Source organism: Xenopus tropicalis, chromosome 7 (assembly GCF_000004195.4).
Source record: "Xenopus tropicalis strain Nigerian chromosome 7, UCB_Xtro_10.0, whole genome shotgun sequence".
Classification (NCBI taxonomy): domain Eukaryota; kingdom Metazoa; phylum Chordata; class Amphibia; order Anura; family Pipidae; genus Xenopus; species Xenopus tropicalis.
In genome coordinates, this window is record NC_030683.2 from 50,289,783 (window position 1) to 50,578,140 (window position 288,358).

A 288,358-nucleotide genomic window follows, 5' to 3' on the forward strand; every position below is an offset into this window, starting at 1 on the left:
GGGCCAGGTTGGAGCTGCAGGGTGCCATTGAGTCCTATGGGAGGCTTCCAAAATCATGCTAAGTCTGAAAGTTTCGGCCGCCGCTTACGAGCGCTCAATACAAAAAAGTCGTGACAAGATACGAGCTCATCGTAATGGCTACGAAAAACTTGCGTTTTTTCGCGCAAATCGTATTGGTAACGAAAAAGTCGCGACAATTTCCGAAAAGTCGTAAAGGCGCCGAAAAAAATCGCGAAAAATGCGAAAAAGACGCAAAATGTTCGTTTTCCAATCGGAATTTTTCCAATTCGGATTCATGGGTTAGTAAATGTGCCCCTTGGTGTTATAAATAGCTTGGGAACCAATTTAGTTACTTCCTTTTAATTTATAAACAGGACTCAATTTTTCCTTTTCCTTCTGCTTTCTTTTGTTTCTACTTCCCATAATATAAATCTGTGTGACTGTTACATCAAATTCAATAAACACAGAATATACAAACAACAAATTCCCCTGCCCTTAATTTGCACAAACTCTTTTTTTTTTTTTTCTCAACTCAAGAGAACAGACTTTGATCGTGGAAGATGGCAGGGGACACTCTTGATAAAAGAAAAACAAAAAAACTTTTTTTATTTCAAGGGGAAATTGGGAGCTAAGGTGGCAGAGCGCATGGCGGTAACCAACAGGAAAGAAAAGTCCTTTCTTTTTTGTTCTCTAACACAAGTAGGAGGCGCAAGCAGAGCGAACAAGCAGAGCCACTCCAACTCACTAACAGTGCGCTACTGTGGAACGCTGAGTCCCGCCCACTCGCCACGCCCCCAAGGCGGCTCTGTGATGCGTCACTCACTTTACGTGCAGTTGTCACGCCAGTCTCGCGTGATGAGATTTGTGGCTGTGGGATTGTTGAGGAGAGAACAAGTGGGCACCCTAGCAACTGCTTTCCTTTCCGAAGCTCATTGACAGCAGGGGAACCGATAATCCAAGTAAGTAAGGCATAGCTATGTCCTTTTTAAGACCCAAAACCTACAGGGACCGGAACGACTGCCCCCCCATGGCGGCCATATATGTATCTGACTTTAATAAATGGCTGTAACCATCAGTTTTCCTTTAAAAAAAAGCGAGAGATGCTTTCCTAGAACTTATATTTCAGCTAAGACAAATCATCGCCTGTTAAGGCTGGCAGTGGCTCATGGGAAATATAGTTTAAGGATAGTTAAGTGTAGTAGACACTGGTTTTCTCTATTTTTTTTTTTTTTTAAATTGGTAACATATAGCCCAACTCAGCATGGAGAGATGTAGCAGTAACACACTGCATCATTTATATAATTGCTGTGATAATAAATAACTGAAAAACACAAGGTGCTTTGCAGATTTTTATTTCTGTTAAGTGATATTTGTTTTTAACTGGCACTTATGTCTATTAATGTGAATGGATCATAGGAAATCAATTGCTGCTGCATAATCTATAGATCCCTTTTTTAACTTAAAGGAAAAGTAACACCAAAAAATGAAAGTGTATAAAAGTAATTACAATATTATGTACTGTTGCCCTGCACTGGTACAACTGGTGTGTTTGCCTCAGAAAGACTACTATAGTTTATATAAACAAAGCTGCTGTGTAGCCATGGGGGCAGCCATTCAAAGGAGAAAAGGCACATAGCAGATAACAGATAAAGCCCCACTATATTCTACAGAGCTTATCTGTTATCTGCTATGTAACCTGTGCCTTTTCTCCTTCTTTCCAGGTTGAATGGCTGCCCCCATGGCTACACAGCAGCTTATTTATGTAAGCTATAGTACTGTTACTTTAGCAAATACACAACTTTACCTGTGCAGGGTAACAGTACATTATATTTTAAATACTTTAATACACTTTCATTTTTGGCGTTACTGTTCCTTTAAAGTAGTAACACTGACTGGTTAAAGTGTACACTGGCAGGTCTCAGGCATTTGTTTATGTCTCAGTGGCATATGGAGCTGGAGCCACAGCACACAGGTGGGATGCAGATGTTAGGGAGCATCTTTATTGGAGAACACTGACGTTATTTTCCATTGTGTGCATTGCTAACTGGCCTTGATTTAACTAAACACACTAGTTTATTTATGAAAATGTGCCCAGAAGCACTTTTTTTTTTATTTACAAGAACAGTTTGCACAATCTTAATTTTTAGAATTCTGTTTATTTTGGAATCTCATTACCATAGATTAGCAACATAGCACACATACAGAGTAATGCCATATAAGTGGTATGCGTTTCTTACACCCAGTCATAGGATTTGCTAATAATTTTACCTTTTTTTTTCTCTCTAAACATGCTTGCTTTTGATTAAATAAATCCATACTTTTTACAATATCCATAAAAGATTGCGCCAGTATTGAAATACTAATGTTGCTGATCAAAATTTCACTACATACAGTTTATAGCCTGTAGCAGTAATTTACTCTAAATAAAAATTTGTATGTACATCAGGTTATGAATGATTTTGCTGCCAAAAGATATCATCAAACAAAATTTTATTTTGTGTGCCTGACAAACTCTGGATACAGTAGAAATGTGTTTTGGAAAAAATTACAAAACAGTTATTTGTGTAATAAAATAGGCATCCACTTGGCTACATTTTTATCCTCAAAATACACAGAAACAGTGAATATCCTGTAAATTATATTTTTTTTAGATGATGCTTAGTGATGTCATCAGTTTTAATCAGTGTTCAGTGATGTAATTTGTCACATGACTCAAACTGAAAATTGTGTATTATCTCAAATGTAGCACCTGTTGTACCTTGGAGTTCTGTAATCTGTATAAAAGCACTTGGCAGATTATTTGGTACAGTGACAGTGTGCGGGGTGTTATGCACTAGTGATGTCCGGGGGCCGCCTGATATCCGCAGGTTTGGGCCGACTTCGGCACATCACTTGCGTGTCGAGGGCAGGTTTGGGTAGAGCTCTTCTGCTTTCTCTCTCCACCGGCGACCTAATACTGCCGGCTTCCTCTTATGGCTTCTGTATTTATAGGCACGCCCCGACATGCCCCGCCCCTTTTGTGCCATCATAGTGGGCGCTGGGTCTATAAATAGAGGGGAGAAGAGCCGTATCGGGTAGGGTTCGGGTTGTGAGCAGTTTTTCTTGACCCGCGCGTTACTAATATGCACTTCAGCTCTTTATAAATTATTACACGTGATTGTATATAGGCCTCATCCACTTCTATAAAATGATTAGTTTTGGCTGAACAGTGTGTTTATTCTTCAGCAAAAGGCATTGAATAGAAATGAAAACAGATCAATAATGTGGATAAAGATTTATGTGCTTATCTGAATGCTGCTAAAGACAGGAGCAGAGGAATAGGTGGTCCCTACCTGGCTTAAACCCACAAGATTATTCTATATTAATCAATGTTTGGTGGTGTAATGCTCAATTTTAAGTAAATTATTTAAACTATGAGGTTAGACTGTCAAGGTTGGGGTTGTTTTATCTGGGAAAAAAAGGCGCTTGTGAGGGGTCATGATTAGGTGATGTTCTTTTTTCCATAAAAAGAATCAGTGCAACAGAGGCCACCCCTTTTTATTGGAGGAACGGAACTTTTGTTTGTAGCAGCTTAGGTGGTTTTTTCATGGTGAGGGCAATGAGGTTTTGGAATGCCCTTCCTAGAGATGTTGTGATGGCAGATTCTGTTAATGCCTTTAAGAGGGGCCTGGATGAGTTCTTGAACAAGCATAATATTCAAGGCTATTGTGATACTAATATCTACAGTTAGTATTCATGTTGGTATATATGGTTTATGTATGTGAGTGTATAGATAGGTCACATATAGGTCTATGTGTGTGCCGGGTTCACTTGGAGGGCTTGAACTTGATAGACTTTGGTCTTTTTTCAGCCCAACTTAACTATGTATATGACTCACTGAAATTTGTGTATTATAATAACTATTGTACCCCTCCCACAGAAAATAAAGTTCCTGGAACCACCAGCAATTGCTCCAGTCATACCATGTTATGCAGAATCTTCTAGATTCTAGCAACTATCACAGGCTAGAAAAAGTTTTTACATTATCTCACCGTGTAGTGTATAACCAGCTTGATTTCAGTGACTCCAGAGCTTTTAATTACTAATAATGTTTAGAGCTTGATGCATGTGACGAACCAAATACAATACATACTCAGGTATGAGTTCCATTATCTGGAAACTTGTTATCCAATAAGCTTAGTCCCATACGTCTGTCCCATAGACTCCTTTTTAATAAAAAAATTAAAATTTTTTAAAATGATTTTGTCTTTGTAATAATAAAACAGTATCTTATCCTTGATCTTAACTAAGCTATAATAAATCCTTATTGGAGGCAAAACAATTTTATTGTGTTTATTTAATGTTTAAATTATTTTTTTAGTAGACTAACGGGATGGAAATCCAAATTACAAAAAGACCCCTTACCTGGAACACCCAAGGTTCTGAGCATTCTGGATATCAGATCCCTTATAGAAACAGACAAATGTCCACAAATGGTAACTTACTAGCTTAGGGGGTGAATATCATCAGTAGTAAATATGAGCAGGAACTCCAATGAGCAGTCCTCCAAACAGGCCCAAATTTTGTTTTGCACACATAAGAGCAGTTTTGTGTGTTTCGTGTTCTCTCAACAGTTAGTCATAGACTAAGGGGCAGATTTATCAAATTGTGTTCATTAGAGTGCCTGCTCATATTTACTAACGATGATATCAGGTCCCATACATGTATAACAAAATAAGCTGGGGAGGAATGTATTAAACACATGATTTTGTGAGCCATTAAATGTCTGTTTATATTGGGTGCATTTTTTTAATCCTAATTCCTTTTTTTTCAGTGCACAGCGGTGACAAAATAGGTTTTATGATTGCAGTACATGTAATTGGAAGATGTATGTTAGAGCCCTGCCTAATATTTTGGGCCGTTATAAAGACTTATGAATAATATTGAGGAGCAAATATATTTAGGCTGATCAGTGGAGGTTATGCTGGTGGCACAGAGTTGTCTGCCGGAATCTTTTTATTCTGTTAGCAGAGAGTTAATAACAAAGCAAAGTGAGAAATTTTACTTGTGGGCTTGAACTTCACTTCTGGAGGGAAAAGTAGGTGATTCTTGTGTGTTTTGTGAGATGAATGAGATGCAGTGGGTACCCATGGGACTCATGGTATTTAGGTTTAAACCCTGGCAAAATTCCTTCAGAATTTCTCTATTTGAGTTAATTGCCCCAATTTCTATGCTTGCAGCTTTGAGTTAATCGCCACAATAATATTAATTTGGCAAAGTAAGCCTAAAATAAGGGGCTCTTATTCTTGCTTTTATACTTTATCTGGTGTGGCAAGGAACTGATTCAGTAATGCCTAGCTGCTCAGAAATATAATTTTACATAACCCCCTCCACTGCCCTTCACCCTCTGATGTGGTTAAATGTGAATAAAAGGACCCTGCTTGCTTTTTTTTTCTCCCACTGCTGTGTACATAATTTAGCAGAGGGAAGTGTTTAGTAGCCTTAAGTTTAGAAGTGTCAGCTTGGTGCAAGAAAGAACAGTTGGCAGAAATTTGGAAAGAAAATAGTTTAGTTCACATGTGAGTTTCCTTTCTTGAGAATTCTTTTGGTAACTGTTCTGTTGACTGATCAGATACAGTGAAACCTCAGTTTTACATATTCTGGTTTTAAATTTTCCCCCGAATTTTACACCATTTTTTTCTGGTTCCCTAAAATCGTAGCTGCTAGTAAACAGACCTCATAGCCCCCTAGTTTTAATTGACATTTTGTGGTTTGTTATTTTTGCGGCTAAATAAATATTTCTAGGCTTTTTTTTAAATTCTATGTGTTTTATTCAGCCATTGACACCATTATAATATTTTATTGCATTTATTGTCGGGCTTTTTCATTTTTCATCATGGTGAGTGTATGACAAGCTGCTAAACATGGTGCAACAAGACTACAGGTATGTGATCTATTATGTGAAACGCTTGAGACCTGAGGTTTCTGGTTAAATGGATCCCATTTCTGTACCAGGCAAAATGCCTTTGTGTGTACAGTTTTTTTTTTCTTCTCTGCTTTTTAGTTTTGCAAATGTAACGAGTTAATCCTTTTTCCTGTGCTTGTCCCTGTGGTCATGGTCTATGTGCTAGTAGAAATGCTTCACACAGCACTTTTACTTACGTTGCTGTAGGGTTGAGTTACAGGGGCAGAAGCAGTAAGAACTGGAGTCAGTCAGTAGGAATTTCTCACTTGGCATCTAGCAATGATCACACCTGGAATACGCTATGAAGGAAGCAACTTTGAGGTACAATGATGGGCAAATAATACATAAAAAAACTTTATATGATATTGATTTTAATTATACTATAACAGAAATACACAAGGCAAGGTCTTGTGCTATTCTATTTTTAACTTTTGTTATTAAAAGGTATAAAGGTAAGAGACACTACTGGCCATATCTATATCTGCCTTTACTATCTATCATCTGTTTAGTTAACATCATTTAAAATGTTGTAGGCAAATAAAATGATCTAACATTTGGTGGAAAATAGTCAGGACATTTTTTATACTTTGATTTAGTCCTTATAAGGACTTAATGTCATGCATCTCCACAGAAATAATCCATTACATAAATATAATGTGTGTATTTTTTTCCTTATGCAGATAATGATACCATTATTTCCCGCCACCTTAGACCTTAGAATTCTGGTGTGAAAATTTGCTGTTAATAGTTATGCCCTACATTCTCACACTTCTGCTGTCTGCTCTATAATAAGTTCCACAGCCTTTATAGCCAAATAGATTTGTGATATGTGTCAGAAATCTGTAGGTGCTGTATAGGCGCATCACCCTTTCATTGGAAGAAATATAGAATGGTAAGCATGCTTTGGCACAGATTGATATTAGCCTATCCGCTCTAGGTAGAGTTCTCTGCCAGGATGTTCACCTGCTGGGACCCACAGAGAATATGTGGTGCGGGACAACAAAAGCTTGAGGTTCAGCTATTGCCCATAGCATACATTCTTCATACACTTCACAAAATACCCCCAATCTATTTAGAAGCAGTATAATTTTGTCCACCTTGATATTATAAGACATATGGCAGGTAATTGGTTTCAGATGCTGGTAAGTCTGGGTAGATATATGTCTAGTTTGGTGTGGCATGAGTTTCAGCTATTCCCACTCCCTTCTTCAATCATGATTGAACTGGAGGCTTATTTAGAGGCAGTATAATTTGATGCGCCTTGATTTTATTGTGGAAGAATAGAAGCACCATCAGATGCTAGACTTGTCACCACCTTTTCAGGTTTGTTTGTTTGTTTTTTGTGTTGAGGGGAAGGAGATATATTTGCCCCGTGTCATAACATATTCTAAACTGCAGATATATACACACATATACAGATTTACTTTGTGTAAAGCTAGCCTAAGCACAAGTTATTGCCTTTTCATATGCCAAATGGGGTGAAGCAGCTAAAACTTCATGGGTTTAAAAACTTGATCCACAGACGCTCCCCTCCTCCACAGTGAAGTCAGGCAGACCAGAAATTACAAGCAGATGCTGTTTCATTCTAGACTTTCTTGGCCACGTATAATCAGTGTGTGCTATCAGAATAATGACTTTATATAAATGCTGAGTCATTTTGAAAAGTGTGTTTGCTAAAAAACTAAATTATTTGGAATATGTTATAAGGAAAGCTCGGGGATGCTATTTGCCACATGGCTTAATGTAGAAAATGTGCATAGACACTGTCTGAACTACCAAGATTTTTTTTTTTTTTTTTTTTTTTACACAGACATAACCGAGAATCCCTTGTTCTCACAGTGTAATTCCTCTGGGAATTGATGTCCCTCTGCTTTCCATTGTGGGTGCTGCTTTGATTCTTAAAAAATAGAGGTACTGTAAGTCTCAGATTCTATCACTTCACAATGGGGAAAAAAGGTGAAATAGGTGTTACATTACACTTTGTGCTTAAAGGTGGCCATACACAGGCTGATAAAATATACCGACAGCAGCTTATTGGTCCATGTATGGGTCCCTTCAACGGTTGTTGGGAAAGCATACAGTCTAGTTGCCCCAAGTTTCCTTTGCGAGTGAACAAATTTACTATAAAGTGTCCATACACGGGCAGATTTCAGCTGCCGATTTGGGTCCTTCAGATACATTGGGCAGGTTATCTGCCTAAGTATGGACACCCCCGACGGGCCTACCCAACTATATGTGACCTAAAATTTGGCAGATCTCTGTCGGGCAAGTTTGATATTCCCACAGCTTCTGGGCATGTACCTGCTTCCCAATGGATCGGGAACCGCGTCGTAGGTGGGCATATTACCAAATAAGCGGATTGCACAGTGCATGGCCACTTTTGGAATAATGTTGATTAAGGGGGAGATTTACTAATCCACAAATCCGAATCCCGAAAGGGAAAAATTCGGATTGGAAACGAAAATTTTGCCATCTTTTCGTCGCCGTCACGACTTGTTCGTAGTTGTCGCAACTTTAGCGTATTTTGCGCGACTATTTCGACGCCGTCTCGATTTTTTCGAATTGAGCGAAAAAACTAACCCGATTTTTTTGCAACGACGACGAAAAAGTCGCTGAACATACGAAAAAGTTGCGACGGCGGCGAAAAAGTCGCAAAAATACAGATCATTACGAAAAAAATGCATTCGGACGCCTTCGGACCGTTCGTGGATTAGTAAATCTGCTCCTAAGTGTATAAAACTAAATGCTAAACAAGACTGTCACCATATTTTTTTGGATCTCCCAATTCTAGGGGGTGCTTGCCCAGAGCGATGGGAAATATTCGAGAGATCATGTTATTTTGCAACAGTTTAGTCCAAAATGTGACAAAAATCTGTTTGAAACTGCTAATTAATTCTCCTATAGTGTGAACAAATATTTAAGTTGCAAATGATGGAAGGAAATTAACATATTTCAGCTCCTTATCTGAGTTAATGGTTAAAGGGGAACTAAACCCCAGGATGTGTGCAACCTTTAAACACCTCAGCCAATACCTCTAGTCTGCCCCTGACTGAATCGAATTCCACAGAGTAGCATTAATCTATGGCAGCTTTCCCCCTCCCTTCACTTTATTGCAGCGGCGAAACTGACTTGCGCAATAAATAATTATAACAAGCAGGTACATGCCCAGAGGCTGTGAGGAAGCACAGGGCAATATGGACAAAAGACAGACAAAAAGTCCAAGCAACATAAATGGCATCTGTGAAGTGGTGTGTGTATTTATGTGTAATATATATATATATATATATATATATATATATATATATAATATTATAAAACTGATTCAGCGATTCACTTGAGGGCAGGCATGGTATTTAGGGAAATATGTGGAATGTTTAGTCTCCTTTAAAATGTATATGAATAAAGAGACTTAATGGCACTTGCAGTCTTTTTTTGGTGGCAAGCTTTTCAGTTTTTCGTGGAAAAAAAAAATAGAAAGAACTTTAAAGTTTTTTTTTTCATTGGTAGACCCAATTAGCCCCCCTTCTTATGAGGTTTAAGATAACACAATCACACTCTGTCTAATCTATTGCCTAATTCCTTATCTCTGATATACATACATTTAGAAGTGATAAATAAGTGTGAGTGTCTGCTTTTGCATACGCACTGTGAGATCTCCTGATATTTATGTTACCCACTCATTGCTTAACATAACTGTCTGTTCAGTTCTTTTTACCTTATTTTGAAATGCATGTCAGCAGCCAGAAGCTGATTAGCCAGAAGGGAAGTTAGAACCGAAAAAATAAACTATACAGACAATAAGACCTTACCAAAATTAACTCTAAATTAATTGTTGCAGCATTAGTTCCATATAAAATATCTTCGTTATCTGCGGTTGAATATCTGGTACCACAGGTCACAGATCTCCCTAAAAAGCTTTCCCAGCAATAAAGGGAATTGTTGGCGCCGCATTTGCTTTCCCACTGGGAAGAGTTGGGTTTTTTTTCGTGCCAGATAAGGGATACGTTTGTTCTTATATAACCATTTAGGACTCCAGGTCCTCAAAATGTTGATACAACATGATTAAATATTGCCTTTTGAATGTAACAATGTTTTTTTCTGATACTGAAAACTTCTCTTTGCTTGTTCCAAGATATTTCCTAAGCTTAAAGGAGAAGGAAAATTACACTCACTGGGGGGTGTTAGGCAGCCCCCAGTGATTGTAATCACTTACCTGAAACCCCTAGGCTGTGCTCCTGTTATGAGAAAACTAAACCAGGTGTATGCAACAAAGCAATCTTCTTCCTCCTTCGGTCTTCGCGCAGTGGAGTGGAAAGCTGAACTTTAACAAAAAAGCTGGCTTTTTGTTCAGCTGTGCAGGCCCCAGGATCTTGTCAAAAGCAGAAGGAAAGAAGAACACTCACATGCCTTAGGCTGATGCCACACGAGGCGTAGGGCTGAAATTTTCGGCAAGTGGAAAAATGCTTGCCGAAAATTTCAGCCCTACGCCTCGTGTGGCATCAGCCTTAACCCCAGGGGTTTCAGGTAAGTGATTACAATCACCTGTGCCTAACATTTGGCCCAGTGATTTAGCCTTTCATTCTCCTTTAAGCCTAATACCAAGTTACTCTTTTGGTACACTAAAAGTAACACTGATTTGGTCTTTGAGGCAGTGCTTATGGGGCAGCATGGTGAGGTATGTCAGGAGAGAAGAGTGGGATTTTTTAAATTCTTTTGAAAGTGTCCTGCTGAAAACAAACAAGTACAAGAATGAGGAGGGGGATAGTACTGCTGTACAAAGTGTATATCTGTGTTAATGTTTCAAATTTTATTCAAAGGGGCACATGACCACTGGAAATAGATTAGACATGTATAAGAAGTAATCCTTTTTGCAGTTACCATGCTGTTTAAGGTTTGAGAATTCTTTTTGTTGGGGTATTCCAGATATGATATAAAGATTGGAAGTAAGCAAACTGCCATGTAAGGGTGAGGAAGTTGCTGCTGCTAGCACATGCAACCCCCTGCTGAAAGACACAAGCTGTGCCTATATGTTAATAAGTCAGCATATTTTTTTGCTGAAGTGGAATTGTGGCTTTAAGCAGTTTTCGATAGTCTTTGATCATTAATTTAATTACAATCTTTACAGTTCAATAGTATTCTTTTGGCATTAGATGAAACTTTCAGTGTTCTTACTCTTCTGCCAACCACCTGTATATGACAGACACCCCCAACCAAGGACACTGGATTCTTAATGTTGCAAACAAAATGGTCTAGTCAGTCCCCTGACATTATTTTCACTCTTGTTTTCCCGCTGCAACTCCACTTTTACATGGGGAGAATAGTGGCAGTCACTGATATTTTGTTATTGACTGACATAACTAGATGACATACATCTACAGTGTAATCAAAATTTACATGCATTCGTGCATTTGCATGTATTGCATATTGCTAAGTATTGCTCTCTGACATTGTTTTTCTTCCATAGGAAACATTTGTCAGTTAATGGATTTGACAGCCCTAGACACTCTCAGAGACTTTGGTGAGGAAAGAAATTGACTCATCTGCAAAATAATACAGTCTTTCTACCACTAAACCAGTGAGATTAAAAGGCCCAGTGTTTAATAGGGGGCATGGACTTATGCCATAGTGTTAGTTTGTTACAACAGCGTTGTATAGATTTAGTCACCTGTGTCCTCGCTGCAAATGTTTGACCAACAAAACTAACTCTACACCATCCTGGAGAAACAGGGTTATTCCCGGCCTCTAAATCTGCTGCTCAAAACTCTGTATTTGCATATATAATTTGCTTGGATCCCTGCTGGAGACACCACTCACACAGAAACCGTTGCTTAAAAAAGAAAAATTCAGAGAAAAAAAAGTAATCCATTCAAAAGCAATAAAAAGTAGGGGCTGTTTGCAGAATGTCTTTGAATACTGCTATCTACATCATATTAAAGCATAATAAACTTCACTTAAACTATGTAAGTTACTTAAATCCAGTTTTCTTTAGTCTTGCAATTACTCAACTATAGCAAGCAGGCAGGTTCCATTTTGTTAGTAAGAAAAGCTTTGCATCATACCAAAATCTTGTTTATATGCCGAAATAGTGGACCTTGCCCATGCACTGGGTACACAATAAGATGGTGAGGAGAGCATTGGCATCTATGATGTGCTGAATGTAAAGTAAAAGTAATTGTGAGCCCCGCCTCTATGCCTGTCATAAAGGCGGGGCAGGCAATATATGATTAACAGCTGGGCTATTTAAATGCCTTTATGATGGGTATGGATGTGTTAACAAAAAAGGGATTTGCACTTCATGTCTAATTTGAACAGGCCTTTTATTATACAGCTTTTTATGTCTGCATGACTTCCACTTTACATGTGTTTTTATCTCCTCTACCAAAAATAATATTCCATCACTAAAGGATCACACCACCCAAAATATGTATATGCACTTTTTGAGTACTCTTACATAATAAAAAAAAGTAAATATATCAGTTAATGCTTTTTGTAGCGTAGACTTTTATTGACTGCAGAGCAGCTGGTACAATGCACTCAGGTCAAAGACCTGTAATTCTATTTGCATACCTCTGCTTTCAATTCCTAGAAGGTATAAAGTTTTTCTGAGAGCTGTTCTTCCTTGCCTGATTGTGACTTTGGAAATATTCTAGGGCTTCTTTATGAAGTACAGTGCATGATGCAATGTGCAAGCTGCTGGAGCAAACATAGTGTTATTTTACATTTTAATAAAAAGAAGTACACACAGAGCTTTATATCACTTAATATTTTGCCAGTAGTGGAGATGGAAAAAGGCAGTGGAAACATCCAGATTTTGTCAACTCTCCTAAAAAAGAGAGTATTTATTCCACAGGGCAATAAATATGTCGCAAATCATTTTAATGCAAATGACATCCAGAAAGGCAAATGCAGTACCCAAAATGTGCTGCTTCTGCTTTCTCTTGAGCAGTATTTTTCCATGCAATCTACCCTTTAAGACCCCTGGTCCCAAGCTGTTCCACCACAGCAAGTCAGCTATGTTGAAAGCATGATGCTGCTGAAGCCTTCAGGAAGCACTAATAGTGGTGAAATGTTACTCCCCATTTACATTTCTAGTCCATTTCTTTTCCTTCAGTAACATACATTTATGTCCATGTTTTATTAGAAAGTACATTTTTGAACAGCACCACTAGCTTGATAAAGGGCCTAGTTCGTCTTGAAACATTGCTGTAATACCCTAAGGAGCAGATTTATCAAATCATGAGGTTGAATCATGAATGGGAAAAATTCGGATTGGAAGCGAAAATTTCTGAAGATCTCAAATATCACGAAAATGCTTACGGAAAAATTGTATTAGTCACGATGATATCGTATTGGCGATCCGAAAGTCACGTAATTTTCGTACCGTACAATTGTAAACAGCGGTAAAATCTTTCCGATTTTTTTTTTATGAAAAAGTCGTGTGGACGCCCAAAAAATTTGGCGAAAATACGCTCGGAGCGTTCGTGCTTTTGTAAATGTGCCCCTAAGTGTGCAATAAAGGCATTTAAATATATGAAGAACGGTGGTGCTGTTCAAAAGTTGACTTTCTACTGAGGCAATGTGGCTGGTAGGGAACCTGCACTCCTGAGAAGAAGTCCAGATTGTTGTGCTGGCTACTTTTTTTTTTTTTTCTCCTACTGCGCGTCCATATTTTAATAATATAATATCAGTTGTTTAAGCGGATATAATATGCAGCAAATTTTTCAAGTGCATGTATTTGCTTCTAGTTTAGACCTTTGTTCCTACTTTATCCTGGCTTTTTCATGAATCTTTTTCTCTGTCAGTACATTATGTTCATTTCCAGTAAAATGTCATATTAGATGGCTGTGGCATGGGTACATTTTCCTTCCCTAAGAACACTGTGTTTTCTATTCTGTCTGAGGTTTTTGAGTGATCTAATCATACTCCGCTCATCTTAGTAAGTGTCAGAGCTCAGAATGGTCCGTGCTTTTGGTGTGACACCATGGTATTACCGTCACAGCTGTCTATGGAGACAGTGACTAAACCTGTATGAACGTTTGGCTATAGCACAGAATGTAATACTATCTGTTTTAAGAATGAGGAAACCTAATTCCCTTATTTGTAGACTTACATTTCTTCTGTGTCTCCTGGAAAAGATTTGGGTTAACCTTTTCTTGCTTCATGTTTTTTTTTTCTGTAAATCACTTTGGCATTAAGGATATATACAGTGAGGAACATAAGTATTTGAACACCCTGCGATTGTGCAAGTTCTCCCACTTAGAAATCATGGAAGGGTCTGAAATACACATTGTAGGTGCATTCCCATTGTGAGAGACAGCATTTAAGAAAAAAATTCAGGAAATCACATTGTATGATTTTTAAAGAATGTATTTGTATTGCACTGCTGCACATAAGTATTTGAACACCTGAGAAAATCACTGTTAATATTTGGCACAGAAGCCTTTTTACAATTAGAGGTCAAACGTTTCCTGTAGTTCTTGATCAGGTTTGCACACACTGCAACAGGGATTTTGGCCCACTCCTCCACACAGATCTCCTCTAGATCTGTCAGGTTTTGGGGCTGTCACTGAGTAACATGGAGTTTCAGCTCCCTCCAAAGATTTTCTATTGGATTTTGGTCTGGAGACTGGCTAGGCCACTCCAGAACCTTGATATGCCTCTTACGGGGCCACTCCCTGGTTTATCCTGGCTGTGTGCTTCGGGTCATTGTTATGTTGGAAGACTCAGCCACGATCCATCTTAAATGCTCTGACTGAAGGTTTTTATGTGTTTTTATTAAAAACTTCACAAGAAAGAATTAACATTACTCAGACCGACATGCCGGCCAATAATTACAACTTACAACCAAAATTCACCCCCCCTGTCCACTGGCCAAATGTCCCGATGAAGAACCTGACATATGGACAAAAGCAGTCCTGGGAAGAGTCTATGCCTTTGCCGTGGATATCCGGAAGAGGACGATGGAAAATCAAAACTATTTACATCCTGTTGCTCCCGGTGCTCTAAAGGAGCAAAATCCAAAATGGTAAGCTTGGCAGGTCCAGAAAGCTCCAAGTCCCATGTAAGAACACAGTCTAATAACAATGTTAAAACTCCTAGAAAACCTGGGAGAAACATTGTAACCTGAACTATGGCCCCATGGTTATCCCAGTTGAGAGCACAAATAAGCAGTATGCCAGGCAGCAGCTAACAGGATAAGGGCGGATAATGTGCACTCTGGTATCATGGTACTGGGATGCGCAGCTTGGCCAACTCACTAACTATTGCCCTCACCATGCTGTCTACAGAGGTGTTAGGGTGCCCAATGATCTGCTTGCACCGGAACTGCCACAGGAAATACTTAAAACCGACACAATGATGTAAGTGTGGTCAGCACTGTAGACAGCGTAATCTAGCGTTCCATAGGTCAGGTGAGCGTATCCGGCCAGTTTCTGAGAAGGAAACTAACTCTGTTGCTAGGGAACATCTGACCGCTTTTGACACTGGGCAGTGAACCAAAAAATGGCATTGAGTTTCCTCAACCGCACATCCCCAGGGGCACACCCTGTCCTGCCGAGAGAGGTGCCAGTAATTACCCCGCATCTTCAGTTTCCCATGCAGAGACATCCACTGAACATCGTACAGTTTGGGAGGTAACAATTTGTTGTTTAAATGACGAAGTGACCGTTCTGCGGTGTCACCTATGCAGTCACTGAGCACAGGGGCAGCAACAAAATATCCCTGAACAATCTCACTGTATCAAGCTGACGCTTGGACAAGGCCCACTTCCAAACCCATACCAAAGCAGTGATGACATATTCAGGGGTGTTGCAATTGTTCCATCTGACTTGGGTCAACCTTTCTCCCTTATACCACTTGGTTAGGTTTGGCTCAGACCAATATGATATTCCTATCTGCCACAATGCAGGAGGATCTGAATCCAACTTGGAAAAGTTCAATGTCAAGAATGTGGATGCAAAAAAGGCTATAGGGCACACCATGTCGACGCCACCTTTGCTCTTTGGCAGGTAAGTAATGCCTCTCTTAACCAAATTGATCTTGTTACCCCAGAGCATTGTAAAAAACATAGTCTGTAAAGCTGCACACAGTGTGGCAGATATTGGGTAAATATAGGACAGGTACAGAAACAGTAAGCCTTGACTATAGCAACCCTTTCCCTGCAGGTCAGTCGCCATTTGCACCAGCGCTGAACCTTTGTTTTTCCGGCTCTGACTGAGGGAAGGAGGTTGTTGCTCAAAATCTCACAATACATAGCCCCATTCATCCTCTCCTTACAGTGCAGTTGTCCTGTCCCCTTAGCAGAAAAGCACCCCCAAAGCATGATGTTACCACCCCCATGCTTCACAGTAGGGATGGTGTTCTTGGGATGCAACTCATCCTTATTCTTCCTCCAAACATGGCGAGTGAAGTTTAGACCAAAAAGTTCTACTTTGGTCTCATCTGACCACATGACTTTCTCCCATGCCTCCTCTGGATCATCCAGATGGTCATTGTCAAACTTCAGACGGGCCTGGACATGTGATGACTTGAGCAGGGGAACCGTGCAATGCATGATTTGAAACCATGATGGTGTAGTGTACTACCCACAGTGACCTTTGAAACTGTGTTCCCAGCTCTCTTCATGTCATTGACCAGCTCCTCCCTTGTAGTTCTGGGCTGATTCCTCACCTTTCTTATCATCAGTGATACCCCACGAGGTGAGATCTGGCATGGACCCCATTTTCTAACAATTGCTCCAACAGTTGATCTATTTTCACCAAGCTGCTTGGCAATTGCCCCATAGCCCTTCCCAGCCTTGTGGAGGTCCACAATTTTGTCTCTGGTGTCTTTTGACGGCTCTTTGGTCTTGCCCATGGTAGTAGTTGGAGTCTGACTGACTGTGGGGTAGACAGGTGTCTTTAAAGAGCTCAGACAGGTGCTACTAATTTAGATTAATGAGTGGAGTAGAGGAGGACTTTTTAAAGGCAGAGTAACAGGAGCCAGAATTTTTGCTGATTGCCAGGTGTTCAAATACTTATGTGCAGCAGTGCAATAAAATACATTCTTTAAAAATCATACAATGTGGTTTCTTGAAATTTTTTTCCATGATTTCTAAGTGGGAGAACTTGCAAAATTGCAGTGTGTTCAAATACTTATGTTCCTCGCTGTATTTCAGCTGTACATCCATTATCTAATGTGCAAAAAAATTCAATTTATAGTTTGCTCTGCAGTCACTGAAACATTGTAGCTGTTAGTGTAGTTTAGCGACATAACTACCATCTGTGAATAGATTCACATTCCTCTTGTAAACCTTTCAACAGTAATTGAACTATTCAGCAAGTACTATCAGCATCCTGGGTTGCCACCTCAACCAGAGCTGTCGAATGGGAAGCAATTTTGAGTACCTGGAGTTGGCAAAAAGGTTCTGACTCCTTATATATTTTAATTTTATATGTTACAATGTCACAGATATGTACAAGCAAGTTTCTGCTGTAAGAATAAAGCCCAGTGCATAGTTGTTTTACTAATGTGAAGTCTAGCTGAGCTATTATAATCTTATTTTTTTTTTTTGTATTTTATATTTTATTTAAACTTTAGGTTTTTTGACTGTTTGTAGTTTTTTTAAAAAAAAAATAAAAAGCCCAAACTTGAACAGTATGTTTATTCAAGTGACAGGCTTGGATGGCCAGTAGGGTAGTGCATCAGCTTCCTAGCCAGTAGTTCTTTGGTCTGTTCCCAAAAACAGACACCATCTTCATACAGCTTTGATATTGCTGAGCTTTGGCAGTGATGAAAATGTCTTGTGTCCTGTGTATTTTGTATTCTTTCTGTCAACATGGAAATACATTAGTATGTTAAATGAAGAACAGTAATATTTTAAGGTAAATAAAATATAATGTGCTGTTAGCCTTGTACAATTTTCATGCTTGCTTCCGAAAAACTACTATAATTTGTATGAAGCTTCTGTGTAGCCATGGGGGCAGCCATTCAAGCTGGAAAAAAGGAGAAAAGGCACAGGTTACACTCTGTAGAATACAGTAGCAATATTACACTCTGTATAATACAATGGCATTATACACAGCTTATCTGGTGTGTCAAGGGACCGATATCTGCAGCTACTATCGGCCCGTGTATGGGGACCTTTAATTTGAGTACCTACCCCCATGGCTACAGAGCAGCTTTGTTTATAGTAGGGATTTGAAGCAAACCCACCTCTTTTACCAGTGCAAGGCTATACACAAAAAGCATTAGTGACTTTTTTAAACTTTATAGCTTTTGGTGTATTTAAACCTGTGGCAGAGTAGTACCTGACCCCTACTGTGAAATAGAGATCTGCAAAGTTTTAAAGCACAAAAAGTTAATGCAGCCATGTTCTTTGCATTTGCTACAGAACACCTTTATTGGAACTGTTTCTTTGATTAAAGAACGATATAATTAACTTCCATTTTGTAGAGATTATGTTAGTCTTGCCTCTTTTATTTATTTATTAGAAAAAAAAAAAAATACCCATTGATGCTGTTTTACACCACATAAAGATGGTGGTTTTCAAAGATCTAATAGATAGATTAGAACAAATAAGTAAACATGGCTCTAGCCGGTCAAATCTTTCTGACGGTGCATGGCAGTCTTTGAAAATCCCTGTACTGTGCAGTAAGCATCCTGTTTAGCTTGTTATATTGATATTAAAGAATAAAGGAACTTGCAGAACAAAGCGAAACCTGGGGGTTGTTTTTAGGATAGTTTTGTCAAAGTAATGAAAATGCATGTTTATGTCTCCTTTGGGATTATTTTTTTTCACTATAGAATCGTTATTGCAATTAGCAGCATGTTTTAATGTATTTATTTATTTTTTGCAGAAGGACAGTGATTCTTTCTGACAATGGAATATTTATACTATCAAAAAGAGACCTCAGTTGATGATTTACATTTTCATGGTTTTGCTGACTCTGCTTTGGTCTACAGCATTCAGTAATCGGCATTTTTCAACATACTGCAATTTACTATGCTATTCAATGCATAGCAGTTATAAAGCATGAGTATGGACACCTTTGCAAACACCCAAGCAACCAATAAATACAGACCTTGTTTTGATTCATTGACGTGATGCTCTCACAGTCATGAACAAATAACCTGGGAAGGCAACACTCATCATTAGAATGCCCAGGAGAGGGTCATTTATTCAAGCCAGAACCCGATGGTTACTGCTTGGGCTTGCACTTGTTTTCAGCTTGATGCTTCTCATGTATTTGTTAGAATGTGCTCCAACACCAGAAGGAAATGGTTCTCTGCCAGGGATTGCTATAGAGACCCATGGTAAAGAATATTATCAGGCTCTCCTCCAAGAGCAGGAAGAACATTACAAGAACCGTGCCTCAAGCCTGAAGAAACAGATAGCCCAGCTTAAGCAAGAACTTCAGGAGATGAGTGAAAAGCTAAGAGCTGCTCATGAAAAGAAGCTTTCAGCTGCCAATGGCTTGGGGCATCCAGGAACCAAAGAACAGTCTAATGACTTGTTAGAATTTTTGCACTCCCAGATTGACAAAGCAGAAGTTGTAGTTGGTGCCAAAATACCCAGTGAATATGCCGTGATCCCTTTTGAGAGCTTTAATACCATGAAGGTTTACCAGCTTGAAATGGGCCTAACACGCCATCCTGAGGAAAAACCTATGAGGAAGGACAGGAGAGATGAGCTGGTGGAAGTTATAGAGGCTGGTCTGGATGTAATTAATAACCCTGATGAAGAAGATGAAGAGCAGGAAAACAGAGGGAGTGACAAGGTTCTATACAGTGAGGCAGATTTTGTAGAAGGTATGATTAAAATAAAAGTAATTGGTCGCCATTTTCTAATCAACTGTAAAATGGCATATGTAATTATGTTCTACTACACAACAGCTAATATAAAGATATCCTTTACTATGCAGTATTCTATTTAAGAAGCAATCCATTAATTTAAATATTGAAATAAAGAAATATTGATGTCTTTTGAGACCAAATGGTTACTTACCTTCTTCAGAGGAAAATGTGTCAAATATAAATTAAAGCTACTCCTTACGTGATTACCCTGGACTATAGTAAAGCTGTCACAGACAGAGCTCCCCTAATCTCATTGCTTTTATAGTAAAAACAAATTGTGTCCTACTGTGTTCAGGAATCTCAGTTTTTCAAGATTTTGTTTCATCCAAGTTCTTAGAATTCCACCAGGCTGTCATGCAACATTTAAAGGGGATATGTCACCCTAAAAAATAAATACAAATCCTTTATTATAATTTTAGTTGAGCAAAATAAAATTTATTTACACTATAAATTATTTAAATGTTGTTTCTCCCGGTTTTGGAATTCACAGTCACAGCTAGCAGACAGTTGCCCTTTTGTGAACACTTATTAAGGCAAGTTTTGTATCACCCCAAATCTATGCCCCTGAGTGGGTGACCTGGTGCTGATGCCCATGAACTGGCTGCACAATTTAAAATGTTGGGGCGGGAAGGGGAATGTGAGGAGTATATGCCTGTGGCATTGAGGCATGGCAGGCAATATATGATTGACAGCTGAGATTTTTATATAAATTTGTAACAGGTACATTGGTTCTTGAAAGTTTGTGAACCCTTTAAAATGTTCTATATTTTTAAACGTGACTTAAAACATCTGGTTTTCAAACAAGTCCTAAAAGGTCCTACAACCTAGTTAAATAATTAAACCAAAATTATATTTGGTCATGTACTTACTGAAAAAAGTAAGTGAATGGTGCTCTCAGTATTTGGTGTGACCCCCTTCTGCAGCAATAACTGACACTAAACGTTTGCGGTAATTGTTGATCGGAATCGGAATTTTAACCCATTCCTCCATACAGAACAGCTTCAGCTCTTAGATGTTGGTGGGTTTCCTCACATGAACTGCCCGCTTTAGGTCTTTCCACAATATTTCAGTTGGATTAAGGTCAGGACTTTGACTTGGCTATTCCGGAACATTCACTTTCTTTGGTAGAACGATTGTGTGTTTAGAATTGTCTTGTTGCATGACCTGTCTGTTGAGATTCAGTTCACGGACAGATGTCTTCACATTTTCCTTTAGAATTCTCTTATTTTGTTTAGAATTCATTGTTCCATCAATGATGGCAAGCTTTTTAGGCCCAGATGCAGCAAAACAGGCCCAAACCAGAACACTCCTGCCACCATGTTTCACAGATGGGATAAGGTTTTTATGCTGGAATAAGGGTTTTCTGTCTCCAAATATAACTCTCCTCTTTTAAGCCAAAAAGTTCTATTTTGACTTCATCCATCCCCATGATCTTTAGCAAACTGTAGATGGTCAGTAAAATTTTTTGGGGGAGAGCAGTGGCTTTCTCCTTGCTACCAGACCATATATACCATTGCTGTTCAGTGTTCTCCTGATGGTGGACTCATAAACATCAACATTCTCCAATGTGAGACAGGACTTCAGTTGCTTAGAAGTTACCCTGGATTTCTTTGTTGGAGTTTGATGGTTGACCACTTCTGGGAAGGGTAACAATGGTCTTCAATTTCCACCAGCTTTATGGGCATCAACAACTCTTCTGAGGTCCTCAGACCACCACTTTGTTTGCGCCATCATGCACATCCATGAATATGTTGTACGTGTGATCGGGCTTTGCTTGATCCCCATTTTTTAAACCAAAAAGGGTCTCTCACACCTGATTATCATCCCGTTGACCGAAAACTGACTGTTGTTGGATCTTTCTTCCCCCCCCCCCCCCAATAAATACATGACCAAAAATAATAATTTTTGTTTCCTATTTTTAACTAGGATTTTAGGACTTGTTTGAAAATCAGATGATGTTTTAGGTCACATTCATATAAAAATATAGAACATTTTAAAGGGTTCACAAACTTTAGATAGTTTGTAGTGCAATAATGCCATCCAGATCCAGTGCTGTTTCATGGAATTCTCTTTTACAGCACTTAACATGGTTTATTTCACTTTCAATTATTTCAATTAGGTTATTACCGCACAGAGCGAGACAAGGGCTCCCATTATGAACTGCTCTACAAGAAAGCAGACTCTGCAAGCTATCACCATATCACTCTGTTTCGACCCTTTGGGCCTCTCATGAAGGTCAAAGTTGAAACAAAGGATCTCTCAAAGGTTATTATCAACATCATTGTCCCCCTGTCTGGAAGGACAGAGGCGTTTGCCCAGTTTATGCAGAATTACAGGTAATCCCTGCTTACTATAAAAAGAGTCATATGGGAGTGTTGTCTTGGCATAAAAATGTGTCTGAATTACTCTTTAAAACCTCACCTCTCTTTACTGGAAATAATTGTAAAATGCTGGTTTCCTCCCTTTAATAATCATTGCAGAACTAAATTTGGCCAGCAGAAAGTGGAACTGTGTTTTTTTTCCATTAGAAATTACATATACTCATAACTGTTTACAGACTAAAAGACTCTTGCAGTTATAAATGAGAAAAATGTATTTTTATAAAAATGCAAGCTAGCCTTTGCATTATTCATCAAAGTAGCTGAGCAATATATTTTGCTTTATATGGATGTGTGTGCTGGTGTTCTGGAAGTCATGCCTTGAATCTATTTCCATTTGTCTAGTCATGGTTATATGGCCAACAACTGTCTGGATAGGAGTGACGTGACAGGAACTAAAAGATTTCTTTGCTTTTGAGATGAGAGACAGCATAGGTTAAGAACTATGCCACACAAAGTGGTTTGATTGCTTTGGGTTACTTCCCGATGATGGCACCAGGAAAGTGCCCAGTTCCCTAGTATAGAGGCTAATTGATGTACTTAGCAGTGCAATTATTGTTAGCTTACCTAAAGCAATCTTTTAAACAGAGATACACTTAGGGGGATTTACAATAGAAAAAATGGATTGTTTGTGCTCAGCTAGATATACTTTTATCCCTGGTCCTTCCCTCTCCTAATATGGAGGGTGATTTATCAGTGTTCGAGTTTTTCAGCAATTTGAGTTTTTTAGCGCTAAAACTCGCACAATTTAAATTGTCTGGTATTTATTAAAGAGAAAAAATCTGAAAGCTTGTATGTAAAACTTCAGCATCTAAAAGCTTGCGAGTCTACGGGAGTTGCCCTAGGCAAAGTTAAGCCATATTTTCAATTCTAGTTTAAGTTTTTTTCCAAGTTTGTAAATTCAACATTTTTTTTCAAAAGAGTTTTCCTTTTTAAAAATAAGCAAGTATTCCTAATGGAGTTTATTCAGATCTCGAATTCACAAGCTCAAAAATTGATAAATAAACTCAAATATGTCCGGAGCCTTGAGTTTTTAGCAGTGTGTAGCATTATACTGTGGACCTGCAGCAAACATCCACCACTTACTGTATAAAGTGTTCATCTTCAATGTATATTCCCCAATACATTTTGCTGCAACCAGGCAGGAGAACATCATTCCTTTCGCACAACAGCAGGAAGCCAGTGTCTGCTAACCGTTACCTGTGCAGTTTGTCTGTGGCTCAAAACTTCTTATATTAAATCTGTTGCTTTAATAGTAACCTTCAAATTATAAACCATAAAAGCTATAGGAGGTAGGTATTTTAATATGTTCTTTTTTGATGTGTTTTAGGAATGTATGCATCCAGCAAGATAAGAGGACTTATCTCACAGTGGTCTACTTTGGAGATGAAGGCCTGTCTGAGGTCAAGGAGATCCTAAGCAGTATTGACAGGTGACATTTTTTCTTGGAGAAACAAATATAAAATGTCATGAGTTCTATATCTTTTTAGCCTGAAACCTTTCTTTTTTAATGCATAATTTAAAAATATTGTGCATGGAAAATTAAGCAAATATATTTAGGCTAAGCATATCCCTGTGCTTTATTTTGCAGTGATTCCAACTTTAATAACTACACCCTGATTCCACTGAAGGAGGAGTTCAGCAGGGGGCGGGGCCTTGAGGTGGGAGCTCAGGCTTGGGACAAGGGGGAGGTGTTGCTTTTTTTTTGTGATGTTGATATCTACTTCACTGCTGGATTCCTGGAAACGTGCAGGCTGAATGCAGAACCTGGTGAGTATTCATTTGTTTAAAAAACCTAGACTTCATGGTGCACAGAGGTATACTACAGTAACTGCAAAATCTGTAAATATACTTTTGACTTTATTGTTAAGGTTGGAGGTAAAATGTTCAGTCTGTGATTGAAATCATGGAAGATATTATTGAACCAAGCACAATCTACAATTAATAGATTCGTTTTACAATAATTTAATGATTTTTTAAATGATTTTTATCTAATCATCCTGAAATCAATTTTTTTTATTGTAAGGCACCACGCAGTGGACTGTCAGCCTGTGTTTGCTGGCGGATATCGGCTATGTGTGCTTGCACCTGTGGTGGATTCAATGCTTTCGGGTGCAGGCACAATTAGAAGATTTTTTTAAGCATATGTCAAAAATAATGTAGTTTTATATTTATATTATTTTACATTAAAAATCAGTGTCAGAGTACATAGTTATTTTGTTAATTTAGGTCGATTAGTTTCAACCACCCCTTTATATTTATCTGCACTCAGGTTTTAAATAGATTTATGTAATCATAAGTGCAGTCCACTGTTTGGTCACTATAGTGTGACCTTTCTCAAGGACCTTTGCATACTTTACAGTTACTTAGCCCCCATCCCTTCCCTATAATCTGCTATGAGAGTGTCCTTTGATTTAAAAGTATCTAATGTCCATCAAAGCACATAAAGAAAAGCAGCCTGTTGGAAAATATTTGTCGTCAGAGTCTGCCTTTGTGAAATGTTCATGGGCAGATATTCGCTTCATTTTCTGAAGTCATGCGAAGTTACCTGCAAGTGCAAAATCTTTCCAACGGCTACTCCTATTGTTGCCGGTAGAAAGCCTTTTCGGAGTGGTTTTTTGTCCGCAATTGCTGTTATCTATAGCGGGTGACTTAACCACCACGTGGGTTCTTACCCTTAGGCATAGAGTTCCGTTAAATAGATTAAGCTCCTTATATATTAGATTAATTTATGCTTATTTAAGGATTAACATGTAGTCTGTTAAAAAAAAAAATCCTTTTCTGCTTGGTAACAGCTACCATATTTACTGCTTTACAGTTTGAGTTTTTCCATAGACAGCCATAAAATAGAATAGAATAGTGGTATAAAATTAAGGACAAAGAAACCCATATATATCATACATCCACTACTGAGACCCCCCTTCTGCACAGTGCTGCCCCACTTTATAAAATGCAAAAATAGAAATATACAGAGAATACATCTTTGTTATTCCTGTCTGTTTCTTATGAGGATCTGGGTGAATGGCATAAGAACTGTTGATTAAAGCCAAGCATCAATGAAATTAAAAAAAGCCACAAAGCGGACATGTTTCAGTTCTGCCAACCTTCCTGTTACATGAATATGTTGGTTGCAAGGCAGCTTCATGCAAAAGTGGTATTTTTAGTTATGCCTTTTTTTATTAATCCTAATGTAGAATCTCATTATATTGATTATAAGAGCTCTGAACACACCTCTGCGTGGGTTTATAGGTCTAGTCGCTACATCTTAGTATTGTCCAAACTGTCCATATATTTGTTATTTATACAATATAGTCTCTGCTGCTCTGGATGGTCAAGCATCTATATGGGTTTATTGTAAAACATCGGTCAGGCTAAGAAAGTCTGACGCTCACTGCATTATTGGTAACTACTCTAAGGGGCTGATTTACTAAGACACGAATTGGAAAAATTCCGATTGGAAAACTAACATTTTGCGACTTTTTCGTATTTTTTGCGATTTTTTTCGGCGACTTTACAACTTTTCGGAAATTATCGCGACTTTTTCGTTACCAATACGATTTGCGCGGAAAAACGCGAGTTTTTCGTAGCCATTCCGAAAGTTTCGCAAAATCTGGCGATTTTTTCGTAGCGGTAAAACTTGCGCGAAAAGTCGCACCTTTTCCGTAGCGTTAAAACTTAAAAGGCGCGATGTTTCGCGCAAGTTTTAACGCTACGAAAAAATCGCGACTTTTCGCGCAAGTGTTAACGCTACGAAAAAATCTCCAGATTTTGCGCAACTTTCGGAATGGCTGCGGAAAACTCGCGTTTTTTCGCACAAATCATATTGGTAACGAAAAAGTCGCGACAATTTTCCGAAAAAATCGCAAAATAACGATCATTACGAAAAAAACGCAATCGGGCGCATTCGGCCCGTTCGTGGGTTAGTAAATGTGCCCCTAAGTCATTGAGTTAAAGGAGAAGGAAAGGCTAAATCACTGGGGGTGGGGGGGCGTTGCCAAGTGCTGGGCCAACTCTTGTGCAGTTGAGCAAAAAAATGGGGGTTTCAGGTAAGCAATTACAGACACTGATGTGACATTAATGTGCAAGCACTATAAATGGCACTTTCCTGACTGGCACCATAACTCATTTGAGAAGGATAGTAGCTGTATATGAGCCTTTTTATCATGTGTACAGTGAGCTTCCCACATGGCGTAGGGATTTTTTTGCTTTTATTAGATAAATTATATAAACTGAACCCATGGCTAACCTAACTATTACACCATTGTCTTTACATGTGCTCTTTAACTGTATATAAAAGTATTTGCCAGATGCATTATCTGTTCAAGCCTATGTTCTCTATGACAGGGCTGCTATATTTGAGCTGCAGTACTCACGTAGCATTAGAAATTCTTGAAGGGACTGTCAAGTTAGAAAAACGGGACTAGAAAAGAATTAGAAAATTAAGTAGCAATTACTTACGAAAGCAGACCTATCTGAGAAAGCGATCAACATAACTCATAGGTAACTGTTAATGTACCTGAATATTTTAAAGAGTAGTTTTTGAGTGTCAGTATCACTTAGGCTTATGCAAAACATAGCAGATTCTTGGCCTGTGCATAAACACAGGCCGAGAATCTGCCTCTGTGCTTAAATCAGTGCTCTTCTGTGTCTGTACTCTGGGCCATAATGTCATCCCGATGCAGACACATAAAACAGTTTTCTGTTACTTAAGCTTTTCAGATCAGAAATGTGCTGTTGCCTGCACTCAGGCCATCACAGTGGCTCTGGGCGCAGACACGGGTACTGATTCAAGCACAGGGGTGGATTCTTGGACTGCATTTATCCGCAGGCCAAGTATTCAACACCTGTGGCATTAGTCTAATTCCCTGGTCTCCTGCGTCTTATTGGCAGAAGTGCAGGCAACTTTGTATGAACAGTATGTTTAGTTCTCTGATCTTATCTTTTAGGTAAGAAAGTTTTCTACCCTGTGGTGTTTAGCCTGTATAATCCTGCTATTGTTTACGCAAACCAAGAGGTACCTCCTCCTGTGGAGCAGCAGCTGGTAAGTGAATAAGTTTGTTTTACATCTAACCACCCCTTTTAATACTGTCATGGGAAAACGCAAACAGATCTTTTTTATATTTCATTTTTAAATGTGACCTGTGATCAACTTCAATTACACTTTACTGCTGAGCTGCAAGTTGGAGTGATATCACTGCCCTCCCAGCAGCCGATCAGCAGAACAGTGGGAAGATAGCAGCTCCCAGTAGATAGCAGAATAGCACTCAATAGTAAGAAATCCAAGTCTGGCTAGGGACTCCTCCAGTTACATGGGAGTAGAAGAAACAATAGGTTATCTGAAAGCAGTTCTAATGTGTAGCGCTGGCTCCTTCTGAAAGCTCAGACTTGGGTACAATACACTGAGATGGCTGCCTACACACCAATATTACAAAAAAAAAAAAAAATTGTTAGTTCAAAAATAAAATTTTAAGTGGTAGAGTGAATTATTTGCTATGTAAACAGTGTAATTTAGAAATAAAAATCATGACAGTATCCTTTATACATGGCATTATACATGATGATCTGCTCATTGGGCCTATTTTCGGGCAGATATCCATGGGGTAGGCCTGTCAGAGGGTTCCATACACAGGCAAATAAGCCGAATTGATCTAAAGGGGACAAATCTGCCTGTGTATGGCTACCTTTACTTTCTAGCATTATTATTCTAAATGTGGCTTTTGTTGTCATGTCAGTACAGTGCCAGAGTGTTCCCATGAGAGAATATGCAGCAGGCTGATAGGGTTTTGCGGTGGATGTATATACAAGGACATTCTACTTTATTGGAAACAGAAACCCTTCTGCTTCATCTGTGATTCTGAAGCAGACAACACACAAGCTAAATATATTGAAACTTAATCGACCAGCATCTTTTTGTTTTGTTTGCTGCTTATAGTCTGCCAATGCTTCGCTGATTGTCATTTTTAAATATTTTAGGTGTATAAGAAGGATTCTGGTTTCTGGCGGGATTTTGGCTTTGGTATGACATGCCAATACAGGACAGATTTTCTCACCATTGGTAAGTGAGCCTGTTATTGCTTTTTTATAATACAAATATGTATATAATACAAAACATTTTATTTTGCTGTGCATTACAGGTTTTGTAAAACCTTGGTTAAATCTTAAGGATGTTACTGTTTCTCTCTTCCATTGGACTTGTAACATGGCTTAGCTAATTCCAATCGAAACACTAGAAACAGTTTGCTCTTTAAGCTGTCCCAGAGATAGTGACTTGGAGGCTGTCAGGCCCTTGGCGCATGTGTTTTTCTGCTTTGACGGACAAAATTGCCCTTAAAATGGCTGTTCACTTTCAAGTATAATGAGAGAGTAATATTTGCAATTGGCTTTATTTTTAATATTTTTTTTAAATTATTCCAATTTCTGTTCAGCAGGTCTCCACTTGGGAATTTTAGCAGCTATCTGGTTGCTGTGGTCCAAATTACCCTAGTAACCAGGGAGTGGTATAATTGTGACACTGGTATATAAGTAGCAGAGGACCTGCATAGAAAATCATTTTATAAGAAGAAACAATAATAATAAAATTGCAGCCTCACCGAGCAATAGTTTTTGGCTGCTGAGGTCCTTGACTCCTATTTGAAAGCTGGAAAGTGTCAGAAAATGAAGGCAAATAATTCAAAAATTCTGAAAAATATATGATAACAACAAATTTAAAAGGTGCCTAGAATTTGCCATTTTATACCATAATAAAAGTTAATTATGGGGTGAACCGTCTCTTTAAGCTAACTATTGGTTAGCAGTGGTGACAGGTGGATTAAATCCTTTGTAGTGGACAGGGACCTTAGGCTTATGGCTTACAAGGGTATTTCTTTGCAAACAGCCCCTCCTTGCATGAAGTGCAGTGACAGGCACAGTGTTGGCCAGGGTGCACACATGGAATCATTTTGTTATGATAATGCAAAAGTATGCAGTTTAGCGACAAAATTTGTTCCATGTGGGTGCATACAGGCTGGTGCAGTCAGTTGACTAAATGCAAGGAGCAGATAAAAGTGAATCCGCTGAATTTTAACATTTCTCTCATATTATAAGTTGGTGCAGTATCATTGGCTAGAGAGTTAATTACCCTGCAAAGCCTTTTCTCTTCATTAGCAGTTTGATTTGCTGGCTCATTGTAGTTTTTTTCACCTTTTTTTTCTAAAGGGGGCTTTGATCTGGAAGTCCGAGGCTGGGGAGTGGAGGATGTACTCCTTTACAGAAAATACCTGCGGGAGGAACTGATTGTAGTGCGCTCTCCTGTTCCAGGCCTTTTCCATCTTTGGCACGAAAAGCATTGTGTTGATGAGTTAACCCCAGAGCAGTATCGCATGTGTATCCAGTCTAAGGCTATGAATGAGGCATCACACCCTCACCTGGGCATGTTGGTTTTTCGGGATGAGATAGAAGCCCACCTTCGGAAGCAAGCCTTCAGGACTAACAATGAGCCAGAGCAGTGAGGGACTACTTTTTAGAAAGAATTCAGGAGATTAGCTGGCAAATGTGAACTTGGCTTGCAGAGAAGGACTGACACTTAAAGGCCTGTAAGGGGATGAAAGCCAGAGTACCACAGAAGTATGACTGGATAAAAGGCTTGCGGCAGAACATGCACCCGGAAACTGCACATATCCGTACCGGTATAGTCAGAGGGTGTCAGGAGCACTTTCCACAGCTGCTGAGGGGATAGCATTCATGATGAATGATCAATTTGCCTTGTATGCATCTTCAACTGAAATTCATATTTAAAGGGGATGTTCACCTTTTGCAAAGTCCTACAAGAGTGGTAGAACTTGGCAAAACAAGCACATTCCCAAATACATTTTTTTTAAAATAAATTAAGGTAAAGGTAAACATCCCCTTTAAAAGCAAGCAGTAGTTCAGTATTGCAAAAAGTAGTTTTAACATTTAATATGGTCCCTGCTAAAGGAGAGTGGAAAGGGGGAGAGTAGTTTTTATCAATCATTCCTGGCTGTTATTTTATTACCTCCAGTCTGCTTGACTCGCGTATTATGGTTCCATTTCTGGGGAAAAAAGTCATTTCAGCTTTCGGCTGAAAAACTTCATGTTTCCTCATCAATTGGAGCCAAGCCGAACTTTATATAAAAAAAATATTTTTTTTTCTTTAAATGCTTGTGAAAACAATCCTGCATAAAAAAAGCAGTTATGCAAGAAAGAGAGCGCTCTCGTATCTTTTTTTTTTTTTTTTTTCATACAAATATTTGAATGTAGGGGAGATAAACCTTAGAGGAAGATTTATTAATTTATGAATTAATTTATTAATGATCATACCTGGGCGTTTTCTGAATCAGACTTCCTCTTAGTTTATATCTCCTGTATTGAGGTTTTCAAAATGGTTCTTAGCTGGCACCAAGTCATTGCACGGTATCAGGATACCAGAATTTACACCACTGCCCCCTAGAGAATTTGTTTATGTTTACAGCAGAAATATATTTGTTTCCATTTTTTTTTTTTTTTATAAAAAAGCACTCAAGTGTGACAAAAGCAAGAAGCAGTTATCTTGTACAGATGCATCACAAGCACGTGATTAGGAAAGCAGAGTTGTCTGGTTCTTAGCAGAACAGCTTCAATGGGCAATAATAATAATCATGGAGAGGAACATTCAGTAGAACCCAGATTTTATATACCCAGACTTTACGATTCCCTGGTATAAATGCTGTTTTTTTCACAACCCCATATAGGCAAGTGCCATCGTTTTTTGTTTGTTTTTTTTTCCTGGATTTTACGTTTACCAGGAATTTACGCAGTTTTGATGCTGTCCCCTGGATTTCTATTTTACCTGATATCACTGATTCCTTTTCATGCTACCTTCTTACAAGTCAAGATAGCCTGTTCAGGGATCCTGATGCTCTCAATCCTAACTCCTTAGCTCCACTAGTCCATGTTGCATTGTAGAATGGACACAAGCAGTATTGTGTGCAGCATAGAATGCAGTTATTTACTAAGCAAGTGCAAATTGCTAAAGCTGGCCATACACGTTCCGATTTTAGTCTACTTCTGACAAACATTTAGATATCGATTGTATGTTTAAATGCAACAGTCTAAAACTAACATTCAGATTGAAAATGTCGGATAAAGCCCTAAAAATAACAAATCAGAGGATGTTCTGAACTTAAAATAATTACAGACAACAATTGTACGAAATTGATGTCCCAGGACTGCGTTGTAAGTCACCCAAGGATGTCGTCAGATACATAATACATGGGCACATTTTATCTTTACTGACTGAAATTTTCTAACCTGTCCGACTAAACGACTGATCGTCATGGTATGAAAATTATTGGGGCGAAAATTTGGAGCCCACACAGGGTCCAGAAATAATGATATCAGTGTTTGTGTTTTCCTTAAACACAATTATTCTGCCCCTGCAGCAGTTATTGAGACGCAAAAGTACCTTGTTAAATGGTAATTTGACTGGTACAGTTCTATGCCAATCTATGTGCAGAGTCCAGTTATATGGGTAAGAACCCCCCAGTACGCCTGACGTCTTCCTGTGGAAGTGGGCAAGAAAGCAGCTGAGGTGCAAAAGGCCTGTGAGTAGCTGAGCCAGTATTAAACCCATTTATAATAACTGGAAGTAACTGAAGGAATTTTATTTTGTGGGTTTTTTTTTTTAGATTTTGTAGATATTTAATGCTTTTAGTTCTTTGTATGTCTTCAGTTCAGTTTGGCAGCAAACGTGTTAATCTCTTCCAAGAATATGAGCATTTCATTAGAGGGAAGTTGGAAATCCTCAGACAAGACTGGGTTGTTCTATGTCGCCGGTAACGATCAAACCAATAAAATTATTTTTTGGTACAATATGTGTCCCTTGTTTGAATATGGCTGCAGCGAGAAGCTGAATGTGTGATAGCGCTGTGTATAAAGCTGCCATTCTGGGGCTGCAGTGATAGTTCTTGGAAGCGGTGGGGAATTTAGATGTCACACCCTAGGCTTAGTGACTTATTGCAATGAATGTTGCAGTTATAGACAGGTCAATGAAAGGAGAGCTATCCTTGAGAAATCTTCTACATTAAAGCAGATGTTTAATGTTCATATATTCCTAACAGCTTTTAGAATATTAATTACTTATTGCTGCACTTTGCTGCACTCATCTCGTTTATGTGGGAGACCAAGACTGATGGCAGGAGCAATGGACTGTAGCAGGACAAACATGTTCCTCCAGTTTAGAATCCCCATCTGTTAGCCAGCATGGTTAATGCATAAAGTTGCCTTTTGTCCCTGGGAGAGAAAAAGTGTAACTGTCTGACTCATGGAAAATATACAGGAGTGGGTTGGGGGAGGCAAGGTGTTAGTACAGGAATGGCAGTCATCCATATAGTAAGTATGTAGTACAGTCTCCCTTTCCAATACAGCCTGCAGAGTTTTTTTTGTTGTATTTCAGAATTAACAGAAGAGATGTAGTGTTACCTCATAGAAGTCGCTGGAAGAAGAACAAGATGCTAAATGGTTGCAGGTGCTGGTGGCTCATTGTCAGTAACTGAAGCACGTCCCACCCACTTGTCTTCCTCATCACTATCGAGCAGGAAGCAAGAATCTCACTCGTGTGGATGAGAGGTCACATTAGCCCATAACAAATGCTCTCATTTAGGATATGGCTTCCCAAATTGTGAGAGAAATGACCGTGATATTGTGCTTGCCAGGGGGAGTTGTTTCTGATTCAACAGAAACAAAAAAAAAAAACAGAACAAAAAAATTAAAGAAAACAGAAGTTATTTGTATGTAATAAAAAAGACCCATTTTATTTATTCATTTATTTTTCCATCTAACTGCTAAATCTCTAATCCATGCCCTATCCTACTCTAGTATGCAGTTTTAGTGCCATGAAAGGCGGGGAGATTAGATCCCTAGCTAGAATGGGATGGCATACGCGGTGCGGCGATTTGCCGAAATACCGAAGTTGCCTTGAGAGGAAACTTCATCGATTTCGGCACCTCATATGCCATCCCATCGGCGAGTAATCCCCCGTCTGCCACTCCCGACGGGCCTGCCTGACCGATATCTGGCCTCAAATCGGCCAGAACTCGATCGGGCAGGTTAGGAAATCTAGTCGGATCGGGGACCGCATCGGCTCATTGATGCGATCCCTGGACTGGGATATCGAGTGAATATCCGTTTGCTTGGCAACATCGCCAAGCGAGCAGATCTTATGGTGTATGGGGACCTTTATGCAGAAAGAAGCTGTATGTGCTAGCACCTGGGCGATTCAGTGCTTCCTGGTGCTTGCTTTTGTTATGTTTTAGCTGTAGTCACGCCATAGTCAGCCCAGCATTGTCTGAGAAATGAAGCACTGCCAGAGCCCCTAAACTGCTCAGCTGTACCTGCACTGAACCAGTCTGTGGTGTGCTTTGTGGCAGTGATTAAAACACTGCAGCCACACACAAGGTTACTGTTCTTCAAACTGGGCTTAGGCTTCCCACTAGTGGTCCAAACTTTTGATGGGCCCCATTAGCCTATGATATTTGGCTGTAGCAGTCATTGTCCCTCACTAAATAAGCACACATGCCCCCATTACTGGACTTTGGGCTGGGACCCCCAGCCACGTCTTTAACCCCCTCCTCAGGGTGGCCAGCCCCACAGTTTGGGGACTACTGCATTAGTTGTATTCATTTTGGCGTTTTCATTTAAAGAAACAGACTCGTGTAATACATTTACAGATGTTACAATACATCAATCTTTTTCAAAACTGTATATAGAATTTGTGGACAAAAACAGGCTTTCATTGTAAGTTTTTATGAAGTTCCTTATAACACAGTGGCTTTCCCCAGTGATTTCCAATTTTTGGGTATAAAAAAAAAAAATCATCCTAAATACTGCATAGAGTAATACTCATAGCAACCAATAAGATGCGTGAACAAGGGGGGGAAATATTCCTGTGATAGGTGCACTTCAGGAGTACTGGCCATTGGGGAGCCCTTTATATCTTTTGGGGGTATCCCTTGCAACAAGTGAGCTGCACCCTGTATTTTTCATCCGGATTGTCACTACCCTTTTATCTTGTTGAGTAAAAATACAGGATGCTGTGTCCCCTTCTGACAGTCATGTTGGATGGCTGCGTAGTTTCCAGATCAGATAAGTTCCAGGTCAGCTCCATTATTTTTATACCTAAAATACACGTTTTGGAATATGCAATCTGTTGAATTAAGGGAAACTGTGCAACAGTCTCTTGCGCGCTACATCCCTTACATACATCCAATGTATGGGAGCCCATTAAATCAGTGTCTCCCAGTGATGATGGGATTCTGTACACTGAGTAACATACGGGGAAAAACACACAAAGCATTGGATATGAAGCAATTCTGTATTTATTTATGCAAGCACATCAGTTCAAACACAGAGTACCCTGCTTTGCAGTACAGCTTTTGTATTGAGCAAGATGGTTGGAACAGAGCAAACTTTCCAAAAAAAAAAAAAGACAGTATTCTGGAATGATTGAGAGCAAGAGGAAAAATGTAGTAGTCTGAGCCCCCTGAGGAATGGCATATGGATGGCATTTATAGCATGTCTGTGTGAGGCTTACACAAGCCCTACCCCTCCCCTTGCTTATGGTACCAGTGATAAAGTAACGCATTTTCTTTATATATATATATATATCACAAAAAATAATTAAGGCATAATTACATGGCAAATTATCTCCTATTTTAAATTAAATAAATTCCTTTCATACTTTCACTTTTTCAATATATATATATATTTATAATTCAACATGTCTTTGGATAACAAATTCTGTAGGCAACAATTTGGTTTTTAAAGGGCTTGTTTAGTCTGGCAAATATGCCCTTACAAATCACAGAAGTTTGGTCCCACTGATCTTTATGGATTAGACCATACTGCTAATTAATACTGCAGTGAGCGATAGATCACCCTGCTATTTAATACTGCAGCGAGTAATAGATTACACTGCTAATTAATAGTGCAGCAAGTAGAAGAGATTTCAATTGTCTGTATGATTGTTGCAGCTTTTGTCTGTTGCAGGAAAGTTGCAGTTTGCCTTTCATGGTAGAAACCACAAAGTTGGATCAGACTGTTGCAGTTAAGCTGCAATGGATGTACAGACTTTTAACAATTAACAATCATTTGTGTTTTTATTTACAGTAACCAGTGTAAATAAAGTGAATAAAAAAATGCCACCAAAGTAATAATTAGCTTATTCAGCAGCATCACAACCGCACTGTAGTGCTTTAGGAAATGAACAGATTGCAGGTACAAACATTAAAGCAAATAGTGCAACTGCAGCCAAATGACAATGAAGAATGGAGCACTGTGATCTCTGAAACACTTATAACCACAACTTAATATACCAGTGCATTCTGTGGGTTGATTCCCTCTGGCAGCAATGGGAGGAGCCCTGCAAAGGGAATTTTTTTTAATCTCAAAAATATGCACATTTGGTGAAGATCTTAGGGGAACAGGGATGATTTTTGGTGAGAGTGAAAATGCCTTTTGTCCTGTAGTCTTAAGGAATTATTTGGTGATAGTTTCTTCTTTTGAGCAGAAATGGGGAAGCAGCATTCTTACATATTTAGCAAAACTGCATCTGATGCATTTGGGCCACTGCAGTAGGTCTGTCGGTCACCACCAGTCTGGCTTTGTTTGGCTGTTTCAAACAGTTTTTTGTTATATATAGACAATAACGGTATTTATGTGAGAGTAATATAATAAATGTAACATAGGCTGAAATGCTGCCAACGGATCACTTGCTTTAAAGCAGGCAACCTTATTCTTATTTAGTCCTGCCAATGCCTCAAAAAAAAAGATAAATGCAGATACATGGTATCCATTGGTATGTTCTTTACACTTAGGGGCATATTTATTATGCTGTGTAAAAAACTGCGAGAAAATTCGGCACACATCGCCAGGCTTCACTGTGTAAAAATGGTGTAAAAACAGCGTAAAATCGGCGTAATTCTTTTACGCGTTTTTTCTTCCACCGGAACTTATGGAAAATAATGGCTTAATATCCGGCGTTCAGATGGCGATCTTTTCCATTTATTTTACACATCTTTTTACTCCGTTTTTTCGGCGAATTAGTTTTACACAGCATAATAAATATGCCCCTTACTGTGCATCCAGGAACTGCTGCAGCCATTCTCCCCTATTCTGAGATGGTAATAGCTAAGAAGATTCCTTTAGTCTGTATGGGATACATGGCTCTGAATTTGTGGCTGCGTCTATGCAATTAAAATGCTCATTCCAGATGCACAGTAAGCCTGAGATATGGAGATGAAACAAATGCTGATCCTCAAGTGAGGGCTACTCTCTAATTATCTGGTTTTGAGGCAAGGCTGATTGTGTGGCTGCAATTTCTCAGAATGAAGATATTCTGCATTGTTTTCATTCTGGTTGTTGGAAGCACAGAAACATATTAGCTACAGTACAGGCATGGGATCTCTCACCAGAAACCCAATACCCAGAAAGCTTGGAATTACAGGAAGGGCATTTCCCACAGACTCCATTTTAAACAAATAATCATTTTAAATTTGATATTCCTTTTCTCTTTAATAAAACAGTACATTGTACTTGATCCCAAAATATAATGAATCCTTATTGGAGGTTTATTTAATGTTTCATTCATTTTAGCAGACTTAAAATAATTCATGATTTTTATGGTGTACTTTTTATTTTTAAATTACAGGTAAGGGACCTATTATGCAGAATGCGCAGGGCCTGGTGTTTTACGGATAAGGGATCTTTCCGTAATTGGGATCTCCATAACTTTTGTCTGCTAAAAAATCATTTAAAGATTAAATAAACACAATAGGATTGTTTTGCCTCCAATAAGGATTAATAATATCTTAGTTGGGAGTACAAGGTACTGTTTTATTATTACAGAGATAAAAATTAGAATTATTTTCTTGTAACAAATTCTATGGGAGATGGCCTTGATGTAATTCGGAACTTTCTGGATAACGGGTTTTGGGTAAGGGATCCCATACCCACATAGCAAATAATTTACCATTTTAAATTTTATTCTTGAAGCAACAAATGTATTTTTTAGCTGTAATATTGGTGTGTAGGCAGCCATCTCAGTGCATTGAGTCTGAGCTTTCAGACAGAGCCAGCACTACACATTAGAACTGCTTTCATGTAACCTATTGTTTTGCTATTCAGATATCTACCACTAGGTGGGGCGTGGGAGCATTTCTAGCAATGCAATTGCCAGGGAGCTGTTATCTGGTACCTGCCCATTGTACTGCTGATGTTTTTGCAGTGCAAGTAAAGAGTGACTGAGGGCACCTGGGAAACAAAGAAGATGGCTAGCCCCATATCAAATCTCAAAACTGATTTTTTTTTTTTTAAAGAGATTTTTGCACAAAAATGGATTTCAATGCAGGATTCTACTGGAGGGGCACTATTACGTAATGTGTTTTTTTTTTAAGTGTTTTTCCATGACAGAATCCCTTTAAGGCATGGTGATTCAAATTGTGGGAAAAACCTTATCCATAAAATACCAGGTCCCAAGCATTCCAAATAATAGATCTCATACCTGTGAATTGATAGCAATATTGACCTGCATTTAGGCTCTGCTTTATGCAGTAGAATACAACCAGAAAAGTAAGTGTGTCAGAATGGACCCTGAATACATTTTGGGCAGCCAACCTCCAAATTTCATGGCAGATTATTTATTATACACCCTTACAAAAAGTTGAGAGGCCTGCTTATTAAAGAGGAAAGATAAATGAATACAATGGTAAATAAATAGTAGTTACTGTCACAAATTTCAACCCAAATATGAGTTAAATCTCAGATATTCAGAATTCTTATTTCTTTGCAGCCCTTACAAGCCCAGTAACACAATGGAATTTGAATTTAACAGAGTTTAACAAGCTTTATATTGGTCTGCAAGCCCCAATTTTTGTTGACCCGGAATGAGTAGTGGTGTTTTCACACAGAATTCACTAGCATGTTGAGTCATATAAGTGGGGAAATTAAGACATGTTAATATCTCACAAATCCATATTTTCTTGGAAGTACCTTATATAAACTAGCTGTGCTAATGGTACTGATGATTTGAGACACACAAACTCAAATTTTAGACAATAAATTACATTTATTGGTTATTATGTGAATGGACCTCTTTGTGTCTCAACAATGCACTTTTCTGTGAATGGATTCCACCTACTGAGTATTGATACATATGACACAATGGTCATCTCCAGTTTCTAGAAGACCGTAACCTAAACAATCCATGGTATTTGAGTATATTGAGTCCAGTAGCATGACATTAGTGTAAACTCTGACCACTTTACAGGGGCTTCCTTTCAACGAATACAGGGGGCCCTATAGCTGTAAGACTGTATTTCACCTTAAGGCTTTAAGAAAACCAGCACTTGCAATGCCCTGCGTGCTATTTTTGTGCCATTATTACCTTCCATCAGAACAATGCTATGACAATGGTATTCACTAACAAGGATCCTGTACACCTAAGTGCTGGTTTTGAAGTCTGCTAAGATACTGCATTTGGCAGTGCATGTGGCACACATTACGTTCTATGGAAAAATACTGAGACTATTCCTAGATACCAGCTAGCAGCAGATACGGATACGGATGGCACGTGTGCTGTAGAATATAAGTAGTCCATAATGCAGAGAACTAACACTTGCTGAAAGATAAGATTGCTCCTTCTTTTTAAGACACAATATAAATTAATGACACCTGCAAAGTGTTTATCAGATAAACCATGCAAAATGTCCGACGGGTATTCTTCTCGATAATAACTTAGTATAAGGAAAATTGGCAGCAGATTTATAGAAAATATCTAGTATTTTGTTAACAATAGTCTAAAAAATATGAACATTGTAATTGTATGATGCGACTAGTGCTTCTGTGCTGTAACCACCTGGTTCAGATACAGTTAATTACATTACTATGGCAGCCAGTAGGTTACAAACGATGGATGAAAAGATGGATGCTGGGTATGAAAGGGTAAAAACCCAAATGTCTTTTCCTTAAAAACAATCATATACTGTACTTAGTCAACACAGGGCCCGGCCCTTGTATTAGAAGAGTTAAATCTTTTTGTAATATAAGGGCTCATGCAAAGCATTTGTTTGTGGATATAAATTCTTTGCATTGTGTAGTGGCCATACTTGCAGCAAAAGGGTTTTTTTTTAAATTTTTTCTTTTAGTAAAACACAAAAATAAGAAACAAAATTCCCTTTTACATTATAAGTGCTTAAAGCATGAAATATATATTTATATACCATTAATTTTTAGGTTTCATAAAAGATTATGTACAAAAACAGTGAGCCCCAACCAGTGAGGACTCGCTTCCTGACCAGAACGTTCTGCTCGAAAAACAAAAAACTAAAAATCTTTTATTCCTGTGTGTGCTTCAGGCTTTGATTGTTTTCAGGCTCTGTTCAAAAGTGTTGACCTGTAAAAGAAAAAGAAACACGTATTTTAACTAATGTGCTCCGCAAAGTGGTCAATACTTATATATAGCAAGCCGTTCACAAATACCTATAATTCTTAAATATAGCAAGCCATTCACAACGAAAGGTATGGGACCTGTTATCCAGAATGCTCAGCAGTTGGATGAGGAATCTTTCCATAATTTGAATCACCATGCCTTAAGACTAATAAAGAATCCTTTTAGCACTAAATAAACCTGATTGGACTGTTTCGCCTCCAATAAGGATTCATTATATAGGTTGTAGTACAACGCACTGTTTTATTATTACAGAGAAAAAGGAAATAATTTTTAAAAATATGGATTATTTGATTAATATGGAGTCTATGGGAGATGGCTTTCTGATAATTCCAGATAATGGATCCCATATTTGTACCTATAATTACCAAATATAGCAAGCCATTCACAAATATCCTTAAACAATACCTGCAATTCTTATATAAAGCAAGCCAGTCACAGATACCTACTGTGCATCAAATAAACCTTATCTTCTAATGCCCACATTTTGTAGAAGATTTGATGAAAATCAAGCCAAATGGGAAAAAAATCATGTTGTACTAAAGTTGTACTAAAGATTGTTTATTTAGATCTAAGCGAGCAGATCTTACCATGTATGGCCACCTTTAATCACTGGCACACACAGTAAATATACACACATTCCTACTTCTTTTAATAACACAGCCATCACAATACAATCCTTTCTGCCATTACAGATATTCTGGAAATGAGGAAAGCACTCTTCATGCAGTAAATCTTTCTCAAGGGCACAAAAGGCCTGAAACATGTTGCGTATTCTGCAATAAAACTGGAATATAATACATGAAAAGTGCTCTCAAATTTCCAGAATATTTGTGACGAGCTGTTATCTACTAAATAACACTCCTATCTGCCAGCATGGTAGAACCAGAGGGAAGAAGACAAGCTGAATACTTGGGAACCATAAGGGAAGTGGCACACGGGGAGATTAGTCGCCGCAATAGCAAAGATTTCTCGCAAGCAACTAATTTCCCCGTGTACCACTGCCCTAAGGGTGAAGACACTAGTAGGATCTACTTTTTAGGACTACTAATCTCCAGAAAATGCTCTGCCATAGACAATACTGAGAATTAGTAGCCATGACAAGTTAGCTGCTACAAGTAGCTAAAAAATGGTTCTGGGCCAGGGCATCCTCCCAGCAATTTCCAGAAAGCCATCAATGCCAATAACCCATAAACAATAAGATGTAAACTGGATAAGCCTCTGTGCCTGGAAATTGTAGCAAAGAAATATAAAAGAAGAGCAGGAAAAAAATGAAATCAAAGGGGTGGGAATTAGTCAAAAAGGAATGGTCAGGGGGCATAGAAATAGAAACGTGCACAGCAGGACAGCAAATGAAAAAAGTAAGAAAAAACACTTTCTGTTAGGACTGTTCCTTCAAAGGGTCACTAACACTCTAGACTAAAACTGACGAAAGGATAAAATATAAAAGCTTTAACCCTATTCCCACCGAAGACAAAGGTACTGGTGTGGTTCATAGGTAAAGTAGCTACATTGCTGGGATTAAAGTTAAGCTATAGGAAGCAACATGCTTTCCCTGAAGCAGATCAGCCAGATCACTGCCAGTAAAAGAGTTACATTTGACAATGTAAATACTTACTATTTGATAAATGTACATGTTTTAACTAAGGTGCTTACTAGATAAATTTGGAGTTTGATTCATCAGAATTCATTTTTTTGTATGCCTTTAGACTCAACACTAAACTACACCAGGTTTTCCCTCTACAGCCACACTAGCACTTCAAGAAACTGCCAGTACAGACACTAACATACACAGCAAACGAAGCATGTGATTCTATATAAAGTCACTTCCTTTAAACTGTAATACCAGAGAAATTTTGCAAATGTACCTGAGAGTCTTCCAGCTGTCTTTTTCCATGTGGTTATCTGGACCTTCATTCTCAAAGGAAGCCAGGAAAAGGGCTAAATATAAGAAATGACAGCTTGTAATCATGCTAGCTAAATGTTTTTTAAAGCATGCATCATGTGAAGAACAAAAATACGGCAACCATGTTTCTTTGCGGGCAGTGGTTCTACTGCTGCTCTGTCCCTTTGGCATTAAGAGCTGTGTTGCCCACTGAAGGGAAGTAGCTGCTTTACTCCAACCAGCTTTAGAAGTGCCCATTTACTAAATATTGTATCTTGCCAGTGATCTGACATGGACATGCTACATACAATCATTTATCTAAATGAATGCATTTGGTCTATGCCAGATTGCTGACAGGATAACAATTTCATTTACAAATAAAGTTGAAAAGTTAAATGATTTTATGTAAAAAGTAGCTTCGAATTATATTTTCTTTGATTAGGTAAAAAATAATTGTTGGGTTTATATTCCCTTTAAGTAATTACTAAAATCAGCTATGCATACAACTAGTGTATATGTGCCTCTGTGAGAATGGGCTACAAAAGCAGGTGCCAATGTGCTGGGAATACACAGAAAGTTAATAAAAGCATCTGCGCTGATGATGAGCAGTAGGTTGGAACTCCAATCCTGACTTAGCCTTACAATCAAAAAATGCTATTATTAAAAGGAAAGGGGGACTTATTTTACCTTCTTCCGTGTAAATAGGCGTAGTTAGTAGGTAGGTTTGAATTTTTTTGTCTTTCTCATATGGACACTCCACCTGCTTCCATGTCAGGAAATCATGGATCTGTCTTGAAATCTCCCAGAATTTCTATAAAAATGATAAACACAGTGCTTTGGAATATACAATAACATACAATAATACAACATACAATAACCAAGACCAATTTAGTAACAAAATTAGTTTAACATCTGTCCTATTCTTACTACAAGGTCCCTAAGTCATTGAAAGGTGAGTTTTCTCCCTTTATAGATTCAATTTTTTCACAGTAATGACTTCAGCTCGTTTGTAGCTGCACCTATTACTGTCATTTGTATGAAATGGATCCAAGTGCTTTGATGTGCACTTATTAGAAGAGTGCTTGATATGTTTTATGATCTGGTAACCTTAAAATGGATGGAAGCCAGTAGTGTGATATAGAACCCAACACAAGTTATGATTTATTGTACACTTTTTTGGATCTAAATTACAGAACCAAGAGGAAAGCAGAATAGGTGCTTTTACCTTGAAATTGATGTGTCCATTGGGTAAGCGGTTCGAATGGATTTTGTGAAGGAAAAAGATGTCTTTGATGAACAAGTTGAAAACTGGAATTACAATTTTCTCTCGACTGCTGTTGGCACTTTGGGACCTCTGAGTTGCTCCCTGCAGAGCTGTACGGTAATTACAGAAGTTGCTGGATGGATCCATATGATGCTGTGAAAAGAAAGCAGTTGATAATAAATAGCTGCTGTAAATTCTGCAGCCACTAGAGGGTGCTGATGCCAAGCTTTGCCATATTTACTTTTAGAATAAGCTCTTCATAAGTTCAACAGCGCCTTCCGCTGCAGGCTTAAGATGTGTGTACTAAATGTGAAGTATCAAACTTGTCTATTTCTACTTGTATTAATAACAGAAAGATGTATATATATTTCACTGGTCCTCCAGCTGTTGTTTAAAATATTTAAAGAACTGCAGATTGAATAGCCAAACAGTGTTGAAATGCCACAGTCCCATCTGAGTGGCAAACTCTGCTATAGGCAGAGCTAAGCTGCATTACCTATTCATGAGTTGAATATGTGTTAGGGGACTGAGACTAAGCTCTTTAAGTAACTAAAATATATGGCTTATATTAATCATTTCCATTTCTATTCTTAACATTGATATTTACAAAACAATGGAAACTGCTTAGCACTTTATAAATATACATTGCTAACAACAGAACATAATTTATCATAAGAATCTCATTATCACCTTTGGGTTTTATTCAAGTATTTTATAATCTTTTTTCTCTAAATATCTGCATTGCACTTTCAGGTGTAGCAGGCCTGGACTGAGATTCAAAATAGGCCCTGGAATTTCAAGAACACAGAGGCCCAAACAGCCTCCCACCAGCACAATAGATAGTGACTGTCTATGGCATCTTACAGCAGCCCCTCTGGCAGGCCTGTGTGTATGCACAAATAACAAATTGTACCTCTAGAACATCAAATTTGGCTGTTTTCACTTTGGACCAAGTTTTCTTAAGCCTTGCTACAGGACTGAGGTTCATCCCAGCTAAGAAAAGAAAAAAAAACACCCGTAAATATACAATATTTTAACTGACGAGCAATGCCATCTCAAACAAACACTCCCAATACTTATCAGACACACTTAACCAAGGGTAAAAAATCAGGGAAAGTGAATTATACAATATTTGCATTGTTTTGCTCTTTTTATTTTTATCTCCAGATTTCTCTTAACTTCACTAAATTCTAATCTAGAATTACATTTGGATTATTTTTCTCATAGTGGATTTATCTAACTGGTATGTCTCTGATATGTCTAAATGCAGAATGCAGCACCGAGAATGCTGTTTGCATACAGATATATTCTGTCTCTACACAAAGCCAGTCCAGACAAATGAGAGAAGAAAAGGGTTAATCACTGTAGGGTATCAATTTGTACCCCTGCCAGTTATTATAGTTGCTTCCCTCAGACCTTGGGCTGGTAGCCTGGGGTAGTATTCTAGTGAGTGCCACAGTACCATCTTTTTGCTTGTCCCAGGGATCCTATTTAGCTGGCGTGTGCAGTAGAGTAAAATTAGAACTGCCAAATATGCACTATTGTGCATGAGCACAGCCCAGGGCCAAGGCAGAAATCCCGGGGACAGAAAACAAGTGGTGACAGATGGCGGTGTAGCACTACTTAAAATACTACCACAGGCTTGTACATTTTGTCGGCACAAACGACCACTGGCCAGGGATCTCAGGTAAAAATTTATAATCACTGACAAATACCTATCAAATTGGCCTGGTTAACCAAAACCTGGCTATATTTCAATTCACCCCCCCCCCCATGACACACACGCAAACATGCTCTCTGTATCCTTCTATATATAGCTTCTTACAGATGATGGCCATCATGGAATTGAAATTTCCAATGTTGAAACATTCTCTGGCTACATCTATGAAAAATTCCATCACTCTGGTCCTCTGCTTCTTCTTCACCACCTACCAGAATAAAAAAAAAGAGTAGCATTAATAGCAGTGTAGAATATTCTTTTCAATAAATAACATAATGCTAATAGAAGTATGCCCTGGTCATTTTTGCTACTTATTTTATTAAAGGCTTTTCACCTAAAGTGTTACAATATACTGTGCTCACAGTGGATCTTGGATATGCATATGTTCTCTAGATAAACAGGCAGTTACAGAAGAATATATATGGGCACTTTTCCTGTTGTTCTGTGCTCTTGCTAAAGGTGCATAAATAGAGATCCTGCGTCTGGGCAATGGCTGCTCTCTGAACCTTGCACCGCATGAAAAATTCAGCACAGTGTTCAAGGCAGCCCTATTTAATGACTATAATAGACAGGCTCTCCTGCACTTTGTGGCCTGTGGTGCTCTCTAGCTTGATCAATGTAAAGCAAAGAATGGCAAAACTCTGCCACTGTTGTTAGCACTTGTAAATGAGCCATCTAATGTACTGCTGAAGCACAACCAGTGAAGATGCTAAACAAGCTTAACTTACTTTCTATTATAAAAGATACAAGGTTAACACAGGTGACCCCCCCCTTGTTTAAAAGATATCTGGTTGCTATGGGTTATAAGACATGGTATACAATTTGTGACTTCTATCATTCCACAAACCTTGTTTCAAGCGATTTGGAACTAGCAAGTTCCTGAAGTGAGAAGTGAGCCAGGCAGGGGTTCTTACATATTCTTAAGTATACAGCTTTATGTTTTTTATACAACCAATTTTATTTCCCATCTAGGGATATATCTAGGAATTGCTGAAAGGTTTATTTTCATGAACTATTAATAAAGTGTGGTGCCAGCAGGAAACAGCATTGCAGCTGAAACCCCCCTCTGTTATCATGATTGTTCAGCTGGAATTTGCCTATATTAACAGTATCACCCAACACACTTGTTTTGTTTTAAGAGAAACTAACAAGAGATTGGTCCCCTGACTAAATTCACTTGAACTGGATTTCTAAGAAAGGTCACTCATCAGTATAGTTTCCTCCTGCGTGTACTGGATTGTCACATTTTATAACACCTTTTACATTATTCACTGCTGAAGAGGAGGTGTTGCAAGCATCGCAAGCTACAGTACATGTCATGGGATGAATTTATTTGAGGGGGTTTCATTTTAAGGATAAAAGGTAACTAGAGAACAAATGTACATGACCGAACTGTTGGAATCACAGTATTGTGAAATAAAAAGTCTTGATTGTTCATAGAATCTGGAATGTCGGTCCCTGATTGATAAGGAGGGTGAATGCAACAGGCAACAGGAATTAACACCCAAATGTCCTGTGCTATAGAATGGACTTCTGCTTTCTGGTATAAAAGGTTACAGAAATACTGTATCACATATAATGGCATATAATATAATAACGTGGTTACACGGCCAAAGTTGTTGCGGTATATTTGCAAGATGCTACTAAACGGGGCAAACATTAAGATTATATTATAAAAGGCCATATCTGCCCTATATAACATTTAGCAAATAATACAGAGGTCTGTACAAGTGAGTGCTTGACTAAACATATCTCCCATAAGGGCATGTTTTTTTACTTTTAGCCCTTGCTAATGAATAAACCATTGCTTGCATTCAGCACCACTGTATTCATGGAGGGCACAGCATGTCATTTTCCTCTTGGATGGCCCCTAGTTTGTGCATCACAGCACCATCAGGTGCAAGGTGGTACAGAGTCCTGTACTTCCCTCCTGCCTATGGCAGGCTTTAGGTACAGGGCTGCCAGCTGTACTACACTCTGCACCTTGCGCCATATTATTTATCTGGTGCATGGTACAGAGTAAAGACTGTATAAGCCCATACCCTATGCTGGAGGAATGGTAAATGAGCCCCATAGTGACATAGCAAAGTAATGTGACATTGGTGCACTAGATATGTTTTAATGCTCTAGCAGATCAATTACATATGTTTTAATTGCTGAATTGCTATTTTTTTTATTGCTTCTAGAAATAAAATCATCATTTAAAACAATATAAGTACAGCAGTGAAAAGCATGTTAAATTTGACAAGATTTTACATGTATAGTAAGCTGTATGAATTTATCTACTCACATCACATAAACACTGATTCTTATCATGAATAGATGATTGCTTTCCACTCATAATAAACATTTGAGCTAAGGATACAGGTTGCTGGATTAGTTGGGGCCAGTCCCTTGAGTGTTTCTGGGCAGAGATGATATTTGAAACTGGGATTATATTAATTTATTTGATAGACTGAATCTCTACACAAAAATACTACACTTCTATATGGAAGGATATATTACTTTGGAGAAACACCACTAGAAGCTAAGTTGGAAAAATGACAATTCTTTCTAATTCAGCTAAGTGATCCTTCTCCCTTACTTGACATTTATGCTGTTCAAAAAGCTAGCAATGCACAAAATATGGTAAGTAATGTAACTGTTGTGTGTATCTCCAAAAGAGTTTAAGTTTCTTACCTTGCAAATTTCTGTAGCCACCAGCATGCTTAGGCAGTTAAACCAGTTGTCATAGGCTTCAAGGTTATAGGTTTTTGTGACATCACTACGGCACTTTAAAAATAGAAAAATGTGAGAAAAGGGTAGGTGTACAGTAACACAGTATAGCAAGTTATAACCTCGTCATTCATCCATAAGCTTTGTTTTACTCTACACCCCATGAATTGTAATTCTCATTACCTCTAAATATCAAAGATATTAAATATTTTTAAAATATTTTAAATATATTTTTTAAATATAATTGCTGTGTCATGTTTATATAGTCAGGTAATAAATAGCAGCAGCTACCTTATGGTTATCCAAGGAATCCATGTGACTGATGATTTGCATCAGATCTTCAGGGAAAATGTTTCCTAATCGTTCCTAAACAGACAACCAAAAACGTTAACGTTAAAAGACGTTAATTCCTGTATTAATGCCTACACTTATGATCACGTCGTTAGAAGCTTTGACTGTAAACTCTTTGATCTAAGTATAATAAGGATGAGATCTGCACAATAATCCAAAAATCTGGAAAGTTTCTTGTTTTAATTGTTGTGATCATCTGTACAATGACCACTGCGGCCAAGCTGGTACAAATGGACCCAGTGCAGTAAACAACCAATTAACAATTGCAGTTAGACTAATGAAAGAAAACCTTTGATTATTTGCCATGAGCTATAGAACTGCTACAAAACTGCCTCTATGTTTTATAATCTGCCCTAGATGTTTTAGACTTATACCGGACCTCTTACCAGTTCAATAGTAGTAAGTTGCTGAGCCAAAATTAGTGGGTCACTACACACACTCAAAATGTCCTTTTGAGCAGATTGTGGTTTGGTCTTCAGAATGGTGCCTTTATCGCTGACAGGCTGGCGGATCTTTTCCCTGACCTCCTGAAACTGGCCTCGAGTAGAGAGAACAACCAGTACGTTCTGAGTCATCTGACTGATGCTTTTTTTGATAGTCCCATTCTCCTGTACACAATTTAAAAAATGTATATGTTATAAGCACTTGCTAACTGATGTTAACAAACATTACATTAATATTATTAACAGAGAAGACCACAGCGTAACAACTGGAATTTTTTGACACAAAATGATATTATGATATTTCCATAAATAAAAGGTTAGTGTTTGGAATGCCAAGAATATTGATATTTGGTACAAGTGAAGTTTTGCCTTAGCTTATTTAGTTGATAATGGAAACTTGTTTATTATTTACTTTTACTTACAGTTGGTTGTCACTTTTTTATTTTGTATAGTTTTTGAATTATTTGCCTTCATCTGAGCTTTTACATGGGGCTCACAGACCCCAGCAGCCAAAAAAGCTATTGCTCAGTGAGACTACAGGAAAAGGTGATGCACCGTGTTAGCCAGTCAAAAATGTTTACAGGGTTAACCCTTTTGAAATAAAAAAATAACAAAAGTGGTATAAAGGTGATACCTTTATTGGCTAACTGCAATTTTATTATTATTGTTACTTTATATTGCTTATCTTTCTATTCAGGCCCTCTCCTATTCATATTCCAGTCTCTCATTCAAACCACTGCCTGGTTACTGGGGTAATTTAGACCATAGCAATCGGATAGCTGCTGAAATTCCAGACTTAAGAGTCGCTGGACAAAAAGCTAAATAATTGCAAATTATCTCAGAATATCACCCTCTCCATCATATTTAAAATAAATTTTAAGGCGAACACCCCTTTTAATAATTACTGATGTTAACATATTTGTTTGTAAATTAAAGTCAATTTATGAAAATTAGTCTATTTTACAGTACACTCTCCTAGGCTACAAATATAATGAAAGCTGTTTACCACACTAGGTGAAGGATAGTCAAGACACATTAAATCTATGCAAAAAACAGGCACAGAACAAGATTCATCTCGTCACACAATGAGAAACATTTACAACACTGCTATCTCAGAAGGTCAGATTTATCTTTGTTTTTTAGAATACCGTAAAAACCATTCCTACAACTTTCAGCTGCTTAAGGGCTGTGGCACATGGGGAGACTAGTCGCCCGCTACAAATCTCCCTTGTCGCGAGCGACTAATCTCCCCGGAATACCATCCCACCGGCGAGTATGTAAATCGCCGGTGTGATGGCATATCGGGGAGATTAGTCGCCCGCGACAAGGGAGATGAAAATGGTTTTATTCTTAATTAATAGGACATGCAATTATTAACATGGCTAGCAAGCTATCAGGGGCTGATGGTATAATGATGAAGTCCCCAGACAGTACTATGTGTTTATCAGCTCTATAACAGATAACAAGAGTTTATTTTTAACTTGTCATCTAATGCAGACTGATAACTCAGGAAAACGGAAAAGACTGCCTTTGCCATATATATATGTATATATATATATATATATATATGTATATATATATATATATATATATATATAAATACACCTAGCTGCTCTCTCTCTCTCTGTATATATATATATATATATATATATATATATATACATACATACATATATGCACTGTGCTGCCTGTTGTTAAAGATACTGTATTTTTTAAATATGGCTTTTTTAGCATGTAGAGATTATCACACCTCTAGGAATTAATTGAAAGCTGTCACCAAAGGGAACTGAGGTTCAAGTTAATAAACTCTATTACTTATTATTCAGATTTCTTTTGTTCAGAGAACTGTAACAAGGAAATTAATTGTCGTCTTGGACTATAAAGAATAATGGCCTGTAAATGAATCCTATTCAGCTTTATGAGCTGTATGCAAAGGCGTTATGAATGATTCTGGGGGTCCTGATGCATATTCCACATGGTAATAGTATACACCATTTAATGCCCCATAAATTGATCCCTTTTGTGCATAATCTGAAACATTTGGATTGGGTGTGTTGTAAATATGCCCCTATAAATAAAGAACAATATGAATCTCTACTTTGAATCGCATATCGCACCAAATCGCTACGAGGCCCATTTTTGAGCAATGTTACAAAGAAAGCATTGCCATTCAATACTATTGGAATCGCTCAAAGGTAAACCCATTGGGCGGGAAGTCGCTGCGATTGTTTGCAAATTTCCCCATTGGAAACGCTGGGAATACTAAAGCGCTGACTTGAGGGAAATAGAATCGATCCCTTGTTGAAATCTCTAGTAATCGATTGTTAGGAAAAGACGAAGGACTTGTCGCTGGAACTCACTTTTTAAAAATCACAGCGACTAATCTCTCCATGGGACATTAGCCTTACGCAACAGATGGAGCTATGTGAGTGCTCCATCCCATTCCTTACTAGCTGTTTGAGGGATAGAAAATGTATATTTGCTAGAGTATGTTGTATGTGCACACTGTATACTATATGGATTTACGCTGCCACGAAATTAAATTGGATGTGATACCCGCTTCAAAAAAGTTTGTTTTTCTGCTTTTCTTCACAGCTAAGGAAGATTCAGGAACATCCAATCCTAATTACACACACACCAAATGTTCTTATCTGCCCTCAATTAACAAAGTTACACTTCTAGAATAAACAAGTGGAATAGAATTCAGAGCTTCTCACCTCATCACACTGTGTGATCCTTTGGGCAATCTCTTTCATTTCTTTTCGGGCTCTTTCATCTTGGAAATCGAAAGGAAATGTTTCTGTCCATTCCCTCAGAAGCTGGATGATTTTTGCAGCAAAGGATTTGAGTTTAGCCTGGGAAAGAAGGCAAATGCCAGTATTATAAACCCACAGCATTAGGAAATGGAGCATAAGAACATATTGTTATTATTTTATGTTATGTATGAAACAAATCTTTCTCACAGTTACAAATCAAATGATTATTTTGGCAGTCTGTAGATTATAAGATTTCCTGCTACACTAAATTTGTCAGCATTTACAGACACAACTGTCCACAGTCACTTCCCATCTTGGCTAACTCGAGTAGCCACTAATGGCACTCCTACGCAATTGTCATCTTTGAACATTAATGGCACATTTACAGACAACAACCCTGCATGCGTGCCATACATCTGGGAACACTCCTGTTGTCCACATTGGAAAGTAATTGGAGCAGCCCAAGTGTTTTGTTGCAACTAATTTTCTGGAGAGAAGTTGCACCTACTAAGCTTAAAAGACTCATGGTGTGATATTAACCTTAATGAAAATATTTTAGACGCTTTTCCCTTGGGCCCCATATATGGCTGTCTTATAGTTCCCGGCATTATTCAACCTATTTCCATGATTAAAGCAAGCTGGGAGATAAGCAACAAATGGGGTCCTAAAGTTAAAATACAGAGAGCCAAAGCTATCACATTTTATTCATTTCAACAATACCCAAGAACATGCTGTTTGTTTTGAGTTCTCAGACTATATAGGCTGATATTTCTGTGTATTTGCATATACCTGTACAAGAATAAGGGCAGCTTTGATCTCTGTATGTTACTGTGTTGTGGGAGGAAAGCGGTAAGTGACTCTGAGGTTACTAAGTCTAAGTTACAAGTCTAAGTGATGTGTCAGTAGGAGGACTGAGTTACACTGTTCTGTATAAATAATATTTTTTTAAAGGCTGATGGGAACTTTTATCATACAGGTCTAATGCTTGTGTTAAAAATGACTTCAAATTGTTTGACATTGCTTTGTGACTTAAAGATGTCAGTCTTACAGTTACTAATATATTTTAAAGTGTGAAAACTGTATTTTATCTTCTGTCAGTTAAGACAGGTGTAATCTTTGTGTTTATCTTCATACAGAAAAGAACAAATGAAAGGCACATTGAATTAGAGGGGTTTGCTTGGCAGGCAATTTGCTAATCTCTGAAAAAACGTACATGGCAGCAACAATGTTGTTCTGTACACGTTAGTGAGGATATATCAGCATGATGTATTAAGGTAGTGGTATGTGTTCAAAGAGAAGCTTTTCCAGCTGCTGCGTAGACATATTGGAAAACTGCTTTTCTTGGGATAGCTAAGCAGAACTGTACATGGCATACAGCTTGTTTGTATTTCCTTTTATAAATGGAGTTATTGGTTACAGTGTGAGGCCTAAACCTAGATGATGAATTAGTGACTATGAAATCTTAGCTCACGTGTTGTTAGAGAAGAATAATACCAACCTTGGTGGGCTGAATTTTCATTATAGTTACATTACCAGATGTCATCAGTAATTGTAAGCCTTTTTTCTGTATTAATGCACAAGCCATGTATGAAATTAGAAATCTCTTTGGAGAGAGGACCATTTTAACTATCACCTTCCAGTTCCTACTCAAAAGCAGATATACTGTAATGAAGTATTGATTCTTCAAGAAAGATGCACATGAAAATGACAAAGGCTGAATCAAATGCTTCTGTCTTAACATGACCACTTGCAGTTGTATTTGTAAACAAGCCCTACAGTCTGCTCTGATTCCTTTTCTTGGCAACTTTCGATCTACCCAAAACATCTATGCTAACAATTAAGCAGGGATTTTAGTAAAAAATATTGTGAGTTAATAGCATGGTGATTTGTGTATGTTTTTAAGAAACTGCATTCAGTGCATGATACAGTGATGTATAGGCAGTCTCACAATTAGGAAATATGCTCCGCTTCCTGTATTGGCTTGTGCGGAAAGCCTTTGTCACACTGTAAAATCTCCCACAAAGCACCCCCACGACTTTCCGACACGTCACATAGGTCACACCACTTGTTTATTCAGAATGTTCTACGTGGAACACACATTGCAGCTTTCGCTTTTAAAAAATGGAAACTCCTCTGTCTGTCACAAGCTTAATGTCACTTTTAACCTCATTGTGCCCAGTGAAAAAGAGGATGTCTTAGAATCAATATTTTGTAATCTAGCATTATACACTCTAATGCATAAACTTCACATCACTTGACCAAAGGAAGACAAGAGGAATGTCAAATATCATTCCATGTGACTCTCCCAGGCACCCAGCCAAAGAAAGGACATTGCTCTTGCTCTGTGCAAGCTGAACATATTGTTTTTTTAAGCACAGATCAACACACAGAAAATGTCAAAATGAAACCGGCTGCTATGAATGGGTCGTTGAGATTTGATATAAGCAAGGCTATATTATTATGTGGGCTTAAAGTGCGATTTGGTAATTTCCTACAAACAACATAACGTAAAACAGGAATTATGAGTAGGGTGTTTTCATTCCCTTTCTTTCTCTATTAACTTTTCTACTGCCACTGCAACTTTTTGTTTCTGGCCTGCCTCATTTTGCCAGTAGGTGGTGTGGCACAGAAGGGCCACAGAGAGCAAAATCTGGAAACATACAGTCTAAGGTAATGACAGAGGAGCCGTAATTACAGAGGAGGCAGACCCAGTGGTCAAAGAGGGGGGAAAAGGGGGGAAGACGGGGGGGGGGCAGGGTCCCGGTTAGGGGTCAGTTTCCTCTATAGTAGCTTTTCTTCTAAAAGTGAGCAAGTGGCATGAGCCAGTGGGTAGCAGGAAGGGCAGGTATAATACTACAGTCGGTGACTACAGTGACAGATGGACCACCACTCGGTCAGTCAAGCAGACCCGGACCACCAATCTGTGGATTCTGGCAAATGCAAAAGTGGCTACTGTAAGATGCCATAAAAGGTGACTATTTAGTGGGCTGGTGGGTGGCTGTTTGTGCCTCTGTGTATATGAAATGCCAGGTCCAGACATGGTTGCATCCATGATCTGTAAAAACATTTTACAAAGAACAATATTTGATATTCCAACTGTTGTAGAACTGCAACTCTCATAAAAAGCCATTTAAAAACTCAGGACAAGGTAAGAGATAGTAGCTCTGTAAGATCCGTCCTACCCCTGCAGCTTCATGTACTTTCCATTCTGAAGGAAGAGTAGTATTTGCATCAAATCAATATGACCTTGTTGACTATTTCCTTACTTTGTCTGCCTCAGATCCAGATTCCAGTTGTTGTTTTTGCTTGATGCACATTTGTCCCACTTTTGCCAGAATCTCATAAGGATGAATGAAGATCCGTGCACTTAGCAAGAAGGTGAATATATAGGTTTTCTGTAGAAGAAAAAAAATGTACCATATGGTGAAGGGCAAGCAATGAGTTGCATATTTGGAAAGGACTGCTCTTTCTGTAGAAAGGTGTTCTTTGCCATGGGTAAACTTTGTATTGTCTACAAATATTGTTTTGGAGTACTGTGGAAATTATATTTAGTATAGTTTCTAAAGCATTAGTAAAACAAGAAAGCATTTATCAAGCAAATATCCTCTTTGTCTCTCTCACCTGCTGCACAAGAGGCAGAAGCCCCATTTTATAAATGTGTATGATAAGGCTAGAACATGTAAAGAACCAACTTTAACTGACAGAATATAAGTGAAGTCACCCTGGGTATTGTTAACAGCTACAGCTTTTTCTGTAGGGTGAGGGTGTGGAGGAGCAGGCACCTTATAGTTATGCCACTGCATAAAACGCAGGCAGAACACTGCCAGAACGGGTACAATCACATGGAGACAGGACTATAACAATTCCTGTGTTCCCCTGCTGCTGGAATGCATGAATGATTCAGCGCAGAATTACTCATCTGTATGTGCCCTAAAACTTGTTATCAGAAATGTGTGGGAATCTTAGTTTGATCAACATAAATGTGTTCTCTGGCTACTTAGCTTCAGTCTGAATTTATCTTGGCTGCTCATTGCAGTACATGCTTCATTTTAGCTTGTTTGCTTTATAGCGCTTTTTCCCACAGTCTGCAAGTCCTGGCTGGGTAAATCTTCCAAATTATTTCAGTGGGTTTTGGGTGAACAGCATCACCCATCCCAAAAAAATGGTTTAGAATTCTAAGCTTTTTTTTTTAAGCTTCTCCTAAATTACTACAATGTGCAAATCTAATCATCGCTACAACTTGCAGCTAAATGTTTTGTGCTAACAGGGTGACCCACTGGCCAAATGAGAAAACTAGTATGTGTAGAATCAGGGCCAGAACTAGGGATAGGCAGAAGAGGCACCTGCCTAGGACGCAACAGTGGAGAGGAGCCAGGCAGGTACCTCTTCTTTTACTTACCTCTAGTTCCAGACCCTTTTCCCCCGCTGCAGCGGCCCCGGCAACCCTGCCACCCGGGGGGGCTGACTGGGGCCGGCCTAGGTTGCCTATGGCGCCTGGTCGGCTTGGCCCAGCACTGTGTAGAAAACATGTTTTTTTTGCCATGGATGTTCAAACTGCAGCAGAAGGGTATTGGATGGCTGCAAGTTGAATATTCCTACCCATTTACACAAACAAAAAGGGTATTAGACACAAATTCTCATTATTAATATCCACCATATACCCTTTCATGAGATGTTTTTTCTTGTTTATAATGGTTTATCCTTAAACATGTCTTATTAGGAAACCCATTCCTTTTGCACTGATTTATCACATTACTTATAGGAACACACAGAAAGTCCAATTTGCTTAATATGGTTTCCTAGGAACATAATCAATAACATGGGGAATGGGGGAGGGGAGGAATTTAGCAAACTAGAAGAGGGATGGTTTTTAAGGCTTGGATGAAGGAAAGTGCACAAGAGTCTATGACCTTTCACATCTAAAGAATATTGTGAGACAATATAGACACAGCACATTCTGTTCCATGGACTGCAGCCAGCAAAGGCAAAACAGGGTTGCAGGAATTATACTAGTGGTCAAGGGGTCAGAACACAATATTGTCTGTTTATGAGTGAAGAGGCTTCTGTGTTGTGTTACACAATTGCTTATTACTGTGACCAACTATTCACAAATATCCCATTCACAAAGTATTTAACTGTTGCACTGCTAAAACATCCTCCATGGCATTCATGGGCTCTCCTCCTCTTCATAAATTCACTTCACTTAAAACCCTTACAAGGGGTGTAATAAAAGTCATTAAGTTTGCCTGGGTGCAGTAACCTATAGTAGCCAATTAGCAGGTAACATTTACTGGCCACCTGTTTAATAGCAAAGAAAAAAAATGTATAAAAAGATGTAAAATGTTGGAAACATAAAATAGAGGATGTCAAATCAAGATTTGACTGTAAAATTGGTATAAACCACAAACATATCACTTAAATTAAAGAAAAATGTTGCTCACGCTGAAATACATTAGAATAGGAAGGGACCGAAAAAAAGTTTAATGGGGGAACAAAAAATTGGGGTTTGACTGTACTTTTTTTCCTTAGTGTGTAGCTAGTTCTCATTTTCTTGAATAAATATCCCACAAAAAGGAAGGCTTCTTCTTCCAGATATTATTAGGGGAAGAAAATACTGATTTTGCAAAGAACAACCTCAATATACAGACAAAATATGATTTTTTTATTACTTAAAGTAACCCATAATTATGAGAAGTGTTTAGTTTACACTTATGTTGCCTTTTATAGCCAGTAATGTATGATAGCCAGGGCATTGTGTACTGATATTACTTGATTTGATGTACTTGATTTGATGAAAAAAACCCTTAGTGGGTCAGATTTCCCATATACTGGGCAGGTCTCTTGATGTTTACGGAACATGCACCAGGCAAGGAAACAATGTGGCAGCTGCACCTCATACGTAGAAATACAAATATCAGAGATGGAACACTGTGCACGCAATATGTTATGCCCTCACACGTTGCTGCTCAAAAGCTGGAACTTTGTTTAACTATATAATGCAATGCTTGTACATTCAGATTGCAGTATTAGAATGCCTTTATGCCTGATTACGTAAGCTACATGCAAAACATAAATTCTCCTTCTTTAAAAATCTCCTCATTTGGCAATGCTATTCACACTGGAGTAGTACTGTACATTCCTAGCATTTTGCTGGAGAGAAAGGAAAGTATATGTATATACAGTATAAAGTGAGAGAGAGAGAGAGAGAGAGAGAGAGAGAGAGCAAATGACAACAAATGTAACACTCAACTTACATCAGGATAATAATCCAAAGTAGGCACAAGGCGCTCAATTAAGACTTCCAGCGACCCAGACACCAGGCTTCCATCTTGGTAAACAGGATCTCCGCAGTGCTCTCCCATCTCCGGCTGCACCTGCCCACTACAGGTGGAGCCAAGCATGCTGGGAAATATAGGGGTCTGTGGCATACTTTCCTGCAAAAAGAAATGCAAAGAGTCCTTTATAATTATATGAAGGCATACGGATAGTATAATAATAATAATAATAATAATAATAATAATAAATAATATTAAAGACAGTTCTTGTGCCAGCTCAGAAATTAAAACGTTAAACCTTGTATAAAACTAATTATTCCAAATATGTTACAGAGGATAAAAGAATATATCTGGACAGGTAGAATAGACAGTTTGGTCAGTTTTGGAAGTATGTTTTTGTTGAGTCCCAGCCCATTAATCAAGCATCCTTGTAAGATGTAGATATGGTCTTACTTTAAAGAATAGCTCTGTATAGCTCAGGTAGCGAAAATACCTGTACATTGCTTCCTCCAGCTTTTAAAATATATGTAATATGAAATATCATGAGCTTTTTCAATATATGGTTAAGGTATATGAATACTGTTTTGCAAGAGTCTAGGTTGGATTAGTATTTCAGTTTTACTTGGGCATTAAGCAAATAACTGAAGATGGGTGATGAAAGTTCAGCTCCCTACCAAACACTCATTCACAGATTTTCTGGTACATGACTGTGGCCTTTCCACAATGGTTCCTCTTTCAGCAACTCTAGCCACCAAGATAGATGCCAAACTTTTATATACAGTGTATATGATGCCCAGGGCAATGTTGTGTCATTTGTGACAACAGCACAGCAAGTATAAACCTTACTGTTCCCTAAATGGCCTTTACATAACTGGTTTAGGCAATTTTGGCTAACATTTTTCCAGCAATGTTCATGCTGGACACATTATTAATATATTTAGACTGTTTTTTTAGTAAGGTCTGGAACATATATACCCCTTTATTTTGGCCCGCACATTCCTTTACTCTAATGGACTGATTCCAATGAAAAACTATTGGACACGTACCTATTTCCTTGTACTGTACACCTGGCCGCATTCAGCAACACGAAAGTTATTTCAACTATAGACAACATTCTTTTGGTTTTCAGTGTTCTCTTTAGAAGAGGAATGCTGTCTGGTTACTATAAAGGCCATGGTCAATTCATGTTTTGTTATTGAACAATATAGCTTGTTGCTGTTTACATCACAAGGATTAGCTAAGTGTATTATTTCAATGTCCAATTATGCCATTACGAGTCTACAGGTAAATATTTGTGTAAAGAACTAAATCCTAAAATGACTATGGGTAAGAAATACTGACTGAATACATATAAAGATATTTTATATACTGAACTTTATATACATACAGTATATTGTTCATACTGAGCAAATAGCTACAGCACGGAGCATGTGCTATGAATCAGTAGAAAACAAGATGAGAATCTACAGATTGCACAGATTTTTATTTCATGTATCTGAATGATACATGATAAATGACTTAATCTAGGGCTTTGGTCACCTTGGTGAAGTAAAGAAGCCCAATACATAATAAATAGCATTTCAAGCCTACGTCTTTAAACTTTCGCTGTCATAGAATTCAGTGTTAAAAATAAACACACATGGCATGTTTTAGTACTAATGTACTAGTACAGGAAGAAATCCCTGTTCATTAACCAATTACTTTATTTGAATCCCTAGATCAGGGTTGCTTAAAAATTAAGTAGGACATTCATAAATCGATCAACTCATTTGGTAATGTTGCCAAAAGAGCTGATATTTGTCCAGTTTGATCACCCATTTGAAAAATTAAATCTGGATGATACCAGTTATTGGATCCTAACACAGCTCTGTGCAGACCCGTTAGGAGAGGATCACATTAATGTTCTAATGTAATCCTCATGTAACAAAATTTTTATACCTGCCTAATTAATATCTGTTGGGCAGACCTTTAGAAAGGAACCATACATGGGCTAGTAAGCTGCCAACTTGGTCTGAAGGGGTTGAACCAGCAACTTGTATAGACCCATGTAAAGCCAGCTTTACATTGTGATCTACAAATAGATCTGAAGCAGGTGAATAATAGATCATAGCAGTTTATTATTGTGCATAAATATTTCTATTAGATTTCCCTTCTGGGTGACTATTCGGAAACTCCGCTACAATATCACTGCCTCCCAATGTCAAGTTAAGTGCACGTTCATTTTCTAAAATAGATGTGAACATGAGTGCAAAAATAAGTGCAAAATAGAAATGCATTAATTAATGTGGTACCCACTTGTTTAAACACAAGCCACAGTAAAACCCTGTCTGATTTTCCCCTTAGGACCTCTTGTTTACTAGTCAAATATAGCATGATTTTCTCAAAATCATCCAGAAAGACAGAATATCCCACTAGGACACAACAAGCGCCCTTAGCTGTGAGTTGTAACCTCTAATTGGAGACACACAGCAGAGTGAGGCAGTAACAATGTGGTCTAGCTGAACAGCTTTACTTTGGGCGTGTGAGGCTATTAAGTAATTTTCAAAAAGCCATTGCCGTGCACTTTAAAAACAGAAGGACTTTGTGTTCTTGTTCCAGTCAGCCCTATACTTATTCTGGATTTCAGTACATTTTCATTACTAGCTGGCACACATACAGTATGCTACATATAATGGTGCTGTTATTAAATAGCTAAAACCACATTCCGTACCATTTAACAATAAGGGCATACATTTGAAAATAAAGAAAATTCTATACTACAAATAAGATAGAGCAAGCCATTATCTAACCTTTAGGAGCATGCAAATATATTTTAATCTTAACATGATTAAAATACATTTAATTAATGAACCTTGTAAAAAATTATTATAGCAATTATGCAATTATTATCAATTATGCATTGTTAAGTTAATATTGCATTTAGGACACAAACACTATGTTATTGGCAAACACAGAAACATAATTAAAACTGAGCGCTATCTATTAAAACTTATAGGTAAACTGCATTGTAATGCAGAGCAATGGCCGAGCTACCTTTTGGGCTTCCGAAATCCATAGGCAGGAACAAAGATGTATTAATGTCTAAGTTAGAGAAATTTGAAAGTAAAGCAAAATGCACAAATTCTCAAATTATCAGATGAAAGACTACTATATTTGTAACTGACTACAGTCCTTTAATGGTCTAGTAAATGAACAATAAAAGGGAAATATACTCATATAAATGTAATTAGCATTTACCATATACTGACCAATGTATGTGTTTGCTCTAGAAAGTGTAATATAGTTTCCATAGATAAGAAACTACTATATAACCATAGTACTATGCTGTTTTATTATGGCAGCGGGGTCTATATTTGCAGAGTAGATAAGAGATAAGTAGTTAAAAGTACTTATATGGCACCCGATCAAAATTTTCTAACCTGGCCGATTGGCGTGTCGTCCGATTTCAGCAGCTTCCTGCGATATCGGTCGACTCGCCGACATGCCATACACGCACCGAATATCGTACGAAACGAGGTTTCGTACGATATTATTGGTGCGTGTATGGCCAGCTTAAGAGTTATTTTATTTCCAGGCATTGGATAAACAGATGTAAATCAAACCTTTTCAGTTTATAGTGTTATGGCCCTTTGATGGAATAATGGAAACTAAAATGAAAATATGAATATAACTTAGGCACTGGGCATAAGGGAATACTCTTATATAAATGTGGGTAATTCTCATCTCTTGAAATACATAAATGACTTGAGTGAAGAATGCAAGTGTTTATAATTATTTAATATGCTAACTACTAATATTAAGGGAGATGGAGTGTTCAGTTTTTGGGGGCTTTTTTAACTCAATACTTGCTAATTTTCTAGTGCTTAATAATTTGATTGGGGTGTTCTTAGAACAGAATAGCTGCCAAAAGCAGTTACCGTATATACCGTATAAGCTGATCTGAATACTGGAAAAACTTATTGACTCGAGTATAAGCCTAGGGTGGGAAATGCAGCAGCTACTGCTACGTTTCATTTAAAATAAATACCAATAAAATTACATTAAATGAGGCATCAGTGGGGTATATGTTTTTAAATATTTATTTCAAATAAAAACTGTAAACTAGCTATGTAAGTGGAGGGTCAACAAAAACAATTGTTTTATCAACAATGATACCTTAAGAGTACTCAGAAACCAAGCTAAAACACAAAGGGGCTGATTTACTAACCCACGAATCCGACCCGAATTGGAAAAGTTCCGACTTGAAAACGAACATTTTGCGACATTTTCATATGTTTTGCGATTTTTTCGGATTCTGTACGAATTTTTCGTTACCAATACGATTTTTGAGTAAAAACGCGAATTTTTCGTATCCATTACGAAAGTTGCGCATTTTGCGTACCGTTAAAACTTACGCGAAAAGTTGCGCATTTTTCGTAGCGTTAAAACTTACGCAAAAAGTTGCGCATTTTTCGTAGCGTTAAAACTTACGCGAAAAGTTGCGCATTTTTCGCGTAAGTTTTAACGCTACGCAAAATGCGCAACTTTTTACGCAACTTTCGTAATGGATAGGAAAACTCGCGTTTTTACGCAAAAATCGTATTGGTAACGAAAAATTCGTACAGAATCCGAAAAAATCGCAAAACATACGAAAAAATCGCAAAGTACCGATCATTACGAAAAAAACGCAATCGGACTCCATTCGACATGTTCGTGGGTAAGTAAATCAGCCCCAAAGAGTTAAAATCCTTCAAAACTATATATAGTTTATATAGAATATAAAGTGAAATGTCTAGTGCAGAATAGGACAGGTGAGGATGGTAGATGAAGATAAATTTGGGAGCGGGCCAGGGCACTGGAGGGTCTGGTTGCGGGTGGCCTAATTTGCACACGAAGGACAGAGGGTGCTAGTTTGGAGGGACCCATGGCACCTGACTCGAGTATAAGCCGAGGGTGACTTTTTCAGCACATTTTGGGTGCTGAAAAACTAGGATTATACTCAAGTATATACAGTAAATATTTGCTACAATCTGATACACTGATCTGCTTTGATAAATGTGTCAATACGTTAAACCCTTTCAAGGCTGTCAGGGACATGCTCATGATAGGAAAATAAAAAATATTGAACTGCTGGGAATCTCTCTGTGTGTCTGTGCTGTAAGTGTGTAGCACAGATGGCTGCTGATCATCTGTCATGGATTTGTATCACTTGGCTTTATTTCTACCATACACAGCAAATGTCAGACACAATGACACCTAATAGGTAGCTGCCACATATACAACATATTCGCCATAATGATTAGTCGTGATCAGGACAGTTGTGAACAGGAAGCAAATGTTGAAGTGTATGATGACGGTTTCTTGTGGCTTTCCACAAACAATGTTTTTTAGCCGTGCTGCTCTTGGTCGACAAATCATGCATTTTTCTATATTGGCCTTGCTTACAGAGACTTTCATTGCAGCTCACCATTTACTCAGCTCTGTGACTGGGTCACAGGAGAGATGCTACAGTTCTGTAGGCTCTCATGCTTCCCCTAAACATTAGATGAATACAATCCCAGGGAGACTACAGAGACTGACAGTAGCATGAGGAAAACAACATTCTTTGAATACAGAATAGGATTAAATGATGTGTGTTATTTTCAGGGATTACTGGTTCTTAACTCTCAAATGTGTTGGAGCCATTTAATTGCTAATTGTTTTGTTTCCAAAATATGAGTACAGTTTTGTCTGTTCAGTGCAGTCTGTTTAATTTTGACTACCCAAAATAAATCTTCGGTACCAAACAAGCTGTTTATGTTTAGTTAAGGAAAAAACAGAATCGCTTTGTCATGGTACTTAATGGGTTGTTTGTAGGGTTGCCACCTTTTCTGTAAAAAACAACCTTGTTATATATCCAGGCCTATAAATACTGGGCAGTTGGCAACCCTAGTTTGTAAGCCAAAATATAAAATTTTGCACAATGGGAGTACATTTAATTCTAAGCAACTTTAAAATACAAGAGTTGTAAAAAAGATTAACCTGTTCTATTCATGTTTTTCTGAATGCAATTGATACAAATATGTAACTCGAACATAGTCTGGCATTTCTGCCCAGAAAATATTACACTGGTCTTGGGAACTTGCACACTAAGCCCTAGGCCACCATCTTCATAGAATTTTCTTGTGGCTATATAGACTTATGCATATGCACGATAGGAAAATAGGACATTTATACTAGTCCAAGCCCAGGTGCATAAAAATGTGCAAGAAAGCCAAACATACCCCCCCCAGGATATTAAAGGAGTTGTTTACCTTTCAATAACTTTTTCAGTTCAGTTGTTTTCAAACAAGTAGACATCTATGTCAACAAGTGTGTACGGCCAACTTAATACTACATGTGTATGGCCAACTTAAGGCTGTGTGGTACAAGTGTGCATGGCCAACTTATGGCTACTTGTTACAAATGTGAATGGCTAACTTAAGGCTACATGGTACAAGTATGTATGGCCAACTTAAGGCTACGTGATACAAATGTGAACACTGTACATGTGGCAAAAAATTACAAATGAAATATTTCTATGTATTCTTGTGGTGGAAGGCTTCTTTAATAATGGGACACATATGGAAGCTTTGCATGCATTCTCCACTGCCTCTTTGGATATGAAGATATAGGTTATATATTTAACAGAATTGAAATGATGTAAATATCCCTGTAAGAGGCATAAACTCTCCAGAAACCTTTGCTGTTTTAGTCTGCTACAGTTATTGTAATATAATATAATTGTTGTTTCAGACAGGAAACCTATTTAGAGGAATATTTAATACCAGTGTACAAGAGTACTTAGTACTTAGAAACAGATCAGTTCTTATTTCCACCATTCCATTGCCAGTAATATGCATTCACTCACTTCCCTGAATCCCTTTTCTCAAAGCCACATCAAAGCATTTTTTAAGAAAATATTTTTCAGGTTCAGTGTAAATATTTTAGTTGCCTGGCCTGTCTGCATATATGGTAGTCAATAAAGTTATAATTTCAATTTTGAAGACCATATCAATAGCCTGGTATGTGAAACTAACAGCTATAAAATAGATTTAAGAAAGAGAGTTCTAAACATTCTGGTTTTCTGCAGCACCACTGGACACTTGTATCTCTGTTCTACTGGTGACAAGAAATTACAATGGATGATTGCATCCAAAATTGCACTTTGCATACTGCGGTAAGTAAGAAAATGACCCCTATTTAGTTGTTAAATAATGCATATTAAAAGCAATTTCTGTTCATATGTTCAGCTTGCATTTCAACAGAGGCACATTCAGATAAATAAACTGCATTCTCTTAGTAGCCAGCCTTAATGCTGCGATAGTGACCATAAGGATAGAATTATAACAAAAAAAACAAAAATAACATCAATTGGGAGCCACAAGTGAAATGGAGCTGAAAATAATAATTGCAATTAATGCACCAAACCTTCCAAGAATAAAATAAAAACCATTCTCTTGACTGTCATAAATAATGCATCCTTGTAGTAATTGGTGTTAATGATACAGTGTTACTAAGGTTACATAAACAAAAATAATATATGAAACTATTCGGTTCACAGTGTTTCTATAGAAGCAATACCAGTTATTCATTTCTAATGAAGAATGAAAGGGGAAAATAAAACTACTTAAATATAACATACATTTGACAAAGTATTCCTATTTAGACAATTTTGTTTAATTGCAAATTTTACTTGCAGATATTACAGATCTGCTCAAAAGTATTCTTCTGGTGCAAAAAATATTCTTTTAGTCACATACACTGTGCACTGCGGGTTCGTAAAAACCATATTAAACATAAGCAAAGCAAAAATTGCTCATACAATTTATGTGTATAGCCAGCTTTAGACCATAGTCTATAGAAGAGAGAACAAGTCAGGCTTTTTCAAGACTAGCAGAGACAGCTCACATAGATCAATATGACTGCACATAAGGTCAGTTTGACCCTTCCCTCGGTAACCTGTGACAGCAATAACAAATTCTCTGAGCTGCAGATTACATGTGCCTTGTCTGAGCAAGAAGCTACAATACATCCATAAGATGAGATGTGTTTTAATGTTTCACTGGATCTACTTATTAAAATCAGTCTCACATGTATCAGATGACAAATGGTTTGTACCAGGAGCCCTGCTACCTATTGTATGCTCTCAGGTATGAGTAAAGCTAAACACAACTCTTGAGATGTCACTAATATCTCATGGTCACCTACCTCAGCTCTCCATATGAACTAGGCAGTCCCTCCATGATTGCTGTGTGGTATTTAAACTATAGTTTGAGTGAGCTGTGCCTTCAACTGTGGTTGGTGATATATTATAATTTTACTGAATGCAATGTGGAAATAAACTGGCAGGTGATTGCTTTATACTTTTAAAATAAAGCAATCCAGCTGATTTCTTGGACATTTTTCCTTCTCTTTTATATACAGATAACATGCATCAGAATGACTCCACCTCCACATTCACACACCCTGGTGGCTGGTGTTAAAGGAGAGGAAAGGTAAAAATGAATTAAGCTTCATCAGAAAGGTCTATGTAAATACAGCCATAAGCACAGAAAAGCTGCACTGTGTCCTCTATCAAAAGAAACACAGGATTTCTTGTCTTCCTTTGAGTAAACATGTTCTTTTGAAACAGACTTCCTCTCTCACATTCATACTTCATTCCAGGCTGAGTCTGGGCAACTCTCTCTCCCTTCTCCTGCTCCCCCTCCCATAAGAATTCATAAGAATTCACTCCCCCTCCCATCAGAATGTGTGATCTATGCTACCAGCAGCAGGAAGCTACTGGGACTAAGCTAAAATGGCACCTGCTATCTTAAACAAACGGAGAGAGCTTCTAGGGCTGTTTTCTGCAGAATAAATATAGTGTTCTAGCTTGCTCTAATGAGGCTAATCTATTGGCAGTAAAATGCCAAAATGACTTTCTTACTCCTTTAGGGCTGTGACACACGTGAAGATTTACGCGACGGCGTGATTTGCGGAAGTCGCCACAGTTGCCTTGAGAGGAAACTTTGGTGACTTCGGCAAATTGCAGCGCCGCGTATGCCATACCACAGGCGATTTACATTCTGGCCGGTGGGATGGAATTTCGGGGAGATTGGTCGCCCGCGACAAGCAAGATTTGTTGCGCGGTGACTAATCTCCCCATATGTCACAGCCCTTAAAGCATTTTTAATACTGTACTTTGGTTTCAGACTTAGGGCAAGATGAAAAAGCAGGGAGTAAAGTAATTGTAATATGACATCATTACTCAATACAGGTATTTCTAATGTTGCTACTGTTACTATACTATACTGAGAAATGTAAACTGTGTCTTGAATTAAGACACCAGACTTTCTGTACTTTTTGCTGGGTGCCTTGATGATACTGTACATGCAAATAATTCATAAGTGGCACAAGGTACATGTACCAACTCTGTGGACACACTGTGACTGCAACAAGACAGATCAGTATATGCAGCCATAGGACAATTGCACAATGTTGTTTTTGCCTCTGCTGCTCTGCACTGCATTCACAAGGGAATGCACATTCAGGAATGAAGTTTCTCTACATAGACATTATGAGGATGAAGTACAGTTAAAACATAAAACTTTTACCTGTGCGCCATGTATTAACATTTTGTGGTACAACCATGCATTTACATAGAGGGGGCACAACCCTTTCGGCTTGAGCAATCATAAAGGAAATTCCACAAACAAAGCACACTAGGGAAAAAAGCCTCAACTAACAAGGTATTTTTGCTCTAAACCCTGCGTAATTTCCTGAACTCACGCAGGGTTTCCTTTATGATTGCTCCAACCTAAAGGCCCCTCCTACAATATGTGACATCAAGCTAAGCCTAATTCTTGCACTGCACCTCGCTATAAGTGTCTGCACAGATGCAAATTTACTTATTTCAGTAAGCATAAATACCTGTTGAGAACTACTCCAGCCTAAGTTTTTGCCTCTTAATATCACTTAGATTGTTTAGGTGAATAATTCTATTATAAGTAAAGTAACTGTTTTCAAAGATTAACATGCCAAGTCTGGAAGTATGTACAGTGTCAGTACAGCAGCAGTTATTTTAATATTTATAACTTCCCCTTTCTAGTTACCAAAGTATAAGCAGCACTATTTATGAATATAACAACTTCCACTCCTCCAAGAAGTGCACTACACTAAAACACATGATCTGACGACAATCACCCACTTGCAACTTCCTTGTTTATTTTTAGGTGCCCGCGTATTACATCAGCCCATGCATCAGAGGTCCAGCCAAAGTGGTTAAATATTAAATACATTGTTTGTATCCTTTTAAAGAAAAGGGCCAGAAAAACTGGTTTTACTTATCTGATTTGTGTCACACTGCTCTCTAAGTCTTATATACTCTTATTATGACGTAAGTTAGTTGTTTTTCTCCCATTGTATTGTAATGTGTACGGGAATGTTCATTTCAGCCACCTACTGTGAACTGGACAATAAGGCAACATGAATTACAATATTATATTACAGCTGTCCACTCAGTTCTAAGGATTGCATTTAGACTGTAAATAGTACATAAGGCCTTTTTTAGCATCACCAAATGATAAATGTTGCAAAAGTAATAAAGTAATGATTACTCCTATGCAGTACATGGATTTACTTTATTTGTTTTATTGTTGCTTTGCTATTTCCCACATCTAGAATCATTATGCCACTTTACAGACCCCCATGCAAACCCCCCAAAATTCTACCTTCCCCACTTTCTGAAAGCCCCTGGGGCATGCACTAAGACCTAGAGGGATTAAAAGAAGATGGTGGCTGTGCAGGAGGAACCAAAAAAGTTATAGAGGGTTGCATGAGAGTAAGGGTTCTACCTTAAGGGCAAGACAGATGGGCAATTAGTTGCTGAGATTTTTAAAAATTCGATTGTGGCAGAAATATGTGATGCGAGAGAAACTGCCATATCGTCTCACCATGGCAATTAGTAGGTTTGTTTTCGCCCTAAATAACATAGGGCTGCTCACTGTGGGAATTGAAAGAGCAACTCTGCATCTGAATTCAAAATTCATACAGAAATAGATATATAATGCTTTTCTTGAATAAGCTTACACTGGCAATACTTTATAGCCTCCCCTTACACTATAATTCCAATCATCCCAAGCTATATACAGCCCACAGTCCTGAGTAGGCAAACAGGGGCCCATGCTTGGCAAATGCTTGGACTGTTTAAAAAGAAACTATGGCAGGGGTATTATTAAAGTGATTATTAAAACTGGAAAATGACAGTATACGTTTGGGACCTGTTATCCAGAATGCTCAGGGCCTGAGGTTTTCTGGATAAAGAATCTTAACATAATTTGGATCACCATACCTTAAGTCTACTAAAATTAATTTAAACATCAAAATAAATTAAATCAAATTATTACAGAGAAAAAAAGAAATTATTTTTAAAACTGTTTCCTTAAAATGGAGTCTATGGGAGATGGAATTCCTGAAATTCAGAGCTTTCTGTATAACAGGTTTCCCGATAATGGATCCCATACCTCTATCATTTTTCAACAAAAACATGTATTGCAGTTATAAAGAGCACAGGCCAAACCAAATCCAAACACCTAAAGTAAATTGACCTTAAAACACTGGACAACTAAACACAATTTTTCATTTACAAAGTTTTTTTTTTTTTTTTTAAATTTCCCTACTAAAAAAAATGATCTTTTATGCAGTTACTGCATACTTTCACAAGAACAAGCACTGGGTTCAATAATAGGTTGCCAAGGCCCAATTTTAAGAGATGCAGCAGCTGCATATCATTTTATGTACATGCATGATATGTATATTAGCTCCTTGGAAAAACTGCTCTAAACATGTAATAACTGTTTCTACCTCCGCCTTATTTCCAGAATTTCTGCAGCTGTGAAATAGATTATCTTAGAAATGTCCAACATCATAAAGCTGGAATCATTTTATCCAAGTCCTTATAACATAGACAGCCCTTAGCAATCTCTTAAAAACAACATAGAAAATAGAAAATAAAATGGCATTTACTTGGAGGAAGGCAGAGGAGGAATGGGGAAATTCCTGTTTTATGTATCAGCTGAATAACAGGGCTAGAGAATGCACCTGTGCTGGGGAGAGCTGAGCAACTATACCAAAACATGTTAATATAGATACATTTTTTTTCACATTTTAGTTAATCCAATCCACTCTATTTTTATTTACTATGTTAATGAAACCACCTATATTACTATGGGCTCTGCAGGACATTTTCCAAGACAGGGTAAAGTTTTCAACCAAAAGCAACTTGTTTTCCTAGCTGGTCATACATATCCACTCGTGACCTTTTCTGGATTTGACCCCCTACATTTTGGGCCAAATCTGGTTGATACGATCGTTTGGCCCATGGACATCAAATGTCAGTGTGGTACCTGCCCCATGGGACTTTTAAACTTGCCTGATAAATATCTGGCAGATACTGAAGGGCCCAAACTGGCAGCTTAAATCTAGGTTCTAAGGCGATATCAGGTTTAAGGGATAATTTGTAAAAATATAACTTATTGGCAAAACCCAGCAAGCCACTTGTTACATAACTTTGTAACTAGGGGGCCATTTAAGCAGATTGTATAAAACATAAAAATACCTTGTACTATGCATAATGCTATAACAAATTATATAATTTGGGCAAAATGGCTTCATCCTTATGGGCCAGTCCTGTTACTCATGGCAGCCCTGGTTATATACCCATATTGCCCTACACTTACAGTGCTGCATATAGAAAGTAATAACAGGGATAAAGTCCCCGTGGCCCCTCAGAGAATATCCAGGGGCACCGGGGGAGTGACAGTATATATTGTACTGTACTGAACAAAGCACCCAGTACAGATAGAGGGCCCCCAAATTAGCATAAATGTATATATATTTCGACTTCGTTCTGCCTCTTGTTAATCTACAACTCACAGAAGGATATTACTTCCGGGTTAGACTTCAACATCCAGTAGTGATGAGCGAAATTTTTTCCGGTTTCCAGGTTTTGCACCCATAAACTCCAATGACTGCAAAAATAAGTTATGCGGTAAAAAAAATTGTTGCACGGAAAGGAAAAATTTGCAGCGAAAAAAACGCCCATTGACTTCAATGCCTTTTGTGAATTTTTGCTGTTTAGCGTCCTTTTTGAAGAAGCAAAACAGGACAGATTCCCTCATCACAAACATCCAGAGAAAGTAGAATAAATGACATTGTGTGCGATCCAGCTGTACCCAACAAATTGACTTAAGTAAACATTACAGCCAGAGGACCCCCAAAACAGCAAAACATTCTTAATTAAAATTAATTGTGCCTAAGAAAAATCAGCTACTTTGTTTGTCAACACAAACAAAGTGGTGTAACAATAGAAGAAGCAGACCCCGTAATTGTGGGGACCTATACTGCGGGATCTGCTTTCCCTATAGCCACTCTATTCAGCGAAGTTATGGGCCCACTGCAAATGTTCAGCAGCGGGTTCATTTTTTTCTTTCTTCTAATATAAGAGATTGTATGGGAAGGGAAAAAAACAATAAAACCTAATAAGATAGAAAAATTAAAAAAAAAAACTAATAAGAGATCAGATAGTGATTTGGTTGGTGCAGCAGCCACAGGTAGGGAATCACACACAATAATGCACACTCACATGCAAGCACACTCACACTCAGTCTGACACTCATACACACAAAGCAGATTCAGCCCCTTCTCCCCAAACACTGACCTAGACACATGTTCTAACCCCCTTCCATCACTCACACATCACATAAGCAGGCCGTGAGTCAGTCTCAGATACAATCTAGCGTGTTTCAGGCTGCAGCAGGGAGAGATGTAATGTTATCAGAAGAGAGGCAGAGAATCTGCACTTGTTCTTGCCCTGTAGAAGGGAAAACACATCTCTTACCCCCTCCAGGCTTTTTTTTTTTTTTACCAGTGGGGTCACGAATATCGACTGTTTGTAGAACTCGTAGTTCATCACCTGACTGGAGTCTTCATGCTTTGGTATAATCTGTATAACTGAAGCTTTAGGCACCTCACATACATAAACCCTTAATCCATTATTAAGGTGATGCCTCAAGGGGCCAATCTGTAGCCCTCAAGCTGCTAGGTGAGTACAACATGCAGTGCCCACAAGCACAACATCCCTCACATACATTTTTACATAAGACAATTTAATATATAAATGTATCCATCGGTCCTATAGGATGGAGTTGCTTACCCTCATTTTCTGCACCATGCACATGAAGGCAGCCAGACGTTATAGCCAGAAGCCAGGAATTTAAGAGGGGTGCGTTGCCTTGGTAGCGAAGCCTTTACACCGCCACTAGCATTATCCCAGCGCTGCCTCACTTCCCGCCAGCCGCACTAGGAACAGCTCCCTTAAAACCAGAAGGGATGTGGCTGTCTCCGTCCTCTCCTGCCTTGGACTAAGCCGGACGTTCGTACCCAGAGAGCACAGCTCACTTGTACTTGCTGCATTAAAATAAAAGCTCTTAGCAGCCTGACTGTTTCATTTAGTCCCGCCTGCTCAGCCTTTTAGGAGATCCCCAGCCACACAACAGCCACAACAGGTTAGACAAGGCAGAGAAACTCCTCCTCCTGGTACTGCACAAACAGCAGCATGGGCAGAGGTGCTCAGGGGAGGCTGGGTTTTTAGGGGAAATAACCACAGAAATTAGCAATTCTGCTCAGACACGTTCCCCAGACAGGCATCAGGTCACACCAAGCATTTGCAGGCAGGGTTCTACATCCTTACGATAGGAAGGAAGCCCAGCTCTTATTCTGTAGGCATTAGCATAAGGACCAAAAAGCAGTTCTCAGTGTTTTCTCTGGTTTTATAACCTACAGCAGAGCTGTCAAACCGAAGCCTCATGGGTGGGATGTGGCTCTAACACAAGGTTTCTTTACTTCTTTCCTGACTGGATCCGAATGCAGCCTCAGAGTTGATTAAAATTAATAATTCACCTCTATTATAGGGAAAAAATGAACCTTACTAAAGAGGGGATCTCTGAGACCCACCCTAAACAGCATGCTGATCTGTAACTAAAGAATTTCTGCTTAAGGGAATTTTATGGTGCTCCACTTTGTCTTAAAATAATCTGACTACCACATGAAAAAAACTGGCATACAGATATTGGAAAAGGATAGGGTGGTGGTGGGGCTTGCTTCTTTTTGGATTTTTCCCCTCAGGCAGGGCAAGAAGAAGTGCCCCAGGTCCCCACAGCAACTGCCTCCCTGCTAATAAACACTGAGTGACACATTTACCTATTTATCTATCCTTCTCAATATAAAATATAAAGCATTTATTAACCATGAAATATATATATATATATATAAACTAGTGGCTGGTTAGCCATCTACATACACTTTTTTTGTATAGACCAAGGGCAGCAGAAGAGCATTGCTAAGCAGAATTTCGAGTGTTGTAGTTCAACAGTAGTCTGAGGGATGTGGGGAGGGTGCGGTTGAGATAATATGTAGTTGCTGATTTGGCAGCCCTATGGCTTAAATTGAACTTTTGGGTACAGCTGGACCACATACAGTTTAATATTATTTATTTTATGTTCTGTGGATGTAGGAGTCCCACCTGCTTCCACCTGGAATTCACTTCCTTATAGGTGTTGTAGCTCAGCAAGATACAGAGGGGAGGTGCTATGTATATGCATTTTTGCTGATAAGTTCTCTATCTGTGCTAGGTTCTTTGTTCAGTATAGTTGTGGTACAGGTGCTGTCATGCATGTCTTACAATTATCTAACTGATTATGCAGCCACCAGAGTTTACTGTCACTGCCCTAGCAGCCCTTGGATATTCCCTATGCATCCTTAAAAATATACCTTACTAAAGATCATTGATACATGTCATAATGACTTAGGGATATATTTATCTGCTTGGTGCAAAGTGCAGCATTCCATGGGGCACACGTGCCCTTTAGTGCTCTAGCACTTGTGCTCCAGGGAATAGAATTGTATATTATTCAGGCATACCTGCTTTTGAGACCCACGAGCCTCTGTTTCCTTGGATCCTCTGTACACTATAGATGGGAACTGTTTTTTTCTCCACAAAAAAGGATTGAAGTCTGCATTATTTGCTTCCCTGCTGCCTGAAATATCAATGGCATGTTCTGCAGCTTTTCTCTCATCTGAACTATTATGGGTATGGAGCACTGGTGCCAGAAGTACAAGGAAATTAGATTAGTTCTCGAGGGCCTGATATGGGTATTGAACCTGGTCTGCAATGAATAACAGGACTGAAGAAAGGCATAGATGGCCCTTTTCCCAAAATTATATCACTTATTATTGTGCTATGCATAGTGCAAAATATTTTTATGTTTTATACATTCTACTTAAACAACCCCCCTTAGTTACAAAGTTATATAAGCTGCAAATGGCTTGCTGGGTTTTACCAATTAATTAATTTACTACAGATCACCCCATAAACCTGATAATAAAGTGCATTCCAGTTTTCTTTTTACCAGAATTCCAATGTCATTGAGGACGGAAATGGGTGTTTTTTTTTTCTAATGCAATTGTGCTGTGCCTACCAAAGTGGCATTCAGTTCACTAAAATGAATGCAACTGGGTCAACACTGCATTACAAAGCAGAAGCACTTGCACCAAAAATGTTGTTTGTCTAGCATTATGTAGAGCAGTGCTGTCCAACTGGCGGCCCGCGGGCCGCATGCGGCCCTCAACCCCCCTCTGTGTGGCCCCCCACCTGTCTGACTACTTTGATGGCTTACCTTTGTGTAAGTTTATATGGTATCAGTACTGAGATTAACTGGCCCCATGCATGGTTCTCACCTCAGATTCAGGCTGTAATCCCCTGTATTGTTTAAAAATTGAATCTCCTGTACTGTTCACACCTTCTAATCTCTGCATTGTTTACCCCCTGCAGTGTTAACACCTCAGGCTCAGCGTGTAATCACCCATATTGTTCTCCTGGTCACACCTCAGACATTGTATGTACTGCCTGGCCTATGCTGCCTGTGTGTAGACAGCATAGGGTAGGCAGAGTATGGCACATAGGCATCATAGGGCAGGGAGGGTATGGCACACACAGGCAGGGTAGGGCAGGGAGGATATGGCACACACAGGCAGGGTAGGGCAGGCAGATTATGGCACACACAGGCAGCATAGGGCAGGGAGGGTATGTGCCATACTCTGCTACTCTGCCTGCCCTATGATGCCTGTGTGTGCCATACTCTGCCTACCCTATGCTGCCTGTGGGAGGTGAACCTGGCAGGGGTTTGTTTTGGGAGTTTGTTAGCAGTTGGAAATAGCGATGAAATGGTCCCTAAGGTGTGTAATTATATGCTGGGAGTTGCTTCCACAGGGGAGGAGGAGGCATATGGATTTAAGGGTACATCTTAATATGACATAATATAATTCTTTCACATATGAATGATGGTGTGAGTGAGGACGAAGCATTTGGGTTTTTGCTGCACTACCAATATTGTGATAAAATGGGTGTGGTTTGAAGTGGGTGTGGTTTAAAGGGGGAGTGGTCAAAATTGGCTTCCATTACTGATGTAGAGTATTCAGCATGTAAGTGACGTGCAACCTATTATTTTGCTGCAAGTGTGCCACGTCTATTGACAAATGGTGCTGAGGGAACCCTGGAGCTTCTGCCCGGAGGTGGTTTTAGATCCAGGGTCCCCCTGCGTCTGTAGGCACAGAAGTGCCTGATTTGGAAGAGAAGGCAGAAAGGAATGAGCACCGCCGAACGCAACCATACTGAAGTATATAGAGTGCAATTTGACTTGCGTATCTAATGATAATGAAGTTTAATGAAAGTGATTTTAGGTACAACTTACTGCAGGGAAAAGTATAAGTTGCCCACTGGACTTGTTGATGTAAATGAGCCCTATTACCCTAGCGCCTTATTATTATATACAGGCTTAGACTTTGAGCACGAGTTGCATTTGGTTCATGACTTTGCCCCTACCCCCTTGGAAAATTTCCTGCAGGCAGCCATGGTTGCAGCTGTCAGTGCTTTACAAAACTTAAGCTTCCAGCATTATCTGACAGCCAAGTTGACAGGTCTAAAAAAGGCAGAATGTAACTGATGGTCAAACACTAAAACTGGAACCCCAAGAACAGACCCAAATTTTATTTACTGAAGGAAGTGCAGTCTAGAGTAAGTCTTTTGTGTTTTGGCCTCTGGTCAATTATTTAGGTGAATAACTTGGGTAATTGTTCATGCAAGTGCTCAGAGACATAAAAGGCATACAATTTTCTGTAGAATGCACTAATTAAAGTATTAATTCAGCCATTCCATATATTACGCTCTATTTTTTTACACTAATCAAGTGAACCTGGGCCCTCATTTACTGTGAACCACTCAGGTCTATTTTCTTCAATAGTATTTAGCTGCAAATTGAACTAATAATTACATTGTATGAGGTTTTAATATTAGGATATTTGATCTGTTGCCTTCTTACAGTATCCTCTTTTTATCTAAATTCAGCCAAGAGGTGCTAGCAGGGCCTGTCTCAAGGCGATTGGCGCCACTGATGAAACAGGTTAAAGTATAGGTTGCTAAATTTGAAAGATGGTAATATTATGAATATACATTCTTGCCCCCCCCAAAAAAAAATTGGTGTATTATAACGAATAACCTGCCTAATTTAATTATCTACTTCAGGAGCAAACGTGGATTTGCTTCTATTTGCCTGTTTGTCCTGTTTTGCTTAAAGGGGTTGTTCACCTTTGAATTAACTTTTAGTTTTATATAGAGAGTAATATTCTAAGCCAGCTTGTAATTGGTATTAATTTTTTATTATTTGTGTTTTTTTAATTATATTACTTTTTGCTCAGCAACTCTCCAGTTTGAAATTTCAGCAGCTATCTGGTGGCTGGGGGGCAAATTACCTTAGCAACCAGACAGTGGTTTGAATGAGAGATTGGAATATGAATAGGAGAGGGTCTGAATAAAAAAATAAGTAATAAAAAGTAACTATTGTAAGTATTGTAGTATAATTTGAATGATGTAAAAGATGACTGTATAACTGAATATAACATTACATACATTTAAGTAACTCTAAATTAGAAAAAGAAAATATATGTTATGGTGTCTTTTTAAGATACTCTGTCTCAGGATTATAGGAGTAGCACTTTTGAAATAGCTAGAAGGCCAGTGGTTAGCACAATTTGTGGCTGCAACCTTGTCCTATATCTACATGACAAGACATAGAATAAGTTTTAATTATGCCATGTTATGCTAATAACTTTTTTCCTAATCCGGTGGTTAAAAATGACATTGTAACTAATAATACTAATAATGATCTACAGATATTAACAGAACAGCCCCAAAGAGAATACTCATGACAATACAATGTCAACTGTAAGTGGGCTCTCTACATGTAGGGGCGTATTTATTAACATTGACGACAAACATCACCTGTGATGTTGTCCATAGCAACCAATCAGATCTTTGCTTTTGTTTTCTAAATTGTAGGTGACTGTTTAAATCTTATTGCTGATTGGCTGCTTTAGTGATATTTGTCTCCAATGTTAATAAGTACACCCCTTAATATGCCCCATCAGAGCTGAGAACTCTGTTGTATCTGCTGTTAGAACAGTGTTTCTTAAGCTTTTTCTGAAAGGACCCAAATTAATTTGGTGAATCAATTTCAGAATGTACAACTTGGTGTAGAACCAGCAGCAGAGTATTTAGTATTTCCATGATTTTATAACATAACTCATTACTGTACTCCAGACTCTTTGCTCTTTTAAAGTGGCCCTTTCACTTTATGTCTTGCTGTCTAAGCTACATTTATGGGCTGCAGAGTGCCATTAGCTATTGTCTTATATCTACATTTACCCTTCTTTGGCCAATCTCTATTGCTAGCATTTGGCCAGCAATATACTGAGATCTCATCTTTTGTTATTTGGATTATAATAGAATGTAACAAGAGATTGCTTGAATTCTAAGTAAGTGATGACTTTTCTTATACTTTCTTCACACATGATGCACAAATAGTATTTTATTATTATTCAGTGATTCATCACATCTTGTGGAGAGGTTTTTCAGAGAAAAGGAATAAGGGTAAATCTCACAATCAGACTTTTTGCTTTATTTTAAGAGTTCCTAATAATATATTTGATACTGATTGCAAATGATTGCTTTTTCATTTTTGCCTGCTGTTGGAAATCTCCTGTGGTCAGCAACCCCAAATAATGAACTAATATGTTTGTATTCAATGTCCCATTGAATATGTAAAAATGTAAACTGCTCCATAACAGAGCAGGAAAGTAAGACACAGGAGGATGAAAACCATATGGTTCTGAAGCAGAAAAGTCCCTTCTCCCATAACAACTCTAACCCCAGTTAAGGTGGCCATACACGAGCCGTTTCTAGCTGATGATATAGGTCCTTTAGACCGATTCGGCAGCTTATCTGCCAGTGTATGGGCACAAACGACGGGCCTGCCCTACCAACATCTGGCCTGAAATCGGGCAGATCTTGATTAGGCAGGTTTGATTTTTCCAGCTGATCGGGAGCTGCTGATGCTTTGATGCAGTCCCCAAACCAATGGCACCTATGCCCGTCATTCTAATGCAATCGTTTGCCCTCAGAGCATATCAGGAGAAGATCATCTCCCTTATCAACCTTTAGTCACACTTGGTAAAATGGGTGGAAGGGCAGCAGTTTTATTTATTTACATACTTCTTTAACATACTCTTACATCAAACAGTATCTCACATAGTAATATAAGTGCAGGTTATCATAACTAAATGTCCTAAAATGAAATACCCCAATGGTAAGTATCAAGTCTGAAATTAAGTCTCAGCTTCCTGATGTCCCCAACGAACTGAGATTACTTGCTAAAACCTAGCCCCAGACCTATCCTGGACACACCCTACTTACACATTTAACCTTGCTTTTCCCCCTTTGGCTACACCCAGGAGAGTCCAGCCTCCACTAACTGCTGCAAGTAAAAAGAAGAAAGGGAAATGCACACAAAATGATTTCTGCTGGTGTAGAAAATACCTCCAAAAGCATTTATTGCAGAGTGCACATAAAGACTGAAAATTTCAAGGGCTTCACTAAAACAAAAAAATTATAATACAGAGTAAACAAACTCAATATACACCTATTCATCAAATAAGGTTTTTTTTTTTTTTTTAGAAATATGTGCCTACCTAATTACCAATAAAACAATATATCACATCTCTCAAAATGAGAACACATTTCCACTAATTTTCATTCTCACTTTCAAAAAAGTACAGTAAGGGCTCTGGCACACGGGGAGATTAGTTGCCCGCGACTAATCTCCCCGAGTTGCCATGAGTTGCCATCTCACTGGCGACAATGTAAGTCGCCGGTGGGATGGCACACACGGCGGCGGGATTTCAGCAAATCGCCGAAAATGCCTCACGCTGCAACTTCGGCGATTTGCCAAAATCGCCTGTGCAGTGTGTGCCATCCCACCGGCGACTTACATTGTCGCTGGTGGGATGGCAATTCGGGGATATTAGTCACCCGCGAACAGGGAGATTTGTTGCGGGCGACTAATCTCCCCGTGTGCCAGAGCCCTAAAGGATGAAACCAAGCTGGAGAGCCCCAAAATGAAACAGAGATAAGAAGTATACTAATACCCCCAATTTCATATTATTTACAAAAAACAATGGTATTCAATCGGTTCATTGAGGCCATTTAATCTTTATGTCCATCTGGCTTCATGTTGCAAAAGTATTCTTTCCCTTTTACCACCTCTCTTAGATCTCGGGACATGCTCTAAACTTTGGAATCTCAATTGGGATGCATTATGATTTTTCTCCTTAAAATGTCTAGCAAATTTTAATTAATGAAATATCTGATTTGTGTTTTGCTATTCTATCCTATTCTACGGCAGGTATGGTACCCCGAAATAGGAATAGCTTTACCCATACTTGGATGCATCACATCATCCCCTTTGATCGCACTGTTACACTGGGCACAATTTCTATATGGAAATGTGCTATTACTTGGTTTAGATAGAAAGGTTTGTTTTAAGCCATGTTCTGATGTTTCTGCATGTACCAATTTATCTCAAGTTCCTTGCTCTCTTAAAGGCAAAAATCGGTTTAATTTGAAACAAGTGCCCAACCTGGAGATCATCTTGTAATAGATGCCAATTCATTTTATAAGAATACTGACAATAGTTTTGGACACATACTAGATTGTCTTTCTTCTTTCTATCGGTTTTAGAGTAAAGTTTCTCTGTCTAAATCCCTTAGTTTCTTTTCCGCTTCCTGTAGTATATTTCTTGGGTATCCCCCTGTCAACAAATTTTTGTTTAATATCATTTATTCTTTCAGGTAACATTTCAGAATTATTATCCTTTTAATCTTAGTCATTTGGCTAAATGGAATAGAGCGTACCTGAGCTTTTGGATTAAAACTCCGGGCATGAAGAATCAAGTCACCATTGATTCCACTAACTACTGCAACAAAGCCCCTTATAAAAATCACTTGCCCCCTGTATTTTATACCAAAGTGCTGTAACTCAGGACTAGCTCTAACCTCCCAGGACCCCTATTCTTTAAGGGCTTCTATACCACACCACTTGGGAACTACAGCTATGCAGCTACAATTCCCATCATATCCCAAACCTACTACAGTCCTGTGCAGGTCCCAGTAATCACTTGGTTATGTTGCTTATACTCTACCTGCATCCTATGCTTCAGTGCCCCTAGTGTAGGAAGACGGTTAGACATGGTATATATTGATGTCCACAGATGTGGTTAGTACTATTACAGTTTTTGAGCAATGGATGGGGGTGGAGCTGCAGATGTAGTGAAAGTCTACCAAAATTTAAATCAATTTAAAATTGAAGGCAAAACATGAAAAAATGTAAGCAAAAATAATGATAATCATCTACGCTTTGTTTTATTTATTATGCACTATTAAAAATCATCAAAATGCCTTAAGTTGAATCTGCCCTTTACAAAAACTGATGCTTGAACTGACATAGGCAGATGTCGATACTGTACATGATTCATGAAAGTCCAAACTGACTCACGTTACTGGCATAAGCTGTGTTTTCCCATGGCTGAGTCACTAGACATTTGCATTCTGCATTCTCAGCTCCAATGTGAAAATTGTTTATGAATACTGACCTTCAGAGTTGTGACCAATAATTTACACTTATAAATAATATCAGATTTTGGCAGATTCCGCAAAAGCCAAACTGATAAGGGCACAAAACAGAATGCATTTGCAGTCATAACATATACTGCTGAATGCCAACCCTCCCTGCCACTAGTATAAGTATGAAAACAATTTTTATTATTTCCATAGCAGGCTAGGTGTTAATGGCAGATTTTCTAACATCTGTAGTAAGTATGGGATTTCGCAGGGGTTTTTTGCTTACAAAGTGCCAAGGGGAGGGAAATGTGGGGGCGAGGCAGAAAAAAAAGGAGGGGGCTGCTTTCTCTTCTGGCAAGCTAGCGTTTGAGGAAAAAGGAACTAAAGTTCTATAAAATGCTATCTAATTCCCTTGTGACAGTTGTAGGGGAATTCTAGCAGAAAAAAACAAACTTTCTACAATTTTTGGAAGCACCAAAATTTCCATAATGGTTTAATATTTAGTATTCACTACCACTTTCTGTTACTGTTTTTCTATTTTGACTAAGTTTCTATCATGCTGAAACACTGCACACAGAAAAAGGAAATAAACAGTAGTTATGCTGTAGTGTTTCTCAGACAGAGAACAGAATTTAGCTTTATTAATCAAGTTCAGGGTTAGTGCATAATAAATGCAAGGTTTGCAACAGATCTATTCATCAGATGGAACCAATCAGCAATTAGCTGACTGGTCACATGCTTAAAAGCAAAGATTTCATTGCTTGCAATGGGTTATTGCACCTTCAAAACTTGTACCTTGTATTAAATTCCCTCAAAAGAATCCTGGAATAATCAGCAGTCAGCTAATTTAGGTGGAAATGTATGTGTGTTTTTGGAACATTGGAGCAGATTATTAAACTGCAAAATTAGGGTTTACCACAGAATAACATTCCTATGGGATTTTTAGACAATAAAAATGCCATAATAATAAATAGAAAGTGGGTGAATTATTCTATTGTGAACTGTAATTTCACCTAATAAATCAATAAAGCATTACTTCATCAAATATATATTTTTCTTAAAATAGATATTTTAGAGCCTGTTCTGCTGATTTGTTTACATGATATTGCAGATAACAGTTATTAAATACATTATTTTTGACTAATGATCAGTTTTTTCCATAGAAAGGTAAAAGTGGCAATTGGCAAATTATGATTTGGGACAATCATAGCTGAAATAACATACCTTAAATGGCTGACCTGTTGTTTATAGCCACTCTAATACATATCTTCCATACCCTTTATACAAAGAGTATAAATTAGTAAAATAGTCATAAGTCCCCCAATGTAGGGAGTGATAGAAAGAGTTGGAGGATAATAAGTCTTCTTTTACATGGTCACCTCCAAATCTTCAAGGGTTGTTAATTCATTAGAAAAAAATCCTACTTAACACACAGCCAGATACTATCATGGGGTAACATTTAAAACACCATACAGCTAAAAGAAGGGCCCCAAAAAGACCCATGCAGCTGTTCTATATGGTTGACAGATTTTGTCTCAAGGAGCTATGCTAGTTTTGTGTGGTCAGTTTCCCTTTATCATTTAGTGGTGAATATATAGCTGTATAAACTTGTATATTTTGAGACACCTTGTAGCCTATAATAACAGCTGATCAGTGCCTCCCTCTCTCTCCTCTCATAAATACAGCACTGCCAAATGCAAGCAGCGTTGTATTCGTTGGGGTAGCCACAGGGCTCTGCACTCAGAAACAGTGGTAAATCTTTTGGCTGGGAAAAATGTTTAAGTTGTATACCACACTTGTAAGGGGAGGTGACATTATGAACACTGGGCAAAATTGCTCATGAGTAACCCATGGCAACCAATTAAATTGCTGCATTCAGTGTTTTACCTACAGATGGCTTAAAAAACATCATTGATTTGTTGCTATGTGTTACTGCTCACAGGCAAATTTTCCTCCCATATGAATCAATGGCACTCTGCAGGTCCAACCTGGCCCAAGGAAAGTCACGATAATGAATACGATTTTGTCGCACAAATTTTGTCGCAAAGTATGAAAAAGACGCACAATGTAAGAAAAAGTCACCGAAAATACGCACAGAGCGTTCGAAAGAACGCACAGAACGTTCATGTAAAGCGTTAGTAAATGTCCCCCTAAGTCTCCGTTAAATCCATTCTCACATTGCCCCATTTAAAGTTGTTACCAAGCATATTGAATTTACCTTACAGCATATGCGCTATACTTCAGCTTGTCCTGACAAATTTCGTGCACTGTGCCAGTACAACAAAAATACATATTCATAATTACTGGGTAAGTATGAGAAAACATAAGGATAGCAGTCAAGCCTGCCAGAAATAGTTCATGGTATGCAGAATTAGGGAGACATATATCAGAAAAAAGTTAGAGCACACATGGACATAATTTCAGTGACTGACAGCTGTGCATTCTGGGTATTAATATTGTATCTTCAGGTACCATACACCTCATGTACCTGTACATAATTAAGGACCCATCTGCACAGAGAACTAGGAATCCAGGAAAGGGATGCTGGAATCCTTTTACATACATTTAATAACATAATTACAACTTCTGTGGCAGCCCTTAGTAACTGATAAGACACATATCAAGTCTCTTAACTGCACTAAGCTGATTTAAAACAAATCGTTGATTGGTTGCACTTGGTCACTGCAATTCAAAATCATGGCCACTGATTTTGTTTCCTTTTAAATGTTTGTTTAGTGCAGTGAGAACTTCATTATTGTTGTTGTGATTGCTTGAGCCTAACACCCAAGCAGTCAATGGTCTTAAATGGTATCACATTGACATGTTGCTAATAAATATTGGCATTGGATGTTTGTAGCTCAAAATCACAGAGAACTCTGGTATATGTGGTCAGCAAATGATAAATCTGACAATTCTTTACATTCATGTAGTTCACAGAAAAAATGATTTCTTGTTTAACCTTTCCTTGGAAAGATATATATATTATAGTCAGGTGTTGAATTAGCACAGCTAATGTCATAATAACCTTTGTTGATCAAAAGCACAAGGCTTTTGCTTCTTTCCCTCTTCTATTTACTCATCTTCTTTCTAACTTTTCCCTTGTTCATTAAAGAACATTTACCTAATTTCATAAAAGTAACTAGCGATTGTCATATATTTCTGTTTATGTAATAAAGAGTTAATAATGTAGTTTATAAAAAATTTAAAATTTCCTTTTTCAGTGGTAGCATTAAGCTAAGAAAAGGAAAAAACTAAATTAATGTTTAGAATTGTGTGTCTGGGGTACACTGCAATTTATAGATTTATAGATAGATGTCCATGTATCTATTCATGCTATTTAGCATATTTTTAGTATTGGCCCTTAGGCTTATGACCACTTTCTGCCACACTTTAGTATAGCATTTAGTTAAGGGTGGATGTTCCTCTTTGGTTTTCAGTTGCTGACCCAGGTGGATGTGCTATTGGGAGACTGGGATCAACAAAGGGTTCTGCCCTAGAGAGGCACCTCCTCTAGTAAAGTCAGGGAGCAGGGACCGCATGAATGAGGTTAGTCAGTGACAAGATAGAAATTGTTATAGCACTTATTAAGAAAGTGAGTCATCTAGCCAGTAGGATAGCCAACACGGATTGATAGCAGGGAGTAGTTCTTCCCTAGGCTCTGCTGATGTATAGTGAAGGGACTGCAGTACTAACTGGGGAATCAGACATCGGTTTCTCTATAATCCATGTGCGTTTTTGGGAAACAAACCACATGCGGTATTGAAACCCTACAAGGTGAACCTTAAACTTTTCTAAGCTGTCCCCATATGGTGTCACATTGTGCTGTTTCATCTTGAAGTACTGACATCTGATTAATTATTGCTGCACTGCCTTATTGCTTGTGAGTATCTTTAACCCTGTGGACTATGTTTTGGACAAATAAATCTGTTCTGTTTTCCTTCAAGAACCTTCTGCCATCTTTTATTTTTATTTTAGCACAACAGCCAAAGTGAGTTAAAATTGCACCACACCTCCCCTTTATTCCTTCCACATAGTGAATGTCCATCCTTGTGTCTAATGTAATGATGCTCTAGCTCACTCTAGCTGGACAAAGGCCTTTCTAGCCAAAACAGGGTTACAGCTAGTTATTTACTTATAGAGTATCCTGCAAACAAAATCTTAATGCAATTTATATTGGCATTGAAAATGTTAATAGTTTCACTAGAAGCACCCCAGTTTTAGCATCTCATGACGCTTTCACAGACAGTTTCCATGGTAACAACATCTTTAGAGGGTATGCTGTTTACTTCCCCTTATATTCCAAACACTGGCACTCCCCATCCAAAATCAGGTTATTTTTAACCTCTAAAAGCTGCGCAGCTCTACAATTACATCCCGCAAATGACACAGAGGGGAGCTGAGCCATTGTGTTTGCTCAGTGGAAATGTCTTTACTGCCATTGAGAGGCAGGAAAATGCAGGCCTCTCAGAACGAATGGTAGAGTTGTCTTTCAGGAACAATATTATTTGCTGCAGCTAGAGAAATTGGAATAACTACCTAAAAATGTACTCAAAGTGACTTTTCTATTTTGCTTTTTATTCAACACAGAAGAACCTCAGTGACAAACAGAAAGTATTACTGGGAGACAAAACCCTGCACAGAAGTGTAGAAGAAACCAGAGCCCTGTACCACAGATTGTCCCTTTCTCACAGTGACAGGCAGCTGTAGGGACACCTTTTGCAACTGCAATTATTATTATTATTATTATTATTAACATTTATTTATAAAGCACCAACATATTCCGCAGCACTGTACAATAAGTGCAATAAACATTATATTTCCCTACCAGTATAATTATGCAGTTTTTGGACTCTCTCTTTCCAATGACTCATCAGCTGCCACAAACATCTTATTTATTTTATGGCAATATCAGAATCAGAATTAAACAGACTAGTGTTGCACTGCCTGTTCTTACAGATATGACTCTGCATCATCCATTTAAGCATACTGGGGTCATTATGGCACTGCTATAAAACAAAAAAAAGGAGACGTTTTGTACTTGGCTGTCATGTATTTCCTGTCAGCTTTGGCATCATATTCTGACATGCTATGACTTTATAGTCAAATTCATAGTCTAAGTTTGCTTGACTGATGGCTTCCAGCATTTATCAGGTGTAGCAAGTAGGGCTGGACCACAAAGAGACATACTGACCCATCATATATGTAAAGCAATGTGTGTAGCCCTGTAGCACAAAACCACATTACAGAATGACAGCCTACAGCTTATCTTTTCACATTCTACTATTCCCATGGTGTTTATACCTTCCATTCTATTGTTTTAATTTTATTGGTTTAATCTCTTTGTCATTCTCATTTTATAGACTTGACCATAAAAGCTACATTGTATTATCTGCTCCTTTATGAGCAGCCCACTTATTTGCACATAGTTTAGGGGAAGTGCTTCTGGTCTTTGAGATTTTTTTTATTTTCTTTTTGGTCATAAAAATGTATTTTTATATCAGAATCAGAATATATGTAAAAGATTTTCTTCTTATTTGCACCATTCTCTCTCTATTTGAAAGATAACGAACAAGCTGACAGATAAAGGAACTGTGAATGTATCTCAGTAGTCACAGAATCAGGATAAAGAACATTAGTCACAAATTCACAGACATAGACAATTATGGACTTGGCAGAGCTGTTAACCTATTGGTTATTAAAGACTCAAAACATAACCAAACTGCACGTGGTGAGTTTTACATACTTGACATTAATGGAAAGGTTGGAATTAGAAACTTGTTTACAACCAAGGCCAATTTGTCTCAAAATCACTAAAGCAATTTGGTCACAACAAAATATGTGGGGTTACTGTTTTATAAGCAAAACTTATGGTAGAATTGCCCAATTATTTAATGTAATGGACATTAATGGATGTGCTCTACTCATTGCAATGCATTATTGAATAAAGTTTCAGTATATTCATGTTCCCTGATTAGGTTTTCTAAAATATACAAGAACAATGGAAGTGCGACTACAGTGCTACAAGCATACAAAAGAGAGGGAATTGATCAATGCACAATCCCTGGTCCTGTTTCAATTTAGTATCTATACAAGTGAATGTATTTTTAAAAACAATGTTTTTTAGTTACAAAGTTAAAACAATAAAATTGGTAAGCCATCACATCAAGTTGAGCCTCCCCTATCAGTAGCTTTAATAAGAGAGAGAAATTGCCATGACCAAAGCATTGGTTTCACAGGCCTAATCCTCCACTGCTTGCAGCTTTTAAAGGAGAGAAATCGTCCAAGCCAACCCCCATATTTAAAGGCATAAGACCATCATTAAAGGGTCAAGTGTGGGGGTGCTAAAACCACATGGAAGTTTAGCCATTCTTCCTGCAAAATAACTCTGCTAAAATCCAATGCTAGGTAAAATATACAAGTACAATGAAATGCGACTGATGTGGCCATATTTATACAAATTTTACCAAATTTTACTATGCAAGTCCATGCATTTCCAAATATATGCAATTGCATCCATACTAAATTACTAAAAGAGGGGATCAGGGAATGTGCATGGTCCTCTGACACTTCAAATGGAATAATCTGTGAATATTGTTGTGCTACATCATTTGTATTGATACACTGAACAATTAACCATTCAAACAAAAATTGCAGGTCCATTTATATGACATGCCAAAAACTATGTGGATACCTGCAACAAAAAACAAGGTAATTCATATCATGTTGGTCTTCTAGAGAAGATTTCCTCTATATGGAACATACATTTGCAACAATATTTACTTTCACTTATATGTAAGGTTGGGAACTGATGTTGGGCAATCAGGCCTGCCTCACTCTGGAGTTCCATTTTATCCAGGTATTTATTTGGGTTGAAGTCAGGACTCTAAGCAGGTCAGTCAAGTTCTTCCAATCAATACTTACATACTTACATGCTGCACAAGAACATCATTGTGTTTATGCAGTGGCACCTTTGTTGGCATTGATTGATATTTCTTTAATAGCCTATTTCAGTAATTAGAAGGGATGTCCACATACTTTGGCCATATAATATATGACAACATTACACAATGCTAGAAATGCTCAAAACACAAACAACTAAAAGGAGATACAATGTGGTTAAATAATATAATGCTAAATCAATAGATATCATATCCATCAAAGCTACAAGAGGTGTACCAGATGGTATAACAGATGCTACTATTTTAAGACAACCTGCAGAAAAATGTAATAGCAGCAGTCAGATTATAGAAAAACTAGTTTCAGATTCATGAATGCATAACAAAATCAGAAATAATTAAGGCTGTCAATGAAAAGTCACCTACAGTCAAGCTGCACCATTTGTATCTTTTTCTAGTTGCTTCCCATTTATTTTTGGATTGTGTTGCTTGGATTATTCTGCTTGGTATATATTAAAGTTAAAGGGAAGCACCTTTTTTGGCATCTTGCTTCATATTTATATTTATTTGATGTTTAAACACAGAATTGTCAATAAAAAAATTCCAATAACTTTCAAAAGTCTGCACAGGTTTAGATGAGATGATGCATGTGGTGAACACGACTGATTTTTGCTGACTTTTGGTTTTATAAGGGATACTATAGTATCCCTTATACTATAGTGTGACTGTGTGTGAGTTCTGCCTAAGGGCACATAATATTTGACATACCAAACTGATATAGTAAGAGGGTCCCTGCCCACAAGGGCTTATAATCTATAGTGGCAAGAATAAGTGAAACACAAGGTATAAAATTAAAAATACAAGTTACAAATATATGTAGCTGTATGGGGAAGTTTATGTTGGAGAAATACTGATGTAGGTGTCATGACTGTTAGCGAGGAGATATTGGATAAGTAGGATGTGATGTGTGAAGGCTAATGTGTTATTGTGGGAATTGGGGATTTATGTAAGGGAGCTGTTAGAAGTTAATAGGGTTGTGTGTACGCTTCACACAATGTGAGTTTTAAAGGGAACATTTGAAACTCTGCAGGGTAGAGGGATAAGTGATGTTGTGTGGTAATGAATTCCACAGGTAGGAAGCTGCTTTGGAAATATTCTGTAAGTGTACATGTAAGGAGGAATGAGTGGTTAATCTAGAGAATATCTGGAGACACATAATGCAATAGAAAGATATATCAGATATATCAGAATAAAATGTGTCCAAATGTATTTGGTTAAAAAAAAAATTTTGATTAGTTTGGTCTGCAACAAAAAGCACAAATCTGATTATGAGAATTAGTTTAAAAAATCAATTCATCCATAACATACATAAAAATGAGTTTGTCTGGAATACTATGCCCCAATATCATGGCAGCATTAATCAAGCATATCTTTAATAAAGAAGCAATTAATAAGTGAAAACCAATGTTCACTGACTTTGTCAAATAGGATCACTCTGCAAAGTGAAATATTACACTATGTTGCACCTTAATTATTACAAATTCATATACATTGTCACATTGTAAATGACTGCTCTGGGACAGTTAGGTTTTCTTATGGTTTTTGTAATAACTGAACTAACACAACTGCCCCCCCCCCCCCAATCATCCACGGCCTTTAAAGGAACAGTAACACCAAAAAATGAAAGAGCTTTAAAGTAATAAAAATATAATGCACTGTTGCCCTGTACTGGTAAAACTGGTGTGTTTGCTACAGTAACACTACTATAATTTATATAATAAGCTGCTGTGTAGCCATGGGGGCAGCCATTCAAGCTGGAAAAAAGGAGAAAAGGCACAGGTTACATAGCAGATAACAGATAAGCTCTGTAGAATACAATAGTGTTTTATCTGTTATCTGCTATGTGCCTGTGCCTTTTCTCCTTTGAATGACTGCCTCCATGGCTACATAGCAGCTTATTTATATAAATTATAGTAGACTTTCTGAAGTAAACACACAACTTTTACCAGTGCAGAGCAGCAGCACATTATATTTTAGTTACTTTTACACACTTTCATTTTTTGGTGTTACTGTTCCTTTAAGATATCCATTACGGGTTAATGGGTTTATGGGATTACAGGAAAACAGCTGTCAGCCTGTAAAGAGTAAGCAATGATTGTGATAAAATGTATTTCTCTTTTTCCACATGCATATACTGTAAGGCCTATGACAACTGAATGACTGATGCGGTGCTCTACCAAAGAATTGTGGTGGTCAAATTAATTTACCTGTCACCACTTCCTTTTACTGGAATGCTATAAGTTCCACTACATCTCCTCAGCTGTGTATGTATGTATTTTATTTTACTGTACATATCATTTATTTCTATCCTGCATGTGTAAAAATATTGCCTTTGAAGTAGATGAAGTCCTCTTATTTTATTACAGTGTGTTTGTAATCAGTGTTGTTGTTGTTAGTAATCTTGGGGGTTATGTAATACAAGATTCCACAGGTCTAATCACCTAAAGCAACAAACAGCAGGTAGCATTTACTGCTTAAAGGCAAACATGGAAACATGGTTTTTATTGGTTAGAGCAGCTATTTATTCATTGTAGCCTTAAAACTTGCATATTTTTTACCTGGTCCCTAAAGCCCTACCAAAAGCAACAGCATATATATATTTAAACAAAATTATTAGGTTTTCTAGTAACTGAAGAATTTTAAAAAGTGCAGAATAAGGCATTTTCATTTGTTCATTTTACCTGACATAAAAATAAAGTTAATATAAGTAAATGATCTGGTTTCCATAGTTATTTCTAGGGATTCTGCCATTCAGAACAAAAATAGTGCTACTAAGATGAGAGTATCAGTTCCCAGAAATTTATAGTGCAAAAACCATAAGAGCATCATAAGAGAATAAATTGCCGAAGCCGTGAACCACAGCATATAAAGGAATACAACTCCTTAAAAGAACTAAAAATGGAGTGTTCTTTAATTTGGCATTATTTGCTCAACATAGTGCAAAGTATTGTATAGCAACGCCTTTCTCTACAATGGATAAAATAATGTATCATGTTTCTCTATGTAGAGCCAAACCTATTATAGCTAGTTCCATCAAATAAATTTAAAAGATAGGAGTGAAACTTACTTGGGATCTTTTAGGAAGGAGCAAAAGTCTTTACCAGTAGCAACTGGTAACCGCTGCTTGAGGCTTGAGTTAACCTCTAGTGCAGTGATCCCCAACCAGTGGCACCAACCCCTTGGATGTTGCTCCCAGTGGCCTCAAAGCAGGTGCTTATTCTTTAATTCCTGGCTTTTGGTCAAATTTTGGTTGTATAGAAAGAAGATTTATTACCAAATAAAGTCTCCTGTAAGCTGATAGTGTGCATAGAGGCTGCCTAATAGCCAATCTTAGCCCTTATTTAGCAACTCCATGAACTTTTATGATGCTTGTGTTGCTCTCCAAGTCTTTTTACATTTGACTGTGGCTCACGAGTAAAAAAGGTTGGGGACCCCTGCTCTAGTGATTTAGAAGATGCCCCGAAGTGTTCCAATTGCTGTTGAGAATGTACTTAAAATAGATAAAATATTTGATTACATTTGAAATGATCTATGGCTATCTAACTGGGAGACCATGGGCCAACTGTGGTCCTCCAAGGTATTTTTTTTTGCCTTCTCATAGAAAACTGGATAGAACATCATCATTTTGATACAATCTGACCAGGAAGTAGGGCAGCACTGTTTTAAATAACAATTCTTTATTTTTTGAGGAGTTCCGTTCCAATACTTCCTAGTATAACCTAATAGCACCCTAGAAGCTTTTTTTTTCTCTCAGTTAATACGTATGCTAATCCCAAGTATAATTGCCATTTTGGTGTATGGCTGCTATGATTACATCTAAAAAAGCTATTAAACATATCTGAAATTAAGAAGCATGTGTTGATTAGGTTCCTCTGGAAGTGTTGATTAGGAGAACAGTTTCCCATTCATATATCTTTAGTGCACCTTGCTAAGGGGCTGTCTGGGTGCTATCCAAATGAGGAATGCTGGATAATATTAAAGGGAAAAAAACAATAAAAAAAAAAAAAAGAAATCCGTGAAGTAAGCATTCCATAGTGAGCAATGAACAGCTTCTTAATTGCACTCTGAAGATTTGTTAAGCTTTTGCTGCAATTGCTTATATGTAAAACTGTGTTTGGCAGACATCAGGTTGAAAAAAGTTAACCCCTATTGCACCAACAAGGATAGAAACTTGGCCACTTCTTCTTTCATCTCATGGGAAACTAAACAAAAATGTTTGCTATCATAATTTCTTCTAAGTTGCTGTTTAGTTTTATAGCCGGTATCCCTCAGAGAAATGTGTCTACTACATCAAAATGTAGACCCTGTGAAACCCATGTGGCTTTTATGATATTATTGCAGTGCAAAATCTTTTAGGTTCAGTTAGCAATGACTGCTGTATTGTTTACTGTATATTGTAAATGTTTTTTTTAGAACTAATATTTAGTGTAATTTTCCATCAACAATTACACAAATTTTTTAAAAATAAAAAGGCTAGCTGTAGCATATTCTAATGTTAGTCGGAAAGCTGAACTCTCTATGAGATGTAGTGAAAATAGCTTTTTAAAATAAAGACCACAGTCTTGAAAATGATGCATGGTCTATGGCTTTATATGCAGATGGCATAATGTAGGAAGTTGCCTAAAATTGATCCTTTGCAATGCAGCTCCAAATTAGAGGATCATGTGTAATTTAGCCACATCACTGGCACTTGTCACTGCCAGGTCCGACATAAATGTTTTCAATGCATCTACCCATGTGTTATAAGCCTAACACTAAAAAACATATTGTGAGAGATACAAGCAGTAAAAACACTGTTTGGTGTATTTTCCTCCATTGTTAAAGGTGTGATACGTGTAGCACCAGGGAAAATGCCTGGTTTAGCAGTAGGTAATGCTGTTATTCATGCATGCGGATTAGGGAAAGTTAGATAAGTGAGTCCTGGAGTAAATGGAGGGTTAACAGGATAGATCCTCCATTCCATACTACAGTTTAGTATGTTGATTTGGCCAGCTGTAAGTAGCTGCCTGATTAGGCTGCAGGTGAGCAGCAAATAAAAGGGCTGTGGGATTACACAGAAAGAGGGGTTAGGTGATTGAGGTTGGGGACTCAGAGGGGTTCACTCTCAGAGCGGGGCACAGGGCAGGAAGGCTGCCTGACTGTGTTAGAAACTCCCAAAAGGAGCTGGGGGTGCCACCTGCCACTGCAAGGAGCAGAGGGAGTGGTAACCAAGTGAGGAGTCACCCGAAGTGCCAGGAGTCACAGAGAAAGGTCTCAGAGCAGGGCACAGGGCAGGACGGTTGCCTGACTGTGTGAGGAACTCCAAGAGGGTCTGGGGGTGCTGCCTGCCACTGCAAGGAGCAGAGGGAGCCGTGACCACGTGTTTAAGTGCCGTAACGTTGAGGCTTGGTGAGAAGCCTAAGTGTGCCAGAAGCTGGTAAGCTGGTATCCCAGGAGGGGAGCATGTTTTTGAGAAAGAAACATGATGTCACGTATTGTGTCCCTGTCTCTTATGCTCCAGATCCTCTGCATGCCTGCCTACCATTGCTAATTCCCCCAAAATTGTGTGTACAGGCAGTCAGCATGTCAGAATATATATATATATATATATATATATACTGTATATATATAATAAGCAAAAAGAGTACCGCACACGTAGGGACTTTATGAAAAAACAAAAAAGGTTTATTGAAAGAGATCCGACGTTTCGAGCACCAAACTGTGCTCTTCCTCAGGGACATATATATATATATATATATATATATTTAATGTATAGGATTATTTAAAGATGAAACTATAATTATTTTCTTTTTAATCCAAATTAAAATGACCTAGCCATAGTTATCATCTCCTGTCTCCCAACTCACTAACATAGTTGAAGACATTACCCTGTGGTTGAGAGGACATAGACATAGGGGAAGCATAGTTATTCCCCTTTATGTAACCCTAATTCAGCAGGAATAGTTTCCTTCTAAATTATAAGCCCTGTTGCTTGCTTCGGAACGCTGAACCTTTACTCTGGAAAAAAGACTTATGAAGGCTATCTACAAAATGGGGTTTATTTATAAACATTGGGCAAATTTGCCCCTGTGCAGTAACCCATGACAACCTATCACATTTTTGTTTTCACTGCTTGATCTGCAGTTGGTTAAAAAAGCCAATCACTGATAGGTTGCTATGGGTTACTGTCCTTGTACAAATTTGCCTAGTTTATAAATGAACCCCAAATGTTAGTACAGGTATAGGACCCGTTATCCAGAATGCTTGGGACCAAGGGTATTCCGGATAATGGGTCTTTCTGTAATTTGGATCTTCATACCTTAAGTCTATTAAAAAATCAATAAAACATCAATTAAACTCAATAGGATTATTTAGCATCCAGTAAGGATTAATTATATCTTAGTTGGGATCAAATACAAAACACTGCTTTATTTTTACAGAGAAAAAGGAAATCATTTTAAAAAATCTGAAGTATTTGATTAAAATGGAGTTTATGGGAGACAAGTTTTCCATAATTTGGAGCTTTCTGGATAGCAGGTTTCTGGATAACGGATCCCATACCTGTATCACCTTTTGGGTAAATGTTTATTTGTGCTTAGATATGCTTGTATTGTTTAATTTGGAACATTTCAACCAATAACATTTTCCCAGCACTAACAGTATTCTAGACAATGATGGTGATAAAAAAGGTACTATGACTAGTATCCTACAAAGCAAAATCATCTCCCAGAAATAGCAAATAACATCTGGTATGTCCATTTTAGGGTAATGGCAAGTGGGTCACTTACCATGGCAACCCAATACACAGATTGACTTCAATTTTATTGTAATTTTCATTTTTTTATTGCTTATCTTTCCTCTCGAACCCTCTCTTTTATTCATCTTCCATTCCGACTTTCAACACTACTGCCTACTTGAAAGCTTAAGCTGTTTAAACTCCAAACCTAAAACCTAAGAGCTGCAGAACAAAACATGTAAATTATTCAATAACAAAACAATGACTAAACTTCTTCAAAACGTTTTCAAATACTAACTACATCATAACAATAATTCCTTTTTAGGTAAACTACCCTATTAATTTTTATATCAAGGGTTACAAATACAGAGATGTTTGCAGTTGCTGTTACTTAATACCAAAGAAGCCTGCAATGCTCAAATACATCAATGTGTTTTCATAACATTGTCTTCAGTACCAAAGGAGAAGGCTCCCTCTAGCAAAATGAGCCATTTGTATGCAAAGCTATTTGCCTATTCCTTAAAAGCAAATTGGAGCTGTAGTCCATTATTGCCCAATCATGCTTTAACAAATGCATAGCTAAGAGCCTTAATTAGATCTTTCTGGGATTTACAATAACAGACACAAATGACATTTACTACCCAAGATGTTCTGGATTTATATAAAGAATAAAAGTGCTGCAGAATACATATAATTTAGAAAGTATTTTTGTACTTGTGTTTACTTAACACACAAATATTATATTATTACATATAAAGCCAATTATTCAGACAGCATATAACACTGACTGTATTGATCTTGATTCATTCTTAAGATAGTCCTTTCAGTTTAATCAATATTGATGAAATTATAGGCACATATAATTGGATTGCCAAACGAAATGCATACTTTTGCCTAATTCAAGAAACAGTAATACCAAAAATAAAAATGTTTAAAGTCATTTAAATATAATGTACTGTTTCCCTGCACTGGTAAAAGTTTAGAAAAGGAGAGAAGGCACAGGTTACATAAGCAGATAAAAGATTAGATCTGTAGAATATAGTGTGAATCTATGCAACTTAAGGCGGCCATACATGGGAAGCCGATTTGACCAATTCGACAGCCCCCCAATGGGCCTCTCCCATCGAGATCTAGCCAAAAATCACCAGGTGTCGACTGGGCAGCTTTGATTTTTCCATCGGATCAGGGACCACATTGGCTTGTTAATGCAATCCTCAGTTCGATGGCCCCCATACTTGCTGTTTTAATTTAGTCATTTGGCCCTAGGGCCAATTGATCAAATTAGCCTGGTATTGCCCACCTTAGGTAGATGTCCCAGAGGTCAAAACAACAATATCTAAGCTAAGTGACAGGATAGAAAGTAATAATGTGCACTTGTAGAATATTAGACTTTGTATGTCTAGACCTTTAATTGGTGGTAGTGACTAGCAAATTATTATATTGCATTTCAGATTTAGCATGAATCTGGGGAATTTTTGTACCTTCTACTAATACAAAGGTTGCATATGACTTGCTGCATAAGATGAAAAGCTTTGGGGGCACACGGGTGCAAGGGAGCCCTGGAATATTACTGCACCTGCTTGATATGTTCCAAAGCACACCCCCACATTGTGACATAAAAATGCTCATTTAAACTGTATTCAGTTGCATGGAAATTAACATCCACATTGGTGAATCCCACGCAAGTTGCAGCATGCACTACTTTGTGGGTATCCTAATGTGAGTATAAAACAACATGGCATAATGTGTGCAAATACATATTGCACTATACATTAGCTTTGTTAATGAGCCCTTATTTAATTATCAGAGCTTTAAAGATATAAACAGAACATTCAAACTCATTTCATTAACTTTTGCGCTCTTACTTCCAATGCCCTCAGGTACTTCAAAAAGTGCATAGTGCAATAATTTATAACACAAGAAAAATACTACCGGCAATTATCCAGCCCCTGGGAAATCCTGATTGTAAATATGCCTAGACATTTATTTGATGCTGTTGTCTTAGGATCCCCTCAGGCATGCAGTTACAGGACAAAGAAATTCACAATGAAAAAATAAAAAACTTTTTATATACTCAATTAAATATTACAGGAAAAAGGGTTTTTAAGGAAGTTAGTGTACATTGAGTATGTGAATATTTGTTTCAATCAATAAATGAGCATATGATGAATCCCTCTTAGCTAAACATATGAATTGTATCCTGAATATACAGGAAGCAAGAATTTCATGCTGTATGCTCTCAGCTGTCTGTGCCTTTAAATCCAACGTGCTTAGCGATCACTGAAGCATTTCAATCTATCACATGTGATTAAACAACAGAAAAATTCAAAGCCTGTCATTCCACAGTATGAATGTCTGCAAGCCCAGAAACACCAAATGTATGGCTGGCATGCATCTGCATGGATCAGAGATAAAAGTAAAGCAAATGACAATTATTTGGTGCTTTTGCATGTCATTGTTCATAGGATACTACAATTCTTTTAATATCTGAATTTTGAAATTCTTTTTAATGATATTTTCTGTTAAATACAGCAGAACATTTTGAATTTGATTTTCTAGGCAAAAACGTAATACAGTAAATAATTGTGCACTGGCATACAAATACCACACTGACAGCATGCTGTCAGACACCTGTACAACTTACATGGAGCCCAGTATAACACTCTACAGGGCATGAATTCTCCATCTAAAGAAATAGATGGCCACATATCTGTCATTATGTTATAAATATCCTTTACCTATAGCTTCCACAATGACCTTCTGGTAAAGGAACTAAGAATGAAAGCACATGGTTATCAAGTGGATGCAATTAGCCACAGATTTCAATACCTTGTGCAAATATTGCATATCTTTTACCTTTCTCAAATATATTTTAATGAAAATGATTTACAATAATAAATTATAGAAAGAACTATCCTACAGTTAAAAGCGCAAATGATAAAATATGTGGTTCCTTGTTGATAATTTGCTGGTTCTTCACAGGTTTCCTAAGTGATAAGCCCTTTCTGATTCCACTCTGATCGATTCATAATTCATATTTTCTGCTTGACTTAAGAATACAAAATAGGGGTTTTTTTTACTTCTTAGAATCAAAATGCGCTTTAACTGCTGCACTGCCACACAGACCAACTGCTTTAAAGCAATGTTGTAAATATCTGTGAGTCTAGAAAAGGATGTACACACCACAAACCCTAAAACCAGAACCTGCTATCTAACGTTAAATGCATTTATTCTATTCTAATGTATGCTCTTGCCTTAAGAAGTAAAATTGTTATGCAATAGAAATGTCTTTACCTTGTTTGAGTTGTAAGCCAGATCCTCATTAGCTGCTCTGCTCCATAAGTGCCAATTTTATATTCATGCTGGTAAACTTTCTGATTTTACAAGAAGAAAAATACCAGAAAGACAAGTGTGCTGCAGCTTTTGTGCTGGGCAGGATGCCTTGGATACCAAAAGAGATGTCTGCCTTTTCCCTGTGTGTGTTGCTTGATTGTGCTTGGAATAAATCCCTTTCGCCTGTGTATTTAGGATTGCTCTATTTCTTCTCTGTTCATCTGCAGATCCCCTCCTTTTCTCCTATCTAGTCCATGCAAACTCAAGTTTCCATTCTTTAGGGCAAAGCTATTTTTTTCTGTGAAATTAGAGTTGCTTATTTAGTGTTAAGAGAAATTCAGCCACAGCACTATGCTGAGTACAGGGATAGCGCTAACTGTAGAAGTGTGACACCCTTTCCTGCTCATAGGCCTGGTACAATTTTCAAGTAAGATAATATGAGTACCCCATATATCACATCAGAAGGCAACCCAATGATAGCCATCAAAATAAGCAAGATAAGTATATATAAATTAATTTCTCAATTCTCAGTATTGGTATGGCATTATAAACTACTTCTTAATCTTGTGGTTTTTATAAGCACAAAACAAACAGCATTTTATGCCACTTAAACAGTGGAGGGGTGTGCAATAGAATGGCTGGTGCATCCTTTCTTTGCCTTTCAGGTACATTACATGCATAATATGCAAGGTGCTGCACCCCTCTCTGAGTATGCTGCCTAAGCTGCTGCGCATTAAGTAAGCCTTCTGCTTAGTGGAAATATGAAATCCCCACTCCTTCTGGAAAACCCCAGGTACTGAGAATGTCGGATAACAGGTCCCATACCGGTACTTCCAAGAGGGTGAGCAAAGCATTTACAGAAGATCACAGTCGATGTGCAGCTCTGTAATCAAAGGGAAATAGTACATCGCCACCATTATCCCTATACGGTATATACTGTATCTATTTTATTCTAATACATAATTGAGCCATGCAGCACTGAGGACAAAATGTAAGCCCTCTTTCTTCTTAACATGTTGTTGTAAGCCCCTTATGCAGCATGTTATCAATGTACCAGAACAGGAATAACAGTCTACCTATTTACAACTGTTGGTGGCATATAGACTCCAGCCTAAATATATTATATGCTAATATACCATTCAAGCAAAAGTAAATACAGCTTATACCCTCACAGAGTGTAAAGCATAAAGAGTTAATAGCATCTAAATGTTTTCATAATAGTATATATTTATTTAACCATGACCAAAAAAACCCTCCATGCATATACCAGTTCTTCACCTTTATGCAATATCTGAGGGGCTTTTGCAATGTTTTGTGTACTTTTGTGGGCACAGATATTGATGCTGTTGCAAGTTTGCATTAAACATTTATCAGTTCACATCTCTTTTAGAACTTGGGTACATGTATGTATAGATCACAAAGTAGCAAGCCATAAGCAAATATTTGTTCATATGGTGCTCCTGGGATCCAGACAATTCTCACTAGAGATTTAAAGGAGAACTATACCCCCGGACGATAAAAGCCCCCTTAACTATCACTGCCTTGACCCTCCTCACCTCTCTCTTATCGCATAGTTTTTAAGTTTAAGAACTGTCCCTATCACTAACCCCAAGCTAAAACAGCAGAGTAGCACAGCTACTCGCTAACTAACTAAGAGGTTAGAGAGCTGAAAGCAGGAAGTAGTGTTCTGGCTATTATATTAGACATCTGCTAGCTTTGCGCAGTGGCAGTATCATAGCTAATGAGGTCCAACTAGGCGTGATTATTGCTTTCTGCTCAAGCAGAAGCTTGATGAAAGCAGATGTGCTGTGTTCCCATTAGGCAAGAGCTGCTGGCTTTCTTTTTGTTGGGGGCTTCGCACATGCTCCTTCTGCCTAATCATGCTTCACTTCCTTTGCTCCAGCCATTAGGCGGGCGGGAGGTATTTTTCTTTTTTACTTTCCAGCCGCCAGCTGGAGCCTTACCAAGGCAATTAATGGCATTGCACCGCACACTTCAGCACCCTTTTTGTGTTTGATTTGTGCACCCTGGATAGGTGTCATAGTCCTCTGGGCTTGACCCTTGGCCAAGACTTGGTGGTTCTCACCCTAGCTTCGGCGAAGGTGGATCTGCCCACACATGCTGTTCATTGGCGAAAGCCTTGGACGCATGAGCATCAGAACCCATGCCTTCGGTTGGTCTCACAGGCGATGATTCAAACATTGTGATGTTTGAAAAAAAAAATCTGCTAACTCCAGCCTTTATAGATTACATTTTTGCCTAACTAAATATATTAGAAATATTTTTAATTTTGCGCAGTGTGTTTTATCCAGTTTAATTTTTACACTGAACTGTTCCTTTAAGTCCCCCCCCCAACACTTCTCTCCTCAGGCAAACTATAAATCACACCAGACCATATATACCAGAATACCCCAAGGCATGTTATCTGTCCCTGACTGTATAAAGGGTTTTGGAGTGGGTATGCCCACTAATGACCCTATGTCAGTATGCAAAAATAGTATAATATTCTCTACATATGCACAGAACAATGTACATAATACTATTAAAGCATGTTAGCAGTCCCTAAGGAGCTGGGTTACCATGGCACAATTGCACCTCAAATGTATTTAGATTATTAACCTCAACACTGAAGGACAGATAGGCCCCTAAATCTGTAAAATGAAGTGACTAGTTTACACCACTGACCATATCAAATTATCTACACTGAAAACTTTACATAAAGCACATCATTTAAACTGTAAAAAGCTTGTCTTGTCTCAGCATTAGAATGGCCATGGGGTACAAGGAGAAATCCAGAAGGCGGGTGGCATTTGAGATGAGGGTGGGGTGGTTGGCAGCAGGACCCTGGACGGCAGGCCCTCCTCCAATGATCTCAAGGACCTCCACTCAAACACTGCCTTGTATCCAGTACCTCTGTAATTAAGGATGACACAGAGAATACCCCCTTCAGTGTTAATGTGCCATTACCCTTTACCTTTTGACCCCCTTCCTTTTCTGATCCCATTGCTAGTATTAAATGATTGTTGTGAGGTCCCATCTAATTTAAAAATGTGATTGTCATGAAACTCAAGTATCATACAGGACTGGCACAAAATCTATACCTACTGCTTATGCATACCCCCCAAGTGTTCCGCGGGACAGTCCCAGTTTTTATAGCGCATCCTGCTGTCCCTTATAGTTCAATGAATGTCCCACATTTCCGTAATAGATTACGGAAACACAGGACAGTCTTTGAACTATCAAGCACAGCGGGATATGCTGGCTGTAGCTGGGCATTCTGGCTTCTTCTGCGGCTCTGCTTCTTGTGCGGTGGCAACAGCCCCTCTTATAGGGTTGCGCCCCGTGCGTACATGTGACGTCAATACGCATGGGGTGCAACCTTATAAAAGGGCCTGTCGCTGCCGCAGAAGGAGCGTCTATGGGAGCTACTGTGTAAGGGGGCTACTGTGTAAGGGGGCTGCTGTGTAAGGGGACTAATGTGTATGGGGGCTACTGTGTATGGGGGCATTGTGTATGGGGGGTACTGTCTATGGGGGCTATTGGGGGTACTTTCTATGGGGGCATTGTGTATGGGGGGTACTTTCTATGGGGGCACTGTGTATGGGGGCAACTGTCTATGGGGTCAATTGGGGGCACTGTCTATGGGATCAATTGGGGGCGCTTTCTATGGGGGTTACTGTATATGGGGGCACTTTCTATGGGGGTACTATCTTTGGGGGCACTGTGTATGAAGGGTACTGTCTATGGGGGCACTGTGTATGGGGGGTACTGTCTATGGGGGCACTGTCTATGGGGTGTACTGTCTATTGGGCCATTGGGGGCACTGTGTATGGGGGGGCAAAACTGGTACATAGTTATAACTCCCTTATAACTGACTGCCTTCTCTCTATATTTGTATTTTTTAAGTAGTTACTTAATTGTTTTCCTTAGGCAGTACAGTATGAGGTTATAGCACATTTTGTGTCTGATCCTGCTGCGCGCGCCAAGTCTTTTTGTCCCTCTCATCATTTTTCAAATGTTGGGTGGTATGCTTATAAAGGGCTGGGTGCAAGAACAGAGCCACTAAGAATCACAAAATGGAGGCCCTTTAGGCTTAGTGTAGTAAGTTCTTAAGTCTTAAGAACAGGGCTCCTTTGCATTCCCATGGTGCTCTCTGGCAGCTTTTCCATTCTGCATGACAGTTTATAAATTAGTCCTTAAATGGATTCTGTCGTGATTTTTATGGTGTACTTTTTATTTCTAATTTACACTGTTTACATAGCAAATAATTCACTCTACCATTTTAAATTTTATTCTTGAACCAACAAATGTATTTTTTTTCAAGTTGTAATATTGGTGTGTAGGCAGCCACTGCTACACACTGGAACTGTTTTCAGGAAACCTATTGTTTCTCCTACTCACATGTAAATGAAGGAGTCCCAAGCCAGACTTGGATTTCTTACTATTGAGTGCTATTTTGATATCTACTGGGAGCTGCTATCTTGCTACCTTCCCATTGCTTTGCTGATTGGCTTCTGGGAGGTGGGTGATATCACTCCAACTTGCAGCTCAGCAGTAAAGTGTGACTGAAGTTTACCAGAGCACATGTCACATGGCTGTGGCACCCTGGGAAATAAAGAATATGGCTAGCACCATGTGAGACTTTAAATTAAATATAAAAAGATCTGCGCTTTTGAAAAACGGATTTCAATGCAGGATATTGCTGGAGAAGCTCTATAAACTGATGCATTTTGAAAAAAACATGTTTTCCCATAACAGTATTCCTTTAAAGTGATACTGACACTAGAAAACTACTTTTCAAAATATAAAAGGGTTAGTTTACCATCAAGTTAACTTTTTTATAGTTTTTTGTTAGTTATTAGCCTTCTTCTTTTGACTTTTTTCAACTTTCAAATAGGGGTCATTGACCCTAACAGCCAAAAAACAAAGACTAAATTGTCAAAGAATTTTACTCTCTACATCATACTAAAAGGTAACTCAAAGGTTAACAACTCATATTTATTCCTCATAGAGGAACATGGGGGATCAATAGGTCATGTAAAAGCATTAAACGAACACTTCTAAGACAAAATTATAAATAGCATTTAAAGACAATGTTATAATAGAAAAAGGTTTCACCTGATAACAATACTGAAATGAATGACAATGACAGTACTGGAAAGAAACATTTTCCACCTAGGGCAACAAACAGTTGCTTTAAAGCTTAAAATGATTCCCATTTGCCATTCATTTTACCTACATACAGGCTGAAAAGAAGATTAGAAGAGCTAACCTGTTTGCTTAAACATTTCCTTCCTTCCACTTCCCCCACTCACTTCCCATTATTTGGGTTTATTTGTCTTCATAGAAAAGTCAGCCTGCTGTGGCCCAAACTTTGGGGACAAAGAAACCATTAATCCTTGCTTTGTTGGTGCTAAGAGGGATAAAGGTCATAGATCATTGTATCCATCAGTGGCCAATGAAAAGGAAAAAAGGGTGAGCTGGATGCTTTCACAGTAACGCAGACTAAACCCAACCTATTTAAATCCACTTTTGTTTCAAAGTGAATATTGAGATTACTGTTTTGTTTATTTGCCCTGCAGCATTTGAAATCAAATTGTTGTGAACAGTTGATAATTTGAAAAGAAGTTGTAATCTCAGTTTTCTACTGAGAGAATTATCTTTCCCAATCTTAATCATCCCTCGGGCTCTTCAATTGTTCACCACTGCATGCGGATTCTGGAAGGCTTTGCATTTGTGTGGAATATGGCCAGTTGAAATTTATTAGTCTAGATGTCAAGGTGCCAGCCACATTTTATGTGATTGAAGAAACTTGCTCTTTATAATGCTATTGTAAGATTATTGGGCCTGTTAGAGGCAGATATTGGAATTGTGGGCAGAATGACCCGGGGAGTCATTTTTTGATAAAGGCTGTATATCTCCCTGAACTGATTTTGATCAACTGTAAGGCTAATAAGAAATATAATAGGTTGCAGAATTTTCACCGTCACATTTTTTTCTGCAGTTTAAATGCACCACACTCTTCCTGAGAAGAGATTTTTTACATAGGTCTAAGCCAATGTTCACAGAACTATATTTTTGCATGAGAACTGAATGGAAATTTCCCAAGCTCACATTTTAAATGGTTTTTATCTTGACAGTGTGAGGTGAGTGGCAATGCAACATTTAAAAAAAACATGGCTCTCAGTACTGCTCAACCTAATGTATGTGCCATAGCTCCACAGAGTACAGACAGAGTTAATTAAGCCTTGAAAGCGCCCATTCTAATATTCCGGATGGCTACATTATACAGGATATGTCTGACATTTGCTGTTGAGCTGATAGAAGAAAAGTTAGTAAGTACACATGGCACAAAAGAAGACATCATACAAAACTTTGTCATACAACTTTACTTCAGCCTCCAAAACAGAACACATAAATAAAGCATTTAGCCCAGAGTGATGTGCAAGAAACAGAAAGATGATTGTGAATATTTACAGTAGACAGTAGATGTCATAGGCCTCAGACATTCCTAATTGTCATTTAATGCTGGATACATTAAATAAGTCATTGTTTTTGTTTCCTCTATTTTGTAACACAGAGCTGAATAGACTTGTATTGTCTTATGGGGCAGCAGATAGTTTGCGGATGGCTGTTGAATTTCCGCTGTCCATCCAGTAATCCATTATATTTGGTATGCAGATTGATGTTTGATGCCAGGGAATATCAGACTGAGTTTATCAAACACAACCTAGGGTTTAGCTATTTAAGGGCTGTGACAGACGGGTAGTTAGTTGCCTTGAGAGTCGCCTCTCAAGGCAACTTCTGCGACTTTGGCAAATTGCGGCGCCGCGTATGCCATCACACCGACGATTTACATTCTAGCCGGAGGGATGGCATTTCGGGGAGATTAGTCGTCCGCGACAAGGGAGATTTGTCGTGTGGCAACTAATCTCCCCGTCACAGCCCTAAGTGTCTCACACTATAGCAGGGACAGTGTCACACAGGAGTCCACACAGGAGATTCCACATAAGGTCATAGAGGATAATAGAGCTTAGATCCTGTGGGACTTCCAGATCCAGACAGACAGACATGTAGACAGGTACTGGCTAATCATTCGGAATTTGGTAGTGGACAAGGACCAAAAGACAACAGTGATAGATGTAGTGGTGCAAAGTGACAGCATCATCAATAAGAAGACGGATGAGAAATTTGAGAAATACCAAGGCCTAACAGAGGAATTAGAAATTATGTGGAAAGTGAATTCCAAAATTGTCCCAGTGGTGGTAGAAGAACTCTGAGCTGTGCCTCCTAAACTGGCTCTAACAAATCTCAGGAACAACATCAAAGAACTCCAGCAGATACTGGGCAGAACCTTCAAATTCCCAGGCCTCTGGTGGAGGACCCAAGATAGATGCAGACACCTGCCAACTATAGGGATCAGAACTGAAAAGCTAATATATATATCTATATCTATCTATCTATCTATCTATCTATCTATATATATATAGTGACGGGCTATTCTGTCCCATTTCACATTGCCGAAAAATTCATGAATGCCCATTTTTTTTTGTGGCGATTGTGGTTTGAGGTGATTTTTTCAGTGCACAATACATTGGAGTCTATGAGTCTACTGGGATGATGAATAAGGAACTCATTTTACTGGATATTTTTATAATGAGCTAGCAGCTAGGTACACCCATATTTTTCAGGTACTGGAAATTTGGACCCCATTACAAACACACCATCACAATTAGAATTAGAAATCTAATATTTAGTTCTATAGGTACTGAAAGGCTGAATTAAATATAATAAAAATCCATATATTTCTGTTCTGCTAATTGGCTACAGACAGTTCCAAAATGTTACATAGTATTTTAGGGAGATTTTTCACCATTCACATCAGATCTTTTCCTAGAGGAGGTTACAATCTATTGTTCTTAAAGATGCATGCTTTATGGTCGGCAAAATAAAAAACCACTCCAGCCCCATGGCATTTACATAAAGGCAGTAGATGACCATAGAATCAATCTTGTCCCCACTAAGGTGAAACAGTAAACATGATTGATAATGTAGCTTCAGCAATAAAACAATTTAGATCAAAATTATTACCATATATCCGAAAACAGTTCTTTGTCCAATTTTAATGGTAGCTGGGATTAACATGGGGAACAATTCAGATGGTCTTCAAATTGGCTAAGAAGCAATTTCAGAGTTAATGTTCATTTGTCTTCAGACAGGATTTATTTAGGCACAACAGGCCAGATTCAATTTGGGGAGAAATCTTATTTCCTGATTTACCTTAAGAGAACTGCAATTTGATCAGTGAGGAATTCTGGAACTGAATGTGGAGATTAAAATTACTCAGTAGATTCAATCTGGCCTGCCATGTGATAGATGGCAATCTTTTTTTGTACATTATGTTGGGCTTTTCAACTATAATTGAGACATTCATTCACCTTCATTGTGGTGAATGAGTGGTTTGATTACATATTGATTCTTATTAACCCCTCTCCTGTCTGAAACTTAAACTCATCCCATTAACTGCTACCCAATTTTTTTCAAATTTAGTGTATCTTGAAATTTACTAATATGACCTAACTTCCATTTTAATTTACTTCCTGCATGTGTTTATTATGGATGTCATATGAGGGACTTCAGGATCAAGGAGAGCCATTATTTTATAGGAAAAGTGAACACTGAGCAAGGATCTGTAAGGATTTGGAGTTGATGAATCCTACTGATTCAGCCAAGAAAGCACATTTTTATTGCCCATGTTACAAGCTTTAGGAAAAAAGTCAATTTTTAGTGAAATCAATGATAGCAGGGTAGGTAATTATTATCATTCCCTGCTATCTAGTCCACACTCAACAAAGTCTGCAAAAATGCTTAAATCCCTAAATACCCATTTAATAATTATTGCCTGTTCACCAGTTTCATTCATTAGCCAATTTCACACAGTTTGCAGGGTAAAAATAGGCAAAATTGCCAAATATGCTGTATTGATATTAATCCTGGGGAAAAAGTGAAATGAAAACATTGTGAAAATGGAGCTATTTGCATTAGAATAAAAAGAGAAACCAAAGAAAAAACTATATCTCATTCTTTTATACTTGGTTTGTGCCTGAGTTGCATTTGTTCTTGTGTCTCTGAGGGGGAAATGAAATGACATCAGGATCACAAATTCTGTCATTTGTAGAGAAAAGGAGATTAGTCATCCAGAGAATAATAAGCACACCACGAGCTAGGTTGTCATGTGATGCTGAAGGTGTCACTTAGCTTGGCCAGCCAGGAAATTAGTGCTCTTCACTGTTTTCATACATATTTATGCTGTTAATATATAATCATACAGTTCTGAAACACATTTCTAAACACATTAACAGACTTATGATGCTTTGAAACCTTTAGTTACTTGTTTTAATTTTCAAGATTGTTACAGCTTTAAATTCTGCAAATGTCAGAAAGTTTATCTGCAGTTTTCTTTTATGTAAGTAACAGTTTTCAGAACCTTTAATATCTTTTAGACCACAGTAATATCTTCACTGGAGCTGATCTTTATATTTATTAGTGTGTTTTTTAACCAGATACTATTTTATTCTGCATTCTTTTTGATAAAATATGTTAATAATTTATTGTTGCTAAAGTAAATTGCTCTTGAAAAGAGAAAGTAGAATGATGTGAAGCTGAGATTTAGGCTAGATCGCCAAGTGAGTGGACCTTCTCCCAATATGCCCATTAATGAGCCAATGCAGTCTCCAATCCAACGAAAAAAATCAAACCTGCCCGTTCGAGATCTGCCCGATTTCAGGTCAGATGCTGGTCAGGGAATCCCATTGTTTGTGTCTAAAGGACCAATAGCAGCAGCAATGGCCACCTTAATTGTTATTTTTATCAGTTTTCTTCTTTTTATTTTAATGGCCTTCCTGTCTCCTTTCCAGCATTTTATTCAAACCACTATTTGGGCAGCAGAACCAGTGACTACTACCATCCCTTTCCCCCAGGGGCCATTCTGTATAGAAGTGCAGAAAGCACAATGCAGCACTTCAATTTGCAGCCCTGGTTAACTGCAGGGCGCAGCCATCTAAGGCGAGATTCTTACCTTCCCTCATGGCAGCATCACATTAGCTTTACCCAAAATAGATATAACGATATAAATAAAGATTTCTAAACAATCATTTTAGTATGTTTTTCTATGTATTTTCCTAATGGAAATAGAGGTGCATTTGTAATTATTTTCTTTTAGTTTGTCCCCTAGTTTCTCTTAAGCTGACCATACACGCATCAATAAAATCAAGTTTTGTACTGTGTGGGGGCTCCAAATAGTTCCCAATAGTTTCCTTACCATGACGATCGGCCATTTAGTCGATCCACCAGAGTAGAAAATTTTGGTCAGATAAGGATAATGCCATTGTATTGTGTATCTGACTATATCCTTGAGGGACCTACAATAGAAGTCCCTTTCGTACAACTGGTGTATGCCAACTATGTCCTGTTTAGAACATCCTCTGATTTGTTATTTTTTGGGCTTTATCCTACAATTTTAGCCTGAATGTTAGTCTTTTTGAATTATAACGGAAGACTGATATCTAAACGTTCGTCGGAAGAAGACTAAAATCTGAACGTGTACGGCCACCTATTACTGTGTAGTTGTCACAATGTGCATTCCTAACACTGCGTTAGATAGCACTGTCTGCCAGGATGCTGGGCTACATCCATCCATGCTGCCACCCACAGCTCTCTTATTGTTCTATAATCCCATTACTAAAAGATGGGAGCGTGGCTGAGCCCTGTCATAAAGACAATAAGTGCTGTTGGAAAACTTGCTTCTCCTACATGGATATATTATATGAGGGGGATAAATTATTTTAAAAAATATTATTAGCTTTTATTATGCTGAATTTATTGATACTTTCACACCTCCATTATTCCCTAGGGCAGTGATCCCCAACCAGTGGCTTGTAAGCAACATGTTGCTCACTAACCCCTTGGATGTTGCTCCCAGTGGCCTCAAACCAGATGTTTATTTTTGAATTTTTGGCTTGGAGGCAAGTTTTAATTGTATATCTGAAATCTGAAAATCTGAAATGTAAAAAGAATCAAAAATAAAAGACAAATATAAATGTAATACCGAAGAAAAATACTGTAATGTTTTGAGATATGTTTATGTTAACATAACTTAGATCTGTGGCACAAGAAAAGCCAACATTACTGAATGATCCATGCCTGACAGTGCTGACCTCTGCTGTAAGAAGTAGATTTCTAGTTCAAATGGTGGAGAAGATGCTCAGATGAAGTCATTTTTGTTTGCGTGGTTTTACCATAGGTGGGGGTACTGTAGTACATTGTAGCAGATGACAGTTTATAAGAAGTTAACAAGAGACAGAAGAGAATTTGCTTCCTTGCCTTATACTGTGGGTGTTAAGAAAAAGCAGTTACTGTTCTAAATTCCAGCTACTGGAATGTGAAGGATTTAAGCCAGATACCAGTAAGACCTGCTATGACAGACAAATCCTCAGTCTTTCTGCATTTATATGGAATGCTGTTATGGTAAAAAATTGCAGCACAGAATTATTAGCACAGTGAACATTTCTGCCCTGCCTGTGTTCACACTAAACCATGTTTTTGCTCCTCCTGTATTTTCATTAACATGACAATTAGAGGTAAGTGTATATCTGCTAGGCGTTTCCTGGCTACTTTTTAAGTGTGAGTCGGTCGAGGGGGGCCATAGCACTCTCTGCCATAGAAGAGTGAAATTCCAATTCAAAAATCAGAATTTCAGTTCTTAAAGTTACCAGGAGCAGCTTTTTGCTGCCCCTATTAACTTGCAGGGTGCTGTCGTTTGAGGCGAGTTTATCAACTTCCCTCAAGGCAGCAGTGCCCCTGCCTACAGCAAATAAATAGCATTACATATGGGGGTAAGGTACTTACTTAAAGGGCTTTACTTAGTAGATCTGTTAGCATCTGAGGCATCCATAAAGCTAAAAAGGGCTTGATGCCAATATTTGAACTAAAGCCCTCTTGCTACTTTGGGTGTAGCCAGAATATTTTACAATAGGTGGTGTATAATGCTTTCAATCTGTATTGTACATTCCCCCCAGTTTTTTATATAAAAAAAATGTTGTCCCTAATATTAAACAAAAGTGCTTCAGAGATCCAAAGAAATGCTGCATCTACAGTGTTTATTTCATGAGATGGGATGTATGGCTTCTCTCAGTTCAGAGATATGCAGAGCTTAATACAAGTCTATTGTATTCATCACAATGACCTGCATTGCTCCTTAAAAACATCTTTGACTCAAACATTCTTTCTTAGTTTCATGACTCAGTAAAGGCCTACTCCACCCACCAACAGTAGCCTGAACAGCACAAAAACAGAAATCTTTATTCTATTTTTAACTTGGAAAAATATCACGACAGCAAGCGCTTTGTTTTGAAATTATCATAAAATCTGACTTTTCCTCTAAGAAAGAGCAAATAAAGGTCCTTCCTCATAATCATTAGAGAAGCTGTTTGTGACATTTTTATACAAGGATTTAGTCCCTTTGTCTGTTGACTTTATAAGACATTTCGGTAATTGTAAATGCAATAAAAGTATGAGTTGATAAGCAGCAATTTAAGAAGGAATAAATGAAATAAACTAATATAAAATGCACACAATTAAAAGCAAAAGTGGTTCAGTTAATGATAATAAGGGCAATTTACAACCACACTAGCACTTAGATGCATTTGGTGCTCTTTTTAATGCTATTCATTAAAGGTCTCTGAATGTTTGAAGAGTTGCATTGAGCACCTTTGTATCCGTCCTGCCTAGTAATGTTTTTCTATTGACGATTATAAACTCTAGAGCTGCCACCACCCTAGACACATACGAGAGATTTGTTTTGATGCATCTGACTCAATTGTGGCAAAAGCAACTTGACAGTGCTGGAATTCTGCGTATACTGCTACATTTAGGGGAAGATTTATCAAAATATGAGAATAGAGGTCACCACGGAAAAATTCACCTACTTTCTATTTATTCCTATGGGATTTTTAAAAGTGTATTTATTAAGTGGTAAATTATAACTTTCACCATTGATAAATATGCTTCTAAAAACCCCATAGGAATGAATAGGAAGTAGGTGAGTTTGTCTGTGGTGAGCTCTAATCTCACATTTTGATAAATCTGCCCCTGCGTGTTGACACCTGTTTGGTATTTTACCGCCCTAGCAAATTTTTTACTTTTAGGTAAAATTGGTTTTAGGTAAAAACTAATCCTCCGGCCACACCTTCAATTCACCCCTGATACCCTCTTCCAGCTCCCCCTCTAGCACTCAGATGCTAGTCACCACTGTTGTAATGCAACAACTCCACCCCATTTGCATTATATCCCCACCCCTTATGTCACAGACATGCCCCTTCATGATCCCACCCCCAGCCCAGCCAGTATTATGGCAAAAGGTGGCAAATCTAGCTGCATTTTGGGTAAAAAAAATTACATTTTGGGTCCAAAAATTGCACATTGCACTGCATTCATAAATGACCTTTAATATCTCTCTTCATATGTAGCACAACTGTTTTTAACTTTTGAACTGATTCATATAGCCACAATTTTTTTTTGTATATTGATATGTCTTTATAATATAAACATGACTATATGCAACTGACAAGTAGTCCAGACAGTATGGATAGTATTATTATTGGATAAAACATATTAGACTCAGTCTAGAAATGAACTGAGTTTTTAAAGATGGCACCTGATGCTGTAAAGTATGTAGGTTTTACAAAGTTAAATATAAGAGACACACACAAACCTGGAAGTACAGTATCATGCCACTATAGAAACTCTGCCTAATGTTCAAGCAAAGAGCTGTCAATATGGGTCTAGTAATCTATAGCAACCAATGTGTTTACAAATAGCTGATACATAAATTCTACCTGCCCGTTTGTTGTTATGAGTTACCAGACCAGTAGCAAATGTTGAACCTCCTATTACATTACCCATGTAGGATTGCCACCTGTCCAGGTTTGATGCGGAGAGCCCAGTTTTTGGCAGGGATGTCCGGGTCAAAACGACCTGCCGGTTTTCCCAATTTGGAAAACCAGGCAGGATTCTCTAAGATTGATGCGGTGATTGGCCAATCGTCGTGTCATAGACTCTGTGAAGGGGTGGTCCGCCTCTGTAATGTCACGCCCCACCTCCCTGTGACCTGAGTTCCCAGGCAGGAGAGGTGGCACCCCTAAACCCATGTCTCAAAATGAACCTCATGTATAAGCATAGGAAAACATATTGGGAAAATTAGAATATTGGCATGTTGAATGCAAAATTTTACTGAATGGTTAGGATATTCTTTTGAGAATGAAAGAGAAACTGAAAAAAACAGAGATTCTGGGCAGCTCCCAGCCCTGATTTGCAGAAAAGGGCACAAAAGCCCTTGGGAGAAGGGGGGAAGGTGGCAGACTAGATAATTAGAAGGGTTGCAGAAGGAAAAAAACATGCAAAATATATGCCAGATGGTACTGTATACAAAGGCCTACCCCATCTGCACAGCGACAACATATAGGCTGGAAAAATACTAATATATTGACTGCCACTATAGCATGAGGCAAAACAAAGAATACTACTTGAATCATTTTTATACTTAACTTCTTGAACCCACATTATGCACTTGAACTTTTGCTTTTTTTCTAATAGGTCCTGTTTTGTTTAAGGTTACAAAGCATGTGTATTTATGAACTATTTGCAGTATTTGCAGCTGTCACACTGGCTTCAGAGAGAGATTACTGTTCTCAAATTTCAGTCAATTTATTGCTGTGTTCTCTGCAGGAGACAGCTGCTCAACCAGATTCCTGATGTAGTGGTGCCTTTATTATGTCTAGGTGGGTGCGGTGGCTTAGCATAGTATGTCGCCAGTTGATGTCACTAGTTTAGATGTTTCGACAGAAAACACTAGTAGATGTGTACGCGTTTATTGCTGGTTTGTCTTCATTGCGTGATTTTGCTAAATGCATGCTATGTCACTCACTGATGTTCTTGTCCTGTTAGCATGGAATTATTGAATCTTTTTTTTTTACAAGATGTGCGTATCAACCAAATTCATTTAAATGAGAAAACATATATTTTACCTCATGTAAATGCAATTGAAGTTTCTGAGGCAATCTTAACTCTGTTTTTCCTATCAAAGTAAATAAGTCCCCGTGTACCCCTATTGAAAGTTCTTGGCTATTAGAGTTAACCACATAAACTATAACAGTCCATATAGCAACCTCTGTAAACACATTATTAATATTGCACACAAACGCATATATACATATTTAAGGAGGGCACTAAAGTGAAAATAAAACTGTAATATGAGATTTATCTCAGGAAGTAATAAACTTTCTAAATTTCAACAAGGCCAAGAACCAGCCCAAGGCCAACAGAGCAGTGAAAATCTCTGAATCCAAAGATGCCCACAGTAGCATCCCATTTTCTTTTATGCATATTTAAAGCACATGCTCTGTGCTACTGTTAGTTACCATATTAGTGACTGACGCAGAATTTACTGCATATATAATATAAAAGTTACAATACAAGGCTGATTAGTAATTAATTCAAATTCACATTACATGGCAGCGTAGAAACTAATGCAATTGGCAGTTTCTATATGAAACCAAACTTATGCCTGATGATATCATAAGCAACAACCCCTAAGCTTAGCTGCTCATCAGGTGCCCAGAGCGCATTGAGCATGTAATTGTTACTGACAGTCCTAGCAAAATCCAAAATTTTGACCTCCTGAGCACAACTTTCAAGGTCTGAATCATTATAGTCATTCTAGGCTTGTGCAGAAAAAATATAGAATTTCTTTCCATATTTATTTTTAGGGTTAAGTTCTCATTTAATGCATTGGTTTCTCAATTGTGCAGCTGGTCATCCGGTCTCTTTAATTATTAGATAAAGGTGCATACCTGTGTAATGAGCCCCTGTAATGAAAAATGTTGTATAAGAGTCATTTACTGATACTAGTACAATTTACAGGATAGTATACAAATATGGTTATCTGTCATTGTAGCCCTTCCCATAAAGAGTATCTATCTTCCTGTAAATTAATTTTTAAAACAAATTAAGGGAGAATAAAGTAATTTTATAGCAACAGTAAGATAGACCTCTTATGCATTGTAAATTGACGTATATAACTGTTTATAATTAAGAATCCTATTTAGGATAAAGTAATATAAATAATCTGATTAGTAATAATCTGACAATCAGTGATATTGTATATTGGATAATGTATCATTAGACCCTTGACTTTTCACCCAGCATATAAAAAGACTGAATTGAATGAACTGATTGAATGATCTACTTTTTTTATTAGAAAATCACAATTTTCATTTTCTAGTTTGGTTACCTTTTTCAGGTGATTCCATCAGTCTAGAGTTCTAACAATAATGAAGGTAAATATTTGTCTGCATTGACAAATAAATCGGTTGTATATGGGTTATATTCATTTAAATGTATTTTACTTGCATTGAATTCTCTTCTTTTTGACTAGAATGGTTTTCTTGCTGACAGCACAGGCAATTGTAGTGGAGAAGGCAATAGCATTCCTGACAGTAAGGTCACCGTTAATATTACTCCATTCCCTTTTTCTGCTCTGGTAGTGAGTAGCCATGTGTTGTCAACATTTATTGACATTAAAAATCATGTCAACCAGTTTAGTTCAAAATGACATCAGCAGGTCACATAATTGGCTTAACATCCATGATTTTCAGGTGATACTGAGAAAGGGGTGAATGTAATGAAAACTGTACAGCTAGGGTTCATTTATAATGCCACAGGCTATTCCAACATCAAAAGATAGCTAAGCTCCTTTTTTAAAATTAAGGGATGTGTTATTGCCTATAGTGTTGCATCACATGGTATACTATAACCCTATTGGTTTTATCAAATGTAATTCCCATGCCCCTTACACATGTCACACACATGTCCAAGCCTATATATATCCTATAACCTATTAGGGTCATTTGAACCTCTGTTTTATGGACTAAATGAAGATACTGAGTTAAGTGCAGCATATTACAAATTTCCTAAATCCTACATCTGTTCCAGCACTTTCCAACCTGTTCCTATATTAATACAGTATATTGGCTGACATCCCAAGCTTTCTCTGTCAGGTTCTGGCCCTCAAGGCTCTGGGTGTGAATCATGTACCTCATTGCAGGAATTTGCTGGTGCCGTTTCATCCCCCTCTCAAACAACTTAAGTGTTCCCTTCCTAAAATGTACTTGTATGCATGTATTTTTTTTTATATTTAAATTGTATATCTTACTTTATCCATATATATATACTGCATACTTAGCTGTATATTTTTACAATACAATATTAGTACAAACATTGCAATAAATATAAAAATGCACAATAACAAATACATTAACAGTAGTAAAGCTGAATATATGAAGAGCCACAAAAGGAAGGAGGTCCATATAGTTCCACAGAGCTTACAGTCTAAATCGGTGCATTACAGGCACAAATAAGTATCACATTATGGGTAAAATGCATTTTGTGTCTAAATTTTACACTTGGTTCACAAATAATCCCAATGATCTCTTTTCGGAAATAAGCCCAAATGATCTATTTTTAGAAATAAGCCCAAATGATCTATTTTCAGAAATAAGACCAATTATCTATTTTGAGTTTAAATTTTTTAGGTACTCAATAGCACTGCAGTCTAAACACCAGGTAATTCTGTAAAATCTGCAGCTGAAATTGTTTTTGGGTCAATATGCGTTTATAAGTACAAATTCCCTAAAGGAAATGGAAACAAGTGCTCCATCCAACTCTGAACTGAAAAATGAATTGATCTTCCAAGTGCAGCCCCTGTTAAAATGCTCTGTCAGAATTAGTTTCAGTTGAGTTCCTTCTGAGTCACAAATCTCAAGGGACAGCTCTGGGTCAGGAGTATACTGATGGCAGCTCCCGTTTAATCACTCCAATGACACGCTTCATAAAATAAGCTGTGTCACCTTGCAACCTTAGGACATTGTATAAGACCAATTACTATTTTTTGACAACAGTGTTGCTTTGAAGGACCTGAGACATGCATGTAATGTTATTCTTGAGGTCGGTTATACATCAATATGGAACTAAAGAGTAACAAATTTTTATCTTTCAGATATAACAAGAGACTTTTAAACCGGATGTTTGTATGGTTCAAGCAAGCTCAGAAGCAGCATCCCAACAAATAATCCAAAGACTTAATTTAAACTACAACATTTTATATCAATAATACAATAAACTGATCTCTGGCTAGAGTAACACATTACAGTATGTTGTGGCTAAAGATAAAGCCATATAACAACTGCAAGTGCAGTGAGCAAATGCAATTTTGAAAGCAATTACTATATTTTTTTCCCCATAATGCAGCATTTTCCCCAGAATTCCAATATTGTTGCGGTCACATGGGTGCCATTGCACATGAGATTACACTTTGTTTACTGTACTTGCAGTTGTACATCATCCTTAGTAGCTTCAGGGTTCTCCTGTATCAATAGGCACAACTACGCTCAGTTTGGACTGTGAGGCAGGAAGGACTGAAGAGCACCAAGCACAGCTATGTGGGAGTGCAAAGAGAACTTTTTGCTGCAAGTAAACTTAATGAATACGATTTTATGTAAAACTGACCGTGGGAAAATTTGTGCAAACACAACTGTACATGCAGTAGTAAATGACCCCTATTGAGAAGTTATACCAGCTTACCTGTAGTTATTACATAGGGAATTTCTGGAAAAAAACATTTTGTTGTTATTTGATTTTCATTTTTGTCATTTGAATAGACTGAATAGTCAGGTTTAAATAAACCTTGAATTATCATTGAATTTGTTTTGCAATTTGTAAAGTAATCAAGTTTGTGGATCTCTCCACTACCTCCTAGAGTCACCTGGTCACCCTAAAAATAGGTACCCTACATACTCAGAAAGACAAATATAAAGATGAAGTCTTGCAAAACTTCTGTAACCAACTAGATAAGCTGCTACAGGATTTATTTTTATTGTGATTAAATCATAGCTGATCTGTGGTTGTCTATTCACAGTACAGTTTCAGGGTGTTTAGTACCTGCAATCTACTACAAGCTATGGGATAGACTAGATTTGATTAATAAAAAGTTATAAATTGACATGAAGATGCCAAAATAAGCAATACTCTTAAAAACACTGTTATATGCTTTTTGTAAAACACACACACACATTTTACAAGCTGATATTCGCCAACATATTCCAGAATGTGCATTTTCACATATAAGAGATGATATTTGAGTACAAACTATAGTCTATTAAACCTAATAAATATGCCTGTATTTCTGGCACATGTGGCATAAAAACCTTAGACGACTGCTGAAATTCTGTAAGAATATGGTCTGTATCATTGTTTTTTGTTTAGGGTCCTGTATTCATTACAGGCATTACAGTCATTACCCATATAAAAATACAGTGCTCAGTTATACAATGCTACAAACATGTACTTCGCACTACTGTGTGCAGCAATGCGCATGATGAAGCTACAGCACCAGAAAAAATATGCAAGAAATAGTTTAGTTGAAGAGATGTGTGGTCAGTTTAAACATGAGCAGCAACAATTCCAGATTCATTTGGGCTGTGCTTTAAATCAAGTGCTGCCAGCATGGGTAAGGGATTTCAAATAAGCTAAAAGAGGGTGCTATTCTGCCCTAGGTGCTCTTGCACTTGCATCAGCCGGGTGACATGTGACCACTGTCAGGACTCTGGGTCTAAGGCTCAAGAAGGGTTTTGACTGTGGCAGTGCTCAATCTGAGAAAACTGAATGTCAAAACAACTGAAATTGCCTGTTAACAAGTTGACATATTTTGCTACTGGAAGTGGTAACAAGCCATACTGACCATTTGACTGCCTTGAGAACTGCGTGGTCAAAACATTTACAAAGTGCAGGGCACAAACCACACTCTGCCCATCACAGATGCAGACTGGCAGCACTATTTTTCAGTATTTTGAGAAGTGGGCTAAGAGAGACAATTAGACATACCCATTATGTCACCTACCCACCCATTCATTTTCTCTAATTAGGGAGCACCAGTTGTCACAGGGTACGAAGGAGCCCTGTTATGTAGGCAGTAAGGACAGCGGGACTGCATTGTGCTTGCAAGAACTGTGCTCTGCACCTCAATAGATATTCAAACTAGTCCTAAGACAAAGCTGGTTTGTGAACTGCCTTTCTTTCAATTTAAATTTGCTCTAAAACCACTAATAGGGCTTTCTTCAATATTCCTCTCTGGCACAACACTCTCCTTCCTCATGTTTGCTTATGGTTGGCACTTGGGCAAAAAAGAACTATCTTTTTCAGAACTATCACCACCACAAGTTCTAAGCCCTTCTACTTGTCTGCTTTCCTCTCTTCTTTTATTTTCTTATTATTGTTCAAAGTTATAAATAATAACTCTAAAACAGTTAATGTAATTTAACTGTAATACTGCACATATGGCTCCCATGTGTTCTTTTGTATGTGTCTAAATAATTAATTAGAATTGAATACACCCCCTATACACCACAAGAGTTAATCATCTTGCATAATTCGCTACTTGTGCGATTATATGTTATAATAAGATTTGCTGAAGGTTGGCTCAGTGGTAGCTACTGGCAAAGGATGAGAATAAAGGTGTTTTCTTCTCCACAAGTGAAGATTCTTACTAGACTGGTCAAATTGCACTTCCTGTTGTAACTGTACATTTAGGAACCTTACATAAGCGTCACAGAGATATTTCATTGTAAAGTGATATGAATGGTAGTCGACTGATTGGTGAGTAGCTATAGGCTCACCCAATCAACAGAACATCTTGCATGTAAAATGGACCTTATTCATAAACCTGGGATTTTATATAAAAGTCAGTGACAACTTTGTATTTACACAATGGGGATTATTTATCAAAAATTGAGTTTGCGTTTCTTCCCCTTGAAAAAAACACCAAGTGAAAGATAGTAAGGTTCTATATTCTAAGTTATATGGAATTCTCTCCAGCAATTCTATATATATGTATTTAATTTTGCAGTTTAATAAAACATTAAGATTTTCAGCTTAATTGAAATGAATGGAACAATGGTTGAAGTCTATTCTTAAACATGCTAGCATGCATTTGATGAAAAAATTTGAGCACTTCCTTGCATTTTTTCACATTTTCTTAATCTCAAATTTTGATAAATCTGAGTCAAAATTACTCTTAACTTAATCTTGAACCACACCCATTGATCAGGCCCCTGTTTTATAATGTAAGGCAAAGGTTTTCAAATAACAGTAAATTGGCAAATCTAAAAGGCTCTGCAAATTGTTACTGATCGCTTACGATCATTACCCATTTCTATTTATTTCATATGTGCAAGACACAGGAATTTGGGATTACTTAAAGAAGTAGCGATGGTACCAGACTGAACAACAGTTAGGTGACATTTGGGATGAGATCCAAGGCACAAACAGAGCATAGAAATTTTCATTTTAGTATTCTAATGCCGAAGTCTATTTATTCCTAACTCTGTTGCTTAAATTTATTTATCTTGGTCCTCTGCAGACTTCAGCTTTAAAGGTAAATGTAATAGACTGATCAGAATAAAAGGGCAATGCAAAAAAAAAAGGACAGTTGTAATTATTTTTGTACCTTATTTGGTATTTTAAAAGCACACATAAGAAATAAGGGAGCAAAACAAGAACAAAAACATTCACAATCTTTTGCTCCATTGCATGATATTGTTTTGTAAATACATATTATTTAATGCCTTTACCCATTAAAGTCATTTGTCTGAAAATCTCACCACCACTTTAATGGCGTATAATTGTCTTTCTTTATTGTTTTACATTTTAAAAGGTCTGATGCATTGTGTTTGTGACTTAGCATCTTCAGATTTGCTCTGCTATCCCTTCCCTACTGTGACACTTTGACCTATTTCTTGCTACTTGTTCCCATCTACATGGCCATACTCATTATCCCTAGTTTACATCCTACATTGACAACCTTTTATTTCTTTTTAATATATGCTTTAAAATTGTCTCCATTCTGCATGAGAACCTTCATGAGTTCTATGCCAACCCTCCCCCACTGTCTACATTATGACCTATTTTTTGCCCCTGTTTCCCATCTTTGCTTGCTAAGCCATTGTTTCTGGATACATGCTCCCCAGCTGTTGGATTAGAGGGACAATAGGATAAAATTAAATCGATATTTGTGCCTAAGAACAATGTTTGATATGCTTCTATAGGAAAGTAAAATCCAGTAATGAGTTCTTATCTATTTCTCTCAGCATTTCTGACATACCTTACACCTAAAGTTCTAGCTTATTAACCAAATAGTGTGCAGTTTTAAAGAAATATATGGATTTTTGCTGCTTAAAGGAAAACTATACCCCAGCACAGTGTAGGGTATGCATAAAACAGCCCATGTGTAAAACTCTGCTTCATCTAAATAAACCATTTTCATAATATATGATAAAATATTCTGAATAATAAATACTTAAAAGTTTGTGCCAATGGGTAATCCTAAATAGAAAATTGCCATTTCAAGTTCTAAGGTCCACCCCTTGGGTTGTATTGGTTTAGTATTCTTTCTGGGGGTATAGTTTCCCTTTAACTGTGAAACACCCCAACTCTCTCCTTACTAAAGCGAAGCACATACCTACAATACATATAAATTAAATTTGTCTGGATTCCTTACATGCATTTCCCCAAATGTGGCGGCTGATTAACAAATGTTTTTTAAAAGACAAGTTTGTGGTCAAAATATACTTCTCCTCTATACTGCCTTCTTTTTCATGCCTTTCCACTATTTTTTATCTCAATTATACATTAATAAACTATACAAATGATGCAGTTTAGATGCATTTTTCCCGTGTTACATAAACACTGAGTAACTAAGACTCCCATGAAGTGTTTAGTAGTTTAAAATCATTTACAAGAAAAGTAAATAATTCAGCTGATTTGAATTGTGCTTGTGGGACATGCACCAATATACCAATAAGGTCACAATTATATTATTGATTTTGTGTAAACATTTCTTAGCACATCAGTGTTAATATCTAATTACATGTATTTGATTACTCTATAAATATAAGTTCCATTTGGCAAGTTTTTTTATTATTGCATGTTTATTTTATATGAGTGCCTCCATGACAGAAGTAGATTACGGAAAATGTGAGGTTGTATCTCGGAGCACTTGTTTCTGAGATATCTGCATTTTTAGACTGCTAATACCAGGCAGCTCAAATGAAAGTCAGCAACCTGAGGGTTAACTGAATGCAGGAAGTGCATACACAGGGTCACTGACACTCTTGGTCTTAAAAAATAGCTGCTTATCCACGTCTGCTATTAGCTGTCTCAGTCTGTCAAAATTTCCTAATATCTTAGAAATCACTAAAGTAGAAAATGAATGAAAATTGCAAAAGTGTTCAACTCTCTGAACAAGTTTACATCAGTTAATTTTTTGGGTTTAGATCCCCTTTAAATCATTTTCAATCTGAGGCTTAAAAAAGCTTTTAATCTTGGTTGATGTGTGCTTCAGGCTGTAAATGTGTTTAATCCTAAACCCAATATGGTGAATTAAAACATCTGGAGATGTCAGTCAAGCTGTGGTAACTGAAAGCTTTGCGAATGTGTGACATAAAAGCACAAAGTGTAACAATTCAGAAAGTGCTCTTATAGCAGTTATGACACAGCATGCACAGCTTGTACCACTGAGTTTGTTTTGCTTTGACAATTTGTCAGTGCCATTGCAGCAGGCCATGCTGTATCCTGAATCCAGGGTGCTCTGTAGAAATGATCATAATCGTCTTATAATCAGTTGTACGTTTATTGACTATTCAGGAAATGTGACTATTGATTAATGGGCCCCTAGGTTTATACTTATTAATGAATTTCAAGAAAAATATGGAGCATCATAATTTACCCACAATTCTGGGTCAAAGATTTAATAGCAGGTGCAAAATTGCTTCAGATTGGTAAACCCACAGAAACCAATGATTGGATAACATTACTTGTCTTTTCTTAAATAAAATCAGAAAAAAAACTTTAAAAACGTTGCATTCTACCTGCCTTTGCATGAGTCTGTATGTAAGATCCCTTAAGATGGTGAAAATGTATTTTCTGTCAAGTTGCAGAGATTTCTAAGTAGGTGGTAAGGGTTTTGGTTGTGTTCTCCCCATTATGGGTTGTAACGATACAACACAGGGGTACAAAATCTGTATTTTTTTGTAACCTTTGTTTTTATCCAAAGTGTTTTTAGGTTCATAAAAAAATTTACCAATAAACAAAGCAAGTTACTTAGAGCCTTAAACAAGCGAAAGCAAAGGTGATTAAGTACAATTGTCCATACTCAGCAGAAATCCAGAAACTAGCAAGTTACATGGTTAGTTTTTATGGGCCTAAATGTTAACACAAATTGGCAAGTAAAAAGAACAATAGGGCAATTCACAAAAGTATTATTACTTATTATTTCAATTAGATAGAGTTGGACATCCTGTATAAGGTTTCCCACCATAGTGGGCAGGTATAGGATCCAATATAAATGGTATAAAAGAAAATAAAGAAAAACAGAAAAGTGGGTGAATAATTAGCCATTTGGAAGTTGTAGCATCTTGGGAAGCAAAACCACAAAGCTCTTGGATATGGACCAAATATCCAGGTTAAGAAAGCAGCTTAAGGAAGTGCATCTTATTTAGGAGCACACACAAAATGTTGTGCGCTCACAGATAATGTTCTTACTCACCTTTATGTGTACAGTACATAGTTTTAAAACAGTATGCACAGAGAGTTTTTCTTTTTAAATTAGAGGGAACATTGATCATGACTCATGGCAGAATGGCACAATTTAAAGCTTAATTGAGATGCATGTTAATTGGCTTTGGGAAGCCCACACACAGACTGAGTTTGTGCAAATTGGTTATTTTCCAGTGGAATTATATTATCATTATTCTTTGTGTTGGCCCCCAAATGAGCGCTTTGGCTCATAAAACTGCCACATAAAAAAAGTTCCAAAAGTGAGCCCATGTGTCACCCAATTTGTCAAATTCATACTAATAAACAAAAAAAAGCCTTGAAAATTATTTGTGGGCATCACTCCAATGGAGCTACACATTTAAGACTTGCAGAAAGGTGAAATGTCATGTAATATTTTTATTAATATCCATATTTTAATATTTACCACTGATATAAAGATTATGTTGTGCAAAAGTACACAAATGAGGTATTTTCACAGTTAAAGACACTGATGGAAATTAGCACCAATCAGTGAAGTAAAGCATAATAACAAAGGAAGACTACAACTTTTTGGCCTAGGGGCACATGGGTGTTCCCTTGAATACACCCTAGCTTGTATGTCATTCACAAGAAAATCAGGGTGTGCCTGGAGCCACAATGCATTGGAAAGCCAATTGCCTATGACAGGTATTAAGCACAGGGTTCCACTGCACCTGACAGCACTTTCCTCCACATCTTGCACTGGATTGCACTGGACACAACTGCTCTCTGGTTGGACACTTAGGGGCTTATTCATCAATATTTGTATTTTTTTTTTTATTTCTGTGATTCAAGTTTATTTGCGCTAGAAATCTTGAATTTAAATAATGGTTTTAGAAACAATAGTTTTCTATATTTATTATGCTTTTTATGGTTTATTTTTTTCCTTTGTGTTTTTTAAATATAGACTTTTAGATGAATATGTTAACATTCGCATTTTTAAAAATCCAAAGTAGAAAACACTAGAGAAGTGTTTAATGGATGCACTTAAATGATGGCAAGATACAAGAATTGTCAAAAAATTGTTACAGATGAAAGGGGGTAAAAAAGTAAAAAAAAACAGCCTGTGCTTTCAAACAGTTTGTTTGTAGATGAGACAAGTGAATGTTCTGGCTGCCTCTGACCTTGATATGCGGTGTTGGTGTTAACAGCACACATTTGGCTTTATAAGCAAACATTGGCCTTCTGTTATAATAGAGCAAAAACTAAAAATGAAAATGTATGAAAATCTAAAAATTCATTCAAAAGCAAGAGTAGAGATATCAAATATTGACTATTGACAACACAATTTAATGTCCAAAACAGACCAAACTATTTTTGACCCTTTGAAAGTAGAGGGGTAATGTTGTACAAAATGTGTCTTTTGTTCCCATAATCAAAGCCTTACAATTTTCAAAGAGAAATACTACAGAATGTAACATTATATTTACAACACATGAGTATGTATTTTGAAAAGAAGAGGTGAAGGGATGACAGGACCACTTAACTAATGGAATACTAATGGAATAAGCATCAGTAATATAATTCCTATGTTGTTACTATGAAAGCAGTTTTAAATTTATCTTATTGCTCTGAGCCCACACAAGCTCAAGAAACAAATGAAAGAAGTGAAGAAACTGCATATTTCTGAAGTCAAGGATACATGAGCTATGGCTGAAGTATCATGGGTTTTGCATTTGGGTTATAATATTGCACAATATATATATTTTATATTTTATATAATAATCCTCAAATAAATTGCCAGCTTTTCAGTGCATTATAAATAGGGTTGCCACCTATCTGGTTTTGACCCGGACAGCCCAGCCCACTGTGTGGGTCAAAATCTTCTTTCCGGTCTTCAACATTCTAAAAATGTCATCACACTTGCCCCTTTGTCCAGGTTTAAAACACTGCAAAAGTGGCAAACCTAATTATAAATGAACATTAAATGGTTATATTTGTGCTGTCCTAGAGGTAAATGTATGCACCTTCCCACATGGCATGGGGAAACAGGGGCCTGTGAGAGAGATTGCAAATCACCAACTGGTCATCTGTAACACAGGTGAAATCACAAGTCACCCACAATTCTATGCAGTGGGGGCCTGAAAAAAAATTGTGGATGAGCCCAGACCCCCAAAATTACGTCCCTAATGAAAGATCATTATTTAATATATAATTTGCAAAGAACATGCAGTTTTGGGATTGTCTGCTCCAATACTTTACCATTTGCTCATATGTCACATTTCTTTGCAGTATTTTCTATACATTTTCAAAACGAATCCATTTCTTAACCACTTGACTTGCATTGCTATATTTCCATACATTATTTAATAGTCATGGGAAAGTATGTGGTTACATGAACCCTAAAATTTGCCTATTTCCTTATATAAATATGTGGTTGTGTAGTATTAGCAGTGATCCAGTAACATAGGCGGCACAGTAATTAGTGCCAACATATCACAGGCAGAGTAACAAAAACTGCAGACCTTTGGCTTGAAGCTACAGAGGTTTAATAGACGGCCCATTAATTAATATTATGCTGTAGTTGTCTGTATGAAACCCACTAGGCAGCTGTGTATGTTATTTAAAAACGGTAATTTTCCTGCTATTGACTTTATTTACTGAGAATGTTGTTTGCACTTGGTGCTTAGGGCATAATCCCACTGCGAGGCTACAATTTTATTGTTATTGTTTTATTGTTTTTTTTTATCTTTCTATTTAGGCCCTCCTCTATTTACATTTCTCTCTTTCTTTCAAACCACTGCATGGTTGCTAGGTTAAATTAGACTATAGCAACCAGATGGCTGCTGAAATTCCAAAGTGGAGAGCTTCTGAGCAAAAAGCTAAATAACTAAAAGAAATCACAAATAATAATAATAATAAAAGACCAGTTGCAAATTTCCAGTTGCAAAGTCTCAGAATAGCACTCTTTACATTATACTAACAGTTAGTTTAAAGGTGAACTGCCCCTTTAACATTTACACACTTTTCACTAAACTGAAAATTAAGGTCATTTCTGGTAATTTTTGGTACTTGGCGATGAGCCATTTGTATCATATGGCCCATCAAAATAATATTGTAATGTTGCAAATGGTGAGGATATTAGAATTCAATTTGGAGTTTAACAAAATGTATAAAAGTGCTCGGCCTTTATTAGCCATAAAAAATCTCAGTTCGTTCTACAGTCATTACAACAGGGGGTAAATTATTCAAAATGCAACAACCAGCATATTTACAATAAAATGCTGGTACTACTGTGGTGCAAATACTGTTTTATATAGAAGCAAACCACTGGCAGGCCATACTTTTGAACCTCTTTGAAGTATTTCAGCATTACAGTTGCCATGGGGATATAAGAAAATGGAGAAGGGATTCTTTTCAGGGTTTCGGTAAGTATTGGGATTAACCTATTCTGTTGACTATGAAGATATACAGTATATATATATATATATACTGTATATATATATATATATATATATATATATATATATATATATATATATATATATATATATATATATATATATTATATATGATAATGTTGTTTTCTGTTTTACCATTAATCAGTACCAGCACAATTAGCCAGATAACATGGAAAAGAACAGAGAAAATACAAAACTCAAATAGTTTTTGTTGCTGCTATGCTTGTTTCCATACAGCAAGAGTATTTGTGATTTAGCAGTGGTTCAAATAATGTTGTTCTTAACACACACCATGAAGAGGTGTTTCCTATCCTTCTGGCTACACAAAGCTAATAAAATTATTATATTGTTATAGATCAATGCAGTGATGATAGTTTTTCATACTATCAAATTAAGGACCAAAATACCAGACCTGTGGCACAGTTGGTTAAAACAAGCCCAAAATCAGTTCCAAGGCTGCAACTAATTGCAAAATGTAATTCACCAATGCATGTAAATGCACACAGCATGTAAATGCACACGGTTGTACTGGCCCACTGGCCCTTTCACCTGCTGGCAAGCCAGCCATCCCCAGCAGCCAAAGCTCCTTACTCTACTGCACTACTTACTTTGCTGTTAAAAATTAAAGATGGCCTTAAAATATTATGAAGCTGCACAATTGAGACAATGCTTAACTTGGGCCTTCTGCTTATAACCCATTATTTGGTGTAAAATTGAGAAAAGTGCACTCAATAATTCACCGTAACTCACTAATCTGGTCCAAAACCACCACAATACGAATCCCCCATCTAAGCTATCAGTAATTCGGCTCGATTTGGTCTAAGCTTAAGCATAAGCATGGGCTAATCTCTGAGTGGTCAGGCAACAAAATATACCTAAAGAACCCAAATTTTCTACCAGGTACTGCTCCTTCATTTTCTAGTAGATGGACCGGAACTGATTTATACACCTTTAGAGATATGTTGGACTCTCAAAACCATAATGTGCTCCCACTTCAGACATTGAGAGATAAGGCCCCACAACTCAATTGTAAACAGTATGAATATTTCCAGCTTCAACATTTTTTACAACCATATGTAATCTTTGCAAAATCCAACCATCCAACAGCATTTGAAATCTTCACTAAAAAGGGCCACACACAGAAGGGCTTATCTCCATACTTCATGCCCCTCTAGATGGATCTCAATGCCAGCATAAATATATGGACAAATGGGATAAAATCCTCACACATCCACTATCCGAAGCAGATTGGACAAATATCTGGGAAAATTTAAGAAAAATGACTACATGTTGTGTTAGACAAAAGAAGCATATTTCCTCATGTCCTCATGTTCTGGTACCACACCCCTGAGAAGCTTCATAAGCTCTTTCTGGATCATCCTTTGACTTTCTGGAGAAACTGTGGAGCACAGGGAACTTTTATATGGGATTGCCCTATTATCCAACTTATATGGAAGGAAGTAATCCTTTTAAGCCAAATATTGTCCAATCCAATACCCTTGGATCCCCCTACAATGCTATTGGGGAAACCACTCCCAAAAACACGCAGAAGTGGTCAAATCTTAATCAACCACATTCTCACCACACGCTTGACTATTGCCTCTGAATGAAAAACTTTATTTGCACCTACTTTGACAGAAATAATCAAACGGGCGATCATTAATAGGAGGTGCCAATATGGGATAGCCACCCTTCATAATAATATTCCCAATGTCTGAAAGTCTGAGATCTCTGGGAAATACATGGCCTGGCCATCTATTTATGCTCATATTTGGGATACCCAAAGGCACACTGCCTTTATATTGCAGTCTAATAATTTTTTTGCTATTCTTTTTGACCCTCCTCTCTGCTGTTTATTTGCTATTTATATGTCTTATGTTATAGCATCCATTATATAATCTGAAAGATCACATTACATCATATGATGTCCTATTATTTTTTTTTCTTTCTATAGTTTGTTTTTCTGTTTTCTGATCAGCAGGATACTCATGGGCGAAGAAGACACACAGCATAGGATTTGCTTTCCAAAGCAATGCTTTTTTTTTCATTGGAATTTGTTATATGCTTCTGCAATGCACTCTGTTTTCTATATAAATAAAAATAAAAGTTGCAAAGAAAAATGAAATATGGCTGTGTGTTAATTTTTAAAAGTGGGAACTGTGGGGGTTGGATGTTGCTATACTATATATTAGGGATGCACCGAATCCTGGATTCGTTTTGGGATTCGGGCCAAATCCAGCATTTTTTTTTTATTCGGTTTCGAACCAACTCCTAATTAGCATAAATAAGCATATGTTAATTAGCATTCAGAAAGGGTTACATTTTAGGGGGAAAAAATTCAGTGCACGCTACGCACACAGCAACTTTTAACCCTTAACGATCCTAATTATCATATGCTAATTAGGATTCCGATTCGGTTCGGGATTCAGCAGAATTCATCAGGTTGGGTTCAGGGTTCGGTTGGGTCCAGGGTTCGGCTGGACCCAAAAAAGTGGTTTCGGTGCATCGCTACTATAGAAAGCAAAAAATGGAAAGTTGTTATAATAAATATAAGATTTACAAGTGATTGTCAAACTAAACCCCATATTTAAAATATCTTTTCTAGGCATATGGAGACACCTGTCCTAAAAAATGATTTTTAAGACCTTACTGTAAATCAAAATCTGACTCCTGCCTGAAGGAGAACAGAAGATTAACTTGACTGTAACAGAAACAGCATATCATTTTTTAAAAGGTTCATTTAAATAAACAAATTAATATAGGTACAATGTAATTACATATCATAGCATATAATTGGCAACAAAATAAAGTATATAAGTTGTATTAATGTGAAATCCAAGTCTGGGCAAAAGGTCAGGTTCTCCTTTAAAGACACACAATACTAGAAATTTAAGAGAAACATGTTTAGAGGAAAAGGGCACTGACAAATTTTGGGTCTGTTACACAAATCCCATAAATAAAGCACATGTTTAATATGGGAATGTTGAACATGCATGGGCCAAAGTTTTATAGGATGTACAGGAACAGTAATCAATAACAAATGACAATTCTTTTGAAGTAACAAGAGGATAATATAAATTAGAAGGTTTTGCTACCAATGGAATCTAAAATATGTTAACACATACTGTACAGTACTATAAGAGTTAGTTAAAGGTGGAAGTTGTGTAATTGTTCACCTTGCCATACTATGAAGGGCAGTAATTGCTTCTATAACATACACATTTCTAGCAAAAGTCCTCTGGAGTAAGAGATAAAACAAGATCTCAAATCCTTTGCTATCATTCACAGTTCCATTTGCAAAATACACAGCTACCCACACAACATAGTTAAATGCATTGCTAAGGAGTACAACATCAGTCATATGTAGGTGTGCATAACTCAATGCAAAGGGAATGTGAATAGTTATGATACAATCCCCCATATGTAATAAAAGCCATTAAATTTGCCCAGGTGCACTAACTCATAGCAACCAATTGTTTAATTTTAGGCTAATGCCACACGTAGCGTATTCTCAACAAGCTGAATACGCCCCCATGCTTCAAAATCTTCCTACCTGTGCCTGCACCCGAAAGCATTGATGTTAGGGTGCGGGCACATGTAGCCAGTTTCCAGCGAAAATGCAAAGTCTCTTGTTTTTTGTCGGATATCGGCTACATGTGCCTACACCTGAGCGTATTCCCAAAATACCCATCTGCCCAATAAGATTGGGCCATAACTACAGTACTTAGCAGTGCATTGGGGAAAAGGACAAATCATGTATCAAGGGGTTTTTCAAGTGTGTTGACCTTAGTTCTGCAATCTATTAACCCCAAAATAGTACACCTCCCATGCACCTCCCATCTGACCATTCAGAATGTGCCATTTCATAGTATCTGAGAACTACTCAGAAGCTAATTTTTTCTCCATTTACACCAAAATCATTATTTAATAGTATCAGCACTACTATTTAGAAAGTATACATAATCATAATATACTCATAATGTAATAACATATTCCTTATAACCAGCTGAGGTAAGTCAACAGTTAGAGACATTAAACTTATATTCCAGGTAAAAGGCTGCACATATTGCATTATTAATATCTGACACATCCAAACTATAAAGTCATGTATAAAAATATGTTAATGTATACCTTTTTTGCATATATAGTGCAGAACAATAAAAGGTAAAGATATAATAAAATAATATATTTAAAGATATATAAAGATATATTTACATATTTACATTTAATAAAGATTACTTACCCATAGCTGTTTCCATGGACACTCACAAACAACAAAAGGAATTTCTGGCTCCGTAGTAAAAGCCGTTCCAACCAGCTTTGGAGAAACTAAAAAAAAGAAAAAAACATATTAGTGTATTCCCTTCATGGCGTATAAGTATTATTTGAATGCCACGATTTGTAACTGTTTATATGCCCCATGGTGTATTACCATTTGTTTAGCATTGACATTCTTACATGTCACACTTGAATCTGTCAATATGTCCATTTATCAATTGCACAACTTGTACTGTATGATATGTTGCTGTTAGTTTGAAGAAAATGTTAAGAAGGAAATATAGATTTATCCAGAAACTACAGTCTTTAACCTCCTTATCTACTTTATATTGAAGGTATTTGATGTGTAGTTTATCACTCACACATTCAAAAACATGCATGGGACAGTATGTATAAGTCAACATAACAGACAGGTCATGTCAAACGAAAGTCTGTTTTAATGATAATGTAATTGGACAGAGATACTGCATTACAATGTATTATGTTATCTGGAGTATCCAGCAGATAAAATCAAATGATTCCATAAGGACTGCATACTTTTTGTACATAATTTTATAAATTATACTTATACTTAACAAATACAAAAAGTAAAGTTTTCCACCATGGTTTCTACAGGAAGAAATCCCATAACATTATAATTACAATCCACAAAAGCATTTATTTTTATATCTTATTTCTACATCTAGATTTAAAATCTAGATTTATAGTAAATCATTTTATATTAGCCTATGTTAGAAAGCAGCTACAATTATTATTTAATAATGAAAAGTTTCCTTTAAATAATTAAAGCAAATTGTAATCCAATTTAGTGATTTTTTTCTAGTGCTGAATACCCAAGTTTTAAAGTGGGAATGCAACTTACAATAAACAGAGAAGGGATAGCAGCTCAAAAAATAGAAACTTTCATTGCATTTTTAAAAAGACCCTCCCACTTGACGAAGGCAAGGGGGTGAGAAGGAGAGAGCAGCAAAGTTAAGATAGTAGGGAAATAGAAATGAGAAGGAGAGAGAACAGCAGCATATAGGAAAATGGGGGAGAGAAAAGAGAATAATAAAGAAGGTAGAATTAAAAAAAACACAGAAAGTAGTTGCAAAATACAACAATTATAGAATGTCCTGTAATCATCAGTGACCAACAGCATTAATGTGGGACTGTGAGAGATGCAAGGAGCTGTAATTCAGATTTATGACCGTGAGCACTCTGGACATTTGCACTTTATTCTGCCACATGCTCTTAAACATTAAACATTAGGCTGCATCCATTTGGCAGCCTTGTGTGTGTTCTAAAGCATTAAACATAACGCTGGCACTGAATTTATATTGCTAAATATACTAGGGACTTGACATTATGGTTGACATTGCTACAGTAAATTCTATAACATTTGGGGTAAAGATTCTGCAAAATGGGGAGAGCAGACTATCCATGGGCAGAACAGAGCTTCATACTGGACAGGGTAAAATTGAGTACTCTGGGGTGAGCTTCATCATGAACAGTGTCTCTCTTTTTTTATATTCTGGAACCAAAATCAAAGGCACCATAGGTAGAATATTTATGGTTCTGCACTGCATGCAGCTATTTTCTACCTGTGCCCCCATATGTCAGTTTGTAAATCTGGTAATTTTATTTGAAACTAAAGGTTGGAGAGAAAAATGGTAGAGAAGCAATAAATAAGAAGACCAGTTCCAAAGTTTTAATTATTTATATATCTTTATGTGTGCAAGTACAAAAATGACATTTTCAGACCAAATATTAACTAAGAAGTTCAGCAATTCAACATGGATTCCTTTGTTGCACTTGCTAAAAACAAGCACTTAATAAGAATCACATTATGATGGAAGTACACATACACTTCAAAATCAATATCAATAACTGCCATGCAATGATATGCAGCTCTACCAGGAATCTGTAATGACTACAAATTCCCTTGCTAACACAAGTGTCAGACACTGAAGTGAAAATCAATCATTTTTCACCACCTAATAAAGTATTTTTGTGTTTATCATGGAAATTAAAATCCTGTGTGTCATGTGTTTAAGGGTACAGCCACACTAGACTGCGCAGGCAGAAAAACAGCCCCTCAACTCAAACCCTCTCTTTCTTGTATCTGCATCCAGAGGCACTATGTTGGCATAGGTGCAGACACACAAAACAGAAAAATCAAGCCTGCCTGATCGACATCTGTTCCATTTTTGGCCAAAAATCGTTTGGGGAGGCCAGTCGGAGGGCCCCATTTATGGGCAGATAAGCTGCCAAATTGGTCTGAAGGACCTAAATCAGCAGTTTATATCTGCCCGTATATGGTCACCTTTACAGTCACACTGTCAGAGGTAGAGTTAAATAAGAGGACAATGCTTTGCTGCCCCCCCCGTGCTGTCAGTGAGCTGCAGACTTTGAAAGGGAGGGCAGGAGCTCCTGTGCAGCTCACTGACAGCAGGGGGGGCTAGATAATCAAGTACACCACAGCCAGACCCCCCTACCACCCAAAAATCCACCAGGCCTGGGACTGTCCTCCTTTCTAATGGAGGCCCTGGGAGCGGAATTGGGCAGGGGCCTTTGGGCACTTGCTTCAGTGGCGTAACTATAGAGGACGCAGACACCATGGTAGTAGAAATCCCCCCTGGGTTACTGTGGATGCTGTGCCCCTCATATTTTAACAGGGGGCCCAGTTTATGATAGTTACGCTGCTTCTTGCACTTCCATGTTGGTGCTGGGAGCCCTGGATCTTACTGCAATAAAAATAACATGCCAATTGTGTTTTAATGGTGTGTGCTTAAAGTGACACAAACCCATTCTAAAAATTTTAGGCGTAACCCGACTTACAAATACACACAAGTGCAAGTACATTAAATCTTGATGCATTGGGCACAACTGTGGCTGGGACAACTTTCCATGTGACTGTGTGTGATTATGCTGGAATTCTGTGGAAAAAGGGCTGCATTGGGGGTCAAAGCATGCCGATTTGGGTTGAAAATTGGCACTTTGAACACTATGTTAATAAATCACCCTTATTATATTTCTTGAACTTTTATCTACATTTCCATCAAGGGGCCTCTCAGATGCCAAGTGCCAAGTCAAAAGTTTGTTCACTGTGAACACATTTTACTCTAAACGCGAGTGTACAGTCTTTATAACTTTGACAGTAATTGTTCATACATACTAAAGGTGGCCACACACGTGGCGATTTTAGATCTTTCATGCGACCATCGGTCGCACGAAAGATCGTACAATCTGCCACTAACCGTTCAGGACTGAAATATGGCAGATAAGGAGGTAGAAACAATAGGATTTCTACCTTCTTCTGCCGATTCAGCCCTGAAGACAGATTTTGCTCAGGCGCCTTCTTGGCACCCGATCAAAATCTTTAAACCGGCCCGATCGGTGACCGATATCAGCAGCATCCTGCAATATCGGTTGACTCACCGACTTTCCATACACGCAGCGAATATCGTACGAAACGAGGTTTCGTACGATATTATCGGTGTGTGTATGGCCAGCTTAAGAGTATATATATATATATATATATATATATATATATATATGATAGCCCAGTCCAAAATATGCCTTTGCATAATGCATATCCTGCAAAATATACAAAAAAAAATTCTTCCAATCCCTTTTGCTTTTATGGCTATTTTTGTAAACATTGTTATGTTTGCTATGTTTTAGTGCGTGCAGACTCACACAAGTGCATTACATGTCAGCATATTTGCCCATAGTAGATGTCTCTGTTTATGTTTGGCTCTAATGGTATTTAAGCAACTAAAATGTAAGGAATGTTCAGCACTATAAAGAAATTAAATGGCTGTGCTCACCTATATTGGGATGTATGGGAAAAGCAATGATATAAATAGACAGTCAAGTAATAACAGCACTTTACTGCTAGCAGCATCTGTGACCAAAAAAGCAGAAAAAAATCCAACTTGAAAGCACACAATAGATATAAATAGAAATTTAGAAGACTTCATAGCATAATAGAAATCACATTTTTCAGTTTTCTGATAGGCCATTGAAGATTGTTAAAAGCTCAGGGAGAAGATTTATCATGAATGTTTCACCTTTATTGTATCTAAGGGAAAGAAATTGTTTAAAGCCATTGATTTCAGTCTCTAACCTCAGAAAGTGGCACATAATTTAATAGAAAAGTACCCTTGCCAGTGTGTTTTGCAGATAAGAGCACTGGGCACAATGCAATCTTGTCTCTTGCCCCAGGGATTGCTTGTGTCTGTACTGGCTGGTATGCTTGCACAGTAGAGAAAATTTGGAACTTAGAAAATAAAAGCCAAACTTTCACTCTGCTTTGTTTGCACACCGAATAGGGCAGCTGCAAGGGATCCTTGGAAAAAGACAAGATGGTCCTGCGGTGCTCTGTAGTACTGCAGTCCAATATGTTTTTAGCAAAGAAGTGTGTTGGCCCATAGTCTGAGGTTGGCAAAAATAATCTCTGGGTGGGAGTGCCTATTTAGTCGGCACTCCCCAGTGATTTTGTAGAGAAATTATCTATAGATACAGGCACTACTACTGCTTGTGCTAGGTTACAGCCTGCTTGGATTTCCTATCATCGAGACACTGCAGATCCAGGACTGGCAACAGGTCTGCTGAAATTCTCTCATGGTTAGTGATGCAGCTCCTGCTGGTAGCAGAGTTTGGGTCCATTCTCTCTGTAAGTAGAGGCAGTCTAATACTCATTCAAGTCTTCAGCAAGGAACGGCAGAGCATAGTAGCGACCTCTTATGGAATTATGGCTTTAGAATATTGCCTTGAGTTAGGCTGGCAAGGTTCTATTTATTTGATAAAATGTGAATATATGCTGTGGCCATTTTCTCCACCTCTGTCCCCAGGTGTTTCATTAAGGTATGTAACAAGGGGGTTCAGGGGGGTGCCTCAAGGCGAAGGGTCAATTGAGGAGTCCCCTTGTCATGATTTTCCCAATTTGGCCAAGCATATTAGGGTGAAACATGGGAATTTGTGTGGATCTAAGGGACTTTGTTTCTGTATTTTGCCTATTGCTTTAATGCTGTTTCATACACAGTGATTCCAAACCCAAATGTGAATGTAACTGGAAATTGTTAGTAACATCAAAATCACTTCAGCCTTATATTTTCTGGATGTGAATTATCTACAAACTACACAATTGATCCATTGCTTTTTTATGCCATGTGAGAGTTAAATACCTTAGGGCTGATTCACTAAAGTGCGTTAATTGTTATTGCACGCTTTTTTGCGTTAAAATAGACACAAAAATTAATGCGCGATTCACTACAGTATTACCACGTGCGCTAAGTCGCATATCGCATGCGTTAATTTGCGCACAAACACATGCGCCGAAATAACACTAATGCATGATTCACAAACACTTAGATGCACTAAATATCGCATTAGTCTATGTGAAAATTAACATCTACTTGGGGCAGGCGGTAATTATAGAAAAGTTTCAGTTCATGAGCTTTTGGCAACACAATATGGACTTTGCACTGTGATTTATTCAAGTCTGTGTTGGCCCTAGAGTGATGCAGCCTCCAGTTTGCAGGGAAATGGTCATTTTCAGTACAGTAATTTTCCGCAAGTATTGGCACGTATGGCTAACATGGCGTGCATTTTTTCGCACGACTATTTATATGCGGCTACTATTTATATGCAGTGACTATTTATATGCTACTATTTATATGTGGCTACTATTTATATGCGGCTACTATTTTTATGTGGCGACTATTTATACGTGGTGACTATTTATACGCGGCGACTATTTATACGCGGGGCGTTGATTAGAGCATGTACCGTCAAATACCGCACTAAAATAACGCATGCAGTATCGAGCGTAAATTAACGCAAGCATGCTTTTAGTGAATCGTGCCTTAAGTCACGGAAAATTAGATGCGCTAAAAATTTTACCGCATGCTATAAATAGCGCACGTTTTAACGCACTTTAGTGAATCGCCCCTCTTATCTTGCCATGACCTCAGAATGCTGTAGCTGCTTGCAAATATGCCACTTTTTGTCTATAGTGTGTTCAGCATCAAATGATTTCAAGACTCTGCATGCTGGTCATGTTATCAGCATATTATAAATCTGATACTTTTTTTTTCTTTATAGAATGCATTGTGCTTTAGTCTTTATGGATTTGGTATAAAAATCTGTTAAGATATTTACCTTCTCCTATGGAAGAGATTTTAAAATGTGCAGAGTGGAGTAGATGAGTTTGTGTATGTATAACAGTAGGACTGAAGAAGTGCTTGGTAAAGTATCATTAACTTGTCTATAGCTTCCTCTGCTGCCTTTGGTCAAAAAATTTCTCTTCCTGTGAGAAAAAGATTTTCTGTGTAATCAGCAGAAACTATTAGAAAAAAGGTTTATACATAGAAAGCTCTGACATATTTCCTAAATACTGGCCTTGAAGCATTTCATGCATGGCAACTCGTCAATGGAGGGAACATTTTCTTACAGTAGCTACTTGAGATTGGTTTATTGCACTCAGACAACTCTGACTTAATGTGTTCAACATGGTAAAGTGTAAGAGTGCTGTTTTGTGATAATAGGGATTAGTTTGAACTGAAAGAAGAAAAAATGAGAATAGTGATCTCTCTGACACTAATGAAGACCTACAGTAACTGTAATATAGCCCAGTATACACAGAAAAGTAGAAGATGTAGACTTCAGCTGCTGGCAAGTGACAAACCAGAGCATTAAGATTTAGAAAAACAACTGAACCAGCAGTTCAGCTGAAATGAACATTTTGTATAGAAAAAAATAGAATCAAACTGCAGTTAATAATAGCGGTAGTTTTAAATTCAATGACACGCATTTCAAGAAGCATGTGTATTTAATCTTTACCATGTTAGTCATTAAGCTGATCAGTGTCAGGCTGGGGTATCTGATGCCCACTAGGTATCCAAATCAAGGGCCCTCTACCCAGCCACTTCCGCGTTACACATTCCCGCCTTCGCCCCTTTTCCGACACACTGCTCTGCATTGCACAACTACTTACACTCCTAGTATCTGCTAAGAAAAGGCCATTCTGTAGCATACTAAAAGTTAACCTGAATGTGAATCATCTGTTTAATTATAGCTTAGTTACCATCAAGTACAAGGATCTGTTTTATTATTACAGAGAAAAAGGAGATCATTTTTAAAAATTAGAATTTATTCTTTATTATAGAGTATATGGGAGATGGCCTTCCCATAATTCACAACATTTTTGAACATTTTCTTCTGGATAACGAATCCCATACCTCTAGTTGGTTCCAATTCCTGACATTGTCTTATTCTTTAATCAACAGCCCCACTAGCACACTAGAAGAGTGAGCCTATACTCTAGAAGGCTACCATGCCAGAGACTAGTGGTTGCTGTAGCCCAAGTAGAAAGTAACTTGGGGATCAATTCAGGATAACAGCAATCAGGTTCGTGATTGCTGCAGACAGGAACTCAACAACTTGATTATGTACTGTAACATACAAATGATGTCTCTCCTGCCTTCAGGCTGCAATAGAACAACATGGAAGTTCCTACAGGACTGCGGGAAATCTTTTAGGTTGAATACACAAGGAGCTACTAGTAGCAGCTTCTTGTCATAGCTACAAAAATAGACAATGCTGATCATTTACTGCTAATTCTCCTTACTGTATATGTGTTTTAGCAGAGGCAGTTCTTAGTATTCTATAGTTACATAGTTACATATGGTTGAAAAAAGACCAGAGTACATCAAGTTCAACCCTTCCAAGTAAACCCAGCACACACAATCTATACTTACCAATCTATACACTCACATACATAAACTATATATACAACCACTAATACTAACTGTAGATATTAGTATCACAATAGCCTTGGATACTATGCTTCATACTCATCCAGGCCCCTCTTAAAGGCATTAACAGAATCTGCCATTACCACATCATTAGAAAGGGCATTCCCCAACCTCACTGCCCTCACCGTGAAAAACCGCTACTTCAAATGGAAGCTCTGTTCCTCTAATCTAAAAGGGTGGTCTATGGCGCGTTGATCATTTTTATGGGAAAAAATAATACCCCCTATCTGCCTATAATCCCCTCTAATGTATTTGTACAGAGTATTCATGTCCCCTCGCAAGCACCTCTTTTCCAGAGAAAACAACCCCAGCCTCGACAGTCTAACCTCATAGCTTAAATCTTCTATCCCCTTTACCAGTTCAGTTGCACATCTCTGCACTCTCTCCAGCTCATTAATATCCTTCTTAAGAACTGGAGCCCAAAACTGCACCGCATACTCAAGGTGAGGCCTTACCAGGGACCTATAAAGAGGCAAAATTATGTTTGCATCCCTTGAGTCAATGTACTTTTTTATACAAGATAGCACTTTATTTGCTTTAGTAGCCAAAGAATGACACTGCCTGGAATTAGACAACTTGTTATCTACAAAAACCCCTAGATCCTTCTCCATTAATGACCCCCCGACAAACTACCATTCACTAGTTCACATTTATATCATTTCTACCAAAGTGCATAACTTTGCACTTGTCAACATTGAACCTCATTTCCCAGTTTGCTGCCCAGTTTTCCAATTTTGTTAAATCGCTCTGCAAAGCGGCAGCATCCTGCATGGAACTTATAGTTTTGCACAATTTAGTGTCATCAGCAAAAATAGAAACAGTACTGTCTATGCCCTCCTCCAGGTCATTACCAAGGACTGATCCCTGTGGTACTCCACTCCACTAACCACACTGGTCCAATTAGAAAATGTTCCATTTACCACCACTCTTTGTAATCTATCCTTCAGCCAGTTCTCTATCCAATTACAGATATAATGCTCTAGGCCAATATTCCTCAATTTGATTATTAACCTTCTGTGAGGTACTATATCAAATGCTTTAGCAAAGTCCAAGTAGATGACATCAACTGCCATTCCAGCATCGAGGTTCCTGCATCGAGGGCCGGTCTTAACAACTGCGGGGCCCAGCCTGCTCACCTCCTCATAAAAGGCAACTATTTGCTGGTGTTTAGTAGCTGTGCTACTTAGTAGCTCCATGTGTCTTCACCCTTAGGGTAGTGGCACACGGGGAGATTAGTCGCCTGCAATAAATCTTCGCTTTTGCCAGTAACTAATGTCCCCGATATACCATCCCACCGGCATAAAGGTAAATCGCTGGTAGTATGGCATACATGTCGCTTTAGTCACCCACATCCTTGGCTACCCCAGGCGACTAATGTCCCTGAAATGCTGTAGCTGAGATTAACCACAGGTGACTAACCTCTCTGTGGGCCATGGCCCTAAAGGCTGCACATTACATCCTGCCCCATAGTGATGTGCACCCGGCCCTAAAACTCCCTCTCCTAATCCGCACCTGACCATCTCTGACATCATGCTCCTGTAGGAGGAAGTGGGGCGCAGTTAGGTCACGGGCGGGAAGGGTGACAGGAAGAGCTCAGCCTGAACCCGCCTTTGACCTGAGGAACTTATGTGCGTGTCAGCCCGAACCCGCCTGACCTGCCCACAGGTTTCAGGCCATCCCGGACATCACTACTGCCCCACCCTTTGTAAATTTGCCCTAAAAACTATATAACTAAATGGAATATAATTTATTTTTGTATTTTTCAAAAAGTGCTGAGGATCTTCTTTTACAATGAAATGCCTCATACTGCAGCAGCAGCTGTTACCTAAAAATAAAGCTACACTCAACATACTAAAGATAACTTTTTCATAAATATGCCAACATCTCTAAGGGTATTGTTATAAAAAAATATATAGTGGAATTTCCTAAAAAAGCATACAACCCTTATTATAGCAACTTGTACAGGAAGAGCACCAAATTTGCAGCTGACTTTTATATCAACTGAAATGGATAATGCTGATTCTGAGATTTAATTTGGGTCCCCTGAAAATAAGGTTAAAAAATCCTGGTATACACAATAGCAAGCAAGATTAGCTAGATAAAATTAGATTCTGTAAAACACTTTGACAGGAACAATTCTATTTTATAGTTGTTACTATATCTATGATTCCTAACATGATGTAAAAATCTATGGACTCTAGAGGGTGTCATTTATGACCACAAGCGCAGTTGCACTCTTACAATTTTCCCCATAGTCATTTGCAAGTTAAACCACATTTATAAAAGGTGCTTGTGTCAAAATGCTCTCTTTGCAATTCCATATAGTTGCATTTGGCACAGTTTATTTCTTCCTGCCTCCCATTCCGAATCAATCACAGTTGTGCCTACTGATGCAGGGGAACTTTGGAGCTATTACCACCAGGTGCTAGCACCAGGATTCCCTTTGAACCCTGCATGCAGCGAACACCAGAAATGATGCCAAATAGACCTCATCCAATTGTGTCCGATTTGCAACAAAGTGCTGGCACAGTTATATTAATTTTGGCAACTGTGGGAATTTGGTAAAAAATGCTGCACAGTCGTAATTGAAACCTTAGGATCAAAATCATAGCTAACTCAGAATCTATCTTAACTAAGCTTTCCAACTCTGGAGTGGCTGCAAATCCTATAAACCCTGAAGGTTGCAATACAGCAAAACATTTGGCACGTATAATTACACTACAATAACGGGTAGCAAAAATGGATTTTGGGTAAATAAAATGGCCAATAGCACCTTTCCATTGCACTTTGCGCTCATTTAGTAAATGAGTTCTGTGTTACAACAATAACATACAACATAACAAACAGAACCCCCACAAAGGTATTGTGTGTTGTAAAATACGTGGGCGGTCGTGTCTGCTGTTAGAAGTTGGGTCCTGTCACAATGGCGTCGCAGGACCAACTTGGCAGTCCCCTTGGCTCGTTGCTGAGGTGGTTGGGGGCACATCTGACTTTCTGCACCCCCAGCAAAAGCTGTCAGTGCAGAGAGAAAGCCTTCTTCTGCACAAATGTAGTGCCTACGTTCTTGGCAGGTAAAGGGTTTAAAAGGGGCATAGAGTTGCAAGAGAAGAGGGTCATACTTCAACTTTACAGATTGCTGTTAGACTAGACTATGCCATGCAGTTGTGGACTATGCCATGCAGTTTATATAGACAGATATATGGCCAGGCCCGGATTTGTGGCGAGGCCACAAAGGCCCGAGCTTAGGGTGGCAGAAGTTTGTCTCCCATACGGCGCAGTTGGGACCTCTCCCCACTGCTCTGTATGGGAGTTTAAAGGTTTGCGCATGCGCGTTCGTGGCTGGCACGCGCGGGGGGGGGGATCGCGCGTACGCGACCAACGGGGGGGGGCCTCGGGGCACCCAGAACACAAATCCAGCCCTGTATATGGCAATGCCCATGCAGGCTTGCTACTGTAAGTAAAAAAAGCTCGATGGCAGGCAGGATTCTCCCATGTCTTACAACTCCTGTTATAGCTGCTGTAGGCTGTAATGGCAACAATAATCTTATCAGCGGCTTTATACCAAGTGAAATTTCACTGTGGAGGGAAATTTCCCCAGAGCTTTAAGCCTGGCATCTTGCACATTTGTTCTGTCAGTGTAAGTTAAATGATCAGAAGATACAATACAATCTTCTCTCTTGTCTAATCACAATGATGAGGTAGAGATAACAGCAAAGATTTCAACCTTGTTGAAGTTGTATCAGTAAATGAAACTGTACCCAGAGGACCTGAACTTACCCTTAGCTCCCATCTATACAATTCTGGAACAATAAATCATTTTTTATCTTCCTCGCTTATTGAATACAAGCAATAAAATAACATGATTTGATCTTAGCATGTAATGTTATATATTCATATTAGTATTAAGCCTTAACCTGGGATAGAATTGCTATATTCATTATAACCACACTCTTTTCTGTACTACATTGATTTGGAAGTACTGTACATAGAAAGGCAAACAAGATTTTATTTATATGATGCATATATTATATAAACAGTTTTTTTAATTGAAGTTTCTACATACTTTGACATACAAAAAACCCTGCTATGCCTGTAAATATATAACTTTTTTCAAGAGATCTCAAGGCACATAAAATGAAAGTAGGTAGACAATGCAGTTAGGTTGAGCTGTCCTGAAGGGTTTTTTCTCCAATTATTGGTTTAAATGATGACACGCCACTGCTGGGCTCTCTTATATAGAGATTCATTATGTTGCTTTATTCATGTCCCAAGGCAAAATAATAGATTATTACATCAGCTGCTCCTCTAAACATAATCCCAGAATCAATAGTTTTTTTCCTGAAAACATCCTTTGTCTAATTTTGGTCATATGTTACTAGGAACACACTACATTTTTCGTTCAGACATAGTTGGTCTAAAAATATCAGATTTGAATCCAAATCCTTCACAGAGTGTTGGGATTTGGCTGAATCTCAAACTGATTTCTCGATTTGGTGAATCCCTATATGTTAGATGATATGTTGTTAAAATTATTTAATAATTTGCTGTGTATCATTATCAATGAAAGTGCAAAACATTGGTACCTTATGTTGAATAATGGTGTTATAAACACACACACACATAGATGCATACATACACACACAGACCTTGTATATCAGGCAGTATAAAATAACATATAGAATGGTAAGTAAATTCCATCTATAGGATGTTGCACTAACTCAACTAAAGTGAAGAACTTGCTACAACCTTTCACATATTAGCCAATTGGATTTATTGTACCTGTATTTAGATTTGCATCATATGCAGTCACATACAATTTTAGAAAACACAGTGTATAGTGCCTACACACAGACCAATAAGTATCTTACTGGGTCAACAATGACATAATTAGTCAGCACCAAATTAATCTACATCCAAAAAATAGTTAATATACTGCCTTTTAAGCAGTTAATATAAGTGATCCTACATACAGAAGTCTATATACTTGGTAATACTCTGTCTGGGACATGCAATGCAACATGGTAACAGGTAAAGTTACTGTATCCCCTTAAGATTTGGTAAGCATTTGAACTTTGGACTTTAGGTTTTCTAGGATTACCCAATGGTATGACATGATGATATTTATTACTATTGCCTTATGGATCCTTATTTAAATTTGTAACATATTCACTATAAGACTACCTTGAGATCCAAGCATTATTCTTGAGAGTGATTATGCAGTGGTATTTTGTTTTATAATTGAACAGTATGTTAGTGCTCTGACAATGGTGTTTCCCACAACTACTCTCGAATATTAGACTTGCAATACACATTCTTCTTTATACTCCTGAATGAGATAATTGATCACTAAAGTATTGCACAGATTAGCAGTCAGATCCCAGATAATTAGGTAATCAATGTAAAAGTGATGGGTCTATCACACCAACAAGCTGTCTTGTAATGTTTACTATGAAATGAGCTAATACCTACTTAGAATTCAGAAAAGTGACTCTGAGGTCGGCCTTTGCCTTTTCTTTTACATGACAAGGCATTCAGAATCATGTCATGTCACCTGAAGGAAACCATGCATAAAATGAAATTTGTTAGCTCTGTGTTTGTTCCCTCAGGAACATTGTGAGAGTTAATTAAAAACGAGCAGTGCTTCCTGCCGGTAGACTCACCAACCGTTAAGACTAGATCATCTGAACACAATGGCTTTAAAAATTAGCATAGTAAGCAATGTAAAAGCTGTGTATGTCGCTACTGATAAATCAAGTTCTTTTTAGGAATACTATGTAAACAAACCCTAAATTGTACAGCTTTGTATTTGTGGGAAATACATTCTTTAAATGGCATCTGAAGTACACAATAATGCATTTTTTTCTTAAAACTCATGGCTGTGCCTTTTGAAAGAGACACTTATTAAGAGGGATTGACAGTTATCCAATCATAAAAACAAAAATGGAATAACAATTTTCAGGAGCAGTAATTTCTGCCCAAAAGCTTGCAGCTGTTTCATTTGACCCTTGAACATCCTTATATTGGAAGTAATATCAAAAGTTCCATGGGCCCCAGATGCTTCTTGTAGATGTTTCCATTTGACCCTAGAGCATCCTTATTTTACAAGTAATATGTGAAGTTCCATGGGTCCCAGATGCTTCTTCAGGTTTTAGAGGTACAGTAATAATCTTTATATTTTGCATACTTTATAGACAGCGATGCAGAAAATTACCTCTGGACCCAGAATATGCTGCTTTCAGATAAGGTAGAACAGGCCAAAGTGGACATGGAACATTCTATTTAAGTTAAGAATAAATCAAGGAGATCATAGACACACTGTAACTATATAATAAGCATATACAATCTAATGAAGGAGGAACAGAAATAGACCTAAAAAGCACTAACTGAATTACTGAACTGGGAAATAATTTAAACAGGAAAAGTGGAAAAAATCTTATGTCTCCTCTGCATTTGTTTTCCCCAGAGAAAGGTCTTTGCATCATAGCTCTTGAGAAGTGCAGTAACTATTAGCCTACCTCAGAAGGCCACACATGCTCTGGTGTTCAATATTTTACCAAATATTTGGCCCCAATGTGACATGTAAAAGTATTGTCAGCCAAAGGTCAAGGATCACAGGTGAATATGGTGAATACGGGTGAATATGTTCCAGTAGAGTTGTATCAGTTAGTGACAATGATTCTGAGACATTCTTCAACCTAATAGATAGTTCTGAGTGCAAGTCCCATTGTTACTTTATTAATTACACATCAACCGCATTTATAAAAGACTGAAGCATGACCCTAGCCTACGTGGGTTGATCTCTTTTAATAATAGGGATGCATGTAAGCATCTCAAAGTAAGTAAGTTCTCAAAAATGTGATTTGGTTCCAATCTTAGGCTACTGGTTATGGAGTACTTTCAAGTCCTAAAGCAAATTACCAGTTTTTACAGCCAGTAATCTGCTTCTGCTTTATTCCACTGTTATTAAGCAATAAGCAAAGTTTGGTAACCAGGCCCTAGGGGGCCACTGCTCACAGTGAGTAGCAACTGGTTGGCCCACAGCAAAAAAAAAGAAAAATACAGGGTGCCCTTAAGTTTGAGAATAAGACATTTTTCATAAACGTATAATAAAACTGTTTATCAGTCAATGGCCAACTGAGCCTCCTGTATCTCCTGGATCCCTCAGCAGTGAAAGGGTTTGCATCCTCTATATTCAGACCCTTTTTAATTTGCCTTTTCTTGCTTTTACCATAGAGCTGCTTGCCATGTATCTGGGTTAATTTCCAAAATAGCAGGAGGGCATAATTAACTTAATGTAGATGATTCCCTCCTTTTTCTGGCTGCCCAAGGACAGTTTCTGTATGTTGTTCTTGACTTTGTACATTAATTTCATTACTCAGGACTCAAAATAAATTAAGAAAATCTATAATTTACAATGAGGACAAAGATACTGAAGCACAAGCTACAACCACTTGTTGCACAGCTGAAATTTGTGGTCCAAACTATTCTTATGTGAAGAATCAACTTATTCAAGAAATCACCAAAGCTACAAACAGAATGCGATGCAAATTTCACCATCCCAGGTTTTGCCCATTCCCTTTTGGGTTCTACCCAGTATCAGAGGGCCCCTGTACTAAGTTCTGAGTCCCAATGTAACCAAAAACACTTAGTGAAGACGGAAGACAGGGGCCCAGTAACCAAGGTTAAGATAGAGGTAGATAACACACACGTTAAATCTAGGAGATACCTTAAAAAGACTCGTTTGCTGCTCAATGAGAATAAGTAGCACTTCTGGGGTGACACCCCCCTAAACCTGCCTAAGTGCAGGGACCACTGATGGAAAGAGACTCACGCTATCTTTCATCCCTGAGAGGCTTGCACTGGATGGGATCAATTTCACTGAGTTGTTGATGAGTAAGGCTATCCCTTCACATCTTCTGTCTCCTACAAGTAATGAGGCTTAGTAAATATGCTTAGTCTTTAAAATACCACTAAAGACTCACCTGCTTCAATATTGGTGTACTCAGGAAAGTTTGATCATTAAAATACCTTTATGATTGCAGTACTATTCTATTAATTTTAACTTTAAGATGGAAGCAGCAAGATAGGAACACCTGCATCATTATTGATTGGCATAGTTGTTAGATCCTTTTACAGTTTAAAGGAGAACTATACACTAAAAATGAATAAGGCTAGAAATTCCATATTTAATATACTGAGCTTACTGCACCAGCCTAAAGTTTCAGCATCTCTATAGTAGTAATGATACAAGTCTTTACAGTTGTCACAGGAGCTCTCCATCTTGGATTCTGTTAGAAGTGTCAGTGACACTCGGCACAAGCTCAGTGTGATCTAGGCAGACTATTAAGCATAACATGAGACTGGCCTGTCATAGAAGTTGATGTCACGGGGCTGATTATTAAATTCTGATGTAAACTGCACTGGGCTCTTAGCTGCCATGTAATGTGATTCAGAATAAAATATTAATCAGCCTTATATCATGACATTTATATTCTGCATATACTGTATACTGTGAGTAGGTCCCTAAGCTCAGGTAACTGGCAGTAGCACCGAGCACGAGCAATGAAGCAGCAGAAAAGAAGATGGGGAGCTACTGTGGGTATCTTTGGAGACACAAATGTCCACTGCTAATGGGCTATGGTTGCCTTGGGCTGGTACAGAATCCAAAACATAATGCACAACATTTCTAGCTTACTTCTTTAGTTAAACTTTAGCTGTGGTTTAACTAGGGCAGGGATTCTCAACCTTCCTAATGCTGCAACCCTTTAATACAGTTCCTTATGTTGGGGTGACCCCCAACCATAAAATTATTCCTAAGACCATCGGAAATATGTGTTTTCCAATAGTCTTAGGCAACCCCTGTGAAAGGGTCATTCGACCCCCAAAGGGGTCGCGACCCACAGGTTGAGAACATTATTATATTATGAGAGTTGACACAATTGTAAAACACGAATGTATATACAGTGTCTCTATTGCTATTGCTCTATAGCTATTATCAGTAAGATAATAGCAATAATATTATGCACTAGAAATATCTGGCAGGCATAATGTAAAACTGTCACAATTATAAACTTCTCTGTCCAAAGTTACTTTAGTGCTTATGACTAATATAAAAAGTAGCAACCTTATGTGAATCAGTTATGGTTAACTACTGGGAAAATTAGTTGGTTCAATACTGTGTAGTGATTCTCTAGGTGAGAAGGTGACAAGACCCCATTGTGTCTATGCTGGCAGGCTAAATGCTATTACAAGACAAGCTACTAATTGCTTTGCCTGGCAGGCTGGCTTATGGGAGCACAGACAGACAATAGCAATACCTCATTGAAGTACATGTAGGAGCAGCACTCTGATGAAAAAAGACAACATACTTTATTGGCAATAAGACAGTATGCTATGGGAAAAGGCCTAATGTGTTTCTGGCGCAATGTCCTTAATCATATGCATACATAAAAAAGGAATTCAATTTTAAGAGGGGAATTTCGGAGAAGGTAGAATTAACTGCAGTGTTTAATTTGAATATGCTTAGATTCAAATTTAGAATAAGGATACAAAATATGCATATGTATAAAGAGTTAGCAGATGCACATATTTAAGTTTATGATAGTATAGTGTAAAATCCAGTTTACTTATATTCCTGTGGCAGGAAGAATCCTCACTGAATGTAAAATATGAAAAGCTTAAAATGCAAGCTAAGCACTTTTTAATCCAACAGTGTCTCATAATAAATATGAAAAAGTTATTAGTAAGTCTGAGCTCACCACATTTCTTGCTAAATTAGGCTTTTAACATAAATCCTCTTAATAGAACATTAGCACTTGATCATAGGAGCAGATACAGCTCACTGGTGTTGCTTGATTAATGAACTAAGAATACACAGAAGGCATATATCTAATATCACTGTGAGCACTTGCATATAAAGAACTGAAACCATGCTCGCTATTTTTCTGTCAAGTCACTTGAGATGAAACCTAAACTGAGATTTTAAAAACAAACTTTGAAGTTGAAAGGATACTTGAAATTCCTTTAACAAAACCAGAGCGCAAAATGTGCCAAAGTTTGCAAAGGAATACTGGAAAACTTGCCCTTTATACAAACAAAAATCACTTATCTTGTAGGTCAGGGATATAACTGTTGCAGCCACCCACGCTGCGGGTATATTACAACTATAAGCAACCTTAACAGCCATCTTTGGAATAGTTCAGCAACAGCTTGATAAATGAATGATTGCAGTGAAGTGCCAAAAATTAGGCTGATATAATAAGTTATTTACTTATCTTATATACTAAACATGCATGTACAACATGTGCTATTACTATATGGCTTCATAACATTACCTTATTTCAAAATTACTTCCTGGTATTTATATTGGGTTAACCGATTTCTGCAGCACTTTACAGAAATTATACTTTAGTCCCTGTGAACTTTATAATTTAAGGTCCCTATCACATTCACACACAGTTTTATAAGGATCCAGTTAACCTGCCTGTATGCTTTGAAAGAAACCAATGCAGACATAGAGAGAACATAGAGTACAAACTCCCTGGCTGGGACTGAACTCAGGACTTCAAAGCAGCACTGCTACCCACTCAGCCACTGTGCTGCCTACATTACTTTTTACCTTAAATCATGGACATGGCTATGACTGTGAATAAAAGGAGAGGAAAACATATATATATGTACAATAATATAATAATGAATTTTATTGTTATTCATTAATCGGTGCTTGTAACATAGGTATGAGGTATTTACTCAGCATACAGCTCACCCACTTTTATGGTAGAAATGCCTTCTTATGTCTTGAACTATATATTGAGTTACCCAATGGGAGTCTGCTATAAACTGCAGTGCTGACCAATAGAGATCTGTGAACATTTTTTGGCCAGTGCAGTTTTGTGGCAAAATTTGCGTCTTCCCAGTTTTCCTAAAACTTCACCATGCATTTTGCTTTGCCTAAAAAAAAACCCTGTGAAAAAAACACAGAAAACTCCAGTGTCATTAATACTGTACGTACCCTTTACCTCACACTTCAACTAATCTTAATAAAGCCCTCCAAAGCCCACCCCCCATCTGTCTAAAAAGCTGTTGTAGAATATTGGACATTAGCTTCTCTTACAATGTAGGGCATATTGCAAAGCTTAAAACAGCAAATACCAAATTTGCTTTAAAGGAAATCTAAAACATAACAACAAATATGGTTACAAATGCTGTATGTTATTTACTAAGCTTACCAGAGGACCTCCCCATCTTGGATTTTGTTAGACGTGTCAGTGACACACACATGTTCAGTGTGCTCTGGGCAACTGTTGACAATGTAAGTTTAGGGGACATAGAAAATTATCACGAAGATGAGTAATGACTAGTGATGAGCAAATTTTTTCGCTAGGCATGGATTCGCAGTGAATTTCCGCATTTTGCCATTGGCGAATTGTTTTCTGTGAAAATTTGCCATGCGTAAAAAGGGTGCGGTCGCATCAGAATTGGGCGCGGTCCCGTAAATAGGGCACGGTCGCATCAAATTGGACGTGGTCGCGTCAAAAAAAGGCACGCACTGTAAGGAAAAAGCACGGGGGACAAAAAAAAAGACGCGGGTGACGAAAAAAGACTCGGACGTCAAAAAAAAACGTGCGATAAATGCGGTTCTTGCATTTTTCCCCATATTGCGAATTTTCTTGCGAAACAGGACAGATTTGCTCATCACTAGTAAGGACTCTATTTATTTGTTTCTGAGCAACATCAGAAAATGTAAGGGAAATGACCGGGAAATGCGGAAGTGCGGCGTGAATGCGTAAGTATGTGACGCAGCATACATATACATCCACGCAGCACTTCCGCATCTCCGGCTTGATCGCGGTCTACCAGGAATCCACAGGGTATCGATCGATGTTTTGGCCACTCCTGGGTTAGGGGATACCTTTTATTGGTAAAATTTTAAGTAAAATAAATAAAGTAAAATTATTGAAAATGTGCAACATGATAACTCTTGCGGGAATCCTTGTGCACCATCTAGGCTAGAGAGAATGTAAGGGATACAGTACAAACTGTCACCGCCTTGTACATAGCAAACAATACAAGACAAAACATGGCATGCTACATTGGCTACATGTAGTGAAGGGGGCAAATACCCAGGTATATTAGATGAATTGCCAGGTATGTTAGATAAATTGCTAGGAAATATGCAGTGGTGAAGCAGAGAATCAAAGAGGACCAAGGACATTCAGGTCTATTATGTGACCTGAACATTGTTGCTTAACACAAAAAAACTGAAATGTGTTGCACAGGAGCAGGGCTCAGAGAAGTATTTATTGTACATGTGCATGCCCTGATCTGCAGTATTAGCGAAGCAGAGGAGATTTCCACACATGTTATTCAAATTTTATTCACATATTGGATTACATATATAACTAATATTGTGACATCACAGACAGGTTTGTTGCTGCATTGCTTTTTTTTAAAGCAGGGCTTTACTGACAACTATGGGGTCACTGACCATATGAAAATCTGAGATTTCTGAGATTGGTTCTACATTACTCAAATGTAAAACTTCAGAAAATGTGGCAACGATACTCACTGCACAAACATGTTGATTATATGACTGAATTCTTGCCTTGAAAAACACCAACTGTCTCATCTACAAAGCAGGAGAAAATAACAGGCTGCAGATTTCTTAGGAAAGCCACTTCCTTTAGATGGTCTGACAAATTACTACTGTCTTACATTCTACCAGATTCAACAGCCAACCATAAAAATACAAATGCTTTGAACCCAAACTCCATTTATGTAATATTTATGTAACCATTCCGCACCTGCATGCTTTGTGGCAGTTTTGTAGCAAAGTTTGCAAATTTGGCCTTTCTTGAGATCTGTGGGATGCTGTGATTGAAAACTTACTCACAGCTTATTTATATGTGATAGTATAGCCTTTTAAAGTGCTAATTTTTGATCAGAAAAGTTTGATGTGTGCACTTGGCTTTTTATCATAACTGTGCAGGCTCTGAATGTGTATTAAAAACAGGGATCAGAAACTGCAAAAGCTTTCTTTCTTTGAGTTTTTTTCCACCATTTTATGAAGCATTATTTTAAGCTTAATTTTTAACATATTAATTTTTCAGATATTAATTTGTATTGTAGCAAAGTCTCCAGACTCTCAGGTTGCTATTTTTGGTCACCTGTGACACAGTTCTCAAATGTGTGACTGAAAAGAAGATTCAGCAGTTTGTTATGAAACAGAGATGGCTGTTAAACTATTTGAATATGGCTATGCCATATGTAGGGAATCAACCCAAGTCTCAGGTTCCAGCAACTAGTTATTCTTCTCCCTCTGTTATTATATATGAGGGTGGGAAACAAAAGGGACATTAACAAGGGAAGTGCAGTGTGCAAAGTACAATTTTTATACACAAATCATCATGATTGCAATGCAATGCAGCATTTTTTCTAGAATTCCAGCTTAATTGCAGCTGTGAGTAGAGTACTGCCGCACTTGTCAAAAGCAACAAGTCATGTGCAGGTTGCAGCTAACATTTTTAGAGTGGGCATTGCATAACCTGCAACATTATTACGGCATTAGAGTATAATTCTTTTTTTCCTGCTTCGCCTATTGGCACAACCTTCTGTGAGAGCCTAGTCAATGCCCCCTGCCCGAATGCATAATGTCAAAATTTGGTAAAAGAGGAATAACGGTCCGTTATAGTTTGACACAACCCAGCCAGCTACCTTGCCCCCCCCCTTGGTGACTTACATGGTGCGGGTGGAGCATGAACTGGAGCTGAGCTGACAAGCAGCAGTGGTGGGGATAATGGAAACCCAGACTAGGGGGCAGATTTATCAAATCATGAGTTTGAATCCCGAATGGGAAAGACTCGGATTGGATACGAAAATTTCTGAAGATCGCAAATATCACGAAAATGCTTACGCAAAAAATCGTATTAGTCATGATAATATCATATTGGTGATCCGAAAGTCACAAAATTTTCGTACCGAACAATTGTAAACAGCCGAAAAACCTTTCCGGGTTTTTCGCGCAAGCGTACGAAAAAGTTGTGCAAGCATAGAAAAAGTCACGCAAGTGTCGAAAAAGTCGGCAAAAATACGCTCAGAGCGTTCAAATGAACGCACCGAGCGTTCGTGCATTAGTAAATCTGCCCCTAGGAGTAGCTAAAGGAAGAGGTACATGCCTAGTGCCTCCCTATCGTTGCGCCTTAGAGCCAGGCTACATCAATCTCACTAATTCTCTGGCTGAATGAAGGCAAATCCCACCAACAAAAATCTAGTGGAATATCCTTTCAGCAGAGCAGAGGTTGTTATAGTAGCCAATGGAGAACCAACTTCATATTGATACCCTTAATTTGTGAAAAAGATCTTGCTAGGCAATTATCCAGATATTTTTGATCACATAGAATAAGAATGTGAAGATGTTTATAACAGGCCAAAAGGACAAATAATTAGATGCAATTAGATGGCGTTAGGTGCAGAAGGCACCCAAGTTTGTGAATCAGCCTTTAAACAGTAATGTAATGGAGTTTACATTGATCTGTAGGATGTGTGGCCTGCAGATAGTCAGTGTGGGATGCTCTGTTCCTGAGTCCTACATAACATAGCTTATTGGAAGGGACATTCTACAAATACAATTACACACACACAGAAATTAGTCCCCAATAACATAAGGTGTCATTAACAATTCCCCTGGGCAAAAGTGCAAGAGCACAAAGGAGTACTTCTGCCCCAGGGCATGACTGTGATCTGCACTTAGTGCCGGATAAAAAAAAATGAACTGAATCAATGTTTCAAAGGTTTGAAACCAGACCTCCAAACATCCTAACAGTGCAGAGAACCATGTTTATCCTAATTGCACTAGAAACTGGAGTTACCATTTATAATAAACATTTGTAACTGTATTGAAACAAAGTCTTACAGTGGTTCTCTTAAAGCGACAACTTAACCTCTTCTTAATAGAGGAAAGCTGTTCCTACTACTTTTGGATCTCTAGTAACTATGTTGGGGGAGAGGCTGCTTATGGGTTTAATAACTAAAAAAAATAATGTCATGTGTTTCAAGATGGCTATGTACATGCTACATTTTTCTTACAAACTGCAATTTGGGGTCAACAGAACTCTGGCTATAGACAAAATATGGTATGGCTTTAGGCACCTGTTATTGTAAGACTGTTAATCTATTGTTAAGAAAAGGCTTATGTAATAAAAGTCTTTAGCAGAATAAATATTTGCCATTTGAAAATGTATGCCTTTGCACAAATTTCATATAGCTTTTGCAAAGATGGAAAATGTTTAGAGACTGCTACCTCTAGTGAAAGAAAGATTGCACATTTTATAGTTTGCACAAGTGTACAGTGTATGTAAAAACTTGTAAAATAAATTGCTCCCAAAATATTACCCCACCCTCAAGCATGCTTTAATAGTGTGCTATAAGCAATTAAAAATGCTCAGTTAGTGTCTAATGAAGAATATTACCTTGCAAAATGCAAATTAGTTTTTCTGCTTACAACAGAGGGTTTTATCTGTTTCCGAATTTTATCTGTAGTTTCAAAGACCAGAGGCTTTATGTGACACCTGTTTAATTGATTTTTAGCAAAATGTGAGTCCCTCTGTCAAACCAAGCATAGTAATGTCCTATATCTGCAATCACTAAACAATAAATACATTTTTATTCTTCCCTTCTATAATGCACTGTATATGCTGCCCAGCAAACAAAGCAGTATTCATCTGCAGATTGAATACTCTCCTTATGTCTACTTATAGAGGTTCTCTATTCAACACAATTAATTGGAAATGTGATATTTGGCTCTCCTCTAAGCAGAATTTTAACTGAAACTGTAATCAGCAATTTTCAGCAGGGTGCTCATGAAAAAAAATCACTTGACAAACCTATTTATCTGGGAAAAATGCCTTGCTACATAGCTAAACTATATTTTGCTGTTAATTTTACAGTGCAATTTTCTTTTGGGAGCTCATATTCAATGCAGTTCATTAAAACCAGTGACAAGGAAATTTTCACATATGGAAAAATAACATCACTCTGATGGATCAAGCCACAACCCAGTTAATAGGTATACAAGGCAGAAATGCAGTAGATCAGACTGATAATTTGGTTTTGGAAGGGCACACTGGAACTGACAGTGATATAGCTTGCCTGGAAACTGATTTAATAATTTAAAATATGTTCATGCGGCCAGCTTTGTTATATCATGCAATCCAAAACTTTATTTTGTGGAGCCCCTTTCATCCTCTTTCATGTTTGTTGTACTTGAAATTCTGCTACCTTTAAATATTAACAATTCTAAAAAAGAATATGTACAGTATATATATATATATATATAATGTATATACGGTACATAACATAAAAAAGCAATCTCTAAAGAATAACCAGTTTGCATTGTTTATCAGCTTTTCTCGAATTCCTTTGTTATCTCTAGTCATAAACTAAATTTCAATTTCAGTTTTGTAATGCATATTACTCAGTGATACTGACTACATTCATAAAACCAAAAAGAAAACAAGAAACGTTTTATGCTGGGATTATAAAGCAGGACAAATGAAATCAATTCCACATACATCATTATTTTAATAGCCACTGGGTAGCAGTAAAAGTGTGGATTTAATCTGTAAAATTATGCACGCCTGAAAATGCATCAGAGCCAAGGTGTTGTAGCGCATACAAAGTGTTCTGATGTGATAACTTTCACAGATTATTTTTTACTTGTATCACTGTCATATACTGACACTGAATTCTTATTAGTAAGTTTTATTCTGGCCATGAGTTCAAATAATAAAAGAGATGTAATCATTAGGTGCGGGAAGTGTCTTACTGAGGTTCAGCCAGGCATGTATGCCGCATTTCACTGTTGGACAATATTTTAGTGAAAATGCGCCAGGTACCTCACTGTCCTGAACCGTGTCCCTCCTGGTAATTGAAGCTGCTCTGCATTGGCACAAATAAATCAAAGATGGCCATTTTAAATTACATTAAAACCTGCACACTGATTGTCTTTTGTTCAATGTTATTACTGTTTGTGCTTTAGCTAAGCTTATAATGATGGTGCAATATGTGTGGGGTGAAGAGGATTGAAGAAGGATGAAGAAACGAGAATGGGAATAAACCATTATTTATACTGTATAAATAAAAATAAGACACAAAGGCCTCGGACTCAGATTTGTGAATGTGTTGATTTTTGTATTGATTTACCCATTATATACTTGTACAGTGGGTACTTGTGTTTTATATCCTTGCTGAATGTATTTCTGCTTTCCAACTTTATTTTGGCATCCTGAAAATATATAGAAGCCAGCAAGCAGCTTAGCATTCTTCTTGTTTACATTTCCAGAACCACAATCTGTCTGTTCCTAGAGTAAGAAATGTCTTTATTAGTACTAGTGAATGATTGTGGATTCATTTCCTCTCCAGTCTTTCTCAAATCTGCCAAGGATTTTAGTCAACAGCTGAGACCTAGATTTATTAAATTTTCAAAATGCTGTTTCTTATTCACAGATAATACATTATGAATACATTATGAATTTTGTGGATAATAAGCTGTGTAGGTGGCCATACACGACTCATTCAGTCCAATTTTGGCAGCTTATCTGCTTGTGTAAGGTGCACTCCGAAGGGCCTACCCGACGAATATTTTGCCAAAAATCATCCAGATATCGACTGAACAGGTTAAAAAGTCTCATCAGGAGAATCATTGCATCAGCTTATTGATGCAGTCCTCGACCAGCCATCTTGTATCTCCATTGTTTTGATCCAATCTTTTGGCCTCTCAGATCAGCCCAATATCACCCACCTCAAGGTGGGCATACCGGGGAAAGATCCACTCGTTTGGTGACCTCACTAACTAGTGGATCTTTCAGTGTGTGGCAAGCTTTACTCTAGGCAGTGTAACTGCCTACTATAGCAAATAAAATACTGTCTTGTGTAAAAAAAGGCATTACCTCAAAAGATGAAAACATAATTTTGCCACTTTATTGATCCATTCATTGTACTTTGAATGTGAGGTGCAGTTTTGGGTTCCAGTCCTCAAGAAGGATATGGAGAGAGTGCAGAGATGTGCAGAGAGTGCAGAGACTTGATTACTCATTACAAATACATTAGATTACATTATAGAATGATACAGGGGGATGTTTTCTCCCTTAAAAAAGATCAAACAACAAGACCTCACTCTTTTAATAAAGGCTTGCAAAGAGAATGTTAAGGCACAGTCCAACGGTGCAATTGCCCTGTAGACAAAAAAAACATGGTGCTTTGTATCCTTACCCCTCATAAGTAAAAGTGTCCTGTTCTATTAAAAAGCAAATAAAATAATATGAGGGTCTATAGATTACAAAGGGAGACAAGGAAGCCAGAGCAGTTAAATTGCAATGCAAAGATCAGAAAGATGGAATGGATCATTAAAGTAGATCTGCCAGTACAAGCTTAAAAGAAAAATGAGCCACCTAAGATTTAGACCATTTCATTGACTGGGATTTTGTTATTTCCTCCTTATTTTGTGTGTTCCAAAGAGGAAATTTGCAAAACTGACAAATCATTTCTCCCTTCACTTCTATAAAAGCTGGACTACAAATAGCAGGTTTTCAGTTAAGATAAAACAGCAAAGAAGAGGGAACGAGAAGTCAGACAAAGGTTAAGATACCAAACAAGAATAAAAGAAAAAAATGTAATGCTAAGTCACTTTCTGAAACATTTTCAGTACAGCCGTTTTATGATTTAGTTATTTGTTAATGGACAAGGAAATTCTTGTGTAAGCCATCCCCCAGTGACAGGGGCATAGTTATAATAAGGCCCAGAGGGCCAGTGCCTAGGATGGCACATTTTGGGAGGCAGTCCCAGGGTGCCTATATTTTCTTAGGAAATCCGGCGACAGAGCTGAGGGTTGGTGGGGGTGGGTAGGGGGTCACGGAAAGTGACGTTACGTTATGTAAAGTCACTTCTGTGACAATAGTAGCATGTGATGTCAAGTGTATGGCGTATGTCCTGTGACTAGGGCAGCACCGGACCTAAATACACCCATGCCAGTGAGTATCATCACAAACCTTAGATCCCAATTCTGTCTGCTTAAAAGCTGAAAACTTCTCCGGCCTAGGGTACAGCTCCTTTTGCAGCACTTCACCATCTTTTGTGATGCATCTGAGATTCTCAGTACTGTTCAGCTGTAAAATTTGTGATTATAATGTTTAAGTTTAATCTTTACTCTACTGCACATGTGCAGTGTTGAAGACACCTGAAGAGGATCACTGGGGTATTGGCGGCAGTTTGTTGCATGGGTAGCACCCTGGTTGATCTAAGGTTAGTTATGATATTTACTGGGGGGTTCCTAAAAAATTAGACTAACCCTTTCCTTGACCTTTAATGAAATTGCAACCTGCAAGCAGTTTCTGTCTGTCCTTTGCTATTGCCTTCTTGGTTTGCCAGACTACAGAAACAATCAGAAATCAATTACTCTCCTAGTTTTTTAATCACACAGAAATGTGGGAATTGGAGTCTAAACTGAAGGTGAGCTGATAAACTACAGATATAATGCTGCAGTAGTATGAGAAGTCAAGGGTAGGAGAGGAAGGAATTGTAAGAGGCAGACAGAAATGGTCTTCAATAGCAATTACATTTACAAATAACTATAAACATCATTGTGATTTATATGCTGTATTCAGTTTTCTGTAAATTTTGTTTCTAGGCTATATAAGAATATATAGGATCATGCCCAATGACCCGAGTAAAACAAAAGGGAAGAAGGGCATGACTAAGCTAGGAGGCAACCCCCCTTCCCCCCTGCCCCAGATATCCCAGCGTTACAGGTCAGGGCAAGGAATAAAAGAAGGCCCCTCCCCAGATGTGAGCTTACCAGACTTTCGGCGGGCAGGAAGAGCAGGAGCTGACAGCGTCCCTCCCCAATAGGTTGGAGTCAATAGTCGCAGTGTGGGGGTGGGGTCGACTTTGAGCCCCAGAGGAAATTAAAAAGGTGCAGTTGGTAAAGTGAGTGGGTAACCGGGTAGGCCTGGGGTCCCCAGGGAGATGGATAATCCTGGAATGGGACTTGGATAGTAGACAGGACACAGGTTCCGGGCCTGGGCTCAGGGTCAGACCTCTTTGGAGGATATAAGTTATTTGACTGCTGTTTAAAGGAAAAGTAACACTAAAGATTTTTAAGTAAAAAATCTATTCTACCCTGCCCCAATAATTGCCCTATCCTGCAAACCAAATTGGGGCAGGGTAGAATAGATTTTTTACTTCAAATTTTTTAGGGTTACTTTTCCTTTAATGTTTGTATTTACAAACGGTTTAACCCTTTAAGTGCCAAGGGACGTAGATTCTACGTCCCAGGTACCAAGGGACCAAAGTGCCATGGGACGTAGAATCTACGTCCAATGGCACTGTCGGCTTTACAAGCGCTGCGCTCGCTTTTAAAGCAGCGCAGCGCTTGTAAAGCCTTCACAACCCCCTAGGCAACGAGCGAATGAACACATACTCACGGATCCGGTCGCCCAGCCGCACCGATCCGGTCCCTCAGCCAATGACAGCAGTGGACACGCATTGATGACGTGTCCACTGCTGTCCCTTTAAATGTCGCCGCCCCCGCGTCGCCTCTTCACTCCTGCTGAGCACATGTGACTGCTGGAGCCCCCCTGCTGCCTTCCTGCTGCCTTCCTGTTGGATTGGTCGCCCTGATTGCCTGCCTGCATTGTGTGAGCTGAACTACAACTCTCTAACCACTGTTTATTTTGCTTATTTCTATCTCAACTGTCTAAAAATTTTTTTTATTTTTTTTTTTCCATTTCTTCTTCTATCTTTGTCATTATTACACTTTTACACACATACACACTTATTTACAACTTTCCCAAGCACACACAGACACTTACACACACACTTACACTTAGAAAAAAAAAAAAAAAATCTTTCTTTCTTTTCTTTTCTTTCTTTCTTTGCTTTCTTTGGCAGTCTTTTTTTTTACTAAAACTTTATTTCTGATCTTGCTCTATAATTATCTGATTTATTTGGTTGCATTTTAGTGTTTTTTTGGCATTTTCATAATTGATTTCTGTTTTTGAATTATTCTATTGCACTGTAACTTTTTTATTGCTATTGGGTGCTGAATTTGCAGTGACGTTGGTGGATCCAGGGCTCTGGCCACTGATTTCATTGCAATAATTGTTCTTCTGTTGGTTTGAGTGGTTTTATTTGAATTTACTGATTTTATGGTGTTTTATCTTTGCATTGTTCTTTATTGTGTATTTAGTGCCCCTAAAAGGTTGCTTTTGCAGTGACGTTGGTGGATCCAGGGCTCTGGCCACTGATTTCATTGCAATAATTGTTCTTCTGTTGGTTTGAGTGGTTTTATTTGAATTTACTGATTTTATGGTGTTTTATCTTTGCATTGTTCTTTATTGTGTATTTAGTGCCCCTAAAAGGTTGCTTTTGCAGTGACGTTGGTGGATCCAGGGCTCTGACCACCGATTTCATTGCAATTATTGTTCTTTTGTAGGTTTGGGTGGTTTTATTTGAATTTACTGATTTTATGGTGTTTTATCTTTGCATTGTTCTTTATTGTGTATTTAGTGCCCCTAAAAGGTTGCTTTTGCAGTGACATTGGTGGATCCAGGGCTCTGACCACAGATTTCATTGCAATTATTGTTCTTTTGTAGGTTTGGGTGGTTTTATTTGAATTTACTGATTTTATGGTGTTTTATCTTTGCATTGTTCTTTATTGTGTATTTAGTGCCCCTAAAAGGTTGCTTTTGCAGTGACATTGGTGGATCCAGGGCTCTGACCACTGATTTCATTGCAATTATTGTTCTTTTGTAGGTTTGGGTGGTTTTATTTGAATTTACTGATTTTATGGTGTTTTATCTTTGCATTGTTCTTTATTGTGTATTTAGTGCCCCTAAAAGGTTGCTTTTGCAGTGACATTGGTGGATCCAGGGCTCTGACCACCGATTTCATTGCAATTATTGTTCTTTTGTTGGTTTGGGTGGTTTTATTTGAATTTACTGATTTTATGGTGTTTTATCTTTGCATTGTTCTTTATTGTGTATTTAGTGCCCCTAAAAGGTTGCTTTTGCAGTGACATTGGTGGATCCAGGGCTCTGACCACCGATTTCATTGCAATTATTGTTCTTTTGTTGGTTTGGGTGGTTTTATTTGAATTTACTGATTTTATGGTGTTTTATCTTTGCATTGTTCTTTATTGTGTATTTAGTGCCCCTAAAAGGTTGCTTTTGCAGTGACATTGGTGGATCCAGGGCTCTGACCACTGATTTCATTGCAATTATTGTTCTTTTGTAGGTTTGGGTGGTTTTATTTGAATTTACTGATTTTATGGTGTTTTATCTTTGCATTGTTCTTTATTGTGTATTTAGTGCCCCTAAAAGGTTGCTTTTGCAGTGACATTGGTGGATCCAGGGCTCTGACCACCGATTTCATTGCAATTATTGTTCTTTTGTTGGTTTGGGTGGTTTTATTTGAATTTACTGATTTTATGGTGTTTTATCTTTGCATTGTTCTTTATTGTGTATTTAGTGCCCCTAAAAGGTTGCTTTTGCAGTGACATTGGTGGATCCAGGGCTCTGACCACCGATTTCATTGTAATTATTGTTCTTTGATTGCTTTTAGTGGTTTTATTCCATTTGGTTTCAGTTGTTCTAGAAAGATCCAGAGGTGCTAAGTTCAGATTGTTCTAGTAGTTTCTATTGCCAAAGGTTAACTCCTGGTCATCCCTTGCTGGCTTGAGTTTATCAAAAGGTTACAGTGAGGTTTTTTTTTTCTAGCTTCTCCTATTACAAGTGCTGTCTTGCTTGCTGCTTTTTTTTTTTTTTTTTTTTTTTGCTTGCTTGTTTTCACTTTGCCTGCTGATTGCTAGATTTGCAGTTGTCGGTATATTTCTGGCACAATGGCCAAACGGTTTTACAGCACCGGGGAAGCTGCTAGGTATTGCATGGACTCCAGCTCAGAAGAATTTAGCGATTCTGGGTCTGAGTATGTTCCATCTGACCACTCTACTGAGGAATCAGAGATAGACGATAGTGACACGGTTAGCGCAGAGGTTAGTAGTGGTGGCACGCTTACTGCTGAAGAGGCAGAGGCTGGTGGTAGTGCCCAAGATGTACCCATGGAAGTAGAAGAGGGTGAGGGTAGCACTGATGCAGCAGTTGGAGAGCCTGCGTGGGGGCCTCCCTGTAATTATGTCCCTGAAATTCCCCCTTTCACTGCAGTCCCTGGCCTCAGTGTGGACACCACTAATTTTGAAATTATAGATTTTTTTAATCTCTATATTACAGAGGCCATCCTACAGGACATGGTCCGTTACACAAATTTGTATGCTGAGCAGTATCTTGCCAGCAACCCTTTACCGGGTTTTTCAAGAGCCCAGGCATGGTATCCCACAAATATAAACGAAATAAAAAGATTCCTGGCTCTTACATTGGCAATGGGACTCGTAGAACGTAATTCTTTAGCTTCCTACTGGGATACCAATACAGTCCTTTCCATCCCTCTTTTTTCAGCCGTTATGCCAAGAAACCGTTATCAAATTTTATTGCGGTTTCTTCACTTTAACGACAACACAACGGCTGTTGCCCCTAATGAGCCCGGTTATGACAGGCTTTATAAATTGAGGCCCCTTATAGATAGCCTGTCTCAGCGCTTCGCAGAGGTTTACACCCCCTCCCAAAATGTCTGTGTTGATGAGTCCCTTTTGCTCTTCAAAGGGCGCCTAAAATTTCGCCAATATATCCCAAGTAAGCGTTCTCGCTATGGGATGAAATTTTACAAACTCTGTGAAAGCAGCACGGGCTACACTAGTTATTTCATGCTGTATGAGGGAAAGGACACTAATTTGGACCCCCCCGGTTGTCCCACTGACTTGACTACCAGTGGTAAAATTGTTTGGGAGCTCATAACTCCACTGCTGGGCCGAGGTTACCACTTATACGTGGATAACTTTTACACAAGCATCCCTTTATTTAGAGCCCTAAATTCTTTGGACACCCCAGCCTGCGGCACAGTCAACCGTAACCGCAAAGGACTGCCCAGGGAATTGCTGGATAAGAAACTGAAGCGTGGAGAAGTACATGCTCTAAGAAGCAATGAGCTCTTGGCCATAAAATATTCAGACACCAAAGTTGTTTTTATGCTTACTACTATCCACGATGAGACCATGATTGTCCAACACAGAAGTGGCGGTAGGCCCTCAAAAACAAAGCCACTGTGTAGTAAAGAATATAGTAAGCATATGGGTGGTGTTGATAAATCCGACCAAATACAACATTATTATAATGCCACCCGAAAAACCAGGGCCTGGTACAAAAAAGCAGCAATTTATATGATCCAAATGGCCCTTTATAATTCTTATGTCGTTTACAAGGCGGCAGTACCAGGCCCCAGATTGTCTTATTACAATTATTTGCTGCAGTTGCTCCCTTCCTTGTTGTTTGGTGATGTAGAGGAGGTTCCTGACATGCCAGGTAATGACAATGTTGCCCGAATGGTGGGTAAGCATTTTATAGCACAAATTCCACCAACACCTAAAAAAACATATGCCCAGAGAAAATGTAAGGTTTGCCGTTCCAAGGGTGTTAGGCGAGATGTCCGGTATTATTGTCCCAAGTGTCCTAGCAAGCCTGCTTTGTGTTTCCACCCATGTTTTGAAGTGTACCATACTGTGGTACACTATGAGAGGACTTGAATTTTGTGTTTTTATAGGTAGGTTATGGTTCTCTGGGTTTGTTGGTGGAATAAGGATTTAGCATATCAGAATAGTGAACTTGGCATGTTCTAGGTTTTTATGCACAAGGTTTCAGGACTCCAAACTTAGCTGTGCTGGCAAAGTGACGCTGTTTTTTATTTATTGAGTTTATCTATTCTGGCAGGTCCGTACTTTACTTATAACTAGGTTATAGATATATGTGATGAAAAGTTTGGTAAGGTGTGTCATATTGGCAAAAGTGTTGTTTTTTTTTTAGTAAAGTAGGGATTTATGGTGTGTGATTTTGTTTTTTGCACAGGTTGTCAGAAAAACAAAGTGTGCTTGTAGCTTGTGGTTGTTTAGACTTGTTCTTGGGCATTCAGATTTTTGTGTTTGAGCTATGGTTATTCAGGCTAGTTGCAGTGTTTCTTTGGTTATGGGGTAGGACTTATATTGTGCTGGTATAGCGAACTGAGGTGCTGGGTGACTGACAGGGCGCATGATAAAACTTGTGGTGTGTGATGAATCAATGAGATGTTTTTATCTCTAAAGCTGATGCCACAAGTCCTTTTACTGGCACCTCAAAAGCTTGCCTGTCAGCGCAGTTATCTGTGCATAGTTTTGTATATTACTTTGCATTTCTGGGCAGCATTTAACTACTGTAAGTGTAGGCCTTGAGTTTTTTGCAAAGGTTCTTGAGCACAGGATGACAGATACATTATGGTTTTTTGTGCTTGTAGTACAAATTGAATATCTACTGTATGTTCTGGTTAGGTTACACAAGTTGCAGTGGCTCTCTAAATATAAAAACTTTGCGTAATACTGGTGTGCCACTGGTGACTGCTGCACGGCACGTAATGGTGCACATAATTTTATCTCTGATGCTAATGCCCCAAGCTTTATTGTTGGCACCTAAATTCCTAACCTTTAGTGCAACTTCTAAGGACATTTGCATCATTTATGGGCCAAATTACTATGGATTTTTTGGCAAATATCCTTCTAAATGTGGTGCAGATTTTGTCATTTCTAAAGTAGTGTAGGAAGAAGCAAAAAAACTGGTATCATAACACCACAGGAAAGATGGAACTCAAATCAAAGATGCTCCACAAAACAGAAATAGGTGAGTAAAGTACAATTTAGGGGTTTATTTGGGGGGGGGGTAAAGTAAAAAACTGCAAGGGGTGCATAGAGTGCATTTTCAGGTTTGGCGGCCATGTACTTATGTGCAACCAGACATATGGGGTGTAATTTTATTCAGGGTAACTTGCTAATTGATACTGAGCAAGTTTTTTGATAGTTGCCGTTGAGATTTTGGGGAGAAATCTAACTTTATATTTTTTTTCAGACCAAGAATGGTGTCTCTAAATAGCTGAAGTTGTCTATTTTTAATCAATGTATAGTTTATATGGGTTTTTTTACAGTTAAGGGGCAATTTTGTCTGAAAAACTTTGAGATGTGCACATAAATTGCAGCCCCATTATTATGCATTGCCCCTGTTTTGGGGCATTTGGTGGCCACGTCTTTATGTGCACCCATACATATGGGGTATCGTTTTATTCAGGGGAACTTGCAGATTGATGTTTAGTAAGTTTTTGGTAGTTGCTATAGAGATTTTGGGGAGAAATCTAGGTTTGTATCTGTTTTTTCCTTGATTTCTGACCAAAGCACCGACTTCTGCAAGGGACTGCGGCCGCAATTTTCCATGTAGAAAGAGGAGAGTGGCGTCTCTGAATAGCTGATGGTGTGCACTTTTCAGAAATATATAGTTTGTGGGGGTTATTTTACAGGTATGGGGGGTTAACACTGAAAAACTGCAGGAAGTGCACATAGAGCTCAGTGAAATTGCCCTTTTGCATTGCCCCTGTTTTGGGGCATTTGGTGGCCACGTCTTTATGTGCACCCATACATATGGGGTATCGTTTTATTCAGGGGAACTTGCAAATTGATGTTTAGTAAGTTTTTGGTAGTTGCCATAGAGATTTTGGGGAGAAATCTAGGTTTGTATCTGTTTTTTCCTTGATTTCTGACCAAAGCGCTGACTTCTGCAAGGGACTGCGGCCGCAATTTTCCATGTAGAAAGAGGAGAGTGGCGTCTCTGAATAGCTGAAGGTGTGCACTTTTCAGAAATATATAGTTTGTGGGGGTTTTTTTACAGGTATGGGGGGTTAACACTGAAAAACTGCAGGAAGTGCACATAGAGCGCAGCCCCCAAAATTTCAACTGAAATTGCCCTTTTGCATTGCCCCTGTTTTGGGGCATTTGGTGGCCACGTCTTTATGTGCACCCATACATAGGGGGTATCGTTTTATTCAGGGGAACTTGCAGATTGATGTTTAGTAAGTTTTTGGTAGTTGCCATAGAGATTTTGGGGAGAAATCTAGGTTTGTATCTGTTTTTTCCTTGATTTCTGACCAAAGCACCGACTTCTGCAAGGGACTGCGGCCGCAATTTTCCATGTAGAAAGAGGAGAGTGGCGTCTCTGAATAGCTGATGGTGTGCACTTTTCAGAAATATATAGTTTGTGGGGGTTATTTTACAGGTATGGGGGGTTAACACTGAAAAACTGCAGGAAGTGCACATAGAGCTCAGTGAAATTGCCCTTTTGCATTGCCCCTGTTTTGGGGCATTTGGTGGCCACGTCTTTATGTGCACCCATACATATGGGGTATCGTTTTATTCAGGGGAACTTGCAAATTGATGTTTAGTAAGTTTTTGGTAGATGCCATAGAGATTTTGGGGAGAAATCTAGGTTTGTATCTGTTTTTTCCTTGATTTCTGACCAAAGCGCTGACTTCTGCAAGGGACTGCGGCCGCAATTTTCCATGTAGAAAGAGGAGAGTGGCGTCTCTGAATAGCTGAAGGTGTGCACTTTTCAGAAATATATAGTTTGTGGGGGTTTTTTTACAGGTATGGGGGGTTAACACTGAAAAACTGCAGGAAGTGCACATAGAGCGCAGCCCCCAAAATTTCAACTGAAATTGCCCTTTTGCATTGCCCCTGTTTTGGGGCATTTGGTGGCCACGTCTTTATGTGCACCCATACATAGGGGGTATCGTTTTATTCAGGGGAACTTGCAGATTGATGTTTAGTAAGTTTTTGGTAGTTGCCATAGAGATTTTGGGGAGAAATCTAGGTTTGTATCTGTTTTTTCCTTGATTTCTGACCAAAGCGCTGACTTCTGCAAGGGACTGCGGCCGCAATTTTCCATGTAGAAAGAGGAGAGTGGCGTCTCTGAATAGCTAATGGTGTGCACTTTTCAGAAATATATAGTTTGTGGGGGTTTTTTTACAGGTATGGGGGGTTAACACTGAAAAACTGCAGGAAGTGCACATAGAGCGCAGCCCCCAAAATTTCAACTGAAATTGCCCTTTTGCATTGCCCCTGTTTTGGGGCATTTGGTGGCCACGTCTTTATGTGCACCCATACATAGGGGGTATCGTTTTATTCAGGGGAACTTGCAGATTGATGTTTAGTAAGTTTTTGGTAGTTGCCATGGAGATTTTGGGGAGAAATCTAGGTTTGTATCTGTTTTTTCCTTGATTTCTGACCAAAGCGCTGACTTCTGCAAGGAACTACGGCCACAATTTTCCATGTAGAAAGAGGAGAGTGGTGTCTCTGAATAGCTGAAGGTGTGCACTTTTCAGAAATATATAGTTTGTGAGGGTTATTTCACAATTAGGGGGGATTAACACTGAAAAACTGCAGGTAGTGCACATAGAGCGCAGCCCCCAAAATTTCAACTGAAATTGCCCTTATGCATTGCCCCTGTTTTGGGGCATTTGGTGGCCACGTCTTTATGTGCACCCATACATATGGGGTATCGTTTTATTCAAGGGAACTTGCAGATTGATGTTTAGTAAGTTTTTGGTAGTTGCCATGGAGATTTTGGGGAGAAATCTAGGTTTTTTATCTGGTTTTTCCTTGATTTCTGACCAAAGCGCTGACTTCTGCAAGGGACTGCGGCCACAATTTTCCATGTAGAAAGAGAAGAGTGGTGTCTCTGAATAGCTGAAGGTGTGCACTTTTCAGAAATATATAGTTTGTGAGGGTTATTTCACAATTAGGGGGGGTTAACACTGAAAAACTGCAGGTAGTGCACATAGAGCGCAGCCCCCAAAATTTCTACTGAAATTGCCCTTTTGCATTGCCTCTGTTTTGGGGCATTTGGTGGCCACGTCTTTATGTGCACCCATACATATGGGGTATCGTTTTATTCAGGGGAACTTGCAGATTGATGTTTAGTAAGTTTTTGGTAGTTGCCATAGAGATTTTGGGGAGAAATCTAGGTTTGTATCTGTTTTTTCCTTGATTTCTGACCAAAGCGCTGACTTCTGCAAGGAACTACGGCCACAATTTTCCATGTAGAAAGAGGAGAGTGGCGTCTCTGAATAGCTGAAGGTGTGCACTTTTCAGAAATATATAGTTTGTGAGGGTTATTTCACAATTAGGGGGGGTTAACACTGAAAAACTGCAGGTAGTGCACATAGAGCGCAGCCCCCAAAATTTCTACTGAAATTGCCCTTTTGCATTGCCTCTGTTTTGGGGCATTTGGTGGCCACGTCTTTATGTGCACCCATACATATGGGGTATCGTTTTATTCAGGGGAACTTGCAGATTGATGTTTAGTAAGTTTTTGGTAGTTGCCATAGAGATTTTGGGGAGAAATCTAGGTTTGTATCTGTTTTTTCCTTGATTTCTGACCAAAGCGCTGACTTCTGCAAGGAACTACGGCCACAATTTTCCATGTAGAAAGAGGAGAGTGGCGTCTCTGAATAGCTGAAGGTGTGCACTTTTCAGAAATATATAGTTTGTGAGGGTTATTTCACAATTAGGGGGGGTTAACACTGAAAAACTGCAGGTAGTGCACATAGAGCGCAGCCCCCAAAATTTCAACTGAAATTGCCCTTATGCATTGCCCCTGTTTTGGGGCATTTGGTGGCCACGTCTTTATGTGCACCCATACATATGGGGTATCGTTTTATTCAGGGGAACTTGCAGATTGATGTTTAGTAAGTTTTTGGTAGTTGCCATGGAGATTTTGGGGAGAAATCTAGGTTTTTTATCTGGTTTTTCCTTGATTTCTGACCAAAGCGCTGACTTCTGCAAGGGACTGCGGCCACAATTTTCCATGTAGAAAGAGAAGAGTGGTGTCTCTGAATAGCTGAAGGTGTGCACTTTTCAGAAATATATAGTTTGTGGGGGTTATTTCACAGGTAGGGGGGTTAACACTGAAAAACTGCAGGAAGTGCATATAGAGCGCAGCCCCCACATTTTTAGCTGTAATTGCCCTTGTGCATTGCCCCTGCTTTGGAGTGTTTGGTGCCCATGTCTTTATGTGCACCCATACATATGGGGCATCATTTTATTCAGGAGAAGTTTGTCTTTCAAATATGCCTTTGTTAGAAAATTTTTATGAGATTTTTTTTTGTCAAATCCACATTTGATCATGCGTCCAAGTTTACGTTTTAGAAAAAAAAAAAAAATGTCATAAAAAGTTCCAAATTTCACAATGCACTGACAAAAGGTATTTGGCTTTTGAGTGAAAACTACATTGCACCTAGAAACCTGAAGGTCTGTAGTTTCTAAAGATACCAAACATGAGGGGATATTTTAGATTTACATATAAGTTATGCTGCATTAACTGTTACAAGCGCTTTTCTGCTTTGTTCTGGTGTGATATTGTACAAAGTATTGCTTTAGTTTGGGGGTTACTTCTGGACAGGAACTGTGGGGTACCACCACATATTTGGTATCGTTGGACTTGGGAGTATCAGGGCTTTTACAAACAACAAAAAAAAGTGTGTAAAATTAACTTTTCTATGGAAAAAAAACTCAAAATATACAGAAATTTTTCATAATTTTATTTTTTTTTTACATATTTCACCCAAAATACACATCATATCTCCAGAAAAGTTATAAAATTTGGTATGTATGTCGAAGCCCAATTAGTGACGAAAAAAACGATATATAATTTCCCTAGTTTCATGGAGGTTTTTCTACCAAAAAACATTGTTAAAGTGAATGAGTACAAAATGCTTAAAAAACGTCTGGCACTGGGGGGAACCGAAATGACGAATTCGGCTGGCACTTAAAGGGTTAATACAAGTTATGGTTGTTTATATATATTTGTTGATTTATATTAAATAATTTGCAATAAACAACTGTGGCCTTCTCTCCCCAATTAAGTGTCCGTTGTTTTTATTGTGGAACAGGGGGAGGGTAAAGGGGCACAACAGGCTCGACGTTGCATTAGTCATGAAAAGTATTACATTTTTCCCACATCTGGCAACCCATAGCAACCAATAAGATGTTTGTTTTCGAAATTTTACTGCCTATTTGTTTTTGTGGGTTACTAGACAAGTTGCAAAATTAAGACCATTTACATAATCCCTTTAGTTTTTTAATGTACCTTCAATATGGCATCCTGTAAAGTAGCTTTTGTCAAACACGTAAAAGCTAATTTAAAGCAAACAACCACAGTGACTCAAATATTGCTGCTGCACAGGTACAGATCAGGATCAAAACTATATTAAATCAGTTATAGTATCTATACAAATAATGGTTTGCCTTACTGGCAAAAGGCAGTTTCCTCTACTTATTGTACATATTCAAAAAGTCTATTGCTTTTATCTATTAGCCTGACTAATAAAGAGATAAAAAAAATGTAATTAGTTTGAAACCTGGTCATTACTGGACACAGTGGATTAGGTATAAAAGGAAGCTGGAGTAGCAGAACAAGTAAATAATTAGATTCAAACTAAGGCTGGCCAAGGGAGAAAACTATTGAAGAGTATTGCAAGATTGGGAGGTCTAAATAAGAAATCCAAAGAACTAGTTATCAAAGTCATAGGAGCATGTGCAGGAACCTAAAAGCCTAAAGCACAATTATTATGCAACATTAACACTCAGGTGCATACAAAACACTGTATAATCTGTAAGAAAGTAAACTTCCTTGAGCAGAAACATTCCTTATTCTCACACGCCATCTAATCTTTTAGAATACAACTACTTCCTAGTCCCAGTTTGGTTTGGTTTGGTTAGTGCAGGAAAAACAAATAGCTGCAATATAACTGAAGTGGAATAAGGCTTGCTTCTGTACATTCATTCTTTGTGTTTCATTTTAGTCCTAAACATTTTCCTAAAGCCTAATGTGACAAGAGTTGTCACGCAAACAAAAACCTCTATTTATATAGACCTACTGTTTTTTTCTGCTTCATCATATTGTCACTATTCTTAAAAGGGGATCACCTTTACATTAACCTTTAGAATGTTATTGAATGTCCTATAACTTATAAACTTTTGCTCTGTGAAGCCACAGTTTATATATTTTGAGGAGTCATTTTTTAGTGTCAGTATCACTTTAAAGAACATGATTCTGGTAATTACGGTTATTTAGGGTTTTTCGTTTCATATTTCAATTGGCAATTATGATTTCTATAGGCTTGTGGTAAAGCTCAGCTGCCACATCTCCTATAGGAGAAATGGCTAAAAATAACTGTATTTTGTTTTAGAAAATATTAACATAGTTATGGGAAAATTCATTCATTCTTTTGAGCATTAGAAGCTCAAAGAAGCTCAAAGAATGCGCACAATTAATGATGTATCCATTTTAATAGTAAAGCTGCAAATGTGTTTATCATTAAATATTAAATTGGATTGCATTGCATGGAGTTTATTAGGACTTTTAAATTTAGGGGCAGATATTTAAGATATTATTATTATAATAATTATATTATATTATTATTATATTATAACTATTTTCAGAACTCAAACTTTGTATTCTAAATATTTTCTCAGCACAAAAAAAATTTGCTTATAGGAACTGCCCGATATCTATTATCTATATCTTATGGCCCATCAAAATATCAGTCATTGAAAAATTAGCCTATTAGTATTGATTTAAAATCTGATTTTTACATATTTTTAGATATTTGTTGTTCACTGCTCCTATGTGCTGCTCCAAAATTCTAGTCTGAGCTTATATTTGTACCCAAAGGGATACACAGGATAAGATTGTAAAAGGCCAAGTCAAAAATATTGTACTAAAAAACAATATTTTGCAATGTTCTGTGTAGCAAAAGGGTCCACATATGTTATGCATTAACTTTGTTCTAGGCCAAAAAGTGGGTTTGTGTTAGCAGACCTGACTGTGGGTGGATGCCCCCATGTCACTTTTCCACAGGTACTGTAATACAACTTCCACAGCCCTGGCCTACACTCTACCGCATATTTTAGCACAGATATGGGACCCATTAATCAGAATGCCTGGGGTTTTCCGGATAAGGGGTCTTTCCATAATTTGGATCTCCTACCTTAAGTTTACTAAGTAAATTATTTAAACAGTATTTAAACCCAATAGTATTGTTTTGGCTCCAATACGGATTAATTATATCTTATTTGGGATCAAGTACATGGTACTGTTTTATTATTACAGAGAAAAAGGAAACCATTTTTAAAAATGTGAATTATTTGATTAAAATTGAGTGTTTGGGAAATGGGCTTTCCGTAATTTGGAACTTTCTGGATAATGGGTTTCCAGATAAGCGGTCCAATACCTGTAATCTAAATGCTTTTAATCAAACATCTTGGCACCATTTTGCACAAAAATCTGCTCCAAGTATTTGCACCAGATACAATTGCTAAAGCTTTCAGGAGCATAGGGGCAGATTCTCAGCCGGCATGCCTGCCTGGTAGTTGTCTTAGTGGGGCTTTATCAACACTGGGCAATTTTGTACCTGGGTAATAACCCATGGCAACTAATAATTGACTCACGTATTTCACGTATCTTGTGGAAAAACAAAAGCAAATATTTGTTTGGATGCCAAATTTACAAACTGTTTATAAATGGTGCACAAAATAAAAAATTTTCATCTTCCTCTGAAAGGACAAATTAGCCCCACACTAACTGCACTTTTAATCGAGGTCCACATACAAGGCCTTGGAAATATAGAAATGCAAATCAAGGGCATAAGGAGTCATCATAAAAAACTGATTTCAATTGGTATTTCTCTATGCCATTTATGATTATAATTGCATATGATGGGGTAGGTCAGTGTTTGGGTTAAAATGGTTTGTGGAAATATGGTAAAACACAAAGGCAACATGAAAGCAGGGGAAAGACACAAGGGACAATGTTTAGAAGAGCTACCCCCATGTCTGCTTTCATTACATCATTATGATGGTGGTTGCTCAACTTTTAGATTAAATGATTTGTTACAAAATGCCATTTTTCTGAAGCCTGCAGCTATATTTGTTCATCTATGTATGGAAGAGGTTAAAAGTGTCTGCAGTGCTTACACTATTGTTTAGAGTTATAGAAATGAAACTCCCAAGCTAATGTAGCACAGCTTGGTCAATATTTAATTACCTTTCATGGCATCACTTTGTTCCCTGGCTTTAACATGGAATTTCTCATTAATGAATATACTTAAGTAGATAAACACTTAATAAGACGCCCTTTCAAGGTAACCACTGAAGACACAGGTCTAAAACAATCATTGGTCCAATGTGTAGTATTTAGATAGAACAAGCATCCTTGTAGAACTACAATTATATAGGTAGTGCTTTAAAGAAAATCAATATAAAAAGTATTAAGATATAACAAAATATAAAAAGTAGGCCTGTAGTTTTCATTCAGTGTTCATTTTTTGCAGAATTTTTAAGCGGCTGATGGTTATGCAAACCCAAACCTATAAAATAAAGGTTAAAAAGTAATTTTATAGTTTATGCCAAAAAATAAACTTATTTAAGAAAATTGAAAAACATACTTCCTAAACATATAATTTATTATTATAAGCCATCTGTTTGTCCATGGGTAGCTAAAGATAGTGCTGTGTGCCAATCTGTTGGAATTATTATGTATGTATATATCCATATATTATCCCTGGCATGTTCAGTAAAATATCTGACTCCAACATACCACACAATAATAATTCATCCTCTGTATATTTTATTGAATTTGAGAGAAAAACATGATCTTGCAGTTTTTTTTATTTCCAAAATCACTGTGGATTTGGGGTGGACTGAGGGGGAAAAGTCATTATCTAAGACCCCATGCAGTAATGCAAGAGCACTGAAGATGACAAAATGGTCTGGCTTGCACCTAGCATTGAAATAATGCAGTATAAGGTGCAGAGTACAGCGTCAGCGGGCACAAGCCAGCCCTGTCCTTATCAGCTTCCCCCACTACTCTGTAACCTGCACATTTGAAATAAATACAGGTATAGGACCCGTTATCCAGAATGCTCAGGACCAAGGGTATTTCGGACAAGGGGTCTTTCCGTAATTTGGATCTTCATACCTTAAATCTACTAAAAAATCAATAAAACATTAATTTAACCCAATAGGATTATTTTGCATCCAGTAAGGATTAATTATATTTTAGTTGGGATCAAATAAAAAGCACCGTTTTATTTTTACACAGAAAATGGAAATCAATTTTAAAAATCTGAATTATTTGATTAAATGGGAGACGGGCTTTCCATAATTCGGAGCTTTCTGGATATCGGGTTTCCGGATAAGGGATCCCTTACCTGTACAAACAAGTTAGGGAAGTTGAGGGTACTCCGCATTAATACCCTCACTTTAATAACTAGAGGGCAAGCATATCTGTTGTACAACCCTTAACAATTAGGGTCACAGAATCTGAGGTCAGGATTAGCCCAAGCTTTTTGTACACATTCCCTATTCCATTTAGGCACATTGATCATCACTTCAATAAACTCTTATTTAATATTAATGATTATGGTTTTGGCATATTTTACTTAAGTTCAGACTTTTCAAGAGCAAACTCAATAGTATGAAATGACGGAGGACTGTTCCTATTAGCAATAGTTGGGAATAGGTAATAACAAAACAAACAGTAAAATATCCAAAATGCCAAATGTCTCAGATCATCAAATAAGCAGCATTTCTATTTGATTTATTACGTTGCAATAAAAATGACTTCTGGGTACAATAATTGGTTCATAACATGAAGCATGCTTTTGTTTTATTCTCGTTGGTTGGACAGTTGGTACATCAATACAAATGGTTAATAAAAGTCTGTGTTAATAGATAAATATTTAATTGGTCAATTTTGTAGCTGGTGAATCTTTGAAAATGGGTTATTACAAAAGTAAGATACTGTATTTCAACAATCTTGGCCATAAATGAGCAAAGAGCTCTGTGGGCTCCATAACACCCCACCAGGCATCACAATTTCCCACACTAGATTACTATATATTTCTTCACACATTTTCCATTCTAATTTACTCTTTGCTGGATTAATTGCCAAAATCATCATACTTTGTAAAGTGTGACAGTCATCCCTGGCTGTGAATAATAATGCAAGGGGAGATAAAAATATATATTTTTTTAAGTGAGCAGAGTATAACATAAGCAAACAAGTAAGTATAACATAAGCACAGCTGGGTAGGAAGAATAAAAACTGTTCATTTTAGCCAGAAACATATTGCATAAAGGCAAAGAAACACTACTGGTACTGTTATTCAGATGCTTGAAAATGTTATGCAAATCATGCAGAAATCTGTTCAGATCATTCAGAAAGTCTACTTCCAGTTCAGCTTTTATGAAATTATAATAAACTGGCAAACATAGATTTGGCAGTAGTGCCCACTAAGGTTCTCTGCATTAACTGGTTGATCTGGTTGAACAATGGTTACAAATTTAATGGTGACCATAACTTTCCCTTGTTTGCTTTAGTTATTTTTGGGTCATTCAGATATCTACATAGTCCATATTCACCGCACTGCATGTTTTTTCACATGTTTTTGAGTTACTTCTTGACTATTTCTTGCAGGGCAATTTTAAAATGACTACTTATAGATGCATTGGTCTGCATGCTTAACTGCGTACTTAATGTGAGTACAAATAACATTTTAGCCTACTAACAAGAGAGCCTTACAGTTTTAAGCAAACAGCTCCATGCTAAGAAAAAGAAATGCTTAGAGAGAAGAGCATATAGATACTGAGGTCTATTATCTTCATTCTTTTTTTCCTGCCATACTTTGCAAAAAAAAAAAAAAAAATCACTCACTAGAGTTAATTAGATTAAGCCTGTAATCCTTATAGCACTAAAATGGGGACACTAATATTTGATACAAAGAGCACCAGTTTGGACTTATTTAGCAGTTTTATCTGAATCTCTTTCAGTGTTTAACCTTAAGGGCTCTGGCACACGGGGAGATTAGTCGCCCGGGCCAAAACTCCCTGTTCGCGGGCGACTAATCTCCCTGAGTTGCCTACCCCTGCCATCCCACCGGCGAACATGTAAGTCGCCGGCGGGATGGCAGATGCGCGAAATCGCGCCGCCGCGTCTGCCATCCCGCCGGCGACTTACATGTTCGCCGGTGGGATGGCAGGGGGAAGGCAACTCGGGGAGATTAGTCGCCCGCGAACAGGGAGTTTTGCCGCGGGCAACTAATCTCCCCGTGTGCCAGAGCCCTTAATAAGCATTTTTCAACAAACATTTTTCATTTACTGCAGCTTTATTGTCAAAACTTCCGTGTGAGACTCAAATGCTTTACTTTATTTTTCAAAAATGAATATTTGTACTATTTGTCTTTTTAAAATTAAAACAAAAATGCTGTTTACTTTGTCTTGCAATGGATTTGATTATTTAAATAAAATAACGTGATATAAGCTACAATACGTTTATACCTGTACATGGGTATTTTTTGTTTTAATGAATATTGTGCAAATATGTACATATACACACACACACACGCACATATACATTTTTTCTTTCCACTATATTTATTATACAGTATACATCAGCCTGCTGTGACATTAACTGCCTCAAACCTACGCTTTCATTTGTTAAGGGAATTACCATGGAAACTGAATCCTTGGGAACTACATTTAAATTAGTCAGAAGTATGACTTGTGCAGAACAATCCTGCTCAACTCCCCCACACAAGAGTAGGGGATGTTCCAACATAGAAAAAGCTTTCTAATTTTTTTCCTGGGGTATAATGATTGCCAGCCTGCGTAGGAAGCATTTTTCTTGCTTTATAGAAAGCACTCATAATACTACTTTATTAACATCTTCATTGCTAGTGTATTCATTCTCTCTATAAAAGCTAAATTAGGGATTTCTTCCTATTTTTCCCAGAGAGCAACAGATATATTATGGTCTACTAATTTTTAGCATGTTCTATCAGACCTCACCATAACAAACAGGCAAACAAGTACAAATACAGTGTATTAGCTATGTATATATTAATTTGTCTTGTTATAACAGAAGGTGATTTATAGTTGCATATGAGGGGTTAGCACCTGCTTCAATCACTAAAGTCTGAATACTGAAAAAATATTAGCCATATTAGCTTTTAATATTCCCAGTTCTAGTAATATAGCTACTGACAAATGGGCCACTCGGGAGGAAATTCAAAAGAGACTTGAGCATGTAAAGGTAAACAAAGGTCCAGGACCGGATGGGATTCATCCCAGGGTATTAAACAAGCTTAGCGCTGTGATTGCCAAGCCTCTTCACATAATTTTTCAGGATTCTTTGAGGTCTGGCATGGTGCCGAGAGACTGGCAAATTGCTAATGTGGTGCCGTTATTTAAAATGGGATCCCGTTCTCAGCCTGAAAACTATAGGCCTGTTAGTCTGACATCAGTAGTAGGAAAGCTTTTGGAAGGGGTAATAAGGGATAGGGTACTTGAATACATTGCAGTTCACAATACAATGGGGCACATTCATGAAAACGGAAGTTCGAATCCTGAATGGGACAAATTCGGATTGGATACGAAAACACTTATGAAAAAATCATATTGGTCACGATAATATCGTATTGGCGATCCGAAAGTCACAAAATTTTCGTACCGAACGTTTATAAACAGCGGGAAAACCTTTCCGATTTTTTCACGTAAGCGTATGAAAAAGTTGCGCGGGCGTCGAAAAAGTTGTGCAAGTCACAAAAAATTTGGCGAAAATACGCTCAGAGCGTTCATGTCTTAGTATATCTGCCCCTATAAGTTTGTGCCAGCATGGTTTAATTGGTTTAATTTAGTCGCCTTTTATGAGGAGGTGAGCAGGAACTTTGATGCTGGAATGGCAGTTGATGTCATCTACTTGGAATTTGCAAAAGCGTTTGATACAGTACCTCACAGAAGGTTAATGATCAAATTGAGGAATATTGGCCTAGAACATAATATTTGTAATTGGATAGAGAACTGGCTGAAGGATAGAGTACAAAGAGTGGTGGTAAATGGAACATTTTCTAATTGGACCAGTGTGGTTAGTGGAGTACCGTAGGGGTCAGTCCTTGGTCCTTTGCTTTTTAACTTTTTTTTAATGACCTGGAGGTGGGCGTAGAAAGTACTGTTTCTATTTTTGCTGGTAACGCTAAATTGTGCAAAAATATAAGTTCCATGCAGGATGCTGCAATTTGACAAAACTGGAAAACTGGGCAGCAAACTGGAAAATGAGGTTCAATGTGGACAAGTGCAAAGTTATGCACTTTGGTAGAAATAATATAAACACAAGCTATCTACTAAATGGTAGTTTGTTGGGGATATATCCTTGATGGAGAAGGATCTGGTTTTTTTTGTGGATAATAAGTTGTCTAATTCCTGGCAATGTCATTCGGTGGCTGCTAAAGCAAATAAAGTGCTGTCTTGTATTATAAAGGGCATTGATTCAAGGGATGAAAACATAATTTTACCCCTTTATAGGTCCCTGGTAAGGCCTCACGCACCAGAGGCCACCCCTTTAGATTAGAGGAACAGAGCTTCCATTTGAAGCAGCGTAGGTGGTTTTTCACGGTGAGGGCAGTGAGGTTGTGGAATGTCCTTCCTAGAGATGTGGTAATGGCAGATTCTGTTAATGCCTTTAAGATGGGCCTAGATGAGTTCTTGAACAAGCATAATATCCAACTGTGATACTAATATCTACAGTTAGTATTATTATTAGAATTATTATGTTTGTATATATAGTTATGTATGTGAGTGTATAGATAGGTCAGTATAGGTTGTGTGTGCTGGGTTTACTTGGAAGGGTTGAACTTGATGGACTGGTCTTTTTTCAACCCTATGTAACTATGTAAATGAAATGGGCTATTAGTAATAAGTGTTATATAAAAGTATAATGTCATATATTCGGCAGTTTCATTTACCTGTTACTGACTATGCAAATAGGAAAGCGTGTGTACTGTACCTGCATCTATACTGAACTTTATGTAGAAGTTTTAAAGTAGGGATGCACTGAATCCAGGATTCGGCCAAGAATCTGCTTTTTTCAGGAGGATTCAGATTCGGCCAAATCCATGTGCCTGGCCGAACCGAACCTGAATCCTTAAAATCATAAACTTTTTGTCATATAATTATGGAAGTTTAATATTTTTTACCCCTGTGTGTCCTAATTTGCATCTGTAAATTAGTATTTAGATTCAGTTCGGTACTCGGCTGAATCCCTAAATAGTGGATTTGTTGCATCCCTACAGATACACTGAATTGCTTGTACTGCTCCATTGCTTGTGTTCAGAATTTCAGTGTCTCTATTTTGTCAAACCGTTAAAGTCTGTCATATTTCTGTTGTTGATTTCTTTACCATTAACCTTTTCAGTGCTTTTTTTGTAACTTAAATTTTAATTGATTTTAAATTACAACAAAAAAAGGAAAAGAAAAAAGGCATTCCTGGTTACAGCAGTATCAACTGAGTTAACAGATCGCAATTATTGAGTTGAAATAAGTTCATGTATATAAGTAGGGATGTTAGATTTTGAAAGGTTGGAAGAAAGAAAAGTAGAAAAAAAGGGGGGGAAATGCATAACTTGATCAAGAAGAAATATTTTATATTTTACTTTCTTTCTACTGGTAAGCCATCGAAAAGTTGTGGGTCATCCTGTACTGCAACTTTAAACAGGGTATCTGCAGCTTTTACCAAAATGACATCTTAGTTTGCCATAATAATAACTAAAAATGTACCTCTCTGGTGTAAGCTCTGCTAATGTTGTTAGAGATTGCATAAAGTAAGCTATACTTTCTCTTGCAACCTAGAATGAGTCTAGGGCTTATTTACTGATGGCAGGGTGCAAATACCACCATGTTTTATTAGCACTTTGTACCCTGCCCTGCAGACAGTGTCTGTGTGTTTTTGAGTGCTGCTATTCTCATGGTAGTATGCTCAAAATGTGACCCTCTCTACACAGGGGGAGACCCAATTATTAATGTTTGTATTTGTGATATTTTTCTACTTTAAATAAACTTGAAATTTAAAAATAAAACAAGAATGTTAAAGGAACAGTAACATCAAAAAATTAAAGTGTTTTAAAGTAATTAAAATATAATGTGCTGTTGCTCTGCAAAAAAATGGTGTTTTGCTACAGAAAAGCTACAATATAAATAAGCTGCTGTGTAGCCATGGGGGCAGCCATTCAAGCTGGAAAAAAGGAGAAAAGGCACAGGTTACATAGCAGATAACTAGTAGATAAGCCCCATATAATGGGGGTTTGTCTGTTATCTGCTAAGTAACCTGTGCCTTTTCTCCTTTGAATGGCTGCCCCCATGGCTACACAGCAGCTTACTTATATAAACTATAGTAGTCTTTCTGAGGCAAACACACCAGTTGTAGCAATGCAGGGCAACAGTACATTATATTGTAATTACTTTTATACACTTTAATTTTTTGGTGTTACTGTTCCTTTAACATATTTATTTAAAAAAAATCGGAATAAAATAAACACAAACGTATATAACAGTGGGAAATCGAACTTTAATGCATCTACAAGCTCAAAAAAAGTTGAAAAATTCCACAACTGAAATTGAATAAATGATTTTTAAAGGAATACTGTCATGGAAAAACATGTTTTTAAAAAAAAAAAAAAAATGCATCAGTTAATAGAGCTTCCCCAGCAGAATCCTGTATTGAAATCCATTTTTCAAAAGCCATATTCTTCATTTCCCAGGGTACCACAGCCATGTGACCTGTGCTCTGCTAAACTTCAGTCCCACTTTACTGCTGTGCTGCAAATTAGAGTGATATCACCCTTCTCCCAGCAGCCTATCAGCAGAACAATGGGAAGGTAGCAAGATAGCAGCTCCTAGTAGAATAGCACTCAATAGTAAGAAATCTAAGTCCGGTTTGGGACTCCTCCAGTTACATGGGAGTAGGAGAAACAATAGGTCACCTGAAAGCAGTTCTAATGTATAGCGCTGGCTCTTTCTGAAAGCTCAGACTCAGGCACAATGCACTGATGGCTGCCTACACACCAATATTACAGGTAAAAAAATTGTTTGCTATGTAAAATAAAAAGTATGTCATAAAAATTAACAGAATCCCTTTAATTTTGCCTAGTAAGGCTCCCATTGACTTCTACATGACTTCACAAGCTTACAGGTGTCAACGTTTTACATCCCCTTTTTTTGTGTTTTTCTCCACTTAATAAATATCAAACATTAGTGTTGTTTTAAGCCATAATTCAAAGTCATGATTTTTAGCACCAAAAAATTAGAATTGTGAAAAAAATTAAAATGCAAACCTTGACAAATAACCTTCTTAATATTCTGGCCCTTCACTAAAAAATGAAAGTGTATTTCAGGGTATGAAAAAAAAAAACAAAGAAAATAGAAAATATTATCAATTATGTTAAGTGAGAATAATGCTGTTACTTACATAATGTGTTCAAAGACTAGTGCTGTTCAGTTTTTCCCCTCTCAGTTTATGAAAATAATCTTTGTTGTACACAACATGGCTGTAGACAAAAACAAAAAAATCTCGTAGGAACAAAAAGACATTTCATCAATTTAAAGACCCAGCAGAGAACTTGATATGCTTACAGTATATGGTAGATCACCACTGCGCAAATCAGAGAGAGATATTTAAAGATGAAAGGTAGTGATGCATGATTTATACTGCTAATTGTGCTATTTCAGGGCACTTCTGAACAGTGATTAGGTTTTACCCATGGGCATTATGTGGTATGGATCCATTTATTATGCCTAGTTATTTAAACAGTGCCTAGTTAATGCATTCTTTGAGTACGTTGGTTGCATCCAAATGATGGTTCATATATTGCTACCAGTCTGTGCTACTACATTTCAATGGATCATTTTATTCTCATATGCCTGTCTCCTCAAATAAATACCACCTTGCAACTTTGTTGCAAAGTTTGAACAAAATGCAGGTAAAGGGCCAATATGTTTTTTGTCTTTTTTTGTGTGCCGCAAATATTAAGAGGTGAATGATGATTATTTGACATTTCATTTTTAGCTTTCACCTTTAGAAATAATTCTAGGTTAATGCCCACAGCCTTACTTATCACCCCAGTGCCCTTTGGATTTAGAATTCTCTTGCAATATGCTAGCAGGGTGTATAGACTTGAGGTGTGTGGAGATTTGGTCATCTCTAGAAGTATTGGCTGTCTCAACTGTAATGATTGTTTTCTACAGATAAAGCATTAGCATGGACCCTAATCTTTTGTCATAGTTTGCACCATAAGGGCTGTGACACACGGGGAGATTAGTCGCCGCACGACAAATCTTCTTTGTCCCAGGCGACTAATCTCCCCTAAATGCCATCCTACTGGCTAGAATGTAAATCGACGGTGGGATGGCATATGTGGTGGCGCGATTTGCCAAAGTCGCGGAAGTCGCCTTGAGAGGAATTTGTTGCGCGGCGACTAATCTCCCCATGTGTCCCAGCCCTAAAGCTTTGCTTTGACATAATAGACACATCCCTATGGATCCAATATTCTTTTAAATACATTTACAATAAGCATAAATAACTAGGATTAGTCATTTACTGTTTAATTTTAACCTGATAAATGTTATTTTACACTATTAGTGCTTTTATGTTCTGGAGTACTTTAAGGGTTAAACTCCTCGGGAGCTTTTGCTGGATGATGTTAAATCGAAAAAACACATCCTACAAGTCGGATATAGTGTTGCATGAATTAAAATATAAAGGGACTGATAGAAAATCTTTTGTGTAAACTGCAAGAAATATTTGCCATCCAACACAACACGTCTGTCAGAAAAGGAACGCTGTATGCTGCGTCTGCATCTTATGATATCTGACAGACTTGTTTTTCTTATTAAAGTACATTGACTGTCGGATATAGATGCAGGAACAAAACACACCATCCAACCTTATCTGATCTGACTTTACAGTACAGTTGTTGAGATCAGATTTTGTAGGATCCTACAACATTTCCTGCTATTGCATGGTGTTGTGAGCTGTTGCCTGACATGATCAGAAAGAATCTCACCCACAAAATCTGATCAAAATCTCCTTTGGGTTTAGCTATTACAGGTATGGGGTCTGTTATCCAGAATGCTTGGGACCTGAGGTCTTCTGGATAACGGATCTTTCCGTAATTTTGATCTTCATACCTTAAGTCTACTAAAAAAAAATCTAGCGTTAAATACACCAAATACAATTGTTTTGCATCCAATAAGGATTAATTATATCTTAGTTAGGAACAAGTACAAGGCACCATTTTATTATTAAAGAGAAAAAGGGAATAATTTCCAAAAATAAGAATTATTTGTTTAAAATGGATCTATGGGAGATGGCCTTCCTGTAATTCGGAACTTTCAGGATAACGGGTCTCTGGATAATGGGACCAATACCTGTACAGGTTGCACTTCATGGAAAGGACCAAACGGGATAAATTATACACTGCTTAATTTGACTGAAAGTTTGGAAGTACCCATTTACCATCAGTAGGTAGTAAGATGTTTTAAATATTATTAAACCCTGGTGGAAAATTGCATTAATATGACCCAAGGGAGATTTCGTAAACCAGAGGTGCCCAGTAAAATATTTTTAATCTTGCATGAGGTGTTTAATTATTAGAAAAACTGCTACACCATTAAGATCTTTTTGCTTGTCTCCCTCTCAAGCTGATTTTAGCAATGGCACAAATACACATTGTTGATGGTGATTTGACTACTCAAGGGGAGAGTGAGAGTTGGGAAAAGAGTGCGAACAAACCAGGACCAATTATTCATATCCAAGTTCTCTATTTGAGCACTGGCTATTTTAAGAAAGTGGTAGTGTAAGAGCACTAGTAGGCACTGGAGAAAGGCTATTCTAGCTATGGCCCAAGGTGCAGATTGCAGTGTCAGGAGGTGCAGACCAGCCCTGTCCTTCCTGCCCATCATAGGGCAGGAAGTAAGGACAATGATTTAAGGAGGTAGCCACAGGTCTCCATGCAAGAGAGAGCAAAGTTCTGCAGCAATTGTTTAAAGAAAACAGTGTGCAAAGTGCAAAACAAAAGGCTGGTTATGGTCTGCAAATCTGGACCATGTTGCAGGCCATAGTGTCAGGGGGCGCAAACAAGCCTTTTCCTTAAAGTCTGTCATAGGGCAGGAAGTAAGGACAGTGCCCCGTTGTGGCGCTGTATTCAAGATGGACGGGCAGGAGGATTTGTCCCCCCTCCTTTCCCCTACTGGTCTGAATGAAATACAAGTTAAGGGAAGGGAATCACTTTTGATTACCGCACTACCAAACACTGAATTTAGTGAATTCAGTAAAGTAGCAGCAGGTCTCTGAGCTCTGAAATAGAATGCAGAGGCCTGTGGCAATTCTGTAATCAAGAAAGGCAACTGTACAGCCAAACCACAACTGTTAGCTTTCTGGTATAGTATATTGTATGGATCCTAGTTTCTTGTTTGCATTTCCTTATGTACACCCAGGTGATAACTATTATATTATAATGCAATAGCTTTGGTATACAGACAGTTTTATATGCCCAATTTGATAGCAATACAAAGCATATGTTTTATATTATGCAAATAATATTATAGCAGTGTAGACTGTTTGGTAAATAAATCTTAATGGCTCTTGTGCACTTGTAAGAATGTAACTTCATACCTGGATTGTTTTATATTCTGCATTTTGTGAAGATGCATTAACCAGTGGTTACAGTTCATCTGGAGGCTGTTACAGATAATTATGCAGAACTAACTGCATCTTCAAAGACAGAGCTGTAAGCACACATTTTATATTTACAGCCTCTTCTGTTGTAATTGAGGTTGCTTCTACAGACAGATAATTACTATATAAAGACTCCCGTCTACAAATGCTGCATACAGCATTTACAGCCATACATCTAAATCTACACATTCCTTGGTCCCCTTTATTTTGACTGTGTGTTTTTGGAAAACAATTGTTGCCCGAGTTATCCTTTTAGGAAGGCATTGTAAAAACTGTCCCTGTTTTTACTTTTTTTCTAATGATATGTGCAAAACTATAGTTGTTATGCAGGATAATATATCTTCCATACTGGTCATTTGCTAGGTTAACTGACATAACTACTATGCTTGCATTTTTTATGAACAAAACAAACAGAACATAAAATAAAATTACACATCTATCCCTTTCACACCAAAGGGTTTAAGACCTCTGGCTTGGTCTTAAACCCATTACATTAAATACCTAAAAGATGATTGGTAATGTGTACCCGAACAAAGAACCAAATCATCCAAAACCTTGATCTTAGAAGAATAATGTCGTGGGAAAACATGTTTTCCACCAGTTTTTCATGAGTTAATAGAACTTCTCCAGCAGAATCCTGCATTGGAATCATTTTTTTTAAAAGCGCAAAGAGATTTTTTTAAATTTTAATTTCAAAATTTCACATGGGCCTAGCCATATTCTTTATTTCCCAGGATGCCCAGCCATGTGACCTGTGCTCTGGTAAGCAGTAACACTAATGCTGAGCTGCAAATTGAAGTGATATTAACCCCCCTTCCCCCCCACCCAGCAGGCGACCAGCAGAACAATGGGAAGGTAGCAAAATAGCAGCTCCCAGTAGAAATCAGAATAGCACACAATAGTAAGAAATCTAAGTCTGGATTGGGACTCCTCCAGTTACATGGGAGTAGGAGAAACAATAGGTTAATGAAAGCAGTTATAATGTGTAGCAGTGGCTCCTTCTGAAAGCTCAGAATCAGGCACAATACACTGAGATGGCTGCCTACACTCCAATATTACAACTAAAAACAATACATTTGTTGGTTTAAGAACAACATTTTAAATGGCAGAGTGAATTATTTGATATATAAAAAGTGTAACTTAAAAATAAAAATTAAACCTTAAAATCATGACAGAATCCCTTAAGACTTTCCTAAGGGTGGCATCCTGGTCCCTGTAATTAAATTGTAAATATAAATTTATACAATATATTGTTTTACATGGTGCAATGAATAGGGCTTGCGCCAAACATACTTTATAGTGTTTTAATCACAAAATGTTATTTCTTGGGATAAACAGAGCAAATGGGGTAGATAATTACACAGTTTCACAGTGCACATAAAAGCAGGAATCCATTATGCAGGGGGATAATCTAAGATCTGGTAATCTAATTATCTACCTTGAAAAGACCAAGCATGGAGCAGCTTCAATTTCCTTGTTTGCCCTGTTTAGGAAAAAACAGATTGGCTAGAGATGCCATTTTTTATATACTGAACCTGCCTAAAAGTTCAGCATCTTTATAGCAGTAATGATCCAAGCCTTCAAAGTTGTCTCGGGGTCACCCTACTGGAATATGTTTGTCTGCGACACTCACATGCTCAGTGTGCTTTGAGCTTTGCACATTTTCAAACAGAGAATGTGGTTTGTCTGTCATACGGGGTGCTGCTACAGAGCTGATTACTAAGTTCTGATGCTAACTGCACTGTTTTCTGAGCTGCCATGCACTAATAATGTCTATTTACCAATCTTATTTTGTGACATTTATATTCTATATATACAGTATATGTACAGTACACTGTGCCGTGGTCCCAAAGTTCAGGTGACAACAGCACAAAGCATGTGTATTGAATGAGCAGATCAGAAGTTGGAGAGCTACTGGGGGCATCTTTGTGGGCACAGAACTTTCCTGCTAAAGGGCTGTGGTTGCCCTAGGCTGGTACATTAGCCCAAAACATAATGTACAACATTTTTACCCTATTATTCTATTATTAATTAAGCTTTAGTTCTCCTTTAAAGGCATCCCCAAAAGCCCAACTAAAATAATTATTAGATGTCCCCAACCCAAGTAAATAAATGCCACCGCTGACACCAATCCCCAGCAGATTTTATACACAACATTTACAAGATACAAAGATTCTTACTCTTACAAAGATACATTACTCTTCTGATAAACATCTTGGAAACTGTGTGTGTACTCTGTCCTTTAATAAAATTATTTTTGTTAAAAGAATTATTAGTTAAAATAAAAATATCAAACTTTATTAATATCTTGCTACATTTCCAAAAGTGCAGAGCAAGTGAATATATTTATGATTTGTTATACTTTTTTGGCTATAGAAATAGACAATGCTGATCATTTACTGATTATTGTCTCCACATGTGTTTTACCAGAGGCATTTAGTAGCCGTGACAAGTAGCTGCTACTAAGTTGCTCTGTGTGTCTTTGCTCTTAATTAACTATGGTTTATTTCCTTCTCTTCAAAATAACATTTAACCCCAACAAAATATTATATTTGTCAACTAAAGTTACTAATACAGATAATAAGATTAGTTTCTCACAACTTAGTACCTGCCTCTGTATTCATTAATGGGTATATTTATCATGCTGTGTAAAAAGTGGAGTGAATCATTACTGGTGATGTTGGTGATGTTGCCCAGGGCAACAAATCAGCAATTACATTTCAACAGTTAGAAAACCAAAGCAAAGCATCTGATTGGCTGCTATGAACAACGTAATTTTTCACTCTACTCTACACAGCATGATAAATATACCCCTTAGTGTACAGTAAGTTATTTTAAGTTTTACAGCAATAAGTGGGTGTGGCTATGCGGGTAACACATTGGGGAATGGATTCTACAATAGAGAACATGCCAAGAACAGCAACCTCTTGAATGGATGAAATACTTTTGCAATAAATCACAAGTATTGTCTAACAGAGGATTGTTGGAAAACCCCAGACAATATACACACCAACAGAAATATATAGAGAAAGCTGGTCCACAAAGTGGATGCATCAAATGTTTGGTCATTTTTTTAAGTTCTTAACTTCTTTGCATTCAGGTTCAAGACCTTTTCTTATCTATCTATTACAATGTAATATGGAACTAAGAGATATATAATATATAACAAAAAATAACTTGCATATATAAAGCATAATTTCTATGAAACAGGCAATTCTTGTATAACTATAGTATGCATATTTACATAAAATTGGCAAATGGTTAATTTCTAGGTTTATGTTTATTAGCTCTATTAGTGCTGTTATACAATTCCTGCAACATGTTTAATGTGACCAAAAGGAACTCTTTTTCTTCTTTTTTATCTTCTTTTTTTATCATGATTAATTTAATACAGACAAAAGTATGATTGTACACATGGGAATTTTCAATCATACATTCTGAGTGAGCCATTGTGTTATAAATAATGTGAAAATGATGGTCTAATTCCCATTATTATTGTGCCACAGATTGCTGCCTAGCAACTGCATTTACATGAGCTATACTTTGCCTTTTTCCCTGAGAGGGTTAATGCTATTACAATTGAACTAATGCTGGAAAATACAAGGATAAAGAAAGCCTTTCATTCTCTGTCAGATTCTGCAGGTGATTACAAAGCCTTTTAGCCCCCCACATGCACAGTACACGTTCTTTTTAAGCATGAAAGAAACTCCTACAAACACACTGAGGGACAGGTCTTGATGTCGATATAAAATCAGATATTGAACAATTCTAATAAGCAATTAGATTATAATGCCATCATGTCCCCTGTAAGGTTGGGAATTATTTGATGGTAATGTTCTTGTACTTTTAATTTACACTTTCAAAGATCAGTCACATATTAAAAGGCTGCAGAGAAAGTAATTTGACGGCAGGTGTAATAAGTAGGACGTGCACTGCTGCAGTGCCAAAAGGTCATGCCATTGTTTCAAGACTGTTGGCAGTAGATCAGCACGGGTGAATAGCAGTGGATATACAGTATAGGTCAAAGCTTTACGATATTGCAAGAACAATAAAAATAGATCTTAGTCATAGAAATGTCAGTTCATTCTCTTGGATTATTAAATAGAATTATGCCAAGCCATAAATAGCTAATTCCCTACCTTTAGCGGGTCTGTGCTGGAGGTTCACAAATGCAGAAATATCCTTAGTGGCTGAAGTGACAGACTCCTGTGCAATGGCTCACTCCACTAACAGCAGCTGGTGCTGAAGATTGTCCCACTCCTTATCTTACTGCAGGGGGAGTATGTGCATGTGTTCAGGAGGAAGGGAGGGAGGGATGGATGGATGAAGGAAAGCTCAAGCATTTAAATGTGGACTAAAAAAATAGGGATAAATAAAAAAAAACAGAAATATTTTAAAAATATTGTGATAAGAAATATACAAATACTATATGAAATACTGGATCAACTTGTTACAGATGGAACTGTCTACTGCATGTTCTGTGCTATTATGAACAGTGCTAAGAGCATACCTTGAGGATTCATAAGTACTGGGCAAATCGGCAAACCGACAGGAATCATTAAGTCATTAATAAAAACAGCAGTGATAGTATAGCGCATACACATTTCTACATTTATTTAGTTTGTGTTTATATATCTCATATTTATCTTTTAGAAAAAGCTCAGCTGTTACCTTCTGGAGCACTAAAACATTATTTTGCCCAGTCCTGCGCTTAAGGGCAAATGCCCATACCTAGTGCACTCTTACCTTCCAGTTTGTGCCTGTATGTTACCCAACCACTTAGATTGTAAGCTCTACAGGGCAGGGACCTCCTTCCTACTGTGTCTCATAACACATGGCACTTATTCCCTGTGTATTTATACTTATTTATTATATTTATTATAACACTTGTCCTCCCTGTGTGTAATTTTGTATATTGTAAGATTGTACAGTGCTGCGTACCCTTGTGGCACTTTATAAATAAAGTTATACATACATACACTTCAATTCCATTCCCCCCCCAGGGCATACAGTAACTTGTATTTAGTTAGATTGGGTCCTTAGTTGTAGAATGGAAGCTATTTGCTTTTTCTGTATGAAAGTATTCCTCTGGCAGTTCAAGAACTGTCCAGTAGATGTCACTGTACTATTCTATAGAAAGAGAAGGTTCCATGTGCACTCTTTTTGTTTTGCACAATTAGTGGAGGAAGTTGTGTGGGCTAGAGCAGCGTTTTTCAACTGTGCCGCGAGATGTTGCCTGGTGTGCCGTAGGCAGGGCCGCAATTTTTACTTTTCCCTTTAATAAAATCCGGGCCCTGTCATTGGTTGCGCCCCATGTGTACGGGTGACGTCAGTACGCACGGGGCGCAACGTTATAAAAGGGCCTGTGTGCGGTCGCGTGTAGGCAGAAGTGCAGAGGCGGCGCGCATGAGGGGAAGATGCTGCTGAAGCCGCCGAAGAGCAGAAGTAAAATGCTGCTGGGCACCAATGTATTAGGGGGGGGCCACGGGGCACACTGACTTATGGGGGCACTGCTGCTGGGCACCAATGTACTAGGGGGGCTGGCTCTTGGCACCAATGTACTGGGGGGCACTGCTGCTGGGCACCAATGTACTAGGGGGGCACTGCTCTTGGCACCAATGTACTAGGGGGGCACTGCTGCTGGGCACCAATGTACTAGGGGGGCACTGCTCTTGGCACCAATGTACTAGGGGGGCACTGCTGCTGGGCACCAGTGTACTAGGGGGGCACTGCTCTTGGCACCAATGTACTAGGGGGGCACTGCTGCTGGGCACCAATGTACTAGAGGGGCACTGCTCTTGGCACCAATGTACTAGGGGGGCACTGCTGCTGGGCACCAATGTACTAGGGGGGCACTGCTGCTGGGCACCAGTGTACTAGGGGGGCACTGCTGCTGGGCACAGAGTTAAATTTTTTAACATTTTCTAATGGCGGTGTGCCTCGTGATTTTTTTCATGAAACAAGTGTGCCTTTGCCCAAAAAAGGTTGAAAAACACTGGGCTAGAGGGCCATGAACAGTCAGGTTCCAGTGAAGGAGAAGTGAGTGCCAGGTCAGTTTCTGTTAAAGGTCACTCTAGGAGTGAAAGATAGGATTAGGAGAAGTTAATGAGCAGCTCAAGGCTCAAATGAAGTGAAGTGAGGGTTAATTCCCTGCAGTGCATGCAGTTAGGCCCAGGAAAAGATAGATTCCTGGGCTAGAGTGGCAGGCTTTACTACCTCAGGGTCTGCAACAGCTACAAGGTACTGTATATCATATGTGTAGAGACCTTCAGGTGTTTGCTGAACTGAGCACACACATCCAAAAGAGATTATAAAAAGATCCATATGTTTGCTAGTTATTTAAATTTACTGTGTTCTTCAAATAAACATTTCAACCATATCTCTGTGTGACTGATGATCAGAGAAGTTCTGAGGGAGAGGAATTACAGCCCAGTCTGTCCTAAACCTGGGTGCAGCCATGCCATTTTATAATGTACCTGCTCTCCAGTGTAGAGGAGGCACAGGACACACAAAGCACCAAAAAAGTGGAAATCAGTGGTGGCAAGTAGTGAGCATTTTCCATAACAAATCCACAGTTTAATGACGAGCATTGGGAAAAAATTAGAATTTCTGCCCATTCCAAAACCAACAGACATCTTCGACTTCCAGAAGGCCATGTTACTTAGCATGCATGCACTTAATGAGCGAGACCCCCTGCTCCCTTATTATGCGCATGCGTGCGAAGTGAGAGATGGATGCGACTCACCCATCTACCTTACATGCATGCACATAATCACCCAGTTGTGGCACTCACTCTTTATATGCATGCATGTGCCTCCATGTGGCTTCCCACGCCAAAAATTCTTTCCTGGTTTGGGCAGCTTAGCGCTGTAGGGGGCTATTTTTCATTCTCCCACCCGGCTCTGTTAGCTCACAACTCTGGTGGGGAAAGCAATTTCAGGGTGATTGAAAAATGGGGCTTTGTATCTTTTTCTCTTTACTGAAGCTGTTAATGTTCTGTGGTACTGTGCATTACAAGTAGATAATCTACTTCAGAAGACAGGGTTGCTAATAAGTGCTGTCTGGGCATCTTGACAAACATGACTCATAATATTTCTGAAGATGTTGGTTCTAAATAAAGTTAACTGTCACCAATACTTGTGTAAGACAAAGCTGATTTTAATTAAAAGCATCCTCACATTATGAAGCTACCACCGGTTATGCTCTCATCATACCAGAGAACCATTTGCACTTTGTGTTTCCCACATGCCTCTAGACAAATTCCAAACAGGATTTGATGCCATATTCTTTGAATTTTTTAAGAAAGGATTTAACAGTTCTCCAAAGATGTTAAGAACTTGGTATTTTTATTTATAACCCAACCCTGATTGTTGATTCTCCAGAACCTTATCCCATACTTGCTTTGATAGCATTTTGGTTTATCTGATACAGTGTTTTTAGATATGGAGTGTCATTTACATTGAAACCAGGTGCAAATACTTGACATTTATATGTCATTTATATAAATATAGGTCATTTATGTGCCTTCCTCAGTTTACCCCAAAGGAATAGTGCACTGCCTAAAGGTGGCTATACACGGGCAAATTTAAGCTGCCGATTCAGGTCCTTCAGACTGACGCGGCAGCTTATGTGGCTGTGTTTGGTGTCCTCCAGTGGGCCCACCCAACCGATATCAGATGTTGATTGGGGATGTTTGATTTGGGATTGTGACCGATTCAGCTCCTCCAACAGGCTCTTTTCCCGTTAACACAAGAAATGGCATTTACGGGGGCAATTTATTCAAGGGCGTTTTTATTTACAAATAACTTTGAAACCAGTTCAGATATTTAATAATTGTACCTTGCAGTAGTATTATATTTTCTTCCATTAGGCAGACACTGCTTTCAATAGCACTGGAGATTTTTAATGAATGTATATTAGAAATTTGCTTAGAATTGCATTTTCTTTGCTGAGAAAAATTTATTTCTGGCTTTACATTCAAAAATAATTCCTTGAGGCACGGATGCTCTAACATCAAGTAGTAAAATACACATTGAAAGGCTATATCCTACAAAATGCAGCATTAAAAATTAATAGGTAAATATCCAAGAAAATTATGGGTTAAACTTACTTTTCCTTTCCAAATGGTGAATTGTTGGCAAGAAAGGCTTGCAGAATCACTATAAAGCCCATGGCTATGAGTTAGGCTTAATGCATACATTGTAATTAAAGGAAAACTATACCCCCTAACAATGTAGGTCTCTATAAAAACATGTCACATAAAACATGTAAAACCCAGTTTCATCTAAATAAACCATTTTCATATGAATATACTTTAGTAGTATGTGCCATTGGGTAAACCTCAACAGAAAACTGCAATTTTAAGAATTAAAGGAACAGTAACACCAAAAGTGTATAAAAGAAATTCCAATATAATGTACTGCTGCTCTGCACTGGTACAACTGGTGTGTTTGCCTCAGAAACACTACTATGGTTTATATAAAGAATGCAGCTGTGTAGACATGAGGGCAGCCATTCAAAGGAGAAAAGGCACAGGCACATAGCAGATAACAGATAAAACACTATTGTATTCTACAGAGCTTATCCGTTATCTGCTATGTAACCTGTGCCTTTTCTCCTTTTTTCCAACTTGAATGGCTGCCCCCGGGGCTACACAGCAGCTTATTATATATATATAAACTATAGTAGGGTTTCTGTAGCAAACACACAACTTTTACCAGTGCAGGGGAACAGTGCATTATATTTCATTTACTTTAAAACTCTTTAATTTTTTGGTGTTACTGTTCCTTTAAGGGCCACCTCCTGGGCTCATATGATTTACAGTGCACACAAACAAGCCAAGGCACACCAACATGCTAGGCCCCATCAGCCAATTAATGGACAGAGTTCTGCCTTTTGCTCCCACACTACTTCCTGTTACAGTTACAGCTGCATTATTTCTGGTCATGTGATCTCTGAGGGAGCACACAGCCCATCACTAAATGGTGGATCAAGGGAAAGGACATAAAAGGGCAATATTTACTGATATATATGTTCCAGTTTGATGAGATTCTTTAATAGGGCATTTAACATAATATCTGCTGGTTAAGTATTCATTTGGGGGGGTATAGTTTTTATTTAAAGGACTAGTAATAACAGAAATTATAACATCTCTAAAGACATGTATATATAGAAGTCACTTAGAGGGGCATTTATCAATGTTGACATTTTCTTAAAAAACCCAAAATACAACATTGACTCATGGAAAAAATGTAATCGTAATAAACATTCCAAGGTACATGTAGTGAAAACGTTTTAACATTATTGTGTTTGGTTGAAAACGACTTCAGCTTATTCTTCCGCTTTTTCTTCTTATTCTTAGTGCCCCCCATTTTCTAAACGCTACTCCTCCTACAGTTTTAGGGGTACAACACCCAAACTCCCCACATTTCTTCGCCCTATAGCGGAGCAGGTTGCTTGTGCTTTCCTAAGCGATCCCGCTTAGATTGGTTTGATGCCAGAGTTCCCAAACTATGCACAGTCAGTCTCCGGGTGATTAAGTATTCAAGTTGTTTTTTTTTTAAGTGGGCGGAGCCACAAACAGCCAATCAGATTTTACCTATTGACTTTCAATAGGGAAATTCAACCTGCTGCCATTCTCACAGTATCCTCACAGTGTTCTCACAGTATCTCCCAGGGTCCCAAACTTTTCACAGCTGGTCACTAGGGGACTGCAGGTTTAGTTTTGAAAAAGTGGGTGGAGTCACCAACAGCCAATCAGATTTCACCTATTGAATTTTATTGGTTTGATGCCAGGGTTCACAAACTTTGCAGTCAGTCACTGGGTGACTTTGTAGTCAAGGTTAGAAAATGTGGGCGGGCTGCCAAAAGCCAATCACATTTCTTTCATTTTAACTGCTGCAATTCTCACATGTTTATTGTCAGGGTCCCCAAACTTTGCACAAGTTTCCAAGTTTAGAAAAGTGGGTGGGGCCAACAACAGCCAATTAGATTTCACCTATAGATGTTTAAATTTAAACTGCTGCCATTCTTTAAATATTAATACTAAGGTCCCCAAACTGTGCAGAGCTAGTCATCAGGTAACTGTGGTTCAGAGTTAGTAAAAGTGGGTGGAGCCACCAACAGCCAATCAGATTTTAACTATTGATTTTCAATGGGGAAATTCAACCTGCTGCCATTCTCACAGTATTAATACCAGGGCAACTAGGGGACTAGATTTTTAGGTTTTAAAAAAAGTGGGTGGAGCCACCAACAGCCAATCAAACTTCACCTATTGAATTTTTAAAATTTAAAATGCTGCCATTCCCACACTATTTATGCCAGGGTGCCCACTGTTTGTCACTGGGTGACTTCAACTCAAGGTTAGAAAAAGTGGGCACACCCACCAACCACCAATCACAATTTACCCATTGACTTTTACTGGTTTAAATTTAAACTGCTGCCGTTCTTTAACTATTAATCCTAGGGTCCCTAAACTTTGCAGAGTTAGTCACTGGGCAGTTCCAGGTTAGAAGAAGTGGGCGGAGCAACCAACCACCAATCAGATGTCACTTGATGACATTCAGTGGGGAAATTTAAATTGCTGCCATTCAGAAACTATTAAAACCAGGGTCCCCAAACTTTGCACGGTGGTTTTTACTATATAATTGTGGTCCAAGGTTAGAAAATGGGTGGAACCAACTACAGATCAGATTTCATTCAGTGACTTCACGTTTTTCAACCCAACATGAAGTTTGTTCTCAAACTTCCCTTTCTAGTTTAAGATATACTTGCAACCCAAATCAGTATTCTACTCTCTTTCTGCTGCTACAGTCTTCCAAAAAAAAATTTTTTTTCAGCCAAAACTGCATTGATTACATTTACTTGCATACTGTTTGCAGGCCTGTGGATCACCTGTTTTTACTACATTGTTTAAATAGTCAGAACAGGATTTCTATCTCAGGATACAGGATAGAAATAAATAGTATGCAAGGTCAAAGAAATCCTTTTTATTTTTGGTGTTATTGGTCTTTTTAAAATGCAACCTGATTGGTCATCGCAGGACTGTGTAATTAGATAATATACTGTTTGGACACACAAATAAAGCAGTTGCGTAATGCAGAAATCATCTACATAATTGCAAACGTAGTTTTTTGGTCTATCATGTTATGTTAGAACTAACATTCTCATTGGATCAGCGAGAATCAGTTTTGCTGGTTTATAAAAAAAGCTATGATTGTTTTTTGGGGTAGGGTCAGTGTAAACTAAAAGATGAAAATACAATACTTGCACCTATTCACGGAAATGCACAATTATTTTGACATATTGTGTGCAGTTGAGATGCAATTAAAGGTAAAGGAAAGTTTAAATCTCTGGGGGGTGTCAAATTTTATCCACCCCCCCAGTGATCATAGTCACTTGGTGCTTGCAGTTTTCTGCTAACAGGAGCACACACCCAGGGTATCAGGAATATGATTATAATCACTGGGGGAGGGCAATGTTCCCTTTAATTTCTCCTTGGCGGTGTACGCCAATCATTTCTTTTGTGAACAATGTGTGCAATTTAAAAAAGACTGGTGTGTTCAAATCAGAATTAGTACAAAATAATGTGTTTTTATGCAAAATTATGTGTGCGTATCACAATTTATTGTGTGTGCTGGTCTCAAAATGTTTGTGCGCGCTCACAAGCACACAGCTTAGAGTGAATATTGCTGTGGGGTTTCTAACATTGGACACCTTCCAGTGATTTAACCTTTTCCTTCTCCTGATTGAGCTCAGATGGAATGATAATGGAATTTTTTTGGGGGGAAAAAATGCTGCGCTGGGCAAAAAAACAAGGCAAATTGCTCAAAAAAACCCTGTACTTTTCCCTCTGCACATGGTAAATACTGTATCTGGGTAACTGACAACGTATTCTCCTTTCTGAGACCTCAATTCAGTGTATTAACAATGACAGTTTAGACACTCTGTGCTCTCCAATTTCTTTTTAGCTAAGTTTTCTTATTTTTTTCAGGAGCCTTGGCCTGGCTGATAGTAACCATGGCAATTTCAACAGTGAGAATAGGTATGCTTGACTGTGCCACTGCTGTAATCCTTTGAGCCATGCCAATTATCTTTTCTTATTGTGCCAGTTTCCAATCATTTTTAAACATGTATTGTTAGAGGTCTGTGCACTTGGACTTTATATTAACAAAAAAAGTATTAGGCCTTAGAACGATTACCTGCTGCATCTGTGGGCCTAGGCAAGTCAGCAATGCAATTCTATGTTTAGAAATTTACATTTAAATGTAACTGTTTGCCTTAAACTCCTCAGCGCTCACAACAAGTTCACTTTTAGCATGTCTTTAGATGACAATGGTTGTTGGCACTGTCTTTTATAACTGTTAATTGTGCTGCTCTAGTATTGTAGTTCTGCCACTTAATATCTTAGCTCTGCCATTAAAGGGGTAGTTCACCTTTAAATTACATTTTACTATGATGTAGACAATGATATTCTGAGACAATTTGCAGTTCGTGTTTATTTTCTATTATTTGTATTTTTTTTAGTTATTTAGCTTTTTACTATGCAGTTTGGAATCTCAGCAGCCAGGGCCGCCATCATGGAGGAGAGGGGGTACTGTTGTACCAGGCCCAGTGAATTCTGCTTTAGAAGCTATGTATAAAGTTACGGCACAACATAACGCAATTAACATTAATTCGCAAAAACTGCCTAGAAACTTGTAATGTAAGCTGTTTATATTGGGAGCTGTTTACTGAATTATATGCGCTATCTCCTTCATAAAATTTCCAGCAGGTGAGTGACTGGTTATTGAGCTCCAGTTTAAACTGAAGGCAAATTCCACTAAACCCCAATGAACTGACTGTTAATTAGCACCTTAATTAAAGGAGAAGAAAAGGTACCACCACTTGTGGGTGCCAAAAGATTCAGCCCCAAATTTTTTGATGGCAGCCAGGGTCTTGTTTACTCTAGTAAACAGTGGTTTGAAAAAGAGTCTGCAATATAAATAGAAAGGAGTCTGAATAGAAAGATAAGTATTAAAAAGTATAAACTAACCTTTAAAATAGAAAGTAACAACTTAGCTGTAAGTTCATGGAGCAATATGTTTTTAGCAGCCAGGGTCGGTGTCTCCCATTTGAAAGCTGGTAATGTCTATTGGGGTGTAGGGCCTGACATCCCTTAGAGTTACATGGTCAACCTGCCCATGCAACTTATGGATTAATGCAAAGGTAACACTTTGCTCCCTCTGTAGACTACTGTCACACTGGGCTGGGGAGCGAGGGAAGAATACCCTGGCAATATATGCAAGAGCATCTAAACAAGTAACAGTTATAGCCACAATATGCCCTAATGGGCCTTTTAGCTGTGCCGTAGTAGATTTATACTTATACCAGCATTGCCTACTTTTTCAAAAGGGAAATCAATGGAAGATAAATCCTTCTTACATGTTGGCTGTAATATTAATGATGTTTCTGTTGTCCTAGAGCATTAACTAATATTTGTTTAACACGGACATGTATTCTACCATATGACACTTTGAGCTCTTTGAGCAATTGGGATGAACAGCAGGGGCTACTCAGTCACACATTCATAATAATAAGATGAATAATGTAAATTGCAAAAATATGCTCAGAGCATTGAACAATTTTACAGTAGCTTATTCATAGGGTATATTTACCTGTTGATCTGTTTGAGAAGAAGCTTTTAGCTTAGTCGCACAGAAGCAACTCCTCCTTCCTATCGCAGCCTTTTCTGGGACTCATTTGCAAGCAGTGCATCTAACTCTGTTGGGAACAATCTCCTAACTGATTACTGCATAGATACAGGCCTTTCTGATAAAGTGCAAGATCTCTATTAAACCTTTTCCAGTACTTCTGCATTAATACACTTCTATAGCCAACATGCTTTGCATAAGAATAATTTGAATTGTGAATTTCATTTTAACTCTAGCTTCTTTACTACTAGTATGCACGGCTATTATATTGCAAACACATTTGATTACAGTGCAGAGGTTAATCCTTTATCAATGCTTTAAATTATCTTTAACTTTTTGGCTGCTCTCCCATATTTCTTGCTAATTAAATCCATTATCTGATTCAAATTGTTCATTTTTCATGGAATGATTATGTATTTTTGTTATGCATTCAGGGAATTAGAAATTGTCACTGCATCAACGAAAATGTTTTTACATTACCTATTGTAGATATAAATACAGTTTCTCTGTAATAATAAGATAGTACTTTTCACTTAATGATAACGAAGCTGCATAAATCCATGTCAGTTACTAAACAACTGGTGTTTTTTCATCCTGAAATCAAAGACTGTCCTTCTGGCATCTGGTAAAGTGATTGACACATAGTCATTGAGCTCAGAACTCCTAGGAAGCTAATAGAGTGTTATAACACCCAAATCACACCTCCATAGCCAATGATATAAGTAAGTTCAAGGAAAAAACATTCCTGCTGAAGATGGCAGGCTTTTACCCCAAAACAAGCTCCCAGCCCAGGTACTGCTCTCCATCCCAAGATGCCAGCACCTCTAGCAACAGCAGCCCTATGCATCTGGAACACAGCGCAGGTAGCTCTCCTTTTCATAATTAGAGCATGGAAGACACGGTGCCTCTTAACTTTATAGTATGTCCACACTTAGGGGCTGATATATCAAAGTGTGAGTTTAGTTCTCACCACAAGTGTATTTATAAAATGGTGAACTCTAACTTTCACCCATTGATAAATGCTTCTAAAAATTCCATAGGAAGAAATAGAGAGTGGGGGAGTTTTTCTGTGGCGAACTCACATTTTAACAAATCTGTTCCATAGAGAGGACTTCCGCAGTGGTGATCTTAAGGAATGACAATTAAATAAACTTAAAGAGCGCATTAGAAGAAGAGGTACAGAGACTGACAAACTAGCAGACCTCGAGGACCATAACAGAAGAAACAATATAAGATTGTGGGGAATCCTGGAGCATGTCTAGATGCAGGAGCTAACTACATACATATGCATGTCAAAACAAATGGAGTAGTAATATGGTTTAACAGAAATATACTCCACCAAGTACTGAACCAGTATACCAATTCAACAAGCAGATACCTCATAGTAATAATCAAGCTTTACCAGCAGACCTATACACTGACTATATGACAGTCAGTGTCTATAGTCCTATGTGATACTAGACACATTTTACAAAACTTTCTTAAAAAAGCTAACCACTGGTCATAGAATTATTGGATGGGACTTCAACAATCCATTACAGCAGCACACAGACACCAAGCAATCAACAAAGGTAGAACACAGGCAGTAGTCCCTCACCCATGCAAATAACCTCCACCAACATCTGAAAAAACACGCTGTACTACATATGGAAAGTACAACATAGGGAACAAAGAGATTATCCATTTTGCTCCCACCCACACAACTCATTTAGCAATCCAGCATAGGCCTCAACATGTGGCCAGACCATGAACCCATCACAATATCAACCGGTCATAAACTATCATCTTACCCTCATGGCCAATCGTGTAAGATGAATACTTCCATACAAATGCGTGTTTATAATATTTGAACTCTAACATTTCCATACAGGACTCTATGTACCTTCTGCTCTGACTTCCAAACTGCTGCCTGGTGGTTAAGTGGGTCCCTAGCAACTCAGATAGCTGATAAAATTGATAAATGCAGGACTGCAGAATAAAAAGTTGAAGAATTTGATAACCATAAAAGAAAAATGGAGAACAACTGAAAAGTTTATTTGGGTCAGTGACATTCCCTTCTTGGTCTGGTTTATTGCACACAGCAAAAGCTAAAAATGATTGGATTCTGAATGTTCCTACAGTGCAGCAATGTTTCAGATTATTCTGAGGCTGTTACTTTACTGAGGCACCTGAAACATTGCAATGTTGCACTGTGCTGGTATTTGCATCTGGCAAAGCTTGGAAGCTCTTTATTCTGCTCTTGTATGAGGCAAGGTGCCACAGGGGTTCTGTCCACTGCTGCTTCCTGGTGCTTTTGTCCTCATTCACACTCATCTGGATCTTTGTAGCTGCATAACACTACAGGATTAGGCCTTGTACCCATACTTTCCATCTCTCCGATGAATATTGTGTTGTGCATTTTAACCTTCATAGCTGGAAAGTGGGGGGTGGCACCTAATAAGTTAAGAGAATGGGATCCATTCCCTATACTGAATATGGCTGCAGTATTTTGCAAGTCGGCCAATATCCATATGCACTGAAATACAGTCATCACTATTGTTTAGAGATGTTTTCACTTAACATGCTAATTTATACTTTTAATGAGGTTAACAGCACTGTTATGCAGCAGAGAAGGAGAGAGGAACCTGGGAAAATTACACCTTCCTTCTGACACTTAAGCAGCTGATAACTCACTGTATACTGTATATAAAATGTTAAAGAGAAATGAAAGGTGCTGCCATTTTGCAGTCACTTTACCACCCAGGTACATATTCTGATTTATCATGATTATTAAATATTGCTGTAAGTATAATTCTCAGTATTCTCTAAATGTCATCCATCCTCAATGGGAATAGATCACAAACACTGCACTGTGTGTTAATCATATTGTGGAAGAAAATAGCAGCCTAGTAAATCAAAGGGTTTCTTTACCATCTCTGCTACTCTGCTGGTACACCACTACAGCAAGGCACTGCAGGCATTGTGCTCTTCTGATTCACATAGGGATAAATCCCATGCATGGAACAGTAATACCTGGCCTGCTTGCTGAGAAAAAAAATCACTGGTAATTTGTGTGTCAGCAGGTCTTGGGAGCAGATAGCAGCATCCTTCTGATACAAAACAGTGTCACTCAATTTTTTTAAAAAAAAAGCTTTATAAAGATTTTTCACCTATGTTTATGATAATGAAATAAATACTAGAATATAAATACTAGAAATATATATTAGAATATGAATGCACTTCAATCAAGTAAAAATATAAATATTTCAATAAATGTACAGCTGCAGGATCAGAGAGAATTATGAAAACCCTCCCACTGAAATTCCATTATACAGGTATGGAACCTGTTATCCAGAATGCTCGGGACCTGGGGTCTTCCGTAATTTGGATCCTCTACCTTTAGTTTAATGAAAAACTTATTTAAACAGTAATTAAACCCAATATGATTGTATTGGCTCCAATAATGATTAATCATATCCTAGTTGGGACTAAAGTATAAGGTACTGTTTTATTATTACAGAGAAAAAGGAAATAATTTTTAAAAATGTGAATCATTTGATTAAAATGGAGTCTATGGGAGATGGCCTTTCCATAATTCGGAAGTTTCTCGATAATGGGTTTCTGGATTAGGGGTCTGATACCTGTACATTATAGCAAGTGTAGAACTAGTCATATAGCTTTTTCTATGATCATTTATGGTACAGGAAGACATGTAGCTTGCCTGTGGCGTTAGTTTGGTTGCATTCTGTAATTTAGTTCTTCACTTATTTGACAGAGAACTTAACTTTTTTTTTATATCTACGTAATATTTAAATTTATATTTAAGGTTTTGAACATATTAAAAATTAGAAGTGTTTGCTTATAATGGACTCTATGGGAGATGGCCTTCCCATTATTAAAAGCTTTCGGGATAATGGATTTCCAAGTATGGGATCCCATACCTGTACTATAATATTTGGCAGATGTACAGGTATTGGAAACCCATTATCCAGAAAGTTCCAAATTACGGAAAGGCCAGCTCCCATAGACTCCACTGTAATCAAATAATTCTAAAAAGGGTTTCCTTTTTCTCTGCAATAATAAAACTGTACCATGTACTTGATCCCAACTAAGGTATAATTAATCCTTATTGGATGCAAAACAATCCTATTGGGGTTAATTACTGTTTAAATAATTTTTTTAGTAGATTTAAGGTAGGAGATCCAAATTACGGAAAGACCCCTTATCCGGAAAACCCAACGTCCAGAGCATTCTGGATTACGGGTCCCATACCTGTATATGAAACTAGGAGCAACATGTGTTAGTCAGGAAAGAGACATTACTTGGGTAGAGCACCTTGCACATTTAAACTGAGTTTTATTTCAAAAAAGGAAGCCAAATCTGTACCTCCAGCTAGGTGCAAAGATTGATTTTAGCAATTGTTTGGGGCCTGTTTATAAAGTTCAGAAACCAAGTAAAAAGTGGGTTAATAAATGGCATATTTATAAACATGTATTTCTACTTACATTTGATTTGACAGCCTAATAATACAGAGCCATAAATCCAAACTTTCAGACATCCTGTTTTGGTCTTGTTAGGTCTCATCAGTGCAAGATTTTTGGTACACAAAAACGCAATGTTTACTAGGTATGCACCAAATCCAGGATTTGGATCAAGATTCGGCCAAGATTCAGCCTTTTTTTTAGCAGCATTTGGATTCGGCAGAATCCATGGTCCTGGCCAATCCGAAACCTTGTGACTTTTCACCAAATAAATGCGGAGGTTGAAACCTTGCGTGGTTCTTTTTACTCCTCCTGTACCTTTATTTGCATATGCAAATTAGGATTCAGATTCAGTTCGGTATTTGGATGAATGTTTCATGAAGGATTTGGGGGTTCAGCTGAATCCCAAAATAGTGGATTCAGTGCATCCCTAATGTTTACACCAGATTTCCTAGGCAATCGCTGCTTTTTAAATAAACTGAAATATAACACAGAACCACACAATCACCTAAAGCCAAGATGTAATTTTCTTTATAGGCAACAGAGTATCTGTGTATAGGGCAAGCAGCTTAAGGATGGATATGTAGAAAAAAAACACAAAATGGATATTTGCCACTAAATCTGACAATTGAGCTGAGGGAGTTAACCACTTTACAACCAACGCATGCACTGTCCTTTGAATGCTCCACTTGGTGATTTCTGTACATTGCCACTGACAAAACTAAAAACAACGCTTGATAAATAGGGATGTAGCGAACCTCAAAAAAAAAGTTCGTGAACGTACGCCAAAAAGCGCGAATATTCACGAACTTTGCGAACCCCATAGACTTCAATGGGAAGGCGAACTTTAAAACCTAGAAAAGCCATTTCTCGCCAGCAAACTGATTTTAAAGTTGTTTAAAGGGTGCCACGACCTGGACAGTGGCATGCAGGAGGGGGATCAAGGGCAAAAATTTCTCTGAAAAATACTTTGTTGACACAGCGTTGCGTAAAATCGCAAAGGCAGTTGGCAGACCTAGCGGAAATACGTGGTGTTTTTTGCTATTTCGCGCTATTACCACCATGGAAGCTGGATTTGCCGAAAAACGCCATGTGTGGCTTGCGCGGCGTTTTTAAGCCGAGAAAAAACGCAGCGGAAAAACGCCACGCGAACCCAAATTGCGAACATACGCGAAAAGTTTACGAACTTGCGCGTTCGCGAACACCCGATGTTCACGTGAATTAGTTCGCCGGGGAACAGTTCGCTACATCTCTATTGATAAACATACCAGATTTTAAGCAGCCACACCTGGTGCTGAATTCAGATGTTATTTAAACTTATATTTTTGATTGGAACCATTTAAACTTTTCTTGTTAAAATGCGCCATATGGTAAGAGTATGAGTTTGATATTTAGTTGAAGGGAAAGCAAGAAACCTGCGTAGATTTTCATATAATTGAAAGGCTATTCAAATCACAGGGCTATTTAGAATGAGAGGGAACATTAACTAACTAATTTACTTTATTCTTAACAAACAAAATTCTAAACTTGATGGTTTTCATTATTGGATTGGTAATGGTGACATTTGCATACCTAGGGGCACATTCATTAAAGTATGAATCCAAATCTTGAAATCTGATAATTTCTGATGATTGCAAAAGTCACTAAAATTCCATTCGTTTGAATACAAAGATTTCATACTTACGATCCAAAAGTTCCTAAATTTTCGTATTGAAACGATCGTTTGTGAATGGCGATTCGATAGTCACAAAATCTTTGTATCCGAACGATCGTAAACAGCGGGAAAACCTTTCTGACTTTGAACCTTCAGTGCATGATTTTGAAAGCCTCCCATAGGACTCAATGGCACTCTGCAGCTCCAACTTGGCCCAAAGAAAGTACCCAAGATACTGAAGCTTGAATGAATCTGAAACTTTCGTGCTCGTTGCGACAAATAGGATTTGTCACAAAGTATGAAAAATTGCACAAACTAACAAAAATATTGCAGAAAATACGCAAAAGTTCTAAACTTTAGAAAATATACAAATTTTTTGTTATCGGACCTGTCGTAGTTTAATGAATGTGTCTTACAGTTTGATTTCTTGAGGTAGAAATACTATGTCTAGAAAATCCAGCTAGAAGGGCTGCACTGATTGCAGCCCTGCAACATGCATTTATTAGACATGTCTCTGAATTTTCAAGTCACCTGGTAACCCTAATTTATACTGCAGCTCTTTATGATTACAAATAAATGTGTCTCATATTGTAGTTATAGTTATGATGTATTAAAGAGTTTTTAAATTAATGATTAGTTGTATATATACTGCTATTTGTCATAAGTGCTTAAATGCAAGTTGTACGTTTTATAGACTAGGGGACTCGTATAAGAGTTTTATTATGTGAATGAACACTTTCTTGTTTGAAGTAATCTGATGCAGGAAGTGTCAAATAAGTGTTTACAGAGGTCAGTTAGATATTTGCTGTAAAATAACTGGTGTTGCAACCACCCTTCCAGGTGCGATTTCCTGCAAATTTGTTAAATCTGTTATGTTTGTACATGTGTATGGTGTATACTTTGCGAATTACTTGCAAGGATATATCCACTGTGCAAATCGTATGCACATTATGGGATAATCGGGGGTCAAGTTACATATCCCTGCCCATTACTACTGTTATGATCATTTTCTCTAAATTTCACAGAATACTTACCATTATAGTCCAACATCCACCATTCATTTTTTCAAGGAATCATAAAATCTACTTTGCTGTGATATATTTATGTACTGGCCTAGGGTATCACAAGGAATTCCTGGGAAAAAATTAAGAAGATTGTGGTGTAGTGCTATAATGGAAGTACCGTAGGGTTCCAAGTTAGTGATCACTGGGTGGTGCCTAACAAACTGGAACCCCTCAGTGCACTGGGGTTTCATTGTCCAGAATTATCCTTCAATTGCCTTGATTTATGTGTCTTTTTATTAGTGTTTATACATCCTACAATACATTTTCTAAAAGCTCCTGTTGGTTATATGAAGCAGGAATGTAATTATCACTCTGTTCCTCATTACTGATAATTAAGTTACAAGCTACTCTCACTTTATAACAGATGCTGCATATAATATAAAATCTCAGAATGGTTTTAAATATGCTAACAATTTATGTGTATGCTATTGGATTTTAGTATATCATACTTACTACTTTAATTTGAATTATACAGTACATCCCAATACTCAAATACGTTTGTTTAGAACTCTTTCACTGATTGGAAATACAATGAAACCACAGGAAAATCTCATAATTAATGCAGGTCTATTGTCCATTACAATTCTGGTTATTGTTAAAGTGGCAGATTAAATCCATTACACAAAAATTTGGCAAGGTATAGACAATTTGCAGTATTTTATGGCAAGGCATAGACATTCCTGAAGCTAAAGGCAACTATACTAATGTTCTCAATAACTAAATACCCCATGAGACATATTATCATTATGGGTCCATCTTCAAAATGTAGAGAGATTAATATGCTAAAGAAGAAGAAAGTATGGATCTGCATTATCTGCATTAATTATGTATTGATTTGTCCAATACCCGTCATTGTTGCTCATCCTATATGGGTCAGTAGTACACCTGCATGCCTGCCCTCTTGGCCAATGGGGTCAAGCCCCTGTATTTATTTAGTGTTGCAATAAAAATGTAATTTGTATCATGGCATATTTCTATCAAATTTTTGTACTCTAAACTACCATATATTGATTTCCCATTCCCATTAATTCTTCCTGCTTGTAATCTGCTGTTAACCATCAATTCTCTATTATTGCTGCTATAGCTTACCTATGCATGGTTGCATTTCCAGCACTTCTGCAGGAAAGTATTTGTAAGGCTTTATTACTCTTATTGTACAGAAGTATTTAGTCTCAGTCTTTCCTTGTTCTAGACTTCTTCCTTCTCCTTGAAAATGGTTCTCTCCTGAATACTGTTAATGCATGGATTGTTCATTCGAATGCATTGCTGACATGACAGTGGAGGCCTTTAAAAGCTGCATTCACCTTACTGATATGAGGTCCTTTCAAAAACTGTGGATTCTCTGCAACTTTTGGACTTACAGTTTAGAATGCGAAACAATAGTTTTTTGTTCCCACCTTGGCCCCTGAAGCCTGATGCGTTGCAGCTTGAAATTCAGAAGAAAGCAGCAATATCTTGCCAGCAACTTTATGAAGATGTGCTATAAGAGCTGTTATGTAACTGTAATGTATTTGTATACCACAGTATACTTTACAATCCTATTCATGTAGCCACTGTCTGTAAATGTCTTTAGTCTCATCATTTTGTTTGTTCCACCTTACAGTAAGTAAAGTGCGTGCCATGCTACAGTTATACATGTTGCTTGAAAATGTCTTGAAAATTGTCTTGTACTTATATTGCCTTGAAAATGTGCTTGGATGTACTGTAAGTCTGTCTGATGCCTGCCGTTGTAAGTCCTGTCATTACTTTAAACATTGTTTGCCACAATGCAGCTGCCTATGGATAATGACTGCAGCTGAATGACAAGTGTTTCCTTCTGTAGCCTGCTATGTATGGAGTCTGTGGTTAAGTGATCACAGTACTTCAGCTTGTGTTGTAAATATTGGAAAGAAATGCAAACAGCACACTTGTATAACTTTCTCACAATATATATTTTGTGCCATTTCTCCATAGCTTCAATAAGGAGCAGCTTCTTATCAGGGGCGGGCCGAGCTGACCGGGCGCCCTAGGCAACCCGGTTGGCCACCTCGCCCCTGCACCTGCGCATCGCACAGGTAGAAGAGGCTCCTGTCTGGCGCCCCCTAATCGTTGCGCCCTAGGCAGCTGCCTCTTCTGCCTACCCCTAGTTCTGGCCCTGCTTCTTATAAGTACCCTTCTCAAGATGGATGTGATAAATCTTGTCAATAAATATTTAGTTATTTTATTAATTTCCTGTTAATAATATATATATGTACTCCACTGCCTTCAACTGACCTCTTTTATTTGAGATATATTATGTGGTTTCATGGTATACACAACATTGGTGTCTTTTTCAGTTTTAAGAGTGAACCCTACTGGACCCTACTGGACCCCTACTGCATTCTAAAATGTATTTGACCAAAACATTCGATTTAGAGGCTTCTGATCATAAGATGGTACACAGGGGGACAATTTTTTTTTTTTTTTTTTAGGATTTTGTTAGGATTAACAAATATAATGCTGGATGGCAACATCCCAGTCCAACTTAGCACAGCCATACTTGACTGAATCCATGTTGCGCTTATTGATGCAATTCATTAAAGGTACTTGCATCTTAATATGCTCCTTGCACTACCGTAATGCAGTGACAAGTGTTATTGCATCTGTCTTGCCTTCTACTGAATTGTGCACGAGTATGCCTATTGATGCTAAAAGAGTTACCTATAACCTAGAAGCTAGCAATTTCAGGGTTCCATATCAAGCTGGATCAATAGCATTCATTTTAATGCATTTGCGGTGTGATTGATGGGGGTACAATTCCCTGCACATCCATAATCACATGTAATTACATAAATACATTACATTGTTATTGAAAAACAAATGGTTGCAAATGCTGCACAAATTGACACTGTTTTAAAGGTACATTTATCCAAACCTGCTCCTTGCACTTCCATATAGTTACACGAAGGTCAACAGCGCCTCTTGATGCTGTAAAATTTTGGAGCTACTGCTACCCTATACTTTACATCCACGGTTTGCATCAGTAGATGCCATAGATTTGCATTAAAAGACATGGCATGCCAGAAATAATGCAAACCCCTTTCTGAATTGGGAAGCACCAATTGCATCTGATTTGCAAAAACACAAGTGCAACTGTGGTAATTTTGATGCACTGGGTGCAAAAGCGGTGAAAGTAAGTCAGAAAAATTGCATTATGGGAAAAATAACATGGCCCATTTCATGTAATAGTTGAACCTGGCACACTGCACTGCATTTATAAGAGAACCTTAGTATCCTCTGCATAACTTTTGTAAATATTGGAAAACACTGCGGTAGAAATGTATTTTGCCTTTTTTCGAGTGAAAGATGAAATCCTTGTGTGGTGGATGCTATGTCATTTGTCAAAATGCTTTCTTTCAATTGGCAGTGATATATTCACTTCCAAGCTCCATATTATCTGTTGCTTAAATAACATCAATACTGTCAATGTATCATGAAAATGACTGAGTTCTGCATAACTGGGTAATCCTTTCTCACATGTCTGCATTTGCACATTGATAGTCAAGTTGATAGTTCACATAAAGAAAATAGTTTTTAACATAAATCATTCTTTATGTGTTGAAAACGCTGCAATCTACAGAGAACACTCAAGGGCACCAGGAATTACTTGTCAAAACACAAATGTTACCATATACAAGATGTAGAGGATAGTCATTTCTCTTTTATTAATGTATATTTCACATTTGAAGTCAATATTTTCCATCTTATAGGTTCTGTCTCTCTGTTATTTGTTCTGTAAGCAGATAACCTTCTTTTCATGACACTGTTTGCACAGTCTGCTATAAAAGCAATGGAATAAAAAGCATATTTATGCTAAGGAATAACCTTGGGCATGTAAACATAATTAACTATATGGGTTGTCTCCAGCTTCCTTTAGCCTGTTTTAATATAATTTGTTTTGTCTAAATTCAGCCTTGGCCTTGGCAACAGGTATAGGGCTTGTTGTCCAGAAGGCCCAGGGCCTGGGGTTTTCCAGATAAGGATCTTTCCATAATTTTGGTCATGCCAAAAAAAGACTACTAAAAAATAATTTAAACATTAAATAAACCTAATAGGATTGTTTTGCCTCCAATCAGGATTAATCATATTGTAGCGGGGATCAAGTACAATCTATTGTTCTATTATTATAGATAAAAGGGAAATCATTTAAAAAATTCAAATTGTTCAATTACAATAGAGCCTATAGGAGATGGCCTTCCTGTAATTCAGAACTTTCTGGATAACTGGTTTCTGGATAATGTATCCCTAACCTTTACATGGATTGTAGCATAAGAAGCTAAATTCACATTTTACTGGATTTAACTCTGCAATCTGCTACAAACCAAAAAGGTTAACATTTCATGCTCCTGTCTAGTAATGAAGTGAATCTGTCCTGTTTTGTCGTAAATTTGCGAAACTGTGGAAAAATTCCTGAAACACGGAAATGACGCACACGTCAATTTTTGGGATGCGCTTAATTTTTTTCTGTGGTGAATTTTTGGCATTTTCTCGTCACTATTCCCGTTACACAGAACAATATGAGACTGAAGCATCAGGAGGTGCTTCCTGAAGAGTTTTGCCAGGCCAACACACAACCAGCACAGCAATGTTACATGCTCAAGTTATTACCAATATAATATAAAAAAAAAAAAAAATCCAGAATTGCTCAGTGCAGTCCCACATATTTACTATTTGTGGTCCACTAAGAATTATGAGAAACAAAGTTCACATGCGAAGCATGTGTGAGTTAAAGGAATACCGTCAGGGGAAAACATGTCAAACATAAAACAGAGTTTCTCCAGCAAAATCCTGCATTGAAATTCATTTTTTTAAAGCACAAACAGATTGGTGTATATTTAATTTTGGAATTTTTACATGGGGCTAGCCATATTCTTAATTTCCCAGGGTGCCACAGTCATGTGACTTGTGCTCTGATAAACTTCAGTCACATTTTCCGTTGAGCTGCAAGTTTGAGTGATATCACCCCCTCCCTTTTCCCCCAGCAGCCAAACAGAACAATGGGATGGTAGCAAGATAGCAGATCCCAGTAAATATCAGACTAGCACTCAATAGTATGAAATCCAAGTCCAGCTTGGGACTCCTCCAGTTACGAGGGAGTAGGAGAAACAATAGGTTATCTGAAAGTAGTTCTAATGTGTCGCGCTTCTAAAAGCTTAGACTCAGACACAATGCACTTTGATGGCTGCCTACACACCAGTATTACAACTAAAAAAATGCAATTGTTAGTTCATGACAGGCGCATCGTTGGGACTTTGCCCTGCCCCTTAACAACCTACCACACCACTCCCCTCTGTCCCTTGAATCCCAAATAAATTACACAGACACCAGTTTGGATGAAAAGGGCCGCAGAACATTTATTAACAATAGACTTTTAATTTAGAACATACCATAAGCAAATGGCATAACCTGAACATATGATAACATATCAAAACATAACATTAAATTATGGTAAACATATCATGAACATATGATAAACCTAACTTGAAACGTTTGTATAACAAACAACCGCAACCATCCAATAACTGCACAACGCCACTCGTGCTGCCAGCTGCCATCCTAGCCCGGAACCACCTACTCCTCAAACACTTCACCTCCTGATACACCTCCTTACCCCTGAGGTGCCAGGCGTGACAACCGCCAATAACTATGCAACCATTGGTTCCCGGACTCAACTACCCCGCCGTCAAAACTTCTATACTAACTCACCTGTGTAGGGAGGGAGGGTAGGCGTTTTCCTGCACTGCCTAAGATGGAAGTGAGCGGGAGAAAATCCATCCCCCCTATTTATACCCTTGCCTGCATCATTCAAACCCACCAATCCCTTAACAGCTGGGCGTGGCTTAAATCCCCCTACGGCTCTGTCATGCCCCACGCTCCCTACACTTCATTACGGGTCACTGGTCACTAGAATAAAATTTGATATGGTAAAATGAATTATTTGCTATGTAAACAGTGTAATTTAGAAATAAAAAGTACACCATAAAAATCACAACAGAATCCATTTAAGGAACTCACACAGGGTTTTGGGCAAAATAAAAACCTTGTCAGTTGAGGTTTTTCTCCCCGGGGCTTTATTAATTATTAAAAGGTTTGGAAGATTTTAGGTACCTAACTTTTTCTTATTTAACTTGCGAGCGTTTCTTCCTGCTCTACTCTGCTGTGGCGTTCTCCTGTGTTTCACCACAGGGAAGCACAGGAAGAAACGCATCTTATTCTTTCTAATGGGGCTGTGCTAACACAGGCGCATGTACATGTAGAACGCAGGTGGAACACAACATACTCAAGTGATCATAAATCTGGCCCCTGTGTTTTCTGCTGTAAAATCACCTCACTCTTTATTCATTCCTATTAAGTTTTTAGATTTGTAATTATCAAATGGTGTACTCTAACCCATTCACCCATTGATAAATCCCCTAGGAATAAACAGAGTGAGGGCATTTTACAGTGGTAAGCTCTAAATTCATAACTTAGTTCTATTAGTTCTATTTTCAAGTAATGTAATGTATATGCACCACCATGTGGCAGTAAAACAATTTTAATACCATATTTATTCCTGCATGCCTCTGCATTTTTTTAGTTGGTAGAAAATAGAAAATAATAGGACAGCTGACATCTACAACAAGCTACTTTAACAGATCAAGTTAACATCAAGTTAATAATAAAAAAGTTAAAAAAACTGAGTTCATGGCATGCCACATCTATAACTGACTGAATGGTCAAAAAAATAATTTTGCTCTGATCACTAGACTGTGGGGTACTGGGTGGCTGCCATCCATCCCAGGTTTATTTTATGGGGGAGCAAAGTACTTTTTTTTTAAATACTTTTTTTTATTACTAAAGGATGTATTTATGATATGTTATGTATGTATAGGTGTTGATTGTTTACACAGGAAAGCATATTAAGTTAGTTTGGTTTAAATTAGGGTAAAGGTGAAGCAGGGGCGGGCCGAGCCGAGCGGGCGCCCCGGCCCTGAGGATAAGGAAAGTCTCCAACAATTGTCATTGCGCTCAACTGCCATGCATCGGCCCCGGGGAAGTGAAAAAGGAAAGGGGAAAAAAGAGGATCTCTCCATTGTGCTACAAAGAAGTACACCAGGCCAGTGTAGTTTTCTGCTGACAGGAGCACTGACTTGGTATCAGGAAAGTGATTACAATTACTGGGGGTTACCTAACATTTGGCACCCCCAAATGCTAAAGAATGACTTGAGTGGACATTTCAGTCAGTTTTCATGTACAGTGCATGACTGTATTTACCATATAGGCCTCAAAGGACTAGAGTTTCCACTTTTCTGTTTTTGACCAGGACAGCCCGGCTTTCAGAAGGTCTGTCTGGGTTGAAACTGCCTGTTGAGATTGCTGTGGCGTTCAGCCAATTGTTGATTGCCACGTTATAGCACTTCCCCGTGACGTAACCAACCTGCACCATCACCGCACTGCCCCCTGTCCAGTGTTAGCCATGGGGAATGGTATCATTCCTACTGAGAACCCATTCTTGGGTTGCTTTAAGTAGGTTTTACCTTGATTGAGGCAGAAAGGCGTGGCCAGCTGTTCAGTGCCTATGGCAGTGCTGGTGGTTAACTTAGGCCAGCATATTAGAATGTTACTTTCCATTTTACTTTTGATACACCGACCCTGCAGGATCTGATAAACTTTCTTTCATCTTCCAAACCCTGGCCTTGTGTAACTTTCTATTTACTGAAATGTCTTTCTCCTCCTACAAAGGTCCAGCAGCCTAATAAATATATTCTATTTAGTTTGGGTCATAAAATACAGATTTTATGACTCCAAGTATTTTAACTTACACATAAGAGACCTCAGAATGTTACTGTCAGGGAATTGTCTGTACCATTATGATCTGACGAGGAGGTTCATGTCCTTTCAGAGAAAAGCATTAGATAGGAAGACTCAGGAAAAAGAAGAGGTAGAAGACTTTCTCTTTTGATTGTTTGCTATAAGCATCCCTTTTGATGGATTATATATCAAAACACAATTTAGTCTTCAAGGAAAGAGAGAAAGTTCAGCTGCCTTCCTCATTAGTCTTGTAGTTTCATTGCTGCTGGGAAAAAAACTATTTTTACAATCTAGGTTTCCAGCTATTGCTCTGTTTGTAAAATGTTCTTTTTCAGAAAGTCTTCTCTTTTCTTGTCATTTTCAGGGTTGCAGTAACCTTTACAAGAACACATGAATATAACTAGCAATCTGGGAAAAAAAGGAGAAAACCAAACATCAGTAAACAATTTAAAGGAACAGCACATATATGAGGTCATGAAAAAATACACTCCAATATATGTAAAGATATACTCTAATCTGTTTATGTCAACAATTTGCTGTATTCATGATGGGCAGGAGGGGGTGCGACTTAGGTGCTCCCCCTCCCACCAAATCTCTCTCACTTGTGCACCATTCAGATGGGCAAATCAGGGAGTGGCATCTAGCACAGGTTGCAAAGGGCCTTGTACTTTCTGCCTGCTCTATGGCCATCAATGCTGAGCTATGCACCTTGCAACAGATTTCTTTATCTGCTACAAAATGCAGAGTGCAGCCAATCCCTGGAGAGAAATGCTCTCTGCCCTTGTGCCTCTTACTCTTTTGCACAGAGTAAAAGTAAATGACTCTTCAAATGCTGTACCTACAGAGGGGAAAGTTTTTTAAATCAATATATATCTGATATCACATCTTATAGCAAGCAAGAGTCACTGGTATATTTAGTAAAGTGCAAAATGTATTTATTAAGCCTGTTTATTAAAGGAGACATTTTATATAAAGGTCAGTTAGAGCAGAAATACTGTCTGTGATATCGCTAAGCCCCACCCACCCTATGCATATTCACTGCACTTTAAGTAGCTGAGGTTGTGCCATTGAAGTCTATGGGGCGGGCGGCCCAGAGCCACATACTGAAGAGTCTAAACCGGAAGCTTGCAAAATGGCTGGGTAGAGCACAGTTTACCAAAAAGTATTAAAATAAAAGCAATTACTTCTATTTTACATTATTTTGCATGGTTTAGTGCATTTTAAAAATTGATGGTATATATCCCCTTTAAGAGCACCAATAAGTGTCCTTATATTAGTAATCCTACTTCTGTTTAACTATAACCCTCAACCCATCCTAATCCAGCCAGTAGTAGCTGAGTGCATGTCCTCTCCAAGACTTTTTCTTACATTAACCTGTTCATGTGGGGCAGGGTTCAAAGTGCAAAAACATTCAGCCACACACTTATTTATATACTGAATTTATTGCAGCCTAAAGGTTTAACATCTCTATAACAGTAATGATTCAGGCCTTCAAAGTTGTCACAGTGGATCACCATCTTGGATTTTTGTTAGAAGTTTCAGTGACACTCACATGCTCAGCTCTGGGCAGCTATTGAAAAATTAAGCTTAGGGGTCATTGCAAAACATCAAGAAGAAAATGATGTTTGACTGCCATATAAACTGATGCTACAGGGCTGATTTCAGATTCTAGTTGCACTTAGTTTCAGAGACTTTCACCTAAACACACTATTTGGTATTAAGGTCCAAATACAAAATATTGTTTACCAGAATGTCATTTTCTATAAACCACCCACAAATAAGTGAACTTAACCCCTGGTAACAAAATTTATACCAAATTTTAGCAGAATATTAAAAACACAATATTTTTTTATCACCACCTCTGCCAACAAATGTTAAAAAGAACGTATGCAGCCCTGTAATCGAGGAGTAGTTCCTCCAAATACAAATATATTGTTATTGAAACAGCAGATATACATGCATGTATTGCTCACATAATAACAGTGGTGCTTGAAAGTTCGTGAACCCTTTAAAATTTTCTATATTGTTATATGAATGTGACCTAAAACATCATCTGATTTTCAAATAAGTCCTAAATGTAGATGAAGCTTCGGTTGCCATAGTAAAAATAAATTTGTTGCCATAGTAAAATCAAATTTGTTGGCATGTTGGCAGGCTGTTAAATATCAAATCCAGCCCGATAGATATAAATATATCTGTAAAGTATATATAGTATAATGTAGGTACCCCCATTTCCAATAATAGGGGTGCAAAGAAGAAAAAAATAAGCTCTTTATATCAATTTTATAAAGAGGCTTGGAAACCCAGCTGACCACTGAGCCCCAAATCAGATCTATAAGTATTTAATTTAAGGATCCAAGAGGTTTCAAGCTGTAACAACTTCCTGTCCAAGTCACCATCTCTCGGATCACCATGTAAACGGTCTATACCTATGAGGCAGATAAATGACATGATCATGATAATAAATATGTTTGGTAATACTCAATGTGAAATTGCAATTCTGTATATTCTTTATATTTAGTATATTGTGAGTAAGACTATTTTCGTGCGGTATTTGACGCAACGCGTGCTAATTAACGCAGCGCACACAAATTGTCACCGCATGAGAAAAAACGCACGCCATATTAGCCATACACGGCATTACTTTCGGAAAACTGATGTTCTGAAAATGAACATTTCCCTGCAAACTGGAGGCTACATCACTGTAGGGCCAACACATACTTGAATAAATCACACTGCAAAGTCCATATTGTGTTGCCAAAAGCTCATGAACTGTACTTTTCTATAATTACCGCCTGCCCCAAGTAGGTGTTAATTTCCGCACAGACTAATGCGATATTTATCTGCCCCTATAAATATTACTACAAGCATGTGCAGTGAATCAGCAGAAAAGAAGATGGGGAGTTACTGGGGCATCTTGGGAGGCACATATCTTCCCTGCTAAAGGGCTATGGTTGCCTCAGGCTGGTACAGAAGCTCAAAACATTACGCACAACATTTCTGCCCTACTTTTTTAATTAAACTTTAGTTCTCCTATAAAAGTGGTAATCAGCTTGAAAAAGGAACTAAAATGTTCTGAAAGCTTGCTATGGTTATCTTAGTTAGCCAATAAAGGTATCACCTTTATACCACTTTTGTTATTTTTTATTTCAAAAGGGTTACCCTGTAAACACCTATAAAAGTACCAAATATCCATTTAAGAGGTATAATATCTTGAGTGTAAAGATTATTTCTTTTTAGTCTTGCATCGCCACCATGTGGCTATTAGTAATAATGCATTATAGATTCAAATGCACCTTCTTCCACAGTTAAAATGAATGTAAATATGATTATTACTAAATATACATGTGCTTTTATCTTTTTGTTAAGTCTCAATATTTGCAGGTCTGAATTAGTCATAACAAAGTTGCTATGAGTAACAGCAACTCAAAGAGTGTAAAGTACATTTTAAAAAAATATTCCAAAAAATGGTCAAAAGTCATGCCTCAGTTCAAATTTATGTAGTGTTAAAAGCCATTTTTTGATATTTAGTAAGTGCAAAAAATGGAAATATTTAAATCTAGATGACTTTCGCATCTAAAAGCTAGCGATATCAAATAGTCAATAGGAATTTTCTTTGCAACATATAAGCATACTTTTTTTTTAGTTTTTCAACATTTTGAAAATGGTAAGTATATCTCACTGCATTTGAGTTTTTTTTCAAGTTTTATTTAATTTAATATATTTATATATTTTTTATATTTGAGTTTTTTAAATAAATAAGCACACATTCATGTTTAGTACATTTTACAGTTCATTCAAATTACAAGAAAAAAATCACAGATGCAAATTCTTATAAATAAGCTTCCCAATGAGATGAATTTCCTGTAATTCAGAGCTTTCTGAATGTCAGGTTTCTGGATAAGAGATCCCATACATGTAGGAGGGAAAGCTATAAATAATTGAGGTGATATTTAAATACAAACAATTTACAGCACTGGAGATGTATAGATTTCAATCAAGAATAAACACAATACCAATACTAAAAAGTAAATAAAGATATTAAATACCTAAAAAGCATTTAAATGAGACAAAACTATTTCATAGACCAGATTAGACCATGGGAATTGCTAATACAGGTATGGGATCCCTTATCCGGAAACTCATTATCCAGAAAGCTCCGAATTACGGAAAGCCTGTCTCCCATAGACTCCATTATAATCAAATAACTGAGAATTTTAAAACTGATTTCCTTTTTCTCTGTAATAATAGAACAGTACCTTTTGCTTGATCCCAACTAAGATATAAATAATCCTCATTGGATGCAAAATAATCCTATTGGGTTTAAATAATGTTTTATTCATTTTTTAGTAGACTTAAGGTATGGAGATCCAAATTACGGAAAGACCCCTTATCCGGAATACCCTTGGTCCCAAGCATTCTGGATAACGGGTCCTATACCTGTATCACTATATCATTCATATTTTCCAGAGTAAAATCTTCAAGCTTGGCTTTATAAATATACCAGTATTGGTTGTAACAATGGGATTTTATCAATACAAAAGGGAGAAATCTTGAATTAAGCATATTCACAAATAGATGTGTTAAAAAAATACTTAATGCTATTAGACTCATAGCAGGCATCATCATAAAACAAATTATCTGATACATGTATGAGTATGTGTTGTTCCTATACATACCTACCATTCACAGAGTTACAGAAATACTAAATGACATTACTTTTCTTTCAGCTCATTTACATCAAGTACACAGCATAGTTTAAAGGCATCCAAACCAGAGTGAATGTGTATATATATTTCTATATTATATATATAAAGGGATTTCTAGATTTACAGAAATAGAATAAAATATGTTACATTGGATGTAGTCCAGCTGTACCCCATAGCTCCAAGGTAGAACACACAGGGACCCCACATAAGCATAAATACATTGTAACTCAAACAAAGTGCTGGAGAACTTTAGGTGTACGCTGGCGGCAATATTCAGTTCTTTGGCTTTTATTAATCTTAAAGGCTATTAGAAATGTGGGGACATATTATATCTGGTGATGAGTGAATCTGTCCCATTTCGCTTCGCCATAAAATTCGCGAAACGGCAAGAAAATTCGCATTTGTTGTGCGATTGTTTTTGTTGCCCGCTTCTTTTTTGTCGCCCGCGTATATTTTTTTGTCACCCATGCTTTTTGACGCAACCGCGCCCAATTTTGATGTTACCGCGCCTTTGTTGATGTGACTGCTCCCTTTTTTGACGTGACTGCGTCCGATTTGACACGCAACAAAAAACTTTCCCGCACGACAAATTTTTCCGCTGCAAATTTTCACGGAAGTTTCACAAATGGCGAAATGCGGAAATTGGCTGCAAAACCATATCTGGTGAAAAAATATGCTAATCACTAATTATATCCCTATAGGAATGAAGACAAAATGGGTGGATTTGTCTGTAGTAAACTCTAATCTCAAATTTTGATAAATCTGCATCTAAATGAAACAGCGATCCCAGCACTGAATGATAACCCACAGTATTATATGGTACAGGTACTCCAATCTACACACCTTCACAGTGCCAATCCTTGCTGGAACTATTATAAATAGTGATGAGCGAATCTGTCCCATTTCACTTCGCCGAAAAATTTGCGAATCTTTCAAAAGATCGCCCGCGACTATTCTTTAGTCACCCGCAGCTATTCTTTCGTCGCCCGCGGCTATTATTTTGTCGCACGGCTATTATTTTGTCGGGCGTGACTATTCTTTTGACGCGGGTGGCAATTTTAGGATGTGTCGCGAATCCATGCCTGGCGAAACTTTTCGCCCATCACTAATTATAAGGTTCAAACAGGCCATTCTATGGTTTGTATGAAAAAGTTTATGTAGGATGGATATGAAGAAAGCTAGACTATATTTTGTTACACTTCTTGTCTTTAACAGCCACACATTTGTATATTGCGTTCAGTGTTGATCTATGGCGATGTGGATCAGCCCCATTGTGAAAAATTAGATCACTTAAAGGGGTTGTTCACCTTTGAGTTAACTTTGAGTATGATGTAGAGCAGTGCTGTCCAACTGGCGGCCCGCGGTGTTGTGTTGTTCACACCTATTAATCTCTGCATTGTTCTACCCCTGCAGTGTTCACACCTCAGGCTCAGGCTGTAATCACCCACATTGTTCCCCTGTTCACACCTCAGGAGCAGTAGAAACCCACAAATAATCCCTGCATACTACAAAAAGAACATATACTGAGGTGGTACTGCAATTAAAAAGTTTTTTAATATATAGTTATTGTGCAGACTGTAGGAGCAGTGCCAGCATTATGTCACTGTAGGCTGCCTGTGTGTGCCAAACACACAGGCATCATAGGGCAAGCAGAGTATGGCACACACAGGCAGGGTAGGGAAGGCAGAGTATGGCACACACAGGCAGAGTAGGGCATGCAGAGTATGGCACACACAGGCCAAGTTTGGCACAAACCAGCCAAGAATGGCACACACAGTGAAAGTATGGCACACGCAGGCTGGGTAGGGAAGGCAGAGTATGGCACACACAGGCAGAGTAGGGCAGGCACAGTATGGCACACACAGGCCAAGCATGGCACAAACCAGCCAAGAATGGCACACACAGTGAAAGTATGGCACGCAGGCAGGGTAGGGAAGGCAGAGTATGGCCCACACAAAGGCAGGGTAGGGCAGGCAGAGTATGGCACACACACAGGCAGGGTAGGGCAGGCAGAGTATGGCAGGTTTTTGCTGTACTACAACCATTAAAATGGGTATGGTCATGTGATAAAATGGGTGTGGTTTCAAGTGGGTGCGGTTTTAAAAAGGGGAGTGGTCAAAACTGGCTTCCATTATCGGCCCTCCACCACGTAGGTCGGAAAAATTCCGGCCCTCGGTACAACAGAAGTTGGACAGCACTGATGTAGAGCATGCTATTTTGAAACAATTTGCGATTGGTCTTAATTTTTTATTATTTGTAGTTTTTTAGTTATTTTTTAGGTCAGCAGCTTTCCAGCTTGGAGTAACAATAACAATAGAACTGTAGCCTTGAGGAGCAATAGTTGTTTGGCTGCTGGGGTCAGTGACCCCTGTTTAAAAAATTCAGAGAATCAGTGGAATGTGTGATTATTATAAATATTTAAAAAATGTATTTAGAAAGTTCCAAAGAAAGTATAGATAGAACACCATGGGCCTGATTCACTAAAGTGCGATAAAAATTATCGCACGCTTTTTCGCGTTAAAAAACGCAAAATAATTTGCGCGCGATTCACCATAGTATTATCGCGTGCGAAAAATCGCCATTTTCGCATGGGTTATTTTTCGCACTAGTTTAACCGCATGCGTTAATTTCCGTGCTGAAAAGAATACGATCGCATGATTCACTATAACTTTTGCGCACTAAATATCGCATTCGGCTATGCTAAAATTAACTCCTACTACAGGCAGGCGAAAAATTATAGAAAAGTACAGTAAATGATTTTTGACAATAAAATATGGACTTACAGTGTTATTTATTCAAGTATGTGTCTTTTTACTCAATTTCACTAAAGTCTTGGCATGTATGGAATTTCGCCACTAATATACAGTACAATAGCGGTAAATAATTAGTCGCGATAATATACAGTACTATAGTGGTGAATATTTAGTCGCACAAAATACATTACTAGGTATATTTTGGTGATTTGTCGCGATGTGTCACGCGTGTCACGCGAGACTTGCGGCCATTTTGTGGCGATTTTGTAATCTCGTGACATGTGCGACTTGCGGCCATTTTGTGTCATTCAGCCTGCTGTCACCATCATGCCTGGGGTGTCAGAGCTGCTTATGGAGGAGAGGCAATATATTATTGCATTTCTCCTGCGCTCAGGTTATGACAGGCTGCCGCTGGGGCCAATAGGGGTCCATGAGAGGAAGAGGGCTATCCTGCGTGACCTAATAGCTGGGTTGCGCAGGGACCTTCGCCTCATAAAGGACCTCCGCCAGCTCCAGCGGATTTGGTCAGACCTGAAGCGCAGGAACTTTCAGGAGATAGCTGCAATAGCTGAAGGTAATTATTCTATTTTAATATGGTTTTACACAAAATACGTTTATTAAAAGATTTAGCAAGTAATTTGAACATGAAATGTAATTTCTCTCTCTCTCTGTCTCTCTCTGTCTCTCTCTATATGTGTATATATGCATGTTTTTTTATAAAATACACAATAAAGGAAGGTGCTGTTTAATTACTACAGAGAAAAAGGAAATGATTTTTTAAATTATTAATTACCTGATTCAAATGGAGTCTATGGGAGACGGGCTTTCCGTAGTTTGGGGCTTTCTGGATAACGGGTTTCCAGATAAGGGATCACATACCTGTGTATATATATATACACACACACACATTTTAAAAAACATATGCATAAATGAGTTTAAAGCAGGTGGGGAAGCAGCAGGGAGCGGCCCATTTGGGGGAAGGGCCACGAATGTTTTAGGGGGCCCTGGCTAACAATGTCTGTGTGTCCTTTGGATTGATGTGAGGGTTCACAGGGGGAGGGGCCAGTGGGGGCGTGGGAGGAGTGGGGCCCCAAAAATGTTGTTGTGAGGGGCCCCGTTATTTAGGATGGTGGCCCTCTGTGTATGAATATATATATATATCTATATATATATATAATAGATTCAAATAACATCTTGCAATACTCTGTCTCACAGAACTTAACATCGACATTGGGCCTCTCCTCCCTCTGGAGGCAGCACCCCAGGCAGACCAGGCTCAACTGGCCCCAGGACCTGCCCAGGCCCCCGAGGCCCCAGGACCCAGCCAGGCCCCAGGACCCAGCCAGGCCTCAGGACCCAGCCAGGTCCCCGAGGCCTCAGATGATTAGGCGGAGGAGGCCCCCGAGGCAGAGGAGGCCATGGAGGCCCCGGACACCCCCCCCTTTACTCCTCCCCCAGTTTGTCCCCATTTTCCCCAGCCCTTGAGTTCCCCACCCAGCCCCCCGGATGCCAGTCACCAGGTTCTCCTGGCCCAGCACATCGGTCCATGTGGGAGGACCTGGACAATGTAATGGCTGAGCTGGCCCAGCTCCGGGGGGAAGTAGCACAACTGCGCAGTGACTTTGAGGAACTCATGGGCAGCAAGCCCTAAGTTTTTTTTTCCTTCCCCCTTTTTGAAATTTATTTTATTATTTTATTGTAGTAAAATTTTATAGTTTGATACATTTGAACTGAGTAATGTGTTATTATTTCTCCTTCCTTGATATGGTATTCTATACTTTCATGTAGTTTCCCCTATACTCTTACATTTATCAGTAACAGCATCAATATGCTATATTGGTTAAATTTTTACAAATATTCTGACAACAATTTTGTCTTTAGCCCATTTTGTTGCCAGAATAATTGCAATATTATATTTGTCCACGTTTAATAAAGTGCCCACAACATATTTGCCATTTATTCTGTGTCTAAAATCTACCACTTAATTTAAGCCACTAGTAATAGTAATAGTAAATGGACCCCTAAGTATTTGGCCAAAGATCTCTTAAATGCCCCCCCCCCCCCCTATTTACTGGCCTAATTTGATGTTGTAATACACAGCTTTGAGGACATAAGTTAAACACATAATAATAGGCATGCCATACATACAAGTAAAGTAAGCAGTAAAGAAGGCAAAAAGGAAGGAAAGACAGTAAGCCAAAAGGAAAAGCCAGTTGAGGAGAAAAGCAGATGAGCAAGTGTTTCAATAGAAAGATGAATGTAAGATATTTACCTGTACCTGTTCTCCTCTGCCAGCTTTTTCTTCAGGCACCTTTTTATGTCCTGGTAACGTTTCTTGCATTGGTGGACATTGCGGACACAGACACCTACACTGTTCACGTGTTCCGCAATGTCCAGCCAAGCTTTGGTTTTCCTTGATGTCGGGGTTTTTGTTGCATATTTGCCAATGAGAATGTTGAAAACTGGCACTAGCCCCTCAACTAGCGCCTCATTTTCAAATTCACTAAATTTTAATTGTCTCAGCCTTCCCTCCTGTGTTGTTTTCCTCTTTCGAGTGGTGGGGGCAACCTCCTCACTCTCACTGGGCTCCTGGGGCCGGTACTCTGTGCCCTCTGAACTTACAGGGCTGCCTTGGGGCCAAAGGGGCACCTGTTCCCCCTCAGTGCCAGAGCTGGCTGAGACCTCCGGCAAATTTTGACTCCTCCTTGGTAATTTTTTTTTTTTTTTGGAACTCATAATAAATTTGGGTCAATTTTAGTAAGCTTTTAACCAAAATCTTGCACTTCTGTGCTCTCCCAAGGCAAATGTGCAAAATGGCGCCAGTTTTATGGTGTCGCGTGCGTCAAGTCGCTAAGCGTGCTTGCGTCACTTACCGCTGTGGGCGCGCGACAATTAGCGTGCTTGCGTCACTTACCGCTGTGGGTGCGCGACAATTAGCGTGCATGCGCAATAAACCGCTGCGCATTTGTGTTATTTAGCACATGTGTTATTTAGCGCGACTAACGTATCGCCGTATCGTGCGTAAAATCCCGCGAATAGGCTTATAGTGAATCGTGCGAAAAGTCGCCACAATTTGGAAACGGTAAATTTTTTAGCGCACGCTGTAAATAGCGCACGTTTTATCGCCCTTTAGTGAATCAGGCCCCATGTGTCCTGCACTTCACTTGGTTCTGCCCTGTCTTTACTCCTGTTCCTCATATCCAAAGAAAGTATAGATAGAACACCATCTGTCCTGCACTTCACTTGGTTCTGCCCTGTCCTTTACTCCTGTTCCTCATATCCAGCCACTCATTAAATCATGTGACTTTAACCTAAAGATATTGATAAAGTAGAAACATTAATTACTAAAATTTTCATTCACTCTCTAATCATGTGATGCATTGACTAATGTAACTCTATTAATTGGGCTTTCACTTCCGAGACACCTCTCCAGTCCATAGATACTGTAATAGATACTGCTGCCAGGCTCACACACCTTAGCAACTGCTCCTCCTCTGCCATGCCACCCTGACACTCTCTGCACTGGTTTCCATTAACTTTTAGTATAAAATTTTAAATATTGATCCTGAAACTCAAAGCATTTCATAACTGCCCCACTGTACATCTCGAAACTCATTTCCAGATATTTACCAAACCGCTTGTTATTCCTCTTTACTGACCTACTCCTTAACACCTCTCTCATTATCTCCTCACATTTAGGACTTTGCTGGGGCTGCACCACTTCTCTGGATTTCTCTCCCATGTTCTGTTCAACTCCCTCTTTTTGCCTTTAAAAAACATCTCAAACCCATTTCTTTAGAGAAGCCTATCCACATCTAGCTAAGTGTAGCTTCAGTGTTCTTGTCTTACCCATCAACACCCCGGCCCTCTCCTCTTAGATTTGGGCAGGGCACTCTTTACCTCTTGTATTGGTCATTGGCTGCTTTGTATGTAAATCTTATGTTCAATGTATAAACTTATTTATTTTACAGAGCTGTGGAATATGTTAATGTTTTATAAAAAACGTTATAATAAAAATGATAATACAAGCATAGGATCCATTATCAGGAAACTGGTTATCCACAGAGCTCTGAAGGACATCTTCAATAGACTCAATTTTCCTTTTTCTCTGTGATTTTAAAACAGTACGTTGTACTTATTAAGATAAAAGATTTAATCATTACTGGAGGAAAAGCAATGGTATTGAGTTTATTTAATGTTTACATTTTTAGTAGACTTTTGGAGATCCAAACAGACAGACAGACAGACAGAAAGCAAGTTATTGTTACACATAATTCAGGAAAAGTTAAAAAGGTAAAAAGAGAACCAGGGTGTAACTTGATTACAAATATCAAGGGAATTAAGAATCAAGAAGGGAAAGGTATCATTATCAAATGAAAATAAATTTAGATTTATTCATTTTCATTTGATAATGATACCTTTCCCTTCTTGATTCTTAATTCCCTTGATATTTGTCCTGCCCTGATACATATGCATGTGTTCAGTACTCTGATCAGTGAACTCAGTGGCTTAACCAGCAAATCTTCCCCCATCACCAATATTTATGCCCATATTTTTTTTTTGTTTAAAGGAGAAAGAAGGCACTGGGGTGCCAAAAGCATAGGCACCCCTCTCCCCCCCCATGATCGTAATCACTAAACTGGATTGCTAGCTTGCATATACCCTGGCCGGTGCAGTTTCCTCCTAATTGAAGCACCAGTCAGGGTGTATGCAAGCTAGCAATCCTTCTTCCTGCTTTGGTCTTTGTGCGTATGCAGAAGAGTGAAAAGCTGACTTTAACAAAAAAAAGATGGCTTTTTCACTCAACTGTGCATGGGTCAGCCCCAGGAATCAGAAGAAAGAAGACAAGAGGAATGCTCGCTTGCATATACCCCGGGTCAGAGAAGTTTTCTGCCAAGGGTATCAGGTACGTGATTTGAAACACTGAGGGGGGGGGGGGGGTTCCTAACATTTGGCCCCACTCAGTCATTTAGCCTTTCCTTGTCCTTTAAGAGAATCCTTTGTTATTCTCAGTCTCATTATTATGCTGTTTAAAAGTTGTATAAACATTTAAAATGCAATCATCTAGATCCATGACTAGGTATTGCAAATAAATACTAAAGCAAATTTAAATATAAGTTGATGGTTCAATTCAAACAACATACAATGGTTGTATGTGAGATTAAGCTGATTGCAGTTAGTGGGAAATATGATGTTGCTGGCATTTATAGAGATATGGATGGATGCAATGTTTGATGTGCTAATCTTTGGCAGTACACATTGGAAAACAGAACAGAACAATAGATAATGCAAAATCTGCTTGTGTAAGCCTTCTGTTGATAATTAAAGAGACTTCCATCCCAACACGGACATGTCTGAGGTGGGACATCCCCCCCCCCTTATTTCATCTATAGCCCCAGTTTATGTCCCCATTATAGATGGGCCTAAGGCAGGGTGAAGTAAGAGGAATGGCAAAATGCAGAAATGGGTTAATACATATTTTAATGTCTGCGATGTCTAGCAAACAGCCCTGCACCTACAGTGATAATAAACACATCTAGTTCCTCTTTTTACAGGAAACATTACATTTAATATGGTTGAAAGCTCATGATAACAGTTGTTTTTGTAACTAATCATTTTGCCTTATATGAAAATAACTGTTAGAATATTGTGCTTCTGATGGAAACCGTCATGTGTGAAAGCTTATAAAAGGACAGACCATTATTGTATTGTTTTGAAGCCTCTCGTCACACATGCTGTTGCTTCGGTTAATGTGCTATAGAGACTTCTTCCATAAGACTTGTATTTTGTCTGACTAATAAACAGCCTTTCTGAGAGAACCTTGTCTCCGAGTCTTGTTTTTACGACAAGGCATGTTGGGTTAGAAAAAATACCAACACTTCTACATATCAAAAAGTGAGTGAGAAAAAACTTCAAGTACCTACGTATAACGTAACATGAGGGCTGATTCACTAAAGTGCGTTAAAACGTGCGATATTTATGGCGTGCGATAAAAATTTTATATGCTACTATTTATATGCACTATTTATATGCTACTATTTAAATGCACTATTTATATGCTACTATTTATATGCACTATTTATATGTGGCTACTATTTATATGCTACTATTTATATGTACTATTTATATGTGGCTACTATTCATATGCTACTATTTATATGTACTATTTATATGTGGCTACTATTCATATGCTACTATTTATATGCACTATTTATATGTGGCTACTATTTATATGCTACTATTTATATGTACTATTTATATATGGCTACTATTCATATGCTACTATTTATATGCACTATTTATATGTGGCTACTATTTATATGCTACTATTTATATGCTACTATTTATATGCGGCAAACTGGAGGCTGCATCACTCTAGGGCCAACACTGACTTGAATAAATAACACTGCAAAGTCCATATTGTGTTGCCAAAAGCTCATTAACTGTACTTACCTATAATTACTGCCTGCCCCAAGTAGGTGTTAATTTTCGCACAGACTAATGCGATATTTAGCGCGTCTAAGGGGTATATTTATCATGCTGTGTAAAAAGTGGAGTAAAGTATTACTGTTGATGTTACCCACAGCAGCCAATCAGCAATTAGATTTCAACAGTTAGAAAATCAAATCAAAGCATCTGATTGGCTGCTATGATCAACATCACCGGTGATGTTTTACTCCACTTTTTACACAGCATGATAAATATACCCCTAAGTGTTTGTGAATCATGCATTAGTATTCTTTTCTGCGCGCTAATTAATGCATGCGTTAACATTACCGCATGCGGTTGCGTGCAAATTAACACATGCGATAATACTGTAGTGAATCGCGCGCTAATTGACGCGTCTTTTTTAACGCAAAAAAAGTGCGATAAAAATTAACGCGCTTTAGGGAATCAACCCTATGATGTATAGTTTCATCATATTTAACTATTATAGATTTTGCACATATATATAATCAGGGCTGCTTTAAGGTACTATTGGGCTCAAGGCAAAGATCTAATTTGAGGGCCCCGATAACTGCTCCAATGAATTTCATGAAGGACTACCCTCAAGCAGGGGACCTTGAGTATAGAAAGTGAGTTTAGAAAGGCTGAACTAAGTATTCTTGGTTCACTAGAAAGTGTTCACTCTTTCTGGATACAGTACAAACCACATTGATCAATTCATTTGTACCCACATACAGAATCACAAATCCAACCAGTACTTCTCCAAGGCAAAACTACCCTCAAGTAAACAAAAGCTGCTGTTCATACGCACAGCAAAACAAATAAAAATCAAATACTAAAGGTGGCCATGTATGTTACAATACTGATCTTCTCTGCGACCATAGGTCCCAGGAAAGATCATTCGTCCACTCCACTAATGTTAAGAGTTGAATCATCAGAAATGCAGGTAGAAACAATAGGAATTCTACCCCTATCCGATTCAACATAACATAGAGGCAATGTTTGTGCACCTTCAAAGGCACCCAGTCAAAATTTTCATACCTGCCCGATTGTGAAATGACCGACATCCAAGTCTTTCGTGATATCGGTCACCTTGTCAACACACCATACATGCATTGACTATCGTACTTGTTTCATAAGATAATATTGCTACATGTATAGCCACCTTAAGGGCATTATAATCTTTTGTCTGAAATATTCATGTTCAAGAGTTGGGTCAAAACACATCATTGCCATCTTTCTTGGGTTGCTACAAATAAATATGAATGAGAGATGCAAGTATAGCTGGAGGTAACATGAAGTAGGGTTTGGTGTCAAGAGTCCGACTAAGCCTTGTTTGGCTGTATGCCTGCGCTTTGACCCACACTTCCTGTAACCTCACCCTAAGATGCTAACTCAGAATTGTAATAAATCACTATTAATTGCCGCAATGGCAAATATATCCAACTAAGTAAATAATAATTTTCTATTTCATTTTCTATTCATGTAAAAAAGATACAAACAATAGTTATATGCTTTAGGGAGTTTCAGAAATACACAAACCTTTTTTATGGATTTAATTGCAATAAACTGAAAGGAATGACATTAGCTTGCCAAAATAATAAATATCATTCAAGAAATGTTTATATATCATCTTACTGCCAAAGCTACAAAGACGCTTAATTATTTATTGTCAAAAGACTTATATTGTATTAAGCACATTAGACTACACAATCACCCTGACCTTATCACGTTTGCACTTGCACTTTGTTTGCACTTGGTCTATATATATATTTCTGAAATGTAGCTGATGGATAGGTTAGTGAGGACTGGAAGCCAGTAGCAAAGTCTCATCATTTCAAAGCTGTATACTTTTGTTAGCAGACAAAGGTAAGTTATACTATATGAAGTTCTCTTTGTTTTTCATTTACATGGCTTCAATAGATATTTTAATTATTTATTGCATAGAATTGTATCTTTAAAACTGCTGGTTCCTAGCTCGTGGCTCATAACTTTTATGCAACTTTCATACAATAAAACTGAAATTTCATATTAATATCGGCAACTGATTCCTTTGTCTCCCTCTTAAGGTTAAGAGATGCCGTTTCTCCATACATTTGCTCTTTTATGTGGTGTATCAGTTATAGCAATCAGTGCCCAGATGAGCAAGGAGGCTGAAAAAAATGCATGTGCACTCATTACATGTGAATCCACGGGAAAAGCAGGACCACCAGGCAAAAATGGATTGCCAGGAGCTAAAGGAGAGAAAGGAGAGCAAGGTACATAACATGACAAAGTAACTGATTGCGCTAAATTTAGATAAATTTAAACACAAACACGTATCTCATGATATAAAGAATGAGTTTGCTAAGTAAGGGGTATGCCAATAGGGAAACAAACTTGAATACTGCTTGTGGGCTGCAGAAATGTAGAGCCTGTCCAATGTGCAATTTCAGTAGAAGTCTGCAAAACAGATGATCTTTTCACATTTATTGGGCTGTAAAATTTCTTACACCGCTACACCGCTACCTAACATTACAATTAATATATTTTGGACAGTGTTCACCCTAAGCCATGTGCACGCAAGGTTTGTGTCCAGTGCACAAAACAAATAATGATGTGCTAGCAAATTCTTTGTGGAACTAAAGTATTTAGTATTAATTAAGGTTGACCAACCTTTCTCATAACAGGGTGGTTACAAAAGATTTGCTAAAGTACATTTTGTTTATTAGCCACAAAATAACTTTTAGATTGATTAACTTAAACAATTCCTTCTTTTCTAGGACTACCAGGACTAAGAGGTCCAGAAGGGCTTCGAGGAATCCCTGGGCCAATGGGACCCAAAGGAGAGCAGGGTCCACCAGGTCCAAAGGGTGACCGAGGAGAAAGTTCTGCTTCAGGTACTAAACATTCCATGTTTAAAGTCTGATTGAGAAACTGCAGAATTTTTTATTTTACGCACTCTGTTTAAAAAGGTCAATGTAAGTAGAATATTTTATAATAAAACATGAAATTATGATATACAGAAATGTAATTATTACTTTAATGTTAATAATGTATGCAGGGACATGGCTATAGAGGTTGCACCCCCATCAGTACCCCATTACCTTAGAGAGAAATAAAATAATAATTTTAAAAAAAGGTCAGATAGAAGGGTAAGATTAGTGGTCATTAGGACATTGTGTAGGTGTTTGGGGTGGTTTGGGGATGTAAATCTCTATAAAACATATTGCATAAAACAGTTCATGCGTAAAACTCTGCTTCATCTAAATAAACAATTTTCATAAAAATATACTTTTTTTAGTAGTATGTGCCATTGGATAATTCTAAATAGAAAATTGTGATTTTAAGTATTAAGGGCTGTCCCCTTGGATCATACCATTCTCAGTGCACACAAACAAACTAAGGGCACACATACACGTTAGGTCATGTCAGCCAAGTAATGAACAAAGTTCTGTCTTTTACTCTGACACTCCTTCCTGTTACAGTTAGAGCTGCTTTATTTCTGGTCAGGTGATCTCTGAGGGAGCACGCAGACTATTACAAAATGGTGGCACAAACTAAAACATGTAAAAGGGCAATAATTACTGATATACATATTCCAGCTTGATATGTTTCTTTAACAGGCAACTTAAAACTATCTGTTGGTATTCATTCTGGGGGTATAGTTTTCCTTTAATGAATGTGTTTCTGAATGTATTATTAGCTGCTAGTAAAGGCAACCAACACTATTGTATTTTATTCTGTTTACAACACACTTTTTATAGACATGCACATATTTGAAAAAAGTATTTATTATCCACAGAACTTTCATGAAAATCATTTTATTTTCTATTAGAAGTGGAAGCCCTTAAATTCCAAACATCCTTGTTAGTTGGACGGCTGAATGCACTGCAATCTTCACTCGAGACTCCAAAGAAAGGCAAGTATATTACATACTGTACAAATAAACAAAACAGATCTGCAATACCAGTAAATTTGTATGAAGTGATTTTATAGAAACGGTTTTTAATTTATTAACTATATTAATTACACTATATTGTAGGGAGAAAGCTGCACAAAATATAAAAAGAAATATCTCTGGTCGTATTTTTTGTAATAGCCCCTATTACCAATACATTGGTCAAAAGACCCATTGGTTAGACAAGTGCCAGTCTATGAAACATAGGACCAGAGTAATACTGTTAGGACCATTATATTTATCTTGACGTGGTTAAGGTGGATTTATGATTCATACAAATCATGAAAAAAAATTTAAACTGCTGGCATTCTCACACACTTAGAGCCAGTGTCCCCAAACTTTTCACAGTTATTCACTGGAGGGACTAAGGTTAATGGTTAGACAAAAGCAGACGGAGTCATTGGTTTTGACTGGTTTATATTTAAACTGCTGCCTTTCTCACAGCATTAAAGGCAGGGTCCCCACACTGGTGGACTGCAGTTCAAGGTTAGTAGAAGTGGGCAGAGCCACCAACAGCCAATCTGATTTCATTTAGTGTCTTCACATGTATTTTCAAACCAACATGAAGTTTGTTCTCAAACTTCTCCTTCTCATTTCTTGTTTTCCGTTTTAGAGCAGCCATTCAGGTAGCCAATAGTGTGGCAGATTATTTTTTTCTTTATTTTATTGTATAGATAAAGGACATATTAACCTATTTTACTGGGTGCTGCAAAAACGTTGGGCACACCCCAAATTAAATAAATTGCTTTTTTTTAACTGAGCCGGCGTGCTGGCATTTTATTTGCCTTTAAATCCTGGTCACTTAGCTACTGTCAATCCCACATGCGCAGTAGAGTAAAATTCTGTTGTGCATGTGTGAACACTAGAGATGCCTGGGAAGATGGGGAAAGGTAAATAAAATTCTGGCACAGTGTTTAGACAATTTTTACCATGGGCCGGTGCAGTTTTCTCCAAAGAGGAGCATCACCCTGAGGAAAACACTTTTTTTTTCAATGGGTGGGGTTTGCCTAACACTTTGTCACTGCCCAGTAAAGCAGGCTTTAGATGTCCTTATGTCCTTTTAATACTTATGTTTTTTTTTTTTTAATTTAAAGAAGAACTAAAGTTTAACTAAACAAGTAGCCTAGAAATGTTGCACATAATGTTTTGGGATTCTGTACCAGCCCAAGGCAACCACAGCCCTTTAGAAGGGAAGATCTGTGCTTCCAAAGATGCCACAGTAGCTCCCCATCTTCTTTTCTGCTTATTCACTGCTGTCACTTACCTGAGCTTAGGGATCCACTCACAATATACTGTCTATAAAGAAAATAAATGTTGCAAAATAAGGCAGATTAATACAGATAATTACTACATGGCAGCTCAGAAAGCCAGTGCAATTAGCAACAAAATGTAAGAATCAGCTCTGTAGCATCACCCTCTATAACAGACAAACCTCACTGCAACAACCTCTAAGCTTAGCTTACAACAGCTGCTCAGAGCCCACTGAGTATGGTGTAGACACATTCCAAGGTGGTGACCCACTGTGAAGTTCTGTACTGGATCATTGCTGCTATTGGGATGCTGAAAGTTTAGCCTGATGCAATAAGTTTTTGAAGACTGTTGTATTTTCTCTTTACCACAGCTTTTCTCTTTGCCAGTGGAATAAGTATTGGGAGCAAATACTATGTGACAAATAGACAGGAAGGAAATTATTTTGAAGGAAAATCTATGTGCCAAAGAGCTGGTGGTCAGCTGCCTTCTCCGAAGAATGCTGCCGAGAATGAAGCTCTCACCGTTTTAGCTGCACGCTACAAGAAGCAATTCTTCTTAGGTTTAAATGATTTACAAACAGAAGGCACGTTTCTGTACCCAGATAGCTCAGCGGTTGGCTACGTCAACTGGGATGTGCGAGAACCCAATAATGACAAAGGTGTAGAAGACTGTGTTGAAATTTACACAACTGGAAAATGGAATGACAAAAGCTGTCAGGAGATCCGTTTGATTGTATGTGAATTTTAATCTTAACTGATGAGCGCCCTGCAAATTATACATCCAATTGATGCTTGTAGCACTTAGTAGTACTCTGCACCTTCATGTTAAAATGACATGTATCAAATCTAACATGTATTTCAAGAATACGCATGAACCAAAATTAATAAATAAAGCAGATTAAAATGTATTTAACGGCGTTGCTTTCATTAAATAATAGCCATCTCTTATCTTTTGACCAGTCAATGTACTGTAAATGAATTGTAGGAAGATGATGGTTATTACCTACAGTATATCAAGGAAAAATTAGAGCAATAAAAAGGAAGTTATAGCTCAGATAGTTTATTTCCCAAGCAAACTCTCTTACTAGCAAGTATTTACAGTTTAGATTAAATATTGCACCTTAATTGTTTTTCATATTAGGTACAGGTATAGGACCCATTATCCAGAATGCTCGGGACCAAGGGTATTCCGGATAAGGGATCTTTCCGTAATTTGGATCTCCATACCTTAAGTCTACTAAAAAATCAATAAAACATTAATTAAACCCAATAGGCTTGTTTTACATCCAATAAGGATTAATTATATCTTAGTTGGGATCAAGTACAAGGTACTGTTTTATTATTACAGGGAAAAAGGAATCATTTTTAAAATTCGGAATTATTTGATTAAAATGGAGTCTATTGGGAGAAAGGCATTCCGTAATTTGGAGCTTTCTGGATAATGGGTTTCCGGATAACGGATCCCATACCTGTAATACATTTCAACTGAAGTTCAACTATTTGTGAAACTGCCTAATTTCTAGTTGACCCAGAGAATAGGAAAAAAACATTTAAAGCTGTTTCCAATTTTCCTTAAAAAAATTCCTTTCTGAAACCAAATTGGCAATCAACTTTGTATTAAGAGGTATTTTCAATATTCCTGCATTTGCTTACATGTAAAAGCAAATGCAACATTTTTCTAATGTATCTAATTTTCTATCTGCCACGACAAAGCCTTTAGAGAGAATTTTACAGCTTCACAACTCTCACTGCAGAAACAAAAAAGAACTATTTGCACTGACACTACTGACACTAGAAAACTACTCTTAAAAATATCAATGTACATAAAAACTTAACTAAAGATCATGTTGATTGGTTTGTAGGTCAATTGTAGGTTTGTTTTTGAAAGTAACTGATATTTGAAGTTCCTTAACCTGACTGTTTTGCCAAACTGACTGACCTTCTCAATCTGTCAGTTATAGTTTCTAATGGTAACGGCCTCCTGCTGCACAAATATGGCAGCCCCCTTATAGAGGAACATGGGAGATCAGATAGGTAATGTATAAAATAGTCCATAGGGTGCACACTAGGGATGTAAATGCGAAAATAGAAAGGTTTATTACTCGACGTTTCGGTCTCACACAGAAACCTTCATCTGGAGAATGAAGGATTCTGTGTGACACCGAAACGTCAAGTAATTAACCTTTCTATTTTTGCATTTCCATTTTGCTCACAATTCTTTAAATCCTAGGAGTGCTGTCCTTGTTCCAGCGCGGTCACGCTTTTTTGATGCAACCGCACCCAATTTTGACGCAACCGCATCCGATTTGACATAACCGCAACTTTTTTTTAAGCAACAGTGCCCGATTTTTTAACGGGACCACGCCTTTTTTTACACGATGCCGCCCGATTTGACACGACCACGACCGGTGTGACGCGGCAAATTTTCATTGAAGTTTTGCGAAACAATTCGTCAATGGCGAAATGTGGAAATTCGCTGCGAATTCATATCTGGCAAAAAAATTTGCTCATAACAAGTGCACACCATTTGCAGCAACAAAACCTGGGACAAGGACAGCACTCCTAGGACTTAAAGAATTGTGAGCAAAATGTAAATGCAAAAATAGAAAGGTTTTTATATATATATATATATATATATATATATATATATATAGGTATGGGATCCCTTATTTGGAAACCCGTTATCCAGAAAGCTCCAAATTACGGAAAGCCTGTCTCCCATAGACTCCATTTTAATCAAGTAATTCACAATTTTAAAACGGATTTCCTTTTACTCTGTAGAAATTAAACAGTACCTTGTAATTGATCCCAACTAAGATATAAATAATCCTTATTGGATGCAAAACAACCCTATTGGGTTTAATTAATGTTTTATTGATTTTTTAGTAGACTTAAGGTATGGAGTTACAGAAAGACCCCTTATCCGGAATACCCTTGGTCCCGAGCATTCTGGATAACGGGTCCTATACCAGTATGTGTGCCTTTGTTTTATCCACAGTTGAATGTTTTCATATCTTTTTACATTTTACATCAGGCACCTTTTGAATCACACAACATAGAAAAATAAATAAAGCAAAGTTCATTTTTCTTACACCAAAACGAATTGGTCTTGTGGCAACCTGAATACATTTGAAAACAATTTTTTTGACAGTGCCATAGCCACTTTTCTGTCAATTTAGTTCAAGAAATTACAAAAATTTACTTCTTCTGTTCGATTTTTTCTGGTCATCTGGTATTTACTTCCTGAAGAAAACTCACTCCTAGCCCCAAGTTTATCACAGGTTATAACTAGTGATGAGCGAATCTGTAGCATGGGAAAATTTGCAATGGTAAAAAAATTGTGAAATGCGGGTGCTGTGCATCTTTTTTGATATGTGCGACTTTTTTTGATGCTACGGAGCCTTTTTTATGCAACCTCTAATTTTGGCGCCACAATTTTGTGGAAATTTTGCAAAACTAATCGCCAATGCCAAAATGCGGAGGTTCGTTTTGAATTCATGCCTGCCAAAGAAATGTGCTCATCATGAATGATTACATTTAATTTCAGCACCCACACTGCCTGAAAGAGCATTCTGAGAGAGTCTAGGTCCTATCATGAACAAATTTGACATTTTAGGAAAAAGAAGTAATCATGGTTATTCATAAATAAAAAAAGTGCAAATATATAAGGTTGCAGTTTCTTTCTCAAGACCAGCAAATTAAATACCCTAATAGAGCTGGCACCATAAATTGATGTGACTAATGAAATAAATAATTCTCTCTGTATTATCAAGCAATAATCATGGGAGTTGATTCCTTATTTATATATGGTGCCATTATGAATGCTAATGCAGAATGCTGTGCTGGGGTGATTGCCTTTCTTTGTCAGACAAAAACTGTGTGCTCCTTAATAACAATTTCTTCAAGACGCAATATTAATTGAGCCAATGATATCTCTATGGGGTTATTTACTATGACCCCAAATACAAATGAGATTAAATAGATTAGATGATTAGATTCAACTTTATTGTAGTTACCCAGTATAAATACAGGGTAATGAAATGTGGTTTGCATCAGAAATGCAAAAAGAGGCAATGTGATATATATATATATAGTGAGCAGAATAAGCAGTGGAAATCATTTAGGGATTAATATACATGAAAGCGAATAGGGAGGAGGTGTGCATAGTGAAATGGTGGGAGAACATGGAAGTTCAACAGGGGACAGAGTTCAATAGGGAAACAGCTGTGGGGAAAAAATCTTTTCCCCAACCTGCTGGCCTTAATCCGAAATGAGCACAACAGGAACTTAAAATTTGGCCATCAGGGAGAGGCAACTCTATCCCTACTGGCTACCGTAGGGCAGGTGATAAGCATAGGGCAGGGCATTATGGGCAGTTTCTGTCAGTGCTCAAATACTTGTGAATGAATTCTATATTCCAAGTTATGTCTGACCATTACCTTCTTCACTCCAACTTCTCGGAGTGAAAAATGTAGAGATAGCTGTTTTTGGAGTAAAAGTGGTGTAAAATACTCCATACAAAAAGGCGGCTTTTTCACTGTACTGCACATGCACTGGCACAAGGATCACAAAGAAAGAAGACAGGAGGAATTCCTGACTGGAGATTTTTCTTCTTATTTATTTTATCTGCTTTTTTTCAATATTTTTATTGGATTGAGGTTTTTTATATTTTATATTTTAGTGCACCTGAAAACAAAATTTCTAAGAGATATACTGCTTATCTTTAAAAACAATATTAACAAAATGTCTTCTGATATTTGAACAGTTGTAACCATCTTCCTCAATTTCTTAATACATTCCATGAAGTGTTTTTGTGCTTAAATAAACATGATTCTGTGAAACACTTTTACAGTATCCTCATACTTACATAATGAAACATAGACAGTAAATAAAAAAGAATAAATTTTACATGCACATTAGATGGTATCAGTATTTGCCAAGATACTGACAGGTGACTTTATTAAGAAGCAGTTGGCAACACTGCATAACCAAGAGACGAAAGGGGTCATTTACATCCACAGATACAGTGAGCAAAATGCAATTTTACATGCAATAGCTTTGTTTTTTTCCTCATAATACAAAGACTTTCCACAGAATTTCAGTGTCATTGCAGTCAATGAACAAGTACTTTTAGACTTTTAGCTCTGAGAAAAAGAGTACATTTTTGAGCCCATTAGTGGAGTAAATAGAAGTAAGAGAGTCCCACAACAATATCAATTTAGTGCCGCACTATACTTTGGAAAGATATTTTTTCATACATACAAGCAAAGTGGATACATACAAACTTTAGAATTTTTCTAACTAATATATAAATAATGGCATCAGTTTAAATATAAACCAATGAAATCTAATGGGTGGAAATGGATTTGCTGTTGGTGGCTCCTCCCAATTGTTCTAACCCTGAATATGTAGTCATCCAGTGACTGACTGTGCAAAGTCTGGGAACCCTGACATAAATAGTGTGAGAAAAGCAGCATTTTAAATTTAAACCCAAAAAAATCAATAGGTGAAGTCTGATTAGCTGTCAGTGGCTCCACCCACTTTTTAAAACCTAAAAATGCAGTCCCCTAGCAACCCTGGTGTTAATACTGTGAGAATGGCAGCAGGTTGAATTTCCCCATTGAAAATCAATAGTTAAAATCAGATTCGCTGTTGGTGGCTCCACCCACTTTTTCTAACTCTGAACCGCAGTTACCGGGTGACTAGCTCTGCAAAGTTTGGAGACCTTAGTATTAATATTTAAAGAATGGCAGCAGTTGTTGTTGGCCCACCCACTTTTCTAAACTTGGAACATAGTCAGCCAGTGACAAACTGTGCAAAGCTTGCGGACCGTGAAATTAAACATGTGAGAATGGGAGCAGTTAACATTTCCCCACTGAAAACAATGAAAGAAATGTGATTGGCTTTTGGCTGCCCTGCCCACTTTTTCTAACCTTGAGTACGAAGTCACACAATAACTGACTGTGCAAAGTTTGGGAACCCTGGCATCAAACCAATACAATTCAATAGGTGAAATCTGATTGACTGTTGGTGGCCCCACCCACTTTTTCAAAACTAAAACTACAGTCCTCTAGTGACCAACTGTGAAAAGTTTGGGGACCCTGGGGTTAATACTGTGAGAATGGCAGCAGGCTGAATTTCCCCATGTAAAGTCAATAGGTAAAATCTGATTGGCTGTTGGTGGCTCCACCCACTTACAAAAATACAAAAACTTGAAATGCGTAGTCACCCAGTGTCTGACTATGCAAAGTTTGGGAACCCTGGCAACAAACCAATAAAAATCAATAGGTGAAATCTGATTGGTTGTTGGTGGCTCCGCCCACTTTTCAAAACTAAAACTGCAGTCCAATAGTGACTAACTGTGAAAAGTTTGGGGACCCTGGTGTTAATTCTGTGAGAATGGCAGCAGATTGAATTTCCCCATTGAAAGTCAATAGGTACACTCTGGCTGTTTGTGGCTCCGCCCAATTTTTCTTACCTTGAACCACAGTTAACTGGTGCCTAACCCTGCAAAGTTTGGGGACCCTGGCATTATTACTGTGAGAATGGCAGCAGGTTGGAGTTCCACAAGTTCATAGGTAAAATCTGATTGGCTGTTCACAGCTCCGCCCACTTTTGGGCATTCAACAATCATCATATTTTCATTCAGGCTGACCCCATGACTATGTGATTCAAGTTTGGGGAGTGTAGCCTCAAAGCTGTAAGATCAGTTTCAATTTTCCCATTAACCCTTTCACTGCCAGCCGTTTTGAACCAAGTGGAACTTCTACTGCCAGACAGTTTTTGAACATTTTGCACTGTTTGATTTAGGGGCTTTTCCTCGGGGGGACTTTTAGTTTACCCAGGAAAACTATATATCGTTTTTTTCAGGATAACCTAAGCTTTCAAAATATGGTGGAATTTTTGTGTAATTCCAATTCTGTAACAAGATATAGGCTTCTAAATTTCTAAAAAATTAAAAAAAAAATATTTTCCATAATATAAACACATACACCAGAAACAAAAATTATTTTATGCACGAAAATACAACTGATTTGGAAAGTCCCATGTCTCTGAATGTGCCAATACCAAATATATATAGTTTTATGGAGATTTCTCACTTAGGTCAAAAACTCCCAGCAGTACACTACCAAATTCCCAAAACACTGCTCCAGAAAGCTGCATACTTTAGATTTCAACAGAAGGTTTATCCCAGAAAATTATACATTTTTAGAAAGAACAGATTCTGTGGAATCCAGAATAAGTAGAACTGCCTGTCTACTCAAAACTACCAAGATGCAATGCTTTCCTAAAGTTATTGGTTTTTTATCAAAATTTGTGAAATTTCTTAAAAGTCTCTTCAAAGCTTTCTGTCTATAGTATCTTATCTCCTACAGGTCATAAAGTAACCAGATAAAACACCCTAAATATGAACGCCAGGGGTCCACTGAACAGTTTGATGCCCAATATGTATAGGTTTACCTAAGTATGTAGCATGTAGGGGCCCCAATGGGAACATACCCCCATATGATCTGTCATTTTTGTCATTTCAGCTTCTTCAAAATCAACACATTTACATAATATTGTGTGGGATAACGGTACAAAAAAGTACGCTCACCCCAGAAAGCCATATATTTTTGGAAAGTACACATTCCCCCAAATGTAAAATGGGTACCTGTGTCTTTCTACTTCAAAGTACCAAGCCGCAAAGCATTTCTAAAGTTAGAAATTTTGATGACAATTCCAAAAATCCCCTCAAAGCTTCCACTTTGCAGCATCTTATCTCCCACATAGTGTTAGGTACCAGGAAACACCCTGAATGTGAACGCCAGGGGTCCACTGAACAGTTTGATGCCCAATATGCATAGGTTTATTAAAGTATGTGGCATGTAGGGGCCCCATTGTGAACATACCCCATATGATCTGCCATTTCTGTCATTTCAGCTTCTGCAAAATCAACACATTTACATCATTTTGGGTGGGATAACGCTACAAAAAAGTACGCTCACCCCCAGAAAGCCATATATTTTTGGAAAGTACACATTCCCCCAAATCTAAAACGGGTACCCATGTCTTTCTACTCCAAAGTACCAAGCCGCAAAGGTTTCCTAAGATTGCCGATTTTTATGACATTTCCAAAAATCACCTCAAAACTTCCAATATGCAGCTTCTTATTTTCTATAGGTCATTAGGTACCAAGATAAAACACCCTAAATATGAACCCCAGAGGTCTACTGAATAGTTTGATGCCCACTGTACATAAGTTTATACCTTGTTCACACTAATTTCATGGCTTACCTTTACCTAATTCATAAACACAGTTTTATGTGGGATAGAAACTGCAGAAATGTAGGGTAATCCCTGAAAACCATATATTTTTGGAAAGTACACGTTCAGACAAATCCAACATGGGTAAAGAGTCCTTTCTACACCAAAGTACCAATCTGCAAAGCTTTCCTAAAGCTTGTGGTTTCTATGACATTTCAGAAAATCAACTAAACATTTGCAATTTGCCGCATTTATCTCACACAATTTCTTGCATACAAAGGAAAATCACCCCAATTGGGAACACCTAAGGTCTACTGAACAGTTTGATGCCCTATATGCATAGATTTACCAAACTATGCGGAGTACAGGGGCACCCAAATAAAAATAGTGCATATGGATTTTCACGAATGACGCTCCGGCTTGTGCAGTTTTTGCACCCGGTATGTGTATTATGTGCCATAAGACCCCCTAACAGTACGGAGACCCTAGAAAACCATACATTTTCCGAAAGTACACATTCTTACAAAACAAAAATGGATAAATACATCTTTCTACTGCAAACTACCAAACTACAAAGCTATGCTAAACAGAACAGTTTTTATAACATTTCTGAAAATTGTCACAAAGCTTGCATTTTGCCCCATTATGTACCCCACATTTCATAACGTACCAACCTAAAACACCCTAAATATGAACGCCAGGGGTCTACTGAACAGTTCCATGTCCAATATGCATAGATTTACCAAACTAAGTGGGGCACAGAGGAAGCCAAATTGAAATACAGCAGACAGAATGTCCATGTGCAAGACAAGTAACAAAGAACAATATGAAATGCAGTAGAATCGCTAAAATCCCCCCCAAAAAACTAAAATCAATGTTTTGTTTTTTTCCTAGTGATATCTGCAGTCAGAATCACAGTGGCTTGGGCAAATTAGTTTTACAGACAAAGTCAAGCAAACAACAACTATACATAACTAAAAATGCAATAAAATAGCTAAAAATGCACCAAAATCACAGAAAATGTAATAAAAACACCAAAATAATACACAAAAGGTATTGCGCAGTGCGGTTAGCGAATACGCTATCCGCAATGGCAATAAAACATTTTTTTCAGGCAAGAATAAAAACGATGCAATAAAAAAAAAAAATTACAAAATTATATAAGTGTGTAAGTGAGTGTGTACACATGGTAAAATGTGTTTTTTGTGCATGTGTGTGTGCAAGTAAGTGTGAGTGCTGTAAGTGCTGTGAATGTGTGAAACCCCCAACCCCCCCAAAATGTGTGTGTGTGTAAGTGTGATTATAAGTGTGTATTAGTGTAATATGTGTGTGTATGTGTGTTTGTGTGTGTAAGTAGCGCTTACCTGGGGTCCATGGAGCTGAAGATCACTGGAGATCACAGGAGGGAGACACAAGATGCAGGCACAGCAGCTGGAGTGGTGAGTAGCCGACACAGGAAGCGGGGGGGCGCAGGGGGGTGCGTAGGAAGGAAGCAGAAAACGTCTGGCACGTAGAATCTACGTGCCCCACTTTTTCTATGGGGCCCCTGGGTGATTGCACCCCAGGGGCCACTAGTAACCCCCTCTGCTCGTTCTCTTGGGGGTTCTTTACCTTGCGCTTGTTCTCTGCACTTGGATTAAGCAGCGAGCGCAGAGAACGAGCGCAAGGTAAAGAAAACGTAGCTCCTACGTGCTCAGCAGTTAACATCCTTTTATGCCAGCACATAGGAGCTACGTGATTGGCAGGGAAAGGGTTAAAGTCAATGGGTGAAATTTGATTGGCTGTTGCTGGCCCCTCCCACTTTATTGTGCCATCTTCCTTATACAGCTGTTACTTGATTTTTCCTACTCTTCCACTCAACCATTAACAGCTCTCATATCCTTAAAGGAGAAGAAAAGGGCAATAAAGAGTTAATCTCAAGCTACAGACATACCTTAAGTCTCTCCATATTTCTCCTATTTCAGATGATCAGAAGCCTCATAGGGAAAAAAACACAGAGCTCTGTAAAGAAAATTCCCATAATGGAACCTGTGGGCTACAGGCAGGGGCATGGGAGAGTGACAGACAACATTGAGTTAACCTTAGTATAGCAGTGCAGTATATTTGGGGGAGGGGGAGCAGAGTGTAAGGGCACACTATTTACAGTAATATTATTGGTAATTGAGTGGGGTTAGATGTTAGCAACGGGAAAAGCCTGAGAAAAGGGGGTATAAAAGGAGAATTCCTTGGGATACCTGTCATTTGGCGTGGGACAGCCCTGTGAAGAGCTGGAGAGGTGTCCAACCTGCCCACCCACCCTATCATTGTTAATTTTGCTTAAATGTTTAATAAAGATAATAAAATAAAAATTGGGTATTGTCGCAGCTGAAGGTTATTGTATCTAAAGTTTGTGTGGAGGGAAATTTTCCATGGTTACAAGGTGGCCTGCTGTGTTTATTGTTTATGAGGGGCTGGCTGGTTCAATGGTTTGATACGGCAGCCTTTTATCCCCACCATATAAGATTGTAAAGTGCTGTCTGCGCTTCCCATGCCTCGCTCCATGCTGTACATATGCAGTTTGTAAGACTATGAGGTAGCTTCCTGCTGATTGGTTCAGATCACACATTTCTAAGGGGGGGGAGGGAGTTCTTAGCATTCTTGAGGGAGGGGGAGCAGGAGGGGGGAGCAGGAGAGGGGAGAGAGGAGAGAGCTGCGCAGACTCTGGCACAGGAAAAAAAAGAGACAAGAAATCCTGTTTCTTTTGTCAGAGGACTCAGTGTAGCATTTCTGTGAGTGCTTATGGCTGTATTTACATAGACCTTTCTGATAAAGCTTACTTAGTTTTTACCTTTCCTTCTCCTTTAACCTGTACCCCAGGTGCAATGCCGCCCCTCTTAGGCTCCACGCCTTCCACGGTTGCTTGCACAGTTGAAAGTACCTGAGATTTTGTAATTCTGTCTTATACATACAAACAAATTGTAAGTGCATATCTCCGGAGCTTACATGAACATAGGCCAGAAACAATAATTGCAAGGTTATCTATATTATAGCCTGTTACATAAAATAAACTTTCCTGCAGGAAACTGCAATGTAGGCTATTCTTTTTGATAGGATGCCAATCAAATATTCTTTGCGACAACAAAAAGAAGCATTAAAAACCATTTCTTTAGTTTTGTTGTACTTACTAACTACTTCACTAAATCAAATTATTAATTTTACAAAAACCCCTGAAAAACTAAATTATAATAGACTGAAAACAAAATTATAAGAGATATACTGCTAATCTTTTAAAACAATATTGACAAAATGCCTTTTGATGTTTGAACAGTTGTAACCACCTTTCTCAATTGCTCAATCCATTCCATGAAGTGTTTTTGTGCTTAAATAAACATTCTGTGAAACACTTTTACAATATCCTCATACTTGCATAATGAAACATTGACGGTAAATAAAAAAGAATATATTTTACATGCACATTAGATGGTATCAGTATTTACCAAGATACTGACAGGTGACTTTATTAAGAAGCAGTTGGCAACACTGCATAACCTAGAGACGAAAGGGGTCATTTACATCCACAGATACAATGAGCAAAATGCAATCTCACATACAATCAGTTTTTTCCCGTAATGCAATGGTTTTCCCCAGAATTTCAGTATCATTTCAGTCTAGGAACCAGTTCTGTATAATTTAAAAGTGGCAAGAGATTTTTAACTCTGAGAAAAACAGAACATTTTTGGAGCCTATTAGTGGAGTAAATAGAAATTAGAGAGCCCCACAACAATATCAGTTTAGTGCCACCCTAAACTTTAGAAATAAGATATTTTTTCATAAACATACATTGAAACTTTATTTAATGTTTAATAAAACATTATTCTAGTATGACTGTACCCTCTGTTGATTGCAAGTTGTCACTTATTGTTAATGAATATTGAAATGGAATTTGTTATTTGTAATGTGTAAAACGGATAACAATAGGTTATGTACACAATGCATCCTGTGATGATGTCCTCTCCTTCTGAAGAAGCTGGGCATTTTGCAACTACAACAAGAGAAGGGTTGCTTTTTGTTAAATTTATTTCCACAAGCTCAAACAATTAACATGGCCTTACAATCTATGCTAGACTGCAAGCACAATATATTTTGCATGCTATTCTCTTGTTACATAGTTAAGTTGGGTTGAAAAATGACCAAAGTTGATCAAGTTCAACTTTTCCAAGTGAATCCCACTGCACATGTGTAAAAATTCCTATAAAGGCATTAATAACATCTGCCATCACAACCCCACTGCCCTCACGGTGAAAACCACCTACGCTTCTTTAAATGAAAATTCTGTCCCCTAGTTTAGGTATGTCCTTTGGTGTGTTGATCTTTTCTATGCGGACAAAAGATCCTCCGCTATCTGTATATAATGCCCTCTGTTGTACTTGTAAAGGGTAATCATGTCCTGTCGCAAGCCCTTTTCTCCATAGAGACCAACACTAACCAGACAGTCTACCCTCGTAGTTTAAATCTTTAATCCCTTTTTCCAGTTTAGTTAAACATCTCTGCACTCTCTCCAGTTCATTAATATCCTTCTTAAGAACTGGAGTCCAAAACAGCACTGCATACTCAAGGTGAGGCCTTACCAGGTTCCTGCTATGTTTTCATCCCTCAAGTTAATGCCCCCTTTTATCCAAGACAGCACTTTGTTTGCTTTAGTAGACACCGATAAACACTGCCTAGAATTACACATCTTGTTATGTAAAAAAATCCCTAGATCTTTCTGTTGGAATATATGCATAACTAAATGCAGCATTTATGCTTAAACTCTGTGTGCTATACACAAAAACAGACAAATGACACCATTTTTTGTTTAAATAAACTGTTGCACTACTGCACTCATTTTTGTTTTATTTGCATAACCTGGACTTATCAACCTCATTGAACCTAATTTGCCAGTGTATTGCTCAGTTTTCCAGTTTTGTCAAACCGCTCTGCAAAGTGGCAGCATCCTGCATGGAACTTTATCAGCAATCATCAGCAAAAATTGAAAGTACTTTTAACCTTTTTACTGCCAGCCATTTTGGTCAAAGCGGAACTTGTATTGCCAGACAGTTTTTGAACATTTTGCACTGCTTCACTTTAGGGGCCTTTTCTCGGGGGGACTTTTAGTTTACCCAGGAAAACAATATATCATATTTTTCAGGACAACCTATGCTTTCAAAATATGGTAGAATTTTTGTGTAATTCTAATTCTGTAACAAGATATGGGCTTCTAAATATCTAAAAATGAAAAAGAAAATCAAATTTTCCATAATATAAACACACATACCAGAAACAAAAATTATTTTATCCATGAAAATACAACTGATTTGGAAAGTCCCATGTCTCCTGAATGTGCCAGTACCAAATATTCATAGTTTTATGGAGATTTCTCACTTGCATAGGTCAAAAACTCCCAGCAGTACGCTACCAAATTTCCAAATCACTGCTTCAGAAAGCTGCATACTTTTAGATTTCACAATTCCACTAACAGAAAATTATACTTTTTTGGAAAAAACAGATTCTGGGGAATACAGAATAGGCACAACTGTCTGTCTACTCCAAACTACCAAGTCGCAATGCTTTCCTAAAGTTATTGGTTTTTATCAAAATTTGTGAATTTTGTAAAAAAATCACTTCAAAGATTCAAGCCTATAGTATCTTATCTCCTATAGGTCATAAAGTAACCAAATAAAACACCCTAAATATTATCGCCAGGGGTCCACTAAACAGTTTGATTCCCAATATGTATAGGTTTACCTAAGTATGTGGCATGTAGGGGCCCCAATGTGAACATACCCCAATATGTAATGTCATTTCTGTCATTTCAGCTCCAGCAAAATCAACACATTTACATAATTATATGTGGGATAAAACTAGAAAAAGTACGCTCACCTTAGAAAGTCATATATTTTTGTAAAGTACACATTCCCCTGAATCTAAAATAAGTACCTGTATCTTTCTACTCCTAAGTACCTACCCGCAAAGCATTTCTAAAGTTTGCAATTTTGATGTCATTTCCAAAAATCCCCTCAAAACTTCCACTTTGCAGCACCTTGTCTCAGACATAGCATGAGATACCAAGATAAAACACCATAAATTTGAATGCCAGGGGTCCACTGAACAGTTTGATGCCTAATATGTATAGGTTTACATAAATATGTGGCATGTAGGGGCCCCAATGGGAACATACCCCCTTATGATCTGTCATTTTAGCTCCTGCAAAATCAACACATTTACATTCTTTATGTGGGATAATGCTACAAAAAAGTACACTCACCCCAGAAAGCCAAAAGTACACATTCCCCCGAATCTATAATGGGTACACATTTCTTTGTACTCCAAAGTACCAAGCCAAGCAAAGCTTTCCAAATTTGCCGATTTTTATGACATTTCAGAAAATAGCCTAAAAATGTTGAAATTTGCCGCATTTATCTCACACAATTTCTTGCATACAAAGGAAAATCACCCCAACTAGGAACACCTAAGGTCTACTGAACAGTTTGATGCCCTATATGTTTAGATTTACCAAACTATGCGGAGTACAGGGGCACCCAAATAAAAATAGTGCATATGAATTTTCACGAATGACGCTCCGGCTCGTGCAGTTTTTGCACCCGGTATGTGTATTATGTGCCATAAGATCCCCTAACAGAACGGAGACCCATACATTTTCCGAAAGTACATATTCTGACAAAACAAAAATTGGTAAATACATCTTTCTACTGCAAACTACCAAACTACAAAGCTATGCTAAACAGAGCAGTTTTTATGACATTTCTGAAAATTGTCACAAAGTTTGCATTTTACCTTATTATGTACCCCCACAATTTGTAATGTATCAACATAAAACACTCTAAGTATGAACGCTAGGGGTCTACTGAACAGTTTGATACCCTATATGCATAGATTTACCAAACTATGCTGAGTACAGGGGCACCCAAATGAAAATAGTGCATATGAGTTTTCACGAATGACGCTCCGGCTCGTGCAGTTTTTGCACCCGGTGTGTGTATTATGTGCCATAAGACCCCCTAACAGTATGGAGACCCTAGAAAACCATACATTTTGAAATGAAAGTACACATTCTGACAAAACAAAAATGGGTAAATACATCTTTCTACTGCAAACTACCAAACTACAAAGCTATGCTAAACAAAACGGTTTTTATAACATTTCTGAAAATTGTCACAAAGCTTGCATTTTGCCCCATTATGTACCCCCACATTTTATAATGTATCAACCTAAAACACCCTAAATATGGACGCCAGGGGTCTACTGAACAGTTTGATGCTCAATATGCATAGATTTACCAAACTAAGTGGGGCACAGAAGAAGCCAAATTGAAATACAGCAGACAAAATGTCCATGTGCAAGACAAGTAACAAAGAACAATATGAAATGCAGTAAAATCGCTAAAATCCCCCCCAAAAAACTAAAATCAATGGTTTTTTTTCCCCTAGTGATATCTGCAGTCAGAATAACAGTTTGAGTATTCTGGCTTGGGCAAATTATTTTTACAGACAAAGTCAAGCGAACAACAACTATGCATAACTGAAAATGCAATAAAATGGCTAAAAATGGAATAAAATGACTAAAAATGCACCAAAATCACAGAAAATGTAATGAAAACACCAAAATAATACACAAAAGGTATTGCACAGTGCGGTTAGCGAACACGCTATCCGCAATGGCAATAAAACATTTTTTTCAGGCAAGAATAAAAACGATTGTGTGTTTGTGCAAGTAAGTGTGAGGGCTGTAAGTGCTGTGAATGTGTGAAACCCCCCAACCCCCCCCCCAAAATGTATGTGTGTGTGTGTGTAAGTGTGAGTATAAGTGTGTATTAGTGTAATATGTGTGTGTATGTGTGTTTGTGTGTGTAAGTAGCACTTACCTGGGGTCCATGGAGCTGAAGATCGCTGGAGGGAGACACAAGACGCAGGTATAGCCGCTGGTGTGGTGAGTAGCCAGCACAGGAAGCGGGGGGCGGAGGGGGGAGCGAGAAGGAAGGGAGAGAGCAGAAAAAGTCTGGCACATAGAATCTACGTGCCCGACTTTTTCTATGGGGCCCCTGGGCGATCGCGCCCCAGGGGCCACTAGTAACCCCCCTCTGCTCGTTCTCTAAGGGGTTCTTTACCTTGTGCTCGGATTAAGCAGCGAGCGCAGAGAACGAGCGCAAGGTAAAGAAAACGCAGCTCCTACGTGCTCAGCGGTTAATATCTTTTTATGTCAGCATGTAGGAGCTACGTGATTGGCAGGGAAAGGGTTAAAGTCAATGGGTGAAATTTGATTGGCTGTTGCTGGCCCCTCCCACTTTGGGGTCATCCAACAAATGTCGCTGTTTCATTCGGAGTGACCCCATTATTATGTTGTTCAAGTTTGGGGGGTGTAGCTTCAAAGCTGTAAGTGCGGCAGCAGTTTGAAAATCTTCCCTGTCAAAGTCAATGGAAAAATTGGGGGGTTCGGAGCGGCGCCACAAAAAGACGGGGAGCGGGATCACTTTGAAAAGCACAAGCAACCTGCTCAGCTATAGGGCGAAGAAGTGTGGGGAGTTTGGGTGTTGTACCCCTAAAACTGTAGGAAAAGTAGCATTTAGAAAATGGGGGGCGCTAAGAATAAGAAGAAGAAGCGGAAGAAGAAGCGGAAGAATAAGCCAAAGTCAAAGAACAGTATGTTGGGGTTTTCAACCCAACACAACTACTGATAAGAGTGTTTTAGATTGTGCTATATTATGAGCATGTTTTGTGACCAGAGTCAGAGTATACAAATTTGCAGCTCTGGTTACCATGCTATTGGGATATTCTTTTCGTACAAATAAACTTATCTACAATCAAACTGGCCTGTCAACAGGTTCTCTTTAACAGTGTGTTAACTCCTGCTGCCTGTTTGCTTTGTTCCTGCTTACTGCTACATCCATTTACCAATTCCCATGCTGCACTGCTTTGTCATAAGGGCCTCTAGCCCCACCCTCACATTTTCACTGTGCACCCTTGAATCTGTATTAGCCTTATGCCCAGTCCCTTCTCTCTACTTCCTAAGGTGACTAACCACCTTGCCTGCCATATGATGAAAGTCTTTAGGCTATTTCTGCAATCACTGAGGGGTGCCAGTGCTATTGGGTAGCTCCTTCCTTCACCCTCCTGTCTTTTCAAGCTTTCTGAGCAGCCTCAACACCTGAAAACATCTGGCTGCACTATGGTCTATCATAGTTTTTTATAGCTGTTTAGTACAAACTACTCATAGTTCAAAACCATATTGTGCCATCTTCCTTATATAGCTGTTACTTTTTCTACTCTTCCACTCAACCATTAACAGCTCTCATATCCTTAAAGGAGAAGGAAAGGGCAATAAAAAGCCACACAGCCCCTGACTATGGCGTTTTTCAGCCTAGTACTGGTGACGTAGCAAATCCCGTTTCCATGGTGCTAATAGTGCGAAATAGTAAAAAACGCCGGGTATTTCTGCTAGGTCTGGCAGCTGCCTTTGTGTACACATAGAAATAGCTTGCTGTGCAAATACTGGCGTATTTCGGCAAACACTTGAAAAATCCGCGGTAAGGCATTTTATAGCGTATTTACGCATTGTGTGGTTTGCTTCGAGTCTTTTCAAGCTATTTCTATGGATGATGATATTGTGCGTTTTTCAGCCGCCGAGAGAATTAGAAAATACGCAGTGTAAAAACGCCACATGCGGCATCATCCTAAATCTCCCCATATTTCTCCTGTTCAGATGATCAGAAGCCTCATAGGGAAAAAAACGCAGAGCTCTTTAAAGAAAATTCCCATAATGGAACCTGTGGGCTACAGGCAGGGGCATGGGAGAGTGACAGACAACATTGGGTTAACCTTAGTATAGCAGTACAGTATAGTTGGGGGAGCAGAGTGTAAGGGCACACTATTTACAGTAATATTATTGGTAATTAAGTGGGGTCAGGTGTTAGCAACGGGAAAAGCCCGGGAAAAGGGGGTATAAAAGGAGAATTCCTTGGGATATCTGTCATTTGGCGTGGGACAGCCCTGTGAAGAGCTGGAGAGGTGTCCAACCTGCCCACCCACCCTATCATTGTTAATTTTGTTTAAATGTTTAATAAAGATAATTTAAAAAAAATTGGGTATTGTCGCAGCTGAAGGTTATTGTATCTGAAGTTTGTGTGGAGGGAAATTTTCCATGGTTACAAGGCGGCCTGCTGTGTTTATTGTTTATGAGGGGCTGGCTGGTTCAATGGATGGTTTGATACGGCAGCCTTTTATCCCCACCATATAAGCTTGTGTGGTCTCCATTTAATGTGTTTTATAAAGTGCTGTCTACGCTTCCCATGCCTCGCTCCAAGCTGTGCATGTGCAGTTTGTAAGACTATGAGGTAGCTTCCTGCTGATTGGTTCAGATCACACATTTCTAAGGGGGGGGAGGGAGTTCTTAGCATTCTTGAGGGAGGGGGGGCAGGAGAGGGGAGAAAGCTGCGCAGACTCTGGCACAGGAAAAAAAAGAGACAAGAAATGCTGTTTCTTTTGTCAGAGGACTCAGTGTAGCATTTCTGTGAGTGCTTATGGCTGTATTTACATAGACCTTTCTGATAAAGCTTACTTAGTTTTTACCTTTCCTTCTCCTTTAACCTGTACCCCAGGTGCAATGCCGGCCCTCTTAGGCTCCACGCTTTCCACGGTTGCTTGCACAGTTGAAAGTACCTGAAATTTGGAATTCTGTTATATACATACAAACAAAGTGTAGGTGCATATCTCCGGAGCTTACAAGAACATAGGCCAGAAAGAATAATTGCAAGGTTATCTATATTATAGCCTGTTACATAAAATAAACGTTCCTGCAGGAAACTACAACGTAGGCTATTCTCTTTGATAGGATGCCAATCAAATATTCTTTGCGACAACAAAAAGAAGCTTTAAAAACCATTGCTTCAGTTTTGTTGTACTTACTAACTACTTTACTAAATCAAATTATTCATTTTACAAAAACCCCTGAAAACAAAATTTATAATAGACTGAAAATAAAATTATAAGAGATATACTGCTAATCTTTTAAAATAATATTGACAAAATGTCTTGATGTTTGAACAGTTGTAACCACCTTTCTCAATTGCTCAATCCATTCCATTTGTGCTTAAATAAACATTCTGTGAAACACTTTTACTGTATCCTCATACTTGCATAATGAAACATTGACAGTAAATAAAAAAGAATATATTTTACATGCACATTAGATGGTATCAGTATTTACCAAGATACTGACAGGTGACTTTATTAAGAAGCAGTTGGCAACACTGCATAACCTAGAGACGAAAGGGGTCATTTACATCCACAGATACAGTGAGCAAAATGCAGTCTCACATACGATCAGTTTTTCCCGTAATGCAATGGTTTTCCCCAGAATTTCAGTATCATTTCAGTCTAGGAACCAGTTCTGTATAATTTAAAAGTGGCAAGAGATTTTTAACTCTGAGAAAAACAGAACATTTTTGGAGCCTATTTGTGGAGTAAATAGAAATTAGAGAGCCCCACAACAATACCAGTTTAGTGCCACCCTAAACTTTAGAAATAAGATATTTTTTCATAAACATACATTGAAACTTTATTTAATGTTTAATAAAACATTATTCTAGTATGATTGTACCCTCTGTTGATTGCAAGTTGTCACTTATTGTTAATGAATATTGAAATGGAATTTGTAATTTGTAATGTGTAAAACGGATAACAATAGGTTATGTACACAATGCATCCTGTGATGATGAACATACATGAAGAACAGACAGCCGGCAAGCAGGTGCTGGTGGGGGGAGAGGCAAGGTGGGGAGAGGCAGGACTGGAGAGGCAAGTGGCGAGCGGGTGGTGTGTGGCAGCGGCAAGCAGATGCTGGTGGAGGGAGAGACAAAGGGGGAGCGGACCGGAGAGAGAGATCGGACGGGGGGGGGGTACGGTCCTGACGAAACAAAGCAAGCGGGTGCTGGTGGGGGGAGAGGCAAGGAGGGAGCGGACCAGAGAGAGAGATCGAGCGGAGGGGTGCTGACAAAATGGCGGCGCCGTTCACTGAAACAAATATGTAGAATATAGCAGGTATATCTCTGTAAATCTTTCATTAGGCAAGCCAGAATTATAGTGTTTTTACACAGCAATAGTAGTACTATTTAATAGTGTGCTTCATAGATTTTGACTTTCCTTGTCCTTTAATAATGGCACTCTATTAGTCATAAAATGTCACCATAACCCACATACTCAGTACCCATGGGGTACATGGCTATGCCTTTTCAAAGTTATAGCTTAGGTTCTTCATTGCCAGTGTGCATAAAGTGTATACAACTTAAGGTGTACAACTTAAGTCAGAAATGTTAATGGTATCATTCCAGCAATAGATAGTAAAAAGGAGCACCATATCAGTGAACCCAAGCTGTTCTAATGTGCTTCACAATACTGGTGGTGTTTGCAAGAATTCTAAATAGGTTTAGCAAAAGATGGTATTGCCTTGAATAGGTTAAATGGAATAAAATATTTTTTTTTACTTATTTGGCATTTGATTGGTGGTTATACTTAACTAACATTAAAGTATTTACTTTTGCTGTGGCAAATAGTAACTCTCTCATCAAACTTATTTAAGCACAAAGTGCTATGTTACATTTCTTAACATCTGCATACTTTAGCTTATGCAATATATAAGTGCCTGTTTTTAAAGAAAGAGGAATGTGAAATCTAGAAATCTTGTGAAAAATATCATAACAGAAAACTTTTTTAATCATTCATTCAACAAAGAAAAGAGGCAACATTAACAGGTAATTCTTTTTTCTTTTTGTTTTTTGTGTTTTGCTCCACTCCTTGTAATGTACATTTATTTAGTTTCCTTCCTACAGTCCGCCAAAGCATCTGTGTTGGGTTGAGGTCTGCAGTTTGACTTGGCCATAACAAAACATTGATTCTTTTACGACTGGTTTCATAAATTTGTAGGTGGGCTTACAATTACCTGTGTTTGGGAGGTGGGTAAATTATGTATGCATCTCCACCTAGTAAATGCCCCAAACATGCTTGTTCTATAGATACATCAGGCAGCGCCAATAGGTGCAGGGTGCAAAAAAGGGGATGATTACTTGTCTTCCCCAGCTCCTTTCTTGAATACAGCACAGTGCCCTATTCATCAGTAGGGATAAGCGAATCTGTCCCGTTTCGATTCGTCATAAAATTTGCGAAATGGCAAGAAAATTAACGAAATGGCGAAAAATTTGCGAAACCCATTTGTCGCGCTTGTCTGATTTGACGCGATTTCCGTGCAACGAATTCTTCTGCGCCGAATTTTCAGGGAAGTTTTGCAAAACAGTTCACCAATGGCGAAATGCGGAAATTCAGTGCTAATCGATGCCTGCCGAAAACATTCGCTCATCACTATTCATCAGTAAAGTGCAGGTAATTTTGCTTCTGTGGATCCAGTGCAAAGAGCAAAAAACATGGCACCTAAATGAGCCATTCTTAACCCATTTTTTCACTTAGAATGTTGCTTTTGATATAATATGTTTTGGCTACTCAGCACACCCAACTATTATGCTGGGGGAAATATTATAGGGGGGACTAAAATAGGGGAATATTTTGATTTTGTATAAATGGCACAGATGTACTTAGGAACTTCTCTGCATCCATGGCTCTATGCATATGCATCTCAATTGCACACATTACTTAAGCTGTGGAGAGTCTTTTCCTTTTGATGTAATTGGCATTTAATAAATATACCTGTATATGTATTATATTGGTAAATATACTGTATATATAGCACTACTTGTCTATTTTGTGTTGTACATTAAAAAACAAAATGAATAGAACAGACAATAAACAATAAAAAATAGAACATAAAAAAAGTTCAAAAAACAATAACATTCAAGACTAGGGCTGATTTCCTAATTCGTATTTTTTGCGATTTTCGTAAATTGTTGTGACTTTTTCGTAACCGTTACGACTTGCGCGAATTGTCGTGACTTTTTCGTATTGAGCGCTCCAAAAATTTGTGACAATTCGCAAAAAAGTCGCAAAATGCCGATCATTGCGAAAAAAACCGCATTCGGCTGATTTTCGGACGTTCGTGGATTAGTAAATGTGCCCCTAAATGTGCTAAATGATTATCCATCACATTGCAGTGTGAAAACGGCAAGAGTATGCAAGGTGCAATTTTCAGACCCAAAAATTGACACTTTTTTTTATCCACAATTCAGCATTTTTAACCCACAATGCCAGCATTATTGCAGACATGCATTGCATTAATTGGGTGGAATACAATGCTCTTTAATTTTTGGGGATTATTGATTTTGTGGGGTGTTAGAGTTTAATGCAACTACTGAGCACTAACAACCATAGAATAGAATATATTTTGACTGCTCAAAGCCATGGAACACATTATGATGAACATTATTGTGAACCAACACATTAATCCCCCATTAACTTGCATTCTCTAAATTTCAACTCAATTCTTTTTAGTTTGATGAATTGACATGTTAATCTACTATGCTAAATGTATCAGTTTGTCAACTGATGACTAGTATCCAACAAACTTTTGTTGATCATTGAAGAATGTTCCAGGCAGAAATCAGGAAAGTTCCTGACTGCCTGGAATATTCTCCAATCAAGAAAGTGTCTAGTATTGGTTATTTACCAGGGGGCACTTTATACATCTGAATTGAAAAAAGTCAAACTTGATTTTTGAAAATTTTGATTGCTAACTTGTTTAATAAAAAACTTGAATTGCAAAAACTTGATCGACAAAAATCTAGGGGCAGATTTTTTTTCCACGATTCATGTTTTTCGAGCTAAAACACTTTTTTCATTTAAAAAAAATGCAAATTTTTTAAACCATTTATTATGCGTCAAAACCACGCAAAACACGAATGTAAAAATATGCCATCTAAAAGCTGTCAGGGTCATGCAGAAGTCAGTGGGAGTTTTCCTGGGCAAATTATAACAATCTTTATTTAATTTATAAATTTCAAGGATATTTGGTTTTTCTTTTTGTTGTGGAATTCCCTCCCCAAATCATTCGTACTGGCCGATACATTAGATAGCTTCAAGAAGGGGGTTGGGAGGCTTTTTAGCAAGTGAGGGAATACAGGGTTATGGGAGATAGCTCTCAGTACAAGTGAGGGAATACAGGGGTATGGGAGATAGCTCTCAGTACAAGTGAGGGAATACAGGGGTATGGGAGATAGCTCTTAGTACAAGTGAGGGAATACAGGGGTAGGGGAGATAGCTCTCAGTACAAGTGAGGGAATACAGGGGTATGGGAGATAGCTCTCAGTACAAGTGAGGGAATACAGGGGTATGGGAGATAGCTCTTAGTACAAGTGAGGGAATACAGGGGTAGGGGAGATAGCTCTCAGTACAAGTGAGGGAATACAGGGTTAGGGGAGATAGCTCTCAGTACAAGTGAGGGAATACAGGGTTATGGGAGATAGCTCTCAGTACAAGTGAGGGAATACAGGGGTAGGGGAGATAGCTCTTAGTACAAGTGAGGGAATACAGGGGTATGGGAGATAGCTCTCAGTACAAGTGAGGGAATACAGGGTTATGGGAGATAGCTCTCAGTACAAGTGAGGGAATACAGGGTTATGGGAGATAGCTCTTAGTACAAGTTGATCCAGGGATTGGTCCGATTGCCATCTTGGAGTCAGGAAGGAATTTTTTCCCCTCTGCAGCAAATTAGAGAGGCTTCAGATGGGGTTTTTTGCCTTCCTCTGGATCAACTAGTAGTTAGGCAGGTTATATATAGGCATTATGGTTGAACGTGATGGACATACAGTATGTCTTTTTCCAACCTAACTTACTGTGTTACTATGTTTTTGTTTGTATGTGCTTGATAATTTTTACGAAAACAAAAAACAAATTTAAGTTTTCGTGTTCTTTTCATTTTCGTTACACATTTAATTCCTTTTTGCTTTTTATATTGGGATCTTTTAATTAATGACTAAATATTCCTGGTTATAGTGGAAATGAGTTTATTCATGGTTTCAAAAACATCTAAAACCTTGAAAATCAGAATGTTGATAAATCTACTTTTTAGAGTATCACTATAAAAAAGTTATTTTGGTATCTTTTATTCTTTCTCTTCAAGTTATAATAATGATTCCCACTACATGCTGATTTACAGTGGACAAAGAAGACGTGATTCACGACGTCTTTTCACAAATCCTTTGAGGACAAACTCTTGTTCATTCCTAAAAGAAATGTATTTTACCAATGTCAACACTTCGATACTGATAAAAGCTCTCAATCATATTGCTGCCAGCAATCTTAAGCATGCTGTTTAATGAGTAATGAGCACTTTTGTGTATTAACCCACTTAAGATGCTGGGCGGAACCAAAAGAAATGTCTCGCTGAAATAAAATCTGCATACCCACTTTCACATTACAGGATTCTATTATAAAAGAAACAGCCCTTTTCTACTGACATGGTATGTATAATAGACAGCAAAGTTCATTTACATTTCTATTATTATTATCTAACATATTTATCCTCTGTGTCTCAGATTAAGAGTAATAATCACAGGAAACAGAAACATCTACTTTTACTATTGCAACACATTCAGATAATACTTTTTTGAAACTCTTTGCTTTGCATTTTGATTTGATAGTCAGGTAAACACCGTTTGTTGTCCTTTTTACAGACAGGGGCAGATTTATCAACGTGTGAAATTAGAGCTCACCACAGTAAAATTTATTGCTCTCATTTCATTCATTTCTATGGGGTTTTTAGATACATATTTATCAAATTGTAAACTTTTTCATTGATAAATATATCTCATAGAAATCCCACAGAAATAAATAGAGAGTGGTAGAATTTTACTGTGATGGGCTCTAATTTAACACTTTGATAAATCTGCCCCAAAATGTATGCATTATCAAATGTTCCAAAACTAAAGCCTGCCTATACATGCCTACAGATAAGAACCCTTGTTTGTACATTGCATGATTGAACCTAATATATTGTTCACATTTTCCTATTTATGTTTGTTGCAATGAAATCATTCATCGGGATGCTTTTTTAAAATCTGGATTAGACATTTTTTCCTCTGTATCAAATGTACATTTAAGAGTACAAATATAATTACCTGTATCTGTAATTGCATAAACAGGTTTGGGACCTTTTATCCAGAAACCCAGTTTCCAAAAAGCCCCGGGTTATGATAACGCCTTCTCCAATAGAGTCCATCCATTTTAAGAAAATTAATACATTAAAACAATTGTCTTTTTCTCTGTAATAATAAAACAGTACATTGTATTTGATCCTAACTAAGCTACATGAATCCATATCAGTGCAAAAATAGTCAAACTGGATTTATTTATATTCATATATTTTTTAGCACACCGGTTAAGGTTTGGGGGTCCAAGAAAACCCCTTATCTGGAAACCTCAGGTCCCAAGAATTCTAGATAATAGATCCTATACCTGAATATTTTTTTTTTTGTTATTTTTCATCTGAGCGTACAACTATATATTTTATGTCAGTAACTTTGAGCACAGAATATAAACATTGGTAAATATCCTTTCAAGAGAAGAAACCTTGCTTTAAACCTTAAAGTTTTTCTTAGATGAATATGTAATGTCTAACCCAAAACATAATCTTAGTTTTCCAGAAGAAAGTATTTGGGTCAGTGCCTCCTGCTGTTAGTATCTGTATATATAGAAGCATGCCTTTCGCAAACATCTGAAATGTGTTCTGGCGTTCCCGGAGTTCCTGGCATACCTGGACAGATGGGTCTTCCAGGGAGAGATGGAAGGGATGGAATTAAAGGAGATCCTGGACCACCAGGTATTGTAATATAAGCTTTCATTTCTGTAGCTACCAAAGTGTTGAAAACATTAGGGCTAATTTACGTCCAAAAGTGCAGTGAGCAAAGTGCAATTTTTAGCCTGATCACCGTGTTTTTCCAACACTGCACTGTTTTCTTTCCCAGAATAACAGCACAATTGCAGATTGTTGCCTTGACACATTAATGACATGCCTAATGCAGTTGCATCTGATTTGCCAAAATGGATGCAACTTGTGTGTGTGCTATATTGCAAATCTGATGCAGTAGCACCAAATATTGCTTAAGTCTGCCTGGTGTTATTTTTGGTGTTGGCACATTAGTTGCAACTCAGCTGTGTCACGCTGATTGACTCAGGGTGCAAAAGAAACCCTGGATCTACCACCTCGTCAGGAGGTGGCTGTAGCTCCCCTGCATCAATATGAGCAGCAGTGCGCAATTTGGAATGAAAGGAAGGAGAGACTATGCAGCACCAAGAGCAACTATACAGAAGTACAAGGAGCACATTTTGACAAAGTGGTGTTACACACAAGTAACTGTGAGGAAAAGCGCATGGTGCCCACTGTGCTTGTGGACATAAATTAGCCCTATGTCTTTTTCTGCGTTCTCCATTTTTCATGCTCACTGATTAAACTCCAAGTTATTTACTAATATATACTAGGTGAGGAACTGTCATGTAATACATTTTGTTATGCTAACATGTTTCATAGTGCTCAATAAAAATAAAATGTTGTAAATATCAACCATAGGGCCCCGAGGCCCTCCAGGAGGGAACCAAGGAGAACCAGGAAGAGATGGTATTCCAGGATGTAAAGGTGAACCCGGAAAACAAGGCGAAAAAGGAGATAGTGGATCTCCAGGTAACGTGCTGTTCTTTATCTGTCCTCTTTCTTTTGATTTGTGTTATTCTTAAAAGACGAAGTAGAAGGATGAAACCTTAGAACCAACAACCCAGTATAAAAAAGCAATGCAAAAAACTGTTCTTTCTTTAAACATATACAAATATCTATATATATATAGAGAGAGAGAGAGAGAGAGAGAGAGAGAGAGAGAGAGAGTGGTGCACTCCACCAGCAAAAATCAACATTGCAGCAGAAATGAACATTGCAAACCTCAACGTTTCAGTCCCCCACAGGGACCTTTGTCAGGAGGCGGAAAGTAATGCTTTATTTTGCCTCCTGATGAAGGTCCCTGTGGGGGATTGAAACGTTAAGGGTTTGCAATGTTCCTTTTTTCTGTGTTTTAATAAATATTGACTTTTTATACCTATGATTGAAATCATGTGAGTGCTGACATTACTTTTGCGAGATATATATATATATATATATATATATAGGCAAGCACAAAAGGGAGGGGATTTTACACAATGTAAAACTGATTAAATATTATTTATATAAAAAAGCAAGGTTCTTGTTGAAATTTATCTCCCCAAATAGTGATGCTCAAATATAGGTGAGTACCTTATAGTGTGTAGGCTCATATGATTTGGCATCTTACAGCAGCCTCTCTGGCATTTGTCAGAATTCCCAGATAGCCAATCCGGGCCTGTTATTCAGCATTGGTGGGACAATGCATTCACTGGTGCAAAAACCATGGGCTTGTACTTACTGAAGGCAAAACAATCCTATTGGGTTTAATTAATGTTAAAATTGTTTTTAGCAGACTTAGCAAGATAAGGAAAGGCAAAAACTAATTAAGTAAATACAGCTATAAGTACTCACAGAAATGCTGCACTGAGTCCTCTAGCAAAAGAAACACAGGATTCCTTGTCTTCTTTTGTGTAAACATGTTCTTTGGTATCAGATTTCCTCTCCCTCGGGGGTCCTTTAGGTACAGGGGCACGAGTCTGCTCAGCTAAAATGGCAGCTGCTATCTTGAACAAACAGAGGGAGCTTCTAGGGCTCTTTACTCAGGAATGGTAAAGCTTTCTGCAGAATAAATATAGTGTTCTAGGTGGTACTAATTTGGCTAATCTATTGTCAATAAAATGCCAAAATGTATTTTCTTCTCCTTTAAAGTATAGAGATCCAAATTATAGTACAACCCTTAATCCAGAAGACCCCAGGTCCCAGAAATTCTGTATAATAGGTACCATACCTGTACTATGACATAAATATCTCTTTCACCTGTAGAAGAGCTTTAACATTTGGTGTTCACTTAAAAGTGGCTCTTATTGATATATAGTATTTTAAGAACCCTTAAATGAAGTTATATATAATTAATATCATAATTATTATATTTAACCATTATATTGAAAATAGCAATCCATCATAAATGTATTAGATGAGTAGCTTCTGTTGTAAATGGTATAATAATAACAGTGTTCTGTAATACTTTCGAATGCTTTTTATGCTGTGTATGAAGCAGTATGGATTTCTAATAGGATAAGTAAAAAATGATCAAAGAGTATAAAGCTTTTAATCATATTTCTCTGTTTTTTCCATTTTATTCCTTAAAGGTATATTGGGATCTCTGGACCATGACTTGCATATTCAGATCTTTGACTTAACTCATCATATTTCCAGTATTGTAGGAGGTAAATGGAGTTTCAGTCAAATTTTTTTTTAATTTAAGACGTTAAGGTGTCATTAACTTAATTCCCCATTATACAGAGCTATAACCTAACTGTTCTGTGTAATGGCTTATAGTGAATATAGTGCACTGAAGATTATACATGACAAATAAAATGCAGTCATATTCTTCAGTAGTCATTTCGGTATTTATTCTGAAGGTACAGTTTTCCTTTAAGTCCTACCAGGTTTCCAAGTGAACTAAAATTAATTTGAAATTACTGACGGATTGTAGCACAGAACATGATACATATTATGTGTATTATCTGAATTTATATTAATAATATTTTAAAAAAAAGATTCACGTGTAGGCAGTTTTTGTAACAAAAATGGTTGTATCAGTTTATTCTCACATAATCTTTATATATTGGTAATACAGGTATGGGGTATATTATCTTGAAAATTAAGATCTAAATCTGAAGCACAACGATTAAGGCTTTAAAAAAGAAACTTTAAACACTGTGCCAATGTATGTTGCTGACAAGTTAAAGAGTGCCATCTTGCAGAGTCTACTTTCTGGATTATAGAGGTCATTTACCAGGTCCAGACTGAGATTCAAAATAGGCCCTGGCATATCATACAGCCCCCCACCAGCCAAATAAATAGTGACTGCATATGAAATCATACAGCAGTCCCTTTGGCATTCAACAGAATCCACAGATTCTCCAGGCTTGTCATTCACCATTGGTGGGAGAGTGCACAAAATGCTGGCAAGTTTATGGCACTTAGCACCCTGCACCAATAATAGCACCCACAGGGCCAGGTCTTTGTCTTCCAGAATGGAATGCAAGGACCTGCACTCCTCCCCCACTATGAATTCAGCATTATGACCATGAAATAATGCCAAGTTAAAAAAAAAAATTGCTATTTAAACTATTTGTTTAAATGGGACACTATAAAGAATAAAAATTTAGTATTATAGGTTTCAAGATAATATATCTCATACATGTAGATAATTAAAAAAAACACAGATAACTGTCAACAAAAATTCCACAAATGAAAGCATTGACAGGAAACAGTATTTAAGTATTATACATGCTGATAATAAATCCCATTACCCATATATTCTAGCTCTCCGTCTAGAAGGGAAGATTCAGGCAGCAGGAGGAAAGATGTTTGCCAGCAGTGGAACGGAACTGGATTTTGAAGCCTCTTTGGCTGCATGTAAAGCAGTCGGTGGTCGTCTTGCCACCCCAACAAATGAAGCAGAGAACAATGCGATCTTAGCATTTGTGAAGCAATATAACAGATATGCATACCTGGGAATTAAAGTGGGGGACATTGCTGATCAGTTCCATTATTTAGATGGAACTTCTGTTAACTATACAAATTGGGGCAAAAACGAACCTAGTGGTAAAGGAAAAGAACCTTGTGTTGAAATATACACAGATGGCCATTGGAATGACAAAGTTTGTAATCAATATCGTCTGACTGTTTGTGAGTTTTAAATTGAACATTCTTTTGCAATAAAAGCACTACTTGTGTTTGTGTGTTAAATGGACTTGTATCTATTAACTTTTGTTTTCAATGACAAAGCAATATAATGTTGCCTTGCTTTAACAAATACTGATCAATTATATAAGAAAAATAAGCATACATGTGATTAGGTCTAAGGCATAAATGTATCTACAGTTTATAGTTTGCTTGTGTCCAATGAGCAATTAACATTTTAAATATCTAATGAAACATATTGTGGTGTCAAATGCTAATTTGTGTATATTTATTTAAAAAATATTCTCATCTTACAACATGTATTACCCCATAAAATACATGTATTACCCCCAAGCTAAAATATTCACTTATCGAAAATGAATCCTCCACCAAAAAACACGATTAATAAAAGGAAAATGCAACCAAGTACATTAATTAAAATTTCAGTTGCTTTACAGTTATTTGCAAATGTAATTGCTACTAAAAGCAGTATCTCTGACTCCTGAAAAAATGTAGCAGAACATTTTCTTAAGAATCATAACCAGAGAAAGGCATAAAAACAAGAGATAAAAAGGGCTTTAATCAGCTCAGCTTGTTTAAAAACTACAGAAATGTTATATGAATGTATGTTCTCCCCATGCTTGTGTGGCTTTCTTCCCAAACTCTAAAAACATACAGGCTGGTTAATTTGCTCCTGATAAAACGTATGTGATAGGGACCTTAGATTGTAACCCCCACTGCTGTGGGGAATGGTATAAAAAATGGTATAATCTCTGTAAAGTGCTGTGAAATATGTTGGCACTATATAAATAAAGGATAATAATGATCAAAAAGCAAGTTGAGCAACTTGTTTGTTGTGATACTTTATGGTGTTTAAGAGTATGGGGGAAAATGTATGTTATGTAATGTTGTAATGGCAAATGTGAGGAATTTGTTGGCAAGATGTTATATTAAAAAGGGAAACTCTCATGATTTTTATGGGGTAGCTTTTAAAATGATATTGAACTGTGTCTTGCAAAAACACTATTTCTGCCATTTAAAATTGCATTTTCATACAAATGTATCATCTCTACCCAGTTCATTTTGCATTAACTTTCAGAAATAGCCAGCACAGCATCATCATGCAAGTTCTGTCATACAGATCTGTTTAGCATATTAGTTGCAATTGTATCTAAGTGCAGGTGTTGCTTGTTAAGATTTCTGGGTTCTCTGCTAAAAGGTACTTTTTTAATTAAGTTTCAGAAACATTGTATCTCTTACGTGAACTTTCCAGCAGTGGAATGACTAGTTATTGATCCCTACTGCATGATCATTGGGCCCCTAACTTTGGACAAAGACATTTTCATAAACATATATTGCAGCTGCATATCAGTCCCACAGGGTCCCCTATAGTTCCTGGGCCCCCAGCAGTTGCAGGGCCTTTTTTTATTATTTAAATTTATTATTTGACTTACATTTTGACGCAAAGACAACGAAACACAAGCATCAAAGGACACAGTACTACATACCTTACACCCAGCCTAGAACTTTAGGAGTGAAAAACGTTTTTTGACAAAAGAGCAGGCATCAGTTCCTTGGAGGCACATCAACTGCATTGTTCCATCATATTCCTTGTGGGATCCTTCTTTGATCACTTTCCTTCGGGAACCTTAGGGGATACAGAAAAAGAAGAGGAGAATCATGGATTAAGAAGATGACTTGAAAGTCATTTTGGCATTTTACTGCACAATAGATTTGCCACATTAGTGCCACCTAGAACACTATATTTATTCTGCAGAAAGCATTACTTTACCTGAATAAAGTGCCCAGTCTCTACCATACCCCTACTGAGTGATTCAGGTTTGTCCTGTGCCATCAAGTAAGCGCCAGATAGGGTTACATCTGTTATAGCTTTAGGCTATAACGCTATAGTGCTTTAAGGCTAGTGTCACACATATCATTTTTCCACTAGTGACGTCCCCGCTATTGCTACTAAAGTTAGTAGCTTTGGAAGGCAGTGAAGAGGGACCCTCTACCAGCAGAAAGACAGTAGCAGAGAATCCATCCATGTTGCATTATCTTTATGGTTATGCATACTGAGCCAGAACAGTTTTTCTTTGTAGCTGTGGTTATCAGAATATAACATCTGGGATAAATGGTTTTTTTTTACCTAGCATACTAAGATGAAAAAATTAGGGGGTCATATGGGAACCCTAAACCCATAATATCATAAATAATTGTGGTTATTTTTCATGTTTGCAATTGGTCTTCAATGTATATTATTTGTAGTTTTTTAGGTATTTCAATTTCTGTTTAGCAGCTTTCCAGTTTGGAATTTCAGCAGCTATCTGGTTGCTATGGTCCAATTTACCTTAGCGACAAGGGAGTGGTTTAAATGAGAGACAGATATATATATATAGACGAGGGCCTGATAGAAAAGTAAGTTATGAAAAGTAACTATAACAATAAAACTGTAGCCTCACAAGGCAATAGTTTTCTGGCTGCTGGGGTCAGTGACCCCCATTTGAAAGCTGCAGGGAGTTAGAAGAAGACAGCAAATAATTCAGAAACTATAACAAATAAATAATGAAGGCAAATTGAAAGGTTGCTTAGAACTGGACATTCTATAACATACTTAATAAGTTAACTTAAAGGTGAACTACCCCTTTAACACAAGCCTTTAGCTGTTCTAACGTCTCACCTGTCTTACTGACTTGAATTGCTTCCATGTATTTTATTTCCTGGTATTTATACAGTTTACAATCTAAAGTCCGTCACATTCACACATAGGGGGAGATTTATTAAGACACCAAGGGGCTGATTTACTTACCCACGAACGGGTCGAATGGAGTCCGATTGCGTTTTTTTCGTAATGATCGGTACTTTGCGATTTTTTCGTATGTTTTGCGATTTTTTCGGATTCTTTACGAATTTTTCGGATCCAATACGATTTTTGCGTAAAAACGCGAGTTTTCCTATCCATTACGAAAGTTGCGTAAAAAGTTGCGCATTTTGCGTAGCGTTAAAACTTACGCGAAAAGTTGCGCATTTTTCGCGTAAGTTTTAACGCTACGCAAAATGCGCAACTTTTTACGCAACTTTCTTAATGGATACGAAAAACTCGCGTTTTTACGCAAAAATCGTATTGGATCCGAAAAATTCGTACAGAATCCGAAAAAATCGCAAAACATACGAAAAAGTCGCAAAATATTCGTTTTCAAGTCGGAACTTTTCCAATTCGGGTCGGATTCGTGGGTTAGTAAATCAGCCCCCAAGGGTATTTACACCGATTTTTTCGCGCTTGCGTGACTTTTTCGTACACCTGTGCAACTTGCGCAAAAAATTTGGAAAGGTTCTGCCACTGTTTACAATCGTTCGATAAGAAAATTTTGTGACTTTTGGATTGCCAATACGATATTATCGTGACTAATACAATTTTTTCGTAAGCATTTTTGTGATATTTGCGATCCTCAGAAATGATCGTATCCAATCCGAATTTTTCCCATTCGGGATTTGAACTCGTGTTTTAATGAATCGGCCCCATACAGTAAGTTCCGTTTAAGAAGGAGCCAGGTAACCTGCTTGTATGTTACTAATGTGTGGGAGAAAACTGGAGTATCTGTATGAAACACACACAGACAAGGGGAGATATGACCACTATGCATAAATATATAGGGTGCCCAAACATCTAGGGACTGGTCTTCTTGCCCTTTTAGAATCAGGGTTGAGGGTTTTTTCCCTTCTGAATCAAACTGGAGACAGCATTAGTTGTTTTTTTTTCCCCCTTCCTTTTTCTATATATATATTTTTTCAAATATTCTACTTTTTAAAAGGGAGATAATAATCTGCAAAACATGTTTTAATATAGCATTTACAGTACCATTACTATCATATATTATATCAATGTCTAGTTATATATAAAAAATGAAAATAAAAAAACAACTTATTATTAGTGATGACATTTTTTCAGCTGGCATGGATTTGCAGCAAAATTCTGCATTTTTCCATCAGTGAATGTTTTTGCAAAACTGCGACAAAAATTTGCCACAAATTTTTTTTTTCAAAGACAAAATAAGTCGCCAAGAAAAAAGAAGTTGGCAAGAAAAAATGACGGCTAGACAAAAAGGTCGCCACAAAAAAAAATGTCCATTGACTTGCATTTGGAGTAAGAAAAAATAGCCATTGACTTTAATGACTTTGGAGTAAGAAAAACAGCCAATGAATTTCATGCATTTTAAGTAAGAAAAATAGATGCGTGTAAAAAATGTTGCGTGCGTAAAAATGTCACCTATTGACTGCATTTTAAGAATTTTTCAGCGTTTCACACATTTTTTGGTGAAGTGAAAGTGGCAGATTCACTCATCACTACTGATTATATGAAAGTAAGCCAAGAAACACAAGCTTCACAAAACACAGCTTACCTTGTGTATCTTGCTGCACAATGATAATTGATAAATCTGCTTCTTTGTATAAAACCAATATAGGGACTGGTCCTATTGCCCTTTGGAAATCAGGACAGAGGGTGACAGCATCAGTTGATTTTTCCCTTTCCTCCTTTCAATATATATATTTTTAAAGAAACTATTCTATATTTAGAAGGGAGATAATCTGGAAAACATGTTTCCATACTTTCCATGTGTATGTTGTATGATGTAACTTTTACTGATCCAAGTTCATCATGATAACAGAAAATAGTTTAAGAGATAGCTGTTATCTTTTGTTTTAGTATGGGGTAAGGTTGTTAAATGATTATTTTGAGGAGGGAATATACTGTGTTAAAAGGTAAGGTTTGTCCTTCCTAACAACCATGTACTGAATGCATTTTCTACAGGGATCTACAAAAGGTAATACTGGAAATGTTTTTCCAATGTTCATAAAATACAATGTATCATAAAATTTCATGGGTACAAGAACTAATTACATAAAACTGCTGCTTTTCTTAGAGTAATTAAATCAGACATGAGGTACTGCCTACAGATTATTGCTGTCATCACTGCCTTACTCCTGGCTCTGCTCTCCAGGGTTGGCTCTGAAACTCCAGCCATGTGTTCTGTGGTACAAGGGCTTCCAGGTTTGAATGGAAGAGACGGTAGAGATGGTGCCAGTGGAGCTAAAGGCGATCCAGGTGGGGAGATGGCCACTGTTTGCTATGGTCTATTTCATATTGTAGTTTCAAAAATATGAATAATTATTGGTGCAATGTTTTACTGTCAGCTTTTGTAAACTTACCCATAAAGTTTAGAGCTACGGTTTTCTAGATTTAACAGTCTGTACGTTTTTCATTCAGTGTATTGGTTCAATGGCCATTAGATAGGTGTTCTTTGTGCATTTTAGGATAGGAAAAGAAAAACTTGTTTAGGTCAGGTAATGAAACATTTACATGAAAACACAATCATGAAAAAACAAATATTTGGGTAAATATTGCAAGTAAGACAGAGACAAGTAGTTTTGTGGTTTACATTTGCAGGATCACAAGGATTACCGGGCAGTCTGGGAACCCCAGGTTTACGAGGCAACACTGGGCCTCCTGGAAAAGTAGGGCCTAAAGGAAACCAAGGAGACAAGGGAGAAAATGGAATTCCAGGAATGCCAGGGCTCAAAGGAGAAAAAGGAAATTCAGGTAACTGTGTATTCTCTATTTAAAGTATCTATAAATATAAATTGAAAAAAGATAATGTGCAAATTTTCGCCCAGGAAGCAAAAATTTGGTAATTTATCAAAGGGTGAAATTCATGACCCAGGCATCATCCACTGCATCCTCACGCTAAACTCTCTACCCAATAAAATGCGTGACAATATCATCTTGGAATGATACTGGCCACAGCTTTATTAGTTTTCAGTAATACAATCCAAACATAATAATTTATTAATATAGAATGTCCATTTCTCATTACATCATTTATAATATCCAAACATGTTAAACTTGTAAATATTGTATAAAAATATAACATCCATAAAACATAAAACATGAACCCTTGTCAGTCTGCCCTTCCTTACCTGAAGCATTATCCTCCAGCTATAAAGCATTCTAGCCCAGAGGATAGGCCGCCAAACTATACTAACTATACAATAAACCAGGCCATGGATACCACCCCCATCTAGGGAGGGCGGGTGGGAAACTTTTCTTTCCTGCTCGCTACCATAAAATGGTGGCAAGTTAGCCTCGCCTCAAGCTGAAATAGCCACCTACTTCTCCCCCCAGTATCATCCCTTCCCATTCAGTTAAACCCACCTATTGGGCTACGGCATGGGCTGAGCCAGGGTCATGCTGCCCCTCCTCCAAGCTGGGCTGCTATCTGTGGCTTACTTTCCCCTTTTCGTCAAAGTCTATTTCGCCTGGTTCTGACTTACGAATTGATGAAACTAGATGCGCAAAGTGACTGTATCAGTGAAATAAAATCCTGCATTCCAACAAAAACTTCACGTTTTTTCAAAACACGTGTTTTTTCATATTTAAAGTGGAATTATTTATATAAATTGTAAATGTAAAACATATCTGACAAACTTTTTTTTTACCTCCTGTATTGTTAATGATTGTGCTTTTCATACATGCATCCTCCCACACTATTCTCTTAACCTGTTAATTGTTTGTGGTTCATTAAAGCCATTAACATATCTATACTGTTAGACCAGGTATTAATTTTTTTTTTTAAACATTTATTTACACATTTTTTCTAGGGCCTCCACCTTTTTTTTAGCATTTGTATCTCTTGCCACGTTTGCTCGTGGCTTGTACCCTCCTCTGCAGCTTCCTGGCTAGCCTCCTGTCGCTAGCCTTGTGGCTACGTTCCCCCAGGCTCGCTTTGCTTGGCCGGGCAGTAGAATTTCTATAAAACATACACATTGCATTTTATTAATCTATAATTGTGTTTTTTTTTGGTTCATTAGCAGATAGAAGTTCAAGAGAGTGAGGCAAAACAACCTTTAATAAATATATTAATATTTTGAATTACCTTCAGAGGTGGGGCTCGTTGGGCTCATTGTGGATGGCTTCATGATATCATCCAACCACAGTTCTATGATAAATGATGGAATGTATTTTAAATTTCATGAAATCTTACATCCCAGCACAACATTTTAAAACATACATACATAGATTTCCAAATTCATTACATGTACTAATCCAGTGATGTTCAACTTATTACATGTAGTGGGCCAATCATATGTTATACAGCATGTTGGAGGGCCAGATTTCATTAAAATGATGATGTCACATAGTGAAGTGTATGGAGCTTCTGAGCAGACTGGGGGCCACAAAAATCTTTTGTAGGGCCGCATGTGCCCATGGTCCATGGGCTACCACTTACACAGCCATGCACTAATCTGTTTTCAAATGTTTCAAATGCATTTTATGATGTTTATGAAGCAGTATGGACTTGTAATAGAAAAGTAGATTTCAAAGGGTATAATACATGAGACAAAAACTTTTCATCATATTTCTCTGTTTTGTTGTATTTTATTCCTTAAAGGTGTATCAGGATCTCTGGATCATGACTTGAATATTCAGATCTTTGATTTAACGCGTCATATATCCAGTATTGTAGGAGGTAAATGGATTTATCAATTAAAGAGTATCAGTCAAACTTTGATCATCCAGTTTAATCCTCATATGGACATCAGTGAACATATAAATAGTTGTATTTATATAAACTAAAGAGAAACTAGTTCTTTTTAATTTTGCAAAGATTTGTAAATTAAGTACTCTGAAAGCAGTCCCTGGTCTCAGTCTCTGCTGGTAACTGCAGATTATGTAGGAATTTCACTGGGACGTGGGACATTTTTTTTATTGTCAGGATGTCATGTCAAGGTATCACTGACTTGATTCACTATTATACAAAGATATAACTTAATGTTCTGTGTAATGGCTTATAGAGAATATAATGGGGTACATTATATAGGATAAAGACAATGCATTCACTTGAGAAGGAAAGGATTAGTATTTTAGACATTTTTTGTGATACAGGTATGGGTTTTTTTATCTTGAAAATTGAGACCAAGAGTTTTCCAGAAAAAAATGTACAGTGAAGAACCATGTCTTAAGGCTTAAAAGAAATATTAAAAAAAAACCTTAACACTTTTCCTAAACACTCGTCTGGAAATGTATGTTGCTGACACAAGTTACAGAGTGCCAGGTTATGCAGATTCTACCGTCTAGATTATGAATGTCATTTACTAGGTCCAGACTAAGATTTAAAATAGGCCCTGGCACAGAGAGACCCAAACAGCTGTTGGAGGCCCAATAAATAATGATTGTCTATGGCATCTTACAGCAGTCTCTCTGCCATTTGCCAAAAACCACAAATTGCAAGTCTGGGCCTGTTATTCACCATTGATGGGACTGTGCACAAATTGCAAAACTAGGTGCAAACTGGCAAGTTTAGGCACTTTACACCCTGCACCAATAAAAGCACCCCCAGGGCCAGGTCTTTGTCTTCCAGAATTGGATGCAAGGACCTGCACTTGTTCCCCCACTACAAATGAAGCATTATTAATATGGACTGATGCCAGCTTAGTTAACTAATTTATCTGAACTATTTGTTTAAATCGAACACTAAAGGGAATAACAGGGATAATAGATTTCAAGATAATATATTTCATACTTGTAGAACTACTGAATAGTTTGAGAGAGAAGTTAATGTCCCAAGTAGAAGATTAGATGATACACCCCCCCCCCAAAAAAAAACAGATAATTGTCAAAAAGATGTCCACAAATGTAAGCATTAAGGACAAATATAAGCATGCTAATAATAAATCCCACTATCTGTATATTCTAGCTCTCCGTCTAGAAGGCAAGATTCAGGCAGCAGGAGGAAAGATGTTTGCCAGCAGTGGAGCAGAACTGGATTTTGAAGCCTCTTTGGCTGCATGTAAAGCAGTCGGTGGTCGTCTTGCCACCCCAACAAATGAAGCAGAGAACAATGCGATCTTAGCATTTTTGAAGCAATATAACAGATATGCATACCTGGGAATTAAAGTGGGGGACATTGCTGATCAGTTCCATTATTTAAATGGAACTTCTGTTAACTATACAAATTGGGGGAACAATGAACCAAGCAGTAAAGGAAAAGAACCTTGCGTTGAAATGTACACAGATGGCCATTGGAATGACAAAGTTTGTAATCAATATCGTCTGACTGTTTGTGAGTTTTGAATTGTACATTCTTTTGCAATAAAAGCACTACTTGTGTTTGTGTGTTAAATAGACTTGTATATATTTCGTTTTGTTTCTGATGACTTAGCAAGAAAATATTGTCTTGCCTTAAAGGACATGTAAACCCCACACACAAAAATGTCAAATGTCAGTGAACAGCCTCTTTGAAATCTTTCAATACCTGCCACAGTGGTTGTCCAGAGGTTAATAGTAAGGCTGCAGTGTCCCCTTAATCACTTAGATTTTCCTTCTGTTTGCAGATTTAAGTGTAATTGATTATGTTTCAGAGGAAAAATGGCCACCGGGTGAAAGCTGCTATTTGCTTTAGAAAAATGTGATGGTGCTGGCAGGCGGAGGGGATATATGCAGTACAAATGATGCCATTTGGGTGGGGGAGACATGCCCAACTGATATACATTATAGGAAAATGTAGGCTTTACATGCCCAAAATACTGACCCAATGAATTAAAAAATTAAGCTAATTTTCACTGCTCCTAAAAAAATGACTGACTTTATTTGCTCATTAATCATTTTAACTATTTATATGAGTAACATCAGCTGTTTATATTGGAATCTATTTTCTAAATTATATTAGTGTCCCCTACATGGACTTTTTCAGCAGTGGAATGTCTAGAAATTGAGAGCCACAGCAACAGCAAGAAACTCCCATAACTTATGTATCAAACAGCAAAAAGGCAGAGCAGCATGACAACTCACTGACCCCCCCCCATAAAAACTTACACAAGCAATGACAATGAGTGCAGGGGCAGGAAGGAGTGACCCCCAATTAAATGAATGAACTTTTTACTCATTATAGTACTTTCCAGCAGTCTAATGACTAGTCATTGGGTCCCACAGCAACATCTTTGAACCAAGACATTTTACACAAAGATATATTGAAGCTGCTTATCAGTCCCATGGGCCTGGGCCCCCCAGCAGTTGCAAGGCCTGTTTCCCATATAGTTATACCCCTGCTTTTAAGCAATATTATTGTTGAGTTTGTATCATAGTAACTGTGGTTGAAAAAAATGAACCCAACAAGTTTAACTTTTTATCCCAGCAATTTTGTGTAGTGCATACAAGGAATGTGGCCAAAAATGGTGCTGTGTGCTTGTGTTCATGGGGGGGGGGGGGCATATAAATTACTTAACAGGGCCCCAAGGTTTCTGATGGCAGCTCTGGCTGCTGCTAAAATGTTCTTGCACCCCTTAGTGCTCTTGCAACTAGAGGCTTTCTAAATAAGCCCTAAATATAGCTTTACTGCCAATATTGTTTGGCTTACATTTTAATGTAAAGACAATGAAACCTGACACAAGCGTCAAAGGGCGTGGTACTACTTCCTTGGAAGCACATCAGTTGCATTATTTTATAAGATTCATTGGGGGATACTTCAAAGTGAACCCGGCACACACACATAAAGCTATACTGATCTATCTATACACTCACATACATAAACTATATATATATATATATATATACCAACAGCAATACTAATTATAGATTTTATCACAATAGCCATGGATCACGATGAGCGAATCTATCCTGTTTCGCTTCACCATAAAATTCTCGAAACGACAAGAAAATTTGCGAAACCGCAAAAAATATGCGAAATGCATTTGTCATGCAATTTTTTTGTCACCTGCATCTTTTTTGTCGCCAGTGTCTTATTTTTGTTGGCTGTGTCTTTCTTGCACAACCATGCCAATTTTGCCGTGATCACAGCCAATTTTGACACTGGCGCGCCTATTTTTTACGTGGCCGCACCTAATTTTGACAGAGACTTTATTTTACGCACAACTAATTTTTCCTCTGCAAATTTTCAGGGATGTTATTTTTAGGAATCCGTATCTGCTGCTTAAAAAATCTCCTTCAATCACAGTAGAAGTCGTAATTTGTAGATTGGCCAGCAAGTCTAAGATTTTTTTTCTCCCTTATTAACTGAAATCTATCAAGAAGTAGTCGTTTTCAGACAGACTTTGCAGTACCTTCCATGTACTACTTAGCAATTTCCTCCACTGTAATTCCCAGGCATGCATCTCTGCTATAGCTTTAAAGGAGAAGGAAAGGCTAATAAAGAGTTACTCTCAAGCTGCAGGCATACCTTCAGTTGTCTCAATAGTTTCCTTACATCTCCCAATATTTCACCTGTTCAGATGATCAGAAGCCAAACAGGAAGAAAAAACGCTGAGCTCTGTGAAGAAAGTTCCCATAATGCCTCACTCCTGCACCGAGACCAAGTGTACATGTTCAGTTTGTAAGACTATCAGTCAGCTTCCTGCTGATTGGCTCAGATCCACATTCCTAAGGGGGGGAGTGAGTTCTTAGCATTCTTGAGGGGGGGGGGGCAGGAGAGGGGAGAAAGCAGAGAGCTGCATGACTCTGGCACAAGAATTACAGACGCAAGTAATCTTTTGACAGAGAAGTCAGTGCAGCGTTCTTGTAAGTGCTTATGGCTGAATTTACATAGACCTTTCTGATAAAGCTTACTTAGTTTTTAACTTTCTTTCTCCTTTATGACTATAAAGCTATAAGGCTAGTGTCACACATAGCACACATAGTGCACTTCCCCACTTTTCCTGCTAAACTCAGTAGCTTTGGGAAGCAGTAAAAAGGGGCCTTCTAGCAGCAGAAAAACAGTGGCAGTATGTATGTATTTAAATGTTTGAAAAAAGTGGGAGAAAACTGGAGTACCCATATGAAACCCACACAAACAAGGGGAGAACATATAAATTCCATCTCCTAGCTGATAAAGCACATAGAAGATCACAACAAAAGGCTGGCCAAGTTGAAACTTTTTTCATTGGAGATATGACCACTATGTATAAATATAAACAATCCAGAGATAATGGGGGTTTTATGTGCACACCTGGTACTAGAAGATTTTCAATAGTGAAATTAGATAAGAAGAATCAATAATGCTTCTTGAACTTTAATAAATCTGCTTCTTAGTATAAAACCAATCTAAGGACTCGTCCTATTGCCCTTTTGGAATCAGGATGGAAGGTTTTTTTCCCAAACTGTAGCCAGCATCAGTTGATTTTTCCTCCCTTCCTCCGTTCTATATATCTTTTAAATAAACTATTCCATATTTCGAAGGAAAACATGTTTTAAATGTAACATTTACAGTGCCATTACTATCATATATTATATGAATGTCTAGTTATTTTCCTTGCTACAAAATGAAATGAAAGTAAATGAAGTAAAACACACTCCACAAAACACAGTTTCACAATATTGTGTATCTTGTTGCAAATGGCCTGACACTGACCTTTACTGAACTAAGTTCATCATGAAAACAGAAAACAGTCAGTATCTTCCAGTTTAAGAGATAGCTTATCTATAGTTTTTTTTTTTTTGTTTTTTGTTTTAGTATGGGTAAGGGTTGTGAAATTATTATTTTGGGACGGAATATGCTGGATTAAAAGGTAAGGTTTGTCCTTCCTAGCAACCATGTACTGAATGCATTTTCTACAGGGATCTGACAAAGGTAATACTGGAAATGTTTTTCCAATGTTCATAAAGTACAATGTATTATAAAATGTCATGGGTACAAGAACTAATTACATAAAACTGCTGCTTTTCTTCCTAGAGTAATGAAATCAGAGATGAGGTACTGCCTACAGATTATTGCTGTCATCACTGCCTTACTCCTGGCTCTGCTCTCCAGGGTTGGCTCTGAAACTCCAGCCATGTGTTCTGTGGTACAAGGGCTTCCAGGTTTGAATGGAAGAGACGGTAGAGATGGTGCCAGTGGAGCTAAAGGCGATCCAGGTGGGGAGATGGCCACTGTTTGCTAAGGTCTATTTCATATTGTAGTTTCAAAAATATGAATAATTATTGGTGCAATGTTTTACTGTCAGCTTTTGTATACTTACCTATAAAGTTTAGAGCGACTGTATTTTAGACTTAACCATCTGTATGTTTATCATTCAAAGTGTCTGGTTCAATGGCCTTCAGATAATTGTTCTTTGTGCATTTTATGTTAGGAAAGAAAAAACATTTTTAGGTCAGTTAATTTTTACATGAAAACACAATCATGGAACAAACAAGTGTCTTGGGGTGCTAGGTTACAGAGCATTTGCATCCAGGGACTTGCAGTACTCAAATGGGATCCAAACCAAAAATATAAATTGATTTTTCAAAATGAAGTGGCAATGTGGAACCCTTGCACACAGGTTACTAGCTTACTATCTAGGTTTGGGATATTCCCATTTAATAAATGTTATTTATTGTCTGGTTGTTGTTGGTTCAAATTAAGACAGAGACAAGTGATTTTGTGGTTTACATTTGCAGGATCACAAGGATTACCGGGCGTTCCGGGAACCCCAGGTTTACGAGGCAACACTGGGCCTCCTGGAAAAGTAGGGCCTAAAGGAAACCAAGGAGACAAGGGAGAAAATGGGATTCAAGGAATGCCAGGGCTAAAAGGAGACAGAGGAAATTCAGGTAACTGTGTATTCTCTATTTAGAGTATCTATAGCCTTGGATCACTCCATATTAATATGCTTTCAAAATAGTCTAACCGCCATGCACTCCATATAAAGACCTACTCCTAACTTTTAAAAGCCACCGTAAATTCTTATTTGGCAACTTTTCATTCTCCTACTTTTTTCCCCCCACTTATTAATTCATGCTTTTGGGATCTTCAGTAATGTTCTGCTGGATAAGGGACAACCATGCTGCTATTTTGTGCATGTCCTTAATCAATGTGATTCGGGTTCAGAGGCATATATATTTAGTATTTGCTCTTTGCTTCGGAGGCATTTCTTTCCTACTATATATATATGTATATACATATATATATATAGTAGGAAAGAAATGGGCTGCTTCGCACAGGACTTGTGAAAACAACTGTGATTTATTGATAGTATAACAAGACTGACATTTTATATATATATATATATATATATATATATATATATATATATGTATATATAGCAAAGACAGAAAATGACAGCACTCATAGGATTTTCTCAATAAAGCCAAAATTAAAAATCATTATCAGATGCAAGTGGTGAGATTTATTGATCCTACGTTTCAGTTCCTTACTGAAACCTTTGTCAGGGAAGGCAAAGACAAAGGTTCCAGTATGGAACTGAAACGTAGGATCAATAAATCTCAGGTACTACATTATTGGCAGTATCAATATGTCATTTACCCAGGCAACAACGTAGTAGCTACATCATTGGCAGGAAAATGTTTAACTTTTGAAATGCTTTTAAAGACATTGCCCATATAAAATACATAAAAGATACAGATGTTTTCCAGATGCAGTCACTCATAGCAACTAGGTAACCAGAAAATGCTACTTAGTAATTGGTTACTATAGGCTTTTAGAACTTTTCGCCTTTTATTACAAATGCCTCATTAATGCCCACCCATTTTCTAAACATTACTCCTCCTACAGTTTTAGGAGTACAATGCACAGACTCTACACACTTCTTCGCCCTATAGTGGAGCAGGTTGTTTGTGCTTTTCTAAGTGATCCCACCCCCCGTCTTTTCGTGGCAACCCCCCCCAATTTTTCTATTGACTTTGACAGGGATTTTTCAAATTGCTGCAAATCTTACAGCTTTGAGGCTACACTCACCAAACTTGAATCACATTGTCATGGGGTCAGCCTGAATGAAAATATGATATTTGTTGGATGTCCAAAAGTAGGCGGAGCTACGAACAGCCAATTCGATTTTACCTTTTGACTTTCAATGGAGGAAATTTAACCTGCTGGCATTCTCCCAGTAATAACAGCAGGTTCCCGAAACTTTGTAGAGTTAGTCATCGGCTAAAGCCATCGGTTTCAGGTTAGAAAAAGTGGGCGGGGCCACCAACAGCCAATCAGATTTTACCTATAGACTTTCAATGGGAAAATTCAACCTGCTGCCATTCTTGCAGTTTAATGCCAGGGTTCCCAGGTGAATACATATTCAAGGTTAGAAAAAGTGGGCCACAAGGGGAAATTTTAACTGCTGCCATTCTCACGTTTAATGTTAGGGTCCCCAAACTTTGTACAGTTTGTCAATGGGTAACGTTTCAAGTTTAGAAAAGTGGGTGAAGTCAACAACAGCCAATCAGATTTAACCTACAGACTTTCATTAGTTTAAATTTAAACTGCTGCCATTCTTTAAATATTATTACTATGGTCCCCAAACTTTGCAAAGTTAGTCACCAGGTAACTGAGGTTCAGTGTTAGGACTTAACCCCTGCTTTTTTCAAAAGTCAATGTTGATGACCTCCATTTTAGGTATCCACTATGCAGTCACACACGTGGGTTTGTTTGGAACTGGTACGGAATATCCAAATTATTCATGCCCAGTTGCCCAAACTTCCCACAGTTAGTCACTGAGTGACTTCAGCTCACCAATCACTAATCAGAGTTCACCTATTGACTTTCATTGGTTTAAATTTAAACTGCTGCCATTCTTTAAGTATTAATCCTAGGGTCCCTAAATTTTGCAGTTAGTCACTGGGTAACTGCAGTTCCAGGTTAGAAAAAGCGGGTGGAGCCATCAACCGCCAATCAGATGTCACTCATTGACTTTCAGTGGGGAAATTGAAATTGCTGCCATTCAGACACTATTAAAACCAGGGTCCACAAACTTTGCACAGTGGTTTTTACTATATAACTGTGGTCCAAGGTTACAAAAACTGCATGGAAACAGCAACAGACAATCAGATTTCATTCACATTTTTCAAAACAACATGAAGTTTGTTCTCAAACTTCCCTTTCTAGTTTGGTGTTATTGTTACATTTGTTGGCCATTGTTAACTGGTTTGGTAAGATAAACAATCCATTGGTTCTCCAATCTCTAATCTTCTTTTCTCATCATAAAATCTGTAATTATAATACATGCACTGGCCAGGTTGCAGGGTTTCGTTTGAGAGTCCCCGGCCCCTACAAAGATTTTTTTGTGGGACAGCCCGGCGCTGATTAGTTACTCAACAGAATACATAACAGTTTTGTTTCACATAACTTACTGGTGACTTTTAGTTTTAAAGAACCGGTAACACTTGCTTTTAAGCAAAGATGGCAAGAAAAATAAATGTAACATTAGACAATAAACAATGTTCTACTATCTTCTACAGTCTTCTGCTATGTAATCATTTTACACAGTTTGATAAATGGGTCCCTTGGCCTGATTGATAGTTATAAGCTGTCATAAAGGTTAAAAATCACCTGTACTGTTGTCATTAGATAGGAATGCACACAACTACTCAAACTATCTGGTGCTCATCCTATAATTTTGACTGACAATCTCACCTGTACAATAACAAACTCCACACCCAGTTATTGTCATATACAGGAGCTACCCTGGAAGTGGTGTATGTGGAAAGCAGAATTTTTTTTAAAAAAAGATCAAATTATCCTAAACATGACATGGTCTGGGAAATATTTGGTTATTTTCTTTCAAATGAGTAACAGAGACAAAATGCGTGTTATTTTTTATATTTGTAGGCCCACAGGGAGTACCTGGACCAAAAGGAGACAAAGGCTATTCAGGTAACTGCGTATTCTCTGTCTATACATAAACTTGTAAATAGTTTTTCATTACTGAGGCATATTACTGATGTTTATTATTATTACAACCTAGTAACAGTTGCTCTGTTTGGGGATCATGTAAACAATTATGAAGAATTATGAAACTGCAAGTGTTGTTTGGTGACTGATGTTCCAAACAGTGTATAAAATAAGGGGGACCCTTATTATCACAGGGGGTCAGTTGGTTGATGAGAACAGGGAGAACGCAGACATTTTGAACTCTTATTTTTCATCTGTCTACACAACTGAGAAGCCAGCTAATCAAGGATTCCCTTTTAATAGACCCAATTCTTGTAATAGACTATTGTGATACTATATATATATATATATATATATATACAGTAAGCTGCTGTGTAGCCACAGGGGCAGCTTTGTGTATTCTTTAGAATACAATGGTGTTTTACAAAGATTATCTGTTGCCTGCTATGTAATCTGTACCATTTAGCTGTATTTTCATTTGAATAGTTGCCCCCATGGCTACACAGCAGCCTGTTTATATAAATTATGTTTCTGAAGACTACACATAACTTTTACCATTTTAGGGCAGCAGTACCCTATACATTAATTACTTTGATACATTTTAATATTTTGGTGTAACTGTCCCTTTAAGCACAGAAATTTACATTGATGCCCAAATGATCACAAATAATTAGACATTAAAAGGAAATGTAATAAGCGGCGTTATCAGGAAAATAAAAACAAGCAATGTTTAAACAAATGAAATTAGAATTATAATCTAGTAAATATTTTGTACCTTTTAAATTATAGGGCAAAAAAAATAATAAAAAACAGGTGAAAGATTGTAAACTGCAACATTTTTCTTCAGCATTGCGTTTTTCCTTGATATTGCCATATATTACATTTCCTCCTAATTTTACTTCTCAGAACACAGATGGGGGCTTGCATAGAAATGTAATAGGTTTAGTAGAGCAACCAATTCTGAGTTACTGTGGAGGTAAACAGTTATCTGATGGGATTGAGATTGTAATATAAATAATGAACGCATTACAAAAGGCATAATACACATCATCTGCAATACATTCAAATAAGATAGGAAGCCCTGAGATAGATGGGTTCAATACAACAACATTGTCTCTACTGCTGAGCAGCTGGCCTACTTAGATAAAGTGCTGCGATAAAGAGTATGGGAATGGGGGGGGCGGGGTATGATTACACATTAACACAACATTTACACAACATTAACTACTTGGTTCAAAGTAATACATCAAAATGGCATTAACTATATCATTAATACTTTCATTTTTAAATACTTTGACTCTCAGAAACATTTTTTGCTTACAGATTCTGTCATAGAAACCCTACGGGCCAAGGTGAATAATATGGAAGCCGAACTCAGACATCTGAAACTTAACATGGCCATGCAGAAGAAAGGTTAGTGTTGCACTGCAACATGCGGCACTGAAAAAGCATCTTCAAGTTAACCTTGGGTAGAAATTTCAGTAGGGCTGAAGGTCACAAAGAAAATGATCATTGGTGTATGTTATAAACCACCCCGTATAGATGAGGGGGATGAGGCCCAGCTATTGTTGCAAATGGAGGAGGCTTCAAAACTGGGTCAAGTTGTTGTTATGGGGGACTTTAATTATCCGGACATTGACTGGAGTAATGGGGTGGCTAAGTCAGAAAAAGCTAGTAGGTTTGTAAATATGCTAAATGACAACTTTTTATTTCAGGCAGTTCAAGAACCCACTAGGAATGACGCTATTTTGGACCTGGTGATTTCTAATAATAATGAACTTATCTCTAACATTTGTTTGGGTGAGCATTTGGGGAACAGTGATCACAACATGGTCTCCTTTGAGATAATGCTGCAGAGACAGCACTATAAGGGAGTAACTAAAACACTCAATTTTAGACGTGCAGACTTTGCCAGTATAAGGGCATCTCTGCAATGTGTCAACTGGGAAAGGCTTTTCATGGGGTTAGACACAGAAGGAAAATGGAAAATCTTTAAAACATTGCTTTGTAGGTATACGCAACAGTATATCCCCCTAGTAAGCAAGGAGAGGCATCGCAAAGCAAAACCTTTATGGCTGAATAAAAGTGTTATTGTCGAGGTTGGTAAGAAAAAACGTGCTTTTAGGGCATTCAAGTTAGCTGGGACAGCAGAAACTTTCATCAGGTACAAGGAAGCAAATAAAGCATGCAAAAAAACTATCAGGCAAGCTAAAATAGAGATGGAAAGGGATATTGCTGCTAGGAGTAAAAAGAATCCAAAATTATTTTTTAATTATGTGAATAGTAAAAAAATGAAGCAAGAAGGGGTGGGAACTTTATTATCACGGGGGGGTACGTTGGTTGATGAAAACGGGGAAAAAGCTGAAATTTTGAACTCTTATTTTTCATCTGTCTATACATCTGAGGAGCCAGATAATGAAGGCTTCCCTTGTAATATGCCCAGTTCTAGTAATTTAGCTACTGACGCATGGGTCACTCGGGAGGAAATTCAAAAGAGACTTGAACATGTAAAGGTAAACAAAGGTCCAGGGCCGGATGGGATTCATCCCAGGGTATTAAATGAGCTGAGCGCTGTGATTGCCAAACCTCTTCACTTAATTTTTCAGGATTCGTTGAGGTCTGGCATGGTGCCAAGAGACTGGCGGATTGCTAATGTGGTGCCGTTATTTAAAAAGGGATCCCGTTCTCAGCCTGAAAACTATAGGCCTGTTAGTCTGACATCAGTAGTAGGAAAACTTTTGGAAGGGGTAATAAGGGATAGGGTACTTGAATACATTGCAGTTCACAATACTATTAGTTTGTGCCAGCATGGTTTTATGCGTAACAGATCTTGCCAGACTAATTTAGTTGCCTTTTATGAGGAGGTGAGTAGGAACCTTGATGCTGGAATGGCAGTTGATGTCATCTACTTGGACTTTGCTAAAGCGTTTGATACAGTACCTCACAGAAGGTTAATGATCAAATTAAGGAATATTGGCCTAGAACATAATATTTGTAATTGGATAGAGAACTGGCTGAAGGATAGAGTACAAAGAGTGGTTGTAAATGGAACATTTTCTAATTGGACCAGTGTGGTTAGTGGAGTACCGCAGGGGTCAGTCCTTGGGCCTTTGCTGTTTAACTTGTTTATTAATGACCTGGAGGTGGGCATAGACAGTATTGTTTCTATTTTTGCTGATGACACTAAATTGTGCAAAACTATAAGTTCCATGCAGGATGCTGCCGCTTTGCAGAGCGATTTGACAAAATTAGATAACTGGGCAGCAAACTGGAAAATGAGGTTCAATGTTGATAAGTGCAAAGTTATGCACTTTGGTAGAAATAATATAAACGCAAACTATCTACTGAATGGTAGTGTGTTGGGGGTATCCTTAATGGAGAAGGATCTAGGGGTTTTTGTTGATAACAAGTTGTCTAATTCCAGGCAGTGTCATTCTGTGGCTACTAAAGCAAATAAAGTGCTGTCTTGTATAAAAAAGGGCATTGACTCAAGGGATGAGAACATAATTTTGCCCCTTTATAGGTCCCTGGTAAGGCCTCACCTTGAGTATGCAGTGCAGTTTTGGGCTCCTGTCCTTAAGAAGGATATTAATGAGCTGGAGAGAGTGCAGAGACGTGCAACTAAACTGGTTAAGGGGATGGAAGATTTAAACTATGAGGTTAGACTGTCGAGGTTGGGGTTGTTTTCTCTGGAAAAGAGGTGCTTGCGAGGGGACATGATTACTCTGTACAAGTACATTAGAGGGGATTATAGGCAGTTGGGGGATGTTCTTTTTTCCCATAAAAACAATCAACGCACCAGAGGTCACCCCTTTAGATTAGAGGAACGGAGCTTCCATTTGAAGCAGCGTAGGTGGTTTTTCACGGTGAGGGCAGTGAGGTTATGGAATGCCCTTCCTAGTGATGTGGTAATGGCAGATTCTGTTAATGCCTTTAAGAGGGGCCTGGATGAGTTCTTGATCAATCAGAATATCCAAGGCTATTGTGATACTAATATCTACAGTTAGTACTAGTGGTTGTATTTATAGTTTATGTATGTGAGTGTATAGATTGGTAGGTGTGGGTTAGGTGTGCTGGGTTTACTTGGATGGGTTGAACTTGATGGACACAGGTCTTTTTTCAACCCTATGTAACTATGTAACTATGTAACTATGTAACCTCACATATAGAATTTGTAAAGCACAACAGCTCTGTTTATAGAGACATGACTGCTAAACCTGGATGTTAAACAGTTTTATTCCAGATTTTACATCTTGACATATTTGTCTTTCAGTCATACAAAAAAATGCATTCGTACTTTGTTTCTGCAATCATTTATTTCTTTTATATCTAAGAAACATCTTCAGCTCTCAATTTTGTGAATAACCTACAGCCAATACATTCCTTGCCTTAGTTTAAACACATGAGGGGTCATTTACTTTTCTTCTGGGAAGAATGTAAGAACACTAAGAGGAACAAGAGTGTTGTCTTTGGTGCTCATTCATGGTGCACTTTTGCCTGAGGGAATAACTGGGCAGTACATCTTGTGCCGGATTAAGAAGCGTGGCATTCAGGGGCACAGCGAACTGCTGAGACATAGAATTAATTGGGTTTTTCATTCAGCCATTATGGCCCCAGGGGTTTGAAAGACCTTTTGCCCTTATCAAAATGTATATAAGTGATTTTTTTTTTACCATTGACTTTACTTATAGCCAGGGCTGTTATGCTATACACCATTTATGTTATTTTCTTTCTTGTTTTTTTCCCTAGCCTTAGTGTTTTCAAAAGGAACAAGTGCTGCTGAAAAACTGTATGTCACCAATGGTGAAGAGGCAACATACGAGGATGCTAAGGCAACATGCACCAAGGCTGAGGGACAGCTGGCATCTCCAATGAATGATGCAGAAAACAAAGCTATATCAATTTTATCTTTGCAGTACAATAAACCAGTGGTACTTGGTATTGATGATAAACAAAATGAAGGTACTTTTAAATACCTAAACAATGAAAAAATTGTGTTCTCTAACTGGAAGCCTGGTGAGCCCAACAATGACAATGGGGTGGAGGACTGCGTAGAATTGCGTACAAATGGAATATGGAATGATATGAACTGTAATTCAAAACGCCTAACAGTTTGTGAATTTGTCTAGCACTGAAAATGTTAATGATATCAGCAACCTGAACTGTTTTAATACATTACACATATTTGTTATAAGGCATGTTTACAACTTCATCAATATGTTTCCAACCACTGTAAAACATTTATTTACATTAACTACAGTGTTATAGTGCATCATTTGTAATTGTTACATACAGTACATTAAATTATATCCCATGTTCTTAAGAATATTCTCGAGTTTGTTCATGTTAGCATTTTTTGTCACATTTTTTCTCAATTTTTAACATCTTCTTACACCGGCTGAGCTCTCACTTTAAGGTTAGTGCCACATGGGGGAAATTCTCAGCCTGCGGACGTTGCATACCCAAGTAGTAACGCACCAAAATCTGCTTTGTGTGCCTGCCAACCAGTGGCTCCTGGCGCAGGCACAACAATAAGATATATAAAGCGTGTGGATGGTTTCTCGGCCTGTGCTTATCTGCAAGCCGAGAATCTGCCTGTGGAGTGAAGTTTACCATCAGCTTACTAAGAGGAACTGAATTGTTCTGAAAGCTTGCTGTGATTATCATTTTAGTTAGCCAGTAAAGGTATCACTTTGATACTACTTTAGTGTTTTAGATTTACATATAGTTACATAGTTGAACTAGGTTGAAAAAAGACCATCAAAGTCCATCAAGTTAAACCCTCCCAAGCAAACCCAGCACACACATAAGCCCATACTGACCTTTCCATACACTCACATTCATAAACTATATATACCTACATCAATACTATTTGTAGATTTTAGTATCACTTTGGATATTATGTTTGTTCAAGAAATCATCCAAGCCCCTCTTAAAGGCATCAGAATCTGCCATTACCACATCACTAGGAAGGATATTCCACAACCTCACTGCCCTCACCGATAAAAACACCTACGCTGCTTCACATAAAAGTTCCATTCATGTAATGCAAAGGGGGGGCCTCTGATGTGCTGATCATTTTTATAGGAAAAAGAACATCCCCTATCTGCCTATAATCCCATCTAATGTACTTGTACAGAGTAATCATGTTCCCTCACAATTTCCCTTTTTCCAGAGAGAAAACCCCAACCATCTAAACTTCATAGTTTAACTCTTCCAACCCAGTTTAGTTAAACCTCATTTTCCATTTTGCTGCCTAGTTTTTTTGAACAATATAGTATCATCAGTAAAAATAGAAACAGTACTTTCAATGCCCCCCTCCAGATCATTAATAAAAAGTTGAAAAGCAAAGGCCCAAGGACTGACCCCTGCGGTACTCCACTAACAACACTGGTCCTATTAGAAAATGTTCCATTTACCACCACTCTTTGTAATCTATCCGTCAGTCAGTTCTCTATCCAATTACAGATATAATGCTCTAGGCCAATATTCCTCAATTTTATCATTAACCAACTGTGTGGTACTATATCAGATGCTTAAGCAAAGTCCAAGTAGATGACATCCACTGCCATCCCAGGGTCGAAGTTCCTGCTCACCTCCTCATAAAAAGCATTTACATTAGTCTTGCTGCCTAGTTATGGATAAAACCATGCTGGCACAAACTCATAGTATTTTGATTTGCAATGCAGTCAAGTACCCTATCCCTTATTACGCCCCTCCAAAAGACTTTCTACTGCTGATGTCAGACTAACAGGCCTTTATTTTTACAGCAATATTTTAAAAAAAAATAATTTTGCATTCCTTTAACTCCTTGCTGCAATTTTTTTTATATCTTTGTAACCTTAAGCCCTGCTGAAATCTCTATCCAAAGGGATTGACCACCCTCCCTATTGCTGTCCCTGGTAATTTCTTTAGCACTTGGCTTTAATTATGGCTTTACACTGTCCTCCGCCACCCTTTTCAATATCGTTGTACCTCCTAAAAAGGGTGTAGTCATGTAAATTCACAGCCCAATCACATTTTTCATCAGGTTTCAGTGATACCAGTCATAACATAATTTTCAGTATATGCAATATACTTCAGCTCTCATAATTTCCCTGACAAGCTCCGTGCATTGCCAGCATGCAGCAGAGGTTACTACTTTTCCCCTTAGTTAGATCTAAGGTTACTATTAGGTTGTTTTCTTTGTAACAGAGGAATCTCTCTAGCTGGTATACTGTATGCCTCCCTCACTCCTTCCCCAAGCCCCCCAGGTCTATACTAGCTTCCCCATAATCCTCTAGCTCACGCCCCCCCTTGCCTAGCTTAAACACTCCAGCCTCTTAGCCATTCTTTCCCCTACCACGGAGGACCCCCTTCCATTGAGGTGCAATGTGTCATGGCTATGTAGTTTGTACCGACTACTACTACCCACTACGTTTTGTAAAGGTTTTTACTCTGTACACAAAACTAACTGCAAATCTTGTAAAAATCACAAGTGTTATTAATTGAATGAACAGACAACATGACAATGAATATCTAATATCTTCAAAAATAAATGATACCATGAATTAATATGGGTTCCAGAGAATTTGAAAAATAAAAGTGTATTACAATATTCTTTGCCCATTTTCTGGAGCACGGAGACCTGTGGCTGCCCTCATGAAGGGGAAGGTGGGGGAGAGATATGTAGGTCTCCCCCTCTTTTCCTTACCCATCCTCTAACTTGTACATGATTCAGATGCAAAAGCTAGGGCATGGCAGAGGAATGCAGGCTGCAATAGAGTCCTGTCCTTGCCATCTTTCCTATGGAAGGTATAGGGCCCTGTTAAGTGCAGTGTTTTTATCGTGTTTAACACACATATGACCATTGTCCACATATAAAGAAGAGGTGTCTAGTTAGATATGCTGAAGATGTACTAAAATGCATATTAAAATAGCTACAGTGTAACCATTAGTCTGTGTGTAACCTTATTGTGTGGTATATAATATGTAACATTAAAACAAGGCAGTGTAGAGAAAAAGAAAGAAAGCATGGCCAGATGGCCAAAGTTCAGTTGCATAACTGAGTTTGTTTTTGTAAGTACAAATATACACTTGTAAAATGAGCATTTGGTTCTATTAGCAAATGTTTAATTAAGACTGCTGGCTCAAGAAAAAGAGGTGTCTATAACCTAAAATACTAAGCATTAGCCCAGATGTAAGAAATATACTACTATGGCTCTCCAACCAAACCTTGCCAAGGACGCATAAATAAGCAATATCATCCCTTTGGAGTTTTTCTATAATGTTAAATAACATTATTGTTTTCTCCTATCATTACAATTTTACTGTACATTTACTGTACATTTAAACAGAAAGCAAAACTACATGTTGAAACGTACCTAAACACCTGCAGACGTATGCTCGGGATTTACTTAATATTCAGAAAAACTTTCTCCGTGTTACTGGAATGTTTTTTTTCCTTCCTATGCCTATTTTGGTAAGTACAATACTTGGCGTGCCATATATCGTCACGTGTATTTAACCATATAAATAATGATAGGAATTAATTTATCTGTTGTCATTTTTTACTGTACAAATATTCTTTTTTTTAGTGTTTTCGTTTTTTAGTTGTTATTTGTTGTATTTATTTAATTTATTATTTTAGCTTATTCAATGTAAAAGCTTTGATTTATAATAAAACCATTTCCTGCAACTTCCATTAATTGGACCATATTAAAATTAGTATAGAAAATATATTTTTTTGATGTAAATTCTATAGCAATTTAAAGTTTAAAGCATGGTTACTATTCCAGCTATAAGGGAATTACTTACTATAGAGTATTATCTATCTTTGATCTTTGCAGTATAAGTATTACCTGTGAAAAAATGAATCTATTTTTAACTTAACTAAATACATACATAAAGATATATATGCACTGTTACTCAGAATTGGACCTGTTATCCAAAATGCTCTGGACCTCGGGTTTTTCAGATAAGGGGTCTTTCTGTAATTTGGATCATTACATTTTGTCTGCTAAAAATCATTAAAGCATTAAATAAACTTAGTAGGATTGTTTTGCCTCCAATAAGAATTCATTATACAGGTATAGGACCTGTTATCCAGAATGCTCAGAACCTGAGCTTTTCTAGAAAAGGGATCTATCTTTAATTCGGATCACAATACTTTGTCTAATAAGAAATAATTTAACACAACATTGAATAAACAGTACAAGGTACTGTTTTATTATTACAAAGAAAAGTGAAATCAAAAATATTCATTATTCAGTTAAAATGAAGTCTATGAGAGATGGCCTTCCCATATTTTGGAGCTTTCTGGATAATGCTTTTCCGGATAACAGATCCCATACCTGTATCTTAGTTAGGAACAAGTCAGGGACAAGCAAAAGCTACTGTTTTAATATTAAAAAGAAAAATGAAATTTGTTGATTTTGAATTAGGTGATTTAAATGGAGTCTTTGGGAGATGACTTTTCTGTAATTCAGAGCTTTCTGGATAATGCGTTTCATCATAAGTGCCTTAAATGTTTAAAAAACTTAAATAAAATATGAATAGGTATTCTATTACAGTTCTCTGCTATTTTATCTCAATCTACCTATCCCTAGTGATAGATAATGAGCGAATCTGTCCCGTTACACTTTGCAGTAAAATTCGCAAAACTGTGAAAAAATTTGTGAAATGTAATTCTTTGTCATAATGTGGCTTTCGTCAATGGCGAAATGCAAAAATTTGCCGGGAATCCATGCCTGCCGAAAAATTTTGCTTATCCCTATCTATCACTCTTTCTAATGATTTTCTAAATTATCTGAAGAATGCTTACAACAAAACTAACAGAAAAGGGAAGGGAAGGTTACAAAGGCATATAGTTAATATTTTATAGAATATATCGATTAGCTTGATGGGTTGCTGGGGTTAGCTTGGGTTGCAAAAATGTACCTTGGTACATTCAAACTTCTACTTACGCAAAATAAACTGCTGTTTTTCCCCATCCCACACATTGTTTCCCCCCTTTTCCTTCACATTGTTTAGTTATGTTTAAAATGAGGAAAGATAGCATGTTTCAGGTACAAAGGAAAAGTAAATGACTACATTTGCTAAAATGTAAAAAGACAGAACATACAGTATATCTGTTGGTGCGATCTCCATGCAAGACAGCTAACAGAAAACTTAGCAAAATTAGAAAAAGCAAATTATAAATTCAAATAAAAGTCCTGTCTGAACAACATACATTATAAATAAAACCTCTTTTTTTTGCTTTAGGTAAGGTTGAATATGATAAAAGTGCTGAGTTTATTGATGCTTTGCGTGTGCCTAAAAGCAGATAATGGCAAATGTGAAGAAATGACCAGTACTTGTGCAGTCGTTACATGTGGCGCACACAGCTCAACTGGATTGCCTGGAAGGGATGGAAGAGATGGCAAAGAAGGCCCAAAAGGAGAAAAGGGAGATAAAGGTAATGGGTAAAAACCTTTAAAGGATAAATACCAGTAGGCTATACACTAAACTATATTGCATTACCGTTCATGATGTGTAGTTGATAAGTATTTTTTTTAACTATACACTGATGTGTTGGGGTTAAGGAGAGAATACATGGATAGAAACTATATTTAGAAATGGAATTTCTTATCCAGAAATCCAATATCCAAATTGTTCTTAATGCCATTTCCCATGCAGTCTGTTTTAAGCAAATACTTATTTTTTTTCTCTGTAATGATAAAACAGTACCTTATTACCTTATACTTGAGGGGAACTAAGCTGCATAAATCCATATCGGTGGCAAAACAATCTAACTAGGTTTATTTAATGTTTAAATGTTTTTTATTAGGCATGATGATTCCAATTACTGAAAAAACTCTCTGCATAATAGATCTCATACCTGTATATATTCTACCTGGTTTTTCTTGCATTCAAACCAAGGGAAAATCCATGTTTGAGACCAAAGTGTTCATTCTACCATCTTTCATGAATGATTGGCCATTCTGTGTCATTAGGGTCTTGGCATGAGATTAACCAGTCATCCATGACCTGTATAAGCA

The 288,358-nt window shown here is 37.9% G+C and overlaps 7 protein-coding genes across 19 annotated transcripts in view; 6 read left to right on the forward strand and 1 right to left on the reverse strand.

The window, feature by feature from the left end:
* The first annotated feature begins 827 nt into the window (after positions 1–827).
* Positions 828–32,001, forward strand: csgalnact2 (chondroitin sulfate N-acetylgalactosaminyltransferase 2). 9 transcript variants are annotated; one of them, XM_012965871.3, is made up of 10 exons: positions 828–959; positions 7,755–7,855; positions 11,409–11,462; positions 18,781–19,732; positions 21,897–22,113; positions 23,486–23,587; positions 23,747–23,925; positions 27,102–27,196; positions 28,129–28,210; positions 29,350–32,001. In XM_012965871.3, exons 4-10 carry the CDS (start codon positions 19,081–19,083, stop codon positions 29,640–29,642), a joined length of 1,620 nt encoding a protein of 539 aa, XP_012821325.1. In that variant the 5' UTR covers positions 828–959; positions 7,755–7,855; positions 11,409–11,462; positions 18,781–19,080; the 3' UTR covers positions 29,643–32,001.
* A 5,784-nt stretch (positions 32,002–37,785) lies between these two features.
* Positions 37,786–187,104, reverse strand: rasgef1a (RasGEF domain family member 1A). Of its 4 annotated transcripts, XM_031905153.1 has the most exons (14): positions 187,021–187,104; positions 129,473–129,558; positions 57,020–57,199; positions 54,032–54,160; positions 50,727–50,864; positions 47,953–48,174; positions 47,507–47,581; positions 47,180–47,272; positions 44,606–44,708; positions 43,694–43,773; positions 42,742–42,933; positions 42,204–42,327; positions 41,500–41,572; positions 37,808–39,577 (listed from the first exon to the last, which is right to left on the reverse strand). In XM_031905153.1, the coding sequence occupies exons 3-14, from the start codon at positions 57,191–57,193 to the stop codon at positions 39,553–39,555; spliced, it is 1,428 nt and encodes a 475-aa protein (XP_031761013.1). In that variant the 5' UTR covers positions 57,194–57,199; positions 129,473–129,558; positions 187,021–187,104; the 3' UTR covers positions 37,808–39,552. The 4 variants fall into 4 exon arrangements, with proteins under 4 accessions (XP_031761014.1, XP_031761013.1, XP_012822158.1 ...); XM_031905154.1 differs by lacking the exons at positions 129,473–129,558; positions 187,021–187,104 and adding an exon at positions 69,953–70,049 and having other exon boundaries at positions 37,786–39,577; XM_012966704.3 differs by lacking the exons at positions 129,473–129,558; positions 187,021–187,104 and adding an exon at positions 71,232–71,600 and having other exon boundaries at positions 38,232–39,577.
* A 40,169-nt stretch (positions 187,105–227,273) lies between these two features.
* On the forward strand, positions 227,274–231,566 carry LOC100135366 (uncharacterized loc100135366). Its single transcript, NM_001114038.1, is given in 5 exon segments — positions 227,274–227,337; positions 227,538–227,726; positions 228,231–228,347; positions 229,286–229,369; positions 231,030–231,566. Coding segments are annotated over 4 exon segments (759 nt in total). The 5' UTR covers positions 227,274–227,337; positions 227,538–227,545; the 3' UTR covers positions 231,407–231,566.
* Positions 231,567–255,232: 23,666 nt separating this feature from the next.
* On the forward strand, positions 255,233–261,521 carry sftpa2 (surfactant protein A2). The gene is made up of 5 exons (XM_018095777.2): positions 255,233–255,337; positions 256,512–256,695; positions 257,443–257,553; positions 259,152–259,229; positions 260,335–261,521. The coding sequence occupies exons 1-5, from the start codon at positions 255,335–255,337 to the stop codon at positions 260,709–260,711; spliced, it is 753 nt and encodes a 250-aa protein (XP_017951266.2). The 5' UTR covers positions 255,233–255,334; the 3' UTR covers positions 260,712–261,521.
* A 4,101-nt stretch (positions 261,522–265,622) lies between these two features.
* On the forward strand, positions 265,623–269,873 carry sftpa (surfactant, pulmonary-associated protein A). Its single transcript, XM_018096054.2, has 4 exons — positions 265,623–265,798; positions 266,141–266,293; positions 268,143–268,220; positions 269,448–269,873. Exons 1-4 carry the CDS (start codon positions 265,633–265,635, stop codon positions 269,822–269,824), a joined length of 774 nt encoding a protein of 257 aa, XP_017951543.1. The 5' UTR covers positions 265,623–265,632; the 3' UTR covers positions 269,825–269,873.
* A 3,287-nt stretch (positions 269,874–273,160) lies between these two features.
* On the forward strand, positions 273,161–282,666 carry LOC100496055 (pulmonary surfactant-associated protein D). 2 transcript variants are annotated; one of them, XM_018096053.2, is made up of 6 exons: positions 273,161–273,249; positions 273,414–273,595; positions 274,118–274,270; positions 277,278–277,322; positions 278,664–278,753; positions 282,090–282,666. In XM_018096053.2, the coding sequence occupies exons 2-6, from the start codon at positions 273,418–273,420 to the stop codon at positions 282,467–282,469; spliced, it is 846 nt and encodes a 281-aa protein (XP_017951542.1). In that variant the 5' UTR covers positions 273,161–273,249; positions 273,414–273,417; the 3' UTR covers positions 282,470–282,666. The 2 variants fall into 2 exon arrangements, with proteins under 2 accessions (XP_017951542.1, XP_017951541.1); XM_018096052.2 differs by having other exon boundaries at positions 273,226–273,311.
* A 2,723-nt stretch (positions 282,667–285,389) lies between these two features.
* Positions 285,390–288,358, forward strand: part of mbl2 (mannose binding lectin 2) — an 11,618-nt gene continuing 8,649 nt past the window's right edge. The window contains exons 1-2 of the mRNA XM_002933897.5: positions 285,390–285,801; positions 287,583–287,775. Of these exons, the coding sequence (XP_002933943.1) occupies positions 285,772–285,801; positions 287,583–287,775 (223 nt within the window). The 5' untranslated portion in view covers positions 285,390–285,771. The remainder of the gene's footprint in view (positions 285,802–287,582; positions 287,776–288,358) is intronic.

Bases quoted from the DNA above. Each gene is read 5' to 3' on its own strand.
- csgalnact2 (XM_012965871.3), top strand. From the start codon at position 19,081: ATGCCCAGGAGAGGGTCATTTATTCAAGCCAGAACCCGATGGTTACTG. The intron at 22,114-23,485 runs GTAATCCCTGCT...GATGTGTTTTAG, and splicing joins CAGTTTATGCAGAATTACAG to GAATGTATGCATCCAGCAAG. The intron at 28,211-29,349 runs GTAAGTGAGCCT...TTTTTTCTAAAG, and splicing joins GACAGATTTTCTCACCATTG to GGGGCTTTGATCTGGAAGTC.
- rasgef1a (XM_012966704.3), bottom strand. From the start codon at position 71,255: ATGTGCATGGTGCAGAAAATGAGG. The intron at 41,573-42,203 runs GTAAAATAAGTC...TCTTATATTTAG, and splicing joins GCCTATTTACACGGAAGAAG to CCCTTTTCCTGGCTTCCTTT. The intron at 39,578-41,499 runs GTACATTTGCAA...TTTCTTTTACAG, and splicing joins GACAGCTGGAAGACTCTCAG to GTCAACACTTTTGAACAGAG.
- sftpa2 (XM_018095777.2), top strand. The intron at 257,554-259,151 runs GTAACGTGCTGT...TATTCCTTAAAG, and splicing joins AGGAGATAGTGGATCTCCAG to GTATATTGGGATCTCTGGAC. The intron at 259,230-260,334 runs GTAAATGGAGTT...CATATATTCTAG, and splicing joins TATTTCCAGTATTGTAGGAG to CTCTCCGTCTAGAAGGGAAG.
- sftpa (XM_018096054.2), top strand. From the start codon at position 265,633: ATGAGGTACTGCCTACAGATTATTGCTGTCATCACTGCCTTACTCCTG. The intron at 266,294-268,142 runs GTAACTGTGTAT...TATTCCTTAAAG, and splicing joins AGGAGAAAAAGGAAATTCAG to GTGTATCAGGATCTCTGGAT. The intron at 268,221-269,447 runs GTAAATGGATTT...TGTATATTCTAG, and splicing joins TATATCCAGTATTGTAGGAG to CTCTCCGTCTAGAAGGCAAG.
- LOC100496055 (XM_018096053.2), top strand. From the start codon at position 273,418: ATGAAATCAGAGATGAGGTACTGCCTACAGATTATTGCTGTCATCACT. The intron at 274,271-277,277 runs GTAACTGTGTAT...TTATATTTGTAG, and splicing joins AGGAGACAGAGGAAATTCAG to GCCCACAGGGAGTACCTGGA. The intron at 277,323-278,663 runs GTAACTGCGTAT...TTTTGCTTACAG, and splicing joins AGGAGACAAAGGCTATTCAG to ATTCTGTCATAGAAACCCTA.